We start from the raw sequence: 265,852 nt of genomic DNA, 5'->3' as shown, positions 1-265,852 counted from the left end.
TGTGAGGTGATGACACTCCAAGAAAGCATCATAGTATGAATGTGCTACCGTGGGTTGAATAGCTGCTGTATACAGGCTATGTCTATAGCAACTTCTTCTCAGACACCTTGCCTCTGCGTCCCTCAGCGCATAGATCTTGTTGAAAGTGAATTGGGGCTTTGCTCAAAGTCATCTCCTTCCCTTCTCCCATGCTGGGATCTGAGCAGCAGCCAGACTGAACTCTTGTCGAGGTTGTTCCTCTCACATACTTCTAAAAGAATGCTTGGTAAGGTGAAGGGAAATGAAAAGCTTCTATGAATATAGACTTCAAGGTGCCAATGTGCATTGGGAGGCTTTCTTCATAGGGAGATGTCAAGATTAACAGTGGCAGGTATTTTTCATTTCTGCTGACAAGCAAGGTCCTTCTAGAGAGCCCTTAAGGCATGTTGGTACACAGGATTTTGTACCTTCATCCCACTACCAACTACTTCAGTAGTTGTTAAGGTTTGTGGACTGTTGACTATCTGGAAGATTCCTCCGCCATCCTTGGTGTTGCATTCTCCTCCAAGCTAGGACAGCAATCTCCTTTAATCGTTTCCTTCACCTCCTCACTTTTGATGACTTTGTTCTGGTTGTAGGGCATGTTTTTACGATCCTTGTTAATTCACGCCCAACCAACATTACTTCTTTTAGCTAACCAGACTGCTAACTTTAAGGGTGGAGGTTTTTACTGCCAGATACCTGCTCCCACCTCTGTGTTTCCAGTGGAGTGCTGGTGACATCCAGTGTCTACTTTGGCTTATCACTGACACGTGTGTCCTACGCTAATGCCCCCAGGGGATGCTATAGATCTGAAGACTTGTTTTCCCCCTCAGCTAGTCTGCATTTGAATGAGGATTCATGCACCATGTCGGAGGTGTTTGTGACATCTGTAATTCACACATGAAGAAAAAGCAACCTTTGAGGCCAGAGCTCCTAGGAAAAGCTGCCTTTAAAAGAAGAAGCAACAGTGTACAAAGAGAAATGAGAACTGAGAAACAAATCACAGCTTCCATTGGAGATAATGAGAATCTCGGATAGTAACACACCACACGACTTAGTGAGGCCAGAGTGGTCCTGTCTCTCCGTTCCCCAGAGAGAGGCTTAACAGTTTGTCATACTCGCAGGGTCACTGCTTCCTTTGCCTCTCTGAAAGCAACACTGGCCCTGCACAAAAAAGGCTGGGAAAAGGTGCAGAAGAGATGCCAGGGGCCAGAGGCAGAGGCAGCTCTGTGCTCACTGCTTTGTTGCTGCCTGGGGCACACAGAGAGGGAGTCTACTTTCACCATTTAGCAGGGAAGGAGGCAAGTCCCCATAGACCAGATGTTGAGCTCTCAACTGGAACTAGCACTGGCAAGAAGGGCTCTGCAGAAGCACTCATGGCGGGAGGTGTGATACAAGCCTGTCCCAAGTACTGCAGAGGCTCAGCACAGGATAAAGACAACACTTATCCTCATCCCCATTTTCCATCCCATTTAGTTAACTCGGGCAAGCACAGGCCATGCTTGTAAGTTTTCCTTCCATGGAGATGCTTGAAGCTATAGAGTTGCTCCCTGAGAGAGTAAATAGAAGCCTTGGTTGCTTGGGTCATTAAACATAGGACTAAGCACAGGGGGGCAATCTGTTACTGGTGGGCCAGGAGAGACAGCAAATGGACTTTTCCATCCCTAAATGCTGCAATTTTCTTCACTCATTTTCTTTGAGCTCCAGCCCTGAATGTAGTTGCTGTTCCCGTAGTTGTATGCCCACTGCTGGGGACAGAATATGCTGTTGCTCTCATTCCCAGCATCCTCTCTCCCATTTCACACATCCTATTAGAAAATAGTCCTTCCTCAGCAGGGCTCAAGAGTCCCAGTTTAGTGTGGGTACAAGAGAAGCCTCTGAAAATCAGCTTTATACTTCAGCAATCTACAGGTATCTGAACTGCAAATGGTGGGACTGGGCTTTAAAGAAACTGAACTTCTGCTGCACATTAATGAGCTTGCTGTGGACTGTGGCTCTGCTTGCTTTGAAGAAAATCTGAGATGAAGGAAAGTGCTTTGATCCCTGAAGGGGTGATGGGGCCCTGGACTGAGCTGCCAAAACCACTTGCTGCAGGACCTATTCTGTAACTTCACCTCCCACATGGTCCTGTTCTTCCTAACCGCTTCTGGTGCAAGAAGTGTAGAGGAGTAATTTGTCAGCCAGACCAAGGCCAGAAGCAGCTGACTCCCAGCAGGATGGTTTCCCCATCATCTAGCTCTGTTGATCTTAGTTTATGCTGTTTGTTTTCTTTAATTAAATATTTTATGAATTAACATGATTTCTGCATAGTGTTTATCTTCCTCTCTGTGAGCCTTTATGTCCAAGATAGCCTGGAGTATGCTAATTAAAACACTGAGCCATGACTATGTCCCTAGCTAAGAAGTAAGAAGACCATATAATGTATGTGATGCTGATACAGATCTGTGATCTGGCAAAGCAGAGCACCAGAGGATCCGTCTGTGCCCATCAGTCTTACTTAAGAAGCCTTTTCTATTCATTGCCATTGAGGTCTGTCTCTTCTCTGCCTTAAGTGGATGCTAAGATTAGGAGCCTCTGGATGAACATCATCCTTCCAGATGCCAGTGCTGCCAACAAGCAGTCAGGTATTTCTGCAGACATTAGTGGAAAGCTCCCTGAATGCAGAGGCAAAGCTGTGCAGCGTTACAGCCTGGAAGGACTTTTCCTCTACACTTTATTGGTGAGCACTGCCTTGAGAGGCAGCGGAAGTTGTCTCCCTGCCCCTTAAGATGGGTAGCTCTAAATGGAATGTTCATGCTTATCTCACTAACCAGAGACAAGGCTGAACTCTGGCTTCTCTAACCTTAGAGGAACCTTCTCTAACCTTAGGTGCGTAGAGGAACCAGGGAGAGAGCTGCCACCACAGGGGCTGGAGGTGTGGGAGTTAAGTCTCTTATGTTCAGCTCTGAGGCAGTCTTAAGGGGACTTTTCAGCAGGCTGCCTCTTTCCTTTACAGGCCTTTTTTTCACTATTGTTGTTTCAAGATAAAGGACTTGGCTCTGTAAAGGAGTAAGCCAAGCACTGTTTTATTGCTACCAGCTGAATAGTAAAAAGCCAAGCATAACCCATTTGCTGTTGTGCAGTGGTTAATATCCAGCTCAGTACTTTGCATTCCAAGACATTCTGCCTCATCCTTTTTCCTACATTGAAATAAGCAGTGAAAATATCTTGCAAACGACTTACACCCAAACACCAAAGCCCCCATGTAAATATGCTGCTCAATTACAGAGGGGAAGTGATTGCACAACAGCAGCTATAGGGATCTTTCTTTGATTTAAAGAGGTAATAACTTTCTGCATCTGTAAAGGCACTCAGACCTCAGACTGCAAGCTGGTTACCTGCAGAAACGAATTCAGATTGTAGCCAGGTTGCTGATAATGCCTTAGATCTTAACTGAGCAAGAGCCTCCTTTGGGCATGGTCTTTTTAAATGTTTATGGTTGCAGCCTGTACTTATATATATCTGCAAGTATCTTGCTCCTTGACTGCATAACCAGCCACAGGGTCAAGTGTAGGTAGGTATCAATACTTGTTTGAGGAATTAGTTCTCTCATTCCTACCTGTGGTTGTTTTTACCTCTGTAACCCATGTTCCTGTGCTAAACCTTGTCATTTTGGCTGCAAGCACCTTCCTCTGTAGGACAGCAAGGCATGTTCTGTATTTGCACATGTGCTGAGAGGATAGACAAACGGAGGTGACTGGAGACAGAAGCTGTGCAGGGAAGCAAGGAGACGCTGCTTGGACAGATGGCATTGGCCTCATAGCCTAAGAATGAGAGGCCAACCAGAGCTGTGATGGATTTATTGTTCCCAGTGAATTAGGACAGCGAGAGCTGCTCTCCTTAAACTCATTCCTTCCACTCCTTACTGTCCCTAAGGTCTCTTCTGAAGACCCTTTCTAGACTTATATATTTCTAGATTTATATTTATAGATTGATGGGTACAAATCCTTCTCTTCTCATTTGTTTAACTTCCAGTACAGGTCAGGTTCCCCATTCTATTTTCCATTTACCAGGAGTCACTATAAGTGAATCTCTTTGTAAGATCAGCAAATCCAGTCCACTTTCGAGCTTTTCCTTTCCCTCAATCACTTCTTTACTGCGGTTTGGGCTGAGCTTTTATTACTTCTGACAGCTAGGGTTGTGGTCTCTGCAGAATGGCTTCCCCAACCCCTGTAAGCTCTCTGCCAAAATCTGAGCTAGCTGTTCTCAGATTTAACAGCCTCCTGTTCCAAACAGAGATTTTCAATATCCCTGGCCCAACATGTATTCCTGCCAGAGCTTGCCTCATCAGCACTAGAGGTAACCTAACACTCATTGTTTCGTTCTGACCCCACTCTCTGCCTTTAAAAACCAACAAAGCAGTAACCTTCTAAGACGCCACTGGTGCTACCACCCATGGGTGATGCTAATGGTAGGAAAATAAGATCAGCAGGCTGTTTTCTGTCTCTTTTTCCATGTGAGTGACTTGATGTGCATCTGTAGTTCTATAATTCATGTAAAACAAAAAGCAAGAGCTGGAAGTATGGTTCTGAACAAGGAAACAAGACTTCGGATCCTCAAAGTCTGAACCCAGCAAGTTGCATTTTGGATTGTCATTCTTCTTGCAGGGACTGTGAGCCAGCTTGGATAGTCAGGATGTCTCCATGGGGTGTAAGGAGTTGATAACTGTTGAATCTTTCAGCCTCTATTTCATCCCAGGCTTTTTTTCTGTAGCAAGTAAGGGTTAAAGCCGCTGGTGAAGTCCCAAGCTCTTCAGTGGTGACCACTTCCTTATGCAGACAGGGAAAGTTTTGGCAATCTTGCTGTGGTGTTGTCATTAATATACATTCGCTCCAAATTAATGAAAAGCGAAGATGAGATTCCCAAACTCATTTAACTCCCTAAGCTTTGTTCTCCAGGGATTGATAGTGAAAAAACAGCTGGGCACCCAACATGTCCTTTAGAAGGAGATGAAATGCAGTTAATCCTGGTTATATCAAAGGGAACGGAAATGAAAAGTAAATTCCCATTTGAAAGAGGGCTGTTTTTCCCCTGTGCATTTCCTCACTGTTTTTCCATACAATAACTTTCTTGTCCAAGAAGATTGGAAGGTAGTTGTAGCCCTGGTTGTTTAAATATTAATCTGTACTTAAAGATTCGTTTGTGTACATGAAAGACAGAGGCAAGTGCAATGGGCATGTTACAAATGTACTTTCTATCCACCGGATAGAGCTGCTTCAGAGTGCGCAGTGATGTTAGTCAAAGCCAGAGATGCTACATGCTTTGACAGGACTAGTCTATTATGGGTTTCAGAAGTACTAAGCTGCATCAGACCCACATATTAGGTGGGGTGTGTGGGACCTGATTTTGCCTAAAATCCATTTGTTACTGTTCCTAACATGGAAAAGTTGCCTTCCTGAGCTGAAAGTCTTTGCAGAAGTGATATCTGTGTTGATAAGGGAGAATGTTTCATCTGTAAAGAGAGGAGGCAGAGGTCAGGCTGAGAGAGTGGGCTCCTGAGGTGCTGGCTCTGAAGAAAGTGGTGTAGGCACACTTTACTCTGCAAATAAAATGTGTGAGTTGAGAGCTATGTAAATCTAGAGTAAAACTCTGCTCTTTCCCTCTCCAAATAACCCTCCACGCAGCTACTTATTATTTTGAAGCAATTTTGCTCTCTGATGATTCAGTGAGGGAAGCTGCTGAAACAAAATAGAAGTGAATTGCAGAATAGTTAATATTGCAGAGCAGCTTATGAGGCACACACCATCTTTAGTTTTTGGATTTCAGTCCTTGTTCAAGGTAGTTAACCCTCATCCAGCCAGGAAAGAGTATCTGAGAACCAGCTCATACTCTGGCACTGACTATGGAGGATGTATTAAACTACTTGCAAAAAAGCTCCAGTCTAAGAAGGCAAAAAAATCATCAACAGGCTGGTGAAAATGTTTGAATAATAAATAAATAGGAGAGAGATGATGATTTATGTCAAGGAGGACCAGGCAAATTTTTTCACTATGTTTTTTTCCATCTTCCATTAACTGGCGTTTTCCACTAGGATGTGAGGCTGGAGAGCCAAAGAGTATGGAACTGCAATTTGGGATGTCCTGGTGGCAGTGGCTTTAGGGGCAGGCAGTTAAACTAAGTCCTTCAGCTCAAGAGGGGATTGTTCTGGCAGCATTGGTCTGGTGCTGTAGGATGTGATGGAGTTTCACTGAAGCGCTGTGTAAGGAAGTTTTCATAGCACCTGCCCACGGTCTGCTTGGCTACAACCCACAGAAATCTCAGGCTTTCACACATAGGTTTTATGGGTCTGCAGTTCTTCTTAGTACACATGAATGATGGAGGGAACAAGCATTTCCTTAGGGAGCAGTGAGTTAATTAATGGCTCCAGAGCACATTATTATAGCAAAAAGCTGATGTATTAGGAATCACTTCCAACCAGTGACTGAAGGTCATATCCATGTGCCATGGACGTTGCATACATGTCCACAGTTTTCCTCATCTTCAGCAAATGTGGCACAACCTTAGCTGAAACTGAAATTCAGACCTTTAAAATGAGTGGGCATAGACACCACGCTCCTGAAGCGTTTGAAATAAACTCTGCAGCTACTGCATGTCTGAGCTGTGCATCTAAATCGGTTCTGGTGAGGCCTCTAGGGCTTTGGAGAAGCCTTTCCAAATGGATATGAGTCATATACCACTTAATCATTTAGTTACTGATGTGGATTGTTTGTGAGTTCTCCTCCCCTCTCTGTAAATTGGGTTGGCTTTTTTGGGAAAGGCAAGTGTTGGCTTTGCTGTGAGATGTAACTGCTCTGCACCTGCTTGTTAAAGCCGAGCTCTTGTATCTGTATCACTGAGAATCACCAGTAAGTATTGCTTCCTGTGATGGAAGTGCCTTCCATTTAAGACAAGAAGTCATGAGGTGCAGGGGGACTGTGAGGGGAGAGGAAAGGGATAAGTAGAGAGGAAGCATGTTCTAATTTTGGCTGGTAAATGGATTTATGCATCTGTTTGAATGAGAGCATAGATTTGCTGATTGGATTCACTATTTCACCAGTTGAACTGCATCATCCTCCTGCTCAGCTGTTGCGTGGTGCTGAGGGAGTCGTGGAGGTTTACAGGCATTACGTTTTCTTTCAATATTTGTGTTTCATCCTGCCCCATTTATGATATTATCCTTGGAAATAAAGTTATTTCCACTGTGTAGGCTTTTGCTTTTGCCTTCTTTGTTTAACAAACATTAATTGTATACTGTCTCAGAATCCTGCAGGGAATGGCAGTCCACCTAAAACCTGAGGTGGCTGGAAAGTTACATTAATGAGCAGTTGCCTGCCTTTTACCTATGCGGGTAGAACTTCCAGACAATTTCTAGAGACCAAATACATCATGGTGCCTGATTCTATTTAATCCAAATAGAATTAGACTCATTGTGCAAAGTTAAAGGGAGTCTGGAAGAATTCCTAAACTATAAGAAGGAATAGACCAAACTAGAACCTAGATTTCTGGATGGAGTGAGCTGAACATGTTGGAGAAGGGGAGAGCAAAGAAGGATGGCCAAAAGTGAATGCAACCAGCTCACAAGTTGGCAGGTAGTTTCCTTCCAGAGGCTTCTCCAGAGGCAGGACTTGGGGGTAATAAGAAATACAGTAGCCACACTGCAATTAGAAGGAACCCTGTGATCCTGCTGGAGGCTCTAATGGATGATGCACATCACGCGTCTCAGTTTTCATCTCTGGTGACTAAGGTTTGCCATACTGAGGTTTTCATCTCTTGGGATGAAGCCATCTGCACTTTCAGACCTTCAGGACCTCTTGTCTTTGATTTGATTCCATCTCATCTTCCTAGCAGCCTTTGATTTCCCAAGTGAATTAAAGTTCCAAATGTCATATATCAGAGGTTTGGCATAAAAGGGGGTTTAAAAAGACTTATTTTGGAGCAGTAGGAACCACATGCATCCAGCATTGAACATGTTGCAGCTTCATTTAATTGCTGAAATCAGAGATGTTGGGAATGGATTTAATCTGAAAGTTTGATCTCCTAAACTAAAAAGCATAGGACACCATTTGCTCATCCCCTGGAGATGCTGCCAGAAGTCTGTCTCTGATTAGCAATGTTAATGGAGTATTAACATAAGCCACGCCAGCAAGGGAAACTGTAGAACACATTATCATCAGGAGAGCCAGCTGTGTAAAGGCGAGTAAAGATGATGATAAATGTGGTTTGTGGCTTGGGGACCTGGCTGCTGAACTGCTCCATCCCCTAATCCAGAAGGAGCAAAGCAAGGATGGACACATCAGCCTGCTGTTCTCTGTATCGTTGTATCAAAGAGACATTGAGCAGAGAAAGAGTAGAACAGATGTTACCTTCATAGGAGCAGGGAGATGAAGAGGACTTCCCACCTCAGTTGAGACTTCTGCTGTCACAGTCTGAATACTTTTGGCTAAGCTCCATTTTTCAGCTGTTTGGGATCTTGCCTTTTGCAACCTCTGTGGAAGGATGATCCAGGGTCTAAATATCATGATGACTCTGATTCCAACTTCAAGCATCTCCAGAGATACCTTGTAGTAGTTGTGTGGTAGGTTTCTTACCCCTTGATTCAGGGTCTGTGAATAGTCTGGTCTGGGAGTAAGCTGTAGAGCTATTGTAAAGCTACTCATTTCCTTTATTGCCTTGGATCCTTCATAGTTAAATATTGTTTAAATATATTAAAAATTGCAAGTCCTACACATCCTCACACACTTGTCCCACCACATCTCTCATGGTGTCAACGGTACAAGCTGTAGAAGCTTGTTTCTCCAAGTTTGTGTTTGAAATCATAGCCTTCAAGTTGGCAAACTTGGTGCGTCAGCTCTGTCATCTATAAATTGTGGTGTTTTCTGCTTTGCCATGAGAAGAGAGCAGTGAGCTCTAGATCAGCAACACTCAGAGCTCTGGAGTAGAACGCTTGTGCTTTAATGTGACAGGACCAACAAGTGTTTTGCAAGACAGTGCTAAATCCTACTGACATGAGCTTGGTTGTGTAGTTTCCTGATGCAGCTACGCATTTCACCCGTTGACCTTTTTGACTTTTCCCTGGTTTCCCTCCTGTAGGAGCACTTGAGCAGTAAAGTGCCATACTCTGCTAAACAAACTTGGGATCTCATCAAGCTGACTTATTTGGCATGTATTTACACTTGTAGACTTTAGTACTCTCCTGGCAATTGAGCTTCCTTCCTGCCTACATAAATATGATATCATTATTAGCTTTGTTTAGTTGTTGTTCTGCATCTGTGTGCTTTCCTTTCCAAAGCTGCCAAAGAGAATTGCAGGTGTTGATCTCAATTTGTGCCCAAAGCATCCTGAACTCTACTCCACCTGCCAACTCTAATGATGAGCATCACTCCTGACCTCCTACCTAAAACAGACCATAAAAATCTCACCCCAATAGGGTTTTTTTTTACGTTGAGGAGACTTTATCTTCTGTTAGTGCTCAGGCCTGTGGTTTTATTTGTTTATACATAGAAAAAAGTATTCAGTTTCTCTCAAAAGTACTTTTCTGCCTTTTTCTCTCTTATACTCAGACCTGTGTTTACTCAATACACAATTTAAGCCAACAAAATTGCCTTTGCACAAAGGGTCCTAAACTACATGGGATTCATCTTGTTTAAGTTCTTGTGAAGTGCAGGGAAAGGTGCTTGGAGCATGATCTGGACAGGAAATAAAGATCTTATTCCCGCTATAAATGCTGTCTGTCTGAGTAGGTCAGATGAAAGATCTCATACAATTGCTCATAACATTGTATTAGCCCTCCCAGGAGCAATCTCAGCTCCCATTGATAGTAGTGGGTTAGTAGTGCCCATGTTGATCTGGCTTTGTGGGTGCAGGTGATGACTTCCAAAATGCCTCCTAAGACAAAAGGCTGACTTCCACAGGGGAAAATGAAGAGCCAGTTGCTGGATCTCCACTGTCTTTTGCACTCCAGGCGCTGTTTGGCTGATCCTGGTCCAGGCACTGCCAAGGTCTGAGAGCAGCTGGCTTTGGCGCCTCGGCAGAGAGCAGATGAGCTGTAAGCACACAACTTTCCACAGCTCTGGGTTAAAGCAGCTGCTGTGACTTTAGAAAGGAAGGAGGCAGTTTCTGGATGTTGTCTGTTTACTGGAAACTAACCATAAGGCTTCCCTAAGCCCCTACATAGAATCATAGAATAGTTAGGGTTGGAAAGGACCTTAAGATCGTCTAGTTCCACCCCCCCTGCCATAGGTAGGGACACCTCACACTAAACCACGTCACCCAAGGCTCTGTCCATCCTCACTTCTTCATTCATTAAACCTTTTCTGGTTAGAAAAAGATCTGTTTGTAGGTACTGGACTGAAGAGGTACAAAGATGTGCTAATGCCAGTGGTCTTTACATGCATTATCTTCTGTGCAATCTATGTACCTGTAGCTCTTTCTAGGGAATCTCAAAGGAGAGCTATAGGGAGGGTATCATTCACTGCATGTTCGGGTGACTGGCACTCTGAATGGCTATTCTAGATTTTCTTGCAAGCTTTTGCAATTTTCCTGCCAAGGAAAAAATTTCCTGCACCTTCCTTGGAATTATTTTTTACTTTGAGTCCCAGAACTATGGTTGAATCAAAGCATTTCTGCTAGAAAAACCTACATATCTCACTCTACCAAGCTGGGACCTGGGTCTGTGGTGGATGGGAAGCTGCTGGAATAAGGGTGGATTAGTTTTTCTCCTCACTGGGGGCTGATAGGAGAGGTTTCATGAGATGAAGGAGTGCTGAAGAAAGAAAGTGAAACCAAGCAGTCAATTTGCTAGCTGCAATCTTTGATCTGTGGCTGTCTGCAAACAGAATCGCAGCTCTGTGATTAGATGTACATGCTCATTATGTGTTGTACTCTCCAAGCAGGCATTGTACATATAGCACAATATATTCCTCTTCCTTCTGCCCAAATATCTTTTTTCATCTATATTGCATTAAGACCTTGAGGCCTATCTTCGGGGAGAGAAAAAATACAATTTTCTTATTGTACAATGCATTTCATTCCCAGCTGCTGTATTAAATTTATTCTTATTTGAAGTAGTGTCTGTGAGTATAAATCATTTAAGTTTATATGTTTTTTGTTGCTGTGGCAACTGTTTGACTAATTGAATTCCAAAGTGTCTCTCTCTATTTCAAAGCGATGATAAAGGGCATATGTATTCTTAGTAGCAGGAGCCTGAAATGAGGCGCTGGGTGGGAGGGGACACACAGGCAGCCCTGTCAGAATGATGTGTCCTCAGTCTCCTGTGCACAAGCTTAGTAGTGGCACCTTCAGCAATTGGTGAGGACAAGGGCAAGGGCTGTGGAGGAGCCACAAGCTCTCCCTAAGTACCAAACTCAGAAAGGTTGTCCATGCCCTCAGCAGGATGGAGGAGGCATGGGGAGCCTGTGACTGAGGCATAGGGAAGGTCCTGTTTTACCTAAGTGCCTGTTTTCCCATCATTCATCAGTTCTCAGTGGACCAGAAGTGCTGGAGTACTTCATGGTTATAAACAAGCCTAAGTTATAATAAGCCTCAAGTTATAACAAGCCCCATCTTCTTTCCATGGGGATTTTGTATGAGCTCCTGGGGCTTGTCTACTAGCTGGGATCATGAGTGTGCTCCTAAGGGATTTCTTTCCCTGTCAGTTTTCAGTAGGAAAAGGCTGCTCAGAGCTATGGCAGAGGGAATACTGGGGTGTCCTGGATCTCCCCTGGGGGTCTTGCAGGGACACTTTCTACCTTGCTCTGAAATAGTGTTTTCCAGCTGCAAAGTAGAGGTAGATATCCTCCTAGGCTGAGCCAGGCAGACAGAAAACATTGAAACTTAACTCTTTGCAAGGGAATTTGTCCCAGGAGGATGAAAGGAACAATTCTTTTGCAGACTGAAATTTCCAGGCAGGAACCAGCCTGCCTGTGCTATTCCCACCTTGTCCTGGCCACTTTTTTTAGCCTAGAGAGGGCTCCTTTTTTTTTTGTGTTAATTATGTAGGTGTTTATTACAGCCACAAAATGTTAATAGACAGCCTAATGGAAATCATGCTGGCTAATGAGAAGCTCCTGAATACCTGCTGCTTTTCTCTGGGAATAACAGAAGCCACAATTTAACAGGAAATCATTTCCCCTGCTCCCACCCTGTGCTTTTACCTTGTGATTACATTGTGCTGTTAACCTTTCGTCTGGCTCCCTCTGCAACCTGGGGGAAGACCAGGACCTCTCCTTTCCCTCTACCCAGAGGGGATGTGGGGGTCTGCTTGCCTTCCCTGCTTTCTAAAGGGTAATCTGTGAAGGACTTTATGGAGCTTGAAAAGGTTACTGTGTGCGCCTGAGCCGATTCAGGGGGGCTGTGGCAGGAATGAAGTACAGGGAGCACTGAGTAGATACTGTCCTTTCATCACCCACCTTTCTGCAAGGGATGCTGCCCATTCCTGGGCATGTGCCTGTAATCTGACAGATCAGTTGTAGGCAACATTGGCGCTGTTTATTTTGGTGTGGTTTCATGTTTTTATTCTCAGCCCATTAGATGCTCCACCAGCTGCTGCATGCTCCTGTAATCACCTCATCTCCAGTAGGCAAAGACAAATTGCAACAGGTAGTGGGAGGGGGCAGAACAAGGGAAATCCTGGAGAATTTGGTCATATTGTGAGGTTTCTTTTTTCTTGGATATATTTTTAGGGAATTTCGAAATGTCTCTACCACAGAAATGTCTTAACTCAGTAGCAAAAGGGAACCTTGTCCAACAGGCTGCTTGGCTAATGGAGCTAAAATGCAAATCATAGCTTCTGATACATTATTCAGCTGTAAAGAAAGGAAACGGATATGTATTTGATGAGAAATGAGGGTGTGTCCTAGTTTTGGTACTCAGAAAGCAGCAGGAATTAATAGCTAGTGCAGCATTTATGAAGAGAAGAGCAGGCTCCTGTTGAACAAGAGCAGGAGTAGGTAGAAGAGTGGTGGGTTGGAATAGTGAGGTATATGTATGTGCACTCGGTTGTGAGAGGTGTCTCACTGCAAGGCTGTTGGTGAGAAGGTGGGGATGTACTGGATTGGGGGTGGGATGTGTAGATTTCTAGGGGAAAGGGTGGGTTTGGCTATGACCAAGGTCTGCTTGTGTGTGCACTCGCTGAGCAGAGCACACACCTCATTTTCACAGGGGAGCAAAGGTCTCCCTTAACAGGAAAAAACAACTAACAATGCAAACAAGACAAAAATACAAATGTAAGAGCCCAAACTCTAGAAGCAAAATGCACTGGAGACATTGGAAAGCTGTATAGTTGAAGCAGTGAATGAAATAAGTGACTGTTCACTGGGCAATATGGGAACTCCCACCTGGGACAAAGTTTCACAGTTTTTCCCCGGTGGGCAGGAATTTTATGCTTCTGTCTTTGCCTGCCAAAAATAATAATTAAGAAGAAAGTGGTCTTAACTGCTGCAGAAAGAGCCAAACATTTCCCTCGTGGGCTGACTTAGTGAACAGTTGTGAAAACACCAGGTTTCATTGTAAAGGTGGGATTTCTCAACGGTGAGGAGCTGCAAATGAGGCATTTTGCAGGGTCCATATGGAGTTGCTGGTAGGAACTCAACACCAGGCTCTTGGAAGTGTTTCAGAAGAGGCTTTTGGGAAACAGCAGAAGAGCAGTTCAAAAGGTTGGCCCTAAGTAATACATAATGGTGTAAAAATAGCATCTGAGCATCTTCTGCTACCTGGGCACTGGTACCTAGATGCTGTCGAGTGATTTCTCTGGCATCCGTTCTCCCTGCCTTGACTTTAACGGGTTGTGCAGGTTCTTTTATGATCAATAAATATCCAGTCAGACACTGAAATTCCAATCAGAAAAATTTACAGCATTAAGGCAGATATTGTACAGCAGGATATAAATAAATAGAAATTGTCATTCAAATTCCTGGCAGCTAGAATCTGGTGTCAGTTGCAGTAAATTAAGTGTTACTTCACAAATCACCTTTATGGTTTTGCCTAGTAAGTGTATCTGTGCAAAGGCTTTTTCTCAGCTTGTAATGGTGAATATCCTCTGGTCCCTGTGATTTCAGCGTGAAGCCAGTGTTGAGAGTCGAGGGGGAGCGAGTAGTCTTGTTCCTGAGTCTTGTTCCCGAGTCTTGTTCCCAGCCCCAAGATATACCCAGGGGGGTTGAGTTTATGTGCTGAGCTGTGCAGGCAACAGCAAACCAACAGCACGTCAGCAAAGAGACTGGATCCTTTTAAGTCAAAGAGAACTTTCTGCACTGTGGGGGATGTTTCTTGTCATAATGATGTGGAGACCTACTAACAGAGGGGAGGAGCAGCATGGCCTCCTGCGGTCTCTACCAGGATCATAGAATCATAGTTAGGGTTGGAAAGGACCTTAAGATCACCTAGTTCCAACCCCCCTGCCACGGGCAGGGACACCTCACACTAAACCATAAAACCTTGTCCAACCTGGTCTTGAACACTGCCAGGGATGGAGCATTCACAACCTCCCTGGGCAACCCATTCCAGTGCCTCACCACCCTAACAGGAAAGAATTTCCTCCTTATATCCAATCTACACTTCCCCTGTTTAAGTTTTAACCCATTACCCCTTGTCCTATCACTACAGTCCCTAATGAAGAGTCCCTCCCCAGCATCCCTATAGGTCCCCTTCAGGTACTGGAAGGCTGCTATGAGGTCTCCACGCAGCCTTCTCTTCTACAGGCTGAACAGCCCCAAAATGGGTGATGTGAGCTATGGCTGGTGTAAGCCGTACCTGGGGCTAGATGGGAAGAATGAATCGGGTCAATAGTGAGACCCTCAGTTACAGCAGTTGAGACAATATTTTTCCTACAGATTATTACCTTTCATTAGCAACCATAACACTTGCTGGCCTGCCCAGCAATACAGAAGCCCTAAAGCATCATCTGGAGGTTCCTGCATTGCTGGGATAGCTGGAAACTGTATTTGTTTTCAGCATAGGCTTTTATCAGTTAAAGCTGAATGTTCAACATGGAACAAAACGGAGAGGAGGACCTGCTAGTTGTAGTTTTGTACTTTATTTGAGAAGAGAGAGCTACATAAACTATGTCAGGAGGGTACAGGTCTACATACAGTTTCATCAATCAATAAATGGAGTTGTTAACATAACACTGAGGATATGATACTTTGAAGAAGACATAGACACATGACCAAGGAATATTTACAGCTCTAACATACAATATATTTATATTTAAGAGAGAGAGATTTGTGTGCATCTGTGCACACAGATACCAGTGTACACGCGGTGCACGCACGTAAGTAGGTATAAAAGGCTTTAAAAAAAACCTTAAGTAATTCAAGAAATGAGTCTGCCTGTCATTTGCAGCAACTGACTATTTTCAATGTGGAAATGGTCCGGTTTGTGGTGGTCTGGAGCAGAGGTTTCAGTTTGAAATCTCTGTTCTCCAGCAGTCGTTGGCTGAACCTGAAGCAGGTTTCCGGTGTGTGGTACGCTGTGGTGGGGTGGTGACGGGGGATGTGTGAGGTGGATGAAAGGGAGGGCAGTGGAGTTATGGGGAAGAGGGGATGCACAGCCTCTGGGGCTGGGGCAGTAACACGGAGATGAAAAAAATGACCTTTGGTGATGCCATTAAATCATCCTTTATACTAAACATAAATTATTGACACAGTTTTAAAAAAATAATTTTCTGTTTCATTTCAAGGCTGGGGAGAGAGGAAAGGACAAAGCAGGGCGGGGAGGAAGGGAAGGCCTGGGGTGGGTAAATACCTCAGCACTTTAAAAGGTCCCTTGACCTCACTGCAAATCCTTACTTTAAAAAGTCTTCTTGTAAGTCTAACACTGCATCAGTCATCCCCTTCCAGGGTAGCAGCATGCTCAGTGCACATGATGTGGAGAAGCAGAGACCCTGCACAGGATGTGGATGGTAGGGCAGAAGCAGAGTCCCTACCTTGGCCAATACTCAGATCAGGGTTCCTCATCCTCTGAGTTGGAGCCAGTGGAGGTGGGATGGGCAGGCAGAGTTCAAAACCACCTTGCTCTCACCAGGTTCTTCCTTGAGGAGTAACCTGGGTTGTTCCCAACAGGGGAAAATGGTGAGTTTTGATTTGGAGAAGGGGAGACTGCAGGATGGAAAAGGTTGAGAACCAGTAATTCAGTTGCAAAATGGCAAATAGGATTCAAAAGATGTAACAGAAGCCTCAAACTAAGCAAACATGTGGATTGATGCATGGGGTAAAAAAAAGTCTGTCCCAAAAAATCAATTCAGTAAACATCACCAGAGGATTTGTTTTCTGCTCATGCAGACTTTCAGTGATATTAACTGAGATTAAATTAAGATGATTTAAATAGTAGTAACAAGAATGACATCAAAATGTCTTTCCTCTGAGATGTAGCCCACATTCCTCTCAGTACCAGCTCACCTGCTAGAGTGAGCTGTGGAGCAGCACCTTCTGAGGGCCAAGCCTGCCTGCATTGCAGAAAGGCAGTTCAGCTCTGGGTAATAGTAGTTTCCTGGAGGCTAAATCTACCCTTGCAGTTTTCCGAAGGCTGGGTGTTTCTTGTTGTGGCCCAAGTGCCGGTATGGGACACCACAGTGGTTTCTCTGCCTAAGCCATCACACTGCCATGCAAGTCACTGACGGACAATATTGCTTCAACACAGATCTTCCAGTCTGCTTCAGCATAGTCTTCCAGAAATTACCAAAGGCAAGTGCACGATGCAGCCCATAAACACAATTCTAAACACAGCCCGAAGGCCCCAAGACAGCCTTCACTCCAGAAGGTTGTGTATCCTCAACCTTCACCTGGTGAAACCTTGCCTGACCCAGAAGAGGCAGAAGGAACTGTAACATTCACTGAAAGCTAAATCAATATCAGCCATTTGCCTGCACAAAAATCCTTCCTTTCTATTGAAATGACTTATATAAAATAGCACTTTGCAAAGACAAGGTGGGGGAGAGGGAGGTAATTTAGTGTATTTATTTATTTATTTTTGTTCTGCTTTAAGCCTATCTATATGAAGCTCTCATGCAAGAAATTGCCTCCTAGTTTAGTTGAAAATTTAAAGGCAATTCTCCTTCACACAAGGAACTGGCTGGGCGTGGGGCTTTGAAGGGGGAGTGAGGGGAACTAAAACAATCTCACTTGCTTGTACTGAAACAAGAGCCATCAGAGAGCAAAACGAATACAGTGGAAATTATGGTATTTATAAGGCCTTGAAGCAGAAGAGGTGGGCCTGGGAGAAGCCCAGGAAGGCTGAAGGTTTGGAGAAACCTTCAGGACTCATTCAGATGCACATACGTAATATTGTAGTGACTGCTTCCTTACATTCAGGGCTCTTCTTCTGCAGTCAGGGCTCTTTTCTTCTTTGCCACAGTTCACATCTGACTTTCACTACCCTCATGATCACTGACCCCTCACTGGGGATGAAGTCCTTGCCCATTTCCTTCCTCTCCCTGTGTCCCAATAGGCTTCCTTGCTCCATTCCCTTAGCACCATTTGTTCTCTGAGATTAAATTACCTTTGCCATCCTCTGCCAGCTCATCCTTTTTGAGTTTCAGATGGCCCTAAGCATCAGACATCTGGCCTTAATTTCTCATTTTCAGTATCATTACTGACAAGTTTTGAGGTCTTGTGTCTCAGACACTTCCCAGTCATCATGCCTCTTAGTGCTCATGCAGATGTCCCATTGTAGTAACTGCAAGTACAGCTGCGTAGTATGTAAGAGATAGGATACAGAGGAAACTGGTCCTAGGAAGCAGCATGTGTTGGGCAGGAGGGCACAGCCCAGCTTTTTGTCACACTTTTCTGACTTTTCTTCATACTGCATTTTTCAGGCATGGAATGGGCCTATATGGTCCTGCCCAATATCTTCTCACTATGGTGATGAGGTTCAGGAGATGTTAAGTCCTAATTTAAAGGTCTATTTTCCTTAGTGTGATGAAGGAAAACAAGTAGGATGAAATCCCAAAAGCAGGCTGAGCAAGCTGGATAATGAAGTACTTGCCTTTTTTGTATGTGAGATATGACTGCTTCTCTATTTGGAGCTTTGCCTTCTGATGCTTTCTCTTCCTTTTAGGGGTCTTCATCTTTGCTGGACTCTTCTGACTACTCTCCACTACACAGTAGTGTGAGTTTGATATGGATTGATGTCAAAATATCTTTTGGGGGGACAGGGTCATTTATATGCTCCTTACTTTGAATTTTCCAAGAGATTTGTCTGTTTACCCCTTACCAGCAGTAAGTTTAGCTGATGGCCAAAGTTGAATCACATAATGCTTGCAATAAAATAAACACTCTATTTCTGAAGGCCTAGCAGGATAGTGCTCCATTTGTCAAACTGTCCCAATAGATGAGAAGATAGGAACCTTTCAGAGTCCAAATTAGAGATGGAGTCTTCATAGGTGGAACACCAATGCAGGAAGAAGTGGAAAAGTGAGTTTAATCCTGAAGGGAAAATTGTTTTCTTTCACACTGGATTGATTGTTTTGCGTTTTAAACCATCCCACTTTGAAAACAAGATACCGGGTAGCAATTTCACGCTAGAAATAAAAGGAGGAAAGAAAGAAAGGTGAGAGAGCTGTGCATTGACCGGTGTGAGTATGAGGTCCCTTGGTCATCCAGGAGCGTGGGGCGACAGGCCCGGCGCTGTCCGCGGTGCTGATCCCTCAAACTCACTGGGAGCTGGATTATCGCCGGTCTCGGGGACTGGATTTATCCTCCTTTATACCTGGTTTATCCTCGTTGTGAATGTTGCTTGCACCAGGTAGGGGTGGTATTTAAATAAAAAAGAAGGTACACACCAGACATTTGCTACTGCAAAACTGCTGTACTACAAAGCTGTTGTATCATCCAGTAGGTTCTGTTCTATTCCATTCCCAAATCTGCCTCTTAACTTAATTCCATTTTTCAAGAAAGCCATAAACCAGGATATGTTCTGTATCAGCAGATGAAGGAGAAAAAGCAAATTAAAAGTGAGAGAAGGTTTATGGGATAGATTGCTGCTCCTGTCCTGTTGGCTGATGTTCTTGGTTGCCAGGGTGAATATTCTGAGTCTTTTCTCATGTGCAGCAGTGGAGTTTCTTGTATTCCAAACCAACCAATGTCTTATGTAGTGTTTGGGTTTTTTTCTTGTAGCATTTCTATTTGTCTCTCCTGCTGTTCTGCTCCTAAAATCATTGTGATCTTCAGTGCCTCTCAGTATCCTCAGCCTTTACTGACTTCAGACAAAGTTGCAGGTATTCAGCCCCTTCAAGGTTTAGCCTGGTGTTGCACAAGAAGGTTTAGCTACAAGAACAATTCAGTCCCTTGCTGATTCCTATTGTCTCAATCTAGCTATATAAGAATGAAGCTGGACTCGAACAGATCACAGCCAGAATCTATCCTAACCGTCTCTCCAGCAATCGGGACAACCTGCTGGGAACAGAGGAACAGCTGAATTCTTGGTGAGAGAAATTACAGACATAAAACCAAAATCAAATAGACTCCTTGTGCTCATTCAACATTTCAAGGCATATTTATAGGTACTGCTGCATGGCATCTTAAATATCTGAGTTTGCAAAGAAACTGGATCACTCCTGTTGCGGAAAATAACTTTTCTGTCATTTCACAATCACTATTCCTCCCCCCCCCCCCCCCCCCCCCCCGTGAAAAAGGGGGAGAAAACACTGAGTTAAACACCCATTAGTCCATTATCTCTTCTTTGAGCCTTCTGGATACCCCCAAGATGGATCTGTGAAGATGAAGAGATCTGAAGGTCATCTGAAAGTCACTCCCCAGAAGTGACGCAGGAACAGGAGAGCTGGGCAGGAAGCTGACCATGAAAAGCTGGGGGCAGGGGGAAAATTCCACCTTATTTTTTCTTTTACTTTCAAGAAGACAGAACACTTGGGAAGAATTGTTTTTAGATTTTAAAAGGGAGAATATTATTCCAGAAAGTTTGCAGTAAAATTGGACAATGCAACAGCATTCATTAGAGAGAGGTGAGGCAGAAAGCATATGGCTGCCAAGGCCACTACTCTTTAATGGTCTGGGGGAAAACTCACTGGGCAGCTAATAGTATTTTCCTTGGGAACAATAGCCAGTGAGACTCAGGTGGGAAGGGGTTTAGGAACCAAGCTAAATCACAAACTCACATTGATCCAGGACCAGAACGAGATAAAACTTGTGTATAAAATGCCTGAGACTCAAATAATCTCTGTGACATAGACATCTAGGAACCATTGTAGATAGCAGATGGCTCTGAATGGTGAAAGCAGGTGACAGATTCTGGGCACTGCAAAACCATAAGACCTCAAATCCTTATCACAAAAGTCAGTACTTGAGATTAAATCAAACCAGCTACCTGAGCACAGGGGGCTTACACAGCACTTCATAAAGCCAACACACTACAAGACATTGGGAGGGGTCTTGTAAAAACCTTCACCTCTGTTCTCCCCCAACACACTCGCACGCACACTGCCACATACAGCAAAAAAAATATCAAGGTTATGTGTTTCCTGAAATATGCTTGGCTGAATAAATACACTTACAGAGAACTCTTTATAAAGCAATAGCAGAATGAGTAACAGCTCATCACTACCATGGGAAATAAAAAGAAAAGTAACCCAAGTGCGATTCAGTCAGAATCATTCCAAACCCCAAAGGTTGGCCTCTTTTGTTGTTTTTTTTTTTCTTTAATGTGTCTGACATTTTATGGCATCAATAATGCAAACAAAGAGGAAATCATATTTGCAGAACACTAATGCACGGATGTCTAAAGCGAAATACAATACTGATTACTTTTTAAATGAAGCCACCAGGTTTTGATGTGCTGTGGTGGTTAAATTGGTCCATCAAACTTCTTCCAAAGCAAATTCCAGTCCAAAGCAGCAGCTTGACCTTCTCTATAACCTTGTGTAGCCTTTTCAGCTGTATTCTGATTGGGGGTTAGTAAATGTTAGTTTGAAGCAATCTTCTTGATAGGCCTGATTACAGAAATATGAGGGGCACACAACTCCATCTGAAGATGAGGGGAAACTATGGGCATGTTCCCTCTTCATAGGCTATCCAAAGCCTTCATGAAATATAATAGTAAGCCTACTATGAAGACCTGTGGATGAGAGGATGGGTGGGTTCTGAAAGAGATTTCTAGAAGTACTGTTGAGATTTTGCACTTAGGGTTAGTGGCTGATCTTTTGTGCACTTGCTTGTCTCTTGCCTAGAACCTTCTGCAGATGACTACAGAGCAATGTCTGATTATGAAAATAAGTGTATGAATAAGACAGTGTGGCAAAAAAACACACAAAACCACCCTTCCCTTCCTCTTCCATATTTTTAGATGCTAGTGTTTGGGGTTTTTTTCACAAAGTGCATCTCAAAGATGCATCTTGAGAACCACAGACAGGATTGTCTCTGCCCACACAAGGGTGAGGAAGCTGTTGTGCTTCTGCCTGGGAAAACTTACTGCTCAACCTACTCGTGCAGCAAAAGACAGAAGGGCTTAGGTTTTGACCTATGCTTCCAACTTAACAGCAGAAGCATTCAGTTCGGGAGTCAAGAAATGTCCTGACTGAACTGTGTGAACTTCTCTAATTCACACAGTTTTGGTTTGGTAGACAGAGTTAAGAGTGTGGCTGTGGGCTGGTGGGTAGGATTGAATGCCATCATCTCACATCAGCTGGGAGTTTGTTTGCCATTTAGTCCTGGATCACATCGGAGCAGAGCATTGTGTGTGGGGATTGTATATGTTGGAGTTAATCAGTGCAAGCAGCTAATTGCCACTGGTTAACTAGTGGCTTTTAATTAGGGCTGTGTTGCTGGGTGGATACGTGAAGGGAACTGTTTGTCAGTGGCAAAAAATGTCAGCTTTGTAATGTAAAACTCTTTGGGGAAATTAGGAAAAAAAATAAATAGGCTGGAGCTACTGACACTTGAGCATGGTAGAAAATCAGTTGCAGAAGAACTGGCCGGGATGAGGTTAGAGTCATGCTCTGCTGAGGTCAAAAATGATAGCAGCTGCTCCCTGACCCCTTCTCCTGTGCAGAAGGGTGGGACACTGTGGGCTTCATCTGGGATTTACAGGAGATACACCGCATGCATCACAATGAGCTTTGCTGTAAAATTCACTGCACAGAGGTTAATCTAGATGTCAACACTGCCTGACAGCAGTAAAATTACTCCGGGGCAGTGCTCCTTCTGAAGTCTTAATATAACAGTCAATTCCATCCTGCCTGCAGGAAATGAAAGTTTTCTGCTTTGTGTGTGGAATCATTCGGCGCCAATTTTCTCACTGTTTGAAGTCCAAACTGTTTGTGGTCTTGGGATTCACCTCACATTAAGACTTTTGCTTCGTTTAAAAACTCTGCTAGTGAAGTCCTGAGACTGCAAGGACAGGAACTGCGTTGGGAGAAAAAGAAGAGGGCAAGGGGGGAGAAATTTTATCTCACCTACCACATCGAAATCAAACAGCTTCACCAGCTCTGTGCTCTGAAAGGGAGTGAATGCAAAATCTATCAAGCAGCAAAGACTGGAGAGGTTGGAAGCCAGCAGAGAGCAAGAAAAAGCGTGCAAGAAGACTTCTGGGCCTCCCAGAGCTATGATTTTCTTTAGAGGTACTTCAGTCTTTCCCTGCTGGGACCTTGTCCTAAGCAGCCAGTAGTTCAGCAGTTAAACACCCTTCAGAACAACTGCTCAAGTTCTCAGTTGTAGGATCAGTCGCTTGTGCTGGGCGGGAGATCAGTTCCTATAGAGAACTCTTGATGGTGTGAGGAAGCGATGGCTAGATTTGTTGTTCCTCCTTTCCTCTTGGAGAGATGCTACAATTGTGAGACTAATAGAAAGGAGGAGGAACCAATGGTCACTCCTTTAGTCTGAAAATATCTGCCAAATTTGGTCTGTGAGAAACTGAATCCATCAAGATGAAACCAACTTATCAGCCCACTTAGCTCAGGCCCTGAAGAAAGCCGTGAGATTGTGTCCTTCTTCCTCTTTGGTCTCTTTTCTCTTTCCTCAGTACAGTCTTTCAAAGTTGCAAGCAATGAGACGCCTATCACTTCTCTCAGGGAGCTGTGTCATGACTCGGTAGTGTACTGAGAAAGAAAGATAGGCGCAGGAGAGATGGAATGCTCCTGCAATTCTCTTGGAGCAGCCATTGAGGTCTCTGCCTGTGTCATTTATGACACTGCCAGCTAGAATGGATGTTTCTCCAGGCTTGAAACTCAATATCCCTGCTTGCAAGACAAAGGGAAAAGACTTTTTAGGACTTAGCAGTTAAGAAACGTTAAATACGCACTGATGTAAGAGACGGGGTGGGGAAGGCACCTTGGAGTCAAGCAGGTTTGTCCACTCCTGGAAAGCAGTGCTGAGTGGGGAACTTTCCCTTTTTCTATTTTTTGGTACCTTCTTTAAGATGACACACTGAGCAGAGTGGCACATGAATACCTGCCATCAAGTGTTCAGAACTGCTTCTGGTTTTGTGGGCTTGCAGTGACCCATTCTTCAACCCATATCCTGAACTAAAGGAAACTCATGCATTTGAGTTCTGGGAAATAAAAGCCTTTCACATGAAAGAAAGCAGCTCATTTAGTATTATACTTCTGCCTGTGGCCTTAAAAATAAAAAAAAAGCATAACTTTTTCAGGCCTTCTTTTTACTTGTATTTTCTTACTAATATCACAAAAAATAACCGCAAACCCTAGCGTTTGTTTTCTACCTGCTAAATGGTCCCTTGTTTTTACCAGTTTCTGTCTCCTTTTTAAACCAGTATGCGCCCAGCATTATAGCTAACTTTTCCTGGAGCTCCAGTGTGTTGCTCTTTTCTTTTGGTTTTGATCGTATGCACTGTGCTACTTAAAATTCATTGCCATACTCCTGAAACCAGTCTCTGTTGCCCAACCCAAGATACTTACTTGCCTTCTAAACCCAGTATTTCCCTTTACTTGGCTTTTTTATTTTCTCACATATTTTCTCACCTTGTTCCACCCACTCCTGGGGACAAGCAGACAGCTCCAAGCTAACCATGTCTCTCAAGCAAGCAGCCTATCTAAAGGCACTCCAGAGTTTTCACGTTTGTCTGTGCAGCACATGTTCTCCATCACCCGCCTGCAATCAAGCACCCTGTGGACCTGAGGATAGGCCTGCAATGAGGCAGGCTCTTTGTCACCCCCAAAATACACGCATTGAGGGACATTAAAGACCAGATGGGCAAGCTTTGTGGGAGACAGGATGGACTTTCAGTCTGTCAGATTGTTATACGTCTTCCCTTTGCCACATTTCAGCTTTCATCTTGCAACCTGACAGACTTGGGTGGAAGGAAAAGTAACGGATGGAGAAGACAAGGTGGGTCACTGATGAAACCCTAAAGCTGGAGCCACATTTGCTGCCCACAGTTTGCATCCCTGGCATACGATTGCCATCTGTACCATGCAGCAAAATAGCACCTCCACCTCTAAGAAGGCTTCATTTCAGTGACACCCTTGGGTGACTGAGTTGGTGGTGCTAAGAGTTTTTAATTTTAGGGAGCAGGATGAAGCTGGGATGGGAAAGATTCCACGGCCCGTTCTCAGCAGTGCTCAAACCAGTGTTCTTCGCAGCTCCATTACAGATGGAAGAGCCTGTGTGGTGGGACCATCTGCCTGGGCGTGCTGAAAATTAGGCACATCGGGGGGGAGACCTGTTGGTGCTCCCAGGCAGTAGGAATAGATCTCTGCTCTCAGCAGAAACATGGCAATGGTATGTATCTCTCCTGGAAATGAAGAAGGAGCATGAACTCATTTCTCCTTGCCTCCAAACAGTCCCCATACTCAGATGTATGACACTCAGTGACAGTTTTCCCCAAAATCTGCTTTTCTTCCTCCTCTTACGCGTCAGGGCCACCCCAGAGCCCATCTTCCTACAAGGAAGAGCACTATCACCCGTGTTGATGAGCAGTTCTACTTGTGGTCCAGGGAAGATGCTTCTGGAAATGAGGTCTCAGTGTGTTCATCAGGAGCGCAGCACAGCTGCTTTCCTTCTTCCCCTCCAAAACTGTCACGCCAAAAAGGGATGCAGCAGTTTCCACCATGTCTTCCAATGAAAACCAACCTCCTCTGTCTCCCCAGCAAACCTCAATCCAGCACCAGCAGGCCAAGGGGCATAAAGCAGCAGCAGCACCTGGGGAGATATCACGCTGCAGAACTGCAGCTTATCCTGCTCTTCTGAGCAACTGTTCACAATTAACTTTGATAAAAGGACCTTTTTCTGACAGAGACTGCACTTTGTGGGGCTAACAGTAAAGCAGTCAGACAGCTGAAACCATGGTCTATCCACTTCACATCTTCTGAGGACCCATCTCCTTGCCTTTCATGGACTACTTATTCCTAAGCATGTAGCACCAAGGCTAGGTGTCATGCTTGGCTCCTGAGCTCACCTCACTGTCATGACTGTACAAAGAAGTGGCAAAAGGGACAGGGTGGTGGTGCTGGGAAGGAACGGAAGGAAGAAAGGATGGAAAGGAGGATGTAGTTGCTGTGCAGAATGGTGACAAGGAAACCTCATCAGCAGTGTCTGAAGGTGATTTGACAGTGTAAAGGCCCATGACATTGGCCAAAAAGGAAATGAGAGGATGAGAGCAAGAGAGGGGTGGACAGAATGGGGCCTTGCACAATCTGGCACAGTGCACAAGAGCAGAAGCCATTTGGGGTAAGAGACAGGCAGCCGCAGGGAAGGGTTTTCTCTTGGAGACACTGGACAATTAACAGACATCATTGGTTCTCCCCTTGCACAGAATCTCCAGTACTTTTAGCCAAAGCAGCCTTCATGCAGGCCAGGGCTAGCAACCCTTCAGCCAATCTTTTTCACTTTAAGAAGTGGACCTAAGCAGGCAGAGAAGGAAAACTGGATGTCATCTCCCAGAGGGATCCTGCTACTGAGGGATGGCATGGTACACTATTCCTGTGTGCAGACTCTCAGTGCCGGTCTGCACCCATGTCCCTGACCATGCCATCTCAGGTGTCCATGCTGTGAGCTGCTGGTGCCTGCTCAGCGGCACTCTGTTCAGCCTCCACTGGCACAAGTCTGTCCCAATAGCCCAAACGTCTCTAACATGCAGAGGAAGGTTGCACCCTTACTCTCACAGTATGGGTTATTGCCACCCGTCACCTCCCACGCCAGGCTTGCCACCGATCTTTACACAAGCACAGAATAACCCTGTGGTCATTTCTGCCACCACAAAACTCCTTGCAGCAGTGTCTCCTGGCTCTGTCTGAAACCATAAGCCAGGTTATGCCAGAGCCATGGGTGGGAAGTATAGGCTGGCAAAAGACAAGGGGATAAGGAGAGGATGCGAAATCTTCCCTTTCAGTAGCCAGCCATAACCAGAGTCACCTATCTCCCCTTGCATCCTGGCCATGAGCATTACATTGGTCATGGGGAAGAAGCCAAGATCCTTTCTGTCTCTTTTTCCCCTATTTGCATTCCCTTCCAGGCAAGAGCCACATCCGAGCAGGCTGTTTTTGTGCCAGCAGTTGTTCCCTTCTCAAAATTGCCTTGACAATGCCTATGCCACCCATTCCTGTCCTCCTGAGAGCAGCTGCTAAGCTGAGGTTCACGCTCATCCTCCATTAGCCACAGGAAAAGAAAAAGACCCAGAAAGGTTTTATATTCTCAGTCCAGACCGGATTCAGCTTCTAACTCAGCCTTTCCCCAGGTTGGGATTGTTTCCTGCTCCAGGGAGATGGGCTGCAGGGAGGATGCTTCTGCCTCTCCCTCCCTGTCCCCACCACCCCCTGTTGCTGCCTGTCAGGCCTTTATCCTCATTGAGATGCAAGGCTGGCCGCTGCGGCCATCCGCTGAGCCGTCTGCTCCTGACGGCACCTTCCCCTCCTTCCCCCCCCTCCCGGGGCTGCCTGTGGAGCCATTCTTCAGGCTCTGCATTTCACAACAGCTCAAAGGCAGATGCATCAATCCTTTCAGGGGATGGGGACGTGAGGAGAATGGCAAGGGGCCTGCAGGCAGGTGTTGGTAGGTTCCCAGCCATCTCACAAGCCTTGTCCCCCTCCCCTGTCCCCCACTGGCTCGTGCCTGAGGCTTGGACTGAGGCATTGGGGCAGGGATGGGGAAGGGAAGGGGATGGGGAGGAAAAGCGCTGCTGGGGTATGCTGACCCCACAGGCATGCTCAGCCGGGATGCAGGCACTCTCCCAGCCTCCCCTCCATGAGGGGAGCAGGGATTTCATCCTGTCTGATGAAGATTTACACCAGGGACTGGTGCTGAGGGCTGAGGAAGGGGGCACAACCTCATGGCCATTAACAGAAGAGTGAGGAGAAAACGGAGGGGTGGGAACAGCGGTTGCTCCTCCTGCACTGAGCGCCCTGTCTCGCACACTGAAATGGGTTGGGGATGAGTCAGGACCAGGTCTCCAGGACCTCCCTCTCGACTCCCAGGTGCAGCCGCTTTGGTCCCGCTGCTCTCCCAAGCCCTGGCAGCAGCCCGCATGGGGCGGGAGGGTCGGGGTCAGGCCGGCTCGTGGTCTGTTGGAGGGCAGCTGGCTCCCGGTGCGTGTTTTACCCGTAGGTGCCACAATCCTTTGACTGTGTGTTCAAAAGCCTTGAGTCTATACATTTAAGAATCAGCAAATTAGAAAAATCGTCCTGAAATGTTGGGAGGGAGGAAAAAAGGCAGGAAGGCAGAGAGGCATGGGAAAAGGAGGGAGGGTCTGACGGGGAGGGAGGGAAGGGCTTGGTAAAAGAGAGTTCATCCAGGGTCACTGCCCTGGCTTTGTGCCCATCACCTGCGGGCTGGGAAGGAGGGAGAGAGGGAGGCAAGGACGAAAAGGGAGGACTGATTTCACACATTCAGTGCATATCATACAACCAGGGCGAGGCTTTCCTCCCAGGGCTCCTACCCTGCATGGCATCGCTGCCGTAGCCAGTCTAAAGCCCTGCCCCGCAGCCCGAACCATACTCACAGCAGGGTTACAACCCACTGCTTCATTGCTCGGGGGAAAGATACCTTCTCCTTTGTTTCCCTCTTTTTTTTTGTTGTTTTTTTTTTTTTTTTTAATTATATACCTTTTAAGTACTTTTTTCTCCTTTTTTTTCTTTTCTTTTTTTTTTTTTAAAGTCTTACATTTTTCTGTAACAGCAGCTTCTTTCTGTATTGGCGTGGAAGTTATATATAGAGAGATATCTATAAATATATATAAGCCAAACTGCCTTACAGGTTGTTGTTTTGTGGGTTTTTTGTTGGTTTGCTTTCTGTTTTGTTTTGTTTTCAGTGTTGTATGTGTAGCAGGCACTTGAGTTTATATGAAGATGTTTGCTTGGGAGCTGAGGGGCAAAGGATTTGGGGAGGAGGAAAGGGAAGGAAGGACGGAAGGAAGGAGCAGGGACTTCTGACAAGTGGCCACTGCTAGCCAAGGATGTCCAGGTAGATTGGTGTGGCCTTGCCCAGAGCATGAAGGATCTTGTAGATCTCCTTGATGTTGAGCCGTTGCTGAGGTTCTCTCTGCCAGCAGCCCAACATGATGTCGTAAACCTCCTTGGGGCAGACTCGAGGCCTTTCCAAAACTCGACCTTGGGTAATGCACTCAATGACCTATAAGAAAGAAAGAAAAGAGATGATGAACACCATTTGGGTGGCTTTTGGGCGATATTCTGTCCCAGCTACTTCTTGGCTGATGCGGTATCATGCAGTGAATAGGACCCCTGAGAAGCCAAGAGGTCTGCAGATCCTCAGTGCTCACCTGTTTGTGAGCTGTTCATGTTAATTTTACAGTGAGTTTGTCTCCAGCTGCAGTTTTGCAGTTCCCCAAAACCTTCCCCATTTTGCACCTACCCACCTGAATGCACTCTCCAAACAGGAGATCACAGGCAAATGAAATGAAGTTTTAATTTATTATATCAGTTTTTTGTGCTAAGTGAAGAAGTGAAAAAAAAAAGCTTTAAAATCCCCAAACTAAAGTAACATTTTGCACAGCTGAAATGGTATTTTTCTTCCCTGAAAATCAAGAGACTTTTCCATTGCGAAACCCAGGAGAGTTCTACAATGGAGAGTTCAGAGCATCTTTTTCTACCTCTATCTCTTTGCTTCATTTTAACATAGAAAAGCAGCTAAAAGAATTAAATTTCATCTCAAATTTCATCTGTGGTGGAGGAAAATAAATCTGCAGTGCTAAAATCATGCTCTGGGTCAGCTTGGTGCTGCTAACAAGAGAAACGTGAGCTCTTGGATAGCACTAAAGTCTCTAAGGAGGGATGCCACTGGAATGGACTCCCCTAAGTGTCTGTTTATGTTTTATTCACTGGAGGAATGGACATAAAGGGGAGGGAGCTATGATTTGTCAGAGAGCTGCTATTACCATTCTGGCCTCCTTGGTTGGAGTTGATGAGTCCCAGCATTGCAGTGTGCAAAGTGACCTGCCATGCTCTGCAGATAAACACAGGTCCCAAGCAGTGTGGTGAGGGAAGCCGCCCAGCAAGAGGTGTTTGGAATTTATCATTTATGAATAGTAATGGGCCTGCCACACAGCTCAACAGATACTTATCGCATTGCTGTTTGAATATAAATACAGAGGGGAGAGATTAGGACCTGCTGAAAGCAGGCGAGGAAGACACAGCATGCAGAGAAGCCTGCGTTGCCATGAAGCTGGTGGCAGCAGTGACTTGGAGGAGGAGGTGAGTTATGGTTTCTGACAGGACATCCTTAACATGCACAGGAGCCCAGTGGTGGGCCCTGTCTCTCCATGGCAAAGAAATGACATACAGAAGCTGAGGGACTGGCTGAGGCTTTCAGATAAGGTGATGCCCTGCCTCATTCCTCTCTTCAGGCAGGTTCTCTTCCAGCCTTAAAAAATAAACCTGCTAAAAATGTTCTTGGGGCTATAAAGCCCTGTGAGCAGCATCTCAGCCTTGCTAATGTCCACAGCAGCAGTGGTGCTTGACCAGCCTGGTCATTGCTCACAGTCCTGTCCTGGCAGCCTGGAGCTTGGCACAGACTCAGTTAACCTGAGTCCTTAGTTCTCAGAAAGAAGTGAAAACAGCAAAAGGAAAAGGAAGAACAAGACTTTTCCCCAGGGATCTGTGCAGATCTTAACCAGCCTGTATCCCTCAAGGTTAAGGGTGACTGTTCTCAGTCCTATTGCCCTGCAAAGGAAACTGAGGCAGAAAGCATGGGGGTAGCTGAGCTGTCATATTCCAGCATACCTATCACCCATGTACAAGCTACATGTGCTTGTTTGTGTGTGTTTGTATTTACCCTCCCAGGGAAATGCAAGAGTGGCTCATTAAATAGCGTGACAAATAACTTCTGTCGCTGTCGATTCCATTGTTTGTGTCTCTAAAATGTTTGCGTGTGCTACTTTGGGATATACAGTCAGGCCCCATTGAGCACACGAATGGGCAAGTATTAGAGCTGTAAAGCAACACCTTGGATTTGCCATCTCTGCAACTCACTTAATTAAGGGATCTATAGCCAGAAAGCAGAAAATGCACATTTCTCATTACAAAAGGTGAAATTTCTGAAATCCATTAGATACACAGTAGGATAAAAATGCGCAAGGTTCCCACACACTGCTATGTAATGCAGCTTGTTCCTCTCTATAATACCCCCTGCTATTCCGAGCAAAAATCTTCCGATGCGTTTCTGCTGATGTGCCTCAAACCTCTGCTCTGACACCCTGCTAATCCCAGCCAGCCTTCCCTCCACAGTTTTACAGCGCAGCCCTATACTGATGGGCTGTGACTTTTGCTATTCAAAGAAATAACAGGGACAAAACAGGTCCTTGGGTTCCACCTTTAGTGAGCTGGAATAGATACATATAATAGACAATGTAATAGATATCCCCATGGCAAAAAGCCCCACAGAAACATGCCACATATAAGAGGCTTCAAACACTTTCTCATAAACTGGAGACTGTAGTGAAAGCATCAGCTGTAAAGGAAATTCAGGACATGACAATAACTTAGATCCCAGCAGTAATTTGGGTAGCCCCAGTTCTGACATCACCCAAAGAGTTTATCAGATGTGGTTGTTGAGGAGGTATGTCAGGAACTTAGAAGGGAGAGACTGAGGATGAGCCAGCATATGGCTTTGGCAGGGCTTTTTCATTCATGCCTCAGTTTACCCATGTCTTAAATGGAGATAAAAACATTTCTGCCATGGCTTCACCATGGAGGGGACCACCACAAACTGCTTTACAAGCAATCTAGAAAGGAGAGATGATAAAAAGTAGCTTCCAGCTGAGGTATCTCAGCACTGTTGTACCTCTGTGTTTGAGAGCTGAAACCAGGGCTGCTTCCCATACGTGAAGATCTCCCAGAGGATCACCCCGAAGCTCCAGACGTCACTCTCTGTTGTGAACTTCCTGTACATGATGCTCTCCGGAGGCATCCAGCGGATAGGCAGCATGGTGTGTCCTCCAACCTGGGTGAGGGCAAAGGCACAAGGAAATCTGAGTGATGAGAGCCCTGAGGAAGGGGTCAGCCCTGAAATGATGTGGTGACAAACTCAGGGCCTCCCTGTGAACTCCATCAACAAAATGCTGTTAAAAGATGCTGGGCTGGCTACTGCCTCCCCGACCGCCCCCGACCAGTCCCACCTGGTTAACATGATGGATAGGGAGGGAAGTGTATCAAGATAAATGATGTCCTCTCCTCCCAAAACAGGTGTGTGAAGAAATCATATGCCAAAATGCCAAACAGCCTGCTCCATCCCCAAAGTCTGATGCACCAGGAGGCAAGACAAGAAACAAGTATTGCACTGAGTATTGCAGGGCCTCCGAAGCACCCACCAGAAACACAGATTGAGGCTTGTTCCTCTTTTTAGTACGGTTTTCTACAAACCATGCACAGGCATCTGCACATCACCTAATGGTGTAAAAGATTTTGTGCTCATAAAACTGTGCTACAGGCCCTTTCAAAGAGTGCTTTGAATATGTAAGTGACTGCAGGACCACACTGCAAAAAGGCGGTCTGTTTGTAAAGAATAGGCTCTTACAGGCAGGTATATGCCAAGAATATAATGGAGGAAGGAAAGCCAGCCCCTTTGGAGAGTTTGGAAGTGGAAAAGCCTGAGGGCAAAGTCCCATTTGGATATGCCAAGCTAGGGAAAGCCACTTTCTTAGGCAAGATCTACCTTTCCCTAGGGCATATGAATCCAGCAGGTATACAGCAGGTTTGCAGGACACATGCAGACAAGTTTCAAAGCAGATGGATTTACCTTTGGGTTCACTAGAGATGTCTAAACAAGTGTCTCTGAGCAGGACAAGTTTTTCTCTGTTCTGTCCTTCTACATAAGAAGCACCATCTGTGGGGAAATAGCTAATTGATAAGACCAGCCGGTGCTGGAAGCAGGATGGCTGCAAGTCTCCAGCACTCGCTTCTGCTGGGGGCAAAGTGTCTGAGGGTTTAGCAGTGATGAGAAAAAGCACTTTTATGGCACTGCTTGGACTCATTATGGACACCAAAACAACAAGTGCTAGTAAGTCTGTAGCACCGCAACTGAATCAAACAGGCTGAAATCCCTCTGATCCTATGAGGGATGAGGGGAGAAGGTATCTGATATTTAGGTTTCCACCATGTGTAGCTATTGAAAATAACAAGACTGTTTCTTGTACAAACAGAAGCTCTCCTCTGAGCTGCCAGTTTTCCCAAGCTGCCACAGGTTTCTTTGCCTGATTAAAACAGAACTAGTGTAGGGAAGGGTCAGTACAGAGACACACTGCAGGGCTTGGAAGAGGGGAGGTGTGTTGGAATAGGGCGTGAAATGGGTATGATGCTTTGCAGGCTTTCTGCACCGTGGGTGGGAGTCAGACTTCGCTGGGGTTTCACAGAAGTTGGACCCAGGTTTGCAATGTTGTCCTTGGAGGTCTGCAGAACAGCCCTTTTTCTACCTCTGAAACATACCCTCCCTCAAAAAAGAGAAGGAGTTTTAAAAGTCTCAGGAACATCTTTGTTTCCCGAGTGCTCAGAACTGTGATGCAAGAAGATAAAAAGCTCATTGCAGCTCTACACCTCCTGTTCAAAGATGGCTTGGTGGTGTGCTCTCAGCTTGCTGCTCTGAACTCCCAAGAATGTTCTCCCATAATGAAAATGGAAATACGCTTTTCTCTGTTTGTTCCTTTGAAATCCCTGCTGTTATTTCAGCTCTTCCTTGCATTCCCAGCTTTAAAAGTTGTTTTCCCTTCTTGTGAAGGGCTCTGAGGAAATGTTTTCAACAGACCAGGACATCCATCAAACCTGATTGTTGCAAAAACTGTTTTGTTCTAATGCTTATTTTATTCTCCTTTAAGTTTTCCAGCAATCTAAAATAATTACTAGCAAAGATTTCTGCATTTGCAATATCCTGAATCTTGCAGGATCATTTGAAATTACAGGCGGTACAATGTATTGAGCACAGTTAACTCCCTTTTGAACAGGTCTTACAGCAGTTCGGACCCTATGAACCAGGTCTCCTCAGCTCATACAAAGAGTATGACAGCAGCATTCTTTAAATGGGAGAGCCCTGATTTACACCACTTGAGGATGTGGCCCTGAAAGCAAAGCTGAGAAACCAGTCCCATCTCAGTTCTAATAAGTTAAAGTTGAGGTCTTTAGTCTCCTCTAGACACATCCTGGTGAAGAACTGCCAGTAAAGTGACATACAGAGTCAACAGTTGTCCCAGGGATGTGATGGTAGTCCTGGCCTAGCTCATATGGTGGAGTCCAAGGACTACCAAAGCATTTCTCCCAAGCCTGTATACCATGTGGGACATTTCTTCTACTAAAAGTTAATCTGGTAATAACTAATAATCAAATTAACTCGGGGGGTAAAATACAAACACAAAAATAAACCCAAGCACTTCCCCGAAATGTCTGGATCCCAAAATATGTCTCAGCTGTGCTCATAGTTATTCCTTGCAGACGTATTTTTTGCATCTCAAATAGGGTACCACATTTTTGAGCGCAAATGTTACGTCAAGTTTTGCACTTACCAACTACCTGTAAGCAAAACAGGCATCAATTGAACTGTACCATAAAACCACTCCAGTGTCTAGCCTAGCACATAAGGCTCTCTATTACATTTTAAAGCATTGCCTTTGATTATCCCTTACTGCTTCCCTCTCAAACTGATTAGGATTAAAATTCCCATTTCACAGATGAGGAAACAGATGCAGGAAGGCAAGGAAAGGCCCTGCTCTGAAGCTGTACAGTGCGTGAACACTAAGTCAAGTCTTCCTGGTCTGCAGTGAGCCATTCACTGTTATTTGCTGATGTAGCAAAATGATTTAGGGCTGAGCACAGAAGGATTGTGCTACTGATGCCATAGGAAGCAGAGTGTGTGCAGGGTGATGGAAATCCTTTGCACGACATATAGTGGCTATGAGCTGTGTTATGCCACTGTCGACTTGCATGTGATTCCCATAGATACATTCTTCTTTTACAGGACCAGCTATTTGCCAGAAGCATAAAAGCAAAATGATGCTATTAAATCAGGCTGAAAAAAAAAGGATTCTGTGTTTTATTTTTTCAAAGCCAGTTTACATGGCACATCTTTGGCTTTGGAAATAATTGTTACCACGTCTTTAGAGAAAAGCATTGGTTTTGTTTCAGTCAAACCTCTTTACTCAGAGCTGGGCAAGACTGATGCTCATCAGGAGCATGCTACTTCTGAGTCTTTTCTAAATCAGTCGTGTCATCTTCCTACCCCATCTTCCCTTGGAAGCCAGGGATAGGGGAGCCTAGCCATCATGCAGCTTCATCTTCTGAAGGCCCCTAAGGGTAATATGTCCTCAAACAGTGGCATTGCAACAGCCACAACCTGGAAGAGGGATTTGCTTTCAAGCAAATAAGGCAAGTAAATCCTCTTCTGTTCTTCTCTATAAATCCTATGATGCTGCCAAGCTAACCTTTTCTCCTTGTTATCTTAATGCTTCATAGACCTGCACACTGGCCTCTTTATCCCATTGCCATGGCCGTCTAGCTTTGCTTGACATTTTTAGTTCTCTAACTTCCTCTCCCTAGATCAAATCCCTGTGCCCACATTGACATGTTATTCCCACTGCTTTGCTCTTTCAGTTTGCAGTACTATCCTGGTAATAGGTAGAAGAATCAGTGCATATCCTCTTAGCAGCCAAAGTTTCTTCTGCCTCTGTTTCAAGTGTCACCTATAGTATCACCTACTCATTTGTATTCTTTTCTAATGGATACTCCCAGGTGCATGACCTGGTCTACAGCCGCATGGTTCTGATACTCCAGGGTACCTGGTCCCTGCTCTGCAGCCTCATTACACATCCAAGGCTGTAGACCTGCAAGATAACCAGCCATCCCCTTTGAGCAGCTTATTGCTGTATTAGCTATGACCCTTGGGGAGCTGGGGGAGGTTTGTGAAAGGCCAGCATTAATGGCCATTAGGGAGAGACATAATTACTTAATGCTAGTACAGCACTTTGAAGATGTAAAGCTATATAAGTGCTATGTATAAGTAGTATTATAAGGCTTGAGGTTTGCCTGCTACCAAGGAAAGCTGGTGCCTGGGGAAAAAGTTCTCCTTGTCCCAGCTTTCTGAATGATATCCTGCTGATTAGGAAGGGAAATATGACATGTTATCCCCAGTGAGTTTCACAGTACAGCAGCAGGCAGTGGAGCAGCAGTGTTCAGTGAAGACTGTGTAATATATCTGAGGTTTGGGCCACTAACAAAGGTACTATGGGAATCAAAAATGAAGGGCTGAAAAACCCTCATGAGAACTTTGGACTGGTGGGAATTCAGATGGTAACCTGTTAAAGGCAGCTCTTGGTGGGCAGCCCTGTTTTCTCCCTCCCAGCTCATATCCAAGCACCAGGGTTTCAGCCCAAACCAGTATTCAGAGGGGAGCTGCTAAACCATCCATTCCATGCTCATAGATGAATGTTGCTCTATGGATCTCAGCTAAGAACAGAATTTGGTCTTGGTCATACTCTTACACTGTGTTTTATTTTCCTTTTTGTGCAGTTTCCTTCCCCATTTCAAAATAAAATAAAAACCAAATCAGTGCTTTTGTTTTCCTTGGTCATTTGACATTTGCTTTCCAAGGTCATTTGACAGCTTTCTCCCCGTTCCTGGCATACTTCAGGGAGGCTCTGCTCCTGCCTTAGGAAAACCACAAGAACCAATGTAGGTGTCTTCATATGATACAGCATCATTTGAACTTTCCTTCTGGGTGCAGGAAGCTGAGGCATTTGAGTTTGTAAGGAATCATGTACCAGTATTAGAGACCTTGGCAGTTTCTCTCCAGGAAAATCCACCTAACACTCTGTCCACTCAACCTAGTGATAAGACACACATTGTATGAGTGCTGTCTCTGTTCCTGCTGCTGTAGGTAGGGATAACTTGGGATCTTCTCTAATTGCAGACCTGGCTGTCATCCCAGGCCGTGCTGCACCAGAACATACGTCCTTTAGTCCTCGGCTCTAGGGGCTGGCTGATCCCTGGAAGATACTTAGCTCTGAACCTTCCCCAGCAGCCAGATGTATGTCCCCATCAGGACACACTGATTCCTGCTGCAGACAGGATGTGTTACGCAGCAGTTCTGGGCAGCATTCTGGTCCAAGAGAACCCAAGGGCAAGAATAAAAGCAATGCAAGCAAGAAAGCTGGAAAAGCTTCTCTGTCTGGCTAAGATGAGCTCTTGGAGAAAAAACAAACAACAAACAAAACTGCTGCGGATCAAGCCTGTGTGAGGTGAAGTTTGACAGATCAGGTTGGGGTATGAAAGGGTGGCTGCTCAGGGGCAAAGCAAAGGGCAGTATGTGCTCATGGCTGGGAATCCAGGAGGAGACACCCCTTCCCCACCTTCAGTCCTGGGTCCAGCAACACGGAGACCTTTCCCTATCAGATGTGCCTGTATTTCACCTGTGTGAGTCCTGACAGACTCCTGGGCACCTTTTGCAAAACAGAGGGATTAGCTCTGACGTGCCAGACAGGGCTGAGCTTTGCTGAGCCTCACTTCATAGTTTTAGCTGTCACCTTACTAGGCTCTTAAGTACCCAAGTTGTTCGCCTCAGAGGTAGCTGAATTTAACTGCAAGTTGTGACTGGATGCTATTCCCAAGTACTTTATCTGTAACTTCTTTATAGCTTATCCAGAAAGAAAGGTGCTACCTGTATCAGAGATTGCACTACTGCTGGGATTACCCTGGCATCAAAAAATCCCCAAGGTGTTCTAACTGAAAGGTACCATGCGTTATGGCTGTACCAGTCCCCAGGCTGATGATCCTCTTCTAAGTGGTTCAAAAGCCATCACCACAAACTCTTGGCATAGCCCTGTCCCTGCCTTCAGGTCTTCTGCCTCTGCTGTTGCTGCTGTCAAAGCCAGGGCTGAACATGAGCATAAAAAGAGTCAGCAAACCACAAAAAGCTTCTGCCAAACATTTCAGCTTACTTGAGTTATTGTGTCCTCACCATGAAGCACTCCATGTGTATAAGCTCTGCTTCTGGGAATGGCAGATATGATCCTCTCCTAAACTTCACTTTCTACTCCAACCACCTCTTCCATTTCAGGCTCTGGCAGTGCTGCAACATGGGGCTTGCTGCCTGCTCCCCTGCATGCTATGGCTGAAGGCATCTCACAGCAATTTGCAAGGGAGCATAGAGGGGTTTTAGAGATAGATAGATACACAAAATGCACAGAGCTACCTGTAGCTGTTTCTCCTACTTGCATGCAGCTGTGCTGGGTATGCAGCCTTGCCCAAAGCTGGGGAGATGCCAGTCACCAGCTGCCAGAGGGGAATGGGTTGGACTTACCCAGAGAGATAATGGGGAAAAGAACCAAATGTCCTTGTCATGAGGTGATGTAAGGAGCCAGATGGATTTGCTCAGGAGCAGGAAAGACTGACCAGGCAAGGTTAATGTGAAACTGAGAAAGGGGTGAACCCTTCCTGCTGTTTGCCAAGGGACTGTTTGTTCCCCCCAGATGCACACACCGTGTTTAAACAGGAGTCTAAAAATAAAGCCTGCCATTGACATTGTTTTTCCTTACTTCATTTAACAACCTACTTGCTTTATGACCTATAATCCTGAAGGGCCGTGTAATTCGCAAGCAGGGACAGGAGCCCTTCTCCCCCTTTCCCTCTTCCCTGCTCCACTGAGTGTGTTTTAATCCCACGGTTCTCAGCATTCCTAATGAGCCATTAACAAGCTGTCAATTACTTATGCAAATAAGGGGGGGCAGGCACGGAGGGGTGGCTGCAGCTAGAGGTAAATTCTGCTACCTCAAACCGGCCTGAGATAAATTACTGCTGCTCTAAGAGCTGCCTGTACCCAGGAGTCCTCTCAGTTATATTATCTGCCATCTAGAAATGCCAGAGGTAATGCAGAGGATGCTTAAGAAAAGCGAAACAGAGGAGTAATCGCACATATATTTTTAATTATGTTTGCCAATAACGTATTTGGTGTGCTGCTTACCACAGATCACCTCTCTTCTTCCCAGAACTCAAAGCAGCAGCACCCACTGCTAGGAAGGGGCTGCACAACCGGTGTGCAGAGGAACAAAAGCCATTTTCCCTTTTCTTAATAGAAGAAGATGCTCCAAAATCCATGATTTACAACAGCTGGACAGAAACTGTGAGAAAGCCCAGCCATTCAGCTGGGGAGGTGTGGGAGCAGAGCAGCTGTAGTTTGCAAAGCACCTAGTAAAGAGGGTGCTTAACTAGGTCTTAGCAGGTCCTAAAGCCCTGTGCCAACAGTTCCTGATAGAGCCTTCACAGATAGAGAGGTGACCAGCTTCCTGATCCCATGGGCCACCTACTGAAATCTTCTTGTGGTCCAGAACAACAGGACCTAGAACTAGGATCTCAGACAACAAAGTAAAGTGGTATCACTGGGGATGGATTCAGTGGTGGGAGACCCAGTGGCTTCCTATGAGTCCCACTGCTAGGCTGTGTGTTGGCACTGGGAAACTGTGCATGCAGATGGTGGCTTCTGTGGTCTTCTGTACCACAGCCACAACATGGGCACCACATCTGGGCTGTTCAAAAGCAAAAACTAAGCCACCTTTCTCCTAGTCACTGCCCAGATTACAGCAGAGGCTGGGAAGACCCTTAAACCTATTCAAACTGCAGCCATCAGATGGTTTGTCAGTGACAGTATGGATTTACCAAGTTGTCTCCAGGCTGGAGACCCTTGCACCACAGGTTTTTAGGAGAGGCCTGCTCAGAAACCTGCAATATCCATGAAACAGCACGGCTGTCAGCTGGTTCCAACTTCAAAGGGGATCTGTAGTCTGCAAAGACTTGCATGTGTCAGCAGAAATTGCCCATGACTGATCTGCATTATCATTTTGCAGTGAGCTGGTAATACTACAAGAAGTGTTTAATAGCTCAAAAGCTAATCAGATAGAGGCAAAGTTAAACCATCATGATGCAAGAAATGTGTCTATCAGGATTCTGCTCTTTTGGTGACACAGAGAATGAAAATCAGCTCAGTTGCTGGCTTCAGAAAGTCAGAAGGAGCTTTGCCTAATAAATCTTAACCTAGTGATGTAAAAGCAAAATCTCAAAATGGCCTGAGAAATGCAGCTTAGGAAATAGGACCAATAAAGCACTTGGACGTGTGATCACTCTATGCTAAATGCTTTCAGATTGGTATCTCATAATCTCCCCTTCCATCGTCCCTCTCTCTATGTCCTGACAGTGACTCCCCTCTGGGTAACCACTAACATTCTGTCTTTGTCTCCAGCCAGAGCCATCTCTGACTGACGCCTATACATGATTTAGATAAGGCTCCATTACTTAGCTTCTGGATGCTGGATAATCAGTTCAATTGCCTTGGCATTAATCATAATAATATTCAAAATTCATTAGCCTAAATTGTTTGGAAATCTACTTCTTGTTAATGTCAGATTCACTGAGCATAGGCCTGGCAGCACACAGACAGACATTTAAAACAATGCAGCCTATGGGAACTCCATATACAATCATAGAATCAACTAGGTTGGAAAAGACCTTTCAGATCATCAAGCTCAACCTTTACCCCAGCACTGCCATGGACACCACTAAACCATGTCACTAAGGGCATCATCTACATGGTTTTTTGAACACTTCCCGGGATGGTGATTCCACCACTTCCCCAGGAAGCCCGTTCCAATGTCTTTTCCTAATAACCAGCCTAAATCCCTCCTAGCACAGCAGTCCCTTTCTTTATGTGTGATAAAGAATCCTGCCTGGTTTGTCATTTGTGAATGTTGTTAAGTAACAGAGCAACACTGTGAGCAGGCTGCCTGTTGGTTGATCAAGGTGCATCTAAAGGAATACATAGCTGAGTATGGAGTTTTTACAGGGGAAGGTTAGTTGCTCATATCTGCACCCATAAATCATAATAACATCTTTTGTGTCTGAAAACTGGGCAGTTAACCCAGAGACTCTTATGTGCAATTATGGTATGGAAGTACAAAAATCACAAGTCTGTTTAAAATAGAAATTCCTTGCTTTCCTGGAAACTTACAGTATTTTGGACTGGATGATGGGGCCTTAGTGCTTTAGCAAGGTAAAAAACTTTCAGCAATAAAGTAGCTGGATCGTTCCTTCCAGCCAGTTTACTGCAGGCCAATTGAGGACGGTTCCCAGTGGTGCTCTTCCTAATGGTTTATTTGGCCTGTTTAAGCATTTTGGGTGATGGTGCTTTCCTTCAGGTACAAGTTCTCACCCTCTAGTTGAACAGAGGTTTCTCAGCAGGGAAACACCACAGAAATATAGAACAACTTCAGAAGATGCATACACTTTCTCTCCTAATGAAGGCAGTGCAGGCACAGATGGCATCTCACAAAAACACATTGCAAGCCGAGTTGAAATAAAGAGCTCATCATCAGAGGCTGCAGTGTCACACCTACTAATGATGTGATTAAACTCATCAATGCTGGTGGGAAAGCTGTGCCAGCTCTGGTACTGCTGAGTGGAGAGCTATATTTCACAGCAGAGGCAAACCCTAACCTGCCCCTGTGCTTCCATGAGTTAGGCCACTGTAGAGACATGTTGAATATGTGATGTTGATGGCTAAACTTCCTAAGACATAAATAGGGCAGGTTGCGCAGGACATGCCCTTCCCACGCCTATCTGAAGCATCTCTGTCTGACGGTGTGGCGCACACAGGAGAAGCTGGGGTTTTGCTGCAGAGCAAGGAAAATTTGAAGGAATCAAGCATTACATCCTCTTCTACTCTTTTTCCACCTGGGACTCTCTGTGTGTTGAAGTTTCCTCTATTCTTTATCAAGTTTCCCAAATGCCCTTGAGAAGGACAGAGCGGCTGGAGTCCCATCCATTCCAACCACTGTATTAAAATTCTTCCTCCCTACTTCATCTAGCCAGGAGTGTAAATAAATGAGCAAAGCCACAAACACAGGAACCTGGTTGGTTCCCAGATGCCATTAGAGCCTTCGAGCACTAAGTGGCCATCACAGATATCACTAGATGCCTTCTGCTGCTCTTCCTGCAGCCAGACGTTCTACCCCGGTGAGCCCCACTGGGACCATTTCACAAACCCAGCACCCGGTAGGACACATCTGACTGTTTTTGCATGTAAGATAGGACTGCTTTAGATTAGATAGATAGTCAGCTCTTCAAATAAATAGTGTGAGTTTTCCTAGCGGAGTCTCTAGCCACCATCTCTCCATTAAGGTTAGCCACAAGAGGAAGGACGGAAGGAGAAAGTGAGTCTAAAGAAACCGCTAATGTTCTGCAGTGTCTGATAGGATGAATGACCCTGCAGGCATATGCTGAGCAGACAGGACAGTCCTCAATTATGTCATTGCTGGAGCATTTACTTCAAGGAGAAACGTGGCTATAAATGCTGGGGTTAAAGCCTTGGCTGGTTTCACCGCCTCTGGATGAGCCTCTCTAGGTGTGTGTATGCAGCATGCACAGGCAATGACACGCATGTCTGCATATGAAACAGCTCTACAGCCCAAAGAGTGGAGCTGAACAAAAACCTGATTAAATTTCATTCTGCCCCTTTTCCTTTGTGAGAGATGGACCTAAAGGATTTGCTAAGGTATTGATGGGTGCCAATCCATATATCCCAGTGGGCAACCCACAGCCTCCCTCAGGAAATCACAAGCAAATCTTGCTTACATGATGGAAATTTCCTGCTTGCCACACTGATTTTCCCCAGCCTCATCCTTACCGCTTTATCCCTGTGCTAAATTCCATACGCTTCTCTCAATGTTTTCTAACCTTCAAGCTCACAACTTTGCAAATATTTGCAATCAGGTAGCACATCTCCCCACACTGATCATTCTTTAGACAAACTATTTACATACAGCTCTTTCTATCCTCAGCCATCGATTGCTTCACACTGTCTTTGTTTCTGCTGCATCTCTCCAGAAGCTGTTGACCTTATGGATACTCTTTGTGGGGCTGAGTCAGAGACATGTGCCTGTGTAATAACAGAGTATTTAAAACAACGATTGCTGTAGAGGCACACACTTTACTCTTTGACTTCGATTCTTTACGTGAAGGGCTTCAGAAGAGCACTTGTTTCACTGGCACACTGTTTGCTGGGAAGCTGCCATCCTGCATGAGACTGCTTGGCTGGAAAATGCAACCTGGCCTGGGGAGGGCACAATCTCACTTTACACTTTGCTGTATATTCATCAGAACATCTTGGTGCTCTATAAGCCACTCGAGAGGTGCAATGAGCTGCTACTGGAATTTGTGCTTGATAATCAAACGCATTTATCATAGAATCCTTCAAAATGCTCCACAAGTAGGTATTTTATTTGAGTATGTGTGAAAAATGGAGGGCAGTAACCCGGAGGAAGAGGCAGGGAAGCAGCAAGCACGGAAGGGGTGGTCCTGCTGCCTACCCCTCATCCTGATCCATAGGGCATCCCTGCTTTGGCATCCCACATGGCCCCATGGACACCATCCAATGGGTCAGGACCCAGCGGCACGCAGCTCTGTGGCTCAGCAGAGTCCTTCATCAGCAGCAAAGCTCTCCCAGAGGAAGCTTAAAGAGCAGCAGCCTTTGCTGCCATTCAGCTCCCAGCTGCCTGCACACGTAGCTCCCTCAAATCCCTCCTTTCTGTTTTGGCTTTCCTGCATTTCCTAGACAAACTGCTCCGGGTTTCCTCCCTCCCTCTCACTGACAGGTACTGGTGGCCTTGCTGCCCTCTCATTGCACCTCCCCCAGCTTGAACTTTAAACTGTTTAACAGCTTTAAATGCACCTAATGAGGTTGCAGCCTGCACTTTGCTGACATCCCTCTGCTTCTCTGACACCGGGAAGAAGAGTGGTTTGGAAACCTATCGAGGACTTCCCCGCGTTGGAGGTCTAATTACATGGTTACTGGTGACCTTATAAGTACAGGGTAATCTGCTGTGTAATACCAGGGTAAATTATCCCAGTACTTCTGCCTTTTCCACCGCAGCCTTCTGCAGGGATGGAAAAACAGCTGATTAAATGGCAATTAATCTTTGAACCATTTGACACTTGCCCCAGCCGGTGAGAAGTAACTAGCAGAAGCCCACTGGCTTTGTGCAGAGCAAGGGACCAGCTCAGAAGCCACTGCTTTGGGATGTCTGGTGTCACCCTGCCAAAGCATGGGATATTTTGTCAACCAGCCTCTCCAGCTGCTGGGGGACAACAGGTATGGGCTGCTTCCGAGGTGCGACTGTCTCCTTCTTGCCCTGCAATAGGCATTGTGTACTGGAAGGAACATGCCCAGAAGGACGCAGGGGGAATGTGGATGCCTGAGGGGAACAGGCACCCACTCTGTATTAGCAGGATGGGGATGGAGGTTCAGAGCAGCTCATCCATGATGGGAGTGAGCAGTCCGGAGCTCTTCTTTACCCTCACCGCAAGGGAGGTGTGTGGGAACAGCACCAACGCTTCCCTCTGAAACCATCCAAACCAGCCACGCACAGCCCCAGGCATCCACCCTGCAGAACTCCATGAAAACCAGCCCAGAGATCTGCTTTCTCCCACCCCGCTGTGAGATGCACTTGGTTCCCTCCCACGCTAACAGCCTGTCTCCCTGGGGCTGGGGGCTGCCTGTCTGACCCCTGGTACCTTTATGGCAATGAAATATATTTGCATACCCGCTGACATAGTTCTCTCTGGAGAGCTTCAGGTTTTTATAGTAACTACAGTAATGATTTTCAGATTATAGACTAATAAAATACCCTGATTTGTTGGGAACATTAAGGTGGGCACTCTATGATTCTGGTGACATTTAAATAGTGCTTTAAAAAAAAAAAGGAGGGGGGGTTCTAAGTGCATTTCTTTTCCAAACAGGAGCACTGAAATAGAAAGTCAAAATCCCACACGCTGGTACCGAGATCAGCTCTGACACCTCCCTCTGTGCCTGCTTCAATTGAATACCTGCCAAACTAAATAAGCAAACATGGGAATGCAGCGTCCTGGTTGCCTGTCTGTGGCAAGCGAGGCTTCCTCCTTAGTCACTGTGGTCACTCTGACCTGATCTAAGTATGTACCACTCCCTTGTGCTTTAGCACTCTGTGGGCTGGGTCATAACTGATGGGTAACAGAGTTTTTGCACCTCAGCCTGTACTCAGCTATTTCTCACCCCTGCCCACTCCTTGTGCACTCTGATTAAATAACTGGACAACACTGTAAAAGCAAGTCATGGTCTAGAGTATCCCATCATTTCAATGTATGTGCTGCACCAGCCACTCTCCTCTGCCATAGTTTGGGGTGAATAAGACTGCTTGTACAGTAAATGTATGTACAATGTCTTATACAGTAAAGCAATACATGGCATGGAAAAGCCTGTCAAGGAAGAGAAACCCAGCCAGAAGTTTAGCTCACTGTTGGTTATACCTGGCAAAAGAGGCAGAGGGTTATACAATTAATACCATGGAGCAGAATAGCAAAGAAGTTCCTTTGTTCTGTGAATACTTTTGCTATGTACCTCAAGTGGATCATACAAATTAACGGCAGGCGATTATGTCAAGTCTGTCCTACAAGGCAGAGGCAAGCGTGAGCTCGGGCCTCCTCATTATCATTACCTGACCTTGCACGTTCCCTTTTGCAACCTCAGCACTTTTTTTTGTGGATAGGATTTCTGGATGGTTATTTTAAGAAAACTGTGTTAAATTTCTTGCTTCTGTGCCAAGTACCTGCTGTTTAACAAATGGGCCATGACTAAGCATAGACTGAAAATTAGAAGCATCTATGAGTTAAAGCAATGAGATTCGGGGACTGTCTTCCCTTAGGAGAACATTTAATAGTGGTGCTTGATTATGAAAAGGATAAATCTGATGTGATTGATGTAACAGGGGATTGGATTTGATGATCCAGGGAATCCCTTCCAGGCCTCTCTACTCCTAATGAATTTATTTTTAAGGGGAGAGGGAGGGAGGAAGATGTAGTGCCCTATTGATGGCTAACAACAGCAAGGTTGCTGGTGGTTAGTGGGTCTCCATCCCTCGATTTAACCACTTCCCATCACCAAGAAGGTAGAGCAGGTATCTCTCCTGGTTCTGCCCATCTGAACATACCAAGCAGAGGTGGGCACAAGGATCCTACCCGCTTCCCTCTTTGCATTTTCCAACTACTGAGGACTTCCAAAATTCATTCTCCTTGAACCAGTACCACAAATGTGTCAGCTCACAGGTTCCCTATGGATTTTTAAAGGTACTTACCTGTCTCCCAACACCACCATGACTGTGTCCCCTGCAATCTTTTCTGCATGTGAACCTCCTTACTGAAGATGAGCAAGGATCACCCTTAAGATGGGGAAACTGAGGCACGGAAGGACTAACTGAATTTCCTGTGGTGGCAGAGGACATTGGTAACATGGAAGAGTCCTGCAGCCCAGCCCAAGGCTGGGATCTCACTGCTGGCTCCTCTTCTCCCTGCACCTAACAGGGGTCTCCCTTTCACAACGGGAATAGCAGAGCCCAAAGTATTCTCCAGCCCAAGCATTCACTGGTCTGGGATTCCCATCCTCTGTCAAGCCAAGGAGGCTGAGCTGGAGGTTTCTGAGGTTGCTTCAGAAGGGGATGCACAGGGAAAGTGGTTATGCTCCTTTTTTTCCTTAAGTAGTTTTAATTCTCTAATTCCTACTCGCTATTAAGATAAAATGCTGTGATTTCTGCAGGAGCAAATGGTGCGGGATAAGCTGAGGGAGTTTATTAATTAACATGCTTTCAGGGCTGGGGAGAAAATAGTAAGTAACAACAGGGTTGCAGATGGTAGCTATAAACATGACCCAAGCATTACCTGCCATGACATGTTAGCCAAGGGGAACCTGCCACATTAGTGCTGGGCATGGCACTCTGATAGCAAATAAACCCCATGAATCAGAAAGCAAAGCTTTCCCCTTCTTCTGGCTATTTACAGACATGTGCTACATTTATCCAGGGCCTGATCCTGCAAATAATACCTGGTATAGCACTTCTGTGTATGAGTGCTCCTCTAGCTTCCCCAGGGATTGCTCAGAGCAGGGAGTGCTAAGCCCAGTGGTAAGTGGTTGCAGGATCAGATTCATAGCGTGGCAAGCATTTCGGATGAAAAAAGCTATAAAGAAGTCACATATTATTATGTCACATTGCAAAGGTCAACCCCAGTATTTGTTCTGTCATAAGGACATGATTGAAAGGCAAAAAAATAATGTCAGGGCACAGGGGGAAATAATTTTTCAAGAACTGCCTTCAGGGCTGAGGATACAAAATTACATCAGAGCTTAGAACTGAATTCCCATCCACACCCCGCAATTCAATTTTGGCTCAGAAAGGCATCAGAGTAACAAAATCACCTTTCCATGGCACATCATCTTATCTGCTGACATAGCCCCTGTAAATCAGCAGAAGCTAAGCTCACACTCCAGTGTGATTCTGGTAACAGCCAGGAACTGCCAGAGCCCTGCTCCACCCAGGATCCCAGGAGGGCTTTGTGAGATCCACTGCTTAACACAAGTAGGCATTTGCTTAATCCCCATTGCTGCTGGGGCAGGAGGAGCAGTAGTGGCACGGGCAGGAGGCTGGGTGGTGGGACCGCAATCCTCATCGCTTGGCCAGGAGAGCACACCTCCCCTAGCAGTATAACAGGGGTGTTTGGGCAGTTGGACCCTGCTAATCTTTCCCAGTCACAGCTCCTTTGCAAATATTTATGCCCATCTCTCTGGGCTTGCTGGCACAGGGAATACAGAGAAATAAAGTGTGGAAGTCATCACTTTCCTGCCTTAGTTTATGAGGGCTCACAACTGCTCTGCACAGACAGTGGGTTTTGGGGGAATTAGCTCAATCCACTTCCAAAATGGGCTCAAGCAAAGGCTGACAACTTTCTGGATCGTGAGAGCACTTCTTTGTATGCCAGCAACAAAACCCCACAGGACAATCAACTTCAATGTTTGCCCCTTTCACAAGCTTCTGCAGCTCACCTCCAGCAGTCCTGTAGCTTCCTGGTGGTGGCTGCTGCAATGCTGTGACAGCTGGGGACCCACCAAGCTGAGCATTCCTGCACAGAGGCTCCAACATGCAGCAAGCACAACACGATGGGTGAACAGAGGCATTCCCAGTCCTCAGCTGGCTCACATGGCATCACATCAGCCACCGCCTTGGCAAACCTAAACTCCTCTGCACTGTCAGAGCACCAAACTCGCACCAGTCCCTCACCACTGAACCTGCAGGCAAGGGATGGAAGCAGCAGTGGTGCAGTGATGGTTGACATCTCAATCACAGCTGCAAGCACCCAACCAGTCAGACATCAAAGCTGTGTCTAGACTAGCAGACAAAAGGCGTCAGGGCTGGCATGTGACAGTCCAACTGTTCAAATGGTCTGGTTTTAGTCCATGCTAATTTGACAGCATCCAAACAACTGTTGAGAGGACAGCACAAGTCAGGGACAGGCCCTGGTGAGCAATGCAAATGCCACCCTGCTTGGATGCACGGAGTGGTTTAGCTGCACAAACTGTGCTGTACTCACTGCCACCCGAGCCAGAGAACGGCCCATACTGTCCACTAGTGTGGACACAGCCTGAACACCCATGGACGAAGATTGCACTGAGGACTTTTGCATTTATCCCATATTAATCTCACCATACAGACAGGCCCCAGAGAGTTGCTACAACAGAAACATGTGCAGTTCCCATCACACACAAGAGCCCCTTTGCTGCCAAACGCACTAGACCCGACCTAGTCCCAAAGCCGCTCAACCCCATGTGTCGTTTCATGCTCAAGCAGCACCAGTCCCAAGCTTCCAGCTGCCCCAGGGGTCGAGATCCACTCACTGTTGCAGCTGCCGGCGGTGCCAGTCTCTGTCGCTGCCACGCTGTGCTGAACTGGCCCTTCGGACGCGGCCCTTCCTGACAGTGAATGGGTGAAAACAAGGGAAGGAGACAAACAAAAGAGAAGGGAAGGGTAAGAAAGGGAGGGAGGGATGGGGGAGATGAAGCAAGGGGACAAGAAGGGAAAGGGTATGTCTTTAACCGAACCGTATGTCTTTCACTGGCTGCAACATCCCAACACTGTGCAACCCTTTGCTGTAAGGGCACAGGGCACCGGGTCACCACCACCGTGCACCCCACACCATCACCTGCACCAGTGCAGATGGAGGTTGAGAGCCAGTGGGGGTTCAGCCTCCTGAAACTTCTCCTTGGACTGTGAAGCCACATCCCTTGGACCCAGATACTCTCTCTAAACAGGAGAAGTTTTAGGAGGCTCAGGCAGTTCCTCTGTGTCTGGTACTTGAGCATCCTCCCAGGCAGGGTGCAGGGCCCAGTCTGCCTCTGCCAGCAGAACAAGACCCAGGCCTGATGTCTTTACTTGGGCTAGATAGAGTTAAGGGCATCATTGGCTAAATGTCACCTTGAACATCACCCTAAAGTCTTTGCGCCATCAGTACTGTCGCAGGCTGGGGGAGGAAGAAAAACCCTCGTCCCACAGTTTCTGGTTACCCATAAACCTGCCAGTGCTCACAAAACTGAACCTTAGGAGGGGACAAGGGAAGCAAAACGATGGAGCAGAAAATACAGCGCTACATTTTCCCATGCATCAAAGCAGGAAAGGTTTGGGGAATGGAAGGGAGGAGAAGGAGTAGGGATCTCAGTGTACAAATCAAGGGGAAATGACAACAGAGTAAGGTCTGCTGACTTTCTAGTAAGGTGTTCTTGTTCCCACTGGGACATAAAAAGGAGGCAGAGTCCCAGAATGTAAGGGCAGTTGGTGAGCAATGGTGGTCTGGGGGGAGACTTCTGGCTGTGCTACTGAGCAGCTCAGGCTGACAGCTACCATGCGAGCACCAAAAATACAACCTCAGGGTGTGTCCAGCTAGTCATCACCCCACACCAGGGGTGAAAATTGAGCTGCTAAATGTAGCTGACAGCTCATTCTGCTTGGGGAATTGTCCCGTGAATGACTGACTCACCTCCCTTCCCCAAAAGTTGAGGTAGGAAATGGGAGGGGGAAAGGCTCAGAAAATTGTTTCATGATGGTTGCTTAAATTGCCTCTGCATTGCAATGTTAGGGGGAATGAAAAGAGAGACCTCTCGAACAAAGCCAGCTGTGGCAGAGGTATGGACGTTGGAAAGAGCAGAGCAAATGAAGTCATCCAGCAGTGGGAAAAAAAAACACATCAATATAGTGCAGAACAAAGCAAATTCTACCTCAAACACAGAGCTGAAAGAGAAACATCTTCCTGTCAGATCTATTACCATGCATTTATTCCAATAACAAATAACTAACCCAGAAAGTAACCCAAACCTGATTTATTCCTCTATCTAAGCAAATATGAAGAGGCAGCCGAATCTGACTGTAAAACCCACTGATCTCATATGTTTTCCTTGTATGTATTGGAAAAAAAATGGGAGTGGAGTTTCTGCCTTCCTGCCAGGGGATGCTGGCAAAGCATTTGAGCTATAGATATTGTATCTTGTCACTAATGACTGCAGGGAACTAAAAGGGATTTGGATTTTTTTAATGCTTCACATTAATTGATAATTTGGTCTCAGAATCCACAGTGGAACACAGGATTTGCTATACTGGATCAGTCTAGTGGTCCATAAAATCTGGCATCTTGCCTCAGTGATGCTCAGAGAAATTATCATCCAGTGTCTTTGCTTGTAAGGTTGCTGGCCATGTCTGTAAGGCCATAGAGCTGAAAGACAGCAAGTCTCTTTAAAAACCTAAAATACCTAAAATGTGTTTTTGGCAGGGTTGTATTATATCTCTTTTTTGATTTTTAATACAAGAAACAAACTCTGCAAGTTAACTATTTTCAGCAGACCTGCTGCCGGTTTTGCTCTTGGTCACCACAGCCCAAATAGTGAGAAGGCAAACTTGTGTTTTCAGAGGGCAGATGAGAACATGACTGAGGCCAGACAGGGGGAGATGCCTTGTACTGAGCAGAATAATATTGATTAGGCAGTGTAAAGATTTCCCTCACTAATTCCTTTAGCAATCTTATCATGTGTTGCCCCCATAATGGATGGGGAAGAGAGAGCTGGAATCACTTAAGCTTATTCAAAGCTCAACACACACTGAGAATAGATATCTATTTTGTGTGTGTGTGCAATTTTGTGCATCGTTGCCCCTTGATTGTACATTGAACATGCTCTCTTTGACAGCCTAGCCCTAAACAGCCTGTGTATTAAAGACAGCTGCTTTGAAAGAGGGGCTTTCTCCATCCAGCTGGCATGGAGAAGGAGCTCACTGTGGCTGTGAGGGAGGCAGGACTATGAAACATGGGGGGATCAGGAAGGGAAAGCCTGCAGAAACTCCTACCATGCAGGAATCAAGAGGAAAAAAGAAAGGCAATGGATTCTTTCCATGCAAATATCTTCATTAATGAGGATGATGAAGATATTTGCATCTTAATTTTTCTAGGGATGTCTTAAATTTGTCTTGAAGCAAGGCAAAATTCATCCATGCTCCCACTAAACTGGCTTATACCTTCTCTGCCTCCTGTTCTTTTGACGATCATACTGAGGTTTGGGGATGCTCCCCACCTTTCCTGACTGATGTGTGATCTCATGTTTGTCCCCATGGTAAAGCAGAGCTGAGATCATGGTTCTGCAAGTGGAAAGGCAGGAAGAAGGCACTGGCAGCTGGGATGCAGTGGGGAAATGGGTCCAACAACCTAGATAAGGTGAGAGAGGAGGGGTTTACACATCCAAATCTCCTTTGATTTTAAGTGGCAGTGCTCCTTCCAAAGCATGAAACATTCATTTCCATATGCTCAGGAGCATGCACACGGTTTCTGGTCCACCTGGGGCTGATACAATGAAGCTCGCTGGCATATGGCTCTCCATCCTCATCTGCCCTAGCTACAGTTTAAATCAGGCCACCTTGGTAAAACCCAGGAACCATCAGCTTCTCTGGCCTGCTCTGTACAAAATCCTTCCTTGGTTTTGGTGACGCTAGGAGGAACATGTGTTGGATGGATCTCCACCATGGGAGAGTCTTTCTGGCTCAAAACTAGGCACTGTGCTCTTTCCCATGTATCTCACAGCTTTCAGGCTAATGGGATGTTCAGAGTGGGAACAGCAGGAGGAAGGGAGCACATTGCATGCAGGCAGTCTCTAGCAGGTGGCTGGGAACCACGCTTGGACAATACAAATTAGAACAGGGGGACAATACAGTTTCACAGTGAAGAGGGAACAATGGACACTACTCAAGGGTGGATGGGGATCACAAGTAGCTTCTCTTGCCTTTCTGGATGTGCTGGCTGGAGCCAGGGAACACTGAAAATGGAAGAGTCCTGCTCTTCCTAGTTAAGTTTTATGGGAAAGGAATTGCTTTGAAGGAAAGGGCTCCTGAAATCTCTGCAGGAAACTTGCTGTCTCTAGTTTTCACAGCACAGGCTTGGGTAGTTTGGCTACACTGAGAAACAATCCCAGCTTTCTGAACGGAATCTCTGACCTCCTGGGGATAGCATCACCACCCCTCACTTGGCTCCAGCATTTGACTGGCTACTCATAGCACTCTCCCCACCTCAAAAATCAGTGGCATAGAGATTTCCTGAAGCAGGGAGGGTATTTAGCGTCTGATAGCCCCTGATAGATTACTTTGCTTTTACAGTTCTGTTCAGTCACTTTTTCAAGCTATTATTTCAGCTGCTAGCACCTACCATCTCCTGAGTCCCACCACTTCACTACCCACTGTAGCATCTCCATCGGATCCAAACCTGTCATATACATCACCAGGTGCTTTAGGTCAGGAAACACTGAACAATAAACAATTCCTCCCTATTTGGCTACATCTATGACCTCCACTAATGGAAGATCAGGAGCTGAAAACCACCAGGAAGCTAAACTGAAAGGCTTTGAGCTCACAGCTCTCTGGAGCTCAGCCTGATTGTTGGGGAGAAAGCAAAAGCCTCAGTTAAAATGACTGGGAATGGGACTAAGCTTTGATTGAAAGATCATAAGTTTGATTAGCTCTCGGTAAGTGTGTGAGGGTCTGGGGGGAACACAAGGTTAAGCATGAGGTTAGTGTTTGGGTGAATATTTAGATTACATTAAGCAAAAAATCAGAGCCAAATGACTTGCAATGCAGCAGCAACATATCCTGAGCTGGAGAAGAGATGAGGCTGGAGGTGAAGTACCATAGCAGGCAGGTTTCATTTCCCCCGAACAAACAGCTCTTTTGTGTCTGTGTTTCAAAGAAGATGCCACCAGACTGTGAGAGCTCTTCACCTGCCACATCCCTCTCATTAATGGAATGAAATAAATGGCAACAGCATGAAAACAGCAACTCAAGCAGGAGAAAGACAGTGAGGAAAAGGGGAGGGGGGAAAGAGGGTGTGAGCGGAGGTCTTGGCAGGGTGGAGAATTAGGGCAATTATCATTTCTGAGAAAATGCCAGAAATACAACACAACCTAATTGGCCCAATTAATTCTTCTGCACTTGAGCTGTTTTGTGTGAAGGGCTCTCAATGCTCCAAACACGAGGAAGGAAGAGAAAAAAACAAACCCTCAACATTTGTTTTTCCCTCAGTGTAGAAATGGGGAAGTGTTGAGGCAAACATGTCTGACTAAAACACAAGATGATGCTGTTACATCTTCCTTTCAGGAGATAAGGAACTGTGCCACGAATTCAATTTGCAGAGGTTTTTATAGAAGCCACAGAGATATCAAAGACCAACACGTTCAATATCACACTGACTTTTCCTGCACACAGAACACACCAGGACAGGCACAGAGACACTTAACCCACGCACCCACATTGAGCGATTCCATCACCTCCCCTGTTACAGCCCTACTGCAAATTAGGAGAAACGGGTTCTTTTGCCCCAGACACCAGCCAGGAAAGTCAAGAGGCACCATGGTATGAGCCTTCTACACCTCATGGTGCATAGAGATGTCATCTCAGAGGAATGATGGCAATGAAAACAAGGAAAGAAATAACAAATCAGGGGTTGAGGTGATGGGAGACATCGGGTGAACTGATGCTTTCAACCACAGATGTGAGCTCCTGCACATAGCAAGACTATGGCTCTGCCTGCCTAGCCCATCTCTATCAGTACTAGAGGTCTCCAGGTCACTATGACACTTTTTTGTCCTTACTTATGCAGGTATGACAAAGCAAGACGTGTTTTCCAGGTTCCTACTTAGTACAGGAGAAAATGAAATTACTTTTTACTTCTAAGTCCTTTCCTCAGTTGCACATACATTTACAGATATGACACCTTCCCAGCACCAAGCTGAAAAGAGGGTAGCACATCATACATTTCACCTCAGAGAAGGGGTAGAAGAGACAAAAGGTGATGCTCAGCTGCTTAGCATCTGCATGGCTCTTAGGTGATGGGAACGGTACTGATGTTGGAAGCTGAATGTAGCACACACATTGTACCATGTACACAACATCCCACACAACAGTCAGCATAGGCACGGAATGAGTTTGCCTTCCTCTACCCATCAGCACTAAAGCAGAGCCTGAACACACTGTCTGGGTGCATGGAGCCTGGATCTCTGGGTGGAGCTGGCTACTTCTGCCAGCATACATCAGCTCTATTGTAAAACCAGCGTGGTTTTCTCCCTGCAAAGTGAGTTGGTACCATATCCCAGGTAGACATTCCTGTTGGCATTCCCCTTCATAGGGGATGGTGCAGAGCCCTAGCACTCTCATCACAGTGCTTCTTCCTGGTGTTAACAGGGCTGGGCAGCAGCTGCCCTGTGCTAGGATCCATCTCCCATACTGTAAACATGCTGCATGAGATGGACAGCACAGCAACAAAGAGAGCATCAAAACACTGAAGTGGGTGTTGCAAGTTGAAGGATACACGTGGGCATTAAGGGGCCTTGGCAAGGGTGCACAAACAAAGCTGGTGGGAGAGAAGAGCTGAATCTCTGCAGAGAGATCAAAGCTGGTGGGAACAGAGCACCATTCAACGATGCTGTGATCATTTAGGGACCTTTTCTCTAGGAGACTGTGGGTCAGACTAAATCTGCTTTCAATGTAAGGCTTGTCTATTAGTCATATCTACCATGCTGAATGAGCGTCCAAAGGAGCACGACCCAGGCAGCTGCTAAACCACAGCGATCTGTTACTTGCATGGAAACTTCACTGGATAAATAACTGACTGAAGCCAGGAGAAACAAAACAATCTTGAACTCTGGAGAAGAACTAAAGTAAGAGATGGACTAGAAGAAAGATGGGCATCAGAAAGCAACCTGACAATGGGTACCAAAAATTATAAACAACCTGGGGGTTTTGCTGGCCATTTTATAGATAAAGAAGAAAGAAAATGTTTACACAGTGAGCCCTCATGCTTCAGAGGAAGAAGGGTCCTAGGCTTTTTAAAGAACACTGACCTGAGGCCAAAGTCATAGCAGAAATGTTGTTTTGGTTCTGATGGTCTAAGGATGTGAGAGCCAAGGTTCATAGGAAGAGATATTTATCTTTTATTAAACCAACTGATACTACTGGGAAAAACAAACAACAAAAGAAGAGCTGAGAGAGGGCTTGTGAGCCTAAAATTCATTCTCCCCCCCCCCAACAATATCACATGTTCTATTAAAAGATATTACTTCCTCCTGCAAACCTTGTCTCTCCCAAATCCAAACAATGCTCCATAATAGTGAGGACAGAGAAACAGGGAACATTTTTGTTATTATGTTTAGCTCTGTGCTGATGGAAATAGAAAAATATTTTTAGAACCCTTTGCAGACCCTGTGTGCCTCTTCTTTTTTTGCCAAGCAGGTGTCCTCTGCTTGATGAACTGTGACCAGGAGAACACGCAGGTCAAAACTCTGGGAAAGGATGGAGCTAAATCCCCAAGAGGTTTCGAGCCCAGCCCAGGACTGGGGCAGGATGCCAGAAGGGTAGGACATAGGAGATCTGGACAGAGGGATGTCTTAATGAGGTTTAATGCGTACATAAATCCTTCCTCTACTCAACATGTGTTTTCACTGCTGATGTCCCTCCCATGTCAGGACATTATCTTGGAAGTTATTAAGGGCTGTTGACTATGATTTAATACAGTGTTCTATTCTAAAGATGAAGAAATATCATCCTTTCCTTGGGCAGCTGCCACATTATTTTGTTTTGGAGTTGAAATACATGTTCTGGCAGACAAAAGGAAAATGATCTGGATTTTACTGGAGCTCAGGTGAATCCAGAGCCACAGAAGGGCTCTGTAGCAACCAAACCGCATTCTGCTGGGTGGAAGAGCAGTTGAAGGTGGTAAGACCAGTGTTGGTGATACCTCCAGCACTGGACAACCCCTCCAGCCACTGTGACAGCCTCCAGCTCAATGGAGAGCACTGTGCAGGTACCATGAGCCTGACTTGCTGCAGTCTCCATGCCACACGTGGCTGAGGCGCAGTGACCCCGACCTGCAGCATCCCACCACCTGCTGTCACTGAGTCAGACCTAAAAAAAATCCCCTACTCACACAGGTTCTTTTTAAAGAAAACAACAAGGAAAATGAAATCCGCCCAAATCTTTTCTCTCCGATATGGATATATTCCATCCCGCCTTCCCACAGAGACCCACACCAAAGATTGCACAGCACGTTACACAACACATCACAGAAAAGCTTCTTCAGCATCCCTGCCTTTACACTTCACACAGAAGATGGGTTACTTCTCCCCATCTCCCCAGTCCTTCCACATTTCTCCACTTTGTAATCAGATGCTGTTTCACCTCTCCCCACCACCTACACCTCCACAACCATCTCTTCATCCTGTCTTGTTAAAAGAAGGTTTGAAGGCAATAGCTGATGGGATCCTTCTGTGATGCACAAGGAAAAGGACGCATCTGTCTTCAGGCAGAACATGGAAAGCCTTGTGGAGAGGAGAAACAAGCCTCTCTGCTGCTTTTGTTGCACTGATGTTTGCTTTCTGTATCCAAATGCATAACAGGAAATTAAGCAGTTCACCTTTATTAAAGCACTTTTGCATCCCACAAATGCAGGAGCCAGATGGTGTTCTTGCTTTGTTTTAGAAGATTAAAAATGGGAAAGAAAGGAAATGGCTGGGAGCTAATCTTCAGCCTGGAACACACTCACATATCCACATGCCCAGTTATCTGTGCTCATGGGACCTGGGCACGAGCAAACATGGGGACCCAGCAGACTGATGCGAGCCTGCTCCAGACCTGTCACTTTGTGTCAGCTTTGAGGTAGAATCCTTCCTTGTGTTCCCAGAAAATGACAAATTACAGTACAGAAACAGAGCACAAATGCACAACTGTTGTGAAGCCGTACTGCTTTGTTTGGAGAAGAAAGTGACTGCTGCTTTGTACCAGAGTTAAGTCTAACGCAACCAATCCACATGAGCCCCATGTGGCTTCATTATAGTCACAAGTATGTTTCTGTTCAAAATGTTGACTACTCTTGTTTGCAGGGAACTTGTAAGTGCAGGTTATGATATAGAACCAAATAGATTTCCCAATCCAGAGACAGCGAGGTTCTTCCCAGTTCTTGCCAGAATGAACGCGTGGGGCTGTGCAAAGGCAAGGTAGAAGAGAGGTACGAGACAGTGGTGGATGGGGAAGGACAGTCTGCCACATAACTGTGCATGCAAGCGAAGGGTGAATAGTGAGATGAGCTCCTGCTAAACACATCCCACAAGGCAGTGATTAGAGAAGGAGACTGAGAAATGAACCTATCTTGGTTCTTTACGTATGCTGGGAGGAGTGTGGTTGGGCTGTGACTGGAGGAGGGATGAAGGTCCAGGTCCTTCATGGTCCCTGGACTTCTGCTGAGGGGAATATAGACGGGTTTCCCAGCTCTGCCACCAAATCCTGCTTTGACCTGGATGGGCAAATCACATAAACCCTTTGCCCCTCACGCCACCAATGCAAATATGTGCAATGCAGTCCTGATTGTGCTAGGACCCTTCTTCGAACTGTAACAGAGAAAAGGTCTCCATGCATGCAGAGCATGGACTTGCTGATCAGGAGTTTTAAAGTACCAAAAGTCAGTGAAAACAGAGAAAATCAACTAAGAACAAAAGGCTCTGTTAGTCTGAAGCTCAGCTCCTGCGCTGGTAAACAGGTGATAACTAGATACTACTTTTCACACACTGCAATTTGTGTTAGCAGAAAAAAGTCCACCAAAACATCTTAAGACACTGCACAAGGTAGCACAGAGCAGTCCTCAGCAAAGCGTTTGCACAGACAGGATGAGGCCTACAGGACACCACCACCACAGAGAAGACAAAAAAAAACCCACAACAACAAACTGGCCTGCAGAGACCATCACAATTCTTGCTTTTGGGGGGCCCTCCCAGCCTTCATTTGTCAATAGCAGCAAATTCTCCCATTTCACAGAGAGTGCTTGGTGCTGCAGGCACACAAGCTCAGCTGGGATCATCTCAAGTGGTGTGACAGTGGTTGTGGTAGGGGTAGGTCTAACATGGCTGAGTGCAAAGAAGTAGTCAAGAATATGGGTAATCGCGTGGGCTGCTTCTCATCCTCCCTTGGGTTCTTTCTTTCCATTCACTCTTTCCTGAAGTTTCGGCAGTGATGGGACCATAGCCACATCTCTTCCCTCATCACTGCCCAGTAATTGCACCGAGACCTCTTCCCAACATGGACCCAATATGGACTTCTGTGCTGCACAGTGAACACTGGTTCCCTCACTGGTAGTTAAACTTAGTGATAAGCCAACATCCTGGGCTGGGAGAGGTGATATGTCTCAGCAGAAATCTGATTGCATTTTTTCCTCTTCCCCAACACAGTAACTCCACTTGACAACTGCCTATCACTTAAAGAAAAAACTTCTGAACCAGATCAAGACCATAGGTGAACCCTTTCCCAGGTAGATGATAAAAATCACCCTCAAAGCCAAACATCCATGTTGTAACCAGAAATAAACCAGCTTTAGTCCAAACATCAGAATAGAAACCACTGCTCCTTTAGCCTGAAAAGCCCTTCCCTGCTGGTGGATGGCCCAGCAACAAGTGTCTACTCCAGTGTGCTTCAAACGCTTTGCACATCACAGCCTCTCCTGTAGCTGAGGAATAGTGAGAAACATGCTGTCACCCCAGGGAGGCTGCCATCCAGACAGACAGGGCAGTGCAGACAGGTACAAAGGGAGTGTGCAAGACAGGGGGACATTACGAGCACGAATCACAGAAGAAAAGGCTGGAAAGGCATTTCTGACTCCATCCCCAGAGACAAGTGCAGGATTAACCTCTGCACTAAACACAGGCATTTTTATCTAGCCGCTTCCTGAACTTCTTTAATGGCAGGCATTCAGCAACCTACCTCTGGCAAATTATTCCATTGTCTAAAGGATGACCCTGATGGAAAAAAGTGTTTTGAGGTTGAACCTAAATTGCCTGTTTTTTCCTCTTCCATATTTTATGTGCTTATCAGTCAGTCTTTTAGTTGCCTTCTCTCTAGGTCCCTGTATTAAGTTTCTTTAATCTAACTCTTGAGGTCATAGCCTGTAGTCTTTGTAATCTCTTTGGATTACTTTTAATTTATCAATGCCTTTAAAAAGAAGGAGAAAAATAGGAAGGAAGTAAGAATGGGATGACTTTAAAGCCATACCAAAGCATGTGATTGTGTGCTGGGGTATCACAGAGAGCTCTGTGTGTAGGCATCTGCATGGATTTCTGAACTACAAGCATGCCCAGGCCTGAAAAGGAGTAAGGACAATGGTTCAGGCATGTCTGATTGACATTTGTGCACATGTTTTAATGAGGGAGTAGCAAGCAAGTGAGTTTAAGAGCTCCAAAACCTTATTTACTATAACATTTCCTAGTCTCCCTTTGCTCTGAGCATCAGAATGCTGCTGGATCTGCCTTACCCTGTAGTAATCAGTGCTGTAGACATCTCTTGACATCCCAAAGTCTCCAATCTTCACCAGCAGGTTGGCTCCAACCAAGCAGTTCCTCGTGGCCAGGTCTCTATGGACAAAGTGCTGGGAGGCAAGGTACACCATTCCAGAGGCGATCTGGCTAGCGATGTGGAGCATCTGGGATAACCCTAGCTCCCCTTTGGCTTGTCGAGGCTGCCCATCCACGAGGATCATAGCATCTGGGCCATGTGCCCTATAGGGAGGAAGAAGCAAAAAGCATTGAGTTGGGTCTCAAAAGTGACCAGGAGATGGGAACCCCACACGGTCGCTGTTCCTGCTTGGGTAGGGGCTCACCCCTAACTCAGCACTGTGAGGATGCTCACACAGATCCAGTGGAAAGAAAAAAGAAAAGCTTAAGAGATCAGGAGGTTGTAGGAACGTTTGCTGAGTGCCGTACAACTTTATTCTACCCTTACTTTACTGCAAGCAACCTCTTATGGCCACAGATAGAGACAGACTGCCAGGACAGAGGGACTTTTGGCTTGATGCAACATGGACATTCTTCTCTGGCAAGATCTATACAAAACTAACGAGTATTTACATGTTTGCTCCAGTTAATTCTTACACTCGGAAACCTTCCCAGAAGTAGAGATATCACCCTTTCTTTTTTTTCCACAGCCATCATATTCGTGCTACCTCATCTCTTTATTAATCCCAAACAGCCTCCTTGATTTCCTCCAAACACCACAGCACCAAACAACCACCCCTGATCCATATCAATACAGCCAGAGATCATGGGAAAGGTTTCAGAGGAACACCAGCAGCTTCATCCCTAGAAAATCCCCTTTTATACCCTAAGCTATCCCATAGGTAACACAGGCACTGCAAACTATGAATGCATGAGCACAAGTCCAAAGGTTAGACCTGGATGTCAGCAGATGCAGAGAATACCTTGGGCAACAAAAGGGAATATTCTGCTGAACCAAATGCATTGTAAATGCAGGACTTAAGTTCAGTCTCACTCCTGTCCTGTCCCATTTTCAGTCCCCTTCCTCACTGTGTACCAAGCCTGTCTTTGCCGTGCTCCCTCTGTGATGTCTCTTCCCTTGGTAGAGCTCACCCTGTGGTAGCCTGTGTGAAGGTGGAATAACAAAAGCCCTCATATTTAGGGATTTTGCTGTGTCTAAGATACAGTACAGCATTTCCTCTGAGGCTTTCACACTGTTCTCTTTGAAACGATTCTTGGCATTTCACCCGTCATTAGCAGTAACCCCCCAGAGGGATAACAAATTGAAACTACACACACAGAGCTTTCCCTCCTTCTTGACATGGGACTGAACAACACACAACAAGATCCAAATTGTTCTCTCCTTTGTCTCTGTTCCCTAATTACTCTGTTGGCCTTGAGGGTGCACCAAAGGGGATTAGCATCCCTTTAGCGTTTGGGTTCAACAGATATAGTGTTTCAAAGCCCCCTTCTGCAGCTATATCCTGCTGCCCTACCACTCAGAACATGGCTCTGAAGGTCCCCTCCTGTTAGAAAGGACTGCTGTGAGAGAAGACGAACTCCAGAAATGAGTGCTGAGGAGCCAGGAGTGCTTTTTTGGGAGCCACGAGTGGAAGATGCTGTAGTGAATGTGGGATGAGCTGGCTGGGAGAAGCACTGCAGGCAGCAAGACTGGGGCTGCTGGAGGCACCTCAAAGGCTTGTGGGGATGGTGGGAGCAGCAGCACACTGGAAGGACTGCTGAGGGCAAGGGGAAGCTGCAGAAGAGTGCATGAAATGGCTGCTTGATGTCTTACTTACACAGCCCACAGATGGGTTTGCCCCAGGACATTACTTGATGGTGACAACAGATGTCAACAGTAGGTGAAGCTGAGCCAGGACTGAGAAGGTTAGCTAAAAACAGTGAAGCAGAGCAGACAATAGCTTCTAAAACTGTGCTGGACAGGTTTGTAGCAGTCCTGCCTTGCAGTTACACCATATTTAGCTGCAGCTGATACCTGTTGTCATCAAAGGTAAACATTCCTAGGTGAGAAGTGAAGGATATATTACTGCCACCTTTTTCAGATACAATAATGGCCCCCCAAAAAACATATGAAAGGAACAGGTAATGTTTAAAACTGGTCAGCCAACATTTTTGTTTCACTGGATTTTGCACATGCTATTATATAGGACACATCTCCGTATGTCCTGTATAATACACTTTTGTCCCTCCCTTTCTCCATCCCACATGGTTCTAGTCCAGAAGAAAGAAGTATCAAAACATTTGTGAGACATTAATATATTTAGTTGTGTTAAGAAACCTACAGGGCATATGGGAAGGGTCTGCCCATCTTTTCCTGGGGAAAAGGGTTTAATTCAGCTCTACTGAGAGGCCATAAAATTGGGTGGATCCCCTGTTAAAGAACTCTTGGGGTTCTTTTCCATTATGGAATGATGGAGGGTTTTGTCAACATAGGGAAGAAAATCACCCTTCTAGCTTCCTCTGCTGAAATCCCTTGTTTTGTCCCAAGACAATTCAAATATGGGGCTGCTGCACTGGAAGGGTGGACACAAACCCATCAGAATTTGAAACTTTTCTAACAAAATCTATTGCCTGTCTGAGTTAACAGCAAAAGGCCATGACTTGCTGTAGACTGCATGTAGGGTCTGTAGAGGCAAAATGCAAATATCCCTACTTCAGATTTGCTGCTGTCACGGACAGAAAATGAAAGCCAGAAAACCAGTGACAGAAGGACAGGGAGGAAGTGATGGGCATATCCAGTGAGTCCAGGGGGAAGGTGGTTGCTGCAGATCTCCCAGCAGCAGGTCTGTGTGCCAGGGAGCAGTTTCCAGCTCCTGCATGCGCCAGCCCTTGGAATGCCATTTTCCCTGGAGAGCAATGCCTCCTTTTCTCCATGGCAGGATATTTTCACTGTCCCTTTTCTGTTAGCCAGGATACTGCATTCTCCCCCCTGTGCAAACAGCAGGATCAGTTGTTGCATCACCAGCAATGGTAGGTGTTGATCCTAGTGCTTCCCCTTGCCACACCAGTTGATTTTACTGACCAGCAAAATTCACTCTTCTCTCAGAAGCACACAAAAGTCTAACAACACTTAGGGGAATTTATTGTGCTTTTCTCTAGGAAACTGGGTCTAAAGTGAGCTTTTTCCATTTTACTGCTTTTCCAATTTCTGCAATTAAACTGGGAAGAGTCCATCTGAGTGTCTCATACAGACTCCCAGCATCTCTGGCTCCAGTGCCTGGGAGCAACCATCTCCTGCTGTGGGCTGAGTGAATCATGTCATACCCCTGCAGCACCAACTGTCTCTGACCCCCTTATAGTCCCCATCCTCCAGAGCTTCCCACCAGCAGGTAGCTCACATGACAAAGGCCAAGACTCTCTTTCCATATGTCCCCTTAGGCTTTCTGAGTTCCCATGTTGCTGGGTTTAATCTCCGTTGTCCCAAAAGCCAGCTTCCTTTGGGACACAAAGGGATTTCACTGGCTATCACACACTTACATGCAGGGAAGGGAGCTTGTAGCTGCTTGCTCTGTAGCTGCATGAGAAGGAGAAGCTGGCAGCTACATGCAGCTGGAAGATGAGAGACTGCAGTGTCAGGGACCACACATCTGGAAAGTCTATTTTCCTTCATAAAGGCCAAAGATAATACAAGAAACTTTCTTCTCCAGTGACACTGGGGCAAGCCCTGGCCTCCCAGGGCAGGAGTGTTTCTCAGACATGTCCCAGAGCAGGGCTGGGACATGGAGGTGAGGGGGTCTGTGGCTCCAGCATGGTTTCAGCCTTAGGAGCATACAGTAGAGTGAAGCAATTCCATGAGGCATTGGCAGTGGGCACAAGACATCTCTTTGAGACAGCAAGAGAGACTGTTATGGACTATATTGTTTGTGAGGTCATCTAGAGCAGTGAAGGAGGCTATGCCTCAGCTGTAATGTCTTCTTTCTCTGAGAATAAGGTTGATTGTTCTGCCAGGAAAAATGATGGGTCAATTTCCTTCTCTTCCCTGGGAAGTACTTCAAGAACATGGGCTCTTGTGCTGTTTTTCAGACTGCCTTCCTCCAGCCATGAGGCTGAGGCACTGTCCTTAACACTGCAGCTCCAATCTTCACTAAAACACCATTTCAGCCCAACACATGGTTCCATGCTGGTAGGCACAGTTCAACGTGCTGCTGCTGCTGGGCGGTTGCTAACCCCCTGCAAGACAGGGTACCACAAGACAGGGTCCTAGAGTAACCAAGCCTGCTCCCCCTTGAACATGGCTCTGGAGAGCTCTGCAAAGCTAGTGTAGCATCAGCCTTCACCCATCCTACCTCTCCAAGGATGTCATCTATGCAGAAGCTGAGACAGGGAAAGAGCTATAAACATCATATTCAATCTACCCACTACTATGACAAAATGAGGAGGAAACTCAATGCAAGGATATTGCCAGCTCAGCCACTGCCCTACAAAAGCCCCATGGGAGCTGCAGACAGGCTGGCACTGCTTGGCAGAGGAAAGAAGAAACCTTTGAGGTCCTTCCCTATAGCAATTCTGGTGCAGGTGATTGCTCAGAAATGAAAACCTCAGGGAAGGACCTGTGTCTCCAGGTCAGAAACTGGCTGTGATGGTGGAAAAATAAGCACCAAGTGTATCCCAACCCCACATCTCAACCTGCTGCGCTCGAGCTTCTTGTTCCTGCTGCAATCACATTCACACTTAGCAGTCAAAACAGGAAAATATCAAGGGTCCAATTTTCTAAATACTGGGAAATAAACCTACTAATTATTTCAAGAGGTAAGTACCACTCCACTTGAGCACAGGTTTCACAGTGTAATTTCTGTATCACAGGAGAACAGCACCACAAACATCCTCCCACAGGTGCTCCCTGTCCCCCAATGCTGGCAGATCCAGGGCACACAAATGCTCTGCCTCATGCTGATGAAATGGTTGAATGGTGACTTGGGGAAGGGGGCTCCAGCAATTTGCATCTCTCCAGAGGCAAGGAAGGCAATTAGAGCACTTTGTCAGGCCTGGTCTAGCTTCTGGAGTAGTGTGGTGCCACAGGTTAGGGTATTTTGCATCTCAGTCAGGATCTCTGTTGATAAGGCTTAGGGAACAAAGACCAGAGATGGGCTCCACAGCACCACCTCCAACATTTCCCAGTTCTTTTCTGACTATAGGAACAAGAACTAGAGATCAGTTCTCATTTAATCAGACCAAGAACTCCAGCAAATTTCTCAAAGGAATATTTTGGGTTTTGCGCTATTGAACAAGGAGTTGGGTGACATGGGGGGTGATGGCTAGTGGCCTTCCTGATTCAGCAGGGCATGGCTTTGCTGGATGTATGGGACTCCAAGCTGCTGACAGCCGTGGCTTTATGTCCTTCTACCTCTACAGGGATTGCAGCCGTACTTCATGCAGCTTCAAACCTGCTGGGGTGGCAGAAGTCTGTTTTCCATAGCTCACAGGGATCATCCCTGAGACTACCTAAGAGGAAACCTAAGAGGAAATGTTGGGGTAGGGCAAATAAAGCACCATCATCTCCTACAAGCTGTCCTTGGAACAACCGGCTCTCATAACAATTCCCACCAGCATCCAATAGGTAATGTGTCACTGGTGCACTACAGATCTATAATAAGCCACAGTGAGACTGCGGAGAGGCTGTACATCATCTCCTGAGCCCTCCTTCACACATACCTCAGGAACTTGTTCAGGTCACCATGCTTCATGTACTCAAAGACCATGATGAGCGGGTCGCCATCACCACACACCCCATAAAACTTGACGATGTGCTCGTGCTGCAGGTTGGTGAGCAGCTCTGCCTCCCTCTGGAAATCCTTGCGGGCTGCCAAGGTGGGATCTTTCAGCGCCTGGAAAAGGGACACGGATACACACAGGGTGGGCTCAGGTAGGGGTAAAACCAGATCAAATGGGAGGCAGCATCACAGAGGAGCTGATGAGGAAGGGCAGGGAGAGGAAGAGCTGCCACCAGCCCAGTTGCATTGGTTGGTTGCTGGTAGGTGCCGGTGGCACCATCTCAGTGTTTCGTTCATGTAGCTACAGACCCATCAGGTTCCCCAACTCATTTCCCAGGCAGGAGCAAACATGCCTCAGAGGGTAATAGCTTCCAATTATTCCCAGCTTGGGCAGGATTTGTACTGGTGACCTAGGAGTGAATGGCTTCATATCTCATTATTATTAAATTCCTGAACCAGCCAGTCCTTGCTATCTGTCTTTTATTTTGAAAGAGCTGACTTCACTGCCTTTATTCAGAAGATGGATTTGCCTGGCTGTGCAGTTATTGTGTGGATTTTTCAAACTGCCTCTGAAGAAGGACACTGCCAAGTCTTTTCTCATAATTTTTAAAATCATGGTTTTATTTCCTGCTGTTTATAACAGCTCCCCTGGCAGAGCGATGCTGAAATCAGTGCCCTTATTGAGAATATCTCATCTTCCACACCTGAGCACACCACTTTGCTATTGCCAGGTATCTCACAGGCTCCAGGCTGAGTGGATGAGACCAATGTTGCTATGAAGATGTTGTTGTGGAAGGGTTTCTCAGTGCTGTCTGGCTTGTCCATGCATTATTGGCCAGTTGCATCGGAGAGCTAGTTTGAAAGCAGTGTGTTGCCTGATCAAGGAGAACCTGCGGATGAAGCACTCCACAGACAGATAGGAAAAGCCTCACGCTCACAGGCCCTTGTTCTCATGGGTGACTTCAACCACCCTGACATCTGTTGGAAGGACGGTATGGCCCGGCACAAGCAATCCAGGAGGTTCCTCGATTGTGTAGAAGACAACTTCCTTCTGCAAGTAATAGAGGAGCCGACAAGGAGAGGTGCCATGCTTGACCTCGTGCTCACCAACAGGGAAGGGCTTGTTGGAAATGTGATGCTCCAGGGCAGCCTTGAATGCAGCGATCATGAGATGGTTGAATTTGAGATCCTCAGGACAGTGAGAAGAGCGTGCAGCAAGCTCACTGCCCTGGACTTCAAAAGAGCAGACTTTGGCCTCTTCAGGAACCTGCTTCTGAAGGTTCCATGGGATACAGCCCTAGAGGGCAGAGGGGCCCAAGACTGTTGGTTGATATTCAAGGATCACCTGCTACAAGCTCAGGAGTGTTGCATGCCAACCAGAAGGAAGTGCAGCAAGAGGGCCAGGAGACCTCCTTGGGTGGATAAGGAGCTCCTGAAGAAAATTCAATTGAAAAAAGAGGCTTATAATGAGTGGAAGCAAGGACAGGTGGCATGGGAAGAGTACAGGGATGTTGTCTGGGAAGTTAGGGACCAGGTTAGGAAAGATAAGGCCCAGTTAGAATTAAACTTAGCTAGAGGTATTAAAGATAACAGGAAGGGATTCTACAGGTACATAGCAAATAAAAAATAGACTAGGGAGAATGCAGGCCACCTCAGGAAGCTCTAGGGAGAACTGGCTACGCAGGATTTGGAGAAGGCTGAGGTTCTGAATGACTTCTTTGCCTCGGTCTTCACTGGCAAAGGCTCTGACCAAACCACCCAAGTCCTGGAAGGCAGATGCAGGGACTGTGAGAATGAAGACCTTGGGCCCACTGTAGAAGAGGAACTGGTTCGAGACCATCTTAAAAATCTGAATGTGCACAAGTCCATGGGTCCTGATGAGATCCATCCGCGGGTCCTGAAGGAGCTGGTGAATGGAGTTGTGAAGCCGCTGGCCATCATATTTGAGAAATCATGGCAGTCAGGTGAAGTTCCCGATGACTGGAAAAAGGGAAATATAACCCCCATTTTCAAGAAGGGGAAAATGGATGACCCGGGGAACTACAGAGCAGTCAGTCTCACCTCTGTCCCTGGCAACATCTTGGAGCAGATTCTCCTGGAAGGCATGCTAAGGCACATGAAAATCAACAAGGTGCTGGGTGACAGCCAGCATGGCTTCACTGAGGGGAAATCCTGCCTGAGCAATTTGGTGGCCTTCTATGATGGGGCTACAGACCTGGTGGACAGGGGTAGAGAAGTTGATGTCATCTACCTGGACTTGTGCAAAGCGTTCGACACTGTCCCACACGACATCCTTGTCTCTAAATTGGAGGGACATCAATTTGATGGATGGACCACTCGGTGGATGAAGAACTGGCTGGATGGCCGCACACAAAGTGTTGTGGTCAATGGCTCAATGTCCGGCTGGAGACCAGTAACGAGTGGTGTCCCTCAGGGATCGGTGTTGGGACCGGTCTTGTTCAACATCTTCATCACTGACATGGACAGTGGGATTGAGTGCGCCCTCAGCAAGTTTGCCGATGACACCAAGCTGTGTGGTTCGGTTGATACCCTGGAGGGAAGGAATGCCATCCAGAGGGACCTCGACACGCTTGTGAGGTGGGCTGATGCCAACCTCATGAAGTTTAACCATGCCAAGTGCAAGGTCCTACACCTGGGTCGGAGCAATCCCAGGCACAGCTACAGGTTGGGCAGAGAAGAGATTCAGAGCAGCCCTATGCAGAAGGACTTGGGGGTGTTGGTCGATGAGAAAATGGACATGAGCCAGCAGTGTGCTCTTGCAGCCCAGAAAGCCAACCATATCCTGGGCTGCATCAAAAGGAGCGTGACCAGCAGGTCCAAGGAGGTGATCCTGCCCCTCTGCTCTGCTCTTGTGAGACCTCACCTGGAGCATTGTGTGCAGTTCTGGTGTCCTCAACATAAAAAGGACATGGAACTGTTGGAACAAGTCCAGAGAAGGGCCACAAGGATGACCAGGGGACTGGAGCACCTCCTGTACGAAGACAGGAGGAGAAAGTTGATGCTGTTCAGCCTGGAGAAGAGAAGGCTGCGTGGAGACCTCATAGCAGCCTTCCAGTATCTGAAGGGAGGTTATAGGGATGCTGGGGATGGACTCTTCATTAGGGACTGTAGTGATAGGACAAGGGGTAACGGGTTCAAACTTAAACAGGGGAAGTTTAGCTTGGATATAAGGAGGAAATTCTTTCCTGTTAGGGTGGTGAGGCACTGGAATGGGTTGCCCAGGGAGGTTGTGAATGCTCCATCCCTGGCAGTGTTCAAGACAAGGTTGGACAGAGCCTTGGGTGATATGATTAAGCGTAAGGTGTCCCTGCCCACGGCAGGGAGGTTGGAACTAGATGATGTTAAGGTGCTTTCCAACCCTAGCTATTCTATGATTCTATGATTCCAGTGTACCAAGGGATGGCACTTAGTGAAAAACTTGAAGTCCAGAACATTTGACAAGATGGGATAGCCATGAGAATCAGTACAGTCTTTGCAAACATTAAAAGAAATGAAGAGGAAATCCTGGTTTTGAGTTGCTGGGTCTCAATTATATCTTGCTAATCCTCCACATACCAGCACTATTTAGTACCAGCTCTGGCTTTATGCAGCCTAACAGCTATTAAAAAGGATTCAAGATAACTTGTTCCGGTTACCCCCAGATTCAATCTGTTGTGCACTGGTTCCCCCTCAATGGTGGGGGCACTGGGTAGCTCTCCCTTTAGCTGCACACAAACATACCTGCCCCCTTCTCCCCATGTCAATAGGAGAGGTGGCACCAGGAGGCGCAGGCTCTGACTTACATGCAAAAAGGGATGCTAAGCATCAGAAAGCAGTGCATAGAGGAAGGGGCAGCACACTGCTAATGCACCTCCAGCTGGTCCATGGCACTGCTGGGTGTGATGCCTGCACAGAAGTAATGAGTCCTCCAGAGTAGGTGGTTTTCTCCTTGGAACAGATCTGCTGTGAGGTTTAGGACATGGTCTCATCTCCTTCTGTACCTAAACTTCTAATCACATGGCATGATTTTATATTAATTCTATGTCTTCTGGGATAGCTTGACTAGGAATATTTAGATGGATGTTAGGTACACGGTGCAGATGGCAAAGCATCCACCCTTATCTCAGGCACCCAATTACTTTTAGTCATTTCCTATCTTCATAACGTTGGTACTACCTTAATTTTCCCCCAAGAAAACAGTTTCCTCCCCCATCACTCTTTTCTTCCCCTTTTTCCTGTAGTTGCATGTAATATTTCAAGCTGCAGTGAGTTTAGTTTTCCTTTCCTTCACACACAATCATTCCTACAAGGTGTTAGGACTATAAGTTTGTAAATAACACAACAACAAAAAAAGAGATATTAAAAGCCCCATATTACTAAGATTGCACAGCCAAGCATTTAGAAATGAAGGAAAGAGGAGCTGAAAGTGGTAGAACAGGGAAAGTAAACCAGGACCAAAGGAAGAGAAGGGATATCTCAGCAAAACCAATGGAATGTCTCTCCTAGGAAGGTTTGGGGTGAATTGTATTTGTGTCATCATCACATGATTCGTGTGTGACATCTGGCAACTCACTCAGCATCTTCAGATTGCAGCCCTTGTCATGAAGTGTCAGTTGTTCCAATGTACCTAGGAAATCTCCTCTCACGGGGTATCAGGGCCAGGTCTGAACAAGTGCCATGCATTTGCTGCTGCAGCAGGGCTCAACACAAGCTTGGTACCTGCTGTTCATGGGCTTGAAAGGCAGGTCAGTAACTCCATCCTCCACCCAAGTGGATCTTTCATCTCAGTCTCCCTGCTTCTCCATCTGTCCTCAGCAAAACGGGGACGATACAACCCCAGCACCGGGCTGGGAGGCTATGAAAATGAGTGTACTCACATCTAGAGACCTCTCAGATAAAGAAGTGATCATCACAGTCAAGCATCCCATAGAGAAATGAAAAACATGTGTTCGGAGGACATGCCCTGAATACCAGCCCCTCCAGCATTTCTAGTACTTGACTTTATAACCTCAAAGCTTTGTGCATTTCTTAGGATGCTTTTAGAAGCAAGCTGAATAAAACACGAAGCTTGTCTATGCCATCACATCAAAACTCAGCTTGTCTGCAAGGCTGTAACCTTTAGATCCACTGAAAATCTAAGTCCATTTAACCAAGCGAGTAACACAACCACTTTCTTTGGCCCTGGAGGGAGCCCCTGAGAGCAGAGCAGGGGCAGGCTCTGGGCTGTGGACTCAGCTGCCCTAACCAGCGTGTCCGGCTGCTGCCCTAAGCTACAGGGACTGGGGAGGTAGCTCTCAGCCTCTGTCAGGAACATGAGATCTTCAGGAAATGCAGCCAAATCTCAGTATGTAAAGCCTTTATTCTTTCCCTTTTTTTACTTTCTCATTTTTTTCTTTCCTTCTTTTCTTTTTCCCCCTTCCCCTAAGACTTAGAATGTGGCCTAAAGTAAAGGGATTCTTTCCCTGCCTGCCTCTCCAGAGCTGGCAGGAATCAAGATTTGAAGGCTCTGCTCCAAAGTGGGATCTGTATGATCCTGCAGGATGAAAGGCACTCTGGAGATGTAAGCTCATAGTAGCAATTAACAGAAACAAGTTCAGATGCTGTTTCTGCCTACATGCAAATGAAACTCAGAAGACACTTGAAAAAACAGGATTGCATAAGGGATGGCTGACACTGATAGGCAGGTACCAGATATATACTCAAGCAATTAATCACACGGGTAGCTGTGCTACCTCAGCTTTAGCCAGTCTCAAAGGTGAAAGGTGCTATCTTGCAGTTTACAGCCAGAGCATAAGGGAACAAATGAACTAAAAAAAACCAAAAAGCTTAAACTGCCAATGATTAAAACAACTCTCAAGTAACTGGATGCCTCCAGCTTCCTGGAGAGAGTGCTGGAACCTTTCTCCCTGTAGAGCATCAGTTCAAATGCAGATCTTCTTCCAAGGAGTTAGGAGACATCAATTAACTCCCAAGGATTAAACTATGTGCATCTGCTAACTGGTGCCACTTGAAAGGATAGGATGCTTCTGCACCGAGTGATGCCCTCTACTCAGAGCCACATGATGGGGCACAGCTCACGTAAGGACCTTCACAAGGATGCAAACAGCACCACACAAGCCAAGCTGAACTTGTGTTGGCTCAAAGTCACCAAAACAGGAGCAATCTGTGGCTGGGCGAGCAGGAGCTGAGTGAAGCCGAGCAGAGTGGCTTTGCCCATGTTGCAGAAAATCTGTTAGTTGTGCTTAGCTCTTCAGTGCTCATTTTTTGCCAAGGCCCTTTTTTCGTTTCAGTTTCTGCGTGTTCCACAAAGAGATAAAATCCAGACAGAGAAGGGCCCCAGTCCCTTGCGGAGGGGATGTGGACTCCATACTGTGCTGCTGCAGCTGCATGGGAGCTTACAGCTTCCAGACCAGCTTCTCCTCTTTGCCTGTCTCCTGGCTGCATCAGCAGGAAGAGAGGCTTTGGCATTGCTGAGAACAGACAACCTTGAGACGAAACACTGAAACTGTGCGTGACTGAGTGGATTTACCACAGCTTCCGGCATCAGATAAATCTCTGCCCCTGGCCCCCAGCCCTCCCCTGCTTCCCTTTCCCACGCAGGCTCATCCAGCCTCTCTCCACGGGCCAGCCCCTACCCTATTCTCTGCCATTCATCCTTGGGATTTACCTTCACTGCCACCAGCATTTTGTCGTTGGTGGGGCTGAGGTTGTAACACTCGGCCAAGAACACCTTCCCAAAGGCACCTTCTCCCAGCTCCCTCTTCAAAACGATGTCTCTCCTCTTAATATGCTGGACATCTGTTGGAGGGAGGGGAGGAAGAGGGTTGAGGGAAGAATGAATCAGGATTAATTCAGGGAATGGAACACAACGAATTCAATTTTCTAGCAAGTCACAAAGGAACTGAAATTGTTTTGCAAGAATATCCAGAAGGATCTTCTTACCCACCCACAGAACACAGCCATCTCTAGGATGGAACTCGCCTCATGCGAAACATCTGCAAGGAAAGTACTTGAGGTTTATCGTGTTCTCTCTGCAAGCTCACAACAAACTTGTCCTCAGACAGAGGAACCTCTGGGGAAAAATCTGCTACAAAGACCTGAATCTCTTTGGAATTAACCTGGAAATAATTCATCTCCTGTGAGGTGCAGCAAAGGTCACATACTTCCGATGCCAGGCCAGGCGAGATTCGAAGGTCCTGCTGAATTTTGCATTTCCGTTGCAACCAGTTTAACCCCAAACTCGAGCAGATTTCTGAGGCTGAACCTCAGTAAATCAAAGCATTCCCATGGGGAGGAGAACCACTGACCCACATGCACCTTAAGGCACGAGCAGGAGCCGGTTGGGAGTGCCAAGTGTTGCCCCACAGCAAGACCCTGACCAAGCAGCCATCTCCTACGCCACTGTTCCCCCAGAAACAAGGTCATCCCAGGATAAAGTCACTGGCACAACAGACAAAGTGAACCCATTAGTTTCAATGATCCTTTCCACTGACATTTAGGACAGCGAGGACTGCCAGAGAATAGCAACCAAGGTTTCAGGAAGAATCAAAAGAGCAATAGCTACTAATTTAACAAAGATACAGAGGCCTATGAAGATTGGTTTGCTCGGATAGCAGGGTCATTCATAAGGGCTAGATCCACGCAGCTACTAGGCACCTAGTACATAAGCATCTAGCAGGATATCCATAAATGTACATCATGATTAAATGCCACTGGTTGCTGGGAGAGCCTGGAAGTCTCCATACTCTTTTATGGGGACAACACTAAGGCACAGCTGCTTGTTGCCAAAACTCTACATACCTTTCTGGCACCAGAACACTCACACCAATCCTCTGGCAATACAAAGAGGCTTTTTCTTAATGCCTGGAATGAACTGTGGAAACGAGTAGATGTGCACAGCCACCATAGCAATTTCTGGAGGCACAGTACCCAAAACTTCTCTCTAAACTGCCCTTTGCTGGAGCTTACTGCCTCCCTTGATAACTATGGTAGCAAAGACTACCCCTAGCTTCAGCCTGATGGTCATGGCAGTGCAGAGAGAACTACACACTCTTCTCCAGTGCTTGGTGAGCAAAAGCTCTCCTCAAGCAGAGGTATTAGATGGGACAGTGCTCTCTTTCCACTCCTACCTTGGGGCATTTATAACTTGGCCCTCCCTCTGTTTGCTCACAAACTGGACTGCTTTTGAGTCTTTTCTACCACTTCATCCATGTGCACATACAGGTATGCACCCCTTCTCACAGATGCATTTCCCGTGGGATACTGCAGATGCAGGAGGTCGAGGTGATGAGCACTGTGTTTCAAACTGGCTGCAGGGAAGCATCATTAACAGTGATGACAATCTGCCACCAACTCCTACCACCCAGGCTCCCACATAGGCATCCATATCAACCCAAGGGACCATATGCCCCACAACAACACAGGTACCACTTAATGTATTAAAAAGCTAATGGATTGGAAGATTAACATCCTAATGGCTTTCTTACAATTAAGCTTTTTAATTAGGAGCTGACAGGCAGGTTTACGGAGCTGCCATTTCTGGCCCTTTTGCTTGCTTAGGAAGATGGATGCCTTGAGATTGGATAACCAGCAGGCCTTGTAATGAATGATGCTTCCATAGGGAATTCCTGTTGACCTTTTCATTAATTGTTCAATAGACTGAAAACTGTTACCAATATTAATAATATTAGTAACATTAAGGCACAGGATGGTAGGCACATCCAAAATGACTTTGGTTTTAAATCTGCAGTGACAGCCAGGGAGAACAAATCACATGTGGAGTTTGCCTTCTCCACCTGGTTTAGTTGAGTGTTTAAGGAGTACCTTGAGAAATCTGAAATATTATGTGTTGAAATGCTGAGTGACGCACTTGGGTGAGGAAAGTCCTAATCTAAAAAAAGCTCAAATGGCACCAATTTACTTCACAGAGTAGAGGAAAAGGGTTTTTTAACTCTTGGCAAGCATTTCTATAGCACTCAGCGCTACAGTACCTAGGATTTACTGTATTGACAAACCATGTATTTGCATCCTTGGTCTCCTGCATAGCAGCAGTCAAGAAAGCTGCAGGGAAATGATCTTGTATTAAAAAGAGCCCAAGAACACTTTAACAAACTCAGAATCCCAACAGAAATTTAGCAATTGCAATCCAATTGCCCCATTTGATGCGAGATAAAAAGGAAACTCTCTCAGAATAACCAGCAATACTATTCGCGATGATTTACTATTTGAGTAAGTGTAACACCAGGAGAACTGAAGCAAACCTCTCTTTCTGCATTCCCCAGGGTGTTCCCCAAAATTTGCAGCTCCAAATTCTTCCTCCCAATAACATCTTAATAAACTGATCAGATGTTTCTGGGAGCCGGCATCCAGACTGTGCAATTATGTCTCCATTATTAAAATAATATCCCATCTGCTTTCAAGACCAGGTTTCACAGCAAGTTTTTGGGGTCATCTGAAAAGATTCAGGGAAATTTATATGAGGAATTAAAGGAGATATTATGGCAGACAGAGTTAAACTGAGGAAGGAGCGATCCTTTTGAGGTAGCAGACTCACAGCACTGAGGGGTTTAAAGTAAGCTTGGATGGTTATAAAAACAAAAGGTTCATGAAGTCAGGCAGTTTGACAGCAACTGGCCAATCTTAATGTAGAGTCAGAAAAGTACTTTTGCCGATTCCAATTTTTTCTCAACCTTGAATGGCCATAAGTTTTGCTTCATAGTACTTTAGGCAGAAATTGAATAATAACTGAGTTACAATAAATTGCTTTTTCTCAGGCAATAAGCCTAAAGTACTGAAGTTTACATCAAATTCTTCCATTCACAGTGAGATCAGCACTATGATTAATTCTACATTACTATTAAACATGGACTTTAAACATAAAGCAATGACAAACTGCCCTGGCACTATGTGAGTGGCTGTGTTATTGCGTTAACCTTGCATCTCGGCTTGTCCGTCCTGCCTGTAACTCACAAGGAAGGCCGAGTAGCCATGAAAGATGTTGTGCTGCAAGGGCACCTGGGAGGTTCATCTGCATAAATCTGTTTACCTCCTCCTGGAGGAAGCTGAGCCCTGTCTGATAAACAGCTGGTGTTTATTTGTCTTAGGCAGGCAGCGGTGTGCTAATCTGTCTCGGCTGCGTTGCAGTCAGCCCTGATGACAAGGTGTATGCAAACTGGCTTCCCATAAGTACCACTCTTTTTTTGTTCCTTCTCTCCCTGTACCATTAACTTATAAAAACAAGCCAACAAGACAATTCAAAAGAACAACCTATGCAGGAGCCACAGCGAGACCTGACAGGAAAATAACCAGACTTGACAGCAGGATGGGAACTCATTCAAGGCAACGCTGTATCTACAGGAAAGGATGTGAGCGCACTACACTGATGTAATTCCAGTTTTAAATGAAACATCTTGCAGTCCTTGTTTTGAGATTACTATGTTGCTGCATGACACAGAAGGAGAGTTGTGCAGGTCCTCCACCTTCCGTCTTGTACATCAAGTCTTAGCACACAAGAATGTGTTTCAAGCTCTTGTCTTCGCTGATGTTCTGAATAACACATGAACCACATCAGAAAACACCCGACCTGCAGCTGGCTGGGAATGCCCCATGACTTCAGTTCAGTGATGGTGAGCTGGAGCATTAACAAGGGGGTAACTCTAGGACACTGCAGTCACCTTGACAAATTGCCTCCAGTGCAGAAAGCTCTCCTTTTCTCTGGAAGAGCCATAGAAGGGTTGCAGCTTTGGATCTGCAATGGGATCTTACCTAACCTCCTCTGAACCTTTTGCAAGACAGCTGATTTGAGCTGTGCTTAAAGTGCACTTAGTCAGAAAAGTGGTTCTCTAAAAACAGCAACTTCTTCCTCCTCATATTCACTCCCATGTATGCCTTAATCATGTCTGCTCCTCTCCTTGACACAAGCATATTCTAGTTTGCTAACCTTCTGAACCCAGCACAGCCATGGGATACAAGGAGAGAAGAGGGAACGAGATTAATTCTGCTTTTCTTATACACCAATCTACTATGCCCGGATGGGTCATTTCTACACTGGCCCCTGGGACAGAGCCTTGAAAAGCCAGAACATTTTTGCTTATATCGCTGATTCAATGACTCTTCACACAACTTTTACACTCATATTGCAGAATCTCTTGCTTTTGGCAAGATCAAGGCAAAAAGATCCCTACTCAACCTGCAAATCCCAGTTAAAGCATATAGAGCTGGTAACAGATTGTGTGCAATGAAAACACCTTTTTTTCTAATAACAACCACATTTCAATCACATGAGGAGAAATTGGGAAGTTGCACGGGTGCATTTCATGAATCTAATTTTCCAATTATTGTCTTATTTCCGAATCAATCCTGGGGTCAGAAGAAGAAGAGATGGGTTCGGTGACACTGCAAATTCTGCATTTCAGATTCCCATCACAGCCAGCATCCTTGAAACCATGGTTTGATAATGCTCTTGGATACACGTGACTGTGTTTGGACACAGAGGACTACAGTGGGAGGTAAATGGACAAATCAAACTCCAAACAGAATAAACCACGAGCAGTGCCAGTGTTTAAGTTACAGCAAAATGCAAACCTACTTAAGCTGAATAATTTACACCAGGTCTGAAATTAATTCCTCACACCACTTTCTTTCAGACTCCTGAACAGCAACCTGTCTGGTTGCTGCATTTCTAGTGGGTTTCCTGCCTTTGCTATGGTAATTCACAGACAACACGTAGCTCACTGGGGAAACAGAGAAAAATAATAGAAATTTCTCCTTTTACTTTTGCCACCTTCTTTACCAGCAGCTTTCTTTTCCAGCTTAGAAAAGGCCACAGTCAGTTTTCTATCAGTTTCTTTTCCTCCACATGTGGCCCTGTTTCCCCAAGAGGCAGGTCCTTTCCTGCACCTCTCCATCACTGGCTCCTCCCCATCTCCCTTAGCTTTGTCATGTCATCTTATTTCTTCTCTATTTCTTGACCCTCTTGTTGTTCAATCCCTGTTTTAAACCTGTCTTCTTTTAGATGTTTTTCAAGGGTATCCTGATGTGAGTCTGGACTGGACTCTTTGTGGTAACAGCCTTGATTTTTGTAAGCTTCTAAAGCCTCATTTGCATCAACAGCACTTTATAAATGATAACAACAGTGACATTTTTCAGTAGCGGCTGAGTCATTGGCTGTAACAGCTAATTTATGCCAAAGAATTGTCTCTTTTCTTTATACATAAAGTGTCCATAGAAAGGTAGCAAAGTTCCCAGTTAGTCAATATGATTCATTCACTTCTTTCTTGACTCACTGCTAAAATAATTCTTATGAATAAACCCCGCATAGCCTCCCTGCTCTGTGACAATTAAAATCAAATAAATAAAGCTTACAATTTACACTGGCAATCTTGCCATTAAGACAGGTAACTACCAAAGTGCCTTCCATGTCAAGCAGTCAATTGCAACCTAGGTGTCAATCAGACGTGTTGATGAGTTACTCAATGTACCTGATCAGAGCAAAGTGTGCAGATTGGATAGGACCAGATCAAAAAGCCTTGCCAGTGGAGAACTGATAAGTCATTCTCTCACAGGCCTGTCTCACAGTGAGAAGATAATGCATAGGCCAGCTGCACAGAGTCTGAGTCTCCCTCCTGGCCTGGTGCAAATCCATCAAAGTCAATGAAGGATATTGATTTCAATTGTGGACTGCTGTGAAGTACACGGAAACAACGGCAGAATCAGCCCCACATCGTTTCAAAAAATGGAGACATATACAGGCTGTTTCTCTAGATGGACTCCAAGGCAGCCTTCCACTTCTGGTGACTTTTCTCCCAGCTCTGACATGAGCCACCTCTGGGAAAAGGCCTGGATACACGCTTCATGAGCTCGGCTCTGTGCCCAGATGCTGGTTCTTTGCCAAGTTCCCCTGTTAAGGCACCCTTCAAGGACTCAGATTCAAAAGAGCTGTGATTATAAGCACCAAGCAGTTCTGACAGCCCTTTCAAAAAGACCCCAAATCATGGAGCTTTACGGAAAGCTGATCTGAATCTCTGGGATCTTGTGGAGTGCACACAGTCCTTGGTTGAGTCACATGTTGGGCTCCAACATGTGGGTGCACCAAGGTCCTTCCCACTCCCTTCTTTGCATCCCTGTGGACAAGACCACCTCACTCAGACCTTTCTCTTCACTTTGGAATCATTATTTCAACATTACTAATTCTGCATGACAGTTCTGATAGCGATTTGTGTGTGTCCACACAACAAAAACAGAGGGAGAGACTTCCATGAGAGATCTGCCATGTCGCCTTTGGCCTTGATGGAACCAACCTGACGTGCAAAGGGTGCTCTCCCTTTTACTGTGTTATCCCTCTCTTTGTGTCCCTGCTCAGGCTTCTCAAGCAAAACCAGTATAAGTCATTGACTTCACAGACTCTCTTCACACTGTTTCTCATCTCTTGTACCTTACCAAGATGCTGGAAACTCGCTTCCAGGCAGCCCCTGGTGCCTGACTATATATTATGTTATTAGTCATGATCGTACCTGAAGACCTTCATAAAGACCTTAAAAGACAACTACTTCATTTTTCTACAGTTCTTTGCATTTTCTTACCATCCCTTTCTTTCCCTGGGAGCAGCCACAAGTCAGGAGTGCAGATCTCAGAAGTGAAGGAGGCATTATTGCCCAGCTGACCCTGCAGACCTGGAGCTAATGCACTATGTGCTGCTAAATGGACCTTGGTAAAAAATAGCAGGCCATGACGCATTTGGCTGGACAATCTAGGCTACAAAAACTTATCCAGTAATACCAGTCTGTGCCAGGAGCTGACATTCAGTGTAATAAAGCCCTAGAAAAGAGAACAGAAGAGCAGGCTCTGCAAGCCAGACTTCTGATGCTTTGAAAATACCTTACATCCACCACTTCCAAGCATATCTCTAGCAACAAGGACACTGTCAGCTCCTCTGGCTTTTCCTGTTGCAATAGCAGGTAGAGAGGAAGCCCTAACACAAAAGGCTGCCTTTCAGTTCTCAGCTAACCCCAGTCAGCCTCGATTCAAGGCTGCAAACAGACCTCAAGCTCCACAGAGTGATTTGATTAGCAGCATGGAGCGACTGGATTAGCACCCACTGCGCTGACACAACTTGAGCTGCTGCATCTCTGCTGTAGCACCAGCTCCAATATCAGCCACACAGCAACCATTGGCAATGACAGCTGACATGCGCAATGCCCTCAGAGCTGAAGGTGAGTGTAAAGGGAGCGTCTGTGTGTAAAGGAGCTGGCAAAAAGGCAAAGCACAATCACCCCTTAAACCAACAACCCATCAGATGCAAGCCCAGAGCTGGCCAGGCTCCCTCATCACATAACACTGAAAACCATTTGGAAGCAGGTGACATCTGGTGTAACATACCTACAAAGTTTTAAACCCAAACCAAAGCAAACTCTCCTCTTTTTCAGAAAAAAAAACAATCTGAAAAACAGCAATGTTAGCATGTGCCTGGCACCACCCCACAAACTCTACAAGCAAAAACTTCTGTTCCAGTTTAAACCATCTGACACTCCTACAGAAACAAAACATGATTTCAAGCTCTTCTCATCCATTGCAGTCCCTAAATCTGAGTACTAACATCTTAGTAATTATCTTATGAAGAGAGAAATATAAAGCGTCCCATGGAACTGGGTGCTGATCGGTCTCAGCTGGGATGCACAACACCGCATAGTCCTGCACAATGAGCAGCCATCCTGGAGAGATCCCAAAGCAAAGGAGCTACAGCAAGAGAAAGGCTCCTGTGCATCACTCCCAGCAAATGTTTGACAATGATTACAGCAATAAAGAAAGGAAGCCCCCAGCACATCGGATCTGCCCAGCAGTGGGCTCTTCCCTTTAGGACAGCATCCACCTTCTCGTTCTGCAGATTTGCAGCTTACTGGAATTACACAAGCAAGAGCTCATAGTAGCAGGACCTCTCCTTAATCTGACAAGGTAAATCCCTTCACTTATGGGATGCTGTTGTCAATGGTTAAACGAGCCATTTTAACATTATGCAGACCGGGAAGACTTCCCTAAAGGAATCTAATGCAAGCAAGACTCCCTGCAGCAGCTGGGGTCAGGGGAAGGGAGAAGGCACACAGCTGTAAGTAGTTCCCAGCTGCGGCCCAAACCAGTCCCTCCCTCTGCTCAAGGCACATGTCAAGATTCCCTCAGGTCAGGACAAACACCCTGGGCCCCCTTGCTGCTGTCACCTCTACAGAGCCTGGGTGCAGGTTCACCCCATGCCCATCCATGCCTCTAGGTACCAACCTCAGCTGGTTCCCAGGGGAACACAAAACACTGCTGGTGGAACCAAACCTTAGTGACATTCCAAACAAAAGACTTAAAAGCTGACCAGTATTCCCGTTATCTCCTGCGCCTTCTCAAATGATTTCTGTCTGACACTAGACTGCAAAGCAAAACTGCCTTTCCAGCTTTAGCAGTCTGTCTTGTTAGACATCCAGCACCATCTTCACATCCTGAGGCTCTGCCTTTTGTCTACAAGAGCTAACTACACAACTGGGTTCTTCTGAGGAGGAAGACTAAGCCCATCAGGAGACAGGTAGAGGAGGGACCAGAGTGGGCTGCAGAGGTCTTTGCCTTGGATGAAACGCCCAAGAGCCTCAGCGTATCATAAAAAGAACCTAACACAAAGCATCATCCTCAACGACTCACTGGTACAGAGGAGCAGCTCTTGGAAACAAGGATTGGGATTCTTGGCAGGGTAGGAGGAAAAGGGAAAAAGAGAGGAGAAAGAAGTCTTTCTGGTGAATGTGTTTTCTTTCCACCAGCCAGGCCCCTAGGTCCCCTGCTGCCAAAGCACTCAGAATAAAACATTAATTCAATACCACACATTTAATTACACATTATTTGAAAGTGAATTTATTTAACAGAGGAAAATAATCTTCAGAGAGCATCTGCCTCCCTCAGACTCGTGTGTCTGCAGGGAGGGGGCTTGGAGAGGAGATAGGAGGAATAATGGTTTGTTTTGCATCAGCAGCTATTGCTGTTCAGTTCACCCCTTCAAAAGGGAAGATTTTAAAGAGATAGAGTTGTGTTTTGCAGGAACTTACCGTCTGATTTGATTTTCCAGGTACTTTTCACTTGATTGGAAAGCGCTGCTGCAGACAGATATCACTTGTCTTCCTTTTTATTATTTTTCTGAGGAAAGGGAGGGATTACTGGTGGAGGGACGGAGGAGGATTGGCTGTCCCTCGAGGGACCACACAATAGTCAAATTTCAAGGCTTAGGGCTTTAACAGAGCAGTAATCAGACACTTAACAGCATCCTATTGCCGAGATGGATAATCACAAGAAAGCTGGAAGCGACCAGGGCTCAGCAACAGCATCACAGCTTTGAGAGCATCTCCCATCAGGAACACAGAGGCTTACCTTCTGCCCCTGAGGTCTCAGGAGCTCTTGGCTATCGGCTGCCCCAGCCTGCAGATTCATCGCCATGGCTCTATCAGCTCCAGCAGGGCCACAAGCTTGGCAGTGCCTGCTTTCAGACAGCATCCAACCTCCTATACCCCAGGCAAAGCTCCACTGCAGAGAGCTGGGGACCGACTTCAGTACCTGTCACAGGCAGCAGCTCCTCCTCGGTTGCGTGTGAATCATGTTGAGCTGTTGCAAGGCCAGAAAAGAGCTGCTGGATCCATTGGAAGAAGGAGTTTGCTGTCAGTAAACTCAGCCTGAGCTTTTGCCTTTGCTGCCCTCTGGGTTTTGGCAGCACTGTAACATCCCAGCAGGACATTGTCAGTCAGGGATGGGTTAATTGGCTCATGCCATGACATGAGTTTTTCTCCCAAATCTCATCCCTGAACTGGGTATTCCTCACACTCCTCAATCTGGGAGTAGCACCGGAAAACTCCTTCATCTTTGCAATAGCCTTGATTAGACTACAGTTCCCACCTGGAGTGACAGGCAGACGTCAAAGTGTGCAGCGCATCACTGCTGTTAGCACCTAGTACTACCTACAACACATAATATACACCCACCAGAAATGATAAAAAATTCCAGATATATTAGATACGTTATGGAAACTATTAGGAAGGTGGCATTAAAGAAGGAGGTATGGTTTGGAAATGGTTCAAATGCTGAACTACAGCTGCAGTCCGCAGTGCAGAACCCATGCTGAACAGAGAAAGAGCTGGCCCTAAAGCTGGGTGCAAAATGAAGAAGTATTTTTAGAAGAAGTGCAGTTCCCTCCAGATGCAGAATTATGGAAAGAGCTTCAGAAAAATTTGTTGTGGCAGAATTTCTGGACCATCTCAAAGTAGGAAATTTGGTGAGAGGTCCCGGTCTTCTGCATTTTCCAGCTAGTGCTCCAGGCAGGTTGGAAATGCTTCTGGCTGTTGCCACCCTCGTCATCATCCCAAAGGAAAAGGACAATCTGGGACAAAACAGGATCTTCTGCTTCTTTATTTTTGTCTTCTTTTTTCCTTCTGTGATCCCTGGGTACCTATGCTCTTTCTTGTCCCATGACCAGTCATTCTTCTGCCAACAACGTTCTCCTGCTTTGTGGTCATTAAACAAGTGGCTAATGCAGCCAAACTCATGGAACAAGAAAATTCCAGAAATAAGTCCATATGGAGTAAAAACATGAGGTGTTGAAAGACAGATCTCAGGTTCAAGTTATGATTTCATTAGAAAGCCTCTCTCCAATTTGCCCAGTTTCCATCTTTCCTCTTCCTTCCCACCTCCTCTTACTCCCTTTCTCGCAGGACCAAAACAGGGGGTGCATTTATGTCTATGGCTTGATGAGGTGTTCCCTCAGACTCATGTTTTCCTAACACCCAGAATGGACTTTGTTCCATCTTTCTTTATGCCTGAGGTTTCCTTGGCTTTCTTTCTACTTGTTCTGTCTGCACAGCCCCATCCCTTTTTAGATCTTTCCAACTTCTCCTGCAGAAGGAAACCCCTGAAGGAGAAGTAATGTGAGACAGCTCTGCCTGCTGGGCTCTAAAATTACTGTGGTTTGGGCAATTGTAGCAATTGTTATGAGGCAGCAAATTACGTAGAAAGAAGTAAAGAGAAGGACGAATTGTACAAAGGGATGAGCTAATCTGATGGGGATAGCAGCTGGTCTCATTTAGCTCTCCAGGTCTGTGCGTAGTTGGGGCTTCCTGTATTCCTTTGGTCTACGTCTGAGTCACAAGTAGGATGCAATGAATATTGGACTCGTGGTCCTGATGCTTCACAGAAGGAGAAATCCACCTTTCCCTGAGCAGGGTAACAACAGGGTGGATCTAGACAGGAGAAAGGAGCCCACCAGTAACGCTGGACCCATCCTGCAGAAGAGGACCTCTGAAAGGCAGTGGCTTGGCCATTCGTTGACTCCAAAGCTGTTCCATGGTGGGATCCAACTAGTTTCACAGACACTGGCTGAGCAGAAGCACTGTCATGCCAACACTACCTTCTTCTCCTTGGCAGAAACAGAGCTCTTTGGGGAGCACAGAACTGAACCAGAAAAAGTTTTCCTTGGACAAGGCTTTGGAAATCTCTCATCACCAGGAGCTCAGGACTATTTAAGGAACCACATGGTCTTGTTAGGACACTGCCTTTCCTTCCCTGATGGTACTGGTTTTATCATATCCCGGCTGTGTCCTGCCTTTATTATGATCATAAATGAGAATCCACCTTGGTTTATTGTCTCTGGCTCTCTCCCATGGGGAGAACATGGACACTGTATGTTAGTCCACTTGTCTGTCACCTTTCAGTGATGTCTTATAACATTATGGTCCAGATGGTTGGATTTTCAGAGAAATATCACAGACTTCACCATGTATAAGAAAGGGGAGAAAATAAAAATCCTGCAGTTTTCTCTTGTGACAAAACATCAGTGTCTGCACCAGAGGAAAAATACCCAGTTACTTCTTCTTAAGGGTCATGGTGAGACTCGAGAAAACCTTCTGCAGTGCTGGTAGCCTCAGAAGACAATGATTGATTGCAGATGGTGAAAAGGTGCATGTTCAGCTTTAACCAAACTATGTGTGAAGACTAGATGATTGCTAAGTTGGTATTCAAGACACATGGGGAAGGCAACCTACTAGGATCTTCAGCTACAAAACCAAGATTATATATATACTTATATATATATATATTATACATGGTTTAACAGCTTAAATCTAAATGTGTATACTGAAGTTTTACAGCAGGAACATGCTGCTAGTGGAAAGGACCAAAATGAGCAAGATTGCTGAGAAAGGAAGGAAAGAGAACTAATGTTTTGCAGTGAGCTGAGGATGCAGAGGCATAAAAAAGGACCTCTCAAAGCTGGCAGGAGCAATGTGTAGATGAGTATATGTGGGTGGTGCAGCAGAGTATGGAGTGGAGTATAACAGTGGAAAGTTCTCTACGTCATTAGCTGTTTCTCCTCGCTAGTCTAGGAGAAGTCTCATTTCATCGGAAAATGCCTTGAACAAGAGTACATATATTGCTTTCTTGAATTGTCTTAATTGGAAGGCCAGCATCAGGTACTGGGATGGAAAAAACAGAGGCCAATTGCCACTAATCTAATCCATCACTCTGCCTGCAAATCCTGTTTCATTACTGCAATCTGAGTTTGGGAAGTGACCCTAAATTCAGCTTGTATTATAAAGGTCACCTTGATGTCTTTTCTTTATCAATCAGAGTTTAAATCAAGTCCTTTAACCTTTTCCCAGGGCAGGGATTTTTCAAGCAGGCAATGGGCAAACCTACACAGATCAATATCTGGGTGCAGGTGAGCAGTCAAAGTTCAAAACTTCATCCAGACTTCTGCATTTACACAGCTGGGCTGCAATTCACCTGCAAACAGAGCTCACACCAAGTTATCTGAGGTCTCCAGAAACTGGCATTGTAGAGAAAGCAGTGAAAAAATAATGAAGAAAAAAATGATGAAGAAAAAATAATGAAAAAAGTAATGAAGGAAAAACATAATTACCAAGCTGTTCAAAATCACATCTTCATTTCTGGGAGGAGTTCGATAAAGGAAAAGATTCCTATGCTGTCCAGCTTGCTTCATTTATCCTTTCTTCCTGGATAGCGCTGCGTCTCCATTGCATAAATTGCAGTCTCCTCATGCCACATCTCCTCCAATGTAGATATATTCCCAGTGCTGCTCACAGTATTGCAGGAGGGTCAAAGTACATGCTCTCTCAATATGTACTTCTCTTTTGCTCGGCATTCCTCTCACACACATCCCAGTCCAGAAAGGCACTGGGCACGTTTGGGACCTCAGGCACAGTCAGTTCTGGTATAGAATCCCTCCCATCCATGTTGGCACAGCAAGCATGAGTCCTGCTTTCAAGGTTTCCTTGCAGATCATTAGCAGACATTATGAAAAACACAGGTGATGTTGTTGAGACTGGCCTCCAGGACCCATCGCTTTCAACCACTTTCCAATTGGAAACACTTTCAGCAATAGGTCCTTCCTGTCTTTTGCTCTAAGGCAGATTTCTATGCAGGCTCTCATTTTAAATCCTACACCAATGCTCCTACCCCCAGTCATTAATCTCTGATGCTGATCCTTGTCAAATACTTGCTGAAAGTCTCAGTGCACTGTATCCACCGAATTTCCCTTATATATAGTGGCAGCTGGCTCCTCAGGGAATGCCAGCAGATTAGTTGAGTGTGACCTCCCAACACTTCAAGCCATATAAGTTTGGCCTTCACAGAGCGTTGCTTTTCCAGGTGTTTTCCCACAGCATCCCTTCAAGTTTAAGGAGATTTCCAAGAACTTCCCAGAGCAAACGTTAAACTTACCGGTCTGACTCTTGTCCCCATTGTGTTTACCACCTTCCAACTCTCATCCATCTGCCCCATTTTAGACAGGCAATTTAAATTGTCCGTGAAAAGCTTGGCGAGTCATGTGCATGCCCAAAGGTGTGTACATTACAGGATCTCCATCTGTAGACGATGCTCACCTTGTCCCATGCCCTTGAACAGCTGGCTACTGATATGGGGACAGCTTCTTCTTCATCCAACTCTATAAAGTTGGATGCAATTTTGGCAGATGAAGAATATTTAATAATCCTTCTCTTATCACTGATATAAGCTGCCTTTTGTTCTCTGTCATCAAAGTTCTCCATATATTGCTCTCAAGATAAGCACTTTCTCCTCCATATCCTCTGTACCAGCTCGCTGTTCTCCTCGAAAATCCAAACCCCTCCTTGTTCTGGGGCCACTTTTGTTGTTTGTCAGAGATACTTATGTGAAAAAGGACCTTGCTGTCTGAAACACATCCTTAGCATCCAGTATGGCTGATGCTTTCCATCCCTTTGTCTTCTCTTGCTTTCTTCATCCTCCCCTCTCCTTTCACTGTAGTACTTCAACAGTGCCCCATCATGGTCTCTCTCTTCCTTAGCCAGCCTGGCATACATCAGTCCTCTCATTCTGCCTTTGTCTTTATTTTCACAAGACTGAATGTTTAAGGCAGCCTTCCCAACTGTATCATAAAGACCTGCATTAAAGCTCAGCCAGCTTTCTCCAACTCATTTTGCATTCCCTGTAAGCCTGATCATCGAAAGGCCAGTGGTTTTGTATGGCAGCCCTTTCTGCAGACCCTCCTCAGCACTTCAGCTCTGCAGGGAATATAATCACTGCATCCTAGATGCTCTTCTACTTCAAGTGTATTTATTACAGCTGCTCAATTTCCTTTAATCTGCCATTTCTCCTCCTCCTCCCTCTACGATTGCCTCCTATTCACTGAACTATAAGTGCACTGAAGGAGGCTTTTACCTCTGACCCTCACTGCCTGCTCCAAGCCGCACCCCTGCACTGACTCACACTGGGTGCCCTGTGCACTGATTAGAGCTCATTACCCGTGTGGCTTAACGAATGTGCCGGGCCCTTTGCAAGCAAGTGCAAATGTCGCAGACAGCATGCTCCCACTGGTAACCCCTTGGGACTAATTGAGGGAGAGAAAACAACACTTTCATGTACAAATTGCCTGTATCATCACCACCGAGATGGAAATAAAGACCCAGACACTCTCGCAGGCCTGTCTAAGAGAAGGAAACCCTAACAACAGAGTGCCCATGTCTGCCAGAGTCTTGTAAAACAGTGTATGTCTGGGAGGTAGAACTGTGTTTTTATGTAGAGGATGCGCGTCCCTTTGGTGACAAGGTTGAGCGTAAAACCACAAGCATCCCTTCAGAGCTGGATCTGAAACAGCCAGAGAAGCCCCAGCTGACATGCAAAACATCAACGTGCCTTCCTGTATGTTAAGTTGTGTGAGCACGCACACACCCCGAGGTTTAATTGGTGTATTAATGTATTAAAGCACTGACACAAACAAACAGGGACTGCTTTCATAAGCTACAAAATCCTTGAGTACATTGTAATTAGCTGGGCTTGTTAAACCACTTAATAAGCAATAGATAGCATGTGTCTGATGCCCCTGCGCCTTGGCTCAGTGGGAAAGACAAGCAAGTGCTTACATATGAAATGAGTTCAGTTCCTAGGCGAACCCTTGAGAAATATCATTTCATTCTCTGTCATAGGGAACTTCTGCCTGGGGCACACACAGCTGAGACCAGTGTCAGGGTCACATTATTCCCTATGTGTCCTATTCCCTGTCTGGCCATGCGCTCCCACATGCTTCCATATGGACTGCAGTAGCCTGCAGAAAGCAACCCACTTGCTTCAGTTTCCCCTCCTGTAAATGGCCTCCAAGCTATACTTTTAGCAAGTCTTATTGAATATTGATTGCAAAAGTGCTCTAAAAACCTTCAGATAGGACAGACAGAAAAAGAGAAGCAACACAGCAGGACAAAACACCATGCAGACAGCATTTCTCAGTAGATACCAAAGCTTTACAAACTAATTGTGTTCAAGGCCAGGTTAGACAGGCTTTGAGCAACCTATCTAGTGGAAGGTGTCCCTGCCCATGGTAGGGGGTTGGACCTGGATGAGCTTTAAGGTCCTTCCAACCCAAACTATTCTATGATTCATAGGAATTCTTTCTCCTTTGCCTGTCCTATCAAGCCACTACACAATGATTTCACAGGAGCAATCTCACCCTTCAGCCTTGACTGAAAGGACGTGGGGAGAAATGCATTTCCCTGTGCTTTCCCAGGCCCTTTATTTGGGGACCAAACTCGGAGCCCATTGGACTAGAGGCTGTTTGAAGCTCCCTGAGAATATGACTGATTTTGTTAAAGAGCTGTCATGTTCTCGCTCCACAGCCAGGCAGTTCCTGGGCTGCATTGGGTGGTTTCCAAGGAAAGGTGGGAAGGGCTGGCACTGGGAGGATGGGGGTGAAAGCACCGTGTTGGACACGAAGTGGGTTACCTTTTCAAATGCTGAGCTTCTTTCCTTGTGACATCTCATCTTTTGGGTATTCTGGGAAGGAAATAGCCGATTTCTGAACCAGGTAACTAAGGAGTGTGAAGCATATAGATGTATCTTAGCATCCAGTATGTTGATCTCCATATGTATGAACTACATATGACAATGGTGCTACCACTACTTCCACCAGCTCACAAAGTGAACCAGAGTAGTGAGAGTCAGGATACCATCTAAAACAGCACAAACCTTTCTGTCCAGCGAGTCGCCACTAGGACTCGTGCTGTGATCACCCTTTTCCCACTCCCTGAGAGGTCCCAGGAAGGGAGGAAAGTCATCACGAATACAACCAGAGCAAACAAGACATCTCTAGAGCTACTCAGCACCCCTGAATGCTGAACGGGCAGGCAGTGCTTTAATTTTATCCCAAATTCCAGCTTACACCCACACTGAAACCACCGCTCCACATGCTCCTGCACCATCCAGCTGGCTATCCAGCACACCACCACGCACAGCAGCAGCTTTCAGAGAATGGGCAAAGCATCACCGTTAAACACCGCCTCCATGTAAGCCCACCTAGGGCACATGCAGCTCTGCAGCTATTCCTAGATCCCAACTGGATTCTTCTTTTCATCTTTGTTCTGCCTCCTATTCTGGTGCAGAACCTCAGGCCTGCTGCCTTGGAGCTTCCTCCAAACTGCTGCATTCATCCATTTTTAAAGGTGACCTTCCAACTTTAAAGGAAGTTAGCAAGCCTCACGGTCTTCATTTGCCCTCTGCTTCTTTTCAAGCTGCTCTTTATTATGAATTTAAAAGGGGTCTGAAAGGTTTCTCTATTAAAAAATAAAAATCTTCAGAAAAAAAACACATTTCCACATCATTTCTAGCCCAGTTTTTACAGCAGCCTCTCTGGGTGTCACAGCACTTGCTTGCTGTAAGCTATCAGCTGCCAGCTCTGATAGTGAAACCTGCTTGGGTGCTTGGCCTCCTCCCATTCCTGTGGATGCCTGCCATGCCCATCCTACAACTGGCCTCCCCCTCCTTTGTGCTGTCACTGCTGTGTGGCAAAGCAGAGCCCTGAACTGTGCTGGGTGAAAAAAAACCTTTGAGGGAGAAGGGGTGGCAGTGGGGTTATTTTTAATTTGGATCATACCAGACATCCAGGTTAGAGTGTGGCCTCATAAGCTCTTGTGCTGGCACAAATGAAGAGCAGCAAATAAATGAAGTTCTCTTTATCTCACCTCGCTGCCAAAGCTGCATTTTACAAGCCCTGGGGCTGTATAGCAACAGAAAAGGAAGGTGTCTCCAGCCCTTAGCAATAATAATATTACTCTTGCCAATGAATTGGTCATAGTAATTAAAAAGGCAGTAACAAACCAACTTGACAGCTTTCTGCTGTTGTGGTATGACATTTTGCCATTTAAACAGGACAAGCAGAACCTGAAGTTTTACTGCAATACAACTGAAATAAGAAAGAAAAGTATGAGACTGTGATCTTAAAAAATGAAAGCTCAACTCCCAGCCCTTCTCTTAGATTACAAAATCAAACAAAAGAAGAAAACATCACAAGAAAAAGCAAGCAACCTACCACCTTTTTCACTTTTTTTGGCTAAGGGTTCTGGTGCTATTCAGTCAGGTTGTGTTGACTACTTATTTTTGCCAACAGGTCAGGACACCACAAACCAGCACCATACAACCATGCTCTTCATTTAGTCATCAACATCTGCTTCAGTCCAAGAAACCACAGATATTTTCTGTGTTATGGACATCTGGCTGCCAAGAACAAGGCTGATACCCACAAACTCATTTCATGCTGACCACTAAATGACCACCCTTCAACCTTGTTTGATCCCAGAGTATACCTGGGACTCCTTCATTCTCCATCTAAGCCAATGTGCCCATGCTTCTCCCAGCAGCCCCACTGGGCTCTCACATGGTCACTAGGACATAGCCTTTACTCCTTCAAAGGTCAGCCATCAAGCTGCACAAGGCTGATTACAACCTTGCTACAATTATCTACCAAAAGTAGGAGAATACGTCATATTTTTAGGAGAAAAGAGAGCTTCCCAAAGTAAAGGCAGGATTGCAAGGAGAAGGTGCTGCCAGGTCAAGATTTAGTACAATAAATAATGGAAGGTTCCTCGCCTGTAAATAATGGAAGGTTCCTCGCCTCACATCCTCAGCCTTTTCTTAGCTCTGATGCTCGGTTTTATCTTTGGCCATAAATTATTCATGGACCCTTAAAATATATATAATCTATATCTCCTAGAACAAAGAGTCTTTATTCAGGGGGTTGTGAGAAGCAGGGAGCAGCATGTGCAATGCCTGTACTTGGGCTGGAATGTCCCTTGGGAAAGGACCCTTGTGGCTCCCCACTTCTTTCCAAATCCAGAGGCTGTTCTGAGCTTGAAGCTGAGGTCTGTGGGAGACTCCAGCTCAGTCTCTACAGCACAGGATGTTCTAGCTACTGAGAGTCTCAGGAATTGCTTTCTTGAATCATGCCCAGAACCATCTCAAAGCCAGGCTCTTCTCATCCATCCCTGGCAGGCAGAGTGTATAGATACCACCAGCGCACTGTGGGGGACTTAAATCATTTATGCAGGACTACAGATGAGGAAGCTGCAATAAAAACTTACCTCCATGTCACAGCCTTTACCATCCCGACTTCCAGTTCTCTGCCTTGGCCAGCAGATCACATTTAGTGATTGTGTCTCTTTCCTTGGAAATCCAACATCACCTTTTCACCATCGATATTTGATTCCTACTATGCATACAAACACAAACACACACACGTCCCTGAACCATGATCAGAGAACATCTACTTACTTTTCCAAAGAAGAACATCACTTCAGGCAATTCCAAGGGTGTTATGTCAAAGTAACAGAAGAGATGGCCATCCTCTGATTTGTTGGGGAACCTAAGCATGGGCCTGGGTAAAATCTGATGAAAGCCCATGAGGATCTGTCCTTACTCTGAAGGGAATACAGGCAAGAGATGGAGAGGTCTCAGTCTGGGCAGGCTTGGCAGCAAAGTCTTCAGTGGGTTGTGTCCAGCAAGCTATGGATGCTTCCCTCCCTGTGCTGGCAGGCGAACAGCCCAGGTAGCTGTCAAACCTGAGCTTCACAGTGCTATAAACTAATGGCACAGACATGCCCCAAAGGTTGAACCATCCCTTCAAAGGATTACCCAATATATGCCCATGCAGCCCATTTGTTTTCAGCAGTCTTTTCAGGATCAGAGAGCCAGGTTTCAGTCTATGCTGTATCTACAGCTCATGATCACCACGTTTCCTTTCTCCTTAGAGTCTTGGAGCTCTTCCTCCTTAAAAGAGACACAGTCAAACCTTACTTGCTTGGGTGTACTGGACAATATCTTTGATGCTCTGTAGTCTTTTTTATTTCCTAAGGGTGATTCTGGGTTTTTTTGGTAAGAGATATTCTTCCCTTGTAAGACTGCTATTGATATCGATCTGCCCATTTTCTCTGAGGCTCTGGCCAGCACCACTGAATCCAAGGAAGGAAATTTGGCATAAGATTAGATGCTTCACGCATTACAGTCATGCAGAGGAGCTTAAGGACCTACACAGAACAGTGCCCAACTCCCAGGAGTCCCTCTGCAGTTAACAGGATTAAATGGAACTTTCATTTTAGTCACAGGACAGTATTTTCATCCAAGATGCACTGTCAGGGACTTTGCTGCTTTCTTCTGAAGCCATGGCTATACAGATCTTCTGCTGGGATTGAGTGCCAAGCGTTTCATATGGCAGCAAAAGAGGCGATCCATCTGTAATGCTTTGTTGGCACCAGGCAGAAGGGTTAAAGAACATCAGAGCCTTTTTTGCTTATTGTTGATGAAAACAAGAGACTGGCACCATCATCAAGTAGCCACCCTTGCAGTTCTGTGCTCCTGAGCTTTCTAAAGGAGAGAGCAGCCAGCAAACACCTCCCACAGCCTTGCATCTTCCAGCCGCCAGCCCTGGGTGGGCAAATAGAAGCAACCCCAAATAGGAGGTTAACCCCAGACTCCAGCAGCACTTGGCTCTTCTGGCCTTCTGCTCTCACACAGTGGCACATCTGCAGCGTTTCCAGCCAGAAGAGTCCCTGCTGGTTCCTGAGCAGGGACTGGCAGCTCCTTACTGATACATCTAATGCAGTCCCTTATGCATTTAGAGCAGATCCATCAGAAGAAGTCCTGCTACAGGTCTGAATTCAGCATATTACACACAATAGCTCCCTAGAAGGAGAAAAATGGCACTTACCTGTCTTTAAGTGAGTCACTTCTCAGTCACCTGCAATGTCTGTGCACTGTCAGATGAGATAGCTTTGGGGGACACGTGCTTCTGGAGTTGTTCTAGCAGTGCTGAGTGTATGACTGAAACTTAAACACTCTTAAACTTATAACTCCCTCTGGCACCATTTGATGAACAAATATGTCTCAGGAAACAGAAAGCAAACCTGCAGCCACCTTCAGCATTCTATGGGAGACTGGACCAGGTACCACCAAGGAAGAAGTGACCATGCACAGCTGCTCCTACAGTCCCCAAATACTGCTTGGCACTGATGCAGCAAAACCAAAATGCTCTGTTGATCCAGTATATCTCTAAAAGTACCAGGCAACAAGGCTTCATAAGGAAATCTGAGCAGATGTACAACTCTTTAGACTGGCAAGGCAAGTTCACATTGGTGGTGTTTGAAATATGCATACTGCATTATCATGATGTCGCTTTACATCCCTGTTATTGGCACCAGGGACTGCATCCTGGCAGGACCAGGCCCTGGATACACGTAGAGCATCAACGTGCAAGACCTCCTTCTCCCTTGTATTCTATGTTGCAATACACTCCATCACCTCACCAGTCTAGTCCACAGACTGCAAACATCCCTCCCTCTCCCAATTATCTTAATAAACAGCCTGGACACAGCTCTGGCTCACTTAAGATAATGATGACCTGGCCATGATTAGCTTATTCAGACATCCTGGCACTTTACCGAGCCTCATGTGACTCCAGTCTGACTCTTTCTGGCTTCTCATGAAAGAGGCTGATCTTCAGCAGCAGCTGAGCTGCCATTAATGGATGGAAACCCACACACAGGTCAGACACAGGCTGCTCCCAAAATCCAGGCTGGAGCAATGGAGGTTACTTGCTGTGAAAACAAGCTTTTGCCTACTCCAAAGGCTTGGGGAACAGCAGCAATCTACAGACAGACCTGGTGGGCTGGTACCAGCACCAAGATATAAAACAGAAACATGGGGTTATGGATAATCCCATATAGCGGATTACTGAGGAGCATCTCTGCATATGACATTTCTGCCTGCCTATCTGAAACATTCACTCACCCAACTGAGAACAAAAGCAGCCCCAGTCAGCCAGCCACACAACAGGAATATTTGAAGCAAACCCTTGGAGAAAAAAGCCCAAATAATCTGAAATCATAGGCAAATCCTTGCAAAAAGTCAACTCATCTGCAGGAACCGGGCACAGGTCACAAATGACTCACTAACAGCAGAGCAAATCATTTAACCAGCGCTTGGAACAAATCCCTCCACTTTGTAGAGAACAGCCAAAATTTATTCCTGCTGATTTGTCAGCAGTTACACTCACAAGTTCAAAATGAATATCAAGTTTCACATGTAGTTCTCTTGTACTCACACTCTGCTTTACTGCTGGAGAGACCATCACCTCTCCTTGGAGGAGGAATCACACTGTGTTTATTTACTGGGACTGGGAGCATGGGTTGGGATTTATTCTACCTCTTAACTTGACAAACTCAAAGCCTGAACTTCACACCAAAGCGCTGTCTGACAAAAGCTCCTGAATTCCTGTGCTGATTTCAATAAGAACAGGCACTTACCACTTTTCTGGAAACCGATTACCAAATCCCAGTAAGGAAGACGGACAAACAACCCCCAAAACTGCAACGGTGCATCCAAGGAGGTGAAATTCAGAGCTGAAGAACATAAGGAACTGACACAACCAAAAAGAGCTCCCAGCAGAAGCAGAAAGGTGTCATATCTGCCCTCTGCTCTTTCTGTCTTCCTCACGTCACTTTACAAGAACTGCAAAGGAAGCCACATTGGGTGAATTAACTTATTTTTACCATTGAGTTTCCTACATAATTTTTTAGGGCTCAAGGCAAAACAGTACATGTGTGATCTCCCACGGTGGAGACACAGCGTAGGATGCCCTACAGCCTGTAGTGCACCCCTGTGGCACAACAAGCTCAGGCCACCAGAGATGTGGGGCTGGCAGTTGATGCTCTGCAGCATCAGACCACATGCTGGCACCACCAAGGAGCCTGCCTGTCATGAGGAGAGGGGAAAAGGGGGAACACTGGAGAAATCACAAAAGATATGCCATTGCTTCACCAGGTAAAGCACCTTCTCTAGCTGAGTGTGTGCCACTCTCCTTTACACTCTTTCCCCTTCAAAGGGCTGTATGGACTTCCCTGCAGCTTGTTACAGTTCTCCACCAACTGATCAGGGGCTGCAGGTGCTGGTAAATACACAGTTAATAAAGATTCTTTGACTTATTGCGTAAACCGCACCAGAAACCCTTCAAAACGTTAAGCAAAAATGAAGTCACCTGGCATTGATTTGTTGCATGCTCTCTTCCTCCTGTTGCTCCAGACCTGTGGTTTTTAGCTTTACTACTGTATCTAGGCCTCTTTATCCTCTGCTAATGCCAAAGCTTAACCTCGAGGATCTGCAGTATGTTCTGGGTGCAAATCAGAACAGTGGTGATGCACCACTGCAGTTTGCTGAAACAGCAGAAGCACCATCCTCTGACTGCCCACAGCTCCTGGGACTTCTGCCTCTGCCTCCCTGGACAGCAGGGCCCAGACACATGCTGGAAAGGCTAAAGACCTGGTGGTAGAGAAAACCACCACCTTCAAAAGTAGGGCTGGCTCTTAAAAGCACATCTAAATAAACAAAAAAGCAGCAAAGGACATCAAGACTCAGCCGGTGCAACTTTGCATAAGCAGCTATTGAGACTCAATATACCTACAGCATCACACACATCAAACACTTGTCCAAGCAAGTCAAAGCCCAAGGTCCCACTGGGCCACACACTGATTCCATAATGCAGAGAGGTATTGTGCCACCATCATACCGTGCCCATCACACTCACTGCAGGCACGGAGCCTTCACATGGGTACATGAGGCAACAGAGGTGACCAAGAAGCAAACACAAGGATAAACAAGTACCCAACCCCTCTGCAGTGCATGTCAGAGCCTGTGGGCATGTTAGGTTAGCTCCGTGGGAACTGGCAGCATCAAAAACATTGTGGGAACTCATAAGTAAGGATCAGTTGGCCTGAAATACAAAGCAAAGTGCACTAAGGCTGACTGTACCAGCAGCCTGAGTAACTGGCTAATCAGCCCTCTGTTTGCAGTGTTTCTGGTTGTGAAACATGAGCAGACCCGAGTAGAAGGAAGGAAAAGACAGAGCTACCAAGACCCATATTTGTTCCCCACACCTCAGAAATGAAAGAGAAGTAGGGATAAAATCCAGTGCAGATCAGCCGCCCATCCTGTGTGTAAGGTTATACGTGAGGAGACAACCATTTGTCTCAGGCACCACAGGCATTCCTGGAAAGGTACAGGTCTCAGCCATCACCTAATCCTGTGAACCATAACACACAGTCGCTTCTAGAGGCACACTCATTAGAAGGGAACAGCATGCAGAAATTCACTCATGGCATCATTTTGAGACATTGCTTGAAAGTCATGTCAGGAAGTTAAAGGAACAGAAGGATGCTGGAAAACATATTTCTATCAAAACTCTCACCAGGTTATCTAAGAAGGTTCCAGCAACATCTACCAATATCAGCTCAAACACACTCCAGCCTCATGCCTACAATCATCTGCAGGTTGGCACAGCAACTTGAAGTCATGTAAGTGACATGTAAATATCATCATATAAATGATCATCAACGATACTAATGATACCAAGACACAGCCACTAAGACACATCCTCATGCCAGACCCTGCATGTTGCAGACTTGCTCCTCTCTCCTTCTGGAGCAACCATCCTTACATGAACTCCTGATGAGGAACCCAAAAGCAGCACACACCTTTACCCCACTACATCAAACACCTCCTTGCTAGCTTAGTAAGCTAATTGTCCCTGATTAAGAGACAACAGTTAGCACCCAACAGGAGAGCAATTTGCACAGCCAAGCAGGGAGACCTGCAGCAAGAGCACGTCCTGAAACAAAAAACCACTGCAGCCAGAACAATCATTTAGTGTCAAGCTCCCTGAGAGATAAGTCTCCTAATAAAACTCCTTGCACTAGGTGTAGAAACTTGTCTTGGCAAATCCTCACACAATCTCCCAGCAGTACTGCCTTGTCCCTGAGAATATGACCATTTTGAGCTACAAAAAACAACAGGCTGTCAACTGAGATGATCGGCAGCTAAGCTCTCAGGCAAGAAAACGTCTTTGTGCCTGATGAGACTGACAGAAGCAAGAGCTACACATGAGCAATGTTCATATCACAAGTGTAAATCCCACCCTCCACACCCCCCACAGAAGAGAACAAACTGTACTCCCCACACATGGACCATCTCATGAAGAAGTAGACTATGGGATGTGTCATTCTGAACGTTTTATTTATTTTGTCTTCAAAGAAGAGGCCTGATGCAGCTGTTTCGTTAGAAAATAAAGTGTTTATTAAGAAACTAGACATTGAACACCCCTATAGTCTCTGTGAAAAGGGACCGTCCATTTCCCATTAGCACAGGATGATAGTTATGGCAAGATAAGAATGCTCAAAGATGGAGGAGTCTCATTGACAGAAAATGAGGTAATGATTTACAATAATTAAAAATAAAATAAAATTTAACAAAAGAAAGAAAACATCCTTAGGCTTGCTACTTAAAGCCACCGATCGCAAACGGCCATGACTGGCTTTTGTTTTTCAGCAGTGAGGAACCAGAGACTTTAATTGGTGTTAAACAAATTGAGACATTGATCACAGTGGGGAGAACTGCTTTAAATTATGCTGTTCGGTCCGGAGAATTTCTTCTAAGCAGAGATGGACCTGAGCTGCAAAATTCAACCCTTCCTCTGCTAAGGTGTTTGGATATAGGCTTCTGGTCCAGGCTCACGGATGTATCTCTACGACTGATACAGGCAGTTGAGAGCAGAGTCCCCTGAACAGTGCTAGGGAGAGGAGACAGTTTGGATGGACAAGACATCCCCAGGTCAGGTGGGAGACTTCCAGGAGATGGGGAAATTCAGTTCAGACAAGCACCCAGTCAGTGATTCACATGCTTGGCGAAGCTCCTCCTCTCTCTGTGAATCTGCAGGTTGAGGTGTCAATAGCACACAGCCGCAGGTCCTCTCTGGCGGTGCACCTCTTGCATTTCCAGCTCCGATGCGGGCAGGAAACATTGCTGGGAGTTTTGGTCATGGTTTCTGAAGCCATCCAACCTGAGCCAGGCCTCCTCGTCCTAATGCAGGTGCCCCCCTAAGGCATGTCTGTTAACTTAAAGCAATCTGCTACCGTTTCTCCTGTACTCTTCTATTGCACTTTACCTCTTTATGCAAATGAACCACGAGAAGAAGCAAGAGAATGGAATATTCCCAGGGACACCCCTGTGGGAAAGCTGATAGTAAAAACTCCTGGCAATCTCCAAGGTGGTTCATGCGGGTCACTTATAAAGGCAGGATGAAGCAGAACATCCCATTCTGAGGCTTCTGCCCAGTTCTGGCAGAGGGGGACCGTGACTCTTTCCAGCGGCTGTGACCCTTCAGGGCTGAGGATCTGAGATACCCCTGATGTGATAAGGTCATCTTGGGCCACCAAGAAGGCAAGCAAAGCTGAGTGGCTGGTGAGCAAGCTCCTGGTTCAATACTCCTCTCAGAAAAGGATCTGGCCACACCTGAAGCTTCTGGAAGGTTTTTTTAGCTCTAGAGAAAATCTGCCTTGCTTATAGGTTATCACTGACACGTGTGAGCAAATCTGTATTTCCCGTACACGTGACATCCAGAGAGTCCAAGGAAAGCCCTGCAAGTTGCCACAAGGGCAGCTGGCTTCTCTTAAGGACAGGATCAAAGGGTTTACTTTTCCATCTGAGAGGCTTTGGATGAAGTAAGACAAAAGTGGGATGGGAGAGGGGGGAGAGAATACAAATATTGGCCAGAGAACAGGATCGATATTCCAGTTTATGCCAGAGAAGAACCAACAGAATACTTATTTTTCCTCTCCTTCAGTCAGCCAGCCTCGAGCTGATGGTCCTGGGTACGTGACTTGGTTACAATCAATCTCTAGTTGGGTGGGAATACAGGGGAGAGCTAAAGGGGGCTGGAAAAGACCCGGCAACCGGGACCTACGTGCATCTGATACGCCCTTCCACTTTGCTTACTGCCCTAGTCCTGGCAAGGACACAAACCCTCCTGCACTATGGATTCTCCATCCATACGGGAAGTCCAGGCAACTCCTCAGATAAAGCTCATCATTCAAGCAGCAGGGAGAGACCAGAGTACGACAACGATATAGTCAGATCCAATGAGCCGCTCTAACACACACAGACAGACAGACAGACAAAAAAAGCCTCCTAGAATATGTGCACTTCAAAGATAACAACATTCTCTTCCTGTCAGAGAAGACTTCTTTCTTTCTTTGTTTCTTTCTCTCTTTCCATTATTATTCCTTCCAACATTATTTTCTGTGCAAGAACTGGGAGCGGGGCTGCCTGTGTTCTTACCAAAAGTCTTCATTCTGCTTTAGGTTCTTCCAGGCTCCCCGCCTCGGCTCGCTCTGGGAGACCTCCCATGGCGGTGCCACATAAGAGGTGATGGCAGCATTCACTGGGTGTTGCGAAGACACAAGCTTACAAGGAAAACTCCAAGCAGGGAGGACATGACTAAAGATGTCAGTTTGGTTGGCTTGGTTGGTTTTGTTTTGTGTTTTTATTTTAAAGCAAAAGTACAATTATTTACTGTGTTATTAGGATGACTCCTTTCAACTGGGTTTTAAATTCTCTTTATTTGCTCTCATTGCTGCTGTTGTGCCTTGCAGGAATATTTAACGAACACAGCGACCATTGGAGGAAAAGAACAACCCTGTTATCTGGTGACAGAAAACCAGTTTCAGTTGGCTTTAACGTGTGTACAGGCAGGGCTGTAGAGTCCTATTAGGAGGAGACCTCAATCCATACAGACCACGCTTACTGCTTCCCACCATTTTGAGGGCACAGCCTATAAACTTGACATCAGAACAGGGACTTTTAAGGAGTTTTTAAAAGCCATGACGTCCTTTGCTGAAATAAACACTGACATCCTCAACATAAATGCCTTGGTTAAGAGGTTTGGAATGTCCAGGGAGGCTTATTGGATTCAACATAATTTCTCTGAAACCTAAAGGGGAAAAAAAAACAGAAAAAAGAAAAAAGCAAAATAAAGTAAACGAAAAAACAAAAAAGAGCAAAACTAGAAAAAAAGAGAGATATCGACACACATGTAATTATTAAAAAGAACCAAATGAATAACCAGCAAACGGCTGCCATTAAATTAAAGCCAAAATGCCCTCTCTGGGTAGGGCTACCTCACTCCGTCTTTCCATGAGGAACAGGCAATTATTGCATGTGGTACGTGCAGACACAAGTGCTCTGAGGACAAGGGGCATGCAACCAGTCTGGACAGAGAACTGGGAACTACTCTTTTCTAAAGGTTCCCACTCACTGGAAGTTAAAAGGTCCTGATTCCTGCCTAGTCCATCTTCCACCCCCCCCCCGCCCAGCAGGGAGTAGGGAAAATGGAGAATTCTTCCTATGTCTCTCACTATTTATTTGGTCTGGCTTAACATTTCTGAGGCTGAAGAGTACCATTGCATGGCTGGGGAGACCCACAGCTTTCCTTAGCCCTGGCTGTCCCATCTACACCGAAACTTGCACACTGGAGGCATCTTCTCCTTACATGGCCCCACCTCTTTAAAAGTAATTTGAAGGTTTAGGATTTGCCAGAAGTACTGGCCAGATGAAAAGGAAAAATAAGAGGAGCAGAGAACACAGGCATGCTCCTTCCTTACAAACTTACTGGGCAAATACATTTCCAAGGGTTGTATTAACCATCTCTTCATAAATGCTCCTGCCTTGGGATGCCCCAGCCAGGGAAACCCATTACTAGCATGTTTTTAATAATAATTAACATCTAATTGTTTCTATGGTAAAGATGAACACTTTTCTCTAAAGCTAAATAAATGCAAATATTCAGGACTTGTCAGAGAATGGTTCTCTAGACTGGAAGAAGCAAGCCTGTTATGCAGCTTTGGATGCGAGCTCCAGGAAGGAATCCTTCTGCTGAGAGATCCACAACCCTTTCCCCAAGGTCTGACTGAAGGAGGGCACAATCTGGTTCACTGTTAGGACACATCCTGATGTTTAGCCTACATTCCCTGTTTTCTATCATTTTTTGTGCTGAGTCCTGCGTGTTCTTGCAGAAAAGACTCATTCATTTGTCTTCAGGTGTCAGCTCATCATTTTTTACATTACTTTCCCAGACACCCATTTGTAATGATACTTCTCCTAACTGAGGCTAATGAGCTGGAAAGAGACATAGGCATAGGTCATTGAAGGTAGCTGCTAAGACTGCAGTGGAGTTGCTCTTAGCTCAGACCAAGCATGTGGACATAAGAGGCTTCTATGCCAGTTTAGCAAAATCCCAAGTACAGATCCACTGACTTGCCAGGACCAAGACATGAATAGCAAGATTCTGGGGATTGCTCTATTCTGTCCCAGCTCTCAAGGGCCCAAAGGGTTTTTCCATGGAAATTACTGGGACGTTTTGGCTACACAAGGGCTCTAACACCTGCAAAGTGCTCCCATTCCTCATACAGTAACAGGATGCTCAACAAAGCAGATAACTTAGCCCAAGTCTGGCATCACTAGAGCAGCATGGAGCAGTTTGGATATCCTTGTGAATTGATCTCAATAGGAAAAGTGTTTTCCACTAGGCTAGGAACAGAAAGTTTCTCACACCAAATCTACACCAGCCAGAATATTCCTCCCCCATCCCATTTCTTCCTTCTGCTCTTTTCTTTTATATCTATTTATATTTCTTCCCTGCACTATCTTATTCCATCTGCTCGTCAAATGCATGCCTCTTTTGGTGAACCTGAGGATGAAGACGAAAGTTGTTTGTTTGGTTTGGAACTGTTTAAACTTGTTTGGGAGAAACTATCTGTTATTCTCAGTGGCCCTGAAGGGCTGATCCACATGGGGAGGGTAAGCCAGGCTCGGCTTCAGTTCAATGTGTCATAAACAAAATTCATAGGCAAATTCCAAGCGTTGAAATATCATTAGTGGTGAGAAAGAGACTAGCTCAACTCTCAGAGTTTAAAGTGCTGATGCTTGGAAATGTGCATGCAAACTAAGTCTATTTCTTATCAGAGTTACTGGGAGACAAATAAACATGGCATCCCTGAACATCGCTATTTATCGTGTTTTGTTTTTCATAATATAAATATGTTTTATGGCTACCAAAGGATAGCTGGGAAAGTCTATGCTCAACAACACCAAGTATCTCCAAGGAGCACTCCTGTCTGCTTTTATTTTCTTTGCATTTCTTAGCTCTGCTAAATTAAGGCAATTCCACTTCTGCCGGACCACATCCAACAGACCTAAAAACCCACTGGGGACACACAGCCTCAGCAAAGGGACATGTGAAAGATCAGCAAGGCTTAAGGCTCTGGCTGCTGAGGGCTCTGCTCTTTGTCATCAGTGCTATGCTGTGAATCCCAGCTGCAGGGATCTCCAGTGACAGCAGGATCTTTGCGGGATGGGACTGCAGCAGGGGTTACTCCATAACCAACATGCAGTTGTTATTGAGGATGATTGCAAAAGTGGCAGACAGCCTATGTTTCTGAAGCTCAGAGGCTGAATACACACACCACTGGCTTGGGAAAGCAATGCAGCAACAGTCATTTTGGCATCCTCTCCTTCTGATTTATCAAAGTCCCCAAAGAATCTGAAAAACCCCATGCTTATCTCCAGACTGGTTTTCTCTCTTTCCTCACTGCTGTCTCCCGTATTGCACTGCTACCTTCAACCCCATTCTCTTGTATGGAGCAGAAACCAACAAGGCTCTTGCTAGGTTTATGTCTTCACTGTCGAATGTGAGAAGGATGATGTTCACTGAGATGTCCAGAGTTAAACGGGTGAATCTCAACAGGTTCAGAATTTGGATGCTACTATGACAAATGTCACCTTTCTCCCATCAAAGCTATTAGCTCCTGAAAAATTAGTTTGGAAATGTCTTAGAGAATCTGGGGTGTTCGTTTTACTTCTTTCTCCCTTCTCCCCCCCCCCAGAAAAAAAAAAAAAGAGAAACAAAGTGTTCATTTTCTTAGAATGACTTGGGGAAATTTTAAAAACAATCTCTTTTGTTTGACATTTGTCAGTGCTAGCTGGAAAATTAGAGGAAAAATACCGTATTTGACACATTGATTGTAGATTTGGAGGGAAACTCCAATATACAAGCCTGAAAATAGTAAGGAGGTAAAAACCCCACCTTGTAGATTCAAATCAAAAGCATCTCAAGAGCTACAAAATCAGGAAGGGTCTGACAGGTTGAACTTTGTGCTTCTCCTTCTAGTGAGACCACTTTTTAAACTCAAACATGATACTGTCTCTACTAATAGCCATGGTATGGTGGTGGAATAAATGTATGGAAAGTGTTGGAGAACAGGGAAGGAGGAATGAGCTCAGATTTGCTGTGCAGCTCTAACAGCTTGAGATGGAGGGGGAAAATGGAGTATTTTCTCTTAGCAGGCTGAAAGGATGTGGCAATGGAAGGACAAGAAAATTGAAGGCAACCGAACCATGCAATCAGTTTTTGTCCTCAACCCTGGCCATCCACTTAGTCCTCCAGAGCTGTCCTGCACTTCCCACCACCCTGGCTAGTTCCCCATGCACATACCCAATGCAACCTACAGACAGTTCCTGCAAGGAACACCTTTCCTCCACTGACTGGTGGTGACAAACCAGGTCATTTCAACTCGTCTTCACTGTCTGCCTTCTGGTAAAATTGCAACCACTAAAATATACCATGCTTCTAGGGCTTTTAAGATCCAAGGCTGCTCCAAGTCACTGGAGAAGAACAGCAGGGAACATGGCATGGGGAAGAGAGGGAACCACACAGAAAACGATGCAGAACTCCTCATGGCAGCCCCATCCACAATAGCAGGAGTGGTGCATCCCAGTTGTGAAACCCAAGGATGGAAACTGCTTCTAAAACAGGAGCAAAAATTGCTGTGGGAACAGATGGGAAAAGCAAGGGGATGCCATGCGAAGCCTGGCAAAAATGGGTTAAACAAAATAGCAAATTAGGTGCAATAAGCTGGCCAAACATAACACTGCTATCCACACAGCCCACATTAGGCAACAGAGCTTTGATCTCTCTTCTGTGTTACAGCAGAATTTACGATATAAAGGAAAAGCAATAGGGGACTCCAACAACAGAGTACATTTTATCTTTCTCTATGCACAGATATGAAGTATGAATAGCATCAAAGAAGGCATGAAAACCATCAAGCCTGGCCTGCATCCAGAGCAAAAGAAACAGCCATCCGTCTAGTCAAAGCCAGGACTGATATGTCTGTATCAGAGGGGAGAGCAACACAGCGGTCCAGGTTCTCTGTCATGGATGGGTTCATCTGCAGGCCTGTGACACAAAACTCTCTTTTTTTCCCCTCATTCCTCCCCCAGCATATAATATAACAGGGTGAGATGCAACCCAGCCCGAGGCCTTGCTTGTAACAACAAATAAGGTCACAGAAGGTCAGCAAAAGCACACTACGAGGTTCTCCCTGATGCTCTCAGCTGCATATAACCACGTCATCTCCTCCAGCATCCAAAGCAAAGTCAAAGAGCCTAGACCACCTCTCATTTACACCAGTCTGACCCTGTTGACCACAATGGAGAACTGCAAGAAAATTCAGTCCACAGATGAATTTCACACTGACACACAGACCTCAAGTAGACCTTCAACTAGATAACAGCTCTCTTAAGATTCAAAGGAAACCTCTGAGAGCTACAGAAATGTTTATGATTATTCATTTTCATGGAAACAGGGTCCTTATTGTTCCCTTCCACAGCACAGCAGCTCACCTTGTATCTTCGTTCATTTTCCAGGGTATAACCTCAGGCATAAGAGTCTCCCACTTTACACAATGAGACTTGTCATCACTGGAAACCTCTTGAGAATGTGCTAGATGGAGCTCTAGCTAGTTTGTGGCATCTTCGTCTTCTCCACAACCCAAAATCACAAGCAGGGGGTCGCAGCACTGCATATGCTTTTGAGGGCAGGAAAGGGAAGAGATGGGCTGAGAGCAAGAGAAGCAGCAGAAGCAAATGGGTCCAGAAGATCCCATTTCCACACAAGCTTCTCTCAGGCTTATTAGAGCAGAGGAAGGGGTAGGAGAATACCGCAGGCACTCAACAGCCAAACAATGCTCCATGAGAAAAGGGCAGTGTTCTCAGCTTTCCATGCAGTGGGCTCTTTAAGACTATGTAAGATCCATTAAACCTTTGGTCGGAGGAATTCCAGTATCCGTTGCATTTCTACTGTTGCCACCGTTAATGTGGGCCATGTCCATGTTAGCCCAAGTTTGTTTTCTCTGGAACTCTTGCATGGATGGAGTAGTTCCAAAATACTAAATGATGTAGCCTGATAGCTCAGGAGGCAGAGCTCCAAGATTCCCCACCGATCCCCCTTAGGAAAAGCCCTAAAGTAGGAAAGCACTTACCAGGGTATAAAATGAAAAATATAACAAGGAAAAAGAAATATCTATTTAAGACCAAGGGCAAAATAAAAAGGCTATTTTCAGGTCTGAGATACCCTGCGATTTGAGACAAAGCTACCCTCCATGTCTACAGGCACAGCCAATGCTTTTCTCCAGCCTGCACTGAGGTGCAGCTATTTGAAGCCACTCGGAGGCCCACTGCATGATGGAAGGCAGCCAGATCAGTTGGGCCTCATCAGTTTGTTTTTGTTAGATTGAAGCCAGAGTATGTGAAATGACTTGTAAAGAGGACTAGGGAAGGGGGAAGGACTGGGCACTCAGCAGTTTCGCCCACAACATGCAGAGCTTAGTCTCTGCCTTGTTTAAATCATACTGGGTCACAAAGGAGGTACCTGAGCAAAAAGGATGGCTGGTTTGTCCCTCGCAATATCCATCAATATGCAAGAGTGTGTGGCAAAACTCCTGAGGTTTATAGGTCAGCTGAGAGAACAAGCTGCAGGAAGGGGCTTGCAGAACACCTTAAGGTTCAGTAGTAGCTGACATCCTAGGCATCCTCGAGCTGCCTCTGTCCCTCTGTGTGCTCACACTGCTGCATCCAGGAGCCTTCTCCTCTGCAATTCCCACCATTGGAGGAACCACCACAGCTCCCTGCCTCCACAAGTCCCCATTTCTCACTACTGTGCACTCTCTCTGCACTCCACAAAGCCCAGGGGACCCGGCTTGAGAGATCCCATCCCAACAATCCCAAACATCATTTTCATCACTTTGGTTTTCAAATATACTCTTTCGTCAATCATGTTTTTAAGTCAGCCCTCAGAGTGAAGCCCATTTAAGCACTGTGCTTAACATGACACAGCTTTTCATTTCCATTTTGCCTGACAGGTATCCGTGTCCCTCCAACATCTCCTCTGTTCCCCAGCTGCTTCAGACAGCAATAGTTACCCTGAGCATTTCACAGTCACTGAAACCACTGACTGATCTGCCCAGAAATGACTATCCACTGGGGAAGAATCTAGTTGGGCTCATGTTCCCTAATTGCTGATTAATTCCAATTATGGTACAGCTGATCCACCAGTACCACAGATCACCACATCAAAGAGCCAACCAGCAAAAGAAGCCCCTGAGTTAGAACAGCAACAGTCTTGTTGCAAACTTCTTTACAGGCAGAGAGAGCTTCATAAACATTAATTTGTTACGCCTTGCTCATTCCCTGGGGAGGCAGGAGCTGTTATATGCATGATACAGATGGCAAAACAGTGGCGTGGAGCAGGACCATGGTTTCTTCAAAGTCCCTGAAGGAGCTGCTCTCAGTCACGGGCACTTAACAAGGAACAGCCCCAGCTCCCAGACTCCTGTGCTCTGGGGAACAGGAGCTCTGGGGTCTAGAAGGGGGCATAAAGGGCTTGGTAAAGCTAGATGGCTGGGATATGAGAGCAGACACCAAAAGGAGACACACACAGCGGATGTGGAAGCACACAACCGCTGTAGTTTGCAGCTGGGACCTTCCCTGCCCAGGCAGTGAAGGCAGTGATGTTCTCCTGCTCTTCAGAAGGCATTGTGGAGGAACTGATCAAGGCCCAACATATATCCTTGCTTGATCAAGTCTGTTTTACTCTGCCATCTGCTCCAGCAATACCTCATGTCATCTGGAAAGGCCAGAGCTGCCCTCCAGGAAGCCCAGGAGCGGTACAAGCCTGAGAGCCTGCAGTGTTGAGTGGAGCATCCTGGGGGGAAACATGATTTTGTGGAGTTTACAAGCTGAGGATGGGAACCGAGGAGCGCAGGAGATGCTGGCAGGAAAGGAGGCACCGAGCACTACAGAGAAGCTGTAAATGAGAACAGGAAGAGGCTGAGGGCAAAGCCACAGTGACAGCAGTAGGGAGCCTCCAGGAACAAGGTTCTGTTGATTTTGGAGGCTGTTTGGATGCTGTGGAATTCTTGTCCTTTGTCTGTGTCTCTCCGGTGCTCCTACTCTGCTGATCGCTTCAGAAATGAAGGCTGCCAGTGCAGCTTTTCTTCTCTTGATACTTGCCCCACTAGATGGTTCTCAAATTAAGTTGCCTTCTGCACCAAAATAGACCAGAAAAGTGACATTATTCTTCTCAGGGGAGAGCTCCCCATTCCAGAAACTGTTTCAAGACCATGGCTTGGTACTTGCCAGTATGTGGCAAGCTCTAAAACACACACCCCAGGACAGAGGGAGGGCTGTGTTTTCCCCAAGGGAAGAGGGTACAGCAAGCAGGGGAACATAGATTTGCACTGAGATCATGCTGCTCCTAAGGAACAGTTTGGGTAGTGCCAGCCAAATGAGCGGCAGGGATTTGTGGTGGCCTTCATTCTGCAGGAGGGGAGAAAGGGGATTTGCTCCCACAAAACTGACATGATATACAGCATGGTTTTGCAACAGAAAGGCCTGGAAAGAGCTTTGAAGCCAACAAAGCAGAGATGTGGTGAGCGGGGACCCCCCAGGCAGTGCACTCCAGCCCACAGCAGAGGGTGAGCTTTGCAGAGCACGGAAGGTCTGGCAAATAACAGCAGGGCAGCAAATGAAGACCTAAGCCCAAAACACATGCCTTCTGTCAATTAGGAGTCTTCATTCAAATGCAAGAGGAAGGACCAGGGCTCCTTTCCTCCAAGCTTTTCCCAGCAGGTGGTCTAGCTGTGAATTGCTGCTCCAGCAGTCAGCTCCAAGCTTAATGAACTACATGACTGCCAGACCATTCTCTGACCCAGTTTCCTTATGGTCTGAAAGTAAGTCTCCCTCTCTCCGTTCTCCCCGTCACCTAAACACACAAGGCACTTAAAGCACTGCAGCTCAATCTTATTTCACACCACGTAATTCTGTGCAAGCCTGTTGTGTCAGGCCCACATGTGCCATTGGCATGTGTTGATCAAATATCCCTAGAGATGAGGCGCAGGGAAAGGGCTGAGGTCCCAGCCCTCTGAATGAGGAGGCACTTGAACATGGAAACTCCTGGGAACATGACTATCCAAAATCCATTTTCCTTCTGCCAGAGGCTTTCATACTTGAGAAAAGAGGAAGCAGTTTTACTTAATAAGTTCTTTCCTCTTCATCTATCATTAGAAGTCCTGCCTCCCACCACAGCCAGGACATGTCCTTTATGTATGTCACTCCCCAAAGCAAGGGCTGGCCATACCAGGGCAAAAAACATACACTTCTAACGACACTTTCATATCTGCAGATGCAACTAAATATAAGAGATTACGGTCCACAGCCCTAAATTCAATCTCAGTGTCAAAACCATCCTATGCAGAGAGGAAACAGAGCTGAACAAAGCCAAAAGTGCCAGCACAAAGCAGGGAGAGCGTGCACTCAAAACCTGCTGCATGTGGGACACGTGGGATGGCCAGTGGGCAAGCGTGTGAGAGCAAAGCAGAGAGCGATGCTGCGGCACAGAGCACGTGGCAGGGAGCAGAGGAGTGCGGAGAGGGGCCGGGGAGCACGAGCACTCACGTGTGGGGCTGGGAGCATAACACTGCTGAGCATTTACTCTCACTTTACATTACAGATTTAATGGCTTTTAACAAGAGACTTTGTAAGTGATCAGGAATTGGAACAAAAGGAGCTGGGGGAATAATTATTCTAACCAGGGGAGCTAAAGAACATGGCAAAATCGCGTGCTGAGCAATCATGCTAATTAAAGGCACCCAGAAGAATCAGGAGAGAAACGCCAAATGGTTTTCACTCTGCTGCCCTAATCCACTAACTGCCTCGTCACCGACTCCCACTAGCTGTAGGAAGGACAGCTCCGGGTGAGTTGGTTTGTAGCAATAAAGGATGGAGCTAAACAAGTGACACGGGGGTTGGTCCCCTCTGCAGTGGGCTAAAGTGATGCTTAACAGTGGCTGCTTGGCACCAGCAGCCAGGGAGGTTGGAGACCAAATGCTCCCATAGCCTCTGGCTGAGCAGCAAGGGTCCAAACACACTTCCCAGAAAGGAGAACAACTACTGGCAGCTACACTATGAAGCTAAACACAAATCACAGTCACAACACTGGTCCTTTTAAGCTGGTCAGCTGCTGCTTCTGCAATTAGCTGTGTTACATGGCTCAGCACAGTGGTCTGTGTCCAGGGAGCATGTTTCCCATTTCATACCAAAGCCCTGGCAGCACTGAACATGCTGCTGTCCTTGTCTACACAGCTTTGGTCATCGATGGGTTGGATCCACTCAGGTTGGTGCAGTGGCTTTCAAAGGTAAGAACATTTTCTATGCAGTGGGCACCATCTCCTACTGTTTAAAGAGCCAGCAGGGGATCATATCATGACAGCATTAAAAAGGAAGAACTAACATTGCAACATGGGGAGATTTTCACTCAGAAGTGGAAACTAGGAAAATGTTCACATTGTAGGGAAAGGAAATGAACACAATATTGCTCCAACAGACTAGAAGCTTTACAGACCCAAATAAAAGCTCCCATTCACTCAGCCAGCTGAAAAACCCAAAACAGACTCCTCAAGGAGCTGCTGAGCCTTGACGGGCTGGGGATGTCAGGGGAAGATCTTCCTCAGACATTGCTGGAATCCAACAAGGCATCACATGCCAAGGCAGACGGGTGCAGAAAACATGATTAAGAGAGCAAGACACACAGTGGTGAAATGGCATGCTCAGTACAAAGAAGTCTCTCTCTGTCCTTTCCAGCCTCCAGGAGAAGGTTCACCTCGGATAACTGCTTGAATAAGATGTGAATGCTTTTCTCTCCAGCAGTGCAGACCTGGGTTTTGTTGCAACAGTTGCCTGTGTTGGCGCAGTGAGAGCTGTACATAGGGGAGGTGGGGCAGTAGAAAAGCAAGTGCTAACAATTGCCATCAAGTAACAGCTTTCTACTTAAAAAGCAATGGTTTGTTTGTTAATCAACAGGTCCATTAACACGGAGCAAATGCCTCTCTAATGGACACCCACAGGATCATGGGCTGAACTATTTGTGTGCAGCATCTTTTGATTGATTCATCCTAAAGATCATCAAGTAAATGAGAGAGGATGTAATATTTCTGCCGGAAATATTCCAGAGCGGATACATTGATTGTGACACTCAGCCAGCTGCTCTGTGCCAGTCTCGTCTTAAAGAGACTTCATATTTGATTCTCTGATTAAATATTTCGAGACCAAGAACGAATCGGGGACATTGGCTGGACCAGGTGCTTGGCCCATGAAGACCTGGTACCCTGCCAAGGAGGATCACATGAGTTGCAGCATCCAACCTGCTTTTCCTCCTGCCCTCAGGGCTCATGATCCCATTCCCTTGGTCCTTGCCTGGCCACACAAATCCCTGCTGCTCTGCTGCCTTGGCCTCCCACCACTAAATCCTTGACCCAAGCCAAGGAAGCCTGCTTGGTGGGACACCAGGAACACTGATCTGTTGACTCATTCCTTCAGCTTCTACATGCAGCTAAAGCTGCAAAATCATGGTCCATTCTACCTGCCAATGTCTCTCTGTGTCTCTGACTCCTGCTCTATCACCACAACAAATCCATTTTTAATCAAAAGCCCACTGAATGCCCAATGGGACAGGAGAAGGCTGAGAATAAGGAATACCTTGAGAACAAAGGCAGAAAGGCCCAGACCTATAGCAATGAAACCATCAGCTGAATAATTTGGCAGAGCAACAATCCCCAGTGACAGAGATGGCCCAGGAGCCAGAGCTAAACACTTGCTGTAATCTCCAGTTTGCTATAGCAGGCTCTTTTTCCCACAGACCAAAAGCTGGGCTGACACCTCCTTTACGAGCTGCTGAAATAAACCACCATCTTCTGGACCAGCTCTGCAAAACCACAGTGACACTTCCAGTTACAAGCAAGCCCTGCCACCGCTCACCACGGCACAGCCTTGGGGTTGTTGAAGCTGCCCTGAATGAGACCGGCGGGGGCCAGGAGAGCTGGGCTGCTGGCACCGCTTCTGACACAACATGCTTATTTCACATGCAAAACAGCCACACAAATTGAGACCAGACCCTCCTTTTCCCCCCTGAGCTACTCATAAATAACAGAGGCGTAAGGTGAAGGGTCTTTGAGGCAGGTGAAACACAGAGGTACAACGAGCCTAATTGGAGACAAAAGCAGAGAGCTAAACACTCACCCAGGTCCCATGGGGAGACACAGCTAACCCTCCCCTCCGGAGACAAGCTTTATCAAGAGGGCATCCAGCCTGTTGGAATAATGACTCGAGGCAAATGAGAGGTGCCAGCAGCTACAAATGAAGGCCTTTCTCTGCTGTAGCTTCCATCCTTTCTCCCCTCCAGTAGTGGCAGGAAAAAGGTAACAAAAGGAGCCTGCAGGTCCCATTCAGGCTGAGCTACGTGTGCCATAACAGCCTCACAGCCACGCAACAAGGTAAGAGCTGCAGGTATAAGCTTGGACATGGGTGCTGGGTTCCTGCCTCCACTTCCTTTCTTTTCAAAGGAAACAAAATTGAGTTTGCATCGACTACTGAGAAAATGAGACAACATTATACAGGACATGACCCTCCGCAATCAAATTAGGGCATTGCAACAGCATAACCAGCATGGAATATGTAACCCTGATAGCGTATAGGATCAAGGAGAATGATTTTATGCAGCAAACATTAAAAGACAAAAAAGAAAATTAATCATATCAGGACATCAAGCGTAACCAGAGTGTGAGGAACAAGCAGCACTCCTGTCACAGGCCCCCCCCAAGCCCTTCCTGTGTCCCCATTCAAACTGGCCTGCCACTTCTCAGTGCTGGCCATTAAAAATATAGCAAGTACTGGGAAATATCTTTGCCACTTTCTGCACAGCTTCTGTATCTCCCCTCCCCAGAGCTCTGATGGTTACCAGAACAGTAAAGCCACTATTTACAGAGCAGGTTTCCAGCTGTGGCCCTCACTGCGTCAGCAAAATGCCCAACAGCAACACGGTCAAGGTGTTGATTTCAGGATTGCTGAGATCTGCTTAAACAGGGGACTCAACATCCTACATTTCCCCTCAGTCACCACTTCTGTGTCTATATATACATTGTACACAGGTCATCAGAAAACAAAAACCAAGCACTTGGTCCAACTGTGCACTTTCTCCATCATAGTTTGGCACACAGCTCTCCCAGCTCCCCCCCAGCTCACACCTCTCAAATGTGCCCCCTCCATGCCCTACATAGGTCCCCTCCCTCCATATATGCCAGTTCTCATACACAGAGCACTTGGTCTCCCATAGGAAAACCCTCATCAACAAACTGCTAAGCAATCACCAGCAGAGACAGCTCCACAAAGCTGCTTCTACCCAACCATCCCTCTCTGAGATGGGAGGGAATTCTCCAGTAGTGCTGGTGCACATGGTGGTAGGTATTTATGGCAATGTGGAGGCTACCATGAGCCTCTGGAAAGGTGAAGGTGGGTTAGCACTAGGCGCAGCAGCAGTAATTGATGTTCATCACTCTACTGGGACTGCAAGGATGCGGATGTGGAGCCTGGGCTCTGTGTGACCTGGGAGGTGAATACTGCCACCCTAGGCAGATCCAAACCAGCTCAGCACAATTCTCACAGCGTCTGTTTCACCCCATCAAGCACAGGAATATGCATCCAATATACTCATCCTGCTATACGCAGGAAGGAGGACACAAACCTCCCTAAAACCTATGATTTACATAGCAGTCTGGCAGTGGCTTCCCAACTGCATAATGAGTACATTAACTTTAGCCGAGCTGATTCTCCAGAGATGAAGAGATGGAAAAGAATAATCGAAGCAAACTGTGATAGAGTTTTTGATTAAGCAGCTGATGATCAATAGAAGTTATCTGCAGGGCATAATGTGTTAATGAGCTACCATTCCTGTAGCAAAGGAACACCTGAGCCCACGTTCCCCACTCCACACAGCTCACATGTTGGCAAGACCTGCTTCTCCAGGACTGACAAAATGAGAACACAGGCTATGGAGTCCACAGGTCTCCCCTGCCTTCTTCCTTTTAAAAGGGCGATGGTGAAAGAAGCCAAAGAAATAACCTTAAAGAGGAACATGGCTAGAAAGAGAGGAATGAAAAAGGTTAATAGCCTGATTCAAGGCTTGAGATGCTGTGTTTGGTGGAAAGAAATAAATTGAAAAGGCATTCATAACCTTCTCAGACAGCTCCATTCATTTAAAGAGGCCTTAGAGCTCTGTAGCTGTAACACCGGCACTTAGCACACCTAAAACAGCGAGCAAGAAGGACCAGGCAGCCGGGCTACCAGCTCTCTGCAACCAGTGATGCAAGGCACAGAATGACTCACAGAGCATCCTGCAATTACTGTCCCCTTATCCCTTCCCCCACAGCGATGTCACTGCATTTGGTGTTAAATTTTAATATTAATATCTTAAATTCATCCCCAAAGATTTTAAGAGTGGACTTTATAGAGAATTTCTCATAATAATGTACCACCTGTTTAATAGCAGGGCTGCACAAGGGTTTCGGAGAGCAAGTGGAAAAGAGAGCTTCATATTAAAGACAAGGCTCAGATAGGCAGAGACATTAAATATTGTTACCTAAACCTGAATTTAGCTATTTCACTGTAACTAATCATCTTGCTTCTCCAGAAATGTCTGGAGAACTGTTAGTGACCACAGGGAGCTGCTAGGATCTTTGTATTCCATTTCCTCCCAAAGTTGCCTCCTCCAACAACCCGGCCCAGCCTGCCTACAAAAGGGATTTGTTTTCCCAAAACTCACTTAGCCTTCCCATTCTCAGAGGGTCTAGGGAAAGCTGGGAAAACATCAGCAGACAGGATACTCTTTCTGGAGTGTCCCAAAGGGAACAGAGGGGAGGAAGAGCACATAGGATTTCTCCCCCCAGTCTCTCAAATTCTCACGGAACTGGGGTTTACAATTGCCCTCTGCAGAGACCGTGCCAAGATACATCATTAATACTCCTTGACACTGAGGATCTCTTGTATTAAAAAAGCACCGCAATTACTTAATTCAAATCTCTATATTATTCATAAGATCTGTATCTATCATGGATATAGCATTTACACTGCTGTGGGGAAATTTAATAAATAGGGTAATAAGTGCTTCTTTCCTGCAGGTCAAGATGAAAGTCTGCATCTTGAAGAGCAGTGCTTTGCTTGGGTGGCAAAGCCCATATCCCAGGCTTCCCACTCAATTCCTTCAGCCAGGAACTAAAGCCAAGGTAAAATATAACTGCCCTTCCTCCAAGCCCAGCATTGAGGCTCCAACCAACTTCAACTGAGCAGGCCAGGAGGCAATCCTAGGTGGAATGGGAGCAGCAGAGCTTGTAGGAGGTCAGCAAGGAAAGGTCTGTTGAGAGCACAAATCAGAAACGTGTCAGACTGTAGCATGGTTCCCATGAAAGTGGAAAGGGAGAGAATTGGACCTAACCCTAACCTATCTGGAAAAGAGCAGGAAAAGCTCAGAATTGTTGTTTTGTGAGATCACAAGGTACACCTGACAGCTCCAAGAACTCGTTTGTCCACCTAAATTCCTGACTCCAAAGGACTGGCTGTGAAAGGATTTCAGGTGGCAACTCATAAACAACGCAACACGGTCCAGCAGGCTGAGCATGGGCCAGTCAGGTAGCTGTCAGGAACCTGGTGTGACCTTGAGGAAACTGATGTCTTTCTAGCTCTCTCTCCTCATCCATAAAGTGGAAATGAAGATGTTTTGCAGCCCTTTGATGGGCTGGAAGGAAAAATGCCTCTTTCCAGGAAACAGCAGAGGTGCAAGGTGCCAGGTTACTTCTCCTCATTGAGATTAGGATAAAATATACTCCAACCCCTCAAATACTCGGCTGGCTGCTGTGCTCGCAGTAAGGTTCCCCTGACGTTTGGGCTCTGCTGGGATCTGGCATGAGAACAGGGGAGTCCCACCCCATCTCTGGAATTTGCCCAGAATGTATTTTTAACAGAGCCCTCAGGGCAAACATTCGTGGTGGGATTCATATGAATTCACGCTGGTTCCTGGGCTGTGCCAAGAGCCAGGACCTCCAAGAGAACAGACGACACAATCTTCCCCACCTGAACAAGGTGTCTAACACAGGGCAGACCAAAACCATCTTATCTCCTTCCACATGTAGGAAGGAAGCTTTGGGCAGCCACCTTGGACAGAGTTTGTCCTGCTGTCCAGGGGTAACTAACTTGTTATAGAGAGTAAGACACAACAAACAGGGCACTAAGCTAGGCTTGAAATGATCTTTCAAAATGATCTTTCAAAATCACGGAGCCCTTTGCCAAGCTCTATTTCTTTTTTGTTTTGGATTGAGAGCAATGGGATAGAGCAAGAACTGCAGCCTGCACAGGACAAGACTTGAAGACTGGATTGTGACCTCATAGTATATCAAGACCACAGGTGTGTCTTGAAGCACAAGGTCCTCTGCTTTGGTATACACCTGGTGGCTATCATCTCCCCTTGCTCAATGCTCCACATCAATTACAGTGCAGAGATGTAAAATGACTGATAGTTTTAATACAAAGGGCCTGTCATTTATTTATTAGCTAGCGACAGGCCCTGCAGTCCAGGATGGATGCATTATAAATCAACTGCATTTCTAACCATTAAAAATTCATCCAATTTATAATGTAGGACGCCTGTAATTTCCTTATTAGTGTTGAGTGTGAAGGATTTTTCTTTCTCCTCCCTTGGTTTTACTTTACTTGTTTGCTTTCCCAAAGATCTTGTTCATCTGAGGATTAGCTTAGATTAATCCTGCAAGAGGGAGGTGGAGGGGTGGGAAGGGCTGGGGGAAAGGAGACAAAGGCTGAAGTCATTTTGTTCCAGTGTTTCCCTTTAATTGCAAATTTGCTATATATATTTAGGGGACTTGTCCCATAGCCACATTTATGGGATCCAGAGAAAATGATTGTTCTGAATTTAAGAAATGCTTATAGGGAAAAGAAAATAAAAATAAATAGATCCCTTTTCCCTCGCAAAGAGAAGTAACAGAGGTATAGTGTTGGGACAGGGAAGGATAATGTAAAACCTGTTAAAATGTATTAGTAAGATAAGAAGAGGTTCCCAAACGTTATAAAACAGTACATTTTAAATAGATCAAATATATATATATGAGATATATATATGTGAATAGTTAGGTATAGTAACCTTCAGACTCAATGCTGCAATTTGTTAAGGAAAAATAGGTTAGTAGGGCTGAAAGAAAGGTGTGACATATTTGCAGGCCCACAAATCTGACAGAACCACAGGAAACTGATGTAATATCAGCAACAAATAGGAACTTGGAATTAACGTCAGGAAAAGCTGTATCTACAGCTGTAAGTCAACGCTTAGAGTACTGCATCCCATATTGACCATGCAAACAGCGGGACAGCCTGATCACTGATATCATACACACAGAAATTTTCATGCTTTCACTAAGTCTCAGGCTGTTCCTGGATTTATCCAGGTAGGGGCAGGGAGAGGGGGCCCAAACACTATAATCCAGCAGGATCCAGCATTAGATAACTTGCAGTCTGTCAGGAATGAGCATGCAGGAATCTAAAAATGGATTATGCAATATACCCTGCCTTAACAGGAGACAAGCCCGAGCACCAAGAGCAATCCTTACATGCTGTGAATTCAACATACTTTCAACCTCAAGACACCTGCATACAAATCTTGCATCAGCTACACACGGAAATGGGTTTGCTGAGTTCTCAGCCAGGTCTATTCACTGCAATAAATCACTCTTGAGTTCAACAAGTGCTTTACACTGAACCTCGGTGCAAGAAAGCTGCTTCAACAGCACACAAGCAAAAGTGGTGCTTCTAATAGCAGCACCATCTTCCTCCATCCCATCGACCCCACTGGCAGGGAACCCACTCCCTGTCCTCACCCATGACTGACAAAAGGATGCTGAGGCAGACTGGAAATGTTCAGCAACCAATAGTGGCAATTTCTGCATTTTTGGTATATTATAATATATAATATTATACATGAAGCAATCAAATTCTGCTCTACAGAGAGCAGTGCTGTTCATTCTGCCCCATGATGCGAGGAGGCAAAAGCCATCACTGCCTGTCGACACCGTACCCCAGATCCAGGCACCACATCAGGCTGGGAAACAGACATTCTTTAGGCAGAATATCTTTTTACATGGGTCTTTCCCCAGCTTTCATGACCAAATGGGGTCTTTTGTGCTGTCTAGCTCAAAAGTAGCCCACAAGATAGGTTTTTCTTTTTGCAACCTCTACTGACATACAGCTTCTTTGCTAGATCCTGGACTGTACTTGTCCCACAGGGCAGCACTACTAATAATGTTCCTGCTGTGTGTGCGGTCATGAAAAACCGCTCCAACTCCTACACAATAGAAACTATTTTTAAATAGGAATTGCAATTTAACCAGACAATGAACAAACAATGAGAGCCTGCAATCTTCTCACCAGAAAGACAGCTCCTGTCTGACCATGATGCCCCCCACATGCTTCAAAGAGCTAAATTTTAAATCTGAAAACCAGCCTGCTTAGATAAGAACTCACAATACAATGTCCTTGCAAACCATGGGTACTCCTTGAGACTTCAGGGGTACCCCACAGCAGGTACCACGGGCACATCCCCTGTCCCAGCACATAGACGTATTCCAGCCTCCAGATACTTCCTGAGCAGCCAAGCATTAAAAGCCAAATCAACTCATTAAAAAGCAAGACAAATGTTTAACTGATGGCCAAAAGATATCAGTACCACAACTCTACCCACACACACGTAGACACACCAGCTATTTTTAAAGCCATCCACAGCAGAATCCACACAGTCAGTGAACCATTAGGAGAATACTCTTGAACCCCCTTCATTACCCCTGACACCAGAACTGCCTGAGTTTGCAATAGCCTCTGGTCATACACTGTGTCACTACCTCTTGTCTTCCAGAGACAAAGCCATGGGCATGAGGAGTGCTGGCTGATGAACAGAGCCCTCCTTTACGTGGATACCATGGGGTCAAGAGCACTGTAAGTGCAACTGGATAGGGAGAAGAACCAATACCTGAACACGCAGCCAGTAACGTAGGGAATGCAAGCCTGCTTTATCCCCATTTCATGCCACTCCTCTCACCCTGCTATGATGAGTCTTGACTCATGCCAGACCACAGGTGAAAAACATTCCTGTGCTGCCAAGCTCTGAATACCCACTAGAAACTGGAGATGCAACCATCTTTGGTGGCCTCAGGCAATCCCTGGCAGGGGAACTGCCTCGTCAGGAGCATCTTGATGTCTCTGGCTTTGACAAGGAAAGGCAGAGCCATGAGGGCACTTAGCAGAAATCCATGTGTGCTTCAGCAGCATCAGTTGTGAGGTGGAGGTTATCCGTGCACAGGTGTCACTGAGCCATAGGGAATAAAGAAGAGCTGATTTATCAAGTGTTTATACCATGCCCATTGCATTGTGCACAGGTGAGGAGCATGTGTCCATGTACACAGGGTCCATGGTGTGTTCATGGAGGCCATGGGATGCTGCAAGAGCAGTGAGAGGGTGTGTGAGCCCCTGTATGAGATGAGCTGGGGGCTGGATGGAAGACAAGAGTATCAGGAGCGCATGTACAAATCCTCCATGAGATGGTGCATGTCTTGGGCAATCCATTCCAACCCATTTGATACAAAGACAAGGCTGTCAGGCAGTGAGAGCAGCCGCTGTGCTAGAGCCACTCTAAATCCGTGAGGAAACCAGGTCAGGGACTCCTCTCATCTGGCTTGTTAAGTGCTCGACAATTCACACATCATGGGCTTCCTTTCCAAGATCACCCCAGGTGAACCAACCCTGTTTGCTGGCCCCACAGACACTGGGATTAAACGGTCCAAAGGAGCAGGCAGAGTTTTGTATGAGAAAACGCTCCCCTGTCTGCTCCTTAACGTCTGTATCCAGGAGTATTTCCATCACCAAGGCAGCCTCTCTGGAGGCAGGTCAACATTATCTCCCCAAAGCCATGTTCTGCTTCCTATTGGATCCTGGTCACCAGGAACATCAACGTGTCATCCATCGTGCACCACAGCTATGCTGCCAGCGTCACTTCCACATGCGGGGCTGGAGCCTGCTCATCCCCCTTTGATCTCGGGTGTTGCTACAGATATCTTCAGTAAATACACATTAAAGTAATAGAGATAGGATTTAAAACCCAAACAGGAGGTAATCGGCTTGTGTGCAAACCAAGTCGAGTGCACATCACATCTGGAGCAAGGTAGGGCTGCACTGCTGGCTGCAGCGGCTATAGCAGATGGGCCAGGCAGAGCCACGTTTCCCACCCTCTCATGCTGCTTTTCCTTCTGTTGGTACAACCACGCAGACACCATTTACAGAACTGGGTGAGGGCAAGCTGCACACAATGGATTTTGCCAGCTTTTCCAAGAAAAGCTCTTATTTCTGCAGCACTATCTTGGCAGGAAGTTTGACTCACTGAGCATGAGTTTGCAGCTCCAAGTGCAATAGCTGGGTTGAGCACTCTGCCCTCTGCAAATGCAGGTTGGACTTCTGGGTTCTGGAAAATGTGGATATTTCTTCTACCTGCTCTTTCAGAGCTGGATGGAATGACGCAGAGCATAAAATCACCACAGGTAAGAAAAAACATTTGAGAGGGCTGGTAAGAGCTGAGCAGTTTGCACCAAATCCCACTGGCCATAGGATCTCCCCTAGTCAGATGCTGCAGCCTTTGCAAGGGGAGTAGAAGGCAATGCTGGGCACAAAGGAAGTTTAGTTCTGCTCCACCAGGGGACAGAAGCAGTCATTTTGGTTGCTCACGTTTTTCTTCAGATACCCACAGCGTCAGCTCTGGAAGCAGCCAGCTGGAACCTGTGGGGTTTCTTCCACATCCAGGTCTTTGCAGGATGTTCACGTCAGCATTTGGAGCTCAGAGTACTTCCAGTGAGAGGCAACCACCAACCAGAAGGAAAGGGAATTTGGAGGCAGAAGATCACTGCAGGGACCTCCAATGCCTTCCAGTTGCTCACAGCTGAGTGTTGAGGTTAGAGCTTTTCCATAGGCCCAAGCCATGAACCCAGGCTTTGCTATGACAAATGAGGAGAGAAAGAATAGAGTAGCAAAAAGCACATAAATGAATACACAGCTACTCATAGGTCCTCATTAAATCCCCTCAAAGTTTCTCATTGAGAAGGATTGACGGAGAAGGAGAAGACCATATGACAATGAGGAACACCAGTGCAGATGAGTCAACCCACAACTGCAGAGTTCAGAGAACTAATGGGCATTGGGTCCTGATGGAGAAGAGCCTGGGGCTTTCATGTTAGAGGAAAGAAGTTTGGAGAAACAACAAAGACCTGTGGGAGGCATTGAGACCTGCACAGCCTGGCCCCAGGCTGGGCACTGGGCAGCAGAGTGCTGCTGTCACTGAACACTGGGATCCATGATTATGTTGCATGAAAATAACATTTGACAAATCCTCTTATACTCCTGGGGGAAATGGGGGAGAAAAAGTTTCTCTCTATTCCATTACCAACAGGTTCAGTTTTCTTTTTGAGCCAAATAAAACTGCAAGCATTTATGGCTTTATTCTTATGTTCTTGTTGGTTTTGGCAAAAACAAGAACACGAACTGACCAGAAATAAGTCACACTGCACACTTTTTAGCTTCTCATGCCCAAGATGAACAAAACACACTAGGCAAACAAAAAGAATTTACAGTGGTAAAGGTAAACATCCTTCTCATTTTGTTTTCAAGACCCGTCAGAAGCAGAGGTGAGGGAATCTATTTGTTTAAAAATATGACTTTTGAAATGACCACAATGTTCCCTTTAAACAGCACTGAAATACAAGATAAAGACAGAGTACGGAGTGAAAGAGTGCTGATGGCGCTTTTATTGTGTGATTTGCCTTGTTTTTTTTTCTGGAGTACTTCTTTTTAGCCAATTACCATGTATTTACAGTTAGTGTAATTATATCTAATTACTTAATTAGCATGAATACATGTAATTACTAACTTTGAATATGCAATTATGTCAGGGCAGCCTGTAATAAATGAGGTTGAAAAAAAGCCCTCATTAGGACTCTACGGAAGGATGGCTGCTCCACCCGTGTGGAGAATGCATCCCAGTCCCCAGGCTGTGCCAGTCCTGGAAGAGGAAAACACAGCCAGCTCCGGCCATGTCTGGCAAAACCCTCCACCAAAATCAAACCACTTGCTCCCAAAAAATTCAGCTTCACAGTGCTCGTGAGATCTGAGCATCTGCTGATGGGAAGCAGACAGGGATCTGCAAAGGATTCATTTTCTGCATTAAGGTTTGGGTTTTCTTCTCTATTTTTTGGGATGAAATATATGAAGGGACAGAACAATTCCAAAACCATGTTGTGGCATTTGAGTAAAGCTGGAGAGATCACATCCAAGAACTAATCTGCATCTGATGCATTGTGCTTATAGTTAATTACTACTTAATTACTATTATTAAAGTAAAACAATCTTCCAAAAGGTTTCTTCTGAAACATTAGCAATCTTTCACTGCAGAAATGTCCAGCTACTGATAAGTACAAAGCTTGTATTTTGCAAATGCAAATCTTTAACATCAGGAGATGGAGCTAAGGTAAGAAGTTGCAGTTACTGCTAATCCTGTCCAGAAGAATTAATAGCCATCTTCCAGACACAGATGAGGATAGGCTGGATCATGCTTTACATTAGTAAAACTTATGACCATAGGTTGAAGCCGTGTGCTTCTACACCCTATCTTCTCATCACATATTCTGTCCACGGTGCTTACCACAACAAGTCCTGTTTTTCTTCTCTCATCTGTTTTACTTCCAAATATAGAGAGGTGCAAACTCATCACAACCTACCCCTCCTCCTGGTGACATCTGCCATGCAGATATGCCACTTGGTTTCTCTTCCACGTGCAAAGACCAGGAGAAAAAGACTGTTTTCACTTATTCTTCTGAAATTGATTTCTGGTTGGACTGTCCCCATTGCTAAGCTCTTTGCTTAACCCTCCAGGTAGGGCTGAGGATGTCTGAAAGAAAGACTGGCTGCAAACCCTAGCACTGCCCAGCGTGCCATTGAGTTACAATGTAAAGATGGTGGGAGCACCTTTTCTAAGACTTCATCACAAGAAAACACAGTGGTGCAGTTTCTCCCACCGCTTTTTGAGAAGCCCTCAGCCAGGAAGGGAAAGAACCCTGAGCCAGGGTCCCTCCTGCTCCTCCATACTGGGCAGCAGCAGCAAAGAGGTAAGAGACAACTGCAAGAATCCCAGAAAGCAAGAGGTGAGAGCTGGCTCCTGTGCCCTTCATCCCACCAAAGTGAGGACAGCACATCTCCAGTGAGGAACACGTCTTTATCTCCTTGAGGACACATTAACAAGAATTGCCCATAGGACAGCATTGCACAGAGGGAGTGAGAGGGGTGCAGCTCCATGGGCAGGGAGCTGCTCTCCATATTTCAGCTGCAATTCCATTATGCAGAGCTAAGTGGCTGGGAATAAACACCTGTCATCCCTGCGTGATAAGCGATGTTCACTAGTATAGAGGGTGACAGAAATCTATATCACATCAATGTACTATTAATACTGCATTAAGCATATAGAGTTTGCTCTCCTCATTGCAGTGCAGCAATCGGCATCAGCATGTCCTCAATCCAGACAACATCTGAGAGCACAGGCATGCTTGCAGGAGGAAGGAAGGAGGAAAGCTTCATGATAGAGAGAAATTGCTTGCTGAAGATGTTGCTTTAGCAACACCTCAGTGCATAGGGGAGATGCTGGGTGCTTTGGAGCACCTTTGCTCACAGCTGGACAGCAAAAGGAGGTGGGTGACAGAAGAGATGACAGCTTGCATCAGTACAAGCTTAGCTGGGAATCAAAGCACTCCCCAGCCCAGAGGAGTTCTCTCCACAACTGACAGCAAATGAAGAAGTGTTTGTGCCCAGGCTCTGCACAGGGGGAAAGAAAAACCCTCTGGCATAAAAACCATGGGGAGAATGGGAGCCACAAATATTGTCCAGCTCAGGTTTAAGTTGAGCAGGGCACATCAGATCAAACAAACCCCTTAGAGCCAAAAGCTCCCCAAAGCATGCTTAATTTAAAAGGTGAACTTTGAAACTTTCCAGCCTCAAGCAAAGCCACCATTGAAGTCAGAAGTTTTCTTCAAGTGAAGTCTTGGGGACTAAACTACAAAACACACACCAAATCCAACCCTGCCTGAGGTGTCAAAGCCTGGGTTTTGCCCCCCATGCATGACAAGTCTAAAAAATAGAAGGGCTTTCAGCCTGCCAGCATCCAGCTGTGGTTTGCCTTTAGTTAAGCACCCAGAGGGAATGCCTATATGTGGGGTTTGGTTTCAGCTCCAGTAAACCTGGGGCTCAGAGGTGGTGATTTGCTGTGGATTTCCAAGTGTGCACAGTTGTCACGAGTGCAACATTTCCCCCCACTGTGGTACCTTCCATGGGAGAAGCGGCTCCAGCTGCCATCCCCAAGCATCCCTGTGAACTCTTCGGATCCTAATCAAATAGCATGAAACTCTGAGGCCAAATCCTGCTGCAAGTAACTTCTCCAACCCACCCACCATTGACAAGCCCCACAGGGCAAACACAGAGCAAAACTTAGTCCTTTGAGGTTTAAGCTCTGCTACTGCAGCGGCACCTCCTCTTGCATTGGTCGGCGCATAGATTAAAGAGATTCAAGAAAGCACAGGAGGGAAAGGCAAAAAATAAAGAGGGGAAAGCTCCCTCCCAAGCCATCAGAGTTTGTAAATCATTCTGAGATGAGGTGCTATAAGAAATGTAAAATACATAATTAACAGCATAGAAAAAACACACTATATCCAGCTTCTCCGCTCCTGTCTAATCACTGCTGCCTTCCTCCTCCCCTCTCTACAAACAGACCAGATTTAGCATGTTAATATGAAAATCAAAGGGAGATCTGGGCACATTCATTGGGTACTCCCCATCCCTCTGCCAAGTGAAGAGTAGTGATAACAGCTTGGGTGCCAGCTCACAGGACCCAGGAGGGTGCAACGGCAGGGTCCACAGGAGCAGAGATCAGCCTCCCTCCTCCCTGTCTCCAGGAGCTGAGTTACATCTCCTTCTCTCATGAACTAGCAGCCAAGGGGAGAGCAGAGGTGATGCAGTACTCCCTGCCTCTGGCTGGGCCACAGTGATAGCACAGGTGAGGTTTTTAACACATTTTTTGCCAGCCTTTTACTTTTCCAGTTCTACCTGGAGCCAAGACACGCCAAAAGGATAAGCAATAGCAGGAGAGAAACATCACCAAGCCTCCTGCATTACTCAGCTTGCATCTCAGACCTGATAAGAGGCCTGGGAGAACTCAAATACTGGCTGCGAACTGCATGTTGGGGATTGCTGCATCTCACCACTTGCATAGCAAGCAGTGTGGGACTCTCACAAAAACCATCCTTTTATCCAGCACTTTTATGCTCCAAATTTAGGAATACGAAACAGAGAGGACCACTTGGCCACCACCTGCTAGTCTAATGAACCCAGTTAACAACCCAGATTTATACAGGAAAGATGCAAAAGCTTTACAGAAGCCCGCGATAACAAGACATCCAGCATCTAAGCCTCCTGGCTTTTATCCCCATACATCTGCCCCACCTATTGCCTTGTGTCCTGAGCTTCTCCCTGGCTCAGTGGGGAGCCAAGGAAGCAGCCCCATAGCTGGGAAACTTTTGCTGGAGGAGGAAGGGGAGGCAGGTCCTTTAACCAGCAGGTAGGAGTCATGTCCATCCCCGCACTCCCAGGCAGCTCTTGCTCATGCCTGGGACCTCACGCTCAGACCCAGTGAGGCAAAGCCTGGCTTTGAATGGCACTTTAAGGCAAGGGGGAAGGTGACTGGTGGGTGGCGGAGGGAAGGTGAAGGGAGGTGAAGGTGAGAGTGGAAAGTCTTCTCTGGAAGCCCCTACATGTATGTTGTGATTTCTGAGACCTGAGATTCACTTTGGTTTCTGGACCATACCAAGACCCGCTCTCCTCAAAAACCTCCCTCTCTTCTTTCCTCATCCCCTTAACCTCTTCCTCTTTGCCTTCCTTCCCCTGCTCCCCCAACCCATCCCCTGACCCTCGCAGAGGGCTCAGGCCGGATCGGGCACTCACACGTGTCTGGCTTGTGGCAGTTGTGACCTTGTCGGAAGTACTGGGGGTTCTCGATGACGGGAATGCGGGTCATGCCGATCACCACCGTGTCCGGGCCAGCATCCAGGGACGAGGGCGTCGTGATGCCATGGTTGATGTGGTGGAGGGGACTGGCTGAATCCTCCTCTCCGCTGATCACTGCCACAGGACCTGCAAGGACCACGCACATTCGTCAGGCACAACAGGGGAAAGGGACCCACAAGACCTGATGCCCACATCACCACTATCCCCTGGACAGGATCCTGGTTCCTAGCACGTCTGGCTGTTGTCCCACTCCCCAGTGCTAGTTTCTCCAGGCAGCTCTCAGGACAGGGAAGGCATCTCAAGTTTCCTTTCCTGGTTTCAGGGTACCAGGCTAACAACAATCCTACAGGAGATAAAGTAGCTGCAGGTGACACCACATTAGAGGCGAGTCCTGCACAAAGTCCTCTCCTAGCTGCCACAAGATACATCAGTCACTGTAGTGCCTGTTTACCTTGTCATCATAAGCTCGGCAGAATACATAACTGAGCTTAAACGGAAGAAACATCACCCCCAAAAGAAGATGTATTTCAACCCAAACCCGTATTCACACCATTTCTCTTGCACAATGTGTTGCCCATCTTGTTTTCCCTCTTCCAGTTTCATCCAGACACAGAGCTATTTCACAATACCCTCATTTTTGGCTTATGCTCTATTTTATTTTTAGACCTAACATCAGCCTTCACTATGAGCTGCCAAGGTTGGAAACCTCAGGGGACATCAGGCCTTAATACGGTATTTCCCACTTTCATCTATTCTCACCTGCCCTGCGATCCGACCTGCACGCCAACATCACACACACCTCCATCATGAGGCAAAACCTTCTAAGCCGTGCTGCAGCCATTCACGCTGCATAAGCACAGGAACCTGGGGACTGCACTGCAATCCTCCTTGAGGACCTCCCTTGTATATTCACAGAGGGAGAAAAAACACACTCAAGTAGAGATGCTCATTTTCTCCTGTCTGGAGGCTACCAGATACTAAGTCAAAACAAGCCCTTCAAACCTATTCAGAGAGGCCAGTCTTTTACCTACACTGCATACAAAATGCCTCTCTCCCATCCGTAATCTACTTCTAATTACACAATTACTTTATTATATATCAGTAGCAACAAAGAGGGGAATCTTCAAGGCATTTTGCTCTCTGGAGCTTCTGGCTCGATGGGGCGGACACTGGCTCCATGCAGTCATTCTGCTGCATTAATCTAGTCTAAAGGCTGCTCATTTCTGGAGCTTCAAGTATTGTTTGTTCTTCCAAGTGGGATATAATAAAGTTACTGTGTAATCAGCAGAGTCCTGGCAGCCATAACAGGTGCTTTAGTCACAAGGAAAAAAACCTCTCCCTTTATTGTGAATTCCTTCTGGCAGGTTCTGGCCTTTTTTGATGCTGCTCCCTGAGCCCATGTGCCTTCCAGCTTTTGAGAGGCAAAGGCAAAACTCGGCTCCTGCTGCAAGATGCCTCTGTTGGGACTTCACACACTGTATGTCTCCAAATACAGAAAGCAAACAGGCAATTTCGGTTTGAATGACTTCTGTTCTTTTGCAAGTCAATTCTGTGCATGCAAACCAGAAGGATTGGGTTTTCCATGGTGCACGTGTTCCTTTGGCTGGCTGTGGTGGGAAGGGGAGACCTCTGGATTCCAAGGTGCAGTTCATAAGCCAAATCAGAACCAGTATAGGCTGGTGTAAATAATTTGAGGACAGAGCATAGGATCTCCCTTGCAGTGGAGCAGTGCGAGAGGCTATTGAGGGCTTATTACTCTCCCTAAGCAGCCAAGATGTTGCTTCAAAGGAAGGTGCCTAATATGAGGCAGTGGGATGCGAAAGGCTTGTCTAGTGAATGAAGTGAAGCAAGTCTTCATTGTCCTGTGCTTTGAGAGCAGAAATCACACCTAGGTGCCAAGGAGTAGAGGACACTTCCTACAGAATTAGTACTGGAGGAGGATGGTTGGTTTCAGAACCAACCAAGCCAGGTTGGCACAGACCCTGCTGGGAATGTTTGGGGTTAAAATGCCCTGCCAACACTTAACCCTTGCACAGCTCATCCTCTTTTTTAAGGAGCATAGATCATGGCAGTGTCCCTATGGCACAAGAATGTTAGAAGGACATGGCTACATCTAAAAGAGCAGGGCATGATCAAGGAGGTCGGGTACTTGTGAAACTAAGCACAGCCAGCTTGTCCAATGTTCTGATGACACTTTCCTTGCCAATAAGCAGATCTGGAGTCTGATTTTAACTACACTCCATAGATTTTTTTCCTGCAGTTCACTTCTTTGAGGGCTTTCTGCATGTGTCATCCCTAGTTTCATGCCCCAAACCTTTCTAAAATCTATGGAGTAAAAGGGAACCTTGTCTAAGTCAACCAGCAAACACTGGGTCCTGTGAATGGACTCAGCTTCTTAGTCATCCAGCTCAAGTTGATGCTGCCAAGATTGGCCATTTACATCTACCAATTCTCAAAAGTGTCAGAGCTGAACTTGGATGCTCCATCACCACCTCAACCCCTTTACACTTGTGCAAAAGTAGGAAATGCCAAGAATGGCCAAGGCAGTTGCAGTCCTGACACCAGAGGGATAGGACATCACATAAAGTATATCCTACCCTTGCAAAAATCAGACAGTTTACTGCCTCTAACTGCATTTCCAGGTCTTCAGAAACACCCAAAATCAATCCCAGTCTTAAGTGTCCTATGGAACACACCAGATGGACACAACACCCTAGCTTTCCAGTTTTTCAGAAACGTTTCTGATGACAGGCACTGAGCTGGCATGGACTGTAACATAACATCCAGCCTATTAACCCCAATACCCTTTACAGGATATAACTGTATTGAAGGCATAATTTACAGTTGAGGGCTTCTCCAAGTTTCTCCTATTAATTTTTGGGATGGGGGGAAGGGGTAGATATCTGGACAACATTAACTGCAGCAACACAGTCATGGCTCTTTATTCTTTCTTTCCTATCTCTTCTGGCTTGTCACAGTTGAGTTCCAATTCCATCTAAGCCTATGGCCACTTTGTTGTCCCTCTTAGACTCAGGCAAGTGTTGGGCTCACTGTGGAAGACTGAGACAGACTACTAAAACATCACTGATATCAAGCAGTCAATGAACACTTGTATAGGTTTGATTATTGCTCTGACACTCAAAACATATACTGCCATGAGTAACTCCTGATATAAAGCAGCTATCTAAACTTTGACTTTTTTAATCTACCTTGGGAATGGCATGTATTTTTGCTGTTCAGTAGGTAAAGAGGTTGAGTTTTCCAATGCATAATGTTGATGAATGGCTTTATTTGGAAGAATTCTCACCAGCTTCAGCAACGCATTTTCCAGATAAGGTTAAACAAAAAATGGATTAAAAAGAAAAGAAGTGCAGATTTTAAGACTTAGGTTTACCTCCCACTAGACAGAGAAATGGGCAGAGTTTTGTACTATAAAAATGTAGAATAGTCTTCAAGGTAGCCTGGGGTAACTCCAATTGACATCCTATGATCTTAAAACGCAGTATTTTGTATTTTGAAACTCCTCTGAAACTTAAAATCTAAACAGAGATGCAGTAGCTGTTTTTGTGAATAACTCAGCCTGTGTTATGGACAAACATTGTAGATACTAATCATAAAATGTCTGCATGTTAATACCTTAAGAAGCCATTCTATATGCTGAGCATTGAACATTTATACTCTGACAGGCTTTCGATGGCTCTCCTATCCAAGCAGGGACCTCACCAGCCAGCAGCATCCACACTGTCTGCCAGGACAGAGTTTAACTGTTCTCCATGCTAACCCCATGCAGTTTTCCTGCCAGGGAAGCAATGTCAGCAGCAGCAATGGAGCCACAGAGCCACAGGGAAAGGCTGGGGAGAAGACATTAGGGCTGCCTAGGACTATGCCTGGGTGAAGAGATGGTCAGCCCCTGCTCCATTACAGCCACTGCCAACCTGCCCCTTTGCAACACCAGTGGGAGAGTCAACCACAAGGAGCAGAAAATCCGGATCAAAGTGAATCTGATGTTAAGCAAAAAGCAGTGAAGTAGCTTGAAAACGTTGCTTTTGAAAACATCACAAGGAGCAATGATGTTCTCCCTCCTACATCTCCTCTATAGCCAGCTCCTCTTTCCCAAGTAAGACACCTCATACAAATACCACCATTCCCAGCCTCATCTCCACCCTCTTTTCTCCCCAGCCTCCTGGTCAGCCTGCCCAAACATCCATCCATCCATCCACCTATCCAGCCATCAATCCATCCCAGCAATGTTCCAGTTCTTCTTGCTTTGCATCCACCCTGATATTATCACCTCCACAAATACTTTGCAAATACTTCTCCAGATTACCCCAAAATCTCTGCTTTTCATAAACTTTCCTATCCCTCTCTATTCAGCACTCTTCCCTGTAACTAAACTGGAGTTTGACTTGATGTTTGTCCTCATCTGCTTGTTCATCTGGAAGCTCTAAGAAATAGGATATACATTTTAGTCCATGTCTGTGAATTGCCTGGTTTATTCACGGTGTTATGTAGACAACTTGTTACTTAAGAAAAATAAAGCAAATAGTAATAAATAGCTTAGGGAGCGCCTGTTTGCATGATCACATCATAATGGTAAATTATTTATCAAGGCTAAGAGCTGTACTTTCTGATAAAACATAGGCTCAGGAATATAGGGTACTTTATAAATAACCACAGATTGGAGAGGATAACAGTCATTACAGACATCCATAACATAACGAATACTCCGAGGCAGACAGGTGAAGAAACAACAAAAACTCCAGCTTCCTATCACAGTAACCTCTCCAGAGCAACAAAAGTGACTGAAGGTGCAGAAACCATGACCTCCAAAGGAAAACTGAAATAATTATGCTTTGTGTTGAGAGGAGAAGACTGCAGGGACACATGATAACAGCCTTCAAATATGTAAAAGGTTGCAGCAAAGAGAAATATAATAGCTGTTCTCCATGTCCACTGGGGATAAAAGAAGAAATAATAGGTTTAAATTGCACTGAGGGAGATTAGGGCTTGAATGTTTTCTCCAATGCCCAGCAGTACAGATGGCTGAGCACTGGAACAGATAACCCAGGAATGCTGCAGGGGCTCAGCCACTGGGAAGGGAAAGGTTAAAGAAACTTTCTTCAAGGACAGTTTAGTGCTCCCAGGCTGCAGCGCTTTTCTCCTCTGCAAGGAATACTCATCCCTTTTTGATGCTTCCACAGAAACCCCAAGGAGGGACCTAGCCAGTGCTGCAGCACTGAGGCATCAGGGGTGCAGGACCGGATCGGGATGGGGCAATAGTGTCTCCAATATGGTTTCAGAAAGAACAACCCCAGCCACACCCCAGGCCACATGCTCAGGATAGAAACTGAGTTTGCTGAAGCAGACAGCAATGAGTGCTCCGGGTTGCAGGGCTATCCCCCATTCGGTCCCCATGCCTCCAGGAGCTGCTGCTCAGAACATCATTTTTTGATCAGAACGGTCACTGCAAAAGCTAATTGTGCCATCCGCATCTGCCTGTGTAGTATAAAGGAGACATATAATTAACCTACTTAATTAGGAACTGTATCTGACCCATAACCAGAAAAGAAAAAGCTTTCCTAGTAAAGTGGGTCACCACGAATTGTATAGCAAGTGCTGAAAACAGACCTCATTAAACTCCAATGTATAGCATATATCAAATCCCCTCCTCCTTTGACTTCAGATCTCTGTTGGCACTTCCATATTTCCCTGATCTTAATCTTAAATGCTGTTCTTCAAAAGGCTGTACCACCAACTGGCGAGCAGATAATTCCAAGGCTGGATGTCTCAGCTTTACAACTCAGAGCTCTACATATGCCCATACACATTTATTTTTAGAGCAGGTAGAAAACGAACCCCCAAACTACCAGGAAAACAAACAAATTGAAAGCAAAAACAGGTTTAAAAATATTCCAGCCTTTTGCTGGAGCTGGAATCAAACCACCCCCCAGGGCTGATCTCTGCACCACTGAGGGAGGGAACTGAAACTCATGAAACAATAAGCGAACGCACAACAAATACAATTAAAACCCCAGCCGTGCTCAGAGCAAGATTACATTTACTGTCTCATAAAGAGCCTCGTGCTGTCAGGCAAACAAAAGGAAATCAATTTCTTAATTTTTATTGGCAGATGTGGGCTCAGGGCCAAGTCAGTTCTTGGTGCCTATGCAGGACATGCCTGGAGCCAGACTGCCGTGGGCTCCAGCCTGTCCCCTGCCCTCCTGCAATGGGAAGCAGCCTCTTCTCTTCACCCTTGGGGTCTCTGATGCCAACCACAGGATGGTTCATCATGTGGTGCCTCTTTCCCTGAGCTGCAGCAGACCCCTTGCTTGTATAAAACACTGGGCTTTAACCAGAGAACCCCCTAATTCCAGCTCTGTGCACTTGCCATCATGTCTACCAGCTCCAAGCAGCTTTTCCCACAATCATGCAGCTCAGTTCTGTCTCATGCCCCACACTCTCCCTGGCTTATCCCCGCATAACCCCTGCAAACATCACAGGAGCTGAAGGCATCACTGCAGAGACTGGCCCATATAGCATGGCTCTTGCTTGAACCACATTGTGGCCTGCTGCAGAGCCTGCAAAGGTGCCAACACCTCCTCTGCCATTGCCCATGGGGCACAGACTCTGCCACCAGCTCTCTAAGGAAACATCATGTACACAAAGTCATTGAGCTTTGCAGATGAAGACTCCAAGAACACCAATTTGAGCTCTCAAAGGGGTCTACTTGAAATGCTTAGCTTCTAGTAACAAAGGCAAATGGCCAAGCAACAGTCCATTTTCCCCTCTCCTGAATGAAATTATCTCAACAATCTCTAGGATGTGAAGATCCCACTGAATGTTAAGGTGAAAGGGAGCAAAGGACAGACCCAGGGGACCTGCACCTCCCCACTGCTTGGATGGACATGTGGCTCTTCCCCTAACCTGCTGCCACCTTCCACCCTCTTATAATCACAGGTGCACTATTGCATAGAAAAAGGCTATTGGATCTGTTGTCAGTGGGAGATCCCTAAAAAGTGACCCTAAAAGCACTTTTTTTCCTGATGAAACAGCCTGCAAAAATACTGCCGTTTACAGAAGCCCCTTTCCCTCTTTACATATTGACATTTCCTTCTCTCTCTTATTGTTTCAGGTGTTTGCAAGGTGAAAAGGCAGCTTTTGCTGCAAAAGGGAATGCATTAGGGCAGAGGGGTTGTGGCACCCTGAACATCTTCCCTTTGCCCATTCCAGCCTCCACTCACCCTGGCAGTATGGAGCATCACTCAAAATCCATCAAGGGTAAAGGATCCCCAAACTTCATTCACTCCTCTCATATCCTTTCTCCACCTTTCTTAGACACAAATCCTATAAGCACTCACTCTCAGGAATGGAAGCATTAAGATCAAATCATATAAAAAATAAAGTCAACGCATGTGACAGCAGAAATGCATAAACCCAGCAGAACAAGCCACAGAAAACGCTTACAGATGAGACAATCTGATAATTAAAAAGGGAGGGATATGACAAGCCAGGGCCATGCCTGACAGCAAAGCCAGCACCTGCAGGAAGACAAAGCAGGAATTTTCACATCTAGGCTTAAAGCACCAGGCCCAGCAGGTACCAAACCAACTCAGAAAGCATATAACCAGGAAAGGGACTGCAAACAGGGCATGGGGATAACCAGGAGGATACTTCAGATCCTGCACTGCAAGTAGCTGCTGACTTTCAGTATTGACAAGCCAAAACCTTCCTCCATGTGCTAGCAGATAAGACACTGTGAAGCTGCTTCATTTTCCAACAGGAAAAGGTTTTGACTGCTGAGGTCAGGTGAAACTAGCTAATGGTGCAGGCAACAGGAGGGGAAGAAAAGTGTGTTTTATTCGATTATAACTGCAGGGAGTAAGACAGTATTTTGTCTAGTGATGCTGGTGCTGGCATTCAGACCAACCCCAGTCACCTTCCACCACTTGCTGGCCACAAGCTAATTTTTCTCATTGCTGGGCATGCATGCTCCCTGTGCAAAGTGAGAAACCAGCTGGGGTCCAACACATCCATCTTCGCAGAGAAACCTCCCAAGATAGCATCTTGGCATGGCAGAGCCAGCACCAGCAGCTCCCAGAGCAAAGAAACACATACCAGGATGAGGCAGGAGTGAGCAGAAGCACCCAAGGGATGTGGCATCTGTGCACAGCCCAACTCCCTGCATGGCCCCACTGCAGCCTTCCTGCCCCAGCCCCAAGGTTAAGACTCGGAAAGGGATTATGGGGCAACATAGGTGGCTGTTGGGTACCAGATCGCAAGAGGACACCAAAAAGTGGTCCCTGCTGCTTTATCTCCTATGCACAGGGTGGTGATTTCCATCCCTCTTTACAGGACTGGCTCCATTTGAAGCCAAAACCTTCTTCCATGAGGTCTCCATCATCCCACTGCACACAGCCCTCAGCTCCAGAGCTGCGCACCATCCTGCCTGCCCCTAATCCTTTGCTTGATGCCATTTACTTTTTTCCCCCCATTATTCCTCTTGACTAGAGGTTTACCTCTTGTTGTTTTCCAAATAAAGTCAACTCAGGGGCACCTTGAACTCTGGAGTGGCACAAGTTTTACGAGGCAAGAGCTGGGTAAAGGCCTTAGCAGCACCTATTAATCTCTTGTCTTACTCATCTTACACGCCATAAAAATGATATAAGCATTTCATTCAAACAGCGCTGTAGAGGGAGTGGGGAAGAGCATGGGGCCAATTGATTTCCAGTATGTCTGCTCTTTACCTGCAGGTATAAATACAGCAGCAAAATCAATCAGAATAACATCACATCAGCCTTCTAATCTCTTCTGTTCTCAAGATGCACTTCATATACAGCAGTGTTTCCTACAGCTTGTCTACAGGAGATCCCTGCACCTCAGCACCCCCCTATTGTCCATGCACAGACATGTCTTTGCTCTCCCTCCAGTGAAAAGCTTCAGGATCTGCAGATCCAAACCACAGCTCTTCCCTGTTCCATGTGGGAGGTGCCAAGAGGTCTCCCAAAGCAACATACCTCATCGCATAAGAGCAGCACTAACATATGCTTGTCGAGCCCTGGGTTACGTTAGCCCTTGCTAGAAGGGATGCACTTGTTCCCTCAACCCCTTCCCAAGTGGATGACAGCTTGCTCAGGTTGATGGACATCCAGGCATGCTCAGATCTGCTGCCAAGCACATCGAGGGAACAGTCACACTAATATAGATATATGGGCAGGGCAGCAGCAGCATCTGCTTTCTGCACGCCCTTAGGACCCCATGGCTGCCCTTCACCTATGGGCTCACCCATGGCTCTGATGGCATTTCACCTCCTCCTGAGCATGCAGCACCCAGAGGCTAAGTAACCTTATACAAAGCTCAAGCCTGGAGCAGAGCTGCCTGCTCTTCATGCATTTCCTTCCTATGTTTCCAATTTATCATAGCCCATGGCTTTTACCCTCTCTCCTGGTCCCCAGTCACTGCAGAGTGAGACCGTGACAAAGGAAAACAGCAAGAACCACTGAAGGTCTCAGAGGCAACAGGTAGGACCACTGCTGCCTTTCTGCCCTGACCTTTACCGAGACTGGTGCCCAGCACTGCTTAATAAACACCATCAATGGGGAGAAATCCCTGCCAGCAGCAACTCTGCAGCACAAACCGGAGCAGCAGCACATACTTCCCACCAGCCAGGACCAGCATATGCTGAGGGCAAGCGCTGGGCATGTTTCTCATTAGCTCATTGCCCAGTCACTTCTGTCCCCCTTCCATCGCTCCCCTTCCCATACTTTTACCACCACAAAATCAGTCTTGGGTCGTCCTGATCGACTTGGAAAGCTTAGCCACCATGAAATCAAATCGCCTGTCCTCTGGCTCCAATCTCTTATTGAAACTAGTGCCAATGGAAGCGTCACTATCAATTTCATAATGTTATTGGATAGACATAAAACTGGGCCAAGTCCCATATTCCTGACGAACTATCAAAGGAGTGGGGATTATGGGTAAGGAGACAGGCAGCCCTGGCAGGAAAGGCAAAGGCTCCAGATCAATTAGCCTGACGAGGCTATCTTCCAGCCGCATCACTTCATGCTGACACCAGCACCTTCTCCCCAGGGCTCAGCTGCCCCTCTGCAAAGAAGGTTTATTTTCCTCAGCAGTAACCGGCTGTGCGTCCCCTCTCCAAATATCCAGTTTAGGAGACTCCCAGGACAATGAGGGATTGTGCTGTCATTACAGGACATTAATTTTCATTGAATATTCTGTCAAGATAAAAAATAATCACATGCTAAAAAAAAATAAACGCCTGCATTGCTCAGAGGTTTCAAACTGAAGGAGCGCTCAAAATGTAAAGTACCTGGCACAGCACAAGGTTTGCCTTTGCTCTGTGTTTTTCTTCTTGGTTTTCTTTCAGGATCCTGCTTGGATCATGAAACTGAACTAGTCAGTACCACAATCTGCTTCTTATGCAGTAACTAATAGTGCTTGTAATTTTTCAAGAAAAACAGTTTCCAGTTGTTGCTTTTTTGGGGCCAACTTTTGACCTTTCTGTTTTTAAATGGAATTTTTATGAAACCATCAAGCACTACTATTGAGGCTGCAGATGGCAATGGACTGGGTTCACTTCCAGCAGATACCCTTGTGCCCAGTCCCTGCCAGCAAGGAAGTGACTGCATTCACTCGGGGTGCAAAGCTGTAGACCTAAACTTAGAATCAGTGATGTTTACTTTCAGGCCAAAAGATAAAGCCTTACATGGTCAAATATAATCAGTCCTTGCAGGCATAGTTTGGCTGGGTTCATTGCATGAGGGCAATGAAAATATAAAACTTCTTTTTCCCCTCCACAGCCCTCCTTCAGATGATCTCCAGCAGCAGTATCAGTCTCTCAGATTTATTCTATCCCAAGATAAATAATGTGTTGCTTGCAGAATCAAAATGTATTTAACTTGTATAATGGTTTAAATCCTGAATCGGCTCCTGCAGTATTATGAGACTCTTCTGGAATATGAAGTTGATGTTACAAAGATCCACAAACAAACAAACAAATCTGTATTCCTTTATGCTGAGCAGTTGGGAGAGGATACAAGGCCGGGGCTTGAGCATCCTTGGTGCTCCCCATCCCATGATGGCCACATCGATAACAGCGCTGAGGGTGTTGAGCTTTGCTGCAAGTCCCAGGACCAACATTTGCTGAAGTGAAAATCACACAGAAATGAGGTTTTGCAGGTTTCCAAGAAACCTTTGTACACTTACAGGATAGGGGAAAGCTCTTGACAGTTTCCAGGCAGAACTAATTGGAAAGGGATTAATGCTTTCCGACTCTACTAATACCAATTGCAGCATCAATACACTGGTGTTTTCCAGGATGTCATGCCTTACTCCAAAATTTATAGCCCTTGTCATAAAGGTGATGGTTTTGCTTAAAAGTCATAGAAGTGGTCCCCAGAGAAAGGCTCCAAAATTACAGTTTTCTCAGAGCTTACAGCTCATTTTCAAAGAGAATCGATGGTCTGGGGTTTCCACCCACCTTGCTGGAACCCTCATCGACTTTTAGAGGGGTCCTGTGAGCAGAGATAAAGCAAGCAGGAGATAAGAGATTGGGAGATGCAGAGGGGGACAGAAACCAACTCCCCACTTGGAGAACTTGCTGCATTGCTGATCCACCAGCCCAAACAACTCCTTTAATAAATTAGAGAGCTATTCATTGAAATGGCTTCCTCTGTCCCCACGCTGCCAGTTAATCTGTAATTCAGATAGATCAGTCAGAAGGCAGCAGTCCAGCATATAAAATGATTAATTCCTCCAAGGCCTGGGGAAATTTCCTTTTCTAAACAGCATAGCGCACTACCCTCCTCACCCATGAGCTGCAGGCATGGACGTGGCTCCCATCAGAGGTCAGTGAGGAACGCTGCTTGCATTTCAATACAGGTGCTAGTATATGCATTGCTCGTCACTGCATTGATGGATTGGCAGTCCCAGGATGAGGGCTGTGCCACAGCCCTTGCAAGGAGCTTGTTTCACACCTCGCAACACAAATGCTATTCAAAACAAGAGGTTTTATGCAGCAAGAGGGTAAATCATCAATTAAAGAGAGCAGGCCGGTCTGCAGAGATGCAGCATCTACCAATTCCTGTTGAGAAACAAGCAGCTGGTGCCCAACACGAGTGTGGAGGTTGGGGCAGAGCACGTCTCATCTGCCGACTGTCCCAAGGGGAACCACTCCAGATCCACCTCTGCCCTTTACAACGTCAGGAGTTAACCAGGACACTGGCCTTTGGCTCTAAGGCATCAGTGAAACAGAGCAGTTGCAGAAAAGAAATGAAAGGTGGCGGATAACCAGATGGACACGCTGCAGTGGGTGGTTGGGGAATAGGGACAAGGCATGTGAAGCTCCACGTGAGACTAGAGGTACCTGAACATGATGCCAGCCCTGGAGGCAGCAGGATCAAAGCAAACATCTTCCAACAGCCAGGAGAGAGGTACAAAGAAAGGGAAAACTCTACTAAAAAGGACTCCTGAAATGATGCAAGAGAATTGGGCATCAAAAGAGTCACTCCAGGCTCGGATGACACAAATAATCGCCTGATTACTCCACAATATGAAGGGACATTAAGGTGGACCTTCAGAGTCTCTTTTTGATTTCTGCTGATTCTTGCAGCTTCAGACACCAGTTTTCAAAGCATGAACGTGTAAGCGCCATCACCAGCCTAATCCCTGTTTCTCTACACATATTCCACTTCCTACCCCTAAGCTACTTCTTCAGCATCCCGAAGGCAGGTGGGAGGAAAGCTGCCTCATGCTAGCCTGTGATCCACGAGGGCAGAGAAACATGAGGAGTTTGGCATTTACCTCCATGACTAAGTGCTATCCCCTGCTCCACACCCCATGCCCCCAAAACACATTCCTTGCTTGGTGGCTTTGTAGCTCATGACAAGTGACACCATAACACATCCATGCTGGGAAGCCAGACCTGAAGACACGTGGAGCTCAAGCAACTTCTCCATCTGCACCATGGAGAGAGCAGGAGGGAGTGAGTGGGATAAGCATCATCCTCACCCCCATGGTGATGAGAGGGAAAGATAAAAAGGAAAAGTGAGCTCGCACAAGGCTGGTGGCTTTCTGGCTGGGAGTAGCATTTGTCTGCTGAGCATCACACCAAGTGCCCTGTGCACAAAGCCCACTTCAGGCTGCCAACGCATCCTGCAGCAGACCCTGCCAAACCCACTCCCAAATTCACCTGGAGGCACCTATCAGGCTGGTAGCACCCTACAGCTCACAGATAAGTGTGCAGGCAGCACAAGCATGCAACAGGAAAGCGGCATGCTGCAGGGAGAGCTGCAGTGGTGGAGGCAGTTGGACCACAACCAAGCCCCTTTCCAGAAAGTAGCTATCAAGTCTTTGCAGAAGTAGTGGAATGGAGCCACTTTTCATCCTACCTCTCAAGGAAATCATCGCTGCTGTTCTGCAGACACAATTATGTCTCCAGAGCCTTTTAACTGCAGCTCTTTAGGGCTGAGTGGGTTGATAGAAATCTATTCACAGAGCTGACATCGCTTGGCTGGGTAGGGACACTGCCACTGAGTCTAAGGCTGGGGAAGGATCACAAAACAAGACTGGTGATGGGGGACATATTAGACAATGCCCCTCCTGGAGGGCCCTCCTCTACTCCCTTGATGGTATAAAACAAAGATCAGGCCAATTTTTCATCTTATTCTTCTAAACATCCTTTTAAAACAAATAATAATAGATGGGGGCTGCCTGCTTTCCTTTGGTTTTGTGCTCGCTCTCTAGAGGGGACCACCACTCAGAGAAGGATGGCTGCACATGCATGCCAGCCACAGCAGGGCAACGCAGAGCGACATAAGGCATCTCATCCCCAACACCCCCGCTCTCCAGGTAGCCCTAAGCAATTCCTAAGCAATGCTAGGATCTGAGCACTGAACAAATGAGAGCACAAGAACACGGCTTGGCCATCAGCCCCTTGGACACTGTGCCAGATCTGTGCCCGGAGCAGAGGGATGCAGGAAGCTCTTACTGTGGGACCCTTGAACTGCCTCGTAGAGCCTTTTCTGGGCTTGGCAGAGCCAGCCGGGGGCTGCTTTATCATATCTGCCATCTGCTTGTTTGCTTTGCCATCCTCTGCTCCTCCTGGCTACGCTCAAAGACTCCTACCTGTTCTCCAAAATCTTTGCTGGGTCTCAGTAAACAAACCACAGGCAGGGAGGAAAATGGGGAGGAGGAAGGCAGGGGATGGGGGGGAGAGAATAAAAATTTAATTAAAGACACTTTTGCTTCAGGGCCTCTGAAAATTACAAATTCATAAATCTCTTGGTAAATGCCCTGAGCGGTTGCTATGCCAGGCTGCCTACCAGTCCCACCAGGAGGGCCATAAAACGCAAGCATACAGCTCGGTGGCTCCCTCCCTCCAGCTCCGCTCCAGCACTGGCCAACCTTGAGCAGCCTATCAAGCCCCTGACAAGTGTTTCTGCAACCAGGAGCTATCAGTCTGCAGCCCCATTAGCGGCACAGTGCAGGGAGCTGCTTGTTCTGTTTGCAGCCGTGACACAATGAAAGGTGGGATGTGGGGGAGAAGCCATGGCAAGGTGGGACCAGAAGATCCCTAGGACACATTGCTGGAAACAGTGAGTTCTTCAAAAGCATATTTTCTAATGAGAATGGCTAAAAAACAACATAAACCAAGAGGTGGATCCAGAGGGACTTTTGAGAGCGCTATGGAGATAATCCATCTTCTGATAATTCCCCAAAGAACCAGCCCACTGTTTTGCTCTGTACCCGAGAGGAATCTTCACCAGGGGATGCACGGATGCCATCCAGCCCCAATGTACTTCTCATAATGACAAAGATAGAGAGCATCTTCCACCAAACAGCGGCAAGAACAGGCTGTTTCACCACACACATAACTCAACATTCAGTGAGGAACAGACTGAACGTCCGGCGCATGGGGGTGTTGCACACTTCTGCTATATTTAACAGAGCTCTCAGTACAGTCTCTGGCAGTGCTATGAACCAACATGTCTTTGCCAGTAGCCTGTCATAGGAAGGCTTGGAAAAGGGGAATCTGGGGTATTTTTTACCCTTTACTCTCAATCGGTCACAATTTAAGGTGGGAGCAGAGCCTGTTCTCAGTAGCATGCTCAAATCTTGGCCCTTCTCTGACAAGCAGGTGGTTGGTAAAGCGGTAACAAAATCTTGCTGGCTTTCCTTTAAAGTGGGCATCAGTGGGTGAGAATTGAAAGTTTCTTGCAAGGATATTGGTACATAATGAATTCATTTGCTGAGCTGTATCCCTGGCTAAATTGCAACCAGAAAAATAAAGAGAAGCTTTCAGAATCACTCAAGCCACTGTGGGCTACACTTTGAACCATATATCAGCTATTGACCCATCTAGTAACACCTATTTTCCAAGCGATTGAGTCAAGTGGGATAGACCAGTGTTGGTTAGAGCACGAAGCCAGGGCAGATAAAGTAAAAAGTCATCCACCAGAAAGGAGAAGACAGAACTGCTCTGAAGAAGCATCACCCACACCAACTTTTGCCATTTCCAGAGCCAAGCTGAACACCCAAATCTTTCTAGGAAACCACAAGAATTTCACATTCCTCCCTTTAAGCAAATACTGTGCTTCTGATTCAGGTCATGAGCAGAAGCGTAAGAGCTGAAACCTGAGGCAGGAGTATCTGTAATGGGAAAGCTTTGGGAGGCAGCCAGTTCCCCAAACCTTCCCAGCCAAATCCTCCAAAGCACGTTTTGAAACACCCAGGACAAATACAGACTACTCGAATCAAGCCTACAAAGGAAGGATGTCAACAGTCCACTCCGAGATATTGTTTTGTGCTTCTAGACCATCTGTTGAAGGATGAAACCCCACTATGCAGAGGAGGGAGCACAACAGATGCCATCACTACCCACGGGTACCTGAGCACTGGAGGGGTGCAAGTGGCCATTGAGACTGGTTTCCCCACAGCTCTGCCCTCCTCATCCTGCTGGATCAGGAACCCACAGGAGCAAAACTGGAGGTAGGTCCGAGTCAGGCTGTTTTCAATGATGGATTTGCCTGACTTTATTTAGCTCTCTCTTCCAAGGCTGCCTTCCAAATCAGGGATGCAACACTTAGAAAGCTGTAGAGTACGGGGAGCAGAAATCAAGCCTCCCTGAGAAAAGCAGCAGCTTACCATGCAAATCACTGCACTAACAGGAGCATCAGTGAAAGGGACAAACAGGTCAGAGCAGGATCAGAGCAATATAAGTAGTGTGCATCTCTCCTATTCTACAAAAGCATCCTGACATCATCCATGTCTATGGACTATTTATGCACCCATGTGCCAACATAAGTATTTGCAGTATCCAAATATTTATCCACTTATGTATCTAAGCAGTGTCTCATTTTATAAATAAAGTTAACAACATTTGTCTCTATTTTAAGACAATGGTCCTTCTGTTTTCCTCAAAATTCCCAAAGTAGGGCAGTTCCCAGGGGGTATGGCTCCTTCCTACCATTTCTTCATTGCAATTCAGGGAGGATGGCATGGAGGCAGTGAAACGGGATGGAGATAGAATGTGTGCCCACAATGGCTGGGGGAAGGTGGACAGGCAGGCAGAAGGATGCATCCCTGCAGGTGTAGGGATGCATGTGACAGCAGGCATGCAGGCAGGGTTCAAGCTTAAAAGTGGAGAATATGCTGCCACAGGGTATTTCTTTTTCAGTGTAAGGCAGGTTGGCAGCTGACCCAGCTTTCTCCTTCTACCTGACTAGTTGAATCTCCCTCTTTCCATGGCACTTTGCACGCAGGAATGCGCAAACCTGGCAATGCTCTGCTTTTACTCACTCTCAGATAACTTTGCTGGGGATGGCCATGTCTGGTACCTCTCAAGGTTGAGCCCCTGTTTTAATTACAGGCATTAAAGCACCACGTATCATCAATCCTTAAGTGGACATAAAGGCAAACCCTTAAGCAGCAGCATAGACTGACCCTTTCACCAGCACAAACAATGAGCATCCTCGGACCCCACAGACAGCAGAGGTCATGCTCAGCTCCACATTCCCCATGCTGCTTTACTTATGGCATTGTCTTCTGCTTTATCCTTCCTTTTTTTTTCCCCTTGAAGAGTGAAAATGCAAACAAGAGTTTATGAATTATCCATTCTTGATTGATTTTGCTGAGAAAAACACATAAAACAATCACACAACAGAGGAGAAGAATAATTTAGCGTTTCAAGCGGGGAACGGTGGTGCTGCCGAGACAGCTGTATGTAGGCAGAGCACCTGAGCCACCAGTGGTATCTCCCCACTCCAGCCCCTTCCTTTTGCCCTTTGAAGACACAAGCAAAACCATACTCTTTTCTAGCAGCTGCTTTAAAACACAGAAACCTGTATTTCCATTAGCAGGACAGTCCCCTTCCAACAGAGTTACCTGATAGTACACACACATGAATGCAGCTCCATGCACACAGGATTCCACAGAGAAGATCCTGCGGTGTGATAGTCCAGGAACGACTCACAACCTGGCAGCTTACCTGCAGCAGAGCAAGACTTCTGCATAAAAGACTACAAGTTCCATCCCAAAAGCTGCAGCACAAGCTAAGAGAGGCTGTCAAGAGCAGGTCTGTTGAATCAGTCTGCATCAACAACTTGCTGATGATGGTTCACGCAACCGCAGTCTTCCCCTTCATGCTTAGCTGCGTACTAGCAGATAATTTAAAGATCTTTTCCACCTGTAGACTCCTTAAGAAAATGTTCTGCCAAGTGTTCACAGCTCTGGAGTTTCTTCAGCAATACATGCAAACTCTGTTTTCTATGTGAGAAATTATAGTCTTTCCCCAAAAATGAGTGATAACAGCACCCCACCATCTACTAAAAGGCTGCACATGTCACAGTTCAACCGTTCCATCAAGACTACAAATGACACCATACAGTGTTCTTAAGCTATACACACAGCTTTTAGCTTCTGCTTATGGAATTAGCACAATATTGTAGCTAAAATGCCTTCCAGGGTAGCTAATGAAACCATCCAGTGATAACCTGCTAGGTCAGTGACAGGAGAAAGCAAAACAAACCATCCCAAATCCCTCAAAGAGCTGGTATCTGGGCACTGAGGCGCTCCAGTGCCAGCATCTCTCTATCGTGGCAGACTTCAGAAAGTTACCCTTGTCTGGAAGCAATGATTTAAAGGAGATGAAGAACAACACACCTACCAAATGCTTTACTCTCTGACATAACTAAAGGAGCCCCACAAGAGCTCAAGGATCCTGTTGCACCTTCTGCTCATAAACCATTGCCTTTCCCAAATCCCTCTTAAGTACCTTGCTGACTTCAGAGCACAGCAGACCACCGGCTGAAACCCAGCACTAGGCTAGATGATAAATGAGCAATGCACAAAGCTATTACTTGTGTCTTCAGCCAGCACCAGTTGGTGCTGGTTACAGCAGCAACAGCAGTGGGTTTTGGTATGCTTTGGAGTTTTTTGGATACATTCATTTGTTCCCATCCCTTCTGTTCTGTAACCTTTGGCCACAAAAGCCCACTGTGCTAAACAGACAAACAAGTCCAGTACCTGGATTAAGGTATATATATTTTTCGTATATATATATATATATATTAGGAATAGGGGAATATTATTTGGTTGGCAGTGAAAGCATTTGTGCACGTGTCTATCAGCACTGGATTTCAAACCATCTGGGTTATTGCTTGGGTTTAATTGTGAAGAAAAGAGCATTTTCCATGCTGTCTAAACCTGGCTTACTTCTCCCTCTGCCTTTTACACAGAGTGGTTTCATTTTTGACCACACAGCAGAAAAAAAAAAATAATTATTTAGAAATAAGTAAGATGCTGAAAGAGGTGGCGATTCATGGATGGGAAATCATATTCCTTCACTGCCGCAGTAATGATCTGATTAAGATCCAATCCTATCACATCCTTCATGTACTAAGTCATCTTTACAGAGCTGAAGTCGCCTGAGGGTGAGGGATGGAGGGAGGAGGTGTGCAGAAGGCTCCAATACAACATGGTACAGAAAGGATTGCGCATTTACCCTCTGGCCACCTTACAAAATGAGAAATTTCCTTGGGCACCAGAACACCTTTTCTGGGGATTTTGGCAGCAATGTCTTTTTAAAACTACAGTTTCATCCCTCTGAGATAATATATGTGCATATCTGGATCCTCTGCAGGAGCTGGAAATCCAGCCATCCTTTTCACTCTGTTATTTCCCCTCTCTCCCCCAGACTTACCACCTTCCTCGCAAATCTGCCTTTCAATTCTCTCTCTTACTCCGGTTTCCAAACTGCGTAGGAAACTACAAAGTATGCCAGCACTGCTCTACCAAGCCCTGTTCTGGCTGTTTCTGGCTAAATTTTGAGGATATAGTCAGAGTATCTGATTTCTTTTCCCTTTTTTCCCCCTAATCCCCCACTGCCTGCATTTGCTTGGACAGAAACCTCAGCCATGGACTCCCATGGATGTGGGCTACCAGGAAGGCTCCATCCCTTCCCTACCCCACCCCAGCAGGGCAGGAATATCATCACACAAGTTCAAGAAACAGCCAAAATGGACTGTTAATCTGTTCCTACAATTCAGGAGCTGGGATATTGGACCAAAGGGAACTCGTGGCTGGTTTGCAGACTTGATTGCGTGTCCGAGCTAACGCAGCAGAGCACAGCTGTAATTTGTCATATGCCACCAAGAACACAGCATGAGCAGCCAAAATGAATGTTTTTTAGAGGTAGTGAGATAGCAGAAAACAAGCTCAGGCCCAAGTGACTTCATGGGCAAAGATTACTGGCTGCAGCCTGCCCCAGCCTGTGCGCTGCACCTTGGTAATCTTTGAGGACTGTGCTTAATGTCGTGTATAGGAGAACAGCATATTCCCTGAGTGCAGCTCAATCTCCTTTAGCAGAGTCATTTGGTTCCAACAGATCTGAAGACCAATTCAAACATCACGACCATAGCGTACATGAGGGGAACACAGGGCAGGGCTGCACAAGGCTATCACAGCAAAGGCTGCAGCCAGGGAACAGCATCAGCTCCAAAAACCTCCAAGAACTGCTTGTGTTGCCTGTCACCACAGAAATAAATCACTGCCTGTGCCTCTTTCCACACACCATCTTTCTTACTTTCTTCCACTTGTTAGTTCAAACTCAGCCAAATTCATTAGTTTAGGTCACATTTATGGATGACACATGCTGTACAGCCACAAAACAATACTTTGGGCGCAATATTCTTGCTGTTTCCATTGCAGCTGAGGTCACAAGAAAAACAAATTCACTAGGACCTAGCTGGTGGATACTACAGCTTTGTTTCCAACCACAAAACATTCCTCAAAAACAAGGGCCAAGGAAACGCTGTTGTTCTTTAAACGTTACATTTCTCACGGGCACGCACTGGGTTATTGAGTGTAGGGAAGAAAAGGGAAAGATTTTGTTCCTGTTTGGGGATTCATTTGGCTGCATTTCTTTTCTCATCATAAGTTATGTTTTCACTTATATTTTATTAAAGCACCCACAGGCCTTTGGGAATGGATGCCCAGGAATAAAAAAAAAAATGATATTAAAATGAAATTAAAAAATACCAGCAGCAGGATCAGGATTGCTGCCTTCTGCGTGTGTATTTTGTCTAGAATCAAGACAAGGCTCAGCCTGATCACCCCCACTCACTCTGACACCACTGCCATCCCCAGATTGGTGTACCCAACTCACCCAATACCACTCTCCTTTGAAATGGGGAAGTTCTGTTATCCCCATACCTCTCAGACCTGCCCCACGCCATCAGCCTGAGCAGTGAGATAGGATAAGCCACGATGCCTGGCAGTATCGAAGCAGTACGAAGCAGTGAGGAAAATCCTCTCATGCAGCTGAACACAGCTGAACACAGCTCCCTCCTCCTGCCCCCTTGGCAAATTACCGGGCTATTGTCACTAATTATCAGGCTCAACAAGTGAAATGGTGCAATTTGCTACAGACACCTGGAGAACCAATGCGGAAAGCAGCGCTTGGTGCAAGGAGGCTTGTGGAGAGTGGAGGAGCCTTTGGGGCAGGGTGCTGTGGGGCAGCCCCACAAGTGCCAGGCCCTGGCACAGGAGGGGGTCCCACAGGTGGTGATGTTGTGTTTGCATTTCAGAGTGTTTGCCTTGGTTTTTTTTGCCTGATGTTTACTTCAAGCATCACACTCTGAGGGCTTATAAAGAGGATTAAGTGGTGAGGAGGTCTCATAGAGTTAGGAGGAATTAATCAAGCGGTAATCAGAAAGGAAATTAATCTGAAGAGTTAATTAATCAGCCAAGGCAGGGAGACTGCAGCCAGTCGTCCCTATCACACCTTACAGCTTGCTATTTCATGCACTGGCACGGCAGCAAGGAAGGGAAAAGGCAGTCCAGGGATGAGAAGGCAGTCCAGGGATGCCCAGCCACCCCTACACACTTTCTAAGGAAACAGTGGAAGCCCAATAAGGCCAGGAGGTTTCCATACCCCATCCCACCATGCAGGGACTTCACTGAGGATATCTCCACCCTATGGGATGAGCACTTGTCATCTGTCCCCCTCAGCCCAACTCAAAAGCTTCCAGAGGCTGAGGTATCCATTTCAGAGACTCTTCCATGCTTCTCTCATGTCTTTCCTTTGGAAATGGGATCTAGATATGCAACCCACAGTTTTTTTGATTGCTTAATCGATTCTATACACCCCACATTCTCCTTCCAGCATCCTAAATAGTCTTTTTACTTCTCCACTGTTCAACTGTTCTGAATATGCACCACTGGGGATCACTGCCCCTTCACTCTGGCCTAGCTGCATTTTATATATTTAGCTTTTCTTTTTCTTAATCTTTTCTTATATCACATTCTCTGCAGAACCTTAATCATTTTAGTGGCTCTTCTCTGAATTTCTTCCAAAAGGCATCAGGCAAAACGTTTTGCTCTTGTCCCTTCCAGATTGCATTTTGACTAATGCCTGCTTCCCTTGGGATGAGACATACCTTGTGCAGGCTACCTGATTGGGGATGCTCAGCCTTCATCACATCCTGAAGCATTCAGAGAAAGACAATTCCCCAGTTCACAGGGACTGTAACACAATGCATCTTTGAACATACAAACCTGGTCCAGTTTGCAAAGACATCCGAAATCTCATTAAGTTCACCATTATTGTTATTATTATTATTATTAGAGTCTTTTTATGCATAGACATTTTAATTGCCTCGATGCAGAGAGCAGCTTCTATTGTGTGTTTTACAGAGCATAAGCAAAGGTTCATCTCTATGTGCTGCCTACAACCTGCCTCCAGAGAGGTGCAGCCAGTTGGAAGCCAAGCCCAGGGTGCAAGGGGTTATCCAGCAGCCCCAAATCAGTGCCTTCAAAGCCCCTTCCTCAGAGGCCAACTGTACCCATCCCTTCTCATGGTCACTCAGTGATCACCAAGGTGCTTATAGGGGCTGCTGCCTTCTGTGAGGTGAGCTCAAACCTCACAGCACAGCTCAACCCCAAGACAGCGCAGCTCAGGCAGATTGTGTTATCTCGGGAAACAACAGTGCCTTCCCCCAGCATCCTCAGGTACCTGCCATGGTGATTCGGGGAACAGCACAGAAAGCTCCCAGATCACCCAAGGCCCCCACATCACCATTACCTTGTCTCTTTTTCCTTTTGATACATAAAGGTTATTTGCACACATCCTCTAGAAAGAAAAGTAACCTTGAAACAGAAGGGGGAAAAGGCAAAAAACTGCTGTTATTGCCTAAACAAAAGCTAAACTCTGCAGGATCCAGAGAGAATGGAGAGCTCCTCCAGAAAAATACGTATTTATGGATATCCTGACCCAGAGAAGCAGCTCCTCGTGGATGTTTTTGTACAGGGAAAACCACGCTCTTCTCCCAGCCGCCTATGCTGCCTGTCTGTAAACTCCAGGATCCATTTCATTAGAACTCCCTTCTCCTGTGACTGGTGATTATAAAAAATTGATTTTAATAATTTATAGCCTGCCCAGCACCACAGTGCTCTGACCACCAACAGGTATCCAAAATGCTGGGTCTGATCTGGAAATCTCTCCATTCAGAGCCAGGGACTCAGATACCTCAGCAAGCGATGAGTCTCGGTTTGGTACCCCAAGAGCAGAGATAAAAGAGGTGCTGCTGCTCTTCTCCACATAGATAATAATAATGCCACAAAGAGGGCACTTCAACAGACAGCAGCTCCTTCTTTTGATATCCCCTTCCCCTCCCACCTCCAACAGAGACTAAGGTATGAAGATCTAGTCCCTGGGGCGGTTGCTGCTGTGTACTGACTTTTAGGGGTGCAGTGCATTCTACTCTTGCTTTTCAGGTGGCAGTTCAAAGGAAAAGGAATTAACCCCTTGCACAGCATCTGAAACCACTGCAGGAGGACCCCCACAGCGTCCCCGGGTCACACAGAGTGGGAGATGTACTGGTAAAACACTCTAGGGTAAACCGAAAGAATAAACACTGCACATATACAAAAATACATAAGCATGGATATAAATATGAGCAGATAAACGCACACCCCCTCAAATGATGCTATCAAATGCATTACTACCCAAATCCCTGCAGAGCAGTAGACCACCTCAAAGGTCACATTAGCGTGGAAGTAATGTAATCCCATTACGCAGACTCCTTCTCCCTCTCTTAGTTTCTATGTTGATGTTTTCGCTCTTAATTTCAAACACCAGCCGCGTATTTCATGGCCCGGCCTGGGACTGCTTTGCTCAAGTGGTAGTAAACACATGGCTTAATTCACTCCTTCTCCAGGAAAGGAAAAAGCAGCTTTCCCTGCGTGAAATACACACGTCCACCAGCGCGATGGTCGATGCAGGGCGTGCTGAAAGCTGCCGGAACTAACTCGTGCTCAGGGAACAACCGGAGCGCACGGGGTGGGAAGCAGAAAATCCGGACATGCTGCTCTTGTCGAGAGAAAAACATCCACATTGGCAGCACCTAATTCAGCTGCCAACAACGCCCCGCACAAGCCTCACCGGAACTGGGGATGCAGCTTAATGCTTTGTGCTAAAGGGTATTTGCTCATGCTCCAGGTGAGACACGGGGTCAATAGGAGGAAAGCTGGACAGAGTGGTTAATACTGGGGAGGGAGCAGGCAGGGAGGGTGAAGCAGCCAGCAAGGAAAGCTCCCGAGAGGGAGGATGGAGAATAGAGCAGGCAGGGACCACCATGGCCACTCTGCCCTATGGCCAGCAGTCCTGGTCCACACAGGTTGTTTGTCCTTTGGAGCAGAGAAATCTTGAGACAGTTGGGCCCTCAGTGCTGGAGCATGTAATATGTCCTAGAAATATGGCTCCACTTCTCCTGTCCAAGCCCTAAATCCACCCCCATGCTGTACATCAGCTTTCTCTACTTTCCCAAAGCTCTTCTGCCCCACACAAATCTTCCTGAAGTTCAGGCCATTGCTACTTGTCAATTCACCTCCTGAAACATCTCCAAACTCCCTTTTTTCCCTTTCACTCCCTGCAGAAGGCAGCAATAATGTAACCTCCTTCACACCTCATCTCTTCTCTAGCTGACACTATAACAAAAAAGTTTAGTAACAATCTCCAACAAAAAGCACAGTGAAAGAGCGTGGGAAGCACTTCTCATTGGCAGATGCCAGAGAGATCTGCCAGGAATATGCATCGCAAAAGACTCTGAGCATACACTTAGACTTTTCCCAAAACCACTTTGCGGCAAGCCCATGCTGTAAGAAGGCCACAAAGGTGGTCAACAAGCACTCCCAGTCTTCAAGATGATGCTCAGGACAGCATTTCAGGATGGTTTTCTCCTCAGCATGTTTCATCTTTGGGTCTCACAGCCTTTAACCGATTCTGATGGATGTCCCATATGCTCACTCTGCAGTCAGTGGTGAGAGATACAGTTCCAAAGGCTTCTGCATCTGCCTAATGAGGAGCCTACCCCTCCTGGACAGCTGTGGAGGGAGTCTGCAGTGATTAGTCTCATTAAGCCTCTGAGAAAGCTACTCCAGCATCAAACTGATGAACTATCCAAGGCAGACTTGTTAGCAGAGGATAAATGAAAATCCAGGCTTGGTATTTTAACATTCTGCAAGGTGTCATTTCTGCTTGGATGGCCCTTAACCCTTGCATGTTCCTGATGCCTCATTTGGCTGCTGGTCACAGCAGGGAGAAGCTCTTCTCAATGCCCAAGCCTGTCTCTGTCCCAGTCTGCTCATCAGGACCATACAAACTTACTCTCTCTGAGTCATGGTGAGCAAAGCTCTCTAATGAAACAGTTTATTAAGTACCATCCTCTGCTCCCATCATACATACCTCAGCACTCATTAGACTTTAAACCCAGGATTGGTGAAACATGAGAGAAAATTTCATCAGGATTTGTCTATTAATTCCCCTTGCTATTTTTTAAACTGCTATGCTTAGAAAAACACTGGCACAGTTTTCCTCAACTGGTAGCCACCAACAGAGTTATCCACCAGCTGCTTTTCCAGCAAAGCTCAGCTGATCTGGTAAGAGAAGACCTTCCCCTAAAGAAAACACTACTGGTAGGCCTTGGAGCTGCTGTCACAACTGATAAAGGCTGGAGCAGAGGCGGACCACCAGGTCCTCACTCCTCCTGAAGGGCACACTGTGCCTCCCTGCCTCCCAGCCCACATTTCCTGTGTCTGCAGAAGAAGAAAAGGCACAACCACAGCAAAAGCCTGATCTGTGCATTTGTGATACACCCCAGGAACAGGGATAAACTACCTCAAGCAAGCTCATTTATTTATCCCCTAGGAGCCAAAATTTACTAGGAACATTTCCCTCAGCCTACAATTTCTAGGAGATTACATCTTGATATCCTGAAGGCTTTCTTTGGTACCACAAAGTGTTTGACCCTCTGTGCCTCAGCGTGCAATGCTGCCCACAGTGCTCCTCCTCACCCAAAACACATGCAGGAGGGTACACACCTGTTTCCAGGCTCTGGACTGATGATTTTAAACTCAAATCTTCAGTCCTGTAGTACGTAAATCAGGAAAGTACCAAGATGATTTTGTTGAACCTGATCTGAGCGTGATGGAGACATGAGGTCAATAATGGCAGGCTGCCACAGTTTAACCTGTTCTACACTAGCATAGGACAGCCTTTGGCTCCAAAGAGATGGGTTTGTGCATTCTGCTTTAGTTTTATTGCTTGATCAAGACACTTGTATGTACCTTCTCAACAATTTAAACTGAGAGCCGTGCTGGATTCAGTATCAACCAAACCTCTTTATTGTGACAACATCCTTCAGCAGAAAGTCTCAAACACTGCAACACGTACAGCGGAGCCACATCCATGGGTAACGCATCTCCCATAGCTACTGTGCTCACTAGGCCAATAAAAGAAATCACAATTCAACCACCAACTTTCCATCTCCCACACCGCTAACCAAAATGGGAAACACTGCTCCTTCATCCCTCCAGCCTCCTCCTGCCTTCCCCATTCACACCCTAGAAAAGATGCAAGCACTGCCTCCCCTCCTTCGCCACTGCTCAAGGCACACCAGCACTTAGGAAATCGTCAGTGCAAATTCCAGCCAAGATAATTTATCCATAAAGTCTGCCCAACAGACAAATCTCCCTCCTAGGCTCTGCAGCTCAGTGCAGATAAACAGGCACATACCACCAGCTACTAACAACTTCATAAATCATCTCCCTACCTTTATCTCCCTGAGATACCTCCACATACACCCATGCTCCTGTGTCCACAAAGCACTGAGTGGAGTTTCCTCCTTCCCTACCTGCTTTGGTAATGGTGACATGAAGCATTAGGCTGTCAAATAAACCCCTGGCTGCAGCATCGCCTCTCCGTCATCCTTCCTCATCCTCATTCCTTATCTTCCAACAGCAAACTGCACAACGCCTTTGCATGTCATAAAGCACCATGCTATCCAAAGCATGCTGTAGACAGTGATAGTGCAAGGGCCATCAAGTTTTCAGGAGGCTCATATGCCACGGAAGATAGCTCAGAGGTCCTGAAGCAAGCGGAGCTTTGTATGTACTTGGCAGCTTAGCACTGACATCTGAAAGTAAAACACTTGGAAATGTCTCCTGGGAAAAGCTCTCAAGTGCTGGGTTCAGGTTTGAAGGTTCTCTGCTAAGAATGGAGGATGTTAAAGGACCTGGAATTTGCAGAAAAGCTTAATGGCTTCGAGAACCACATATGGGTGAAAAAATAAAGTCTAAGGGCAAAGCCTGATCAAGGGAAAACGTGCGGATTTTTAGTAAAATATTTTGATTTAGTAAAAGACTCAATCAACTGAATTTCACCTCCCCTCTCTTAACAAAAAAAGCAGAACCTCATTCTTTTTTGGCAGACTAATAAAAAGCCTGCCCATACAGGTGGTCTCAAAACCACTGGCTCAAACCCTGCCAAAGCTCTGGCAGGGACAAAACCAAACCAAGCTCTATGCCCTTTGCAGAAGCATCCCTAAACCCAGTGCAGATTTTAGCTTCTCTGTTGGGATGCTCTCAAGAGGAAGCAACTTTTTTGGGTGGTGTGACCTGATCACAGCATGTTCAGCAGCACTTAAATCAATGCCTTTACCTATACAGATCAGGAGGTAGGAAGGTGCCCTGCTTTACCCTTGCAACTTCAGTTTTAATATGCCAGGGTGGAATACATGTGCTTTGCTGATGAGGGGGTTTGGCACATGCTGACATCCCATTAACTCCGGTATGATGTTAATAGACAGTCACAGCCAAGAAGCATTACTTGAAATCTTTAAGCAGCGAGAATAAGCCCAAATCAGTCCTAAATACATCAGTAGCAAAATAAACTTAGATAGAAATGTGGTGAAGATCATATATTTTGTTATTAAGAACTAAATGACAATATAAAAAAAAAGGGGAGAAAAACCTAAAATCCAGCTGCCCTGCAGCATCAGAGTGGAAGGGGATTTCTGCAAACACCAAGAGGTGAAATCAGGCTGTATCTAATTTCAATTTCTATCACAACACTTTACATCAAGGGAGATTGAGAGCAAACAGGAGATAGAAGAAATAATCATCTTTAAATTAAAGAAAATAATCATAATAAAAAGAGAGAAAGAAAATGAAATAATGGTCAAAACAGCTAAACTAAGTCTTACTGGAAAATTCAGCAATATTTCCTCTCTTCGTCCCATGCACCAAGGGGACAGACCTGCAGCAGTCTATAGCAGCACTCAGCAGCCCAAAAGGCATGAAGTTTCATTACCAGATGTTGCTACCAATTTAATTCCAGGCTGAGAAACTTGTCAAGGCGGTAAATGCTCTGTAAGTCTGTCAAGATATTTCCTGTTACACACATATATGCACACATCTTGTATTTGTTATCCTGGCTGATGTGCAGAAGAAATTAATAAGCCTAACTTTAAATTTATAGTAAAAAAAAAAAACAAAGAAATACTAAGAAACAAATTATTTAAGAGCCTAAATGAGAGTATGAAGCAGTTGGTCTATGAAAACAAATCACACTGAACTACCTTCAATGCCTTATTTTCCCCGGATTGAATTACAAAATTAGTCAGTGACGACTGTAATATATTTGGGCTTAGTAAAATATTTGATAGTGTCTCAGAAAAAACTTCCTTGAAGAATTAATTCAAACTGACTTGGGTATGAGCACTGCCATACAACAGTATTAATAATAACAGTAACTTTGATTTATGTGGCTCTTCCCTGTTAGTGCTGGTCTGGGTGGCACAAGCCTGGCAAAGCTTTAACCTGGGCTCACCATGTTAAGGCTGGGTTTATCTAACATCCAACCTTCTCAGAATCACAGGTTGGAAAAAAGCTTTAAGAACAAGTCCAACCTTTACCACGGCACTGCCAAGTCCACCACTAAACTGTGTCACTAAGGGCATCACTTACACTGCTCCTGAACACTTCCAGGGATTCCAGCAGTGCCCTGGGCAGCCTGTTCCAATACCTGACAACCCTTTCAGTGAAGATTTTTTTCCTAATATCCAGTATAAACCTCCCCTGGTGCAACTTGAGGCCATTTTCTCTTCTTGTCCCATCACTTGTTACTTAGGAAAAGACCAGTCACCTTGTTAAGTGGCACCAAAGGCACAAAATAGATCCTGGGCCATTGTTACCTCAAAATTATGGAGTTTTTCTTTACTTTTTATAATATCAGACATCTCTCCTTCATAAAGATTTTATCATTGCTTAGTAAGTAGGACAATGCTAATTATTACCCCAGCATCAATCAGAAAAAGAACACACATTGCTACAAGCACTTTGGATAAGGACATGCTTTGCTTATTCACACAGGCCATGCACCTGCTGACTGTGGGAAACCCCAGCTCTCTTTCCCTCTTCCCAAAGCAGGACTGAAGCTGGAACCCAATAGAAGCACCACAGCCCCCCCAGGCCTGACCCAAGAGCATCCCTGTGTGCCAAGAAAGCAGACCCAGGTCGCAGCTCCCACAGAGCTCTGTAGCCTGGGAGAAGAAGAGGCAGAAATCAGCCCCCAGGATGGGGATCTAAATCTCTGCACTGCACGGTGAGCAACACACCTCAGCCCAAGGGCAGCAGCGGCTTTACCTGCCTCCCCAAGTGCCAGCTTCACTTAGCATAATGATTATTAAGCCCTGTCAGCAGATATGAAACCAATGGACGCAGCTCCGCAGGCAAGTGCTTCGAAAGCCGCCGAGACACCTCCGCTCACCGGCTTTCATTATCCATCTGGAAAATTGCGGATGTTACAAGAGCTTTTCGAGCATCAACACGGAATTGTTTTGTCAGCAAAAAAAAGGGCCAATTCTCCCCTGCCCCAGCCCCAGGAGCTGTGTCTGCACCACAGGCTTCTGCAGCCAGCATTGCATCAGGACACCAATGCCATCACACTGCCCATCCCAGAGCAGCATCAAGCATCTCAGTCCATGCCCTGTGAAGCTCTCTATGAAGGAAAACAAAGTTTTTCCTCTAACACCAATTCACAGCCTTTTGTCTGACTCTTTACTGCATTAAGCTGGAAGAAATTGCTATTTGCTGGGGAGGATGAAGCACACCCTGGGACAGAGAGAACATGGAAATGCAGGTTCACTGGCACCAGCTCCTCCTATAGCTGGTTCAGGTGGAATGAGAAGCAAGCCAAAGAAGTTTTTTTTATCTGAAATCTAAGCAGACCCATCCCTTTTCATTGCTATAACCGTATGGGTTTTCATCCTCTGCAGTATTTGAAGCTGCTGTGCTGCTTTGGCTCGAGTGGCATCAAAGGCAGATGTGGCAGAACCACCTCACCAGAGGCTGTGCTTCTCAATGGGGCTCAGATCAAAAAAGGCTTTTTCCTTTTCTGCAGGGAAAACCCCTCTCTGGTCACAGAATGGGGCCTTTCAGCAACATCAGAGAGCAGCCAGTGGAGCCGCAAAACCACCCCAACCCAACACCAGGGTGTGTATGATGCTGGGCTGCAGCGTAAGGGTCCTAATGAAACAGCCCCTTCCAGAAGAGACTGGTAACTCCTGCAGATGCTGGGCTGAGGAATTAAACCAACTGAAGACCACTGTCCCAAACAGAAACTGGATTATAACCCTGCCTATCAGGCACAAAATAAGAAAATCCAAATGTGATTTACTCCTCCTGTGCACAAAATACTACCCAGCCGCCTTTGTGTACAGGCATATCTTCTGGTCCATTGATTTTTAATAGCATAGTTGTAGATTGAAATGAGATGCCTGAGAGTCAAACAGGGTTCTGCACTGCTCCCACCTTCATCAGCACACACCATACACTGGTGCTGATGACAGTTTCTCAGGGCTGCCCAGGACACAGGCAGGTTCGTTATAGCACTATAAGAAATAGAAGCTGGAGATGGAACAAGCCCATCGGATCATCAGATGCTCCAGTGCTCCCTACAATTTACTTCCTCAGTGCTTTTGCCAGTCAAGGCTTGAACAGTCCAAGTGACAGCTCCTATCTATTCCCTTGAGAGGCTATTCTGCTGCTTCCAAATTTCTAGGCACTCCTTCAAGCACATTCAGCCCAAAACAAAGCAGCACAGTTCTCTTTCTTCTTTACATTTGCCTTCACAGCTCCCAAACCCTTCCCTTGCCAATACTGCCATTCATATCACAGTCACCTGTCCCCTGACCAAGAGCAAAGCTCTGCTGCTCCAGGGCTTAAAGACAGAGTGCCAGATCTCATCCCTGGCTAAACACAGCATAAATGAGTAACAATTCTACAGCAAGCCAAGAGGAAGAGGTGATAAACTCACCAGGGACATCATCCCAAAGGACCATTTATCAGCATTAACAATAGCAAAAACCTTTTTCAGAGAATAATTGGACAACTGCAGTACAGACAAACTACAATTAAATTACTAATTAAAGCCCTTTTCTACTTTCCACACTGCCCTGCACCTTAGTAAAGCCACATCAAAGTTGACACATAGTTGTCTGGTTGTTAGCTGCCTTCAGAGACACAAGACAGCGCAGAGGACACAACGTTTGTGGAGATAATGTCTCTTCATCAGGTTAGTTATAGGGGTTGAAAAAATAGCTTATCCTGCTGCTGTAGATACCTGTTCTGGAGATAAACAGAATTACTCTGTCTCTGTGCTGTCATTCCTGCGTCTTTCACTAAAGCAAGGCCACATGAAGACAGAAGAACAGACAACATCAGGCCAAGCAGCAAACACAGGAGACAAGGAGCGGGCAAGCAGGAGCATCATTGCCACAGAAAGGAGTCCCCTGAGGATTAGCACCTTCTGCATGGTCCTTGGGGTGACTGAGCCTTGGTGATTTCATAGCTGTGGAAAAGATGTGTGCAAGCAGTTGGACGGGGAATTGGGGAAACTCAGTTTCTCCTGAATGGCGAGTGGATGGAGGGCATCTTCCTGACCCTGCTGTGCAAGGGAAGCAGCCATGGCTCATTCTCATCTTCTCCCTCCTCAAGGTTGTGCCCACCACATACACAAAAGCAGAAGCAAGATGAGCATGAAACAAGGATGGCTTCAATAAAATCACTTAAAAAAAAAACAAATTTCAACAACTTTCCTCCGCCTCACTTTGTGCTCACATCGTGCTGAATCACAGGTGAGGCAAGGGTCACTCGCACAGCTTCAAACACTGCAATGTGACAACCACTTGGGAAAGTCAGGGGTGAGACTCCTGCTAGTGCAGAACTGCTCTGGGCAAATGCCAGTCATGCCATGGGGCTCCTTTGGGGTGAGTGCTGCATCTGGGGTCCAGCATCCATTGATGATCAGAACGGCTTTGTGCCCTTGCGAGCAAGGGAGGTCACCATAGGATGGAAGATCCTGCAGAACGTGATGTGAAGGAGCCTTGGGGCTTCCTGGTCACCTGAAAGCTACTGACCTGACTTTTTTTAAATGCTTTTAGTAGCTGCCTAAAATAGGCACCTTGGTTTTGTAAAAGCAGCTGGAATAGATAATGGCTGGTCAGTGCACTTTACATTTCCTTTATAAATAATCTCTTCATACATCTCAGTGAGGGAAAATACTTTATTTCCAAGTCTAAATAAATCCTGACCTTCTGTGCTAACCGTTTCTCCTGCAGGGTCATTTGATGCATGTCTCCAGCCAAAGGCAGCTCCTTGCTCCTTCAGGCAGCAACAAGAGACAGCAGCACCCCATCTTTCAAAGCCTTCACTGGACTAACACTATCTGAGACCAAAGACCAGGGGGTGTGAGCATTAACTGCTGCAGTGAGCACAGATCTGCCTTCACAGAGAGAGGAGGCAGAAGCAAGTGCTTTGTCACAGCACCTCTCTATATACTTATATATGTCAACTACACAGTGGGGAGGTGGGATCTCTCAAAGGTTTGCCAAGGAGCCCAAGGGCTGTGTAGCAGCTTTCCATTGCGGCCACCATTATAGTTATGGACTGATGGCTTAGCAGAGGGTAAGGCACTTAGCAGCAGTTCTAAGAGCTTTATGCTTTGTCACCTTGAAGGCACTAAATAAATAAATATATAGCACAGCTCGCACTTGAGCAGAGTATAAACAGGCACTTATAGAAAGAAGCCCCAGTGAAACCGCATGCCCTTTCAATGCACTTCACAGGCAAAAAAAAAATCAAGTAATACTGAGCGCAAGCAGTACATCGAGGGGCTTTTCAGGCAAACACAAGGATACCAACAAGGAAAAGCCCCAGCTTCCAACAGCCCCAGAACCGTTTCTGGGGCTCAACCCCTCAGCACCACTGGTCTCTATGCATCACACACCCGGGCTCAATGAAAGCAACAGCAATCTGTTCCTACTTCCAGTTCATTAGTATAGCTCACTGTGCATCCCTCAGACCCCGTGGTTAGCTGTGGCTTTTAATGTATGGCTGCTTCTCTCCCGTAGCCATGCCAGGCTGGCTGATATCACTTCACTCTCTCTTTCTTCCTGCTCCTGTTACATGGCAGGCTCCCAAGAGGATGAAATGAAAGGGCCCTGATCACAGATTTCTCCTCAGCAGCTAACCCTTAAGGTGCAGGCTCTCCAAGCTGCAGAGTGTTTGTTCATGCCTATACAACTACAAACAAATAATCAAGGAAAAACAACCAATCCATGATTATAGTCAGGCTTAGCCAAGGCCAAACACGTGTCAGAATTAAGCCTCATCTGAAAGGTAGGTCATGGATCTTGTATATTATTTTTATCTCCCCTTTAAAGCTGCAGCAATAATTGCATATTGAAGAAGGAAAGAAAAAATAAAAGAGAAACAAAAAAAAAAACCCAAATCAACAAAAGCAAAGAGCCAGGCACCCAAGATATCCTTGCAGGAGCTGGTCCTCTTGAATCAGAGCCCTAGAATTGTTCTGCAACTGACTCAGCGGACAGTTACCATCTGTTTATGGAAAAGAATGTTAATAACTCCCAATCATAATCAAATAGGCAACCACTTTAAGTACCTATTAACTAATGCTAAATTACAATGGAAGAGCTCTGCAAGTACTTCTGACATCCACATGCGCATCATCGGTGCCAGCGCTTTGATCAGGGCTATTAGAACAAATAGCAAGTGCACTGAGAGCGATGCGATTCCTCACACATTACACAAAGCGTGGGCAGTATTTATTTACTGTTCTTTCATTTCTCCCCCACCTCCTTGTTGTTTCTGCCTATTCAGAGAGAAAGCATGAACGTGCATGTGCGCAGATGTACACACCACCCACCACAGCAGACCCCCAAAAGCCTGGCCCCTGTATTTTGTGTTTCTGTCCTAGGCTGAGTTTCCATATGGATTTTCTGATGCCTAGAGAGGTATTTCCATCAGTGGGGCACCACCCGAGATGTCGTCCTCTATTTAGCCCCACTACTTCCATGATGACTATAAGGGCATCTCTAAGCCTTTTCCCCATCTCCTCTGGGTGGAATGGGCTAGCAGGTCCAAAAGCTGCAGCAGAGAAAGGGAAGAAGCAGGCAGGTAGAGCTGTGCACACACACTCACATGTGCACAGAGAGGCAGCACGATCACACGCCTTATTTCTTTAGGAAATCAGATTAAAAAGCAATCGACTCTTCACCAACTGTAACCAGGTCTGAACCATTAGCTGGCACTGCCTCCATCCGAGGAAGAAAACCTCATTTGGAGAACTCAAGTAGTTTTTAATCTCAGAGCTTGGAAAATAGTTCATCTCAGCAAAACAAGAAGTGCTTTTGTCTCTGCATTTTCTCTAGCACCTTTCTCCTAATATCCCAGCAAACTCAATTTGTTTGTATTTTGTTTTTAAAGTTGTGCAGCACCAGGAATACATCACACAAATATGCATGAGCACACGTTCCTTATCCCTAGGCACTTGCAGATATAAGAGAAAACAACCAAAAGGAGCATCTATTTCAGTCCATCAACTTAAGCATTTATATGGCATCCATCACTGCGCCATGCGAAAGTTTTGTAAGTCCCGGGACTTTTCTGTGCTGTTATTCTTCTATGAAATTTCATTTTGTTAATCCTGGGACTTGTGTGTGGCTTTTTTTGTATTATATTATGAAATCTGATTTCCTGTCATCTGCTGGGATTAAACTTTGATCAGAAGACAACCCAGAAGGCGAGGTGTAAAACCCTCCATCTCTAGCACATGGTCAGGGAACACGGGACACTGCACCCAGAGCAAGCAATGACTGAGCACAGGATGCCAGGCTCCTTACTCCCATGTGATTTATCCCACCTACAAAACCCGCTCCCCTGGGACATGGCAGTAAACCCAAGGGCCCTTACTCCCAGTTTTTTGCACTGTAAGATCCTATTCATCTTCCCACATGAATACAAGGCTTTAAAAAGCATCTCAGCCTCCCCTCTGGATACATCAACCTTCAGCAAGTGGTTGCAGCCTATATTTGCAGCTTCAATGTGTCTCAGTTTTTACATTCACTTTTCTCTGTGGTTTCCCTCCACTCTCTTCATGTTGCCCATGTAACACCACAAAAAGGCGCTTTGTTTGCCATTTCCCTACTGCAGCCACCACCCCAGCTCCAGTGACCCCCCAGATGCTTCAGTCCATCTCTATTCCCCCCAGCTACTGGAGTCAAAATCACCAGGCAGCCCGAAAAGGGATCTGACCTCTGCCATCCCATGCTAATGAATTTCCTCTTCGGAAGGAGCAGGAAAAGGCAAGAGGGATGGCACAGAGCCAGCCTCAGTGAGCTCAGCCACAGGACATCAAGGAGCCAGGAGCACAGCATGTCACAACCCCCTTCACAAGAAGCTTTTGTTGATGCCACCGCTCCAGCCCATTGACAGCACACTTGGCAGCACAGGCTTTTCCACCACTTGGCTGTTGGCTGTATCAGTAGCTGGGTCATAACCAGAGCAGTGGTTCTGCCAGGACTCGTGCAATGCTCCAAGGGTGTGTGTGCTACCAGCCAGAGGAGGACAAATGTGGACACATCATCCTCTCATAGTCCCATATCTCATAGACCTCTCATAGTCTCATATCCCCCAGCATACATGTGCCCCAGACACAGTGACTTTCTTCCCAGCAAAGGCAGCTGGGATGCTGGACACTTGGTAGCCCATTAGTCCACTTTTAAGCCTGGTGGGCAACCCAGCAGGCTGGCCAAGGGGGACATTTCAGCCCAATGTGATATCCAACTTTCTCAGTCCAAGTTCACCTCTCTCTCTGAGATCAACGATCTGCTTAAAGCTAGGAAACACAGAAGGAAAAAGATGTGCTCAGAGACTCATGAGGTGCTGTGGGTAATGTGTCCAAAATGAGCACATAATGCTCTGTGTCCATGACAAAAACAACGGGAAAAACCTGCTCCTGCAGGCCTGCCAAGATGGGATTTCAACAACAAGTGGCAACATATCAACTGGCGACAAACAGCTCCTGATTCAGGGAATCACACACTTCCCCAAAAGACACAGGGGGCTTGGGTTTTTTTCTTAGTAAATGATAACACACTGTGCCATACAGGATGGCTCCTGCCCAAGAATTAGATGATAATGGGGGACCCAGAGGGAAATGCTGGCTAAAGGCGATTTGGAGGTGGTTGCCATCTGCACTGCCCCAGACACGGTGCCAGAATAAGGCAGAACCTATATGTGAGCCCCTGGAAAAGCAGCTCAGGACCACTCACTGAAGTGATTTGATGATTTGGACAAAGACATCACCCCATGAATAGGAAGTCTTCAGGGAGAAGGAAAGGAACAGTATCCCACTGGTGGAGTGAAAGAGGAGGAAAAGACATCCAGCACACACAGGAGAAACACAAGCTTCAAAGTACCATAGCCAGACTGGGACCATCCTGTCCAAAGGGCAGAAGGATCTGCAGCCTCCAACAGGGAGCAGAGCTTAGGCACTATGAGTAGGCTGCTCCTGGTTGTGCCTGTGACACTTGTGGCTCATTAAAGAGCTATCTCCCTGGTTTACAAGGCTAGATGAGCTCCATCTGCCCGGGTTTGAAGATAGGAGTTTTACTTCTCCTATGAGGAAGGCCTGTCTTCACTAATGAAGATTCAGGAAGGGCTTTAACCCACACATTCTGAGCAAGACTGTCATCTCCTGGGTCAATCTCGAGTAACCGATGATGCAACAACACTACATCAAGAGTCTAGGAGGGATTCTGCCTTAGAGGCGTTCAGTCTGTATGGACAGGCGAGGGTCAAAACGGCAGGTGACAAGGTGCATGGGAAGCTGCAGATCCAACCTTGCATGTGGGCGGACCAGCGCATGGGTCACTCAAGATTGCTCAGGAGATGACAGTCGTGGTCGGACACTTCCTGATTGCCTAAGCACCCTCTTTTCCAACCAGATGTGCATATCCCACGTGCCCTTTGGTCATCGTGCTTGTAGTAAGCGTGGTTAAAGCCCTTCCCAAATCTTCACTCATGAAGCCAAGCCATCAATCTCCCTGGTTTTAAAGATGTGTTTCACTTCTGTCAACTCCACCTCTCCAAGCAGTGTCATCATTAAAGCTTCCAGAAACTTTGCAGGATTATTGTTTCATATCAGAATTGGAAGAAACACAGCATGGTGAGGAGGAAAGCAGCCTTTTCTGCCTAAGCACTTTTGCCTCCCAAAAAACCGCACACACAAAGGCCCATCACAGCACTCCTCTGGTTTCTGGGAATGAAAAATATCCACTAACACACTTATCCAAACACCTCTGAGCACATACACACATCTGTTCACCAAGGCTGGTTACTCACGTAAGGCTCATTCCTCTTTGATTCCTCCACTAGGGTCAGAAGTTACTTTTCCTTTTTACATTTGTATCTCTAAGCGCCATCAGTGGCAAATGCCCAAGCACTTCCATAGCGTTCTGACAAATCCCTCCAGAAGGCACATAACATCATCACAATTGTACAGATGGGAAAATTAAAGCAGAGACAGAGGTTAAAACAGCTAATTGCCTGTGGACATTAAGTGAGTCAGTAGAAGAGCTGGGAATTGATCCCAGGAACCGTGTCTTCCATTCCTCTACTCCACCCACCAGTCAACACACCCTACCAGATGGTTCTTATCATTGGACATATGGACTAAATATTGCTAAGATGGTGTAGAAGATTCACTATTTGATTAAGTGTCCTGTCTTCCATCTCCATAGGATGCGCAGGGGAAACTCCAGCCAGAACTCCATCTGGACCCACTCAGGAAACGTCCCCCTAAAGGAAACAAAGCCCTAGGCAAGACAAATGTTCCCAAATCTATCTACCTGCCCTGCAACACAGACCCCCACAAGGCCAGGGAATAGGCTGCAACTCAGAAGCCTTGGAAAAAGTTCATGTTTGTCAAAGCCTGGCTTCAAACAGTGTATGCATGAGATGCCAGTTAGGCTGGTAACTGTTTTGTCATTTGAAGGCTCTTCCTCCAGCCTTCACTGGGCACCACCAACCCTGCCCAACTAGAGATACCAGCAGTCACAAAAAGCAGATGGTATGCAGGCATTTACTTTCTTCTGGCATTAGCTCTATCACATCACATCACAGCACTGGTGTTGGCAGGACAGAGACCCCAATTCTGCCTGGAAAACATCAGATGCCTTCTCATTTTCCAATTGCTACACCAAGGGTCTCTGAAATAGCTTCTAAGGTGGTTATTCATCACACAGAAGAGAAAAACCTTCCTGCAAAGAGGCAGCGAAACAGACTTTCCACATCACTGAAAGACAAGTCAGCAATTGCTTTCCCAGCATGGACCTTAGAAACTTACAGCAGCATCTCAGTCCCCATTCACAGACAGGCACAGGATGGGTCCACCTGCCTTTCCAACAGAACCTAAACCAATTTCACATCCTTCTGGGAAAGGATGCATCATCAAGTCCACAAAAAATATTTCACCCAAGAACACGCTCTCCTGAATACAACTCCATCTAGAAATGGCTGGAGGGAGCAGACTCAGAGCTCTTCTGGGCAACCTGTACATGCAGTTATGTACTGACAAGCAAAACACATGCATACTTTTGCCCAGCAGAAGCACATAGATGTGAGAACCACCAGCCTACATATCTCCATTACTCTCTCAACAAACAGAAGAGTGTTGGACAACATTCTCTTTAGAAGGCTTTGCACCAATACTGACAATGTAGGAATAAAACCACAACACCTTTCCACGTGTGCTATAAGAGCCGGGCAATCCTGGAAGGTGCCTCCTGCTAAAGTAAAGCGACTGCACCTACCTTTCATCCCGAACTTGGACCGCCGGCCATACTTGTTGATCATAATAAAGAGGACGACCAAGAGGACACAAGCAAAAGCTGCCAGCCCAACTGCTATGGAAACCTGAAAGGGAAAAAGCCTTAGAATCAAGACAGAGGAATTTAGGAGTCTAGATTGCAAACACAGCACCTCCTTGCCAAGTTAACCTTTCTGCAGGCTCATACCATCTGCTGCAGTCCTGTGGATATCAGCTGTGGAAGAAAACACAAGCTAAAGCAAAGGGCTCTGGCACAGCTTGGAAGAATCACAAGCTGTTTGCAGGACAAGGAGCTCTGGAGTGTCCCTATCTGTGATGCTGTTCTGGCACCATTCCCTCATTCCATATACCTGTGGGGAAGGAGGACCTCTGCTTCAGTGCCTGGGGCTCTCCCTTTATTGAACACATCATAAGCATCTATTTCCAACATCCTCACTGTGCCATGATGTCGCAACACTAAAGCTATATTAACCTGAGCTGGGAACACACAGGAGCAGCAGAAAATTCATTAGAAAGAGCAATTCAGTCTTCATCCAAGCATCCCTCAGGACGAAGAATGAGAGAAAATACCACACACAAAAAGAGATTAGAAGAAATTAGGCAGAACGTTTTTTTCACCCCTTAAAACATTTGGTTTTCAAAAAAACCATAATAGTTCCCTATTTATTATCATTTTAGCAGTAAATATTTATAATGCAACAATGTCCAAAGTCTTTCACTGGAACCGTGGTTCCACTATGGCAGTGTACAAGCAGAGAAAAGAAAATCTCCTTGCCCTAAAGGGTTTACAATCCCAGGTTTATTTTAATATTTATGAATATTTATTCCTTCAAGTCTTTGCTCGAGATACTTTTATTGCATTGATGTAAACAACAATTTCTTTGGCATCTGTCCAATTGTTCTCCTGTACTAGGTCTTGTGATGCATTTAGGCTTCACTTCCTTTTATAAAGCTGTATTCTGCTGTAATAGAAAATACATCATTTAACCAAGAAAAAGTAATTTCATTTTGCAGCCCCTTTCCCTGCCCCTGGTACATTAGTTACAATATTTTAAAGTGTTTTATTTTACCACGCTCTATTTTGATCCCCCAGCTTGTTTGCTGTGCTTTATATTTAATAATCAGTGCACATTATTACTCCAGTCCCACTCTTCAAAGCTTTCACTTCAGTTATAGGAGATTTTCAATTGGACAAGAACCGAAACAAAGGTGGATTGAGTTTTGTTTATTCTGTTAACACATGGTGGGTTTCAAGATCTGAACACTCACACATAATTAGAGCAATTGTGTAATGTGCTAATTCCCCCCTGTATAACACTTGTATGCACTGGTTTTGTCTTTATCTACCTGGATTTGACAGAAGAAAGACAATGTTGAGATCTGACAAGCCATAGGCTTTCTTTCCTTTTTCATTCCTGGCATGCCCTGCAGAGCAGGAGAGAGGGCAAACTGGCACTGACAGAATTGAACCAAGCTAAATCTGAGTCCCTCACAGGGCTAAACTTAACAGATCAATAATAGGCTGAAACACACAATTGCCTGTTTATTTGTTCTCTGGGTGCTATTTTTTTAGAGTGAGAATTTCTGACCCTGCCAGCAGCGACTTCACAGGATGCCTGATTTTCAAAGAGCTCCCTGGTTCCACACTGCAGACCAAGAGGATCAGATGGTTTGTGTCAGTATTTTCTTGCCTGACACAAGCCATAAAATCCTTCTGATTGTTGTCTTGAGTCATAAAGGAAGAGATTTTCTTTGCAAATACCTCAAAACAACACAGGAATCTAAATACTGAGTCATTGACAACAAGAAATGCATGCAAAACAGTTCGGCAGAGGAGGACAGGACTCACCCCAAAAGTGTCCTCCTCCGGTTTGTGGGTCACAGTGATGGGTGGGGTGGGACTCACTTCATAGTCACCGACTGAAACCAAAACACCAAAGGCAGAAGGTTTAACATGACGCTCATAGAACTCCCAAGGCACCAGCACATCCCCAGTGGCAGTGCCTGACCTAGCAAGATCCAGTTCACCCCTGACAGAGGCTGCAACTTTCTATTTCAGAAGGCACCAAAATCAACCATCAGATAGTTCCTTATGCATAGCAGCAGAGAAAACACAGACCAGGACAACATTGATGTCACTCCAACCTTACAAATGAGAAACATTTGGGTGCCTGATGTCCTTGGGTGGGTGATCTCCACCCCTGAGCCATCTCTCAGAGCTCTCAGAAATGGGCTAAGTAGGGTTAAGCCCAAGACTGACTCCTGATCTGAAAAAAACAATTGCTTGACTGGTATAGTGGGATGGAAGAAAAGCCTATAGAGGAAGCATGTTGTAAATGGGCCAAGACGCAGAACTGCTTTGGAGACTGGCCAGCCTGCATCTAGTCAAGACCCCTTCCACTATACCTCAACCAAACGTCATTTCCACTATAGGACCTTCTTCAGGACATCACTAGAGGGAAGTTAACATCTTCAGGGCTCTAGAGATTACCCAGCTGATCGAAAGCTCCCCAGCTATCTTGGCTTATGCATGGAGAAGCCAGAGCTTTGTGCAACCTCCACCAACTTGCTTTCAGCTTCCTTATTTTGACTCCAGGAGCATTTAAGTCACAAAACCAAAACACCCACAGTATGCGAAGGGCAAGGAGACACTTACTTGAAACAAAGTTGTCCGTACTCTCTGTGGAAAGGACAAAGAGAGAAGCAACACAGTTAGCAGCACAGCAAAGGGAGTCACACTTGCAACGCACCTCAGACACACTCCATCACCCCAAAGAGCCCAGGAAACCAACTTCTCATGTTTCGTCCTTTGTAAAACTATAACTGGAAATTACAGCGCATGTGCCAGCAGGATATGCTGGAAAGCACAAGGGAAACTGCAAGGGAGAGAAGGAGATGCTGTCTTGCATGGCAGTGTTCACCCAAGGACAAAGTCCTGCAAGGATAAGGACCAACCCCCAGGGAGGAAAGCCCAACCTGGGACAGGGGATTAGGGGAGGTCTCTTATCATGAGCCATTCAGAAAAGCTACTAGCATCTGAACTGGATATAGAAACTGTGGCCTCTTGCCAGAGACAGCCACGTCAGTCCCTGCTGTCAGCATCTTGACTGCTTGAGTCTATTCCGTAAAGCTCCTTCAGCTCTGAAGGTGGCCGAGGCCCCAGACAATGAGGTCTAAAGCTCTCAGTGACACTCAGTTTACATAGCATGAGGATAACGTCAGCTTTCAATTCACTCGTCCATGTAAGAAATTGAGCACGATATTAACTGGAGTTTACACAGCTTTGCTGGCAGGGAGCTCCTGGAAGGACGCTGAATTGTTCACACTAAGGTATGGGTGAGGTTTGGAAGGGAAGTGTAAAACAACCCCCGGGTGACAAACACTGAGTTCCAAATGGGGAGGAAAAACTTGGAAAAATATTTTTGTTTCAAGTCACGCAGAAGAACTTTCCTTGACTTTTCTAGCAAGGGGGAAAAATAAGGAAAAAAGAAAAAAGAGGAAGAAATATTTCATTTGGAGACTTTTCTCTTTTTTTTTCCTTATTAAGGCAGACAAAGTCTAGTTGTAAAATTCTCACTGCTTCTACATTTTCCCTTTCCATTATTCTCTGCTGGAGTAAACAAATTCAACAGAAACCCACAAAAAGTTTTTCCCACTAAATCCTGGTTTTTTGAAGTATAAAACTTAGCCAAGAAATCTCTGGCAACTTGAGTTCCCAAATAACTGAACACTTAGCACACAGGACGTAGCAGGTACTTTAACCTTCGTGTGTTAAACAAGGAGATGGTAGCTTGTGGTAGAGATGCCAGTGACAACATGCAATGAGATTTTTACCCAGGGTATGACACAAATCTATCCTGGGAGCCACTGCCCTGGTTCCTAGAGCCACATCATCACAAAGAATCAGGATATGGCATGGGACATATCTCCCACCTCCCACCCAGCTTCTAACAGCACGTTTCTTTTCTCAACTTGGGAAGTACAAGCTGGTACAGTACCAAGAGATTGCAGACCAGGGGGTTCTAAAAACCATGGTCACAGGTACTTTTCTATGTTGTCAGGAGGTCTTCCAGGCATTCCACTTTCATCAATTAAGTCTGTAATCTTATCCTGGGTCATGACAGCAAAATCCTAGCACATGTGAATAGCTATAGGCAATAAGCTTCTTTCAGGTTCCCCAGTGTGGTTCATTCAAGCTGTGGCATTTTCTGGAGTAATCTACCTTCAAATGGGAAATTATGAACATTGGCTGCACTGAGTGTTAATGTCAGCTGTGGCAGTGGAAGGAGCAACCAACTTCAAGGAAAAGTAAATTACACCCTGCATTGGGCTGACAGGGTCTGCCAGGGTGAGTAATGGGTCAGGATTTTGGATCAGAACAAATAAATGGGTCAGTTCCTACTGAGAGATGGTTCAGGGTCAGTAAGTTCTCCATACCAACACCCTACACAAGGTATGGGTGAGGGTACACTCACAAGGGCAGTGTTTTACATATGGTTCACACAATCCCATTCTCCCCGAGCCTTCGACACAAAAGGTTCTTCAAGAATCAATGTCCCTTCCCACTTCACAGCACGGCTCAGATCCATTTCCACAGTCAGCTCTCTGGAACAGGAGATTTGCCCCCATTTCTGGAGGTCCAGCACCTACTTAAGAGCTGCCCCCATTTGACAGATGGGGAAATGGAATCATAAAGGTGGGACCTGCCAGAGCCGAGATAGCAAACCTGCGCACCTCTCCTCACCCACCTACATTTGATAAGCTGCTCTTCTACCCTGACAGAAGGAAACATAAATAAGTCAGATAGCCAAACAGGGCATCATCCTGGAAGCCAGAATACAAATTTTCCACTCCCATCCATATCAGCTCATTTGTTCAATTGTCAGATCTTCAAGGCAGAGATTTGGGTTTGCATTTATGATATTTGACCTGTGGGAAAACTCTATGTACATATATGGCGTGATATAAATAATAAATGAGAGTACTGTCGGTATTTTTCTATATTTAGCAAATGCCCTATTTTGCTGAGTTTTCTTGGGCTGCAGGGGCCAATTTAGAGCTGCCACTTTCTCATGGTATCATTCCTAAAGGCAGCGGCATGCACAGATTAACTCCATAATGGCCAGCAAAATGCCGGTGTTGCAATGCCAGAGGGCAGGCCAAGACCCTCTATGCTCCTATAGAGTGGACATGTCACCACAAAAGTCCCTATTGCTCTCTCCAGAGCTGGTTCTTCATGTTCTCAAATGTTGTGGGGTTATTTTGCAGTTAAGTTCTGAATCACTAGGGAGTACAACAGGGAATTCCAAGCAATCAGTTAAGAATTCCCAGCAAACTGCTGCAAAGCAGCTAACTGAGCCATCACATCTTTTGTAGACCTGTCATCCTGGCATTGCACATGTCATATTCAGAAAGAAAACAATCCTGACACTGCTGCATCCAGCTTTAATCATTTCACAACTGCAAGCTAGAAGGAAAAAAAAGGGAAAAGCTGCATCACTTCAAAGGGCTTTCTTTAGCTTACAACTAGCAACCACACGGAAGAATACTTTCTCTCCAAAAAGCTGGGCATCCTCTTTGGGGTACCCCAGAAGAGATCCAAAATAATTGACCAAGCTTACATCCTATTCCCGCTGAAATCCCTAAAGATGTTGAAAAAAAAAAACCCAACAATACACTGCAGAATATGTTACACAACAAAAATATCTAAACCAGTGTATGTCTCTCTCTGCACTTAAAGAGTTAGGACACCAAAGGAGAAACATACTGGAGGTGACCAGGCCTTCAGAGTCACCTCTTACAGCCTGCTGCTCAAAGACCAAGGTGGGTTGTCAAGGCCTTATCTAGGTGCAAGGATTACTGGTGGGACCATAGTAAAACAGCTGGCTTGCAAGCAGCTCTGATGAGACAAACTGAGTATCCTACCTGGAAAGGGCTTTTCAAGGAAGTGTCCTTTGATGGTTTGGTTGGCTGAGCCCAGCTGGTTGGTAGCCACAATCGTGTAGTTGCCATTGTTGTAGTGAGTGGGTTTGTTGAAGAGCAGGCAACCTTCAGACACTTCCCCCTGTTGGTAAAACTCCATGTGGATGATCTCTGTCTCCCGCAGGACCTGGCCGTTGTGCAGCCAGTGAAGGGTGGGAGCTGGGTTCCCATGCACTGCAAATGCAATGCAGTGCTCCAAGTGTAGCACAGGCTCCTCCAGAGTTAGGATGCGAGGGGGATCTAACAGAGAGAAACAGGGCAGGCTCACAGCACATCTCCACTCACATCATGCCTCTGTGCACCATGGAGATTAAGATTATTGAAAATGCTTCTGAAATCCCTTGTTCTCTCTACTCCTCCCATGGATGTCTGCAAAGAAGCAGCACTAAATCATAAGAACCACTCCACGCTCCCCAGAAGAAGGATCTGAACCACAGCCATATCTCTCTGGCTTCTGAACAGGAGTCCAGATTAACAACAGGGATGGTCCTTTCACTAACCCAAAAGAATTTAAGGTTGGAGTTGCCCTACTGCTGCTCTCTTTCCCTCAAGGGGTGATGGGGAAGTCGCATGTCCCCATTATAGAGAACACGGCGACACAGCACTGTTGCAGTACACATGTGCAAGGTGCCCATGGGAGCTCTCCAGTCACACTAAGCAGTTTTGGATTGCACAGCTGTGGAAGCAAACATCCCTTAGCGACTGCCTGTCCTTAGGGGTTTTGACTGCCTGAATATCCCAAAGGAGTTCTCACCAGCCGAAAACCCTCCAGGCGTATTTTAATTAAAGGGACTAGAGTGGGAGAAGGAAAAGCAAAACAGAGACTCCACCTGCAGTTTATTGCATATGCATTGTCTTCCCCTTGGGACACCCCAAGAATTCAAATGTTATTCTGCCATTGCTTTTGAAACCCCGTTTACAACGCCTACATGTAAGTCCCCAAACCACAAGGCTGACAAGGTCTGAACTATAACAACAGAGTATTGAGCAAAGACAGAGGACACAAGATAGAACCATAGAATTAACTAGGTTGGAAAAGACCTTTAAGATTATATAGTCCAACCATTAGCCCAAGACTGTCAAGTCCACCACTAAACCATGTGACTAAAATTTAGGTCTTCCCTAAACCTCTCCTTTTTCCTGGTACCATCCAGTTGCAAAGACAATCCATGGGGCATCTCCAATGCATAAAAACAATGCGCTAACTTCTGCCATCTTTTGGAAAAAAAGCAGAGACATTTTTAGCAGTGAAAGTGTTAAAAGAGAAGAAGGTGAAGAGATGATTGGAGCTGTGCAAAATTATCCCACCAGCACCCAACTACCCCGAACCACAGAGCTGCATCCCAGCCACCTCTTTTTCACTCGCAAGCCTAGATCTGCATGTGGCTTGTTCACATCTTCCTGGCAAGGAGGATTCAAAACAAGCAGCCACCTACATGCACAATCCCAGATCTTTTCATCATGAAATTACAGCTTGAGCAATAGGTCTGGGCAGCAAGAGCAGGGGCAGCAGAAACCGTTATAGCTTAGAGGATTAAACGGGTTACTATAGGCATTGAGATAGTGCAGTTTAAGGTGTGGAGGAAAAGATGCTAAAACACAATGCAAAACACACACACTTGCTGACCAATCACCTCTGAGCTGATGTGATCTTTAATCACCTCCATTCTTCAATCCATCAGTAGTACTTACTGGGAGGAAGATGAAAGCAGTAAAGCATCTCCTCTTCTTCCTATCCTTTATGACTGCCTTGTCTACAGGACCCTATGTCTCCTACACTGCACTGGACACACAACACCCATAGGTTCACCCAGACTAGCCACAATCCCACATGGGTCTCTGCTCTACCTGTCAAGGCTGGGTTTTTTTTCAAACTACAGAGTAAAGGCAAATATTACAGACTCAGCAACATATAGTAAATCTCAGCTGCTTGAGAACACAAAGCTGTGTAAACTTCCTCTTAAGGTCAGGTTTGTGTTAAGTTATATTAGAAAGCACAAAGAAAGTTTAGCGACTTGCAGCTAAAAAGTGAACTGTTGAAATTTGACATGTGCATGTTTACACAGCGTTTGCAGTTTAACTTTGTAGGAACAGATCTGAGAGGAAGCACTAGCATCCCTGAAATAAGAGGCAAGATTTACACTGGCTTTAGTAAGGGTGACCTTTAACCTCTCATATAGCATCAGGGCAAGCAACTCTGTGTTTGTAAACAGTGTTAGTCCCTCTACAGCTTTTCCTTACTCTGCTGGATATTCCAACAGATGGGTGGAGAGATGTCTACCACCAGTGTGGTACTGCTGTTCCTCCCCTGCTGTAGTGTTCATTTCTGCATTAATAGAGGCAGCAGGAAAGCAAACATACTGACACTTAAAGAGCTGTGTGAGGATCCACCTCCTCCTCACTGTGCTCAGCTCCTAAACATCCACAAAACCAGCATGTCACAGGTAGAAAGCAGCCACGTATTCAAATGGTTCCCAGAGCAACCCTCCAGCCTCTACAAGATCAAGGTCTCTCCACTGCTACTTACAGTAGACTGTGAGCAGTACACTGGCATTGCTCATCCCCACCACGTTCTCGGCGATGCAGGTAAGCAGGAATCCATTGTCCTCGCTGGTGACATTCACCAAGGTCAAATTGATGGCATGAACATTGGTCCAGTTGAGGTTGGTCTAAAAATCCCGGAGAAATACAGACAGAAATCAGTGCTTGGTGGCTGCTCTCCTTCCTGTTACTGCCACTGGGAAACGGGGATCAATTTCCACATAAGATAAGAGGTCTCCAAAATCCAAGGACAACTGGGAACTGGTTGAAGTGAGATATTTCCTCACCTAATTAAATACACCACATCTTATAAGAGGAACTACTAGGAGGGGGAGAGCCATAGGGCTGTAGCACTGATAAACATAGCTTGCCTCTAGAAAAGCTTATTTCAGCTGCAGCAGACACCCCCATAAACAATTTCATTAGAGGAGACATGAGTTAATTCAATTAGGGAGCACTGAAATATGAAACTATCTCATCTTCTCTTTCCAGCCATACAGAGGGAAGGGTTTGCTGCCTTCAGGTAGCTCCCAGGTTCTCATGTGGATAGGGTACAACCTCAATTTGCCTTTGGATATGACCATTTCATGTTTCTTATAGCAGCCTCCACCATCTACATGACCCTCTGCCCTGCATGCACAGACCTGGGGAGTCCATAGCAGCCACCTTGCCTTTGCCACATCAAGCACAGGCAGCACTGAGATCCTGCAGCCCCTACCTGGTGTGTGTTGATGGAGTGGAGATCAGCCACTGTCCAGTCAACGTCGGGCAGCGGCGAGCCTGAGCCATTGCAGGTGATGACAGCATTCTCCCCTTCCCTCACCGTCAGGTTCACATGGCTCACACTGATCTCAGGGAGGTCTAGAAGAGCCAGAAAACAAAGTACTCAGGTCTGGAGCAGTGTTTGCTACCACCAACCACAGGACACATGTGGATCCATATCTCACCAAGCTATTCCCCAGATCAGCCTCCAGCATCCTGAGATAAACAGTAGGGAGGCAACAGTATGGCCTTGCCCTACTGAGAGAAGTTGGGGGTCTTGGAGATAGGGAAAATGTAGACACTGGAAATGAGGAGATGTGCAGATGAACAGACTCTTCCATTAAATTTGAATCTGAAAGCTGGTGTCCAGTTCCAGCTGCCCCTTCCCTTCATTCAACACCCATCCCAATCTCAACTCCCACGAGAGCTGCTCTCAAGGGCGTATGGGAAAGCTGCATGTGCTGGGACAGGATTCAAATCGTTCCCACCTCCAGAGACAAGGCACAGAGCACCCAGCACAGTAAAGTGCCCCTCTAATTTATAACAATCAAGAGATGACCAAGGATGTATCCTCATATTAACTGCAACTCTCCTAATAAAAGATGCCCTTGTTCTTCCCCAGTGGTGGCAGAAGCATTCACTGATTTATGGTAGCTCTGATTTACATCACTTCCATTCTTCCTCCCACAGGCACCAAATATCTTTGCAACATGAAACAAAACAGCACTGGTTTCAAGAAAGGCAGACAGCTTTCTTACTGTCGTAGAAGCAAACTGGGTTATTGACCAAGGGTCCCCTCCCATTATAGAGCAGCAGCATCCATCACACCATCCCAAAGCCATGGATGGAGATACACATCCTTTCATTGCTATCCAACAGTGACACCAAGAAGGAAACAACATTGTACTGATTTTGGGGAATGCCAGAAGAAAGGAGGCAGTGGCCTAGCAAAGCTGCAGAGGCATCAGGAATCAGTGAAGAGTGAGATGGGAAGGACAACGTATGTTCTCTCCAGGTTGAGCTGGTATCAAACATGGCCACACAAAGATATGCCACCCCTCAGCACTGAAGGACAAAGACAACAACCCTTGAGCTCTCCTAGTGCTTGAACAGACAGACTCTCTTTAGAGGAAAGCAGACCAGTGCAGCTCCCTGTCCTTCCACAAGACTACAAGGTCAGAATGCTCTTACCCTGAGTACCAGCACATTCGTGTTCCCAAATCAGCACCCTGCTGTCCCCTAGAGTTTAACCCCACTGTCGGTGGAGCCACCTCTCCTCCTACCCCTGATCCCTAAGGATTTTTTTTCCCCTCTAATCCTTGCAGATTATTCTTCCCATGCAGGGAGGAAATTACAGCACTCTCTTAAATCTTATTAGTTCATCCACATGCGAGCACACTTTGGCCAATTTCCAGAGCTTAATAAAGGGACATCATGAACTTGAAAATAATTTAAAAGTCATGCAAATCCAAACATGCGCGTTGTCTGTCCTCTACTGCTGCAAGAAACCAACCCAAATTCCTAGAAAAGGAAAGAAAACCTCCGGGTTTCCTCCTTTTTTCCAGCCCTTGAGTTTGACAGCTGCTTGCATATGGACATGTTAATTGTTGTACTGAAGGTACACCTCCTTCTCTTCACTCTGCAAAGGATGCTTTCCAGTAATGGCAACAGCAGAGCAAAACCTGACACCGAACAGGCAACTGATGTGTGAACAAGGTGAAGGAGAAAGCGGTAACTATTGAACAAGCCTCATGATGCTCCTGGGGCCACTAGAGTCTTTTAAACGTCAGCAGGCAACAAAAAGATATGTAAAAGTAATTCCTGCCTCTTCCCTACAGATACGGGCTTTCAATTGAAAAAACAAAACAAAAGAAAATGAATAAAGACATGTATTTCCTAAGACTAATTATGAAAGATACAGTGGCAGTGTCTTTGAATGATATGCTGCTTCTAGGATTTGTTAGACAGCTGAAGAGCAACATGAAACACACACTGCCTTTTCAAGACATCACAGACTCATCACAGACACTCTGTCAAGGAACAGCATTACAGTGAAGAAAATGCCCCAGATTGCCCAATACCTCCACACACAAAGAAACAGCAGCCCCACATTTAACCAGAATACTCTATTTTTAATACACAAACTACCCCCCATCAGCTTCAATTGTCTCGTTCTTGACCACATGGTGGGATTCTCCTGCACCAGGTTACCCAAGGAAATGGTCAAACCAGAGATGCCAGATAGGACAGGGTTCCCCCCCCCAGCACCATCTTGGCTTCCCTTGTGCCGGGCCCTAGAAGTGCTTACCACACTGCGTGATGTTCATCTCATGCAAAGGGATGATGGCTGCATCCATGTTCATGCAGGAGAGGTCCTGGTACTGCAGGTTCGCCTCACCCTTCTCCTGCCAGAGCTGGATCCAGCGGATGTCGCAACTGCAGTTAAAAAGGTTCCTCTCTAGTCTCCTATGGGCAGAAAGAATGTGAGAAAGGATGGTGGGATGGGGAAGGATGAGTAGGGCCATTGCCTGGCTTCAGGCTCCCCCAGCAGAACAGCCACCATGCAGGTGCAGGGGTCCCTTTAGAGCTAAGGGAGAATCTCCTCTGTGTTATTTGCCCAGGGTCTTGTGGCACTTGTTATTCACCTCTTTTCCATCTCCACAGTGACAGAGGTTATACATCCATGTGTTCAGTCTCCTTCATGCATGCACACAAGGTTTTACATCTCCCAGGGCAGCACACAGATAAACACATCTTTCACTGCAAGACCTGCACATCTGCAGCTCGATCCCACAACCATCTAGACACCCAAAGCATTCATCCATCAGCAAAGGAGCAGGCAGCTCCTCAGTACCCTATAATATAGATTGACATCTTCAAATCCCACTTCAGTAGGGTCCAAAACCCTGCTGGGCAAAACACACCTCCAGTCCCCACAAGCACTCAGTGAAGCTGGCAGCAATCCTCCCGAGTACCTTGCACGAACACAGCCTCCTGGTGACCCAGGACACGAGCTAATGCGCAGGATATCATGCATTTTAATCAAATCAAACAGCACTGCACTGAGACCCTGCTGACCTGGCCAGGAGAAATGAAGAAAAGCACTGCCTTTAATGTACTTCATTTAAACCACACTTACACATAGTTTATGTACCGGGAATGTTTATTATAATTGATTTTCCAACCTATTAACCATTTCATTTACATTTTTAAAGCCCTGCAGCTCTCTGTGGAGATGCAAGGAGGGCAAGTCACAGCAGGGAGGAAAGCCCAGTGCTCAGCCAGGATAGACTGATTTACAAGCACGGGTTGTAAACTTGAGCAAAACAGGAGATACAGCCTGACCAAAGTATCGCCCCATGTAACTGTGGGGCAGAAGAAAATAGGGAGCACAGGAGCCAGCGCTGCAAAAGATGAGTTCTGTCACCCTAAGCAGACAGGAATCTCCAAAGGTCAAGCCATTGCTTCAAGCAGGATCTAGATTCCCCTCTCCTATAGGAGGAAGCTGTTTTTCTGGTCTGTCCCATGTGTTACTGCAAAATTCATGCTTGCTCCTACAAAATTAATTCCACCAACTAACAGGATTTGGAAACAACCTTCCAAACATGTGCAGCTCCTGTTACGTCAACACAGTACTGCAAAAGGAGGAAGAGGAGAAAGGATCTTCTGGTAGCACCCACAGGTGTTCAACCTGAACCTTGACTATGCCACTTTAAATCTTCTCATAGAACAAGATGCCATCTGACTTTGGGTTTTTTTTTCCCCAAGAACAAACACTCAGTTAATCTTCACTCTGAGGTTTTTCATTAGTTCATTCCTTTCCTGTCAAAAGCACGTAAACCTTTTCAATGCAGATACAAAGCTCAGACAAGCAACTCAAAGGCCAAAGCACTAAATTGAAGAGACCAGAGCAGATTAGCGCAGTGATTTGGTGGGATTCAAATGACAAGGCATTAGCTGCATGCTATGACAGGTACTGACAGTGTTTCACACAGGCTTTACAATCTCTTCAGCGTGGCCATGAATCCCATCTTCTCACTGGGATTCTCCCAAGGTCAGTGCTATGAGCAGGACATGGGATGGCACTTGTTAAGAGCCATGGACGCAGCTAACAGCAGATCAGGTAACACGAGTTGTACCCTGGACCCAACAGGGAGCTGGGGGAGCTCACAGACAACAGGGGAGAAATTCTGTTCTGCTGCAAATATCCTCACAAAATGAGGCTGCAGGGGAGATCTGCTGTCCTAGCACTTAAAGGCAACTCTGTAAGTAACAGACAGCAGCCTTCCCAGCCCATTGCTAATTCATGAAGGCCCATGAATAATACAGGAGCAATGGGCTTCAAGACAGAACCTACCCACGACCTGCTCCACCATCAGTGATGTAACTAGCTCTAATCGAGACCCCACAGGGGCTTTTGCACAAATTAACTCCCATCACCAGCTGGATGTGCCACCAGCAGCTGGCATGGCACCATGGGTAGAAAGGGCACAGATGTGTGCACCCATTTTCACTAACATGCATTGCAAAAGCACTCTTGACATATGGGAGATATCATCTCTCCTTGTCTGGAGCCTGCCTGCCATGCCAGCCAGCTCTCCAGAGAAGTGCATAGGGATTTCCACACTCACATTGCCCAGAAATCTAGACCTCCATTTCAACCTGATCCAGCTGAAGATGTCCCTACTCATTGCAGGGCATTGGCCTAGATGACATTTGAAGGTCACTTCCAACCCAAGCTATTTACAATTCTCTCCTCATCCCTTGCAGGGATCATTATGAGCTGCAGCTCCTTCCAACTCTTCCTCCCACAACTTCTGTACATCTCCACTACTAACAACCCTTTGCTTGCCAAGATAAATGCACCTTCCCTTCTCTGCAAGAAGCAGTGCCTTAGGCATCACAAGGCTCCCTTTGGCCAAAACCCACTCTCAGGCCAGAAGACATCACCATGCGCTGTGGACATGTCTCCCATCACAGCGTGAAGGACAAAGGTCTTCATTGCTGTTGTGTGCTTAATGAGTGCAGGAGCACCACAGTGATAATTAAGGCAAGGGGCTCCTTCTCATGAGCTGTATCCGGCACAGCTAACTCCCAGAGAGGACAAGTAAACCCAAAGGGCATTTTTGCACGTAGCCTTAGCCTGGAAACGCTGCCAAAGCATCATTTGGTTACAGGCGCTCAGGAGCTGCACACACTCCCACACCTTCTGGAGGCCCCATTAAAACTGAAAATTACTGTGAGAAATAGCAAGCATCACAGCTAGGAGTGAGCTGGGGTCCCTCCGCACAAGCAAAGCTGGTTCTGCACCAAGGAGCTGGCCCAAAAAAGGACCAGACATGCACATGTGCCAGAGCCATGCACCAGCCCCTGGTAAAGGCAGCAGGGAAGGAAGCACACTGGCAGGGCTTGTGTTTGGGACAGAGCAAAACTGTGACAACCATGTCCTACCCTGTCAGTTGAGGGGACAGTGACAGAGCAGAAACCCTAAAGGCATGTGGGCAACCAAGTCAGCACTTCAGAGACAGTGATGCTGCTGACCCCAGCTTTGCTCCCCACAGAGAGCTGTACCTGCTACCACCCAAAACTTCCTGGGCAGCCTACATCAGGGTGGACCAGGGCGAAAAGGGATGCCATCAGCGTCCCAGTATGTACCAGGACAGACAGAACTTCACACACATATAAAGCAGGTTTTTTTCAGGCTAGGCAGCTAAATGATTCACATGCCCTGTTCCACACCTCCCCACTCAGCAGCTAAAGCAAAGCTGTCTGCAGCTAAAACCTCTCAGAGGGCAGTGGAGATCCTTGCCACACTTTTCCTGTCTGTTTCGATTCACATAAAATTGCTGCCAAGGTTTCATACACTTGCAATTATAACGCTCTCCTACCTCGGGACTGAGATCGCTTCCCTAAGCTTGAGAACCAAAGAGCGCCCGGCAGAGAGAGAACAAAATCTATTTTTGTTTTTCATTTCTATTTATTTCCCAAAACCAGGACTTCTCTTGGCAGTCCAGCCAGAACTGTTATTTCCAAACCCCTGCCAAAAGGGAATGGGATAGAAAAGGAAGAACTCAGACAGGGAGTGACGCACGATGGCTGGATTAGCTAACGCAGAGAGCAGGCAAGTACCCACTGTCTACCTACAACTCTATTAGTGTGACTGTTGGCAGCAACAAGTTTAGAAGCTAAAGGCACAGATGATAAGTTGGACTCGGAACATTAACAGAGACACTGCTGTGCCCCATCCCTACTAAAGCCTCTTGCTGTAGCATCACAGAAACATACTGCAGAGCAAGCTAGCAGAGACTGCTGGTATTAGAAATGCTCATGGGCCAGGCAGAGCAGTGAGATGTTCAGGACTACAAGGTCTTATACAACCAAGGATGTAATTGGATCCAGAGTTTTAGGTCTTTTCGGAATGGAATTTCTTGAAATGTCAGCCCTAAGCTCTCTGAGGACATGACAAAGGAAGCCAAGGACATGACAGAGGAAACCAGCTGTGACTTCTGGATAAGAAAGGCTCTAAGTCAATGTTTATGAGCTGTTGCATGTGTCAGATGCTTCCCTGTGCACACTCAGCTTCAGACTTCGGAGGGCTGTGCACAACATTAGCCCAAACCCCTGCGGTCAAGGTCAGCCAGTGCTGTGGGAATTAGGGCTGGAGTCACTGGAAACCATTCCGAGCCTTGCTTCTGGCCAGAAGGAAAAAGAGATAATATTCTTTGGAAGTGTGCCTCAGTTTTGCCATCCTTTCTTCACTGAGTCAGCAGGGGAAAAAAATCTCAGCTCTGTTGAACAATAAAAGAAACTGTGCTTTAAAGCAATACCATTTTCCTGCACTTGATATGCCTCGAATGCAGCCAGGCAGCTGTTTCAAGTCCCAAATTCCCATCCACCTGACTGCTCTCGTAGTGTGGCATGATCTTCCCATTAGTCTTCTGCTCTTTCCTCCTCCATGTTCACCGTGAGTGGCTTTGTCAGGTCCTGCGCTCCCTGGCAATCTCCTCTTTGCATCATTTGTAGTTAATCTTCTCCCAGCACTCTCCTGGAGGATGATCTTCCCATTGCTTCCCTTCCTGTGTTCCCTGCTGCTCCAAGCTGCCTCATTGCAAGTCAGTTTTGCCTTCAGTGACTATCCCTCCTCTGCATCCACAGTTAACTGGTAGCACTGGGACTTAACATAAAGTGCCTCTGGTGAACCACTGCAGACCTGCATCCACTTGTCCCACCAACCCTCCCTGTAGACCTAACCCTCTCAAGAAGAGCAGACTCTTTCCAGCATCTATGTGTCTCTGGGCTCTTCTTTCCTGTGCACAGCCATGCACAAGTGCTGCTGCTCAGCCTGCGTCCCTATGGCTTGCTGCCTCTGCATCAGTCTCTACTGCTCACCACCTTCTTCCTTTCCAGAGCGTTTTGGCTCGAATTCAAGCCCTTGGCTGATGTCAGTCTGCAACTCCCTTTCTAGCTTTCACCAGTGCTTCACACTCACTTTATGTGGGCCATGTATTCTATCTCCCTCCCAGGTTCTGGAAGCCTCCTTGGAGCTCAGTGTGCCAAAAAAACTGTCTTTTACTCACCCATCCTCTGCATTTCTAAAAAAAATAAATACAGTATTTCCCACTTTTGCATATCTACGACTAATTTCACTCCATCTTATGTATTTGATTTTCCTCATCAGCAGGTCCCATCCTTCTAGCCCACGGTAGATAACATATGCCTTTAGCTTGATTCCCATCATCTTTACGTGAATGATTACTCAGAGCTTAAGCTACACATCCATGCTGCCTTATCCCAAATAAATCCAAAGTTCAGCACGACAGTTTCACATCCCCAGAGAGGACACAGCAGGCCCATCCCCCTGCCCCATTAACATCTATGTCCCAGTGTCCATCAGCTAAAATATCCCTCTCTCAGCACACTTTAGGGAAAGCACCATCATCTGATTCTGGTATGGATCATCCCCCTTGCACTCACACGTATGGAGGGTCCTTAGTGACAAGGAGCACCACTGACCATGCTCTTACTCCAGCCCAGCCAACAGCAGCCCAGACCCTGCAGGCACTCACACTTGTAGGTCTAAGTTTGTCACTGGAGCTGGTACCAGGGGGTGGTTTGCCAAGGTCCCTTTCGCAGCCTGGTGGCAGGAGAGGTTGGGCCGATGCTTCAGCCCTGTGTGATGCCAAACCTCCCCACACAACACCATGGACACCACAAATCACATCTACGCCGCTTTCCCACCCCATCACCTATTTCTACCAACCAGCCGTGTGATCTCTCATGTTTCTATCTGCATTATTTCTTTCATCAGTCAAGGCTTGTTATCTCTGAGAAAACAGCTCTTGAGCACAGTTCCTTCCCATTTGTCAGGCTGCAGAGCATTCGCCCTAAGTGACTCTGCTGACACCAACCAAAGCTGCTCCAAGTACAGCAGCTTCCTTGTCAGGATCACCATAGCAGGACAACACAGATCTATACTTCATCACGTGGGGACTAGCACACTTTACTGCCCAAACAGCAGCATCTCAATTCCTTTTATGCTCGGTATTGGTCTTTTGAGCCTGACTTGGGCTGGCAGACCTGGGACATGCCTGAAGAAACAAAATATGACCAAATGAAACAAAGCCACATAAAAACAAGCCCTGTTGGAAGTATTGCCATTAATCTGCAGGCTCGCCGTTACTCCGGGCCCTGCCAGTGCCTCTAGCTCAGGACTGCAGCCCCATTTGCTCTTCCACTCTTGGGTGTCTCTTGGGTAACAACCATCAATCTGAGTTTTGCCAGACAGTGCAATGACAATAAGTAAAGGTCTAAGAATACAAATGACTCATGCTATTAAACTTGAAACCTGAGCCAGGCTAGAAAAAATATTTAGAACTGTAATGAGTAAGGCGATGAATTCCAAATTCAGCATTTCAACTCTGCAAGCCAGCTCTCCCCATCAGAAGGGCGTTTCTCTATTTTCTAATATCACCATTAGTATTTTTCATTTAGCAATTTGACAGAAATAAAATACGCTGCAGTAACACCGGTGATAACACACTTACACCCACTTGAAAGACTGTCTTTATTCTTTCATAAGTCACTTCTAGCTTACAGCTCTATTGATCATCAGTGAGGATGAATGGAGCGTCCCAGGATCCTCTGGGACAAATCCTACATATATATATATTTTTATACCTAACAAACAACTATTTCTAAAATTCAACAAAATAGGTCATCAGGGCAACGCTCCATTGATTTCATGTCCACTTATTCTTCAAGCACAGCGCTGAATGCTCCATCAATAATTCAGCCGGCTGAAGGCCACCAGTGCCCCAGGAGAGATACTATCTCATCTCCCACACTGGAGCCTCAATTACTACAGAGCAAGGGAGACATTTGCCTAAAAAACAGGGGTGTCAGATAAAGCATGTCCATCAGCAGGAAGAAACCAGTTAGCCCTACCCTGCAACAGATGAGGATCAAGTGTTTGAGAAGATTCACTCAAAATCTGGCCTAGTAAGTATTTCCAGTGTGTTCCCAGAGTTAGTCAACCATTTACTACCCCAAGCATGACTTGTTCATCATCCGGACGTTAATTAGCCAGCTGCTGTGAAGTTGAAAGAGAAGCAGTTCTGCTCTGGTGCTCCTGTAGTCAGATAACCCTCCCAGGGATGGTGCTGCCCACTGGAGTTCTAGGTTATTATTCACAGGCTTCAGAATAGCTCTATTTGGAAACTGTTCCTCCTCTCAGCCTCCCCTCTTCTCCCAGGAGATGATTCCAGGGTGGGACTTACAATTCAAAGAGTCGCAGGGTCTGGAAGAGTTGCCATGACAGAGTGGTGAGCCGGTTCCCGGAGAGGTCTCTGAAAATTAACAACAAAACAAAGTCATAGTAAGTAATTCCTCCTGCACGTGGCCCTCCCGCCTCCACGGAGCTCATCGTCCCCCTCAACGAGGAGCTTGTCAAGCAGCTTAGGACCCAAGTTTAGCTTTCATAGTGAGAGATTTTAATGAGGATGAACCTAAATGGAAGTTTCTTATTTTATTTATTTTTCCAAGGGGGAAATGGCAGCAATGTTAAAAACCAACCCAAACAGACTAAGAGATATCTGATTCTTGCCCGTGAGTCTGGAGCTCAACCAACCATAAGCAGAAAGAACAAGTCTAATCTCAACCTGAACAAAAAACATTATGAACAAACCTCATGCTAAAAATAGCAACAGACAGGTTCAAATGACAGCACAATGATTACCCAAGGTGTTACTGTATGATCTGCAGTAGCCGTGTTCTCAAAGCATCCCGGTACATGGTTGTGTGCTGTTTGCACCCAGGGGTACTGCTGCTACAGCAGCTAACAGTTCCCCATCCCTCTCTCCATCTGCCCAAACTTGCAAAAACATCAATCTCATCTACCTGGGAGAGCTCTGCAACCCAGCACACATTACCTCTTCAGCTGAAAGCCACAGAGGATGCAAGAGCATAAAACCAACCAAAGTACTAAACTAGAGTAAGGAATGTGTTTGGGGCAGAGTGAGTGCAGAGAAAAGCCCTGCATTCCTAATGATGTAAGAAGGTAATGAAACACTTTCTGTAGTTGGCAGCCTTCCTGGGGACTCCTGGCCAGCCTGAGGGTCACCAACCGAGGGACCAGCCCGTGGGGTGAGCAGAGAGATGCGTGGTCACAAGCTCTGGAAGAAACCTAAGTCCTCCCATATCCATGCTGGCCTCCAGAAGAAACAGGAGGTGCTGCCTCTCATCCTTTGCTGAATCCATGTCCCTGCCATCTCCTTCCCCATCACAAGTTGCCCTGGTGGACTGCAGGCAGCCAGGGCGGCTTGATGCAAGACTGCAGATGGAAAGAGAGATGAAGGACCAGAGGCATGAACTACCTGCAGGTTCATTACACTCTCAGCTGGCCAGAGAGCAGGTATGGAGCAAGGTGGCACAGAGGTGACAGTGGCAGTCCAGCCGTGCCAGGCTCAGCACACAATCCCTGTCTGGTTTGCAGAAACATGCTAAAACCAAGAAAGCAAATCCTGGAACAGCTCCTGCTGATGCAGGTCTAAAGCACAAGGATTTGTGCTAGGAGATTCATTTGTTGCTATAGACAAGGCTGCAGCAAGGCCAGACATGCGTTGGGCAAATGCAAGAGCCCAGGCACCCACATGGGAAAAGCCACTCTGGTCCTGTCCCACTGGCCACTAAGTGATGCTGCAAAGCCCAAAACTCTGCAACTAGGTCTGCATCCACACAGCAAACCATCATCCCAAAGGCTCTCCACAAGCCTGGCAGAAGAATCCCAAACACCATGATGACACAGTGCTGCATCATTAAATTCTGGCTCTGCTTCACACCAGACTACCCTGCTGTGGAGACCATGGCAAACCACAGGTTCACATGACTGAGATCCCACCATTCCTATGGCTGTAGACAAACTGCTTCCAGCCTCCAATAAAGTTTAGAAAGGTGGCAAAAATAGCAGGTGAAATTGAGTGTGTGTGTGTGGGGGGGGGAATACTGTAAAACTCCCTTTATTCACCCCAGAGCACTGAGCACCTGGAAACTCTGCAAAAAGACAGATGAAAAGTAGGAGGGGAAGGAGCAGCTCACTGCTACTGAAAAGCAAGGCAGTAAATTCCCTCCCCCAACCCAGAGAGAAGAAGGAAGCGTAAAGGAGGATGCATGAGAGACAGCAAGATGTGGGAGAGAGGCAGAGATGCAGAGGAGGGAGTGAATCTTGCTGGAATGTCCTTTCTCAAAGGTCATGTTTTGCTACATTAGGCAGAAATGTCAGGAGAAAATTGGATTCTGAAAGAGAAGAGAAAAAAAAACAACAGGCTTTCCACACAAATAAGGGAATCAAAAATAGCATGATCGTGTTATTACAATTTAGGACACAGAGAGGTGGAGGAAAGAAACTGCCTCACTAATGCAAGGAGCTTTGCCAGGCAGATGTGCTTAGCGTCTGAAATCCCTGGAAACTAACTCCTACCACCTTCTCCCTCCCTCAAACAACAAACCACAGCAAATATTAGGCAAAGAGGAGATGGGTCTTCCCTTGCACACAACTGGCACAAAACTCTGCTCTCAAAGGGCAAATCCAGTGTCCGATCTGACCTGACCATCAACTTCTGCTCAGGGGACACTTACCAATAGCTCTATTTCTGATCAGCCAGGACATACACACTGGGAGGAACGTGTTTGTCATTAGAAACAGACACCTTGAATGCTTTAAAATGAGAAAGGTCCTTGCAACAGACCATTGCAAAGGTCCCTGATGTCAGCACAGAGACAGAAAGAGATTGTGCATGAAAACACACGTTGAAAATACACCATTTCAGTCACAGAAACCCCAAAGGTCAGAGGTGCCAGGATTGGGTTTCCACGTGCAAAGGCTATCTTTTCTGTCACAAAAGATAAAGAGCTGCTATGGAGAAACCTCAGGGCACAGCACTGATTTCTCTCCAGAATAGATCCATCCTACACACTAGATGGGGCAGGTTTCCTGGGGAAGATAGCTTGTGATTGTGTAATTAGAGACGCTATCACAGTACATGCACACGAGGAGATTAAATTATAGCTCCATGGTTGAAGCTCTGAGCTTCAGCACCTTGTAAATCCCTGATGGTGCTTGTGAGTTTCCCCCTGTGCTCAAACCTTTACTCCATGCACTGAGTTTCCCACTATAGAGCATGAACGGGGGGGACTGGGGAAAATCAAGCCCCTCTCAGCTCCAACTGCCTGTTCTGCCATCCCATCACTATTTCAAAGGCTGAAAACCTGTTGTCACCTCCAAATCTCTGCCCCCTGCAGTGTCTGACTCCTTTAATTTCTCCCCACCCATCCACTTCTCTCCAGCAGGCTGAACTGCACTACCCATTGCTCTCCAGCCACTCCCAAATACTTCTCAGCCCCAGTTTCTTTACCCATGCCAAAATTTCCTATGATCTTCCCCACTTTTACATCCCATCACCAGCTTCCCAGCAAGAGCTGCGGCTCCTCATCAACCTTATTCACTTCCAAACATCCTCTGCCAAACTTCTTCCCTTCAACTGGATCCAGAGCCATTCTGCCTACATAAGGAGACATCCCAGAGCAAAAATCAAGTCTTCCAAGAAAATCTATCCTTTGACAAAGTTTCTTACCCTCCACAAAAGGAGGGTGCAGGTGGCTCTATAACAGGAGCATCACCAGCGTTTTCTAGCTTGAACACAACAGATCGGTGCCCCCCACTCTGTCACCACCTCAAACATTTCAGCAGGTTTTTATTAGAGACTAGAAAGAAATAAGAAATAAGAAAAAGAAAAATAATTCAGCCAGGAGCAGACACCCAACACAGAAAACTTCAGCCTGAGCAATGAAAACCTGGCAGAGTTATAGGAAACTGGAAGCAGCCCTGTGGTGGAGCATGCCAGAGAACCTTTATAGCAGCCTATGCATCAGCTCCACCTGTAATAAATATAGCACATCACACATGGAAGAAACACAGGGGGAGGGAAGCAAAATGCCTTCCCTGTGTATTTCTTAGCAGCAAACAAACAGGAGCCTGACTCTCTCAGGACAGACCTGCCATCAGTGCTTGTTGAACATATTTATATTGCTTCTTGCCCTGGGACAGTTTGTCCATCACTCACAAGGTGCTGTTTTGTATGGAGACAGTCTTTAGAAATAGTTGCCAGGGACCCACATGGGAAAAGCCATTCTGGAACAGGTTTCAAAGGAGTTGGGTAGGGAAAGGGTGTTGGATGGAGCTCATCTGGACCAAGTCTAGGGCAGCTGACTCTCAACCCGCTCATGACTCAGACTCAACACCACTCCACTCTCCCCCTGCAGCCGCAGCCATGCTCCTCATCATCACAACATATCCCCACCAGCAACCCCACACATGCCTCAGTCAGGACATTATCAATGACAGCAAAATCGCAGTTCTTCCTCTTTCCCTCTACCCATCCTCCTCCATTTCAGGAGGGCACGTGCTGCATCCTGCACACTCTCCTTCTGCTCCTGTAGGCACTGGGGAGACCTTGCTGGTGAAGCGACCACTGCCATTTTGTCCCAGTCCATGAGCAATAGATGGGGCCATGGAGGCTCATCTGCTGAACAAGCTCCTGTGTTTAAAAAGGGACAGGTAGGTGTGGAAGACAAAGAGGACTTTGAGTGCAGCCCAGAACAAGTGGACTTCAGTGCAAGAGAAGATGGCACATTCTCTTTCCCCTCAATTACCCAGCAGCCAAAAGTGTTTCCACTACAAAAGCCATTTTTATTCTGCTAAATTAAGCCAGTTGCCTCATTAATGACACCAACAAGGAGCCCCTGTAATTAAACTGTAAGCTATATTACGCAGCTCAGCTCAACGCAATGGCAGAAACACGGCTGCTGGGGAGGAATCCTCCGTGCCTGTCCCTCCTCCACCCATCACCATCCTCCACTCCAGTAGATGTTTCCACTCTGACATGTCTACTTCTGCATGGGAGAAGTTTTTCACACATTTTAATAACACGGTGCCACTGAAAACCCTGACTAGGGGGGATTAACTGCACAGAGCAGCTGGGGCTGATGGAGCACAAGAGACTGCCTGGCAGAAAGGAGAGATGCATAACCTCAAGTGCAGTCCCCAGTGCTGGATATGCCACTAGTATCATGTGGGACTCCATTGACATTCCCTGTGCTCTGGGCACAACGGGTGCTTCCCATCACCTAACAGTTCGCTGTAACACTGGCTGGGCGCTCATGGCCATGGGAGAGGAAAATGTCAACAGCTTCACATGCTGCTGGAGAGGTAGCTCCATACTGGTTTCATTTCTGCAGCAAAGCTGCTAAAGCTTTGGATTTGAACCAGAGATACACTGGAAAGTCACTCTGGGGCTTGCTCGTCCCTGCCAGATAACTCCAGTGACCTCCAAAAGCAATATTACACTCCCCATTGCTTGCCCTGCCCTCTCCTTCCCCCTCCCTGCTTTTCCTGTTTAGTAAGCAGCTTTGCTCATTAAGGGGAAAAATGTACTGTCCTCCCTTAATGAATGTGCTAAAATTACCCCAGCTGTGGCATTACAGCCCCCCCTCCCCAAATCAGGCTCTGCAAATGTTAGACTCAACTGAAACCTCCGATAGCTCAGCACAAAGCCCCAGCACAACGCGCTTGAGATGGAGCCTGCAAAAGCCTTGGGTGATGCCAAGCACAGACAAGCCTCATGTGCCCAGGAAGCAGCGATAGAATGGGACATGGTGTTAAATTGGTCAGCCTGAGATTTCACAGCTACCAGCAGCTCTCCCATTTGTGCTTCGTCAGGACTCAGCACCAGGACATTTGTGCTGGTGCTATGGATGAGTAAGATAGTTTATACCACCTTACTGGTTCTCCAGCCATGTTCTGGCATTACCTACAGTCCAGTTCTGCTCTTCAAGCAACCCCTTAGCAACACCGAGGTCTTTACTGATCCCAAATACAGCAGAATCAAAAAGCCTCCAAGGTCCAATCTTCCTTTTTGAGTTTGGATAACGTAAGTAATTCTTTTCTCAAACCCACAGGTACTGCCCTGTGTGTTGTCACACAGTGTATCCCATCACGTTATCATCTCATTACCCTCAATTTTTTCCTTGTTCTATTGCTAGAGTAAGAATTTCCAATAACTTCCCAAACTCAAAGCATCCCACATCACAGGAGAACAAGAGATCATCGTCAGTGACCCACAAGGCCTAGACCAGCTAGCCCTGAAAGTGCGACACTGGAGGAAGAACCACGAACCCCTCTATTTCCCAGCTGCACAACCTCAATGTGTAATATCCCAACTGTCACTGAAACAGGGCTGAAGGAGGTGGAAGGGGCTGATCTCCTGCATTGTCCTTTAAACAACAGCGTTACAAAACAGAAGTTGCAGAGCAAGCAGGAAGATGAAAGGCACCACGCCTCCATCACAGGGCTCCTACGGCTGGTGCCAGTGACACATCCACCCCACGCCTCTCCTCCCACTGCCTTTGCCAATGCAGACAGCCAGTCCTGCTGCTGCCTTCATCCCAGCCCATCCCAAAACACTTTAAAGGCCATCTCCAACCCCATGACGCTTCCACACCCTCCAAGTCATCTCTTCTGAAACAGCTCCCAGCTGCACAAAGCCTTGTTTGGAGACAAATGATGCCTCAGAGCTTATTGCTGCTCACAGTTTTGGTTCAGCACACACTACAGATGGGAGGCAGTCACCAGGTGTGGGTAATGTTGTCCCCTATGCTTTGAGGCGGATCAGACACAGGGATCTGGCCCTCTGGACTGCACTCATCTCTCCCTTGTTGTGTGCAGTTTCCACTGCTCTTCCCAAAGACATCTGGGCTCTCAGAGGACTCTAGGAAAGGTTAAAAGCTGGGTCAGCCCTGCAGTTGCTTTTCCTTTGCCTGCCAGCTCCCCTGCAGGGCAGAGTCCAGTCGCATCCATGGAACATGCAGTCTTCTTCTCAAGGAAAAGAAACTTCAACCTGCAACGGGCAAGAGCCCTTCCTACCCGCTGCCCTCCTGCAGCTGAGATGGCCTCAGCCCCCACCCCATCTCTTCTCTCCCAAAACGTAGTAATTTTAGATCCGTTAGTCCTGAAATGGAGCTGTGCACTCGGCTTTCCTCCTGCTTCAGCACGCAGAAATAGCACTGGATATATGTGCTGATTGAGAACAAGGGCTGCCAGCTGCCAGCTCCAGCGAGGGGTTGCGTTTATCCTGCCTGTTTGCTTCAAATTGCATGTTTCTTCAAGCTAGGAAGAGAGGACGACAGGGGAATGCCTCCTACTCACAGGTTTCCTATGGACCCAGAGCAAACCCAATCATGCTGTGTGAGAGCTCTGTGCTTCTGTGGGAAGGAGAGCTGTACCTAAGAGACATTACCCAGCATCTCCAAGTACGTGCTGAAACTAGACCCCACACACGTGCCCTCCCAGGCTCTGAGTGTTTCCCACCACCTCCCCTCTTTGAATAGACTGAAGCAGCAAGGACAGGTACTCAAGAGGCCCACCCCCAATGCACAGGCAGACACTGGGAGAGCTGGACAAGGTCCACAGCAGAGCCTCAACTTCAACACATGGAGCACAGATGGTTTGGGATAGGGTCTGGTCCTTCTTCTCTCTTGAACTTTGGCTGTGCTCTCAGCTGTTAGAGGGCTCCTGCATCAAATTTAAACTGAAATAAACTCCCCTACTTAGATGCCCAGAAAACAATAAGCCCTGAATAACCTCAACACACTGCTCTTGCTGGAGGTTAGGGAAAAGTAACAGCTAGGCCTGAGCCCGAATTTGCCTGAGGGGTGCCACAGGCTGCGATGGCTGGGATGGTGCTAAGCACTCTGCAGAGCCTCTGAAGAAAGGAGGAGTACAAATATGAATACACACACACACACACATACATATATATATGTATATATATATCCTAGCAATAGCAAAACAACAGGGCATAAGGCAGGCTAAGCTCTCGGCAGACACTGCTAAATGGTTTCCAATTAATTAACTGATTACATGATAGAACAGAAGGGGATTCAAGTGAGTGCTGTTGACCTTTAAGAATAATTAATATCATCAGCATAGCAAAACTCGTCCAAGAAAAATAATTAGGAGGTTCTAATATTGCCTCCACAGCCACATCAAAGGAGGAGAGGAAGGTTCTGGTTAATTCAGAGGCATGGTTCCCAAGTATTTGCGAGTAAACCTATTTCCCCCTTATATTTGATTCCTCCTGCAGAGCTTCCCCACACACATGCTTCTTCTCTATCCCAGTTAACCTCCCCGTCTCCTCTCCAGTTCAGTTTTCCCCATCAGGTTTTCTATGCCCCATTCCCCTTCTGCTCCATCTCAACCGCCTTTCCCAATGACTCCTTGTTCTAATCCTTTTTTTCAGCCCCCTGTCTCCAGACCGGTCTCTGTCCCTCCACAGCCACATCATCGCACCTGCTCATCTTTCACCATCCCCAATCTCCTCTCTCTGCTCTCCTGCACCTTAGTCCCGGTCTTTCCATATGACATGGATCTACTTTTTGCCCCCACTCACCACTGGCAGCTTCATAGGCTGACAGAAGGCAAGCGCTACACGCAATCCCAAAAAAGCCCTTCCCTGGTTTTCCTCAGCAGTCAAATCCATCATAGAGGCTGGTCTGGGAAGCAGATGTAAGCGATGCACAGCAACAGGAAAAAGTGAAAAACGGCGAACTCGTGACTTCCTTTTCTCCCATTACACCTCACCAAGCACAGGAATACTCCCACCTCACTCTATTTTCCTTGTTTCTCCTTTCCCAGTTCACTTGGCCCACAGGTGCTGTGTGGGAGAGGGGCTGGAAAGCCACCGAGCCAGGCAGGAACTGCAGTGGTGAGCTTCACAGGGAAGGTCTCTTGAACATGCTGGAAGGGAGGTTGCATGAGCAGCCAACGTTTCTTGTGAGAGAACCATAAAAAACCCCCACAGCCCTGGAATGAAACCCACCTTTGCAGTGAATAAATAAATTTCCTCTGCTGCTTATTACCGTTAAAACTTCAGTGGCTTGACACTTCATTAAATTATAGATAAAAGGAAAAATGCTCTTCCTGGGCTCAGAAAAGCAGGCTGCTGCCAAAGAGCTGTGTTTACACCAGCTAATGAAAAGAAAGCCTGCCATCAGCCCACAGCACTCACCCCACCTCAGCAGGGAGCAGAGCTACCTGTACCCTTCAGGGAGAAGCAGATGGACACCACAAGGGACCAGAGCCAGGGAGCACACAGAGGCAGTGTGCTGGAATGGGGATGTGCACATGTGGGGACCAAAGGGACACTGTCAGCCAGCAGAGATAGCAGCTGCCATGTCCCATGCTGTGTGGAGGCTCCTGGCCACAGTGGGAGGTGAGACTGATGTGCTCCAGCTATGCCTCATCAAACAGCAAGAGAAACACTCAGTGTAGGAGACAGACAGCATCAAGCAGGGATCTGCCTTACACCAGGCTGCTGCTTCCCTCCAGGGGCTGGTGGGGATGCAGAGCAGGGAGGCAGCAGGCATCTGGAGCACACCTGAGCATGGGCATGGCGTTTTGGGCAGAAATGCTCTTGATTGCAACTGAGCACGCATATAATGCTCTGAATAGAGACCTGCCTGCACCTGTACCTGAGCAGTGGTACCATGTGCCTCATTACAGCCCAGACACATTTGGCTTAGGGAGACAGAGAACTGTTGGCTTAATATAGGCAGAGTCCAGCAGAGCCTGCTTGCTGCACTCCTTGCTTATTACCACCTCAAAAGCAGAAGCATGTTTTGGTTTTGACAATTAGCTCTGTCGAAGAAAACACAAGAATTTCTGGACACAGTAGTTACATTTTTCCTGTTCTTCTCAACACATGATGTACTTAAAAAGGAGAAGTATCTTTCACCCACAATTTATCTTCAAACATCGGCCACTGTGAAGAATATTTTCAACTGAAAAGCCTAATCATCATGAAGCACTGAGTACTTCAGACTGCAGCAGGCATTCTTTTCTTATTCTGAGACAGCAAATTACTCACAATTATCAACACGCACAACTGGATACAACAAACATTTAACCAAAGCCCACGGGTTGCAGTTGCAGGGAGGCTGGATGGCAGATCTCCCACAGAACTACTCATGTGAGACACCCACAGCCAGCAGCCAGGTAGCAGTGCTGCAGGACGACTCCATTCATGCTGCAGAACAAAGCCAGTGCCAGGAGCCACTGCAGTTCAGAAAGTTTGTGCTGCATCTGTCAAACAGGCACCTTGGCAGACTGGCTGCATAGGAGGAGAAATGGAAGAATAAAGGCACTGCTGGCAGTGAAATCAAGCTGGCCACCCCTCTGGTGGGCTCACATCTAATGTCTTGATCCAGCTTACAGCTGCAGCCAGCTGTGCACAGCTACTGCTTCACTCACTGCCCTGAGGTGCGTGGCTGGGGCTGGAAGGGGAATGAGTTTGTTCCAAGAGAAGGGCAAAGGGGCTGCATGCAGGGAGGCCAAGCTGCAGGCTGGGGCTGCACAAGGGGTATGGAAGGGAGGCTGGGTCAGAGGCCAGACTGCAAGCAAAGAGGCAGGGAGGGCCAAGAGGCCTGGATGAGGCTAGAGGCCAGGGCCCATGCTGCAGGCAGGGTGGCTGGGGCTGCTTCTAGGCTGCAGACCAAGAGGTCAGAGTTGATCTGGCAGCAGGGAAGACCAGCTTCAGACAAAGAAGACAGGAGGGTGGAGAGCAGGGTTAGAGGCAGAGAGGCTGTAAATCTGCAGAGTGGAAGGCAGAGAGACCCAGTCAAAAGCAGGAAGGCCAGGCCTGGGTTGAAGGCTGGAAAGCAAGAACAGGCTTCCCAGGGCAGCGGTGGAATCACTGTCTCTGGAAGTGTCCAAAGATCATACAGATAAGGCCATTAGTGACATGGTTTAGGGGCAGACTTGGCAGTGCCGTGGTAACGGATGGACTTGATGATCTTAAAGGTCGTTTCCAACCTAGTGGATTCTATGATTCCAAGCAGGGAAGCCCAGCATCTCTGTTGGAAGGCAGGAGGCTGGTGGTGCGGGCAGGGAGGACCGGAGGCTGCCGCCCCTGTCCGTGGTGCTGAAGCGCGGCCCCGCGGGGCGCACGGTGTCTGGCAGGGTCTCACCCCACAGGACACCCGTGGGCTCCTGCAGAGCTGCTGGTCACCACGACCTCAGAGACGGCTACCCACCGCTCCAGGGGCCGAGAGACCTCTGTCTCTGACTGGTAGCCTTGTAAATATCCCACAGGCTCTTGCATCCAACGTAATTCGCAGCTCATCCCTTCACAAATGAGGGAGCAGGGTGGTGGGAAACTCCACCCCCCTCTGCCAGTTTTCTAGTAAGATTTTATAATTCCAATAAAACACACCACTGCCTAACTCATGACATTTAAATTCTTGCCTAGTCACATACCATCGTGAATTAATGTCCCATCATTCACGCCCTGTCCTATCTTATTGCTCAAATAACATATGATGTTAATGTTTCTATTTTTCTGCTCTGGTGCTTATTGCCTGTTGTCCTGGGTTCAGCAGTAGCAGTCATTTTTCCCCTTCTTGGTAGCTGGTGCAGTGCAATATTTTGACTTTCAGCTCGGGAACAGAGCTGATAACAAGCGATGTTTTGGTTTGGCCAAGGACTTTGTGAGCCTCATGCTCTGCCAGGGAGGAGGGGAAGCCAGGAGGAAGCAGAGACAGGACACCTGACCCAAACTGACCAAAGAGGTATTCCATACCACAGCACGTCATGCCCAGGAGGTAACTGGGAGTTAGCCGGAAGGGCCGGGAGACTGCAGGGTTGGAGGAGGTATCGGTCGGAGCTTGGTTGGGCCTGGGGGGGCGAGTTATTGGTTGGCTGGTGGTGAGATGACGTATTCTCTTCCCTTGTTATTTTCCCTTATCATTGTTGTAGCTGATAGTAGCGGTGGTGATTTGTTGCTGGACTGTTTTTGTCTCAACCCGTAGGAGTTGCACTCTCTCTCGATCCTCCTCCCCGTTCCTCCGGGAGCGGGGAAGGGGAGAGCCCCGGTGCGGGGAGGCAGGGGGGGGAGACGGACACGGACCTCGATTGTTGTCAGCTCGGCACCACTCACTGGGAGTGAGCGAACGAATTACCTGACTGGGTTTAAACCACGACACCTGTATATCAAAAAGGGAGAATCAGCCATGCAATCACACTGTTAGTAAAACAGTATCATGGAAATTAAAATCCCAAGTGAGGTAACCTGTGTGGTCACTGAACTTTCACTCATCCTGCCATGATTGTTCACTTTTTTCCCCAGAAGCTTTCAAACTGGTTTTCATGTCCTCATGTCCCTCTTGGAGAGGATCTTCCTCCCTGTACAGCACCTCTTACACTGGCACAGGCAGTTAAAACATGCTCTTGTACCAACATCTAATCAACTGAGCCACAGGGTTTGGGGAGCAAGCAAAAGGGACAGCCAGAGGATGCTGTAAGCGACCACAGAAGCCTAGGAACCAGATCTGGTCCTTATCATGCCTGAATCTCCAGAAATAAGCTCATTCTGTGCTGCTGGTGATCACAGATGTGGTGAGGGTTAACCAAGACACAAGTACCCATCATCTTCAGGATCACATTCAAGAGCAATGTCTCTCTTTGAAGGGAAGCTCACAATCAAACATCCATCAGGCTGTTGTCACACAGCAAGGACTATGTCATAGAGAGTGAGCCCACCAAAACACCCCAACTAGTCTAAAGTACACTAGTCTAAAGTAAACAAGGCTTGTAAAAAGACACACACCCATGCATGACAGCATCATTCAAAACATCCCATCTGCAGACTTTTTTTAAGAGGGGATAGAAAAACCCAGGACCTTTGCATAGCCACAGCTGCCCATTTCACATGTCTGTTGAGACAACTGATCAAACTTCAGAAAGGGAAATAAGTCTCATAGGCACATATGCAGCTGGAAAGAACATACTGACATTTCAAAGGAAGGAAGGTATTTGTGATAGTGTTATTATAACTCATCTTACATTGCAACAGCATCCCACAATTCAACTAGAAACCATACAAGGTGTTACAGTGCAAATATATCAGATAAAACAAGAGAAAACAGAGGTTATTATTCCAGGCTTTCAGATGAGGAACCGTGACAGGACAAGCCTTGCCTCAAGGTGCACAGTGCTTGAGTTGGAAACTTTCTTTCTTGGGTCCCACTAGAGTACATCAGTCACAAATTTATCATTCCACCTCCTATTACAATACAATAAACCCTTCTCCATGGCCGAGTGAAGCAGCCTGCAGCCAGGAATTAGTTACCAGCCCTCTGAATGCAGGTCAAATGATTTCAACCCAGCCTGAAGGAAAACCATAGTCCTGCAGGGAACTGTTTTCTCCTCTGGCCTCATGTACAATGGCTGGTAAAAGATGGGTCCTACCTCTGCTTCTGCAGAAAAAGAATGGCTGCAGTTAACTGCTTATTCCAGTTAACTGTTACCTGTGGTAACAATTGGGAATAAACATGACACCAAACCAGTGCTGCTGATTAGCATATCAGCAAGGACGCTGCCATCCAAGGGACAATGCAGATGGGGGTAGAACAGGAAAGCTTATGGAAGCAAAGATGTTCCCACTGTTTATTTTAGTGACTGCACTACAAGCATGCCCAGCATTTTATAGAACAACTGAAGACATGAGGGGGAAAATGACTCCCTATATAAACTGTAGCACAGAGTTTTGCTTCTAGAAGGTGCTGGAGCAGGAATATCCTTAGAGTACAAATGGGAATCAAAGGGTACCCAAGCTGCCTGCCTCATTAGGGATAGTAAAGGAACATTCACCTAATGGAAATTAAAAGCTCTTTAAATCCCATACTTCTTATTTTGCCTATATTCGTGGCGAAACCCAGTTCTTATTTAGTCTTTCCCAAATGCAAAATAAAATGCATTAGACTATTAAGGATGTGGTTTGGGTAAGGCATTTTACTTCACCCTTCAGTGAGCTAAGAGCTTACATATAGTCATATACTGTGCCCTGGCTGATATACACAGACTTGTTAGGCTGCAGTGACTCCAGAGTGTGGATGGGAAATCAACAGCAATTAACACATGCCAGTTTGGGTTAGGAGACTGCCAGGATAGGGATGACAGCAGTGCAGTGATGAAAGGACAAAGCAGAGAGAAAACACCAGGAAGGGGGAGGAAGGGTAATAGGATATCTGGAATCAAGCACAGAGTTGCAGGCAGTCACAGGGCCTGGAGCTGGTTACAGAAGAGAACAAAACAGTTTAGCCCTGCTTCATATGTAGAAATGGCTCTTTCAGAACAAGGCAATAGATCATTGACCATGAAGCAGGGGAAAATGACCCTCAAGCTGTGACCAAGAGGGAACACTGCTTTACCTCCAATAATTCAACATCTGACGTTTTGTTTATTTCTTTATTTAGTGTGAGATCTCAAGCTCCCAAACACACAGACCAAAGAAGGTGAACTTTGCCAGCCTTGCAAGACAGTTGTCTGCAGCCCTTCAAAAGCTCATAGGCCTCAGTTGTTGAGGGGCATCAAGTACTGTCCTAAAACAACACTGTAGAGGGCAGAGAGCAACTCCCCAACCTTGTGCTGCCCCAGCCACCTCAATTTTCAGGGGATGCAGCCCACTTTCTTTCCTACCACAGCCTGCAACCGTAGTGCATCTATGGGAATTCCCATCTCAAAGCTACATACTACCTTCAGTGGCAGGGCACTGGGTTCATACAATACAGCACAACTGCCCTGAACCCAATCAGGACACAAAGCTAACCCTATCCTCAGAAAACAGCACAACCTACAGGAGAGCTTCTGGGAGGCTGCAGTTTAGTCACAACTCAGGTTTACCTCTGTAAACAAGCCCACAGATCAGCCAGCTCAGTCTTCCACCAGGCAAAGCAGGTTCCTGTCCATCCCTGCCAGAACCATCCAGGTCCTCCTCAATCCTCATTTTTGGTAGAAAAAGGCTGACAGGCTCACACAGATAAAAATGCCTGTGGAGCAGGTGATGTGACCATGCCATACTCAAAGTTACACTCAGCACAAAGCACTCCAGGGTCTCCATCTTCAAGACCCTTGGGTGAAGACTGGAAGAGGAAGCATGATCCTCAACCCCATCATTACTCTGAGAAGCAGCCCTGAGAGCGCTCTTTGATGGGAGCTGTGTCTTGGCCAGCCCACAAACCAATTCAGAGCATGTATAAACCTCCAGAAGACACTTTCAGAAGAGCCTCTGAACACAGACAGAAATGGCGATTATTAATTTTCTAAATAGAAATCTGACTACTTAAGCCTTATTTAAAAGTGTGCCTGTCTCTATAATTACACAACCTTAATTTGTTTTCTTTAACTACACAATAAATAAGGTGTGCACAATTACCCTCTGCAAACACAAGGCAGTGACTCCTGACTGAGTAGGCAGCTGCCCAGGAAAGCATTTAGAGGGAATCACAGTCTCTTAAGTACCTGCTTCCCAGCAAAGGGGGACTCAGGCATGGCAAATGTCAACTTGTCTGGTTCTAAGTATCACCTACATGCTTGCAGCTGGGAGCCTACTCTCCTACATGTGCAGTTCTACTGTCCCACAGCCAGCAAAGGGTGGACTCTTTGGCCAGCAGCAAACAGGTCCTATCCCCTCCTGTGCACTGATTCCTGATGTGCTGTGAACCTGAAGTTTCCTGGGGACTTTCCAGTGCTTAAGAGGAAAGCAGTAATGCTGCATTCTTCCCCACAAGGCACTACAACTTCTCTTTACTATTTGTCTCTCTATTGTAATGATTCATGTAGGAACTTGATATTGTCATAACTTGTAACCCTTTATCAGATTCAAATAGATTGGCTCAGGCATTTCAGTGCTATTAGAAGGACAGAGTGAAAGCATGCAAGACTTTTTCCTCAGTGAGCTGTGCTAAACACAGCAACACAATAAATATGTATTCAGATTGTTTATGTGTCTGAAACTTAGAAACCATATCATCCTAAAGTCTTCTTGTACAGCCTCAAGCCAAAGACTGAGGTTTTCTGTCAACACCAAACATTTCCGACATTCACCTGCATCACCTGCTAACATGAACTTCCACAAATCTTGGCTACAAGGTCTGCTTGTGATTGCACAGCTGGGGGCTGAAGACAAACGCATGCACAGAGAAAAGGACAGAAATAGAAGCTGTTGGGAGAAGGCAGTGTTATCTGTCCCATCTGAGAGGGGAAAACCTTGATGGAAGGCACTGGGAGAAAGCTCACATGAGCAGGAAGCTGGGATTTAAACCAGGATGGTTTTTTTCCAACCTAGTGGATTCTATGGGGAGGAAGAGGGGAAAGAACACAGCTTTTGAACCCTCACAATTCATACTTAAGCTTCATGTGGAAAAAAGCCTGCTGCTTCTCAGACCCTGCTGTAACACCCTGGAAAAGTGCAGCCCAAGGTTCCGCCACCCTGTGGTAACACTCCCTGGCAGTGAAACCTCTCTGTCATTTATTAGGTTCATTTGCTATCTTACTGACTCAACTCCACCTGTGACCATGAGAACAGTGAGCAAAGAAGGAAAACCAGAGCAGCAGCAGTAACACATAGCCATAACTCAACAAGCTTTAAGTACACCATCCCACAGTCCCCACCTCGCACCCATCCAGGTGCAGCCAGGCCCGCCACAATGGGCTGGGACAGGATCCCATGCTCCTGCCAGCTACTGTACCTGGTTACAGCAGCCTAAAACTTACAGCAGGGTGACATTTCATTAATCCTTTTATCCCTGGCTCCTACCTGCAGCAGCTGCAGAAAATGTCAGGCCTTTGGTGAGCTGAGCTCCCCAGGAGGCAGCAGCTGCAGAGCAGCCAAGGAGGCACCCGATGTGTTCTCATGATGCCGTGGCCATAAAGAGGAGCCCGGGTGGCACCGGCTTCCTGCCAGGATGTTCAAAGCCTTGGGAGGCACCCCAGAAGCAGCAGCCTGGCTGCAAGGAAGCAATAGCACTGTGGCCCAAAAGCCTCTCATGAGCAGGAAGGAGCCACCATCCCTGCAAACACCGGGTCTCCATCACCAGGTGCCCGGCATCCACCATGGGTGATATCCACCTTGCAAAAATCTATGCTGCAAGGTCCCAGGAAGAGCATCAAAACGCACTGGCAACACTAACCAAATAATATACTTACTTGCCTCAAGCTTCACAAAACAAAGAAAGACATTAAGAACATGATCAATCTTATATAGCCCAAGCAGTAAACAAACACATATTTCATCACCACATACCAACCTTAACTCTTGACACAAGATGGATATAAGAGGTTCCCCCCCTCCCCCCCAGTCTCAAAAGTAATATCAAAAGACAAAACCAAATAGTTTTGGAAAAAACAGCAACACCTGCATATGTGCACATTAACACCACATTCAGCCTCAAAATGAGCATACATGGCCTTTTAAACTACAACATTCAAAGTAATTTTGTCAGTAATCAAATAGTATCCATTTTATCTGCTAGATACAGAAACAGCAACTGTACAATTGACAAACAATCCCCCCGAAAAAAGCATCAGAGGAAAAGGAATTCAGAGGGAAGGTTCCCACTAACAAACAACTACAGAAAACACAAAACAAAAGCTACAAATCAAAATAACAGAGCACAGAAATGAGGAAAGTCCCAGCAGTCAGCATTAATGAGGGTTTATTATGACAAAATATGCACTTCTTTAAACTCTGAAAGACCCTGTGCTTGTTCACAAAGCCCTTAACTATTCCTGCCCCTTGGTACTGCAGATCTCCTGTTTAGCAAGTACTTTACTGTCACTTAGCAACTGTAGCAGGTTTTCCAAAAAGGAAGCTTTTGGGGTTTTTCAGTTCACATCATCTCTGAGCAAACATCAAAAGACAAATCTATCCTGCTCTGCAGGTCGCATCCATCTCCCTGCCTGAGGAACATGCCCATATTGATGGCCACATGCATCCATGGGCTTAAACGGATGCACGCTATGGCCATTTTTCATGGAAGAAGCCACTAGCACCGATTTCAAAGAAGCCACTAACAACGATTTCCAAGAAGCAGGAATTCACATACTCTCCATCCACCCCATGCCTCAGGCTGGAGCCTCTCACACTTTTCACCTTTTCTATCTATACCAGAGCTGAGAGGGGTTTGATCTTGGACGCAGTCGCTTTGACAAGGTATGCCATGGAGCAGCTTGCACACCAGCCTGAAATTCAGGCTTCCCTTTATCACCTTGAAAAAAGTAAATACCCATCTAAGAAAAGAAATCAGTGCCCTTGGCCTCATGGATGTGGGAATCCGCAGGGTCACTGTAGTTGTTGTCTAACAATGAGCCAGCAGCTGGACACCTGTGCCATGTCCCATGATAACAGGACTCCAGCCTCTCTGGCACAAAACATCCCCACCCTAGACCAGTTTAAGCAGTCAGTAATTAGGAGCAGAGCTGGCAGCCCTGTGCCCAAGGAAAGCACAAAAGCTGATGAGCAGGGCAGGATGTGGCTGTCTGCTGGGGCATGTGCCTCCCTCCCAAACAGTGCAGAAAGGGAAATGTGCACTTGCTCACTGGGAGGCTGAGCAGCCATCAAAGCCAGGGCAGTTATTAGAAACCTAAACCCACCAACTGCCCAGCAGGACCTCATCTCATCCTGCATCATAGCCCATTGCCTTTTCCTGCACATTTGCTTTTCTCTCTCCCCACTAACAACCCTTTCCCCTCCCACTGATCTCGACAAGCACTTTGGGGATTGCCTTCCCACAGGGAGCAGAAGGAAAAGAGGGCAGAAGCTGCTGGCACTCACATGTAGTGTAGGTGAGGGTTCTTGGCAAAGGCGCGTGGCTGGATGTTTCGTAGTCCTGAGTTCCTGATTGTCCTGCAAAGAGATGCAGAAGGGCAGCAGTGGAGTCAGGGTGGACAAGTGCTCTAAAACCCCGCACTCAGCACTCGAGCTGCACTGGGAACCGGCGATTTCACCCCCCTGGGGAGGAACATCTCTTCCCAGACAGCCTCTCTGAGTTACAAGCTAAGAGGAAATTGGGCTTTTCAGCTTCATCTGATATGACGACAGCAGAGGCTCAGCGCAGAGTGGCTGCTGGGTGAGACTGTCCCCCCACACCCACAGAGTCTTGCTGGGGTGGCACAGAGCATCCCCTGCTCCTCTCCCTCCATGTCCACAAGCAGCAATGCCTGCTCCTGCAGGAAGCCTAACCCCAACACCACCATCTCCCCTCCCTCAAATCTAAGAGAAACCCCTCCTGCTTGCAGCACTGATAAAGAGGGTAAAGTATTTTGTGTAGGGAACTATGGATGCTGAAGGGGGAATCCTCTTCCCATCCTGTTTTGGAGAAGCTCTCTCAGGACTATGACCAGGATTTCTCAATATCTGCTGCAAACAAATGTATGCTGGACTCCATTACTGCTTTCTTAGGTGAGATAAGAACAGGAGCCAGCCTGCTTACAAGGTATATGTGTGTTAAAAGTTCAGCTTGCTGGGGTTGGGTTACTGAGTGCTCAACAGCATTCACCCCTCCTCCAGCTCACACACAAGCTGTACCTGTTGGAAAGCTCCCAGTCTCTGATTAACCTTGGGTAACACAAGCAGCACCCAGGTCACTCCCAGCTCCAGGAGGATGCAGAAGGATTTAAGAGACTGGGCAGTATCCTCACTTGGCCAGGCTTCTCAAGCACCTGGCAAGTCCCTTCAGCCTCACGGACCTGAGCTTCCCCTCTGTGACGCACACAGTTGACCTGTCCTGGTGCTCAGAGCGCTGTACAGGGAGATGTGATTCCCTTATCACGCAGCAGCACTGTGATGGCAACTGCACTAAATGAGAACCAACAGCCCAGCAGTGAAGGATCGGTGGAGGCAGCTGGAATTTTGCATTGTGGGGCCGAAATGAGTCAGAACAACGCACGAGCCCAGAACCAGAACAGCAGGGGAGGAGAGAGGTCAGGGCTGATGTGTGCTGACAGAGCTGTCAGGAGCTAGCAATCTCCCTTCCAACAGACCCAAGTAAGGACTAAAAATCACTTCATCTCCATCCACAGTCTCATAGCAAAATACATCACAGCCGGTAGCTTAAACATGCTCTGAGCACCACAGCTGATGGAGGGAAGCCACAGCTCTTTGCTGGAAGGAAGAGGCTGCCCAGTGCTGTTCCCCCCAACACACACAGGACATACTCACAGCCTCTGGAGTCCCGTGTACAGCTCCATGTCAACAGCGTTCAGCGTCTGCAAGTTCTTCCAGTTCTCTATGTGTCTGTGGGGAAGAAGGAAAGGCTCAGCTGTGGCACAGCCATATGCTTGTTCTACACATGCAGGGGATGACACAAACAGGGACCACGGTGTACCCTACAACCCAGCCCCATTGTGCTCTCCCAACATTTTGGAAAAGCCACATTAAATGGATTTACCCACAGTTTGAAGTGTTGGAATGTGCAATCAAGCCACTGAACATCACTGTACAAGTCAGTGCCATCTCTGCACACATCAGTGAAACAAAGACACAACTGAGAGCTCACACAAAATGAGTAAAAGCAGCTAAAACCTCTCAACAACAACTCAGTGCCTAAATGGAAAAAAAACATATATATATATATGTTAACCAGTCTCTCCAGGTGTGGACAAACAGTGTCCTCGTCTTTGCTGTCTGGAAGTGCTGCTGGCAGGAGAGCAGCCAACTTAGCTTGGAAACTGCGCCTTTATTATGAACTGCTCAGTTGCCCGGGGCACTCTGGCAGGTATGTAATAGAGAACAAAACCAGAAATAGACCTGTCACCATGCGATTGATTACTCAGGAAATACTGGAGCCAGGGGAAGGTGACAGACCAACAGCCCTTGAGAATGGGGTCCCCTGTTATCGGCTGCACAGGAGCGATGCTGGCAGCACTGTGGCTGGCTGCGGCCACTATCAAGCTGCAATGCTCTATGATGGGGAAGGAGCTCGGTCCTCCTCCCCCAGGCAGTGCTTGGCCAGTTCAGGCTTTCTCTCAGGTTAAAATTGAGCACCCTCCCACCAGAAAGTACAAACATTTTCAAGAAGGTCTTTGCTGGGGAGCAGGTGGAGGTGGACCTCTCTCAAAGAGGGAAAAACATCTGGCTGGTCCCCTTAGACAGTATGTGAGCAAGCCCAACTTTGAACATGAACACGTTCATCCAAGCTCACATCTGCCTTGATGCAATAGTTAGCTCTGTCTTTGGCAAGAGGAAATATGTCAAAGTGATGTAGGGCTGGAGTGATAAGCCAAAACTGAGAATCATCCCATGATTCTGTGATTCAGTAAGGTTGCAGCACCTCACATAGTGGTCCAGAGTAAGCAGAAGAGGGACTTCTTGAGCACTTCCAGAGCAGTCACAGGGGCCACACATTCTTCCTCCAGCACTTGTGGTGCCTTGCGCTTGCACAAGGCCAGATGAATTAGCGTGACAGAAGTACATGGACCTGTTTGAGCCATATCCCAAACACCATCCAGCCCAAGAAAGAAAAACTCAGCTAAAATTAGCCTGGACTAAATCTAAACATGTTTCTCTGCTCTCACAATGCAAATCTAAGAAAAGCAGAGACCCACAAGAGCCACCTCTGCTTTCCACATGTTCCATAATTGCCTGCATACCCAGAGGGGTTACTGTAAGGACACAGAGTAAGCTCCCAACTGTCTGCTGCATGACAGCTGAAGTTACGGTTCATCCTCAATGACCTGCTCATTGGCTTGGATCGTCTGTGTCACAGTCAGAATGAGAAGCAGGACATTATTACAGCCATTGTGCATTCCCTGCCAAGGGCTAAGGCCCCTGCAAACACTTGCAGAACAAAACACACACTGAAAAGAGCCAGTCAAGAGATCCAAAGGCTCATTGAAACCCTTCTGAGACAGGGCAGGACTGCGAGTTCAGATCCTGGGCCACAGGACTGAGCAAGGCTAGAAACACAAGTTGAAGTCATTTCTCCTTCCAACACCTACATATTAAAAGAGAGGGTCCTCCGAGAGAAAGAACATGGGAAGAAGCAGGCATGGGATGCTGTGGGTTTACCACTCAGTCATGCTGAATCTACAGCATCCAAGCAGTGACCTTCGGGGAGGGATGGAGCAGCCCTGAGCCAGGAACTATGGAACAAGCACAGCTGGGGAGGAGGCGGCGGCCAGATTGGCTCTTGTTTTATTGATTGTGTTTGCTAAAAAAAGTCAAGGTTATTTTTGACCTGACACTCAGACCATGTGGGCAGCAGCCTAGAAGTGGCAGAAAGAGAACTGAGCTTGTTCCCAGTGACATGCAGAGGTGTGACTTTCTGATGACTCAGCACTGGGTATGAGGGTCTTAGGGGGCCCCCGCATGGCCAAACCCTCCAGAAGTGACCACACTAGTCTGTAAATACAACTCCAAAACCTCTGTTACAGCCTCCAAACAAAACCCATGAGTTTCCTGAGCTTTGGCATGTTATTAAACATAGAATCACAGAATGGTTTGGGTTGGAAGGGACCTTAAAGCTCATCCAGCTCCAATCCCCCTTCCACAGGCAGAGACACTTTCCACTAGACAAGGTTGTTCCAAGCCCTATCCAATCTGGCCTTGAACACTGCCAAGGATGAGGCACCCACAGCTTCTCTGGGCAACCTGTACCAGCACCTCACCACCCTCATAATATAGAATTTCTTCCTAATATCTAATCTAAATCTATGCTCTGCCAGTTTGACAGATACACCACACCCATAAAGTGAGAGACAAGAGAAGCAACAGTGGAAATAAATACATACACACACACACATATATATAGAATAATAGCAGCTGCCTTACATGAGAGTGCAATACAGGGAAATAGCATCACCTTGAATTGGGTACACAGGTCAGCAAGGGACTGAGTCCTTTAAGCTACACAGACACTTCCCTTTGCAGGGACTTTCAGAAATGGCTCTTCCCCTTTTTTATCTGATTTTTCAACTTGGCAGGAATTGCACCCTTGCTCCTAAGCGGCATATTAGTCTTGGTTCACAGGCACCTCAAAGGTAGAACAGAAAAACCATTTTCTTTGGTTCCCTATTGCTTTGGAAAGAACAACATCACTTTGCACTGGCTGGGTTCACCTGAATCCACTTTAAAGACAAAACAGGAACACGTCTTATTCTGAAAGCTCAAGGATTCAAGCTGTGATTGCAAAATTGGCAGTGGCTGCAAAGGAAAACAAACCAACCAAGAAACTCCACCCCTAACGCAAGTCCCCCTTCATGTCCTTCATTCTCTCAGCTAGCTCCCCCCCTCTTTTCTTTCCAGGGTTGTGCTTGCCCTAGAAATCTTACATCCTCCCAATTGCTGCTGAAGACTGCAACCTTCCCTTGTCCTCTGCCTCGGTTCATTAACCTGGCAGGAACACGGGTGCTGGGTTCATGCCAAGTAAAGATGTGACAACTCCCAGCCCTACGCTGATCTCTGCAATCAGGCACTGAGGTATGAATTGCAGTCAGTGGGTTACTCCCTCCTCCCTGCAAACATCTCTAAATAGATATTCCCATGGCATTCCTCAGTTATTACTGAGGTAAGCTGCTCTTCTGCAAGACGCAATAGCTTCAATACCATACTTGACAAATCCCAAACTGCTCACTGCGTACATATCCACCTAAACTTGTTTCCAACTTCTAATGGAGACCATATGAGATGCATCACTAACACAGATGTGATTGCTCATTTTACTTGGTGGGGATGGAGGCTAGGGGTTGTTTCTTTAAATACTTGCTTACTTCACATCTATTCGGAGGGTCCTGCTGGGCCAGGTCTCCTTGCTCAACAGAGCTGCCATTATACCATGTCTTCTACAGACAGCTCGAAGTCCACCTTAGGAGTAGCTATGGCTCTACCTTTCCAACTCATACTGAAACACTGCACCAGAACTCTTCTGCTCTCTCCATTTCTTACCCAAATGTACTCACGAGCATTTTACATCCATCTTCTCTTGTGTCAAAACTGGTTTTGCTTAAGCAGCTGTCTTCCCTTCCTGGCATTTCTTCCTTCCTCCTTTAAAAGCAAGAGCCAGACCCACCCAGCTATAATTTATAAGTTACATGCGCCCAGCTCTTCTAAGACAGTGCGTCTGTACCAAGCAGGGAAGTGCAAGGCAAATTGTCTCAATTGCCTTGAAGAGATACTAACACAAGTCCCAGAAGTGATGCAGATATATTGCTCAGGCAGAGTCCTGATAGCAAGGTTATTTTTCTTCTGGCTTCAGACCCAGCACAACTGACGCTCACACTTGGTGACCTATACAAGAAGGACCACTGTGATAAACACTGTGTTAGAAAATGGCTATTTTATTCATCAGCCTATTTAAGTTCCTTTTTCTTGAACAAGAGCAACTGAAAACACAGAGCAATCTCCAGGAGGTCTCACTTGTGTTAACAGCAACAACAACCCTGCAGTTACACTGGAAAAACCATGACATGCAGCCTGAGATCACACTGGCCTTTACCACAGCCTCATCAGCCTGAAGGGCTTGTTTTCATCCCATAATTGAGCATTGCACCAAGCATTCCTAACCACCATTTCTTTCCAACTGACATGATTTCCTGGCTGGCAACAAAAGCCCCATTGCACCCACATTTGTATCCATCCCAATTTGCATCAGATTCTCTGTTGGCTTTGCTGCTGGAGCTCTTTCCCTTGCCTTCTTCACCCTACATTGTGCTCCCACAGTTCCAGCAATGTGCCAGCAGAGAAGCCCATGAGCACACTGTTGCCTTTCATGCCATTGTCCTCAATAAAAGCAGGATCCAACATCATCTTCAAGGAACCTCAGCGGTTTTCTCCTCTTTCAACACCTCCCACCATCACTTCTCTGTTATCCAGCTCTGCACCTACAACAGCTGGGCTGCACTCTGTCTCCTCCAAAAAAACAAGCCACTTACGTAATGCAACACTAACCTCTCACCATGAAGCCGTCTCTTTGCTGAGGAAATCAGTTAGCTTTCCAAAGATATTGGATAGCCTGACAAAAGCAAGCTTTAGGAGCCCAACACAGCATCGTATCTCAGCCTCAAGGTACCTACCTGCCATGACTTTACAACTTGTTTAAAGCCTTGCAGACCACTGCAGTCAGAACAATGGTCTATCCACAGCTTGTGTGCTGCATCCCAGTCAACAGCAAGCTTGTGAAGCATGAAGCCCTCTTTGCCAGCTCCACATCTCACGAGGATCACATCTCACCCAGATCACAAGGCACCATGTGAGGCCAGGAAGGTCGCAGGTTCCTTTGCCCCCCATCACACAGACACAGAGAGAGATTAGCAATCCTGGAGACCATACAGTCACCAAGCCACACAGTTTAGGTTTCAGGTAGTCTCCAGAAATGCCTGTACCTTGCCCCACTTATCACCAACCCCAGGGCAGCAGCGGGTCCTTTTGTTCCCAGGACACCGTGCCATGAGGTGTTTGACAACACAGGCTGGTGTCACCTTGAGACCACACAGCAGACCTTGAGACCACACAGCAGACCTGCACAGCTCCACATGCCCCCCTTCTACATGCCCATGTGGCAAGGGGGAGTAGAATATCCACTGGGATTTAAATACAGCCAGGCTTACATGCTCCTGTGCATGAGGCAGAGGTGGAAAACAGCTTCTGCCAGTTTACCAAGTAGCTTGAGGCCACTTAATGTGTCTGGCCTCCCTTCACCCTCCTCATGAGACAAGGATAATATTTATCTAATCTCTATCAGCTTCTCAAGCTCTGCAGTCAATAGCTAAAAACTGCTCTTGATAAGCACCAAGTATTATATAGCCTGTGTACACATGTGCTACCAAATCTATATCTAACCCAGACCAGAGGGAGCAACTTTTCCTCAGGATGCCATCAACTCCAATGACTGCCAGAGGAGATGACACATCCCTGTTAGAGCCACGCTGTGCTAAGTGCCACTGCTTGTGTTTGGGTACCAGGCAGTGAATAAGTTGGACACCAGCAAGCAGGAAGCTTCCCAACATACAGGTTTTACATATGTATTTCTATAAATTATAGATATATATACATTATAGGTATATATAAGAAAGGTAAGCAGAGTGTAAGTCCTATCTCTTGTAGAGCAACTGGAAAATTGATTCATCATCCAGGCACACGATACCTCACAATCCAGGCAGAAGCATTGGCTTTCAATTACCCAATATGTTTAGCATCATAAACAAAGCTCCTGGCACGCGAGCTCCAGATCATGCAAATATGATTTTGATTGCAGAGGGGGAACAGAGTGATGACATCTCTTAAAACCCTTGACTAGCAAGACCTGCCTCCTCCAAGCAGAGGTGTGCGAGATGTTGGTGGGAAGACCTGGAAGCTGGGAAACCCATGGCACTGATGCAGTTCCCACACCCTGGGGCAAAGCACAGCCACAGTGGGGACTGCCAGCTCCTTTTACCCATCCTTCACATCTCCCATGCAGGGCTAAGGAAGCCATAAAGGAATCAGCAATCTTCCACAGCATTATAAGGCACTTATAGCACACATTTAATAACCAGACACATGAAGACTTGATTCCCTCAATATGGAAGATATAAAAGTGAATTGGTAACTGAGCATTAAAGGCAAGTGCTGCTGAATAAAGACTTACGAGGGCAATATTTTCGCCATTTAAAGGGTGGGCTTCGCATTCCCAAAACCACATGGAAAAGTCACCTAGCAATGATAAGTTTGCATCATTAAGGATACTTTGAGGTCAGTGGAAAGGGGGTGGAAGAAGGGGGAGAAATCAAATCCAGCTTTGTAGAAACAATTAGAAGCATAATCCCACAGTGTAATTGCGATTTGTCAAGGTAACAGTCATAAAACACACCACTGTGACACAGCTCCCTCTGCACCAACAGATCTGCTCCTCTTGCTAAGGCCATATAGTGTACCCTGGTGCTTCAGAGGATGCCAGGGGGATGCACCCATTCCCCATGGAACCCTACGACCTAAATCAGACCCTGCCCTTCCAGAAAGGCTGGGTAAAGGAAAAAGCTCCCAGTCTGTGCCACTGGGGAGGGCATGGGAATGATACAGCCATGCACAAGCCACCACAATGTGGTGCCTTAACAGTCTTCCTGGAGAAAAACCCAACTGCTACTCACCAGCAACTCACAGAACACAAGGCATTCAGAGGAGAGGGCTTGCTTTCAGGACTCCATTCAGATGACCCCTGACAAGCTTCATGCTCACCCCAACTGCATTTGCCTGGCTCCAGGCCAGCAGGAGCAACCCCTAAGTGCAGAAGAGCTGCTACAGCCACACTATCTAACAAGACTGCCATATAAAAGCACCCTACTGTGGAAGATATGAGAAACAGCTTTAAGCTTGGCCGAACACATTTTTTCCAGGCACTACTATTAAGACATGCTGCCTGGCACCTGTAAAGGCACATAGGAGCTGTACTTAAAGGAGAGAGGGAAAGTGCATGTGTTTAAAAACAAACAGCAGTGCCAACATGACTAGGACCTCACCCTTTGCTTTTGTCCTCGAGGACATGAGACCCTCTCAGGCACAGGGTGCTCTATGCCCCATGTTTGTACATTCACCCATTTTCCTTCTGAGGTCCTCCAAAGCCTTCAGCTCATCCCAGGAGAACCTCCAAATCCTGCATTAGCTCCAGCTTGTGACTTATGGAACAGAGAACATCCCGTCCAGGGACAATGTACCAGTATTAGTAGAGGACAGGAGGTTGCCTGGACCCAGCAGGGACATATTGCTGTGGCACGTGGGAAGGAGGATGTTCCATTACTGCATCCTACGTCCAGAATTCTTCAGTGCATGAAGTTATGCCTAGTCACTCTCTTTCAGAAAGGAAGAAAGAGATGTAAGCGGGACAACAGAACTGAAGTGCTGTGGGCAGCAGTGCAACTGCCATCTCGACAAATACCCTCCTTAATAACCCATCGCTATTACTTGGTTAGTATTGGGAAAAAAACACCCCTAGAGTCCTGAACAAGAACTGAAGCATCCAAAATTATCCAAGTGTTGAAGCAACCTCATTTATCAGAGATGAGCAACAGTGCAAAAGCTTCAGGAGGAAGCTCCCATCATCTCCTGCACAGAGAACAGGGCTGGGGAACACTGTCCCTGAATCACTGTGTGTATAGGCTGGGCTCCTGGCTCAGCCCCAGCTGCCTGCCCACCACCTCGTCACCTCCTCTTGTTCATTGCCTGTCACTCTCTGACCCCTGCACGTTCTCAGACATCACCTGAAGTAAGGGCAGGAGATGGGATGAGCACTTCAGTCTTGCAGACATGGACATAAATACATGATTGAAGCACCTTGAGGTGATGCAAAAGCAAGAGCTCACCCCTTGAGGTGATGCAAAAGCAAGAGCTCACCCCCTGCCTGCAGCATCAGCTGTACCTCACTCTCCTTTTCCTTTAGGTGGCAGACTAAAAAAGTTATGATATTTCCCCAAAAGGGCATTTCTTTTGTTACTCTGCAGCAGGAAAGCCTACAGAGCTGGTCCTCTGTGCCCAGATACGTGCTTCCCGTTGTTACACATGGATCTGGGGTACACGAACCAGAGGCTCTTGTTTAGGACCTGCATGTGCCTGATCACACCTCATCTCCAGAATAGCCGTACAGCCAGCTGGGATGGAGAGGGCAATCCAAGGGCAGAGAAAAACAATTCCCATAGGAGTTTTACACCAAGGTGAGGCAGCATCTTTGCTTTACACAGCACAGGAGACCAAAAGAGCTCCCATTTTTAGGCAGCTCCCCAGGCACCTGCCACACCAAAGGAAAGATGCTTTCATCCATAGGATTTCATATGCAGTGAGAGCCAACAGCTTGCAGCGTTTTGTGGTCTTTAGAGATCAAAAGAGCATTTGACAGAGGAAGGAAGCAGCACCCTGGTCCAAATCAACTTCAGTAATTACATTCTGCTTTATGAAACCCTCCCTATGTCTTCAAACTGAAGTCAGATCCCCCCACGTTCCCATCTCCAAACAGGTCTGGGGCTTTTCAGAAATTAAAATATATATATACATATAAATTGATACAGGCAGAGCTGCCAAGCTCTGCTCCAAATGCAGATGTTCCTCTCCTGAAGAGCACAGTGCTTATGCACATTAGCAAGACAAGGAGAGCTACTAAAGGTACAGGATCACTGGAGTTCAGCTTGGCAGGAATAACTCTCAGCACAGAGCAGTGCCAAAGAGCATGTGATGGAAAGAAGCTTCCCAAAAAAGGCACAGGACCTTTGTGATGGTCAAGCCCATGTCCTGATAGAACATATAAGCTTAGCTAGGACTCAAAGGGGAGCGTCGCCAGCCACATGCATGCATTGCACTTCATGGTGTGCTAAAGACAGAAAATGGGTGGAGGAGAAAAAGGAGAAGAATTCTCCTACAAACTGGCTGTTACAGTGATATATGGTGCTGGGAACGAGGAGGCAGAAGGGAGAGTCCAGCTAGAGCAGACACAAGAGCCGGAGATGGGACTGCACAAGCACTGCAGTGAGAGGAGGCTGTGGTCCTTAATCCGGACCCACCGCCCTTCCCAGGCCTTTTTCCACAGCGTCTCTATTTGGGAGCCTTTTACATCCACATCAGCTTCATCTCAAGTCTGTTTCAATGTAGCTGCGCATTTCTGGGCAGATCCTTCCCACTGCTCCCAAAAGCAGCACAGAACAGAGAGCTTGGAGCTGCCAAAGGGTCCCTCTGCTTCTGCACGGTTATGGCTATTTAGCAGCCAAATCCAACACTCTCCTTCAGTCCCCCCTCCCACTTTATCCTCCTCCTCTCCCCCGCAGCTCCACCACCCCCATAGCACGGCTCATCCCATTTCCAGCTTTCCCACACACCCGAACACCAGGAAAGCCGCTGCCCAAGCGAGGAGAGAGGAGAGGAGGGGAGAGCCAATGTTCCTTGGGCTCGGATCCTGCTCCCATGAAGCGTTTGTTTTCCCAAACGGCCCCCAGGGAGCCTGAACTTTGATCCTCCAGCATTTTGGCTCCTCGGGTGTTTATGAAGCTCTAGCTAGCGGGCAGCAATGCCCAGCTGGGCTGGCCGCAGGCCAGGCTCCCAGCCGCTCCGCTCAGGGCAGCCATGGGCAGAACAGCTCCAACCGGCAAGGAGATTTTCCAGGGTCCCTGTTACCTCCATGGCATGGAAGATCTGCCTGCCCAGCACACCAGTGGTTCTCCATAAAGCCAAAGGACTGGGAAGACCCTCCATAGAGTTTATGTTGAGCCAGCTACCACAATACCACTCCCCCCCACACCCCAGGCTTGTATCTGCATTGCAAATAAATCACAGCCAGCTCTACCCATCCCTCCCCAGCGATGGAGGCTTTGGTCCACTTCCCAGCCAGAAAAAACCACCTCCCCTCTTTCCAGCCCCCCAAGCTCTTCCTACAAGAGGGACACACACCAGCTCCCTCTTATTGCAGACATGTAAGAGTAGAACCATCACTCAGGAGCAGAGGGATGTACAGATTAAGATACGGTGACTCAACAGCTCTACACTTCCCGGGATAACATACATTTTGTGGGAAATCAGCTGGGTCTGAAAAGGAAAAGCTCAGCAGCAAACCTATAAACATGACACAGGCAGGAGAAGGGAAGAAAGGAGAGCAGGGAGGGAACAGACACTTTAAAAGCTCCTCTCCCAGTGCTCTACTTTGTTTATATAAACATGAAAAAAAGCACCTTGAAGAAATGCTAAAGACAACATTGTGACAGCCAGAGACACTACTAACTGGGTTGTTGTGTTTGAGCTGATTTGAAACAGCAAATCTGGGGACCATTTCCATCTCATGTCACAGCTCGGTCTGCCCCTCCTCTAGATAAAGACATAACTGAATTATGGAGAAGCCTCTGCTCACCCAGCACTCCAAAACCAGCTTCCCAGACCAAACATCTGCCCTTCTCTCCCTATGGGCACCTTCTTCACCAGGGCCAAAGGGAAGGTGAAGCCTTGAGCTCACACTATCCAAACACGCTGCTGTTGAGCTGCACTGGCTGTTAAGCAACTATGCTTTCCTTTATACCAGGAGCAAGGCAGGAGCACACAACCTGAGCGACTGCAGCTTGACCAACACTTGGCAACTCATTAACCCAGCACTGACATTGCCACCCTTTGCTAGCAGGCTGGAAGATGTTGCTCATCACCAGGATTTGCATGGAGGTTTAAGACCACAACAGTGAGAAGCAATAACATACTGTCCTAGAGAGGCCATGCTCCTCTCCATAGCACAAGGCCACATCCCCCTGTACAAGACGCAAGTATAGACATGATAAGCCCAATAGCTTGGTGCTCCTGAAAATGAGCCTATTTCTGCAGCATTCCCAGGAGGCTGCATTAAACTGACAGCAATGAGATCTCACAGGAGCATTTGGGGCATCCACAGGTCCTGCTCAGTTTAGTGGAGAGGCTGCAAGCCAGGCTGCACCTCCTGACGGTGCCTGCCCTTTCACTGCATGGGTTGGAGATGTATTTAACTGCACACATGGCTTTTTGGCACTGTTTCGGGTCACGGAGCAATTTCAGAGAAAGCAGATCATCAGATGAAGACCTTCCAGGGACATTTTGTTGTTGTTGTTGGATTTTCCTCCCCTTAAACTTGGTTCCTGCTCCTGGGCAGCTGCAGAGCCAGGAGGGTCCGAGCCCCAGCCCAACCTCAGAGCAAACCACATGAGCCCAGAGAGCTGTCAGCAAAGGGAAGCTGGTTCTGCACAAAGAATACAGACATTGTCTGCCACCAGCCACGCAGCTCTCCAAGGAGTAGCCTGGCTCACTCGCAGCCCACAGCAGCTGGAGCCCAAGAGTCTGCACCATGTGCCAGGCTGGGGCTTACTGGGGATGGCAGGTGGTGGGGACAGCCCTCCTGCACACCGGCTCCTTCTCCCTCTATGGATATCGCAGTGGGATGGAGAATGGCTTCCCTCATCCTCTGCAGCAGGAGAGCTGGGACCAGGCATCACCAACCTATGTGGCTGAGAGCGACCCACCAATATGTCCTCACATATAGCCTCTCTGCCCTAGCCTTGTGTGATGCCCACCAGCCCCTCAGCCACTTTTGAGCTCAGCAGGAAGCCAGCAGACCTGCCCAAAAGCCTTTCCAAACCTAAGCCACCACCAAACCACAGATAAGCCCCAACAGCACTGGGTCAAGGCTCTTTGATCTCTTCTGCCGCAATGCCAAGGCTTAGATTCAACCTCTGGGATAGGACACAGTGACACTGTGCCAGGCTTGTGCACTTCCACTGCATTCATAGAAATACAGAATGGTTTGGGTTGGAAGGAACCTTAGAGATCACCTAGTTCCAACCCCATAGTTTTCAGCCCCAAAAGCATCACTTATAGCCCTTCTAGCTGTGACTCTCAGCAGGGCAGGAGGCAGAGGAGAATAGAGCAGGGTGTGGATGGAAGGGAAGGCAGAGTGCAAAACCAAAGTGGCACTGGGATGCTCCAAGGCCAAAAGCTGCAGCTCCCTCCCGCAGGCCCTACAGGAAAGCAGGGGCAGGTGAAAGGCATTCCGGACTCCCATGGCCCCCAGCACTGCTGGAATCACCTTGCCAGCAACTAGCACAGCAATGCCACCAGCTTGGGAAATCACCCTGTGCATTGGCAGCTGCAGCATCTCCACGGCTCCCCCAAGAGCCACAGCACACACCACCTCCATGCAACACAGCCCTGCAGGCTCCTGCCCCTTTCCCAGCCCCACAGGGGCATCCCAGCATCACAATGCAAGCACCAGCTCTGGTTTCCATATTTTAAGCAGTGAGAGCATCAGGGCTCTCTGGCCATGGGGTCCCACACCAGCACACCGAGCCAGGGAACTTCTGGGCAAGAGGCAGCACACCACCTCCTGAAACGCACCCCCCACACTGACCAATGGCTTCTGCCCATGACTGCTTTCAGCTGGGTTGTTTTTGGTTTTTCACATCTTTCCCCTATCTCCCCTCTGAAGAATCCTGTAGTTGCTATGGAAATGGTCTCATCAGTATGGGTGGAGCGTAGCAGTACCAGCCAAAACTCCCTGTGGTTCCCAGTTCACACCAGTGCTTAGGAATTGGCAGCAGTGGATGTTATCCCAAGCTGCACAGTGGATACTCTGAGCTTAAAGCAGCACTTTGTGAGCAAGATGCACCAGGGAATCAGCAGCAGGGACCTGAAATTCACTCAGGGATAAACCAGGAAGAGAGATTATCAGGGCATCTCCACACTCGCTAAGGGATAAGAGGGTTATAAACAGCAAAAAGCTGCCATCTGCCCCATTGGTACCCTGGCCATGGGGAGGAGGTGACCACAAACAAGGGTAGCAGGAGCAGAGCAGAGCCCTGCTCTGTGTTCAGTGCACCCCTCTCTGTACTCACACCTCTGATGTCAAGCTGGTAAGCAAACAGGGTGTGAACAGCAACCATCAAGTGCTGTGAGGAGGGTAAGAGAGTGAAGCAAGAATCTTTCCCATCCAGCAAAGAGATGAGCATGTTGGGCAACTGCTACATGTCCCAGTGCTTCCCTCAGAGTCACTCCCTCCCATCCTACAGCCATGGCCACAGACCATTCAGGTTTTACATAGTGAGCCGATTCCTTGCTGAAAACACTGGCAGGGGCTTTGCAGGTGAAGGATCATCCTTTAACACTACAGCTTGAAACAAGGTCTATGGCACTACCTAGGGCTCTCACACACCATCCCCAACCCAAGATCATTTCACGGATGGCACTTCAACCATGATGCAACCTGATGCCACAGCAACGACCTTCTGAGCTGCGTGGTGGACAGACACGTCACCAAACCCTTGCCAGTACTCACTGTGGACCACCACACATGAAATGCCTTTCACAGCATCATTACATGCTTGGCAGTAAGCAGGCTACAGATGTTTCCTCATGCATTTGTCTCCTGGAGTGAGGATTTTCCTACGTTCAGTGCTGATACCACCATGCAGATCTCACCATCCTCCCCCACCAGCCCTACATGAAGCCACTGGGGCTGTCACACAGCGCATCGCACTCTCTGCTCTCAGTCCTGCCTGCAAAGGGGGAAGCATGTAAGCATATGAGGCACTGTGGCACGTCCATTGGGCTGACACATTATTGTTGCCAGGGTGGATCTGAGTGCAGCACAGGGCATTGCTGGTCCCTGACAGTCCTTACAGGTGTACAACCCTAATCAAAGCTCTAAATAACAATTTGCACCATCAAACTGCAAGGGGCACACCTACCTCGGGAGCCATTCATATCTTCAGTCTTGCCAGATCCTGAATGTTTTCCCAAAAAGATGCATTCAAGCGAATAACACAGGTTTGAGCAGTTACTAAAGCACCCAGGCTTGGTCAGAGAAGCTGCAAACAGGAGCCTGTGCACCATCAATTATCCTTTCCCATCCAGATTTAACAAGTTCAAGACCTGAAGCATAAATTAGCAGCCAAAATGCTTCCACCCCCAACGTTCTGTCCCATGCCTGGGGAACACACAGTCTCTTTTGCTCCCTGCTGGCAGAAATATCATTGCACCAGCCCAAAACATCTTGCTCCGCAGTTTTGGGGAGCTGTTATTGGAAGAAGATGCCTGCAAAGCAAAAGAACTCTCTACAAAAGCAAATGGAGAAGCCCAAATCACCCTTGCTTGGACCAGGAACAGCAAACCCAGGCTGGAGAAGGGGGAGCAGCCAGCCACCGCATGACATTGCCACCTCCATTTCATGCTATGCCAGCACACATCACCATCCCTCATGCAGCATCTCTAAAGGCCTGAAGACAGTGCAGTTCGAGCTCCCACAGTCCCTTTATCCCCTGTGACCAAAAAGCAACAGAGGAGGGACCATCCCATTCCACAGAAAACTGAAACACAGACCAAGAAAACAGCTTATCCCTCATCGCACAGCAAACCTTTTAGGACACTTAAAGATGCACATCTCCCAGCATTCACCCTTTCACCATCTTTACCCCAACCCAGGGGCCCCCATCCAAGCCTCAGAAGCAGGTGGTTGCCTGGATGCACCCCTCAGCATCCCAAGATTCAAAGTGGAAAGCTGCCGGCTGCACCCATTGCTTGAATAGCAGCACAGAGCCTCAAATCAAAACTCCCTACAGCCAACACAGCGAATAAGATTACAACAAATATAAACTAATGATACAGCTGTCAAGACAGATTAGACTGCACAGTGTAAAAAATTGCAGGGCTGTTTAGTCACAACAATATAAGATTAATTTATCAATACAGCTTATGTGGCACTGGAGAGATAGCAAATTGAATAAGTGAATCTTTTCTACACCTTGCACGAGAAGGGAGGCTGAGACCCGATGGGTGCATGGGCCTGGATGCAGGCTGGGATCAAGCTGAGGAGGCTGGTTGGATACAGCCCAGGGGTTCTGCATCCCCACTCCAGGCTTGGGCATGGGCACATGCCTTCCCTTCTGCAGCACAAGGATGCTGCCCCATTAACATACATAGAGGCTGCTGCTGCAGGCCGGAACTTCCCAGACCCCTTTCCACAAGCTCCCCCAAGTCCAGTCTTACAGGACTCAGGCTGTTTGTGTTGCCTAAGCTTTGAGCTCTGTCTTAGTTACAGCATGTGTTCTGGTGCACACAGCAATCAGAAGCAGCGATACACAGTGCTAACGCATGCAAATATATGCACAGTCACCTCCACCCTTTGGGGGCTATGCCCTGGCAAATGCAGGGCTTGAGGACCTGAGAACATCTCTCAACAGTTCCCAACAAGCAGGAATTCAACCCGGAGGTCCTTAGGAGATGCTTCCTTATTCATCCCGCATCTTCTGCCCAAAGACTACAACACCTCCAGTGGGCCCCTATCATTTCAGATCTCTCATACGTTGCCATCTGTGGGTTAAAAATGTGCAAGTAAATAAATAGCTGCAGCGATAATGAGCCAAGGTTTCGATCTGTGAAGGTGAGAGCACAGCGGCACCCGCCAATGCGAAGGAAGCACCCGTTTCTATAAATATTGAAATCCGGTAATTATCATCATTAGAACTGGTTGTGATTTAGCCGTAGCTCAAGCCCAACAAGTAAGAATGGCATTTATCTGCCACAATTAGAACAGTTAAAAATACCTCCCAAATCTTGCCTGGTTCAGCCCCATCCCACCACCACCATCACCACCCAGCAGGCTCAGCCTTGGGCAGGGATTAGTGCAAAGAGGGGAACCATCATAGGGTGAAGAAACCATGTACTCCCTCAAGGAGACTGAGATACCAGCACAAGGCTACCCTGTCTTTGAGGAACTCTTCTCAACTCTGCTCCATAGCATTCTCCCTAACTCTGGCTCAGCCCGGCAAATTCCTGCCTTGCTGAACTGGCTTGCCAGCACAAGATGTATTATAGAATCATAAAATGGTTAGGATTGGAAAGGACCTCAAGATAATCTAGTTATGACCCCCAAAAGATAGCAACGTTCCCTAGAGCAAGCTGCCTTTTCCATACAGAAAGTTTCTTTGCATTTGTGTCAAAAGGCACAGATATGCTTTAAAAGGGAGATGGAAAAGCCTCACTCACCAAAGCCATCCCACTGGCAGTGGGGGGCAATGGCCCTGGTAGCATCCAGTTGATGGAAAATAGCCATGACTCAAGGACATGGGTTTTCTCACCTCGTGAGAACACTACAGTTATGCCAAGAACCTCCACACACTCACCAGCTCTTTCAGTCCTCAGACAAGTGCTGAAGGACCCCAAGAGCTCAGCGTGCCAGATATCAGACAGTTCACCCTTCACGGGGGAACTTGCTGGAAGATCTCATCCTCTCTGACTTGTATGGGCAGGGCTCAACCCTTCATATAAAACCCTGTGAGGGCCATCAAGCTACACTGTCCTACCTCTGCAAGGTGACCAGGGACCACCCTTCCATAAGCCTTTAAACAAGGACTCAGCCATCCTCCCTTGGGGAAACTGCACTCCAGCAGTTTCCCTGATGATAAATAAAAGCCTGTGGGGTGCAGATGTCACAGGAGGCAGCACCTCAAGGCAGCTACAACCACCTCTCAGCTTCCCACCCAAGCCCACAACCCAGAAAATCTCCATCTGCTGACTCAAATCACTCCAGGCCATTTCCTTGTGCTTGCTCCAAGACTTTCCCTGAGGAAACGTGCCCGGCTGCCTGGTCAGGGATGTTCTCTCTGACAGTCACGGTGAATATTCTACCCCTCTTACTGGATAATATCTGTAAAGGGCCGTGAAATGGGCAGCTTAGCTGGGGTGAAAGCACTGAGGTGCTTGCTGCCAGGTCTCAACAGCAGCCCAAATATTCATCCTGGCCCCATGGACCACCACCTGCTCCTCCCCAGAATGCCTCCAAGCCCTGGGACTTGCTCAGCCCCCAGCCTCTGAGGGTAATCTGACCCCTCCAATGGATTTCTTTTCCCCTTGTTTGCTTCTGAACTCTCTCCAGTTTGTCAGTATTCCTGCAATAAGGTTCTTAGAACTGAGGCCATGTTCCTGGAGGAGTTTCTTATGATTATTTGTGGGGGTTTTCCTGTTGATTTGGGGGGGTTTAATAGGAAAAGCCAGTCCATAGCTCTGCTCCCACAGCTCCCCCTCTCCCCAAACACAGCCCACCATTATTTGCTTAAGGGCCCTAAGCCAGTTTTCAGTCCATTTGGCAGCATCATATCCAAGGCAAACTGAACTAATTTTAAGAGTAAGATTTGGCGAGACACTATATCAAATGCTTTGCTAAATCCAAATATATTAGGATTTCCACGTTCTGCTCAGCCACTAATTTTGTGATTCCATCAAAAAGAAAAAGCAATCAGGTTTGTCTGGCAAGATTTATTCTTCCTAAATCCCTGCTGTTATTGCTCATGCTTTCCTTATCCTCTAGTGCTTCACTTTCTTAATACTGCAGGACTGAAAGTGTTTGCTGGAAATGTATTTTTGCTGTTTATATGGATTTGAAAGATCTGCCTCTGCTCTCCTCCGCTGCCCCCTGCCTTCCCCACTTCTGTCAGCATCCCTGCGCTGCCACTCTACACATCTCCTCCTCCCGAAGCCAGAGCGCAGCAGTAGCATAAACCCAGTGTTAACACACAACTGGCCTCAGACACAAGATACAGCAGAAAAACTAATCCAAACCCAAAAAAGGATGTTTGGCAGCAGGAGAAAGGTCTAAAGGAAACACCCAGCCGGGTCAAGCCCAGGTCCATCACAGAGCACTGCCAGCAGTGTGAGTGGATGATATTGATGCCTGAATCAGCCATCCTAGAGCATCACTTCATTCCTATCATGTCTTCTGGCAGCTGCCCTCTGGGTGATCAGGCAGAGTTGAGCTATAGATGACACCGGCCAGCGTCTTCCCAAAGGACATGCACAGTCCTTGGTGCAACAAGGCCAGCAAGTGTAGAAACCAAACCCTGAACCACTTGAGTGGTTGAGGAGCTCTTCCAGGCTTGAGGTTTGCAGAAAGGGGTCAGAAAGGGCTGCACTTCCCTGCCCTAGGATGGCACCAGCCTCCCACCCCTACCTTGTGGATCTGGGGCACCTGGAAAGCTGCAACACAAAGCACTTGGATCCCCAGCAGCGTTTCCCTCTACAGCGAGCCACCAGAAGCCTCTAAACCTTATGTGCTTGCAGACACCATCCCAAAGCACTCCAGTGACTCCATCCTGGCCCTGACTGTGCATCTTCTGCAGCCTGCTCCACTGACCTCCATGGGAGCAGGGCAGAGCTGCTCGCTTCTGCTCAGTAGAAGGGAAAAGCAGCTGTGTTGGAACACAGTTGGCCTCTGCCCACTAAGTCCTTGGACACAAAGGCTCAGTGCTTTGCACACCAAATAAAACCCTGCCTGGGAGCCAGGTGCTTGTGCACCCTCAGGACACCCCATCCAGCCACAACAAAGCAGCATCAATATCAGCCTGGATCAAGGATGAGCCATGTGCATCAGCCAAGCCACCAGCTCTAGCCACAGCCTTTCCTGACACAAACACCTCTCTGCAAACCCTGGCACAGGACAGCATGCCTGGGGTTATGGACAGCACAGCTCACTACACTGAGATGATGCCCCCATGCTTGGCTTCCTACACCTCCCTTGGGTCAGATCTCCACCAGATCCCTTGCCTCAGCTCCTAAATGCTGTTCCAACATCATCATAAGGGAAAAATCACAGCATGGCCATCGCAGCAATTCAGCACTCAGAAATGGGACACCAGCATCCAGCAGGTGATGCTTGCTCAGTGCTTGCTTAAGGGAGCCATCATAGGGGCCCAGCCAAGCCAGGCTACAGCATGACTCCAATCTTGTCCTGCTTCCAGCACAAGGATGACCTTCCCCACATGCAGCCAGACAGAACATCCTCCAACAGCTCCTGCTGGAAAGCAAGCCCCTGGGTACCTGTCTGGAGGGATTAACCCATCCCAAGGCAGTTGTCCTGCATCATCCCATCACTGCACCCTCCTACATCCCCCCAGCCTCAGCAGGGCTCAGGATTTACAGTGGTTTGGCAGCAGAAAACTGATGGGGACAGAGGATTTACAGGGAAGGACTGGTTTCAGGGGAGGCAGAGCTGAGCAGAGGGTGATTTACAGGGTCAGCAGCAACTCAACACAGCAGGTAGCACGGAGCAGGCAAGGATTTACAAGGGGAGAAGTACTTTTAATGGGTGTTTACTGGGAAATTAATGTCTCCTTCCCCTGACCTCTGCGACCTGGGGAGGGGAGCAGGAGCAGATGGATTTGTGAGGAGCCTCCCCCTTGCTCTGGAGGTCACAGACAGGCCGGCTCCAGGTACCCTCCCTGTTCCAGCATAGGTGCACACTGCAGCTCACTCTGCTTGTCCATGGCACCCTCAGGGGCATTTCAGCCTGTCCCTACCCTGCCACTGTCCCAGTGCAACATTCCAAGACCAGGCTCCGTGATCAGTGCCTACAAACAGCAAAGCCTGGGACATCTGCTGGAACTGAAGGTCCTTCCTCCTGGCACACCACAAGGGCCCTCCCTGACAGGGTCTGATCCAGCCCATCTCCTGGCAATGAGGCAGCATTTCTCCCACTGCCAAGGCTCCTCGATGTCTCCAGGATGGGGCTGCCAGGCTGGCGGCAGGCAGGCAGGGGTCATGGTCTGCCATCCCTCCATCCTGCAACAGGCCACCAGCACAGACGCACAAGTCACATCACGCAGGCTCCTGTCCCATTTCCCACTGCTTCTGGCACTCAGCAGGAGCCGGAGTCTGGGGTCAGCTTCCCACATGCAACCCCTGAGTGTGGGTAAGCAAGTCCTTTCCCTCTCCCAGCACATCTTCTTCCCACTCCTGCACTGCAGTAGGACTGGCACAGGGGTACAAACACAAGGGGTGGCAGCACATGTGGGTCTTCCCCTACCACAAACCTCCCATCCCGAGTACAGCCTAGCAGCATCCTTGAGCTGGCAAATACCAGCCTGGGCACACAGACACATGGGTTACACTTGGCCTGTTCACACTGCAAGGGTTAAACTCAAAGGGTTGCGCAAAGAGTAGGAAAAGTAAAGAAATACAAGGGAAAAACTGTCCCAGCACCAAGACTTTTGTTGCTGTTCCATCACATTGCAACATCCACCCCCCTGGAGCACGCTGTATGGGGCACTAGGGGAAATGCGACAGGCACCACACTGGCCTCTGCCAGCTCAGGTGGTGCCAGCTCAAGTTAAGGAGCAAGTTAGGAAACCCCGATGCCCTCAGCCCTTCGCTGCCCCTGCTCCCCAACAGTGGTACAGGGCTGCCTATGCAGAAATGATGTTTGCAACAAACACATCAGGGCCTGGGGACCAGAAACTTGATCATGCCAGCAGAAAGGTGTCCAAAGATGAGATGCCAACCCATGTCTTGCATGTTCCTACTTTTACTGCCTCAAAAAGACAATAGGTCTGATTTACAATACAAAAGGTGAAGAGGTTGGTCCTAAAAGAGACAAAGGAGGAAGGAGCTGGCTGTGACGTTTTGTCTCCATCTCATCCTCCAGACACTCCCCAAATACCCTATTTTGTACCAGACACCAGGAGATCACAAGTTTAACAAGTGCAGCCCCTGCAGGGACACCCAATTTCTCACTGCTGGGCTGCTCAGCACAGAGCTGCAATAGGAGCAGGTACCACTAACAGACAGGTTCCAAGCACTGACCACAGACACCCATGAAAGCACCAAGCACTGCCCAGCCTGGCATAAACAGGTTGAAAATAAAGTTGTGAGCAGCTTACACAAAGCAAGGGAAGAAGTTTCTATCTTTCAGCCTGAAGAGATGGCAGCTTTGCAGTGCAGACAGGTTAGGAGTCACACCAGGCAATATCCCAAGGAAGAGTCCACATAACATCCCATCACCCAGGGGACCTTATTCCCACCACAGCCCAGCTGATCCCGCAGCTCCTCAGGGACACCTCCCCTGCAGAGAAGCACAAGCATCACCAGTGCAGCATCCCAAGCAACATGGATCTCTTCTCAATGCAAAAACTTCCAGAGGCATTGAGCAGCATCCAAACCTCAGAACATCACTGAGCAAAAACCTGCGCGTCTTCACCCAAACCACAGGCAGCAGCACACCACTGCCCCCCACGCCCCATGCCACTACCCCAAAGTTTGACTAAAGCTCAGGAGTATCTTTGCCTTTATATATCCCTGCCTTTTAATGATGGCTTCAAGGCTTGGAGACAAAAAAAAAAAGGGCCATTAAACTCACTGAATAAGTTAATGGGGCAGAGAGAATCCATTTCAAAGCCACCCCAGGCTATTTTCCTCTGGAGCTAAAGCCTGAATAAGCAAAAAGGAAAAATTAAAACTGTACAGTGCTTTGCCAATAAATAACCCCCAGTGTAATCCACTACCAGGCAGGTCTTCATTTGCAGAGATAACAGGATGCAGATCAGCTGCAAGCCACCTCCCCTTGCAGGGACCACCACCTTTTGACTGCAACTGTGCCATGTCAGGAACCTCCATCTCCTGCCTGTCCCCTTCTACCCGCATCCACTGAAATCCAGCACTTGGCTTTGCAATTCCCCAACACCCATGCTCCAAGCACACTCCTCTGCTTTGTTTTAAACCCTTCTGCCTGTTCATGCCCCTTTATCCCCATCTTTTCCTTTCCTTCACCAGCAGTGCTGTGGGTCCATCGCTTACCCAGAGCCCACACGCAGCCAAGTCCTCCCTAGACACCTAAAACACAAGTGCCTGTCCCAGAGAGAGGGAAGAAAATGAATTAAGAAAGCCCTGATTGTAAATGTTGATCCCACTGGATGTGGTTTGTTTACTACTATTAAATATTTAAAGATGTTAATTAAGTCTCTGAATAAATAAATCTCTGTTGCCAGTGCGTTTTGGAAGGCAGGGATCCCTCCCCTGGGGCCAGGGCAGCCCAGAGCACAGAGGGTGCTAGGCAGCCTGCCCAGGGCTGGGGACAAGCATGGGGCAAAGCCTGAGGATGCCACCACCATCCCTCCCGGAAAGAAGACTTTGTCTGCAACCAGGCACACATCAAGCTGAGGGTATCAGGGACTTCAGCCATGAAGACCTGGAGGAGAGCACAGGCAAGGCACAGAGAGGAGGATTTCCAGGCAGGGTTACCCAAAGTGGTACCTTTTAGCCCCAAAGTGGGATCTTGGCTACAACCAAAGAGCCAAGAGCTTGTGCTCCCAAGTGCCAGAGGGTGAACCCATAAAGTGCTGAGGGACACGGAGACAGGCACCAATGCACATCACACAGCCCACCACCAAGCAGGCAGCTCTGCTCCAGTGACCAGCTACCGCCACCCACATCCCTCCCACTGCCCAGAGCCAGGGCAGGCAACACACACAGCTTCGTACCTGAGAGCATTCCCACTCCAGAGCCCCTTCCCAAAACCACCGCTGCAGCATCTTGTGAGGAGCACTGCAACTGCCTGCATCCCTCACAGACCACCTGATGGCTCTTCAGCCTCATCAGGCTCTGCCTCTCCCAGATGCTCTCCAGCTGTGCCCTGCACCTTGCCATTAACCCCCAGGGTGCCAGGCTCTGCAGAGCTCCTGTTGTAGAGGCCTCCTCCTACCCAACCAACATCCCTGCACTGCATTGGTACCCTGCATGCACTCCTCGAGCTCAGGCTTTGCTCTGATGCTCCCGAAGGACAACCTCCAGCATCTTTCCACCCCTGAAATAAGGGGCACAGCACTCAAAGGAGCACCAGGCTGCTGCTCTGCTCTCCAAATGCAGAGCCTGGGAAGGCCCATGAGATGGATGGCAGTACTGATGTGTCCAGAGCGCATGTGAGGCTCAAACTCGGAAACAGTCCTCACTAACACTCTGAACTGGCACAGGGAGAGCCCCAGGAGGACAGGGATGCTCTTGGCATGCTGGGGAGCTGGGAACACACAGGATCCTTAACACTGTGCCCCACTGAACTTTGCTTGCTCTTCAGGCTGTGTAGAAGCATCCACCAAGTGCTCAGTGGCTTTCAGCACAGTTTTCCTAGGATATATTGTTGTGGGGAGAACACAGGCAAGGCATTAGAGTCCAAACCAGTACCCACATCATTACTGCACCAGGAGCACCCAGCTACATCCTGAAGGCAAGAGATCTGGGGGACAAGAGAAATCTTTTTAGTCATGTAAGTCACAGAGGTCCCCAGAGGAAATCCCATCTGTACTGGGATGGACACAAGGGATGCCCAAGCTGGGTTAGAAGCAGGCTTGAGGAGGGCAGTGGTCCAGGACAAGGGCAGGCAGCCCAAGGTAGCATTTGCACAGCTGGATCAGACCGGAGAGTCAGGATTCCTGGTTCCCAGCCCAAGTCACTGCACAGCATTGCCACAGAGAGCATGGGATGAGGCCAGAGTTGCTTCAGGAGCAGAGGGAAGGTCAGCAGCTGCAGGCACCCCGGCTCCCCGCCCTGTGGCTTCATGCCCCAGCAGGGTCAGGAGTTAGAGCCTGGCATTGCTGCAGCTCAGCTGAGCACTCATGCTCCTAATTTATCCTGGCAAAACCATGAGCCCACAGGGTCCTCAGTATTCCCAGCATCTGCTTGAGCATTTCCACAGTAGCATTTCCTAGGGGAACTGCCTGAGGAGAGCTGGTTGAGGGACAGCCTTGCAGAACCCAGGAGGATGGGACTTCACCAAGCTCCCATCTGCTCCTACTCACTTCTCAGTCCCCAAGGGACAGCCAACAAAGGCACCAGTGCCATGTGCCCTACCCAGCATGGAGCCAAAGGAAGGCTGCAGGGAAGGGATGGCATAGGGGATAGCACCTGGGCTCAGCATCACCCTGCCTCCTTCCATGGAGCCCCAGGATCCCAAGGCCATTTTGTTGTCACTGCTGCAAGCACTGAGGTCAACGAAAAGCACCCCAAGCCACCCATCTGTGCTGTCACACAGTGACACTCCCTTGGGAATCCTTCCTGACCTCCCTGCTCCACTCCTGGGACTTAAAAAGGCGGTTTTCCTTTCTGTTTAGGCAGACCAAAGCTGGGAGGAGGGGAAGGAGGGGGATGATGACACAGGCTGGAGGGGGTACAGGATGGGGATGGTCACTAACAAGCTCCGTTATGTCCTACACCAGGAGTGCCGGAGGAAAGCTGGCAGCACACTTGTTTCTGGCTTCTCCTCCAGCTCCCCAACTGCTGTGTCACATGAAAAGACAGCATGTGTTTTCCTGGTGCCTTGTCTTCCAGGCAAGCAGAGGCCAGGTCTCAGACAGAGGGAACAAGGCAGGACCCACAGCCCCATGGGGTCTGGAAACAAGGTGGCACACGGAGGATGGAGGTGCAGAAGGGCTACTGGAAGAGCCTCGATGACTCCAGTGCAGCCGTCTAAGGAAGGTCCACAGAGGCTTTAACTCCCTTTCTTCAAATGAAGGCCAGGCACTGGGCAATGTCAGAGCTCTAACCCACGTCCATCATGCACACCTCAACACACAGCCACCAAAACCTCACACTGCCATGATGCTGGGGACCCATTTGCTGTTGCGTTGCAGGACCACTGGGTGTCACAGCCCTTCCACCACGCTGGCAACAGATGGAAAACCAGGCCATCTTTGTCCCAGCTGCCAGGAAGGATGAGATACACCCAGGAGCTGCACATGGAGGATGCTATAGGGTCAGGGGCAGCTTCCTACCACCACTCACCCTTGCCCTATCTCACACCAGTGTCTTCCCAGCCTTCCCACCTTGAGGAAGGCCATGTGGCCTCTTAAGCCCCCCAATCTCCATCCACCCCATGTAGCAGAGGTTTAGTCAGAGGATCAAAGAGCACTGCACCTACTCTGGAGGACTGGAGACAGCTTTCAGCCTGCACACTCTTGCCTCCACCTCTAGGACTGCTCTGGGGACACCTCATGCTGGATACAACAGGACTGATCTAACAGCCTTGTTTATCCCCCATCCATGCTTGACCTCTCCCCAAACCCCAACTAAGGTCAGGCCAAGGGATCTCCATCCCTACTCTGCTGCTTGCAGGTCAGTTGCACCACTGCTACGTGCCTCAGTTTCCCCATCAGCAATATGGGCAGAGCTGTTACTGTCTTCCTTAGAGATCATGCAGAGCCAGAAACCGGTCACAGATGGCAGCACCACCGCCAAACCCTTCAAACAGCCCAGAAACACCTCCCCAAGCACCCACTCTGTTGTGGGTCACCACCTTCCACAAACCTGCAAACTACCTCTATTCACAGATGGGCTGGGGCTGTATCCCCTGCAGCACTGGTCTAAGAGCTATCAGTACATGGGGGTGTGCAGACCACATCATCCCGCAACAGCGAGTAGGCGAAATCGACGTCCCATAGGACCGGCTGATGCGCACCCGGGAATCGGGATGCTGAGACAGGAAGCAAAAGGGAGCCCAAAAGGATTACAGCCCCACGGGTACCCCAAAGGCTCTTTGCTCACGCAACATCCATCAGGGCGACAGCGGCGACCGGACCTCCCGTCCCGGTACCGCTCCCGATGTCACCGCGCGGGTCCCCCCGCCGGTGCCGGCGCGGCCAGGAGCCCGCTTGTCTGCCGCTGCCGCTTGCCCTCTAGCGGCACAGCCGCCTGCAAACGATGGGTGAGAGGAGAGGAGAGGAAAGGATGAGCCGCGGCTGAGCAGCAGCAGCAGCAGCATCCCGGGGGCTCACGGGGCAGAGGCTGGGCTGCGGTGTGCGGAGCAGCTTCGCCACGCTGGGGCATGGACAATGGGAACGGGGCTGCAGAACACCGCGGTGCTGGTGCTGTGTGCGTGGCTCTCAGACGTGGAGCATCACATGAGGTGAGTGGGGCTGCTGGTTCTCATCTCTTCACACAGGGCACAAAGGGCTGAGATATCCGACCACCGGACACAAACTGCAGCCCCTGAGCAAGAAATCCCACAGCACCACCTTCACAACAGTTTTACCATGAACCCCTTGGTGTGGAAGGGAGAGCAAGAGGATTTGGGGGAGACCAGAGCCCATGGGCTGCTGTCAAACATACCTGCTTAGAAAGCACCTGCACACCTTGCTGAAATCCCCACTGCAGGAAACCCACAGCTCAATGTTACTGCTATTGCACAGTGCCTTGTAAATAACACACTGAGTTACAAGCATTGCTACCCTCCCTTTTGGAAGCCCCGCATGGCAGGATGAGGGGTTGGTTCACTCCCTCCTTGGCTATAGACCCACCTCGAATGGGATGCACCAAATCCAACCATAAACTCATGGGAAACACCTATCAAGAGCACTGCATTAAGCAGGACAAGCCAGTGTGCCAGGGTAGCGGTGCTGAGCACAACCTACCTGGAGGGCTCCTCAAAGGTGATCCCATGGGACATCCCATGGCCTGTTTGGGGGTTAACTGAAAGAGCCCAGCATCTCTGGGTGAATGGGTGGTCACAGGCCTCTGGGATATTGCAAGCAGCCTCACGCCAAAGCCCATGAAGGTGTCACCCCTACAGGGGTGAACTGATGGGGTAGAGCTGAACCAGAAAGCTTTCCCATAACAGAGCTCTGCAAAAGCTCTTAGGCCAGAGGCAGCACATCTCCAAGCTTCCAAGGGCAGAAAGGCAAGACCTTCCTCAGTCTATTCCCCTCCATCTCTGCTTCTTCCCCCCATGAAACACATGCCCTAGACTCAAAGCATCCCCACCTCACCTCTCCAAGCCCAGGGAGACAAGCCAACAGGCAGAGCTGACTTAGATCTCCCAGACCCTGCAGGAGATGAGGGCTGGGGAGATGTTACATGCACCCTGAAGATCACCAGCTCAGGCCCCTTGCTGGGCTCAGAAAGAGCCTGGCAAGTCCTGGCAGACACTAAAATTGTCTCCTCCCTGGCAAAATATCTGGTGTGGTCCCTCAGCAGAGCCAAACAATGCAGACGTGGCTGGGGAGTACATGGGGACCAGGTGGGATCAGGGACAAGGAGGGCAGACACCCAACAGACTCAAAGGCAGGTGACTCAATCCTGTGTCCCAGAGCAGGGCTGGATGGGTGCCTGATGTCCTCTGCTCACCATTAGCTTGGCCACTGCTGGGAAGCCAGGCTGAGACCTGGCCCTAGCAGCCAGCTCTCTCCACCTTTTACAGCCCATCTACCCCAGACCCTTCTGCTCTGCCCCTGCACATAGCCTGGGTGGTCATTAAACTACTGGAAGTCCAAGACATCACCTGTACCAGGGAACTGCCTCTACCAGAGCTGGTCAGCACTGAAAAAGGACATAAGAACAGGACAAGGAGCCATCAGCTAGCCCAGAGGATGCCCCCAGCCTTGGGCACCTCAGTGCAATTTAGCTGCTTTGGTGCACAGGGCAGCACACACCATAGACCCAATTCCTGATGCAAGGGGAATGACGTGGGACAGTCAGGATCAGTGCTCCTGGCTTACAGCACCTCTAGAGCATCAAGACCATGTCTCAGCCCACCTCCTTGTCCCAAACATCTCAGCATCCTCTTCTGCCCCCACAGCCTCATGCCGCACCCACCTTCCTCATCCTAACATCCTTCAGGACAGCCACCCTGTTCAACAGCCCTGCAAAATAAAGTTGGGCTGAATTAAGGGCCTTTTGAATGATCCCTGCGGATCATTTTCCTGCCCCAGCAAAGGCTCTGGGACAGGGAAATGGAATGGGAGGCTTTGGGATTACAAAGCCCTTCATCTCTGGAGAGCAGCAGCACACAAGGCACACTCTGGCTGGCTCACAGAGAGAGGAAAAGTTTGTTCCCTGTTGTCTGAAGCGATCACCAACTCGAACATCACAGCAGCCCCCTTCTTGGCTGTTTATGGGCCGCCAAAGCAAGTTCTGCTGCACTCAGGAAGACGCCAGCCCTTTCTCCCCTCCTTCCCAGACATGGGCATCACTGGTGCCTCAGTTTCCCCACACCAGCACTGAAGGGGTGCTGCCACTGCCACCCCCCCCCTCTCTCCCCCACACCACATGCTCCCAGCTCCCGCAGCGAGTGGGGGCTGCGCTGTGCTCACCCACAGCACCCGGCTCTGACGTGGCTCTCCCACCCCCAGCCGGGCCCACGGTGGAGCGGATGCTGCCGTCAGCTGGTGGGACAAAGCAGGAGCGGATAGGGCTGCTCTCCTTGTCTATGGAGGGAACAAGATGCTTCCCCCCTAGGCTGCACAAGCAAGACCATGAAATCCTGCATCCCACAGTGCTCCGTGACGACCCTCCTCTTGGGTTGCTCTGAATTCATCTCATCTCGTCGAAGGCAGCTACAAGCTGCACAGATAAACCCTTGCAAATTCACCCGTCAAGGGTGTTTTACCATAAGAAATCCCATTCTCCCCTGGTAAGGCTGGGTAAAGAACTAAGGCTTTTCACACCGGGGACATCTTCCTATCTTGGAGGACCCCAGGGGTGACAAACACAGGCCACTGCCGCCTGCCTGGCAGCATCTCTGCAGTGCCATAGCAACAGCTGAGAAGTAGGGAGGCCCAGATGGCAAACTCCTCCGTCTGTCCTTCCCCACGCGCCGTGCCGGCGCACGCAGGCACTGCCCACGCTGCCAGAAGGGTAACTCCCGTCCTGCCCCGGCACGTGGCACCCCGACACACGGCACCACAAGGCAAGCCCGGGCACCCCATGGTGCCATGGTTGGGGATCCAGTGGTGAACGGCCTCTGGGTATTGCTCAGTACACGTGGGTATGTACAGAAGAGGGTTTGTGCCATGGGGTATCCAGGACCAAAGTTCTCCCTGTGCATGTGGTCTTTTTAGGGAGGTCTTGCAATGGATGGAGCCCCATATTGTGAGAGTGAGGACTGGTTAGGGGGAGCTGGAGCTACCCTAGCAGTCACATCTGGCTAGGGACACAGCAAAGGCCACACAGCTGCACAGAAGCAATGGCATGAATATATACTGCCCCATGGTCATCCTCCACCTAAATCAGGATGGGGGAAGTCCAGCTGGCCCCACAGCTGAGACAGGACCCTTGGCAGCTCTCAGGGATCTCTGTGTACAGAGCCACATCCCCAGGGATGCGATCCAAAATTGGACATGTTTCGGGTAGGCTAAGAAAGGGCAGAGGGACATCAGCCAACACAAACTTCTCCATCTCAGGGCAGGAACCTCCTGCCCTTCCCCTGCTTCACCATTAACCTGGCACCGCCCGGATTTGCATGAGGGTTGTGTGCCACCATCTCCCATAGCTCAGCCAGGGCAGGAGCTACACAGACCTGACCACGGCTGCTCCACTCAGAGGATGGGAAACCATAAGCAGCAGCAATTGGAGCAAAAACCATTCAAGGAGTGCAACAGAAGGCTCAATGATGGGCACCACACTGCAGGCACACATAGGTCTGACCTGCCCTGCTATGGGAACTGCTATAGGCTGTCCTGTCCTTCCATCATCCTTGCCTCAGGGGTCTCATCAGTCATCAAGATGTGAAACAACCCAAAGATCCTGATGGCTTGGGCCCCAGTGCTGGGTGGGGTGGGCTAGCATGGAGGGGTCTGCCCTGGCTCAAGAGGGTAAGATGGACAAGTCCTCCAAGCCAGCTCACACTGCCTTCTTTCTCCAGCCCTTGAAATGGGCCCTGGCAGCCCTTCATCAGTTCTACCCAACCTCTAACAGCAAAGCTGAGCTCGTCTTTTCACACACGAATAAAGCCCTGCTGGGCCCCAGGGCGGTTTCACCACCCCACATTCCATCTGCTTTTTCACCAGCAGCGGGATGGAGTAGGGAACATCACCTTCCCCAGGGCCTGAGGGAAGGATCCCGCTGGAGCACCAAATCCCCTGGCCACAGGGACAGGGCTGAGCCATCCCTATTCACCCCCCAGCCCAGTGGGAGAAGGTGCTTTTGCCTGCTTGCTGCCCAGAAATGGAGCAAGCTGCCTACTGAAGCCAAGCCCCAGTGAGCCTGGCAATTGGGGGAAGCACCATTCAGTGCCCAGCCAAATCAGACCCACATGCTGGGAGTGATTCAGCGATGACCAGGCTGGGTCTGCTTCACTCCTCACCCAGAACACATGATATGGGGGCTGGCAAGGAGAGAGGCCTGACATCAACCTGGAAGGGTGTAGGACCTGATGTCTCCCATGGAAGAGCATGAACCCCATCTCCCAGCAGTGACTCTTTCACTAGGAAGCTGCTCCCCTATCCAAACCATCCCTCTGTTCCCATAAACATGCCCCAGGAACCACTGCTGTCTTCCCAGTAAGCACAGACCCCTGGGGAAAGTTTCTACTCGTGCTCAGTCTCAGACCCTTGTGGCATTTTGGGATTCACCCCAGTCCTGTTCCTCAGCCCCCCAGTGCCTGAGGAAGGAAGCTTAGGGCCAGCAGTGATGCAGGGGGTGAGGGAACGTGCTTTGCTCAGTGTGGAGCAGAGATGCATACAAATTCCAGCAAAAACTGGCACCTTCTCCTCCTTCCACAACTTAGAGCAGCTCCTCTCCCAAAATTACCCAGCACCTCCCTTTCTGGAGTTGTCCACTGGGTTCCCCCTCCCTTCCTTTTTACAGTCCTCTTATCAGCATATTTCAATTTCAAAGCAGTAAAGACATTTTTTGGGCACAAAGGACACATGTAATGCTACCTCCCGCAACAGTTCAGATGTATGCATGCATCTGACAACGCACACTCGCTCACGCTGGTGCTTTCCAAACCCTTTCCTGCTGCTCCCTACCCCTCAAAGGGTTAAAACCAAACCACAACAAACAGCAAACACAAGGGGGGGGGGGGGGGGGAAGCAGAGATAAAAACAACACGAGTTTCTGACTTCCCCAGCATCACCCACATCCCTCCAGCATCGCAGAGGGAGCACCCTCCAGCACCGCGATGCAGGATAAATATGGGGCTATTGGAAGGGGAGCCTTGTACGAGTTTTCCCGTTTACTTTGCCCATTCCTGCTAGGTTTGCAGAGGTTTGGTGGCAAGGTGAAGGTAGGGCTAGGGGCTTAGGGTCAGGTACCTGCTGAAAACCTGCTTGGGCATCACACGAACCTGTAAGCAAGTGGGGAAAGCAGCTCCCTTCATCTTTAGCCAGCAAAGGTGACAAGCAGAGCTGCGAAAGAGGCACTGCAATTACTCTATGGCTCTGCTGCAACTGCACTGTGACCAAATGAAACAGCCTCCGGAAGAGCCCCAGCACAGCCCTCTCCCTCCATACAACTGTGCCATCGATGGGGGGGAAAGAAATAACCCTCCATTATTCATTTCAAACCCTGCTGCATTTAACTGCCAGAATATAAAGGATTCCACCTCTTCTCAGCTCAACTCCCACTGGCAACTTGCTCTGGGGGCTACATATCCCTAAATGCTCACATTTCAATTAGCATTAGAATAATGAAATGGCTCAGAGTTCATCACACCCAAAAATGTACTGGAAAAATAAAGAGCAGAGATTGGAAGGGATGAGGATCTTTTCTTCCCCCCCCCCCCGCCTCCTGCACACACACACTATGATGGATTCAGGAGAAAAATATATTCCTTTCTCAACTCCACGCTGATGAGATTACCATGGGCTTTGCTAACTGCCTCTCCAAACAAGGATAACGCAACTTGGAGTTGATTTTCCAGATAAACAAGCATGCAAACAAACGCAAAGTGCTCAACTAAAAATATCCCCCTGCTCCGATGCCTCTCTCCCCACCGCCACCACCCCGCTACGAACCCGGTCGCAGCACCACCGGCGAGCTTCACAATCGTAACAATACGAGTTAAATAAGCTACTTAAGGGACATCGCACTGTCCTATTTTCCTTTTCACACCCCATTCCCTTCCCTTCCATTCCGAAGGGGAAACCGCAGAACCCCAGATCCGCTCAGCCAGGGCAGGGAAGGAGCATTTTCTATTGTGCGGGTATAAAAAGACAAGACATTCTAACCGGATCCAAAGTCTCGAAAAAGAACAAGCAGCTCAGAACTTGCTTTTCTTTCCCAATTTGGGTAAATATGTGTGCGGCTGTGGCGTCCCCCCCTCCCCTTGCAGAAGCAAACAGTTAAAGGCAGCAGCAGCTTTAGCATCTTTGCCTGCTGCTCTCTCCCCTGCTAAGGAATCGGATCTCATTTACTTTATTCCTCTTAAGCCTTGGCCAAACTGTTGCTGGGCTTTTTATTTTTGGGGAAAAGGGGGAGCGGGGGGAAGAGGGAAGCCGGATTCCTCCGCCCGGGAAGCCGGGAAGCTCGGGGGGCAGCGAGCGATACCGCGGGTACCTGAGCCCCGGGAGAGCCCGGGGGGGACCCCCACTTACATGGAAGTGATGTTCCTTGAGATGTCCGTGATATTGATGCTCGTGTTGCCATTGCTGCTGCCTGAATCCTGCCCTTCCAAGAGAGGGAAGAGGTTCCCATCATCCGGCTTCTTGCAATTGATGTCTGTCTTGCTGCAAAGACAATTAGCAGGGCAAGCCAGCACCGAAAGCAGATAGTCTCCCCAAATGCTCCAGAGCAAAAATACCCTCCAGAAAGTGCACTTGGTAGGGCAAAGAGAGACATCCATCTCCGATTGCTGCTTCTAAAAAAGAGGAGGAGGAGGAAAGGGGGGATGGAGGGAGGGGAAGGGGGGGAAAAGGGGGAAGGAAACAAAGACAGGGGGGAGGAAAAAAAAAAGAAAAAGAAGAAAAACAACAAAACCTCAAGCGATCAGATGCAAAAATCCTCCAGCAGATGAAATCATGCTGGCAGCTGGCTCGGAGCGGCTGTAATCCCGGCTAGGGCAGCGGCCGCGGGCGGGGATGCATGCTGGCCCGGCCGCCGCTCCCCGCCAGCCGCTCCGGAGGATTGCAACGGGAGGCGAATGGGGAAAGGGGGGGGGGGGGGGGGGGGGGGGGGAATAAAGAAATAAATAAATAACAAAACCGGTGCGAAAGTCACCAAGTCCCACCTACTGGGCAGAATTAAAATTGACACACCTGCAAAAAAAACACACAGAGCGAAAGAGGAGGGGGTGACCTCCCCTTCCCATCGCTTCCCTCCCCCGGGCTGGCCAGCCCTGCTGCGGCGGGCACAAAAAGCAAGGGAGGAGGAGGAGGAAGAGAAGGAGGAGGAGGAAGGCTTGCAAAGCGAGCCGGGCTCTGCGATAAAAAGGATTCCCCACCCCCCTCCGCTAAAATCAATGGAGGGGAGGGAGGGGAGAAAGGGGAATAACGCACCCCAGCGCTGCTGGAGCCCCTCCGGCGCAGGAAAAGTTGCATCGGGGGTTAAATTTGCGCTGGGGGCAGAGCGGAGGGGCTCTGGCTCGGCTCCGGCTTCCTCAGGCTCTTTCGGCGATTTGGAGAAGGACGATGCTGCGTTTCGTGGGGCTGTTGGGTGGGTTTCACACACACACACTCATCCCCCTCCGCAATCCGGACGCAAGGGTGGAGGGGAAAGAAGGATTAAACTGAGCTGGAAGAGAATAAACCCCAGTGTGGATTACAGCGTGTATTCTGTTCTTTAGCGGATCCCAGCGAGAGGCTGGGTGGGAAAAAAAAAAGCGGCTGGAGAGCACCCAGGAGGGACTTTCTAGAAAAGACACAAGCAAATCCCCCCCTTCCAAAATGCAACGGGGGCTCCGCCGGCTGCCGGGAAGCGCAGGCAGGAGCACCCAGGGCCGGCGCTCCTGTTCTCCCTTCCTTTCCCTTCCCCTCCTTGGCTTTCCCCTTCCCTCCTGCAGCAGATTCTGCAATCAGACATGCAAAAAAAACCACCCTGAAAGAGGAAGACTGAAGTGTTGAAAAGGCTGAGCTCAGAGCACCGAAATGGCATCAGGAGAGCAGTGAGTGCGAGCTGAACAGCAGAGCGAATTAAGATGCATGGTGCATTTTTGGCAAGCACAAACCCAAGCAGATCAGAGCTCTGCTTAATTTGCTCTGCTTTTCTCCAGCGCTTTTCTGCATGCCTTAGCCCCCCAACACCAATAGTTCCATGTCTCTGCTCCTCCGCACAGAGCCACAGCGATAAAGGGATGGTGCTGCAGGCAGAGCATGGGTGAAGGGAGGAATTACAGGTGTAGGACTTCAAGTATTTCAAGGGTCTGTTTCTACCAAGCACACCGGGCTTTGCACAGGAAGGAGAGGCAGAGAGTGAAGCAGCACGTCCAGGCTCTGAAAAGCACCTCAAGTCATCCTAATCTAGGAGGGGCAATGGGATTTGGGGGGGATAAAAGGAGGGAAAATTTAAAAGCAGCCACAGGGAGGATTTGCAACCACACTTTATGTGCCCATCCCTCTTCATGGGGGCCCATCCCAACAGGGTTTATGCTTGGGGAACACCTCCCTGTTGCTGCCAGCCCACAATGTGCAAGAGACTGTGCATACCTGGGCATCAGTCCTGCTCCCACAGGAGCTTGCAGGGTGTCAGGTAGCTTCATCACAGCTTCTCCTGCCAGGAGTCCCCAAAGGAAGTGAGTGCATTCAATTAAAGGATATATACCAAGGTGCGAGGATTGGTTTCTTGCTGAGCACCACCTGCTTGTAAATGACAGAAACAAAACACCTGGATCCAAAGAGGTCACTGAAGTGGAGCACAGAGGAGTTGGTGGGTCCTGAATCCCACAAGAAGCAGCTCCCATTATCAGGCATCTGTATGGAGACTGTGGCTGGGAAGGCACCAAAGGAAAACACCCAGGTGTATTTTTATTCCCTGCCTCAGTTTCCCCACATACATCAGATGCCATTCTTGTGGCTAAGCACTGCAACCAGACTGGAGAAGACACTGATGAAGACACTATGTCATATGTCCCTGCTGAACGCTGGGCACCCCAAAAAGCTCAGCCAGCATGTGGGTTCATCCCTCAGTAGTACAGGGGACAGGGATGTCACGCTACCCACAGAACCAGTGCCTGGGGCAAGACCAGAGCTTCCTTTATACTGGAGCTGGTGCAAGGTCACAGCCTCCTCATGGCACTTGACATCAAACACGTGTGATATGAGTGTGAGGCCATCAGCCTACCTTGGTATATCACCACAGGGCCACAGTGTGGGGACATGTTTGGGGGCACACATCCACTGCAAGGACCCACTTCAGTCCCACAGTACAGCAGGGCTCTCCTGTCGGCAGATCAGTGCCAGAACCTGTTGGTGCTAGGGTGGCATTGCTTGGTGCCCACCCAGTGGCAGCCTACCCTATGTCCTTCCATCCCCCAGGATGTGGGGTCCTTCCCTGGTGTGGAGCAGAGCACAATTAACAAAGCACAGATTCACCCAGAGAGGTTTGGGGGTTGAATTCTCCTTGCAAAGACGAGGTTTAACCCACAGCAAGCTGGGGAGGTCTCATGTGGGCTGTCCTGGGTGAGGAGATGCAGGAACCCACTCATCCCCATGACATGCACACCCCACTCTGCCACCCGGTGCCAGGCAGCCCCACTTCAGCAGATGAGGAGGAGGTTTAGTGCCAAGCCACAGCTTCCTCTGCCGCTAATAGATAAAGCCACTGCTTGCAGAGGAAACGTGGCCGGGCAAAGCAGGGGAATGGGAGGAGCCGGAGCATCCAGCTGGGTGCTGGGAGGGCAGGCGGAAGGTAGGCAAGGAAAGGAAGAAACCAGGGGGCTGTTCATCCTCCCCATTGCAGCCTGTCAGGGGGGATAGAGGGCTCGTTGGCAGAAGAGACTGCAGACAGCAAAGTCCCTGCCACAGAGAGTAGAGGGGCCACCAGCCCTCACCCAGCACCAGGGCTGGGTGGCCCCTGGTCCTGCTTCCCCTGCTTGAACCCTCACTGGTCCATGGACAGACAGAAGATGACGCTCAGTGAGGGCAGTGCTGCCTCTTCCACACCCAAACCCAAAAGGGGACTGGAGTATTTGGGACCTGTTGGTGGCAGGAATATGCCATCCCTGCCTCCATCCCTCACTCTTGTTCCTGTGGAAGAGGGAGGCAGGAGCAGGGCATGAGTGATGGGGCTGTCAGAGCGCAGAGATAGTATCTCAAGCAAAGGCCTTGCTGTTATTGCTCTGAGGGATGCTGGCAAATTGCTCTTTCAAGAAGCATCCCCATGAAGGATGAAATCAGTGCCTCCTGTGAGAACTCTGCCCCACAGGGGCTTGGGGCTGGGTTCCCTCTGGCCTTCGAGACCCTCCAGAAATTCCATGGGATGCACTTGGCTGAGACTGGACACCAGTTCTTCTGCTTAGAGGTCCCCATCTCCTCTTTGCACGGTGACACAAGTTGCTACCAAAACCCCAGCCCAGAAGAAGGAGCAGGGCTGTGAAGTGCCCAGGGCACTCCTGGCCATGGACAGAGGTGAAGGCAGCTGCTTTGTTTGCATTTCTGCTCTTCCCACCTACACAGCTGCTTTTAGCGTCACACTCTAGTGCTGGCCATCCCCTGGGGACAGCCTTTATTCCTGTCACCCCACTTCCCAAGGAAAGGCTCCCAAGTACATCACTTTTCCCCTCAGGCCCAGTAAAACAGCCCTTTGGGGCATGACCAGAAAGAGATCCGTGGTCCAATATCTGCTCAGTCATCATAAGCTCCAACGTCCGCTCCTGCCTCTGATCTCTGTATCGATCCGCAGGCCTGCACTGAGGCTTGCACCGCCCGCTCCCTGTTACCAGAACAGCACTTGCTGAGCACTGAAAGTGATGAGCTGACATTTCTCCAGCCCCCCTCTCATCCAGAAGGATCTGTCTATAGCAGGACCACTTTGTACACCTCTGAAAGGCAGCCAGCCCCTGGGCAGGCAGAGCTGCTGCTTGGCATCACACAAAGGATGTGAGCTCTGATGGGAAAGGCAGGGAAAAGGGTTTCATCCCCTGCATTGGGGATCTGGCTGCAGGTTCATGTGCCCCTTGGCAGAGACACCCCAAGAAGTGCAGTTTTGGAGAGGGTCCAGTTTGCAGGGTAAATACCCAGGAGCTGCTGTCAGCTCTCAGGGAGGGCATCAGGGCTGGTTTGGGGCACAGCATCCCCTATGGCATCACTGGTGCAGGCTGCAGGAGGAAAACATCAGCCCCAGCAGGGCCAAGACGCATTTACCTCTTGTTTGGGCCATGCAGGCACATGAGCATCAAAAGTGTTGCTCCCGAAGCAAAGTTCTTCATGCCCACTGCCCTGGGAAGAGATTGGAAGCAGCTTTTGATTTGATGCCCATATCACTTCACAGATGCAGAAGGTCACATCCTGCACATGGCACAGCCTGGCCCCAGGGAACCTGCATGGAAAGAGGCAGGAGATATGGTGCAATCATATTTGGGCAGCGACAGCTGTGTGATGAAAGGTGAAGGTCTCAGCTGGGGTGGTGGATGGAGAGCAGCTGGTGATAAGAAGCTCCAACCTTGGCTTGTCCTTGCCCATGCTATGGGAATGTGGGAACAAGGTCAGGACTGAAGCCATTCCAGCAGATGTCCTGTCTGTAAACTCTCTGAGGCCATTAAGGGGGAAAAGCATCTAACCAGGAGCCCTTAGCTCAAGTAAACAGGAACAAAAGATTGAGGAGAAAACATTGAAGTGAGGTTAGAAATAGCCCTCACAAAGGTAGCAAATATTGCTGTGCTTGCATTTGTTGCTAGGACCTGAACTGATCTCCCACCTCGGCAGCTCCTGAATTAATGTGTCTAGCCAGGAAAAAGGTCTGGTCATGGCTGTAATGTTCAAGAGATGGCCCAGGGAGGGTGTCTGCAGTGGTCAGAAAAAAAAAAAGAGACTGAAATGAAGGTCTTGGAAAGCCCAACAAATAGGAGGGGGAGCAGATTATAGCCACCATCAAGGCAGGGCTTTGATCTGCCAGCGATGCTCTGCGCAGAGCTGGTCCATCCTTATGGAGAGCAAAGAGAAGCAGTTCTCATAGTGGGGTGGGGAAGCTCTATGAGGACTGAGGCTGCAAAGCCTGAGGGCAGTGCTGGGTAAGGAGCTGGGGAGGGGGCTGCAAAGGGGTCCCAGGAGGCACCCGAGATGGCCATGCTGCAGGCAGATAAGGGGAATTATAGTCCCGGCATTGTTCCTCTGATGCCCTGCCATCTGCACGTCTCCCGGGGTGTTTGACAGAGACACTCGGCTGTGGGCACCAGTCAGAAAATGTATGATGTGAGCAGTCAGGCTGTGCAGTCACAGGCACAGCCCTTGCCAGGACAAAGGAACAGAGGTCTCCTTCATGTTTTCCCCTATGATTTCCCCCAAACCAACCCTGTGTTTTCAAAAACCCCTCGGTCCTAATTCAGTCTTTGAATGTGCAAGTGGAGCATGTGGGACTGCAGGGGGGTGAGAGAGCTCCTGGAACATCCTGTAACGCAGGACACCAGTGTAAGAAATATTGCTTTAGATTTAAAAACTAATCAAAATTAATTAAAAAAAATAAAACCTCCAACCCTCTAGCTTATTGTCAAGCATGATCCTATGATTCTATGCTTTTAAGAACAAAAGGAAGAGCTACATCCATGCCAAACCCTGTTCTCTTGCATTGCAGCGCACCATCCGCATGTCCGTGCCCTCTGGGCAGGTACCCGCAGCAGCATCCCTCCCCACTGCCCTGTGCTTCACAGAAACTCAGGCTGCTGCTGGGATGTTGGGGGGGAAACAGTGTGAAGGGAAGAGTGGCCATGACACATGCCTCATCAGAGAGGTAACAATGCTCATCTTGGGGCCCTACCAAGCCTCCAGGTTGAATCACAGCTCACTGGAGAATCAATTCCTCCTCACCCTCATCTCTTCTCTACACACGGGGTCTGCAAACCCCATCCATTCTTGTGAGGAAATGGAATCACTTTAGAGAAAGCTCCCTGGCCTGTTTATGCCTCCAGATATTTCACAGATCTTCATTCCTGGGAGACTCTGTTGACTTTGGGGATAGTTGCTGCATAGGATTAAGCAGGGAAGAACTGTTACAACCAACTCTTTGTTGATTCACCAAAATCTTTTTGCAGGGTGCTGCTCTCCCAAATAAATCCCAAGGATGAGTGGAGTCAACAGCTGCTTGAAATAGTTTCTTGCTCCACCAAGGGAATCACGAAATCCCAAATTACTCAAGACATGTCCCCATCCCATGATGGGTGCGAGCCAGCTGGTCCCACCCTCAACCCACCATGCAGGAAGAAGTGGCCATACTGAACCCAAAGGGACCATGACCCACAAAGCCTGGCTTAGCCAGGAGCCCTGGGCTGAGCAAACAGGACCCCAAAATGCTGTGTCCCAGGCACCTCAGCCCACTCTGGAGAAAAGCAGGATGCTCCTGGTGGCAGCCGTGTTTTCTTGCTTTGATGCCTCTCCAGCATCACCTAAAGCCAGAGCTCCTGGAGCACAGGGTGACAAGCGACTGCAGCCCCAGTAGCAGGACCGTGCCTCTGAGCCCTTCTCTCTGGGTGCTGCCATGCTTGTTTCTCAACAAGGGCTTTGCAGAGCCGTTAACAATCCCACTAATGCACAGCATCCAATCGCTCCCACCCGGGAATGACAGCAGCTGGGGCTCAATGGCATAATCGTGTTTTGATCCCTTGTGCCAGACTTCCTAGACACACGCTGGAGGTTGATACCACCTTACAGGAGGGGGTCTTGCTATGGGAAACAGCTTCCACGAGCTCTGCTTACCTGGGGAAGGAGAAGGTTTGGTTGGGGGGCTCTGGTTTTGGAACATCCTTTCACCATTCCCACAGGGCTGGGCTTGACAGGCGTTAACCTGAGAGACCCTGGGTGTGCTGGTGGTGATGGAGGGATGCTGCCCTCAAGCTGGGCGTATGGTCCTCAGGTCACTGCTGTAACACTGTCCTCAGCCCCCGTGAGCTGCAAGGCGAAGGGAAGGCAGGAGCCTGGTGTGTGAGCTGTGGCGACTGTCCTGCCAAAGTGTCTGCAATAAGCAAATCAATAATTAAGGCAGGATGTACATTAGCCTTTGAACACACTCCAGGTAGAGCTTATTTTAGCCCTTCCAGGGAGAGCGTGTGGGGTGAGCAAAGAGGGGGCTGCAAAGGGATGAGGGGCTGCAGGAGGATGAGGTGCAGGTTAGGGATGAAAATGGAGGATCAGGAGGAGGAGGGTGTGATTTAACAGGCAGGCAAATTGCAGGATTAGGGATGTATGTGGGAAGCAGGCACCTGCGGGAAAAGAGGGATGCAGACAGGGGCTGGAGGTGATGTGCATGAGCATGCCTGCAGTGTGGTGGGCACAAAGTCTCCTTGAACATGCAGCAGTTTTGCTTGCCTACTCCTGCCTGGCTCCTTTTTCAACCATGTCTTTTTCCTTCCCCAAAGCAGCCTTACCTATCTCACGCTCACCTGTGTAAGCTCAAGATGCCAAATAACTTGCCAAACTTCTGCCCAGCCAATTCCAGATACAACAGAGCATCCTACAGCGGGAAGTGATCCCTCCGGTCATTTTGGCTTGTGACAGGCACCAGCAAGTCAAGCTCTGGGACACACTGCCAGGGTTGGAAGGCAGAGAAGGACACCAGCAAGCCCTGAAGATGTCCGGGCAGCAGTGCCATCTTGTCCTCTGCACTGGCACTCATATCATCCCTGCTCTAATACCAAGAGAGAGAAGCCAAAGCCCAAGAGCCATCTTGCAATGCAGAAAAATCTTAGTTTTACTAAAAGAGGTCAATTTCCCACATTTTTAGCACATTGCTTGGCATTTCTCAGCACTGAGCAATTCCCCCCATCTCCCCACACCGTCTGATAAGAAGCTTTCCTCATCCTTACAGAGAAAGATCTGGATGATGTGATTTATGCCTACTGCATATCCGAGCTGGCTTGCCACAAGCCTCTGCATTTGGGCTAGTGCTGGAAACCACACAGGAGCATCAGCTAATGTGAAACATAACCCACCTTCTCAGCGGGACGGGGTCCCCAGGGCCCATCTTCCCGTTCCCCCCTCTTCTGGCTCCGCACCCGCTCCCCCTGCCAGGCAAGGCTGGGGTTTGTGATAGCCAAACACAGCAACCGCTGACGGTGCAGCAGCACTAACCAGAGCCCTGCCAGCCCTGCTCCTCCTGGGATAGCCTGGGGAGGGATGGAGACAGACCACTGCAGTGCTTCCAGGGGAGCCTGAGTTGGTCCAAAATCTCAAACACTGGGGAGTTTTCCTCCAGCAAAGAGCTTCCAGTGTGAAGAGCGATCACTGAAACACTTGTGATGCAGTTCAGCTGAGTAAAATAAATAAAAGTGACTAATAGGTGATTAAATATTAAAGGACCGCTTTATTTTTGCAAATGCACAGAACACTGCACACAGCTGAAGTGTGGAGATGGCCCCTACAGCTGAAATGACCAAGGAGAGCTAAAATGACACCAGGCTCTTCCTTGTGCTGCAATGAGGAGCGTCTGGGCACAAAGTTCAGTTTCTCAGGAAGACAGAGGTGGGTCCATCAGCCATCATCATCAGCTGCTTATGGACAGATTATCTAAAGGAAGCTTGTACAACCAAGACAGATAAGCTGAGCCTCCAGACCACGCTGTGCCAGTCTGACCTGTCTGCGTGCACAGACACTGCTGCACTGAGCACGCAGATTCAGCAGCAGTTGCTTCATCATGCTACAGGGCTCCCCTTGCTCCCTCGTTAGATGCTAGAACCACCTAACGAAGCTGAGATAAATATTCCCTCCTACTGCCTATTAACACTGGCTGGAGGGGAGCTCCTTCTTCTGACACAAGCCCACACCATTTCAGTGCCTCCAGCATCACATCCCCGTTCATTCCTCTTGGGGCACTTCTCCCCGTGTCCTCCTGGAGGTCCCCCGGAGGTGCTATTTGTCTCCCCACCTACAACACAAAGTGTTTTGGTGGGTGAGATAAGGAAGAAGTTCTTTCCTGTGAGGGTGGTGAGGCACTGCAATGGGTTGCCCAAAGAAGTGATAAATGCTCCATCCCTGGCAGTGTTCAAGGCCAGGTTGGACAGAGCCTTGGGTGACATGGTCTAGTGGGAGGTGTCCCTGCCCATGGCAGGGGGCTGGAACTGAATGATCTTAAGGTCCTTTCCGACTTTAACCATTCTGTGATTCATAAGATCTGTTGGAAAGGATGGAGCAGGCTATTCCAGGGGTCTGGCAGCTCCGGGATCTCTGGACCCAGATTTAGATTCTGATCCTGCAGGGAGAGCACATGAAACACACCATCACGTACCAACTGGAGTAGCCAGGCTGCAGGAGCTGCAGGTGCAGTGCTGAGGCAGAGCAAAAGGGATCATACAGTCCAACATTCAAGTCCCGTGGCCCAGACATGGGAGCCCTGGGCTGAGCAGCAGCACACCTACTGTGGGGGATCCATGTGAAGACTGAGTGGTCGCTTCAAAGGTGCCAGAGAGAAAGAAACACATTTTGTTATGAAACAACTCCCTCGGCACCATCTGGTTGCTCGCTCCATCCCAATGCTTGCCAGAGAGGGTCACCCTGATCCTAAACACAACTTCCTTCAGAGTTACGGCAACTGGGCTATAGTCTCAGTACTAATTTCATTTCTCTTTGGTAAGGAGGAGTCCAAGAGGCACTGCAATATCATGTGTGCACCAGCCCCATCTCTGGAGGACCACAAGAGAACTGCTGTCCTGGTGCTGTCTGTTCCCCTGCCATGTCCCACTGGCCACATCCATGTCCAAGCACAGAGAGGGATGTTGCTCGGATAAAATCCTGGAAAATAGGAACTTGAAGGGAAAGGAAAGAACGAGCGCCAAATGGCAAAGGATAAAATCAATATGGGGAGAGCTGTTATTTAAGCTTCTGAGCTCCGGGGTATTACAAACGTTGGAGAGCAATGAAATAAAAATGATACATAAAGTGACAACATCATCACGTCTGTATAACTGACGCCCTTAGCAGCTGTTTGGTCTGAACAACAGAAGTAAATCCAAATCTGTGACTGCTGCCCAGGGCTGTCTGGCATTCCTAAGGGGGTACTTTGTGATCAGACAGAGAGGAAATTACAGGGTATTCTTGCCAACCAGATCATTTTTAACCTCCTTTGGTCAGTGTACCCTAGAAGTCCAGAGGATCCATGGTCAGCAACCCACTCCAGCTCTTCTAGAAGAGTTTGGGTCTTTCTGCAGGTAGAAGAGACACTTTGGGGCATCCAGAAGCATCAGGGGTACAGGGTGGCAGTGGGGCTCCGTGGGCGCAGAGACCTGCCCTTGCAGGACACTAGTCCTTTGGATAGCCACGGGCCAAACTGCACCAGGCAGGCAAAGCTGGGGAGAGATCCTGCAAATTAGGAGTGAAAACACTAGGCTGGCATGTAAAGTGTGCTTTCCTTGCCTCCGAGGCTTTCTGACACCCTCTTATCACCCTTTAAAGCTTCCCCACACCAACACAAAGCAGTAACACTTTTATTTCTCTCTATTAGTGGAAAATCGAGATTTTTCTTTCTTTTTTCCAGAGCTTTCTCTACCTCCCCATCATCACTTCTCCTGTTGACCAGACCCTGGTAGCTTGTCAGCCCTCCCAGCTCTGCCTGCAAGCTGCTTCTCTCTGCCAACCCCTAACACATCGTCCTGCCCAGGCTTGTTTGGGTACCACTATTGCCACTGGTGGTGGTTGGTGTTGCGGTGCTCTGGGTTCCCCAGCACTGACTGTGGCCAGGCTGGACAGCATGGATGGGGAGGGAGCCACAAAACACAGTGCTGGGTGCTTTGGGAGGAGAGGGACACCTGGGAAGATGCAGAGCTTAAACACTGGGTTGCCGGAGGATGCTGCAGTGACGGGTTTCGCACTGCCACCTTAGGGAAAGCAACAGAAATGCTTAACCTGAGAGCAGGAAGCGATGTCACTCTCGCCTTGAGTTGAAGACCAGCTCCTGCAAGGCCAAGGCAGGAGTTTAACCTCCCCGGCAGCGTGGGGAGCTCGGGGAATGCTAACCCCACTTATAGCTGCCCTCTGCAGCTGCCGCAGCATTAACCCGGCCCTGGGAAAGCGCCCAGCCCTGCTCCAGCTTGGGCAGGCAGAGGCTTTTAGCAGAGCCCAGCCATTACAGCGCCATGCGTGATGGGTTTGCTGGAGGGAGAGGAGCAGCCTCTGGCTCCCAGAGCACTGTTTAACCTCCCGGAGATGCTGGGGGATGCGCTGGCAGAGAGAGAGAAACAGTGCCAGAGCCAAACCAAGCAGCATGACAGTGCCAGATGCTACCCAGCAGCAGGGATGAACCCAGTGGGCTGGGGATGCAATGGCCAAGCTGGATGGGGACAGGGAGGGGATAGAGGCTCTTTTCTCCTTGCTCACCTTGGCATGCTGCTCCTGGGCCTGGGGAAACCTTGCCATGGCCCCCAGCCCTTCTCTGCCAAATTGCTTCACTGGATTTGTTCCCTTCTCCCACGCCTGCATCCCTAGCATGAGCTCAGTTCCACTCCACAGGGTTATGGCTTTTTCCTACCCTCCTGCCTTGCACCCAGCTCCCAAGCAGCAGAACTGGGGAAGGAAAGGGGAATTTTTTGAACTGTGAGCTTTCTGGAGGAGTGCTGAAGAGATGGGACAGCAGGCACAAAGCAGGGGGAACGGATGCAGGATGGGGAATGCTGACGGCATCACATGGGATGGGATGGGATGGGATGGGGTGGATTCAGGTGCTGCAGAGCAGAATAGAGAGCTGCTCTCCCTCTGGAGACATACAGCATCTGGGAAGGGTTAGAGCTGCAGCCGCAGCTTGGCAGGGCAAGGAGCTGCTGACAGGCACATTCAGAGAGTAAACATGAGCCAGTGGAAGAGAAAGTGTCTAAAGAAACCTGAGAGCATTGCCTGCTCTCTGCTGTCCCTGATGCTTGCAGTCTTTCCCGCTTTGGGGGAGAGGAGGAAGGTCCCAGCTGCAGGCACAGGCACTGCGTAACCCACAGGTTTCTCCCAGCTTCTCCAGAATTCCTGGATTTTGATCCTTTCCACCTCCTCCCAAGGCCTCATCCACATCTCTCCTGGCAGTGCTCAGCTCCCACACATGACCCTAGTGAAAGACACAGCACAGAGCATCTCCATGGTGGGTGGTTACACTGCACCTCGCCTACTGGAAATGTTGGGAGTAGGGAAGAAGAAGAAAGGAAAAAAAAAATAGAAGCAGAAAACCAGCCTCTGGGCTCTGCCTCTGTGTGAAACTGCAACCAAGTGGCAACAAAACTGGGGAGATCAGGGCTTTTCCCATTCTGCTCTATGCAGGCTCAATTCCCAAAGCTCGGGGAGTGTGGGAGACTGGGAGTGCAAGAGCAAGGCAGGTACATCACCCCTTATGGACTTCCCCGGGAGCACCAAGGAAAGCCGAGAGAAACTTGCTGAAGCCTCTCTGTAAGCAGCAGGTTAAGGCAGGTTTCCTTGGATACAGGGAGCACTCCAGCTGTTTAACAAATGGCCAAGAGAAAACTCCAGCCTTGCTCTGCAAAACACGCAGGGATTGATGCCACCCTAAGAGGATGCTCTGGGGCCAGCAGTGCAGATCACAGGCTAAGGGGACATCAGCTGTGGGAAGTGTGCTGACGCCTGCTGGCCTGGGGCGTAGGTAATGTGTGGTGAGGCTCTTGTCCTGCAGTGGTTTTCAGGCTGGTCCTTTTCAGAGCGCTCATCTCTATTGAGTGGGTGAAGAAGGCCCAGCTTTAGTCCAGTGAATAATCCATCTGTGCTGATGAGCAAAGTTACTTATGGATAATTCAGTGCCAAGGAGATTCACTAGAGGTGTCCCTGCCCAGAGAGCCGGAAGGGTTTATCCAGGTAATTAAGCAAGCATTGAGGGCTGGGAGAAGCCTTGAGAGGAGATACAACATGCATCTCTGCTCATCACTAAAAATGTGGGTTGCAAACAGCTCCCACAGGAAACACAAGATAGAAGCAGCTAACTCATGCATAAGAGAAGGGAGCAAGCCTGTTCTTCAAACTCACCCTACAAGCCCGGCCTCCAAATTCAGCTGTCAAGAGGCACAAACCTGACAGATAGGTGTTGTGACAATGGTGACAATCTTGGGAAAGGTCCTGTGTATCCCTGTGTGTCCATGGCAGCCCAGCTGGCTGCAAAAAAGGGAGATGAAGCGCAAGGAGTGTCCTGTTTATTTGGTATGGCATCTTCTTCTGGTTTAAGTTGATTAATTTTTGTAGGGGGATAAGCTGAGGCAGTGGGAGATGAGAATGCCACTAGGACAAGTGCCCTAGAAATCAGTGGAGTGGAATTTGGTTGGCCTTTAGAACAAATCCAATCTGGCTACTTTAACTGAAGGCGGAAGGCATTTCCCTGCTAGATGCTCAGTTAACATAACCCAGCAATTCCCAGGTTGGTGACAGGGAGCCCTGGTTGGGTTCCTCCATCCATTTTTGCTCTCTCCCTTTGCTTCATCAAGTCATTGTTAGGCAAATGCTTGAAGATGACACCAGCAGCAACACAAGGGAAGGCAAAGCTTCCACGTCAATGCACATGACTTGACAATGCAAATAGCTTGGGATACACAGTGCATAAGTATATATTATTAAGCAGCAATAAAGGAACAAGTTTCCCGTACTTGCCTGGTGGGAGGATGCAGGAAAGACCTGGGAACCAACAGCCTGGTTTGCTCCTTTCTCAGCTTGTCTCATATTGAGTGGCTTGTTTGCCCCAGGTGTTTGAAATCGATTCAATTAAAATTCTTTAAGCATTCAGGTGTAATAAAATAAGGACAATAAAACCTAACAAACCTCAGGTAGTTGTGTCCTACCCTGCCTATGCCTTGGTCCCCTTACAGCTTCCCATGAGAGGCCAGGGCATGCCTGATGGGTTAAAATGAGCAGGGTGAGGGGTCAGCTAACACAGCCCTGCTCTGGATAGTCCCAGATGTCCAACACCCTGTGGAGAAGAAGAGATAGAAAACAAGGTCCCAATTCTACACTGGCCCAGAGATCAGTCCAGGTGCATGGGTGGTCTGGGATGGATGGTTTGGGATAGATGGAGGACTAATAATAGGAAGCATGGGGAAAGTATTATAGGGGTCTCCCCAGTTACAGATGGGGCCAAGCTGAACAGATGAAGCTAGATAGAAAGCAAATATTAGGCTCCACTGAAGAAACCTGGGAGCTCACCATGCCCCTGAGGACCAGATGACATAGAGGAATCCCATAGTGTCCTCTTGGAGACTGGCCCTGATGCGAGTTGACAATAAAGTGCTCCCAGTACTGTCACTAAAGAAGTGGGAGAGGCAAACATACTCAACAGGCACTACCACAAAGGGACTTCATGCAGGGCTGGGTCCCATGCCACATGTGCATGTCCAGGCTTATGGCAGCCACAGTGGTGAGAAGAAGGAAGACCTTTGGACAATCTTGTCACAGGGTCCAGCTACCACTTTGGAGTAAGTATCTCACACCAACAGCGTTTCTTGTGCACGCAGTGAAAGGACCAAGGCCACATCATGTCGAAGGCAGGGCTTAGGACCTGAGAAGTTAGATGGAAAGCGCTGCATTTCTTCCCCAGAACTGGATGAAGAGTGTGTGGTTATGAGCATGGCCATCAATGAACCACAAAGCCTTTTAGCATCCATTATTTGCAACTGCTGCTGAGCAAACAAATGTGACCACATCAGTCACCAGGCCCATCCCCAGATGAAAGCTGCTCACAACAGCCGATGCCTCCCCCCAGGAAAGAATAGCTGACCCTGAGGGAGCATGGTACAAACCCATCCCCCTTTCCCTTCTGTAGGCTCATCAGGAAGAGACAAAATGGGGTATCTCACTTGCTCCTCTCTCTATCACGTCCCCTTTGAGGGGTTCACCAGGGTCCTTGAATGGTCACTGTGGGCCACATCTTCCTCCCCATGTCAGATGAGTAGGTCTGACACATGGGAAGGTTTGGGAGATGTATGCATACCCTCACCAGCCTCCTGCTTGCAGCCAGCAGCATGGATCCCCCATGAGCCCCGCCACTAAAAGGTCAGATCCATGTAAGGACCTTCCTTCCGCCCAGCATCAAAGAGGAGGTCCAAGGCTGGGTGTCAGCCTAATGGGTGTCAAAAAGAGGAGGCTGTCCTGGGCTGCCAGGGGGGATTTGGCTGGCATCCTAAGGGTGGTTTAACTGAGCAGATACTGGGCTTCCTTGGCAAAGCAGAGAGTGAACACCCTGCAGATGCCTCTTCCCAACCGCAGCCCTGCCCTGGCTTCGGAATGAAGGCTCATGCTTTGCCAGCACACTGGGGCCCCTGCACCTCTCTGCCTGCTTGCCTGTTTATGCTCAGGCTGCCAGCTTAACAGGATGGCTTATTTGTTTATTTTATTGCTCTTTCTTTCTTCTCTCCCCCCTTCTATCCCTCTTTTCCCTTTTGTCTTTTTTTTTCTTCCTCCATGAGTTGTGCCGCAGTTCTTGGTAAAGCACTTTAATCCATTTTAATGCCCCAGTTCTGCTCCTCAGTGACAGCCTGGTGGTTAGTCTAATGCGTCCCGCTCACCTCGGGGTTACTAATGAGGTCACGGCGAAGGCAATCTCCAAACTGAATAATTCACTAATCAGATGCTGCAGACTCCAGTGGTAAAATTTATTTCTGACACCTAAACAGCAAATGGGTTGGTGGACACACACACACGGGCGAGCACGTGCCTGCATGCACGCCTCTCCTGTCTTCAGGGCTGCCTTTGGTGAATCAGTGCTGTGCCATGCATTTAATGACAGGTTTCACCAAGCTCAGGGCAAGGAGGAACCGTTGTGAGCCGTAGGTAGACTGGGAAGCTCCATGGAATGGCTGATTGAGCGATGGGACAAAGATTTGGGGACAAGGGCACGCTCACGCCATGCACAGAGACTATCTGCTGCCAGTTTTCTCTTGGATTTAGCCTTGGGAGCACTTTTTGGTCAGCTACCTATAAGGACTCACCATTGGTTCAGATACTTGGAGCTAAGGAGTCTTGGGACTAAGGACTAGTTTTAGTCTTATATATTTACAGCTGGAAAATAGCAGAAAAGTTGCATTGAAGTGAAGCATCCAGCCTATGGAGGGTTTGGTGCTGGCATTGCCCATCTCATCCCCTTTAAGATAAGTCTCCCAGATCTCTGCTTGCCTCTGTAGTATCCAAATAACATCACGAGTTCACTCTTGTCCCTTTTTCGTATTGAAAGCCATGTCTGCTACTTCTACACGCTGCCCCAAGGCATCTAGAAGAGAGGAAATAGTAATAATCCAATTAATTAGAATGGCTAATAATAAAAGTCATGGGGAGTCATTAATAATAATTAACATTCCATATTCCTGGAGGAAGCAGCAGTCCAAGAAATTTGCTTCTCCATTGCTAAGCCAGGAAACAAGTGGATGTTGTTGCTATGTGCCAGGTGGGTCCTCAGCATGGGGTGCTTGTTGGCAAGACCTCCTCCTTGCCTCAGACCTGAACTAATACTGGAAAGCCCTGGGATGCTCCATTGGTGCCACTCATATCCATATTTCTCCTGAAACTGTCGATCCTCCTCCTGATGGCTCTTCTGGAAGAGAGGGAAGGAGGGTCTGGAGCTGTTTGGGTGACAAATGGCTCTGGGGATGGGAAGTGCAAGGGCTGGAGGTGGCTAAGCTCTGACTGAGGTGGACCTCATCATGTACAGGAGGGCTGTGGCACCTATTCCAGCTGGATTTGGGCTGTGCTGAGGGGATGAAAGGGCACAGAGATATTTCAGAGAAGAGCAGCTCCCCATCAAAAGTATAAGCTGAAGCTGCTTTGAAAAGGGATGTTGAGGACATGGTGATAGAGCTGGACACATAAAGGGGTCCTTCCTGCCTGAAGGAGGAATAACTGCTGGACCTGGCTGAAACATTGTTGAAAGCTTTGTCCCAGCTGAAATGTTTCCTGGTTTCCACAGCCAGGAAAGGTGAGAGGACACCAGGGAATGGGTCTGCAGATGAAGCATTAGGGATATGGGACACTGAAGTGTCCAGGAGGGAAAATAATTCAAGTAGATAGAGGATGTGAATCTGTGCTTCCCATCCCTGAGCCAGTGCCCGGCACACCAGCCCTCATCTCCAGAGCTTGAAGGTTTGGTTTTCCTTGGGAAAGAAACAAACAACAAAGCCTGAGAGCAGTGACAAAGTCGCTTTCTCATCCTGTGGCCAGCTCTGGTAATGACACAGCTAAGTGCCCATCTGTGACAGGCCTGTAGGAATTAGTTACATGGTTTGGCACATCACCACTTCCCTGGAGATCCAGAAGATGACGTTAATGCTAAAGCCCACACAGAGGGAAGGTGCAGGAGCAGTGGCTCGGTGGGCATCCGGGTCCCACAGTGTGGCACTGGAACTCTGCATGTGAACTTCACCGGTAACCCATCCCCAGTGTGAGATGATTCCATGAATGGTGCTGAGTGCCATGGGGGAAGCACAGGGGATTCATGGGCTAAAGAGAAGCCTAAGTCTTCCTCCAGTTTACAGAGAAGGAAGAGCTTAAGAGGAGGAAGAGCGGATCCTGATGGAGGCAGTGCAGATGCAGCCGGTGGGGTTCCTACCCCATATGCTCACAGCCATGGCTGGGGAGGAGCTGTTGGGTGGTCACTAAGCTCCCACCCCCCTGCCTCACAGGAAGGGTCGAGCAGAGGGACAAATGAGCTCATCCTCGCCACAAGTCCCCCTTTGATGTCCGGCCATTCCCCTGGGGTGTGGGTCACATATGGTCCAAACACAGAGCAAACCCTAAGATGCAACATGAGCAGGGAGTGAAATTCCCTTGCTGCTTCCTTTTGGTAGCACTTCCATACCAACCCCTTTCTGCAGTGCTGTTTCTGCAATGCCTCTTTTTATGGCCAGGGATGAGGAAGCAGTAAATTCACGTTCCAGGCGAGTGGCTAACACAGCTAAAATGACCTGGTGATGAAATGTCTTAGCACAAGCAATGAACTGATAACGTGCCATCTTTTCTGACAAAGGGTCCACAGCAAAGCCATGTAAGACCCAGTCTGGTTCTGGGGAGGAGGGAAGCATGCAGGAGGCAACAGCAAGAGCAAGATGAGGCAGGTACGACAAGCATGATGGTGAAAGGGAAACCTCAAGCCCTGGAGAAGCCAGGAGAAACAGCCCTCACCAACTGGAACAGGGTGCTGGGGGCCAAGAGAGTCTCCTTCAAGTGCCAGGCACTGCCAGGCTCCCTACCCAAGTGCTGAGGAAGATTATGTGATAAATGATTGCATTAGTCCAGACAGCTTCTCATTTTCCTCCAATCTGGCCTGTCTGCCCTCTTAGCACGGGGCTCCTGATAGCATTTCTCCCTTCACTGACTTCATTTTTCCTGTTAGGTTGTCAAGCTGTCAGGGGGAAGAAAGGAAAAGCACGGACAAGGCTGTTACTGTCTGTGCTCCAAGAACATCCTGTGCCTCTGCTGTCCCTGCCCTCCCTGGCCCATCTCAGTCAGGGGCCTTCCAATGCTCATCCTCCTTGGAGACCTCCCTGGGCATCACATGTATTCCCACTCATGAGGCAGTGGTTGCCTCTGCTTCTGACCATGCCAAGGATACAGCGGGGTTTTGCGAGGGTTAAGAAATTAATGTGGTGTACTGATAACAGTTTTGGGGGGAAAGACTCATGGCTGCTCTGTTGGGGTGCACAGATGATGCCTACGAGCCCTTCTGTCCTGGTTGATTGTTGACGGAAGGAACCAAACTGATGGTGGGAACCAAGCCAGGCTTGTTCTGGTACAGCTTCCTTTTCTGCACAGCCTGCTTGATGTTTCTGCTGTGAAGACAAAATGGGAAGGTTTTCATAAGAGTCTGCTGTGTAACCTTCAGTTTGGCATCCATGCAGCCACCCCTCCTCGCACCAAGTAGCTCCATGGAGTAGAGATGGTGGCTTTAACAAGGCTGTAGCTCCAGGGTCCTCTGGTCCAGATCAGGGGCACAGTTAGGGTGAAACAGCCCTGTTACCCAGCATATCTCCAGTGCCTCCTATGAATTAGGAGGATGCTGCAGGAGGAAGTGGATGACCTTGAGGCTTGGCCTGATTTGGAACAGAGACACATAGCCAGAGCTGAGCACTTGGATCTCTCCTGGTTCCTTCAGCCTGAAAAGGGAATGGTCCAGACAATATTTTAGCTGCCCTGCTCCTGCAAATGGATGGATTTGAAAACCCTTGATTGTGCCTCTACAGCAACATTGTCAGTCAATATGTGATTCCTAAACACCAATGTCTCCAAGTCCAGATATCCCCTAGGTGAGAATCACAACAGCATGCAGGATTGGACTTTTCACTCCAAATCCCAGCCCTGTGAGAGGTATTCAAAGGCTCCCTGTGTTCTGTATCCCTGTTTCTCCATTTGCTAAAATGGCATGACAATAATATCTGCACCTTCTGCACATGCTAATGGAGGTGACATGCTGTGAAATCCTCAGGTAGAAGATGTTCCATAGCTGTGATCCTCTCACCCGAGTGATAGCAGCACTGGGAGCAATCGTGCTGGAACCTGCAGCATTTCCAGGATGTTTCCCTTTCTAAAAGCACTTTACAAACATAAAACAACTCTTCTAAGCCCCTGTGAGGGAGCTGGGGAAGCCTAATTACTCCCAGTACCAGAGCACCCCTCGTTTTCATTTAGCACAGAGTAAAGAGGGACTTTCATGTCTCGTTCCCCACCACCACCCCTAGACAGCATTCCTTCATGTTGATACGAGGGGTAACAGCCTTTTGTAATTGCATTAGAGGCGGTTTAATTCCAAGGAGGCCTGTTCCCTGGACTCGCTCCCCTCCACTGCATCACAATGAGCAGATCAAACAGCATCAGTTCCAACACGGAGATCGATCCGGGATGAGGGGAGCGCATCCACGGGCTTGGAACGTAGTGAAGATAGCGGCCAGCATCCTGCTCCAACAGCAGAGATCTTTGCAAATGTCATTAAGGAAGGGCTGAATTAGGATCTTGGGTACCAGGGAGCAGGGAGGGGCTGCAGGCACGGCCGTAGCCAAGTGCTGGGGACATTGACTGACCTGGGATGTTATCACTTTGCTGGGGCTCCATGGAAAGTGCCAAGCTCAATAAACACAGGGGATTTTTGGCTTTTCAACATCCAGGAGAAAGCCACCTTCCCTGCATGGGGTGGGATCCGCTGCTGGGAAGGGCTGAGGTAGGGTAACAATCCCATATGCCTGTATTTCAGGACTAATTAGAGTCTACACAAGAGACCAACATGTAGAAAGTGGTAAAAAATGCTGACTTGCTCTTCAAACACCTTCCCTGCAGCCCCCATTAGAGAAGCTGTTTAGCTATTTACCTGCTAGATGGGTCACTGTTGAACCTGTCAATATTAGCATTTGCATCCTTTGAAGCTGGGAAAAAGCAGCAGAAATAGGGTGGATCTGCAAAACTTCCACACGTCTCATCTCTCCAGATCCAATGGAGGAAATGTAATTCAGGAGCAGCAAAATCTTAGCTGGAGCGAGGGGTCAGCTCAGGAGGAAGGTACGGAGACATGGAAGACGTCTGGTAGATTAATTGCTAGATGTGGGCTTCCTGAGAAGCTGGTGTTTCAGCAAGGCTCTGATGGGAGACAGAGATGCAGTTATGGGGTGCCCCAATCCTGCCACAGAGGAGCTTATAAACCCTGATGTAACCATAAGAAGGTGCATCTCAAGGGGCTGCAAAGCTGCCAAGCCCCTCTAATCTGCATTTCTGCCCCTTAGCTGTCACCACTGCCTTGCCCTGAGCACGCTGTTCCCTCTGGGGACAGCTTTCAGGGTCTGGCTGGGTTTGGTGCCTACAGAAAGCACCAGGCTGATGATGGAGAGGTTGGAGCACCATGAAGGGGTCCCCCAGTCTCCCACCGAGGGGTTCCCATTCAAACATGTTGCTGGAAGGCAAAGAACACCTCTGCAGAGACAAAATCTCATAGCTCCTGGTGCATTTTCAGATAGGTAATCTCTCAGAAGAAGGAGATAATCAGTCACTGCAGGCACTGACGAGGTGTCAGCCTGCTCTTCAGTGACGGTAATTGCTTTTCCTCTCCCCTTCACTGGAGGGAAACTGAGGCTCCTCCACTGCTGCCAGCCCCTGCCCCTAACAGCCTCTTCTGCCTCTATGAGGCCAGCGTGACAGATGGGAACTAGAGGTGCTCCCCAGCATCCCTTGCTACCTCCGGCCAAAGCTGGGCTGCTTTTCCATGGGACACGCTCCCTATCCTTGCTTTCCATGGGACATGTTTCCTTCTGCATGCTCCCTGACTGCCCAGCTCCTGTAGAGACATGGCCCTGGAAGGGATCTTGTGGGTCACGAACCTCTGCTGTTGATGAACTGAATCAGCCCCTAATCCTTAGCCTCCTCTTTTAATTCATTCAGGCACAAAACCGTCAGTGCTTTTCCCAGTTTTATCTCCTTTTCTGGCTGAAGAGAGGCAGGGACAAGATGGAGAAGTGACTGCAGGATGGGTGCAGGATGGCCTGCAGGAGTCATGCTAGGTGAGAAGAAAGAGCAGATTTAGTAAGGATGCAAGTAGTTCTCTGCAGCAATCATTTCTTGTATCTCAAGGGCTGGTGATTCCCATTGTCTATCCACATTGTCTCCATCACCCTTCCAATGCCTTCTTCACCCTGCAGAACTGCAGGACTCAGCACCACAGAGGCTTACAGCCCCCTGTACGTCTGAGCTCCTCAGTGGCTTGTGAGTCCACCCCAAAGGCTTTCAAACAGGGGCACATCCCAGCCACACACTCAAGGAACCCACTTTATTTCCCACCACATGCCCCCAGGGTCACTCCAGGACCCGTGGAGTCTGAGTTCAAGGAGACAGAAGCCATCATTAATGACATCCATGTTCTTTCGGTGCTGTGTCCTGCAGAGAGCAGCTGATCTGCATTTTGACAGGGACACAGGGCCCAGCAGACCATGTAAGTATCAATTTTCCAGAGTGGGCAGATCGTGTGTAATTATAGACCATGCCAGGGTTTATGGCCGTGGAGAATCTGTCTGACTGACACAGTTGTTTTGAACTGCTTCCAGGAGGCAGGGATCCAGCCTGGGTCATCCAGCCCTCCCATCCCCTCTTCCTGCCCCTCCAAATACTAAATCACGGCACGCTCAGGGCTAAGCCTTGAGGGAAGAGTAACCAAGCAGTAAAGAGCTATAAATGCCAGAAAAGCAGTGCAGAACTTTGCCTCCCTTCTCCAAAACACTGTGAAAAGAACAAGAGATTTGGCTGAGACTCTTGACAGCTCTAAGAGAACACTGCAGCTGAGAGGTTGCTTTGGGCTGGGCTGGGCTATCAAGCCCTGAATATAAAAGGATTATAAAACATCTTCAGGATCATGGATTGGATGGAGATGGACTGTAGGGTCTCCTGGTATTTATCCTAACTCCTCATCACCCATATTTTGCCAGGACCAACACAAAGAGCAATGAGGGAAGTGCAAGTACGTGTTTGCTTCATAGAACCATAGAATCATAGGGTTGGAAAAGACCTTAAGATCATTTAGTTCCAATCCCCCTGCCATGGGCAGGGACACCTCACACTAAACCATGTCACCCAAGGCTCTGTCCAACCTGGCCTTGAACACCACCAGGGATGGAGCATTCACAACTCCCTTGGGCAACCCATTCCAGTGTCTCACCACCCTTACAATAAAGAACTTCCTCCTTATATACAATCTAAACTTCCCCTGTTTAAGTTTTAACCCATTACCCCTTGTCCTATCATTACAGCCCCTAATAAAGAGTCCCTCCCGGGCATCCTTATAGGCCCCCTTCAGATACTGGAAGGCTGCTATGAGGTCTCATGAGACATGGTGGAGGATATGCAGGTCCTTGCACTGGTTGCTACTGGGAGACTTGACCCCTGGTTCCCTGGTATAAGCTGAGTCAACCTCCAAAGAGCCTAGTGCAAGGACATAGCCATGTCCAGGAACATAAATGTAATCCAGTGCTTTAGCTTTGAACTAAATAGTCACCTCTTTGTCTATAGCTCCCTCCTCACAGAAGCCATCATCTTTCATAAAACAACTTCGCTGTGAATTAGGGGGAATGAGCCACGTGAGACATGAGGCAGTCTCCTGAGAAACATTTAGACTAAACCTGGGCTCCCCAGTGAGTCAGTGGCAAAGTGGGTGAGAAATAAAAAAGTGCTTTTAAGAAAGAAAAAAAAAAGTGATGTTCTGAAAGAAGGGAAAAAGCCCTTTGAGGAGACTTTGAATAGCATGGTCATAAAGCAGGGCAATGAGAAAAGGACATGAAGTAACAGGACTGGTGCAATCTTCTCTAGTTTCTGAATCACCACCTCTTCTGGGGACCATAAGCATGTAATGGAGGAGTTCACCCCAGCCCACCTCACCTGGGTAGCCAGGCAGATACACCCATGCTGCTATCCTGTTCCCCATCCTTCCTCCAAATACCCCCTCAGAGCATCCCACCCACAAATGGTGGGACTTCTCCAAGCCCAGGATGCATCACCAAGGGGACAGTGGTCGGTGAAGCAGCAATGGTTTCAGACGGCCCACTTGTGCCATTCCCAAATAGCTAGCTCCATGTAGACACTCTTTGTGGGAGAAGAGAGATTTCCCTTCCAGAATAATTACTCCGCTTGGAAGCACACAAATTAGCCTGGAACAAAGTGGCTCGAGTGTCCGCATGGGGAGCTATTGTGGAATAGCTTATTCTGTCAGAGCTATTCTGGGCAATTTCCTCTCACAAACAGGCTATAAGATTTAATTTTCCTTCTTTCTACAAACAGATGAAAGGTCTGTGCTCACCAACCCCAAATCATCCCAGCCTTCCCTGCCAGGAGCAAGCGATGGGTGCTCATTGCCCTGAATTCTCCTCTCTTTGGGACTCCCTACATTTAATTATTTTGGTGGTTTTTTAGAGGGGATACATAAATCAGGAGGATTTACACCACCAGGACTCTGGATCTTTTCCAAAGGGTGAGGTCTAGCCCAGCATAAATTAACCCGAACAATGGCAAGTGAGGACAATGTTCTGAGCATCCCATGAACACGCTGAGGACTTACGCAATATATGTTTACCAGACAAAGGAAAAAGAGAGAAAAAAGCAGTCCCAACAAGTGGCTCTGTAAACAGAAGTACCCTCTCTTAACTCAGATTGCAGGTTTTCAAGAAATGCATTATGCATTTCATTAGCCTGCAATTAAATTCACCTTTCCCCAGCATGTGAGATAGCAATTAAAAAGAGAAGGGAGATACAGGGGCAAAAGAGAAGGAAAGCCCATGGTGCTCATAGGGTTGGAAGGTGGAAGGATACTGGGGTTGTTTTGGGGAGTCTTTAAGAGCCAGGTGCCCTAGAGATGGGCAAACTGGTGAACATCAACACAGGCCCATCTTCAGCACAAACATAGCCTTCTCACCTGGCTCTTTTGGCATCTTCTTGGCCTGATTCATGTTCTTCCTCTCCCTCCACACACAGCAGGTCTCACAGATAAGGGAGAGCAAACTAGAAACACAAGAGCAGCTTCACAGCAAAGCAAAAGAGACGTGGGAAGGACCAAGACCAGCTGCTCTGGGAGACGAGGCAGAGGGCGGCTTCAGCTGTGGGTCTGAAAAGGCTCAGAGGGAGAGCTGCCAGCCTGGAATGACTGGGGACAATAGGACATGGTGCAACGGGGCACTGTGGGGACAGCGCGGGACAGCGAGCCGCAGGGCTTTGGAGAGCAGGGGACTAACCACTTTCCACTTGGTAAAAGCACCGGCACTTTGCTTTCACTTGTACCTGATCTCAGCACCTGGCCCCCTTTATGAAAACTCCCTTATTTAAAAAGAAATCCTTGGGGGGAAGGGGGAAGAAAAGGGAAGAAAAAAACCTTCTGCAATTTGTTCCTCCAAGCTGGGCTGCCTTCCTGGCCCTGATTTTATCAGAGTGGAGACAGGCTGTCCTTGTGGAATGATTTTACCATCTTGAAAATGATTACAGAGCTGCACAATGCCTTCAGCTCGCCACGTAACGATATTTTTATATGCTGTCTCATTAGATCGCCACCCAGGATGAGGATATTTTCAAACATTGTCTCTTCATGGTCGGTGTACCGCAGCAATGGGAATAGAGTGACGGATTGGAGGGAGTTCAGAGGGCAGCGGCAATAATCAGAGATCTGGTTTGCAAGGAAACGTTAAGAAAGCTGAATCCATTTTGCTTGGCTAGAGCAGAGAACTGAGCTTCCACCCACAAAGACGTGGAAAGGCCAAAAGGCGGGCACTGGGGACGGTGGTACCTGGTGTAGAAGTAGAGGGGAAATTAACACATGGAGAAGCACAGTGATTTCTCCGTAATAGCTTGTTTTCAGCAGGTCTGGTGTGGATTCATGGAAAGGACAGGAAAAATCAACTGGAAACATTAGGGAAAAAATGACCCCCCAGGGCATAGTTCTGCTTAGGCAGAGATGTAGATTACAAGACCTACTGGGTCTGCTTCTCCTCCAACATCCCTGCTTCCTAAATCACTGCTGACCAGCAGCGACAGCCAGCCATCAGTGACCCAAGCTGCCACCGGACCTGTGCCTTGAAAATGATGGGCTCCAGTGCTCACTGTCACTGCCTGGAGTCACTTAAACCCTCCAGACCCCGGCCCTGGGTAGATCACACCACATGCCTGAATGTACTGACGTTATCCCTGCAAATAAAGATCATGGTATGTTGTGCACTTGGTTTGGGGAATTTTCCCTCTTTATAAATACATGTGCTATAGCACGGCTGCACTCTGTGAACTGAGGGTGTGAGCAGCCTGTGATTAGAGGAGAATGAAATGCTGATTATGGGTTAATTAGCCAGGCTAATAAACTGCCTGTAGCTTCATTTAGGAGAGAAACTGTATTAAATTGCACAGAAAACAGTGAAGAACATGGATTGGATGAGTGTTTTTCTTAGAAAGGTTGAAACACTGCCCCTGGGAAGGAGGGAAGGATGGAGGAAGGGAAAGAGATGCCCTTTGTGGATGCAGAGGAACACTGCAGGTGGGCAGTCTGAGTTCATCCCTGCTCTTGCCCTACAGCCAGGCTGGGGAGCAAACTGGGCCTGCTGGAGGGACTGGGGGAGCCGCAGGGGAAGGAAAGCCAAAATCAGGCTGATTGGAAGCGCTATCACCAGATCTGGTCCTCAGCCATGGGCAAAGGTGGGTTGGGACCTGGCAGGGAGAGCATCCCAATGAGGCAGGAACCAGGGTGAGGGCAGGACTCGGGTCAGAGCGCTTCTGGTACTGGAGGAATGAAAGCAGTTCAGCACAGCTTAGCCAGCAAGTGACAACAGGAAAGGGACAAACCTGCCCTGGGGAAGGATTAAATGACCTATAGCGCTTACACAAACCAGTTGTTTCAATTGCTTATTTCTCTCTGAATCAGATGTTTAGAGGTTTATCTGAAGCAGCTTTTCTTCTCTCCTTTTTCCCTTTCCCCTTCCACCCCACCACAATGGGACTACATGCAAGGCTCTGGCATCAAATTAAATCCCACCCATCACATTCCAGTGTATTAATAATGACAATAACTTCTGCTTAATAGTCACCATATTTGTGTGGAAAGCTGTGACACACGGAGGACTGGACATGCTTTCTCAGCACATGCAGTGTGGTTGCCCCATATGCTGTGCAGCTTGCAAAAAGAGGAGAGGGACAAACAAATGGCACACTGGGGAAAAAAGACTGCAGATTTTAATTGAATTTCATGTTGCTGATAAAAACAGGGCTGACAGCTCTGAAGATTGGGGTCTTCTCATTCTACAGTAGATACAAGCACCATGCATGGCTATGGCCAAATCCTGCCCTGCAGGGGCTGAGAGGATATCTCTTAGCGTGCATTGCAACCTCATTTCTCAGCCACTGTGAGTATCAGGAACAGGCCAGGGTTCCCTGAGGATGCTTACTTCTCAAGGGCTGTGCTTTGGCCCAAACCAAGCCATACCTGTGGTTTGCTCCATGTGTGTACAAATGTAATTGTGAGGGAAACCAAAGTACATCCCTGAAGAGACAGCCTTAACAGACCTTGAGAGTCCAATGAGCCCATTCACAGGCTGAACAACCACCAGATAACGTCCTGTGTTTAGGATCATGCAGAGGGGAAGGGAGTCCACAGACAGCCCCAAAGGATTTTCTATACGGATGGAAGGCCTCAACGTCTCCCAAGAAGAGGTTCCTGGGAGGGGATGTCTCTGCCATGTGCTGAAGCTGAGTGAGGAAGGGGTCTCCTGAGAAGATTTCAGGTGGAAATGATGTGGGGGGAAGCTGCTGCAAAGACCCCTTCATGTTGGAGACATGGGCTTCACTTCTCTGAGTTCTTGCCCGTTTACAGCTTCGCTCCTTTTGGCTGGGTTTCCAGCACAGGTTGGATTCCTGGCTCTGCTCACTGAGTAATTAAAAACACTCGTTTAAACAAGAGCAAAACCAAACAAGCTAGAAATCAGTCAAACCTCATCAGTCAAGACTGCACTGAAGAAACCAGCAGCTACAGCCACGGAAAGGCTTTGATTCCCTGCCCATCAGCCTAGGTTTGCTGCGATGGAAAATCACCTTCCCTATGTAGAAGAGGCTGCTATTACAACCTCTCCTGGGGAGAGCTGCATAAATCCCAGAGCACCTTTCCTTGCTGTGAGGAAGGAAACACAACCTTAGGTGACTCCCAGGGTCAGCAGGAAGGCCACCCCTCCAAATCACTCTGCCATTGTCCACCCAGCCTTATTGGTCCCAGGGAGAATTTTGCCACCTAAACGCTACATAGGGGATCTCACCCTCTTAAATCTCCTTCATATGCCATAAATAGGCAAGAAATAACTGTGATGGAAATGGTAGTGATGGGGAGAGAGATTGGGACGTGGTGATTCAAAGGTCTTCCTACAAAATCTTTCTAATTAGGCATTTACCTAAGCTGCATTCCCTGCTGCATGAAGGCATTGCTTAAAGCAGTGCATACTGCAAGACAATTGCCTTTTTATTTTGCTGGTTATTATTCCTCATTGGAAAAGGGGGAAAAAAGCTATCACTGTGTATTTTTTATCAGGTTTCAGCCATTCTGCCTGATGTTCAATAAAAGAAAACCTATCTCTGTTAGAGATGAACAGTCCCTTACAGAACAGTCATTGCCTGCAAAGTAACCTTTAAGTACCTGGCTGTCCCTTAAGTTAATGCAGGTAGAGGATGAAGAGGAAGTTACAGTCACTTCTGGGTGTTTAAAAAAAGCAGCTATTTCTCTTAAAATTCAGCAGCCATCCACACACACTTTGATTGGTTCCATTGATGTTGTTGCTTTCAGTTTTCCTGGAATCACTATTCTTCACCTTCCCCTTGCCCAGCTCAGCCGCCCAAATCCCTACACAAGCAGGAGAAGGGAAGCAACATCAGCCCTCTCTTTGGGGACCAGCAACATGTCCCAGTCCCACCACTGATGCTCAGAGCAGGAAACCCCTAAACCTTCTCTTTTAGCAGCCCCTTCAGGAGAATGCAGAGGAGCCAGCAGATCCCAAGCAAGGGTCTGAGCAACAAATGAGGGGCTGTTAGAAGCGGAAAGGCTGGTGTAACACCCCAAGCCCTTGGTCCTCACCATCATAGCAGCTTGTGTCTTATGTGCAGTCTCTGCACATCTCTGGGCATGACTGCAGCAGCTAGGATTGGCCTCAGGGTGACAAACCATCCCCTGGTGCAACACATGCCACCAGGCAGGCAATCCCATCCCAACAAGAGATTAGTATCTCTGTGTCAGACACATCACACACTTCTCCTAGGGCTTGCCAAGAGCACCAACTCTCCCACTACAACCAGTCCAGCAAGGTAAGTTTGCAGCCAGGCTCCTAACATTGGCAAGGTTTGCCTAAATCCTTATGGCAGGGCCATGTTAGAGCCTTTGGAGGCCTTTGGCATGGCAGCCTTAGATGCTCCTTGCATATCAAAGCCCAACCCTTTTGCACAGTTCCATCCTTCTTCAGGGCCCACCAGCTGGGACAACACTCAGGATACAGGGCTGAAGGATGGCCAAGCAAGGGCACACGGGGGTCACCTACTGCCTCCCTCCGCATGTATCCATCCCCACATGCTCTGAGCTACACCAGCAGAGAAGAAACCCCCATGGCTTTGCTGGTCTGGCTCTACAGATAGGGGTGGCAGAGCCCAACCAGTGAATCCACACATGCCATAGGAAACCAGAATCCTTCCCATGCGACTTGCACCATGGCCACATCCCAGGATGCAGGAGAGTCAGGGTTTAGGGTACCCTTGGCACCTACTGCATAAGTGACAAGCAGCTGTCAGCAGCTTACGGGGGTCTCTGGCTGCCTGCAGATTTCCGCATTAAAGCTGTAAGCTCTCATGCCTCGCTTGGGACCAATAAAACAGGATAGGGTAGAGGCTGTCGTGATAAATGGGGCATAAATCACACCTCCCCCTGCTCCTTCCCCTTCCCTGGGGGGAGGTGGTGCTGCCAGAGCCTTCACCGGCCCTGCTTCAACATGCTCAGGCAGGTCCTCTTCTCCCTGTGCAGTCAATTAGAACTTCATCAGAAATCAATTTGCGAGGCCCAGCTGAGATGTACCTATAGATCAGGCGATGCCAAGTGATTATTACACTAATGGAATATTCCATTGATTAATTGAATATTTAAGTCCTGAAATGTAAGCCCCACTGTCTTATCCATGGCTTGTTACAGCGCTGAGCAGCAGAGACGTCGCATCAGCGTGAGAAGCTAACCTTGGAGTTCACTCTTTTGGGGTGAAAGGCAGAGGGTCTGGTCCTGGTCACAGAGGAAAGATTTTTACCTCTTTGGTAGACTCCTCAGCCAACCAGAGACAATGCTTATTCCCGTGGCAGCAAAAATATGATCCTACTTTTCCTGATATGATGGGCTTGGACACTTGTCCTAGTTGGATGGTATGCAGCAGCTGTGCATTCTGGGTGGGAAAGTCCATGCGGAATAACAAAGGGACCTACAAAAAGCACATGCAATAGCTAAAAAAGCAGAGAAGATGCTGTTGGGTCCATTGCCTGGACTCCTTCTGAGGGCTGTCCAGCTGGGCAGCCCGCACCACACCACCTCATCTCCAATGCATAGCTCTGGAAAGCTCAGCCTTTCTCTGCCTGTTGCACAGCAATAGCTGGGGACAGCGCTGCTCCTGCTCCCCAAGCCCAGGCTGGAAATCCTCAGTGGTTCGTTTTC

The 265,852-nt window shown here is 47.5% G+C and overlaps 1 protein-coding gene across 5 annotated transcripts; it reads right to left on the bottom strand.

The window, feature by feature from the left end:
- Positions 1 to 28,225: 28,225 nt before the first annotated feature.
- On the bottom strand, positions 28,226 to 237,335 carry NTRK3 (neurotrophic receptor tyrosine kinase 3). Of its 5 annotated transcripts, XM_062630676.1 has the most exons (20): positions 237,256 to 237,335; positions 236,110 to 236,344; positions 235,210 to 235,472; positions 202,856 to 202,930; positions 201,470 to 201,541; positions 183,029 to 183,097; positions 175,561 to 175,718; positions 173,209 to 173,351; positions 172,477 to 172,618; positions 169,893 to 170,189; positions 166,624 to 166,647; positions 165,817 to 165,887; positions 163,951 to 164,053; positions 124,862 to 125,050; positions 71,532 to 71,662; positions 64,806 to 64,978; positions 59,135 to 59,378; positions 48,165 to 48,239; positions 31,230 to 31,388; positions 28,226 to 28,562 (listed from the first exon to the last, which is right to left on the bottom strand). In XM_062630676.1, exons 2-20 carry the CDS (start codon positions 236,149 to 236,151, stop codon positions 28,377 to 28,379), a joined length of 2,616 nt encoding a protein of 871 aa, XP_062486660.1. In that variant the 5' UTR covers positions 236,152 to 236,344; positions 237,256 to 237,335; the 3' UTR covers positions 28,226 to 28,376. The 5 variants fall into 5 exon arrangements, with proteins under 5 accessions (XP_062486660.1, XP_062486676.1, XP_062486651.1 ...); XM_062630692.1 differs by lacking the exon at positions 48,165 to 48,239; XM_062630667.1 differs by lacking the exons at positions 236,110 to 236,344; positions 237,256 to 237,335 and adding an exon at positions 235,870 to 236,087.
- Between the last annotated feature and the right edge of the window lie 28,517 nt (positions 237,336 to 265,852).

Source organism: Pezoporus occidentalis, unplaced genomic scaffold (genome assembly GCF_034315485.1).
Source record: "Pezoporus occidentalis ecotype Australia unplaced genomic scaffold, CSIRO_AGI_Poc_V1 ctg11, whole genome shotgun sequence".
Lineage (NCBI taxonomy): Eukaryota > Metazoa > Chordata > Aves > Psittaciformes > Psittacidae > Pezoporus > Pezoporus occidentalis.
Note: the sequence above shows the minus strand (reverse complement) of the source record. Positions and strands in the feature narration are given on the sequence as shown.

Coding starts and splice junctions, on each gene's coding strand:
- NTRK3 (XM_062630676.1), bottom strand. CDS start 236,151: ATGCAACTTTTCCTGCGCCGGAGGGGCTCCAGCAGCGCTGGG. Junction 235,473..236,109: donor GGGGCTCCAGCAGCGCTGGG/GTGCGTTATTCC, acceptor CCTCTTTTTTAG/AAGCAGCAATCGGAGATGGA. Junction 175,719..183,028: donor ACCCTGCGACTCTTTGAATT/GTAAGTCCCACC, acceptor TTCTGCCCATAG/GAGACTAGAGAGGAACCTTT.